The following is a 288,358-nucleotide window of genomic DNA, read 5'->3' on the forward strand; positions in this document are numbered from 1 at the left end:
GAGGTCCCTTACAACAAATGTTGACTGTTACTGTACAAGTGAAAGAGTTTTTTTCCCCTAGGATTACATATATATTACACATATATTACATATAATAGTCTGGAATGTACTTTTGGAAAAAGACCTTTAAAATGAGGCAATTTACATTAGGACTCACAGATGCCACACACATACTGCTGAATTCAGCAGAAGTCAATCATCCTAGTGATACTAGTATCTCCAGTGGCAAATCTTCTTTATAGGATAAACGTCCATAAAACTGCTCACGAATTACAGAGAAAAACAATGCTCAAGAATTTCAGCTCTTACGTCATAATAATTACATTTAGGAATTTTCTTTAGTATTAAAAATAATCCATGTGATTGTAGTCTGTATAATGTCTGCATGACTTTAATGCTGCATATTTGCCAAAATACAAAACTGCTGTTAGATATATACTTAAGAGATATTCAGGATATGATCTGCCATTTCCTTAATTTTGAGCATTAAATTTGAAATATTACTTTAATTGTAATTATTTCAATTTTACATTTCAATCATTCTATCATCAAGCTCCACATCTCATTGCTAACCTAATCCATAATCCGTAACCTTTATCTCCTCTTCAGCAAACAGTGAAATATTTATCATTAAAATGTACTATAAACATCTTGAAATGTCTGCACATAAATCCTTGTTGTTTGATGTGAGGAAAATATTTAAAATATTTACCCCTTTGAAAAGTTTTGAAGATATTGCTTCATTAATTTAAAGTCTTGGTGCTAAAAATACCAGTAGCTGAATATATTTTGGACATCAAACTCTACTTATTTCATTTCTGAAGGTACCAAATATTCTGTTCATTGCAGACAACAACTTAGCTGGTGTGAGTCAAGGCAAAAACTGCAAATCAGAGCCAGAAAAACACATCACTTCACATAATGGTGATAATAGCTGAAGACAATTGGACTGGATATATCAATTAAACAGTGAGGTGGTAACCAGATTACACAAAACCACTGACAACAAATTGATTACCCTCAATTGACATTAACACGCATTTCAGTGGCTGTTAATTTTAACGTAAAATACGACCTTTCCTTCTGGGACTCAACACAGCAATCTGTGAGAAAGCCATGTGCAATGTGGGCAAACTGTTCGTGTCCCTCGGAAGAACATATGATCCAACTGTCAGATGCCAAAATGCCAAAGGCTTGATTGACAGTCTTGTGGTAAACGGCATGTTGGAACTCATTAGCACATTAAGGCCTTGCTACAAGGAGGACCCACAGTCATTGTGTATTAATGTTGTACCCTTGATTCTTTCGACTCGTCACTCAACATAGCACCCTTGTGGGAATGTGTAAATGTAATGGTAACACATTTTCAAAAGGCCTTCATGAAAGGTTGGTATCAACCTCATTTGTAGAAAGAACAAGTTTTATACTTTGCATCTACGCAATATCTTATACAATACAGGGAATTTAGATTTGTAGTACACACACAAATTAGCATACATACTGTTCATGCATAAAGTGCCCAGATAAACACGCACACATCACGCACGTACACACACAGCACATCAGTCAAAAGTCAGGACGGGTTCTTTCTTCACAACAGCTGTAATTCCAGTCTCAATCATAGCACAGTGCGGAGAACTCAACATCAGTCATGTCCACCCACTCCTATTCTCACATCTGTCACATCAAACAATCATGTTGAACTTTAAGGTTCAAAAAATCTTTCAAGCTTTGCTACAAAAAGGCATACAGAACTGTAAGGGACATATAAACATGTGTTCGTGTCAGGCTTGTATTTGGTCACAAAAGGTTAGCTCCGGGACACAAGTGCAAAAATATACTAGAACATCTTTGCTGCGATGTGTAGATGGTAATACCTTGGCACAACGCAAGTTACAAGAAGGGTTTTCAAAGATGAGTGCTTGCAATTTTCCTTTTTAAGTTGTGACTGTCACCCTAATGCATCTTTCATAAAAGTGATTGACATACGGTGTTATCATCCTCACTGGCATCCTAAAGAGGGCTGGTGGCAGTCTCAATGCACTCTTCATTTTTAACTAATAGGGACAGCACATGGCTGGAAGCTATCGCCTTGTTGGTCCTTGTTTGACAATGATGCATTTCTCTCCCTACTGAGAATTATTGGTCAATAGCCAGACTCAGAATATACAGTGCATATGGTAGGATTTCTTTTTGATTTTTTGTTTTTGACTTTCTCTGATTTTGAGATAATGTACCCAGTGGTGTCTTGTATCATATGTGCAGCACATAATCACAGTTTACTGTTGCACAATTACAATATCTTGTATTTTTTGCAATATTAAATATTCTCATGTCGATGATAGTCCTGAGGAGGATGCTCAGACAATTTAGTCCAGTGAGTGACAAGAAAATGCCCTTTAGCATAATGAGACTTTGACAATTAAATTCCACTCTGACACACTTTTCCACCCAGGTTATAAATAATTAATTTGAAGAAGTAAGCAGTCAAGAGAATGTCATGTCTAATTTGGTTGCGCTGAGCGACAATGACGAGCTTGAAACATGCGGCTTACAGGATACTATTGAAAGGCTGTTCTACATATCCTGTTTCACAGTGACACAGATGTGTTAGTGAATCTCAGTAAGAGAAGTGATGTTCAAAGAGGGGATTTTATTTCGTTAATTCTCTTAGCTAACATTAAGCATGTGTTAACTTTTTGAGCTGCTAAATCAATGAGAATGAGTGGATATGCCACAGGGAATCCTAAAGGAAGCTACCTGTAGTTTAGCTGAAGTACATGTCTGATTGTGAAGTGTAGTCCAAAGTGCCTTGGTTATGACTTTAGTGTTAAATACACATTTCCAACATAGTTTTTATTATTCTTTACTGTTTATATTTTGAGTTCATAACAACAAAAAAGGCAAATGACAAAAAGACAACCAACTGAAATTGTAAAAAATGATTAGATTCACTCGTCTTACGAGGCCTGACAACTGAAGTTCCAAAAGCATCCAAAGCATTAAAATAGCTGGCATTCTGTTGTCTTTCACAATGAATTCTCTCAGAGCAATTTTTACAATCCTTCTTTAAAATAATCTTTTTCCCAAAGAGTTTGGGAGTAGACTGACTGTATTGAACCTTCAGTACAGATGAACATCCGTCTAACCCTCCATTCAAACTCACTGTATGATGCAAGTCAATGCAAGTCAATATTTTACGGGATTTCACTGAAATTACCATGCATGTCTTACAGGGTCAACATAGTCCAAAAATCCTGAGCTTTTCCTGCCTGTGTGAACGGCAGATTCTCCCTTCCACCCTTTGCAATTTGGTGATGGAAATATATTCCTCTTTCAGCCTGACATGGAGTATCGTACAGGTCATATCAGTCTTTTGATCCAACAGCCATTAATAATCATGGGGCATGAAAAACCTAGACTTGCATATAGTCAGTCCCATTAATAAATGATAGCTATGATCCAATTAAAAGGCCTTGCAAAAAAGAGTTTCTCGGGGTGTCCTCACAGAACATTTTTTGAAGGCACGCAGGCCTGTAAATAATCAAGCCCGGGGCGATCCAGCCCTCAGTACCCAGGAGATGCAGGCTGTGTCAACAGTGTGGCACTGTGCTGTCACCACATATCACTCCTGAGCCCTCTCACAGCCCTCAGCCGTGTGAAAACACCACAGTCCTTATCTTTTCCCTCCTTGCCATACCGCCATGTTAGCCGTAGAGCATACACACCGGAGCCAACCAACTATACAGACTCCTGTTTTCCTTTTTTGTTTGCCTGCTCCATTTGGCCTTCTGTCTTTTGTTTTGAGCTGTGCAAACATAATACAGAGTTTTGAATTGGTGGCTATATCACAATGAATACAAGAGGAGATATTGTAAAACTTGTCCCTCTCAATTTCCAATAATCCCTTCCAAATGTACAATACAATTAACAAATTTAATTCTGTTATCAGTCACCCATGAATAAATACATTGTTCTGACTGTCTAAGCCACTGTTCCTGCTGATATCCCTAAGAGCTTTAACTAGAATATAAGCTTGTCACTGCACTTGCATCATCATAAAACACTTTTCTTTTGCCATATTTCATATTTAATTAATGCATCAGACTCCTCTAAGCTAACAATAATTGTCAACCACTGAATCTTTTACTGAAGATGTGTGATTCACGCCATTGTGGTTTTTACTCTTTTGTTATGCGGTGCACAGACTGGTCCTTTAAAAGGAAATACATGGAGATATGAGGCCTTAGATGAAAATTCATGTGACTTGCCATCATTAGTGGAACGGACACGCTCATCCAGGTTGGCGTTTAGCTTTGTGCCTGAGGCTTGATGATGCCCTAAAATATGAGCCATAGTGTGCGTAGAGCAGGCTGTGACCTTCTTATACAGAAGTGTTAATACTCCAGAACAATATGATGGAACATGGGAACAAAATGATCTTAATTAGGAAAGGAACTCATTCTGTCTGACACCAGCAGAGTCACCAGTGTACGAGTCCACTCTCCAGCACCTTATTATCATGTAATGACTTCCATTGAATTAAACATGTCAGCCTAACTTTAAATGCAGCATGAGAGACAATGCTGAATGTAATAGAGTGGTTGGTGACACTGCATTCATGCTGAAGCCGGGTTTGTAAATTATTAGGTATGAGCAGTTTTGTGTATAATGCACTCTCTCACTGAATGAAATGTTTAGCATAATATTGCATTTATTTAACCATGGCCAAATCATTAGCATTCCTCACTTACCAAAACATGAAAACTATATTTTGAGCTGGGAAGGGCCGCCACTCAGGCATCAATTTGACAATGTCATTACTGCTAAGAGTGGCCTTGACTTGAAGTGAATATAATTGAATATAATTCCATTTTGATGTCTGACACACAAGCAATCCATTAAACAGCCTAAGTAAATGGTAGTCCAAGTTTTTCCTTTTATAATGTGCCACAAGCTGCTGAATTGTTTTGCAAACTAAATCATTGTGTTGCATTGACACAACTTTATTTTCACTAAAACCTCCAATGACTGTATTTCCAAGGTTATTTAACAAAATGTTAACAATGAAAGATTTTTAAAGGCATTGTCTTCATGATTCTTATGCTTCTGTTATATTTTAAGCAGTGTTGGATAACAAGGATGTGAGAACTGCAAATTTGCATGTTGTTATGGATGAATAAACTGAATCCTACACATATCCACCAGGGTTGGGGTTAATTAAATGTATTTATATCTAATTGAATAAATAGTAGTTGTTTATATATATGAGATTTAAAACATAATATTGCTGCAAAAAACAATTTGCTAAAGATATAGTGGAGTCATGGCATGTTGTCAGTCCCGTCGTGTGAGACTGAGGAGAGCAAGTGAAACTTTTTCTCATATGTCTGTGAATTAAGGATTTACTTCAACCAAACCAGAGTTGGTGATTGTTGGAACGACTAGAAAGATTAACAAAGAAAGCTTTGGTTAGTTATGTTTTATTTCTCTTCACTTTAAATGAAGTTACAATGTTATGATGATCTGCCTGGTGAAATTACCATTTTTGTCTATGGAGTCTGGTAGTTAGTGAGTGCAGAGATCCATTCCATAATGTTGTCAAGCACCTACACAATCTGAGCATATCAGTGACAAAAACAAGCTCTTTCAGTAGACGCATTTGTCCCCAAGGATTAGCTTATGTTGCCGCCATTGCAGCCCGTTTTGTGAATATTTTCGCATTCAACTATGTGAATTAAGGGTTTATTTTCACCAAACCAGTGTTGATGATTGTTGGAAAGACTGTTGGTAAGTTTTATTTTGTTACCAGTTCGAAGTCTATTTTATGTTTATCTGCATAGAAAAATAATGGTTTTCTCAATGGATTCTGGTCAACCATAGCACCCACTTGTTTTGCTCTGAGAAGCTGGTGCTCCTGTGCGACATAGTACCAGTGCATTTAACACTGTATATATAACCTTTAACTTCCTTAATTATAAAACCTTCAGTGGCAAAACTTCAGCTCTCTAATCTATGCTGATTTGCTGTGACACATTTTAGCTCTCAATTAGTCATCTTTTTTTATCTCTGATCCTACTTACACTAGTGTAAACTCATTTCAATTCATGTAATAATATACCTGTTTACAAGTACACAAGGTTGCAGGTCTCCAGTACAATTAAGCTGCCTGCTCTTGATGACTTATTTGCCCCATACAATAATTGACATATCCCTGAAGTGCAAGCAAAGCATTAACTCAGGGACAAAAATAGACGTGAATGCTATGTATTTATTGATGAAATAATCATCAGGCTGCAGTTCATTAGACCCTGCTTTATGTTTCAGTTTTAATTATTGGCCATGGAAGATGTAACATGACAGGATCTTTAATCACCTGAGACAGAGGCTTGCTTCAAAAGGACACCTTGCTGACATGCTGAGTAGGGAATGTGTCTGCAATGCAGATTCACTGATCTCTATGAGTACATGTGTCACATCACCTTGATAATTAACAAAGGGATGTGTCAATTACCACCGGGCAATCAGGAAAGCCGTGCCAGCAGGTGGGTTCTAAGGATGGGGATTTCAATCGCAGTTCAGGCATCGCTGCTGCCAATCAAAGGTGTACTCACCTCTCCATATAGGTGGGGGGAGACCAGCAGCATTCCCACAGCAAATATTCAAAGAAGGGTAAATTGGACTCAGCTCAGTGGAGCAAAGAGGGCACAGAGAGAACCCTTTTACTGCCTTGTTGTGCACATGCGTACTGCGTGTCTTCTGTTCCCACAGAGATAATCTGCATTTCAGCTTAATATGACTCACCTAGACTAGACTAGAGGTATACGACAGGACCCATAAATCTTAACCAGTTTTGAAATTCTTTGCATCACACACTAGGATAGATTTCAAAGAGAATCACTGTGAGATTTGTTGTTGTCTTAAATATGCTTGCACCAGAAAATAAGGTGTTTCTGCTGTCTGTACCTGTCACTGATGATCCTGCTGTGACTATTGTAGCAGGAGTGCATGAACCAGCATGAATAAGCATATATTAGTATGCACTTCAAAATGAATAGGGAATTTGGGTTAAGCTTTGGCTGAAGAGACCCAGTCAAATGGGCACTTTTCAGTAGAAATATAGAGGAGCAAACACAGGAACGAAGGTAATAGTGCTGCATTTAAATGAGTAGTTTATGAGTTTTAAGGAAGGAGTTTCCAAATTGTTCTCCCTTTTAATGTAATCAGTGATTAGAATTGTGACTTAACATTTCTGGGTCACTTCATTCTAATCTGGGCTCTCATTTGCTGTTGGCAGTCCTCACTGAAATAAATTTCAGATCTGTGCAGATGTGGGCTGCAATGTTTGTGACCAAGGCTCTGATTGAACAGAAATACACAGTATATTACAATGGGGATTTGTATGTTTTTCATGCAGGCTATGCACTCTACAGGCTTGGCCACCTACTGCACTTACGCAATAAATCAGCACGGGTTTTTCCTGAGGAGTGCTGCAAACCCACCCTGCATGCAACTTTCATCCAGAGCAACACAAGATTGATACATTTAACCTCAGTTGAGGATGACTAAAGTCTTAACCCATCTTGATGTCACCCATTGGTTTGTGGAGTACCGTTTAAAAGCCTCAAGTTTGCCATTTTGGCCATCGCCATGACAGAGCCAGCGGAGGTGATGTTCTAGCTACGCTCATCCATAGCAGGAAACAATGGTGGCTCGCCTGGTCACACGCAGTCTCGTTTTACAGCTAAACATTACACTAATATATGTTTCTCATGATGATTTTAGGTGAGCAATAGGCAACACAATAACACAATCTTGCTTTATATTTGATCAGCGCTGCTTAATTTGATCTGAGTTTCGTGCACTATGCTGGACAGACTCCCTGACAATGACTTGTCAATCATAAGGTAGCCACAACCAAAAGCATGCAGGCTTTATTGTCTATTTCACTCTAAATTGGACCATAATTTACTAGATGAACATCATAATATATGGAAGAAGACTTGAAACTAGCGATTGTGACCATAAACTTGCCAATGGAGCTCCCCCTGCTGGCCTTTACAAGAATCAAAATTTTAAGACACTTAATTTCCTCGTTAGCTTAACTATACAGACCCAGAGGCTCTCGCCATTATATATAATGTCAATTGTATGATCTGTCCATGTTTGGTTTCCCACTAACTTCCTTCACCTCTCAGTGAAATAGCTGTAGGTTACAGGGGGCAGCTATCGGGGATTTTATATATATATATATATATATATATATATATATAAATATAAAAGTGCTGTCAGTTAAACACTTTGTCGTTTTTTTCACATGCTGTTGCAACAACTAGTAACGTTAGAAAAACTACAACACCACACCGGATCTAGCTAGACCGGAAACAAAACAACAGGCACGCCACACACACTTGTTTAAGAGTAGTAGACGTAACGTTCTGAGTGGATGGCGAAATGGAAATGGAAATGGATGCCAATAATATTCTGAATGGAAAGTTTACTTTTAAAAAGTTGCCAAATGGTTCCATTGACAAGACCAAAGTGATCTGTGTGTTTTGTCGTTGTGAACTGAGCTATCATCGCAGCACGTCTAGTCTGAAATCCAACTTGATGGCCAAGCACACAGCTGATGCGAAATTGCGAAATAAAAACAACATTTGTACAAAGCAAGCCAATCCACTTTTCCATGTTGATAAGAGCATTAAATGATAAAAAATAATGGGACAAAAAGAAATCAAGGGACATTTAGAATAGATAAAAATGTGCGATTAATTGCGAGTTAACTATGACATTAATGCGATTAATCGCTATTAAATATTTTAATCGTTTGACAGCACTAATATATATATCTACAGCGTAGATGTATTACTATGGTGCTATGGTGTAGATTAGAGTAGTAGCTGTGTGATGTCACCCTTCAAACTGCAGGTTGAAGGGTTTGGGACCCTTTTGCCTCTTTCCACATCTGTGCTGTAAAACGGCCTGTGGTTATTGAGGCAGTAGTTCCAGCTTATGATGCAGTGTTGTTAAGGGTGAGCCTGTGTGAAATATAAGTTGGGTTGTAGCACATCATTTTGTGAAACGCTGATTACTCTGTTAAACTTGTTGGACACCTGCTAAAGCCCAGTAAATTCTTTCCATTTAATTGACATGTTGTATACTCTCTGAATCTCTGAATTCCTACTGCATCTATATTTATTAACAAATATGTGGAATAAGGAGATGTTTCAATAGGCATATGTTGTTTTTCAAGCATGCATGTTTCTATGAGGCTGCAGCATCACTCGGGTTTAGTAAAAAATTGCTTCACTGAGAAACTGTGCCACACAGCCAATTAAGCGAACATCATGCCTGGTTTGATTTTCGTCAAAGTGACTTGATGGTTATATGGGAACAAAGTTGAAAGAGTTGGTTAAGTTCATAAGTTTGGTGCTTTCACTTGTTGGTCAGGAACTTGCTGAACAGCGTAAATTAATTAGCTGTGCTGTCACGTTCAGCCTGAAAAACTGTAAACATGCACAAAAATGATTATAATTCATAGTTTTGCACATCTCCGACCTTACACAAAAATCAAATAAACATGATTGTTGTTATAGTGAGAGGTTTTCTGGATTTAGTAGTATTTAATAGAAGTGAGAGGATGGCAGATTTCAATGGCTCTAACAGCCACTGTGCCTGGTTGATCAAAAAGGTAATAATTTCTTACGCTGCCTAAAAGCATACTTACGTGTATTATGCCGTATATACAGCACACACTACATGTTTACTAATAAATATCTGCATAACAGACCAATTGTGGACATCCATACTGATATTTCTCACTTACACACTGTATTTGAAATGTTGAATTTTTCAGCTGTATATGTTATTTTTTACCCTCCTGTCCTTTTGTTACCAAAATGACTTTATTTCCCAACAGGGATTGTTAAAGTTTCATCTCCCTCTTTCTCTCTTTGTCTCTATATCTCTCCTCCTCTCTCTTTCAAACAATGTTCAATATTATTAGTTTACTGCCTTGGATTTTTATGCTGGCTCCGAAGATAAATCATTTTTATGAGTGGGCTCTTAACAAACTCTCGATGACAACCCAGCAGGCTAAGTTAATTTACAGTAGCTATGCAAGTACATAGACTGGCAAGTAAAGCTATGGCACAAGGCCATTACATACATGAAATAAGCCTGTTTAGAAGCATTCTCATTCATTACCTACTATTTAAAAAAAAAGATTAAAAAAGATTAAAAAAAGCCAGATTTGTGAAATAAGAACAAAAAAAGATCATTTATAGAATTCAAAACCCAGAGAGATGTGCAATCAGTCTGAAACATTACTGTTCAGAAATCTGCCAGAACTGTGAAACATCTCATTCATTCATTCAACCTCATGCCCTCATGTTCAATGATGTCGAGAGTACAATTACAACAGAATAAATAACCACAAAAAATAATTAACAAGAAAACAGACAACGCCAAAAAACAGTTTAAAACAGTTAAATTCAAAAGCGGAATAGTTTAAATTGACCAGTATAATTGTGTTGAGTTTTAATGTATTGGAATGTATGTTTAGTGCGTTGTAAAATATTTAAGCAGTGTTCGCAAATTTTGTGTTTGCATGCAGGACTTTGAGCGTTAGCCAGTCACTTGAACCAGTTAATAAAGCCTACAGGGCCAGTTTAATAAGGAAGTGATGGTGGCAAATTTCCATTAAAGGCTTTATAAATAAATAGAAACCAATGTCTATTAAGTCTTACTGTTATAGATGCCCAATCAACTTTTTCATAAAGGTTGCAATGAAGAATAGAATAACTATTACACATAACAGGCACCAAGGCTCCCTATGTCACCCACCCACCCACCAATCAGTTTAGGGGATATCTACACCATCACAACATATCTATAGGTTTGTATGTACCTTTCTATATAACTACCTAAACAATATAGCAACTCACACCATTTTAAGATTGCAATTTGTTCATTTAGAACAGAACAATATTGCTGTCTTGTTCCCATGGTACTATTTCCATTAAGCCAGCACACTGGGTATTAAACAGTTGAGTTCAGAATATATAAAGAAAAGGGTGAATCAGTACAATGTTGCATTAGCAACGACAGCCGAATGGAAGGGAGCGTATGTGAAAAGGGTTACTTCAGTTAACTATTAGCTTTATTGTATCAAGTGTTGCCTCACACCTTTATGTATTTTGTGTGGAGGCAGCATGATTGCCATCTGTGTGGGAGGGCATTTGTCACTGATGAACCTCCATGGCATATTTTTCACATTCAGTTAAGATCTTAACGAAGAAAGAAAAAAAACTTTAAACAGTGATGTCTGACAGCTAGATAAACAATATAATAACTCTCGAGTCCATAAAAAGCAGGAGAAATCATTAGCATACCAACAGGCTTTGGGATTTGAGTACACCTCTTGATCAGGTGGCTGAGGCACATGTTACTCTATAGTATGTAAAAAAAAAAAAGAAAAAAACATCATGAATATAATTTACATAAACATGGATCAAGGATCCAAATGCTTCTTTCCGTTTTCTGTAATAATTCAGTGCATGCCGCCCAATACAGTCAAAAAACCATGAACTCTTTTTAAGCATTTAACATCACAGGTCATAAATATTTAACTATCACACAGGATCCATAATTTTAAACAAATTCAGCTCTGAGATACATTACCCAGAGTCCCTAGCTGAAGGCCTGGTTGCATTAGAAGTGGAAAGCTGTATCTTTGAGAAGAACACAGCCTCCTGTACTCATTCTGCTTCAGGGGACAACAGTGAGCTCATGCAGTTCCCCATCTGAAGTGACAATCCTGACAGAATAAAAGTAATGGCAGCCCTAAACAGTGGGCAATGGATCTGACAAACATTTAGATGCTATCTCCCAGTTAAAGTGAAAAACTGCGCAGCCACTCCTACCACACCAGTGTAGCCACTGGCAACACCAGCCAGACATGTAATCCCTTTGGACAAGAGAGCACCTCATCAAGCACAGGCCCAAATCAAAGTAATTGACAAAAGCAGGGAAATAATGAATAGACCACGAACACATAACCAAGCATTTTTATTGGAATAAAGGCTTTAGCTGCATGTACTGTGCTGTCCAACTTAACATCAACAACGGCAGTGATTTGGTAAGTACACATGGTCAGAAATGTAAAAATGAAAATGTTTATCCATTTGCCTGGCAAAATATAATTTTTAGGAACCAGTTATATATGAGTTAAAATAAAAGTATATATTCCATCCTATATTTTTATTACATTGTTGTCTTTTATTATCTTTTTCATAGACTGTAGATTCTTAAATGTAAACAATCAAGTGTGTGTGTGGAGTTGAAATGACTTTACCACTGCATTCTTTACTTTTAGTCCGCTTGTTACCCTTATTGTACCAAGCAGTTGTAAGGCACAGTAAGCCAAACAATATTTCCTCATCTCGTTTATGTCCCCTCTGGGTCACACTCAGTATCTGGGCAAGGACTTCATCACATACACAGCCTATTTACAGATGCAATTTTATCCCGGCTGCTGCAAAGATAATTCTACGTTGCTTGCTTGATCGTGTTTTCATATCCATTTTCATGTCTGCCTGTGTCAACCCCCTCCTGTGTGTCAGCAAGGCTGAACCAAAATTCTAATGAGGTCAAAAAGTGCATAGCCTTAGAAGGGGATTCTGTGGGTCCTGCCCTGGAGACATTTTGGCCATTTAAAACCAATTTCCTGCAATTTTACAATAGATTTGCATATTTTATGTCCATCACAACCTGCAAAATTGACTTACTGTGCAAAAGTTCTAATCATCACAGAGGCGCCGTGGTTTGGTAACTGGGGTGCCATTTGTTCCTTGAAATCCTTAAAGAATTTTTGGCACCTTTCTAAGAGTTTGTCCCTATGTGGTTACATCATACATTCACATTTAATACTTTTAATTATACATAGTACTTAGAGAAATTTCCGGGTTCTTGACATGCAGAGATCAACCCATTCTCAGTCCAAATACAGTGTGTGCTAATACTGAACACCAGGCACACAGCCGGAATCAGACAGTTCTACTGGTGTACATCAAGAAACCTTAAAAGAATCTATTTGAAAGCTATTTTGCACTAAAACACGTTTTGATGAAATGCACCTTGGTTACCTTTTATATCAACCTATCAGGCAAAACCTTCCTAATGAAAATATTTGCAAAATATTTATTGTTAATGTTTTCAGGCTTTTATTCCAATTATATCCACTTGTAGTAATGAACGCATGATGAATGAAAGGTTAAAATCATCAGCCATCAACATTTACTGCCCTCTTTAGTCAGCAGAAAAGTATCACATTATTCCCATGCTCATGCACACACACGTGCATCCTTGTAGTAAAAGCCCAAAACATTGCTAGTCAAAACACTGCTCTACCCACGTATGACAACATGAAAACAGACAAGCCAATAAAAGTGCAGTACATCACATAACTTGTAATATTCCGATTCAAAGTATTTGCTTCGGATCAATTCAATTAGCATATTATTTTATTGTTTATTGCTTTTTTTAAATATATGCCTAAATATTTCACAATATGTGCATATTTGGCATGAAAAATTGTGGCAGGACTTGAATGACACCTTGAAGGTTGCACCTGTCCCTCAGAACAAGTGGATAGATGACAAAAAATAAAATAACCTTGAAAGAGATAACCAAGTTTCCACTGTCAGCAAGTGTAGAGATCACAGGGGTTGAGGTGTCTCACTTGTTTTTTTGCCTTCAGTGTGGCTTTCATGCAATGTTTCACCTCATTACTGTAAATGTCCTCTAACAACTCCAGCAATCAACCCATATCTGTCTCTCTGCACGCACTGGTACAGTAAGTTTGATATATTTCCCTTGCAAAAGGCTCATGTGATGCAGTTGCCTCATCTGCTCCAGTTTCAGAAGTATAACTTGATGGTCTAAAATCAATGAGAGAGAGGAGCGGAACAAACGAAAGAAAGCATTTGAATTCAGCTTTGTTTTTCTTAAATGTACTTTTGCAGGGAGAGAGAGATGAACTAAACTTGTTTACATCAAATGTCCTTTACTAGTAACTAGGACGACTTGCAGCCTAATGACTTCACCAACATTACCAGCACCTCTGTCGACTAGTCAATATACATATTCAACAGCAAAGAAAACAATATTATTACATACTAAACTTATGTTTTTTGAATATCCCCTATGGGGGCTCAATAAAGGAACATCTTATCTTATCGTAATTGCATAAAAAAGAACATGTATTTACAATTACATTACAATTAAATACAAAAAAGGTAAACATTTAAAATATATTTTCACATAATAGGTTAAATGAGTGCCATCATATTTAGTAAAACATGGTGAATCACGATGGTGGAAATAGAGCGCCTCATCAATATTGTGAAGTCTAATTTTGTTCCCATAATAGGATATTAATTCCAAAGTGGACAGATGGCACCATTTGCATGTCTACCAGCACTCTTAGGGATCAAGCAACAATTTTGCACTTCACTGCAACTGTCTCATAAGAAGGTCATCCATTAAGTTATGCAAGGCTTTAAAAGCCTTTTCATGTATTATGAAATTAATTTTAAGAAGGGGGTTGCACGTGTGTCTCATTCTTCACTGGACCAACTATAGCTAAATTACCACATTTAGTTGTTTTACACTGAAAAAGAAACAATTATTATAATACAACCATTAAGGTATTTGTTTTTTTTTTCCCAGTAATGCTGCACTAGCAAGCTTGGCCAACAGTGGGTGTACGCAGGATAAGAAAACATAAAAATGACCTTGAGTAGTCCTTTCAGCTCTGTGTTCCCTGCATCTCTTTGGGTGCAATGTTAAGGACTTTAGCTCATTGTCATTACAGAGGGGAAAATGTTTGGGGGATCATCTACATCTTTGATTTAATGATGCATAGTGAAATCTTATGAGAGTCACTTATGTCCCATAAAATCCCTGGACAAAGCTGTAAAATCAATGACCTGTTTTGTTACTTAATGAGTAGCTCGGCTGTGGAAAGGTTGGACCTCTCTGATCCTCATGCCCCACCCCTTAAAGTCTAAACTTTGCTGTGTGGCATCAAAAATACAGTTACATTATTTATTATTTTATCTGCATATTTTGCCATTAATGACCCTTAGAGCAAACCAAACTTAAGTTTTTACTCATTTTTTTTCAAGAGATAAGGTACAATCAATTAATCATTTTCTCTATTATAAACTCTATGTGCAAGTTTGGATATTTTGCTGGCCATTGTACTACAGTACTGTGGATGTCTTCCATAATATTGTACCTGCTAATCTCAGTGGGGTATTAAAACTGGAATGATTGGTATGCAGCCTTAATGTGGGAGAGTTAAGAGTTAGGGGTGAGAGAAAGGATATAAAACCAACCAGGGGAAAAATTAATATGAGGCAAGGTAGTGGAACTGATAGTATTCTATAATGTGTTGGCACCGAGATTGGAGAAAAAAAAATGTCACCAAATATAAAGTGATGAAAGTTTGTGAATTGTTTGGAACATTTTCTTATAGCACAACAGAAGATGCTATGAAGCCCACCATAAGAGAAACTCTAAACTCTTACACTGTTTGATGATATTCAGTGAGTCTGTTTTCTGAAAATACTTTAAAACAGTGAAATAAATTGTTTTTTTTCTAAACTTTTTTCAATGAAAGTAAAGGTCCACAGTCAAGCTGTAGATCGAGGTAAGGACTGATTATGTATTCTACCCCATTCTTGTAAATCCATAATCATTAACATCTGCTCTAGCTTTCTTTATTGAACTATTTCGCCAATGTGTGGTCCACTTATCCTCGTTAACTCCACTTTAGCCAACTCAGCACATAGATCGAAGGAAAGATAGAAAGGAAAAAGAGGGCGAGACAAACAGAGAAGAAGGGACAGTAGGGCACCTTTTGAAAGATAAAATAAATAACTTCTGGTGCTATTTTAAGCTTTAAGGTCCAGGAATGCTAAAGACACAGTCTTTATTTTATCCCAGGAAGTAATTCCTTAGCCTACTGCATTTTGACCCATGGATTTACTGTCTGGTTGCAGGATGTCTTGAAATAATATCTATAATTGCCTCTCTACAATATTGATTCAGACAAGGATAAAATAAGAGCACAGCATGTATATTGGAAATGTGTTGACTGCTGAAATTAAAAACTCATTAGAAATCCCATTGACCTTGTCCCTATGATAACACAATGGTAAAATCAGCTTTTTGAATCAAATACATGAATTGTTGTGCTGATTTATTGTAATTAGAACTAGCAACAACAGCAGCAGCAACTGCAATACTAGTAACAAGGTCTTTTAAGGTGTGAAAGCACACTGGACACCCAGATTTGTCAAATCACACATCACCCTCTGTGACCTATTGATACCAAGTGACACTAGACATCAATATGTCCAGGTCCTGTCAATATCATTTACTAGTTGTGATGCATGGCTTTGAAACCACCTACTAATAATTACATTTATATGCAATTATTTTGTACAAGCAATTCAATTTTTCCATTCGATTTTGTATAAATGCATGTAACAGTGTGAAGGTCACAGTGTAGTTGAAAGGTGTAGATACGGGTGCTGGTGTATATGCACTTGCCTTTGACACCTGTGTCCTAGTTTTTGTCATCAGCATTGACATTTTTCTTGTTTGTCCATGGCCCTAAACTTTGCCTGACCTTGGCCAAGTGGTTTTATTGCCTAACCTTGTGAAGTTGCAGTCACAGATACAACAGGAATAACCAACTGAAAAATACTGGAGGTCAATGTTTTATTACATTGGATGAAAATGTAATGTTGGTAGCATTGATTTTCCTGGAATATGTATCTTCTGTCATTTAAAAAAGATGGGTTGTTCAGTAGGTAGGTAATCTGTGAAAAATATTTTCTTATTGAGATTAGATATGTGTAACATATTGGAAGTGGGTGCCCATTAGAGAGAATGATGTTTTATTTAACTATTTAGCAACATTGTCACCGCATTGCTGTTATAGTTAAGAACTGCAAGCAAATACCAGTTGCTCTTACATCTTACATTGACTAAGAGACAACAGCTTGTTAGACATTTAATTTGCAATATTCCTGCAATTTAGAATAACCCCTAATAATAATAAAATAAATATATATTCACTACAGCTAAGGCTTATATGGCTTGATGCCCAGTTGCTGTGAAAAGGCAATATAAGCATTCACAATATTTAGGGCTGAAATATTGTCCTTAAACAGTTATTTGTTATTTAACAACTTCATCAAATTCATTAACAATATCCTTTTTATTCCACATTCATGAATGCAGAAAGCATTATTTATTATGTGATTGCAAATTTCTCCCAGGAAAGACCTGAACAAGCTGAATTACTTCAGTGTTTTATTACTTGTGGATAGAGCGAAGAAAAACATTTATTTAGCCAAGAAAATGTAACAAATGGCTACTGAATTGTTAGAAATAAGAGTTCGCACAACAAATGATTGCTGAAGTTATTCATCCATTCCTATCACATATACTATTTTAGGGCACGAACCCTCGATACATCACAATTTTCTCTAATACACAAAAATGTTACACTATTCAACATAAAAAGGCTATTTCAGTATCATTGCACTGTCCTGTACACTTCTCTTAAATTGCCTCTCAATTCACCAAAAAACAAGCTTTGAGCAAAACACATACATGAGTTCTCTTTTCAGTAACACCCCCCGCCCCCTCTTTTCTGCTCCTCTCTCACTCTCACTCTCTCTCACTCTTTCACTATTTCTAGCAGGTGATCAGGGCCATAACTAGAATATTATTTACTGGATTGGCAATGTTAAAGTTAATGTTGCAAAAATTCCCTTTCTACAGACGGATTCCGGCTCTAATGAGGCTTTACTGATACAGCGTTGATGGCTCTGCAGAGGAGACGGGCGCTTCTGGAGGAATGTCAAACACCTACCTCTACATTCTTGTGTACCATCATTAGGGTCATTTAGTATTTCCATTGAATCGCACAGCAGAAACCAGTGGCAGCAAAGAGCAAGAAGTCCATGAAAAATCTCTCTGTGCCTTGCATATGTAAGGGACTCAAAGTGTATTTGCATGTTGAAGTGGGAGAGTGCAGGCTGCATCTGCCTTTTGAGCTCTTAGTCCACACAGATGTATTGATTTTAAAGTCATTTCAGTGATCGGAGTCACTTCCAGAGCAGCATTACATACCATGAAAAATTTTGAAATACTCTGGTATAGTAGAGGATTCTGTGATTTTCATGTTTCAAACTGCTGGTTGCTTTTAGGGAATTTATATTCAGTGTTGGTATTATCCTGTTTCCGTGGTTCTTTCACATGACAGAAAACCTTATATGAAAAGTTTTTAAGGTATCATAATTTATGTAAATACCTCTACTTGTTAGGTTTAGTCAATTTGATCATGTGATGCAAGTTCTGGTGGAAGGCCTTGCTTTGACATGTCAGGTTAGCCGGACAGTCATGACATCTGCTGCTGACAAGTGTTGACTCAGTGTGGGGGATTGTGAGGCTGCTGACTGACATTACAAATTAACGGTGGCTGGAAGAAAACACCTCTTGATGAAAAAGTTAAGTGGACAGTCAGGCAAGTCTGCTACAAAAATAATGTATTCTCCATCACTCCTCACTCTTTTTTGATTGGCTTTGAGATTTCATTTTTCTGTTGGCTTGCTTTTCATCAAATCCATTTGAGTATAGGAATGTTTCTGAGTTAAACTCCTGCCTGTGTATGACACGGGGGCCCTATAGTTCAAAGAAGAGGAGTGATTTAGGTTTAGTGATTTATCTGTATTTTTTTACATTTTTTTAATTTTTTTGTGACAAAATCTCAGTAAGGTATACTATCACATGACGATGACATTTGCTTCTATGGACCTAATCTCTATAAATATTGGCATATGAATGCACAATCTGTGGGTAAGGGACAAGATTTTGGTATCAGAAGTGTTCTGGTTCACTTGTAGTCCAAATAGTATTGACTAATCACGTTTGAGTGGGTAAACAGTCTGTGTGGAGAGCAAACGAGGGGGAATGCATTGGCCAAAATGCAATCTTAGAACCCATTGGCTATCGCCCGAAGTTGATTGAGCTTCTTATTAGCTTTTATAAAAAGACCTGCATTCATATGGAGATATCTGTTTATAAAGATCAGCCAAAATGCATTTTTCTTGTGTTTCAAGTTGTTAATTGGATTGTGAACAATGACTGGCGTACAGAAGTTGAAATCTGATATTCGTTATCTAGATATCTGCTGGCCTTACCAGAAGCCCAGAAAAAGAGGCTACATGTTCAGATGGGTTCAGAGATTGCTAAGAACCAATCTCATCAAAATGATTTGAAAATAATCACAATTATTGTTGACAAAATAATATCTTATGCCCTTCAGATTCCTGTGAAAGTGCAAGACCTGGACCCCTAAGCCACTCGTAAGTTACCCTCCCATCCTACACACACTCATATTTTCTTGATTTCAATACTTTCACAGCTCAATATTCAGCCTCTGTTGTGGTACTACCGGTTAGAATGGCCATTCTTGTTAAAAATCTGCAATTAAAACCCAAATACTTCTGAGCAGTAGATGATATAATGATGATTTAATTGTATACATTTATAATCATACATTTCTTTATTTCTTGAGTGTAATAGAGGAATGTTGCCAGGGTAACATTTTGTAGTACATCAAATTGTTGGACGTAATCTGTCATATGACTGTAGGTTACATTTGATTGATGTTACCAATAATAATAAATTGCTGGTATATCAGGAGCTACATGATTAGTCATCAATGTGTTAAATCTATATTCAATTCAAAATCCTTAACTCATGAAATGTGCACAGATCCTAATAATTTAAGAGAGCTGGTCTCCATTTATTAAAAAGCTTGGGATCATGTGTTTCATTAATGATGATTTTAGAATATCAGAAGATTGTAGTACTTCTGTATAAGGAGGACTCTCATGGAGGTGAAAAAATGTGTATAATGATAAAGTCAGTAAATGTTCCACCAACTTCAATAAAGTAGCTAAAATCCATATCCCAAAGCTCTCCAAACTTTTACCTGCTGGGATCTGTCAGAAGCATTTAGAGTTTTAGCTTTTACACTTCACAGAGAATTATACATGGGGTTTTCAACAGTGTAGGCTCAACATCATTCAGACCTAATACATCCATGTTAAACAGTTGTCAAGATTAACACTGCCAAATATGTTTACATATCTTGCCTTCGGCGGGGAGAGGAACATCTAAGCTAAGGTCTCAGTGTGTGACTTTGTGATGTCTGTGTGATATCGCTCAGCATCATGGGAACTCCTCGGCCTGTTGATGAAAAATTGCCAAATCTTTCATTTTCCTCTAGAAAATGCATGGGCCTGAATTTCCCCTCACTCTTTTCATGTTATCTAAGGGACTTGTGGCCAAAGTGAATGATCTTGCCTTGAGGCAACGTCTTACACTCATGGAAGCTTGAAACTTTTCACTAGGTAACAATTTAGTTTTGGACACGTTAATTTATATCCTTGTAATCAAGTTTAAAACCCATAAAAGACTGTAACTGATGGCAGGGTGTGTATTTAATGTGCATGCGTTTGTGTATGTTTGGTTGTGTGATGGTGTGTGAATGTATCCCCTACAAACACAATTCTCTTATGCCTCATATGCCCAAAAGCCATCATCAAACTCTTTATGTGTACTGCATTGTCTCTGTCATTAGTCATACATTTCTATAAATATTCAATCAGCTTGACTAGCAGCTGAACACCAAGTTTCCAAAAAACAATCTCACCACGCGTTACATTATTTATTTCTGTGCCCTCTTATGAATTATTTTTCTTGTTCAACTATCATGCCTTCCTATTTTATGTTGTACTTTCCTGAATATAAACCTCGGCAAAATAAAGGCATGCTTCAGCTTATAAATTCAGTCATAAATTCACGTGTTGTGTGCCTTTGAATGTGGAGGCTGCTTCCGGAAGTTTACATGAACTTTCTGATGTACACAGTTTTTTGGTTTTTTACTGGGACACAAGAAACAATGCTCTACTATCAATATTTGACTTGCAAAACAGTGCACATCAAATGAATAAAAACAATATTTGATTTTGGAATATCTTATAACATCACAGTATGGAAATACTCTATAGAACCTAAAAGGGAATCTTAGTATTCATATATGTTTTCCAATTGTTTTGTATTAAATTTAGCCATGCATATGTAGAAACAAAGAAAGAAACAAAATGTTTGTGTGTCATTTAGCTTGACTTATTAATACCTATCACAATATGTCAACCCTTTGAATACTATTCACTGTTGTTTGCTTGTTAGGTCTGTGCTCCATCATCAGTGGACCACAAACATGAGCCCATTGTGTAAGTCTGATATTCAGACTAGCAGGTCATTAGTCCCTGTCTGTGCCATTGCTCATATTCAGAAACCCATGTTCTTTTCATCATTCAGCCCATTTAAGCTCCATTTTCCTGAGTCATTTTTTGGTGATGAATTGGCCTCAACAGTGGCACTTCAATCAGGCCTGATTTTCTATAACACGTTAGAAAATGAGAGAGAAAATGATATGGAAATAAATCACATTTTTCTACTTGATCAAAACCACAGTCTGAGCCTGAGCTGCTCTCTGCCTTGAGTCAATTACTCATTACACACAGCTATTGACCTTTCTTCCAACAGGAAGTTCAGTGAATATCTCTGCAAGGATTGTAATTGACAAGATGTCTCTTTTAATAGAAAAATGCCCACATTTCCTCACAAGTTAATTATAAATTCAATAGCGGACCCAACGGCCACAGCCACTAAGAAAGGTTAGTGTAGACATTTGTACCTGCCAGGCCACCCATACATGAACACATAATTTATTCCTGACAGGGAACCCATTAACACATGTACTTTTATGCCATTTAATACTTGACAGTGTCAGTTTGAAAATCCAGATCCATATACAGTACATAATTGCAGCAGCATGTGACATGAAAATAGACACTTTTAACTAATTTGTGCAGCATGAAGTAGCAGATATGCTGTGGCAATGTTGAATGTTAGGCTCGTCAGCACAGTGCATACTTTACAGAGCTTCAATTTCCAAAGTGAAAATGATGTAATCTTAGAGCGATTTAGTCCCACATTATGGGACAATTTAGAGGTGGCAGCACATCCGTCAACATAAAGAAAACATGACAAGTCCCTGCTATGATGCATATAGATCTGCCCTTCATTTGCCCTGGAGCCTCTCCCTGAACTCTGAATGGCAATGATCAGCATCCAGCAAGTCCAATATGAAACATTTTTTTTTGAAAGCAGTTCATTCTTATCTGCTGGAAACTTGTCATACATCCTGACACATAAACTCCAGGGGTGCCTGGATGTTTCTAAAATTCCATCACATCAGCCATTTCAACCTTCACAACCCTTTTGCCTATCAAAAGTAAGGCTGATAGGACAAAGGAGGAGATGACAGCTTGTGCATGTCTTCTTTAAAAACTACACACAAACACTCACAAAAGCTGTTGTTGATAGATTTTAGCATACAACATTTGGAAATTCACGATTTAACAATGTTTACAAGCAAATTAACTTTTTTTTTCCTACAAAACCTTTTTGTCTATTGAAGTGGAAAGATTTAAAGAAGCACTTAATGGTATCATGCTGATCATAAAGGAAGTCATCCTGAAGACTTACAACTGGGAGCCACTTTGCTGACTGGCACCTCTGAATTCTTGTAAGAGAAGAGCGGCTAAATTGAAAAAAGAAAGATAAGCCTTAAGTATTTTCCAACAATGAATAAGAGCTCCAAAGGAAAACATAGCATTAATCATCCATTTTGCTGTAATCACCTTAATGGATGACACTGAGCTATGCTGCCAATCATCATCATTTCCCTTCTTGTGACTCACTTAGACATTTTTTCAGCAAATGCGTCAATAGATGGGAATCGGTCTGTAAAGTTTCTGTTGCCTTCTGCTTCTCACACTGTAAGATTCAATTCTGCTTTATCAAATATCCAGCTGATAGATATCCTTGTCAACCTGCAGCCATATTTCATCCACGCAATGTGAACAGTGCTCCATTTTTGTAGCAGTGTGGTATGGTTTACCATTCAGGCAATAATTTTGATATCTGGCAGCAAATTCCAACTGGCACATGAATCAAAGACAGCGGCAAAAATAATATAACTCATTTTGGATATGATAGCTGCATTTGTGACATAAATAGTGCCAAGTGAACACAGATTGCCAGCTGTCCCCTGTAAAAGTGTATAAAAGTTTTACCTTGTGTCACATTAACGATCAACCACAATGTCTCTATATGGATGTTTAAGGATAGAATTTAGCTGTAGTCAATAAACAATATAATTCCCATGTTAACCTACTTTAAATATAGCTTTCCATAGAAACAACAGACCTTGACAAAATAAATATATGAACTAAGGACATAATGCAGAGTTGTACTTCCTTCAGCTGAAAAGGTTGCTGTGGACTGAGGAACAAAAATACTCAACTAGATGATTGGAAATACAGATGAATCCTGGTTCTTGCTGTTCCAGACTGATGAAAAGACTAGAGTATGGGGGGAATCCACGTGAGTACATGCATCAATCATGCCACACATCAGGCCATGGCACAGTGATGTGGTCTTTTCTTCCCTGTGGTACATATTTGGACCCTTGTTAAAAGAGAAGAGATGGTTCAATGCAGCAATGGTTCAATGCCACAGGATAGCAGAGTGCTATTGCCAATCAGGTGCATCCGTAACAGCATGGAAGCACTGCTGCATGAGGATTTTTTTCAGCAGGGTAATACCCTATGCCACATGAAGAGAATTGTCCAGGAACAGCTCCCTGAACATGACAGTAAATTCAGCGTACTGCAATAGACTGCCCAGTCACAAGATTTCAATCCAATTGAGCATCTGCTAGATGAGATTGAACATTTGGAGTAGAGATCTACTTCCAGTCAACTTGATGCTACTGTGGGAAGCACTGAAGTCAACATTGGCTAGCATCCCTATGAGACCATTTTGACAAGATGTGGACGTTATTACCTAACAAGCTGACAGTGTGAAGGGGGCAAGATGGGATGTGAATCTAAATTAATATAATCCTCCAAGTGTTTATATCATTTACAAATCACATCTTACATGGTAAAAGTGGATATTAGAAACATATTACAAGTATATGTTGGTACTTATTGTAGTTTGTCAATGTACAAGTGTAATCCCTAATGGAATATTTAATATACTTTTTTTATGACCATATAAAGTAAATACTTTAATTTGCTTTCTTGCTGAGAGTTTGATCGGGGCACCACTCTCATGCCTGTATTTACTGTACAACAAAGTGGTATCAGTTTTCACATCTAGCTCTGAATAAGCATGTTTATCAAAATATCCAACCATTCTTTTAAGGTTTCATGAAGTAACAACAAGAGAAGTGTTTCTTGATTGAGAATGTGCATTTACTTATATTTGTAATTGATAAGCCTACTAATATCTAAACCAGTAGGCTACAATAACATGGACTAAAGTTGAATACACTACCACTGCATTATCTCAACAATATGTGCTGTACTTTTTTTTATTATAATAACTCTCTCAGAGTCATTTAAGTGTGATAAAGTGATGATGCGTCAACATTAATCTTTCTTTTCAATCGCATACTCTGATAATGCATCTCCTGGGAAGTTTAAGGAACCTCTTGACACACTGTTTCCTCTTCATTACCCAACCAGCTGTTGTTCCTAATGAGCCTAAAGGCAATCTCTCATTCTCTTATATTCATGGGTCTTGTGCAACTGGTGACATATCGTCTGCCCACAGAGTGAGGACCAGCCACCAGAAAATGAAGTTTGTTGTTGCCACCAGTTTGCCCAAATTTTTCTTGAGTATTACTGAAGCGCAGCAAGAGGTTAAGTGGACTACCTAAAACAGATTCCAAGTATAAGCAGTGTGGATTTATTCAGATGTACTGAAATGAAAGTAGACATCTGGAGAATTTCTGTAAGAATTTGGAAACACTTTTACCTTTTTTGCCATTAGGCTTATACACATCAGCCATAACATTATGACCACCTGCCTAATATTGTGTAGGTCCCCCCTTTTGCTGCCAAAACAGCCCTGACCCATCGAGGCATGGACTCCACTAGACCTCTGAAAGTGTGCTGTGGTATCTGGCACCAACACGTTAGCAGCAGATCCTTTAAGTCCTGTAAACTGTGTGGTGCTGACTCCACGGATCGGACTTGTGTGTCCAGCACATTCCTCAGATGCTTGATTGGATGAGATCTGAGGAATTTGGGGGCCAAGTCAACACCTTGAACTCGTTGTCATTCCTGAACCAATTTTTGCTTTGTGGCACTGCACATTATCTTGCTGAAAGAGGCCATTTCCTTTAGGATACGGTTTCCATGAAAGAGTGTACATGGTCTGCAACAACTTTGGTAGGTGATATGTGTCAAAGTAACATTTACATAAATGGCAGGACTCCAGGTTTCCCAGAGGAACATAGCTCAAACCATCACACTGCCTCCGCCGTCTTACCTTCTTTATATCCCATTGTGCATCCTGGTGCTATGTGTTCCCCAGGTAAGTGACTCAACCACACCCAGCCATCCACAAGATATAAAAGAAAACATGATTTATCAGACCAGGTGCCCTTCTTCCATTGCTGTGGTCCAGTTCTGATGCTCACATGCCCATTGTAGGCGCTTTTGGCAGTGGGGTCAGCATTGGCACTCTGACTGGTCTACACAACAAACACTAGATTAACAGCAAAAATATTTCACATCTATATTTTGTTGTGCTTCGTGTATTTAGTTGTGTTTTCTCACGTCACAGTGTTTGGTTTAGCTTTTTTCTAAATGCTGCATGTGCTGTCAAGTTGGTGAGTTTCTGTATTTGGTTGTGTTTTCTCTATTAGCAGCATTTATTTTATTTGTAAATGTTCTTCAGGTGCTGTCAAATTGTTGATGATATTTTCTTCATTTGCTTGTTTTTAGTCTATTTGCATGTTTTCCTAAGTTGCACTGCGTCTTAGTCATATTGCTGCTCTCTGTTAGTTCCAACATTATTGCAGAGTTATCACTTACAATACTACAGAACTAGTTAATGATGTGTTGCTTTGTTATACACTGTGTAAAAGCATACAAAGACAGAAAATACGTCAGTGCACAACCCCTTAAAGCAAACATGATTTTAAGGGCTTTCATATTGTCCCACTCTTAATTGAATTCCCAAATCAAAATGCATTGTCCTGTTCCTCATTGTTTTGGTAAAATCAATACTCCCTTATTACTGCTTACGAATACAAAAACAATGTACAAAGGGAACGTTTTCTCACCCTATACAACTTAGGTTAAAAGTCTGTATTGGTAATATCAACACCTGAGCAATTTATCTGTACGTAGTCACACAAGTCTTTGCAAATCATCAGCATCAGTCCCTGACAGGGTGCTGCAGGTGTAGATTAGCTCCCACTCAGATTACAGCCTCATGAATCCTCATAGATAGAGTATGTACCCTGGCGCCGAGTGAGTGAAACTGCTTGTGGTGTGCCAGAGGAGAATTACTCCCCTGATGTATCACATTAATATGTGATAAACAACCGTGCATTGCCAGATTACAATAAATAATTCACTGCCCTTCAGAGGATGTGATATGTGCCTGCACGGATTATTTACAGCTTTGAAATTATTCTTTTAATCTCATACAGCAAGCTGCCAAGGTGAACCCGGAGTAAATAATGCATGGAAAAAGTTTATCCCTACTATATGTTCATTTTTTGTCTGACTATATTTTCTATTATTTCTCAGTGAATGAGTGGATGATTGGAGAATTGTGGGAGGGTGCGCTGGGTGTTTTGTGTTGTTTTGTTTCTAATCGAGTTTTGGATAATTTGAGGGTTATTTAATATTCCACTGGGTTACTCCGCAGGGTTCATGCTTGGTCCACAACTAACAGAAGTGAAGAAGCTGAATACAGATATTCTCTCAAAGAAAAATATTTTGGGATTCTTAACCAGAAAGTGATTCTTGGGCTCATAAGAGTTCAACTGAATCAGACCATCAGGGGTACCAGTGGTGCTAGAAGTAATTGCTTTTTGTGCCACCCTTATTGATTGGAGAATGTTTTAAAGCATCAAAGTATCAAAGAATCTCCGAAGTGTTTCTGATTGAAGCAGATTTAAAAGTGCATTTTCATTCAGAGGGGAATAGTGAACAAGTGCAAAAACTATAGATATAGACATCAAGTAAGTTGGATGGACATGACGTGTGTGAAAACTAGAAGTGCAAATGAAAATGTTAGCCCTTAATGGGTGAGTTACAAACATAAGCAGACATTTTACTCCATTTTAAATGACAGGAGTGGACAATTTGGAAAACATAAAAATTTTGTTTTGTTCCTGTTGAGTCCAGGAGGAAGGAGGCCAGAGAGGAGTTGCTGCTTAGTAGCCCTTACTCCACTACATCATTTTATCTCCACATCATTTTTGGTTGCTATATTAATGTTTTCAATCTCATATATAACATTTATTTTCAAACATTTGTTTACTTTATCCCAGTTATCCTATATTTCACATCTGAGAACATCTGGAAGAACTTGTGGAGTAAGATGTCAAAAATATATGTATGTGATTAAAAACTTAATTAAACTGAAGCCCTTGTAGATTTTTTGTTACCCAATATGTGAATGGCAGTGGGTTTCTGTGAGCTTTTAGCTTCCCATCGAGGTTTAAGTAATGCAGCTCCTGGTTGATATGAGTTCTCCATGGCAACTGACAAGAAGGAAATTTGCACCAAGAGATTATACACTGCAGTATCTACCATTTTACCATAAAGTTAGTTGTTCTGTGGAGCAAGTAACCTCTTGTAGAACCTTGTTTATATACTATAAACTAATCAAAATGATGTATAAATGACCAAATATACATCTCCTAAAGCTTTTTCCATGTACGTTTTTGCTATGAGGCAGTGATGTGTGTAATTGTTTTGTCTTCATTTGGTCTATTTCCTGCCCCAGCAGTTGTCACTCATCATGAAGAGCTGTTGGAGGCATCTGTAAATCCACCTGAAGCACTGAAGACAACAATCGCATGCTGTGATGAATGGATTATTTGATCTAACCTTAATATTACCTGAAATATTACTGAAAAGCCAATTTTGGTTTAAGCATGTTTATACATATGGGTGTATTCAAATACATAACTAACAAGGATACGTTTTATACACCATTAAACAAAAGTTAAAATGTTAAGAATGATGTGCACCCCCCAAAAAAAAAAAAGTGTGCTCTATGTCAGTCAAATTGTTTGTGTGCATCAGTGATACTGTAATACTCATAGTGATGATATACTTTTTTTGTATTCATTATGTTTCATGTCATAAAATGAATAGCCTTAGAGAGCTTAGACTGACAGATGGATAAAATCAAGGTAAAGCTTTACAGCCACCAAACCCCCGGGCTACTAAGGCTACTTATATCATCCGCCCCATGAATCTGTAAAGCAAAGCACCTTTAGTGTTGCCTTTTTTATGTACAACCACCTTGGTTGTTCGGTGCCTTAAGCTACTGTGTTTTAACTTCAGGAAACACTGCTGCCATGTTTCAAACCTTTCAGATGGAGAGATTAGTGTGTTAACGCCTGAGGATTACAGTCAATGCTCCATCAGCAGTTCTCTGTCTATAGCTATTTACCTGCATGCTATGATTGCTCCTCCCTTCTAGAAGAATCTACACTAAACAGATTTTGAGATTTATCAAGGCACAAAGAGGGAGCTGTGTTTCTTTATTAGTAAAGTGAACTCTTAAATCAACTATGCTTGGCCATTCATTTGTTACAATGATAAGTCAGTGGGAGAGACACTATTAAAGAGTTCATTTATTGAATGGAAAGGTTCCAAGGACATTTGAAAAGATATTGTGCACACCTCAATGGCTCATTCAATTTAAATTTAAATGTGACGGAAAGCCAATAAATGAAATTTAGCTAAATACAAATAAATGTAATTTACTGTATTAAAAATCATCACCATGGTTCCCAGTGTTGTTACGGTGACCTCTGTTAACACACAACTTAAACTCACAAATAGAATAACATCCTTGGAGCTAAGACTTCTGCTGAATTTTGTGCTGCACATTAACCATTACAGAAGACATGGTGTTCACAGACCATCAGGGTTCAACTGGTGCTGGAAGCAGTTGCTTTTTGCACCACCCGTATTGATGGAGTAATTTTTTAAACTATCAAAGTGTCAAAGAATCTCTGAAGTGCTTCTCATTGAAACAGATTTCAGTGTGCATTTTCAGTCAGTGGGGAACAGCAAACAAGTTTAAGTGCAAAAACTATACATAGAGATGTCAAGTAAGTTGGAGGGACATGACGTGTGTGAAAACCAGAAGTTCTCCTTTGTGCAAATGAAAATGTTACCCCTTAATGGGCAAGCGCCACACATCAACAGACTGTCTTGCAATATAGCTATTCAGCATAAGAAACATTTTTTTGTTGGAAAACTTTATGGTTTGGATTTAAATTTAAAATTAAGTTCAGTGCATCCGAGCTATGCTTGGCCATTCATTTGTAATAATGATCCGCCAGTGGGAGAGACACAGTTATATATTGAATGGAAAGGTTCCAAGGACATTTGCAAAAGGTATTGTGTATGTCTCAGTGACTCATTCAATTGTATTTAAACATTGTATGGAAAGCCAATAAATTAAATTTTGCTAAATACAAATAAATTCAATTTATTTTATTAAAGTCCTCACTATGGTTAACGGAAAACTCGAACTGATAAAAATAATAATATCCTTGGAGCTTCCAGACATCTACCTTATACTGCCTGTGTGTTATGTGAGGACAACAGTGTGGACAGAAATATTTTGTAATGAATGCAATAATTAGCTTCATCAACCATCTAATTAGCATAACTAGTTTGGCCTAATATGGTGTTTATGGTCGGACATTACAGAGGTGAAATGTCTTTTACCAAGTTAGTTTAATTAAGATAATTTTCAACACTGTCTGCACCGGAAAAACAACAGCATTGGTCATTAGTTGCAATGCTTAAAATAAGTGATGTTTTCTTCAGACAAGTAACATCTTGTGATTGTGTGAGTAATTACTGCCGTATTAAATATGGCAGCACCATGATGTTGTTATACAAGATAAAGCCTGTTAAACTTCCTGTAGAGAAGGTCAGGGTGGATGTTTGGGCCCTACTTCACATTAGCAAGATCTGCAAGTGCTGCACCTCAGCAAGTGTGCATGATAGGTGAGATGCATATTAACAATTAGACATGTCTTTGATACTTATTCATCAACTGCTGACATGAAACATCAATTCCCTTTGCCAATTTTAATTAGTAATCTCTCTTAGCATGAGCTGCTCTGATATTACCGTATGTCTTCTTTATTAATTCACATAGGTTCCTCTAATGTCAGCATATAAAATCTTGACAAGGGAGTCATGTTTCAGCTGGGAGTAAGTCAGACAGTTATTAAAGGGCTATCATTCATACTGTCAAGTGGTGAGAAATGTTAATTCAGCATTTGGTACATAATGGAAGGTAATTAATTTTATTCTAAGGACAGTTCTATGATGATATGCTACAAAATGTGCAGTATGTATTTTTGTGGTGGTGTATTGTGTATTTTTGCAGACATTACTTTTCAGAAGCTGAAAGGTGTATTATCTTTGTGGGATGTAGTCTTTGGATCCAAGATTACTTAAGGAATAATGTACAGCAATTTCAGAATGTATTCACACCCAGATGCAGCTAGACGAGGCCTTGCCACTTCAGAAGACAATTTGCTCACCTTAAAAAGAAGAGAATGGCCACATCTCCAAGGGCTTGACTCCTCACTGTAACCCCCAAAAACGATGACACAGTAATCTATGGAAAATCCCAGACATCAGCATTTTTCTCAGTGTAACTTGAATTTGATGGTAGCCTTCCATAGTGTGACAATACAGCAAGGAAGGATCCTTTAAGATATGGAGATACGAGGAAAAGGGAAAAAAGTGCTATCTCTGTGATGGAATAGCACACATTTGCACCTGTTGTGGATTGATTTTTCTTCTTTTGTAATAACCTTTCAAGAAGACCTTTGATACTGCAGTACATGAAAATGATAATAAAGCTTTCCAAAAGCATTGCACAATTACTTGTCCAGTGCTTTAAATATCAATTCCGTATGCCATTAATAATGTTTTTCCTCTATTTATTATCCCATCATGTATTTCATGAGTATTAGGCCTTAGGGCAGGTGAAGAGAACTGCTCTCTGACAGATGATTAGCAGTGCTGTATCCCCCACAAATCCATTTTTCTCTGATCAGGGTGAAATGGCTGCTAGATGCAAAAGAGTACATTTTCAGCTTTTTTTGTGATCACTCTTTCAGAGTCATTAATAAATCTACTCTGGTATTGTATATATAAATAATAATTTAAGTTCTGGAATTGTCATTCAGTATGTCAACTTCTATGAGATTATTCTTTTTTTGTGTGTTTTTTTTTGTATTGAGGTCTTTCAGTCACAGATACTGCGATGTTGCAAGTGATTTTAATCACTGAATTTCACTGACAGAATCATACAACAAATGGATAAATGTTATGTGCATGCCAAAGTGAAAGTTTCTACTCTCCTTCACAGTCACTGCCAGGATAAGACGGCTGACGGCAACAGCCATACAATCTTGAAGTACAAATACAGCTAAGCCGCTAAGCTGATGATTGGTGTGGGAACGCAGTATGTAAGCAAATGACTTTGAGGAGGAGGAGAAGGGCCCTGCTGATTTCTCAATTATGCTTCCTCCTCAGGCTTGGGGGAGACAAAAAAGCTAAACTGCATCATTGACAGTCAACTGGGCCAGACCAAACTCTTACCCTGAGGTATTGTGGTCCAACAAAAAAGGGTAATAGAGCTTGTTCCATGTGAGGAAAAGTCACGGTGCTGTGGGACCACAGAGAACAAGGTAACACATCTGAACAATGCGACAACTGCACACATTGGCTCTCGCTTTAAAGACAACTTTTATCTTTTGTGGTGCATGGAGATGGAATGATCGGTGGATCTGAAGCTGTTCCTCTATTAAATAAAAAGGCGCAAATATGTATCCTACAGTGTTTGTATTGCACAGCGTAAATATGCTGCTTGATGCAGATGCGGGAGGAGGAAACAATAAGACATACAATTACCACATGAAGTACCTCAGATAGCGGTAGGCATACACAACCAATTGTTAAAAAATGAAATATGATTATTTTTATTTTTATGTTGTTGTTTTTTTCCCAACATGCTTCTCCCCAACAGAGCCATATGTGCCGGGAACAGACATGTGGAATTCGACTAATGTTTTAAACATGCAGGCACACTGTAATAAACATCAGCATTTGCATTCATACTGGGGTGATAAGTAGGTTACCCTAGAATAGGAATACAACCTCTGCGGTGCACCATTGTTGTTAAATACTTAATGGTGCTGCCAGTATCTTCAAGGAGCACCTGTCCCGTTGTTTTGTTAGTCTGATTAGAGTGTGAAAGAGCTGTAGGGGAAAAGAATCAATAGGGAGCTCCATGTTAAGTCAACTTTGTGTGAACATACTTTAGAAATGGCATATTGGTTTCTACAGGAAAATGGTCCCACAAAGGTTTTTTTTTTCAGCCATTATCTCATCAGGTACAAAACTATGTTGGCATTGTAAGTAAGGGAACGCTATCTGGTTAATGATTACACTCCTAAAAATAATTTATTGCTTATTGCCTCACCTGCATGGAAATACACATATCTATTCAGTTTGTGTCTTTGTCAGTGTAGCATAGGGATGTTAGCTACCAGTCTGGTTTGTGCTGTGGAGTTGCTGAATGTGTATTTTACGCTTACCAACTGAATGATTACTGTTGTTATTACTAAATGATAAAACACACACCATTAGGGGATACAAGAGAGCTACGCCACGGTTTACAGCAGAGGTTTTCAAAGTGGGAGGCAGGCCTATCCGGGGGGTTGGGGGGGTTGCTCCAAATAGTTTCAGGGGAGGCTCAGGGAATCGAAGTGAAGAAAAAGTATTACATTAGTTATTACAGTTATCAGATAGAGATCACATAGAATAGCCAACGTGTGTGATTTGGTTAAAGAGATAGTTCAGAGATACAGTAGTTTTAGAGAAGTTTAAAGTTTTTCAGGACAGACCTTTTTTTATGTATTTGGTATAGTCTTCAGTTATGTCAAACAGGAATATTGGGCTATCTTAGTTCAGTTGCTCATTGGCTATTGTACCAAATAACATAATCATGATCCCATTAGCATCCAGGAATTGCCTGTTTCCAAGCTTTGTTTGAGGGTAGGCCCACAGTCTCAGACTTTGAAAACCTCTGCTTATTCAAGTTTAATTACACACATGTGCCTTGGATATCCGGTGATGGAGTGCAGTGATGCTATGAATAAACCAATTAACAGAGTAGTCATTTCTACCTGAGGTGCCCCCTACTTAGATACAGCTCTTCAGCAGAAAAGTACAAAAAGGTTTCAGCTCAGAGCTAGAGTCTTTGAGCAGAAGATTAGTCCTTATATTAAATTTATAATCCCAACAGTAAAAGTAAGAATTGCTGCTGCAATGCTTTTTTTGTTGACATTAAATTGTACCCATAATGCTGCGTGTGTCTTATTTTATTAAGACAACAAAAAAACAAAGTGGAAGGAGTAAAGCTGTTCATGTCACAGTAAGCAGTTTATCAGGGAGAGATGAACATAATCACAGTATGAGTTATTCTGAGTTATGACCAAGACCAGCTTACTACAGTAACTGGGTTAAGAGCTGAGTTTTTATATGGCAGTGTAACAGAAGCACCAGCAATGAGCTCATATCTGCGACGTAAGCAGAGGTCCAACTGGAATCTTCATTACACGTTGCCTCCGATTAATCCAAAACACTTCTTTTGGTTTAGCTCTACCCATTTAAGTCTGTATAGACATGTGTTTGTAGCTATTCAACAGATCAAAATATCATTCAAGAAATGCAGAATGCAGAAACGTACCATTCAAACCCCCGGTAGAAAATACCTGTCATTCTCCCTCTGTGAAGGGTGTAGGAGTTTTCTCCCTCCCTGCCGAGCTCTTGTCTATTTTCAGTGATATGGTTTCCAAGCCAGCAATCACATAATTAAGGCCCTTCATCATATTTATTCATCCTCAAAGGTTTCTGACAACCTACAACTGTTTTCCACCCCCACTGCTAAACCTTGTGCAAACATGAATACCCTTGGCAGTATCTTGATAATTTGATGCATTTTGTTTTTGGCTCGAGTCATCTTTATGACGGTGAAAACACTCGCTCATATTGTATTTTGACAATTTTAATAAATAGAGAATTAAGGTTTTCTTTCTGTTGTCTCATGCAATGCACAGTAAAGCTGTGTAGTATGCATGGCAAGACTCACCCATTCTCAACTTGAATGTTCTGGAGGCAGAACCTACTTCACTGAAAGCATCACACTCAGTCAGCTGGAAATGGTTTTAGAACAAGATTAAGACCTAATCTTTAATGTATAATTCTAGCATCCCATCTGAGTAATACACTATCATTGTGCTTATTATTAAAGGTTTATAAGTCTGTGTCTGTGGCCACCTTAAGAGCTTTCATGGATTATTTAAGAAGTACCAAGGAGCAATGTAAAGCCAAGCCTATCAGCTTTACTCCACACAGTTGCGTGGTGTCTACCTGATGCCACTCGCATGTGAAATATTGAACTAAGTTTATAATAGACTCCGTGCAAGTCCCAGCAACAGCCAGCTGAAATATGTACATCTTTTATGTCTGAGTGCTGTGAAAACCGAGAACTAGACAGTATGTGAAAATGTCTTACTTCCATTTTAGGTCAATTTGAGGTAGAAATGGGGACATTTTATTAAAGGGAGAGTTAACGTGAAAGTGAAATCTGAAGGCTAAATGGATTTAGAGAAAGCTCTCCTCTTCCTCCTCCTTTTCCAGATGGTCTCTAGTCATGATGTGTGTCAGACATCTGACTTGATCATTACCCATTTACATGTTGTGCGTGGATGTGTGAGATAGCAACCTCTCTTTGCATCCATATATTGTGTGTTGAGTACTCAGATCTTTTACCTAAGTAAAATATGCAGTAACACAGTGTATCAGTATATAAATACTTATTACAAATAACTCCTGCATTTACTTAAGTAAATGTATTATTAGCAGTAAAATATACTACTATATAAAAAAACTATATTTTCCTCTGAAATGTAGTATCATGACAAGAGACCAACTAACTATTTACTTAGTTCCATTCCACTAATGGTTATTTGCTAATGTTATTCTGATTGGCCAGATAGATACAATATAGATGCAAAGGCTAAGTGTTTGTTAAGCTGCAGCATAAGTCAAATTAAAGGACAATAACTAAGTGGGAGGTGTGGTACACCCTGGTCGAGCTGTAAATCCAGTGCAGCTGCATTTCAGCGCAGCACTTCAATCATTTGTAAAGCCATCAGAGGAAAGGCCTCATTTATATCATCTAATTTAAACAAACTAAACCCAAACAGTAAGTTTGATATAATTAATCTGAGTAGTTTACAAGAAAACGCTGCACACGCAGCCCCAATGACTGCTGGGTAAATGACTAAATAAATATGCAACGCTTAAGAACGAGAGTGGGTTCACTTCCAGTTTTCTAGTGTAGTGCGCCACAGTTCTGGTGGCTAGGCATGTTGCCAGCACAAACTCATGAGGGTGTTGTGTCGTTAACAAACAAGCCCCACACAGCTCCATTCTTTGCCTCCTACAATTTAAAACACAAGATGGGAGAGTGTGCCAATGACAGAGTAGGGAGTGATGCCAGAGACTGCACAATGTGGGGGAAGTGCTAATGATCAACGGTCTCTCCTAAAACACGCAGCTGGAGCGGGAAGAGATGAGGGAATTGTAAACAAAAAAAAACAAAAAAAGTCTGTCTTGTTCTAATCTATGAATTTATTAACTGTTAATTGCAAAAATGCTGTCTATTCACAGTCTGTCTATCTGTCCATTCATCTCCCTCCCTCCCTCTCTTCCTTCTTTCCTTCTTTCCTTCTTTCCTTACTTCCTTCCTAGAATATGCCCACTCTCCCTTTGCATGCGTATGTGTGAGTCTTATGTGAATGAGGACATACATATTAAATATTTTATTATTTCAGTGTCCTTATTCTTTGAATTCTGAATTAATGAAATTTTCAGTCAGATTCGATAAACAATTTTCTTCCATTATGTTTCCTTTGTGTTGTGAATCAAATTCAAAAGCAGGGATTAGAAATTGAAATTAAGCAGCAGCCCAGACTCCTGATCTTAATTGACCTCAGCCTCGCCACATATCACTTGTGTTTAGTCATCTAGCTCTCGTCTGGAACAACCTGCCATTTCAGGTAATTACCCCAGAGGACAAAAGTGTTTTCCAATACAAAAACAAAGTGAATTGCCATTGTTGTGAACAATTTTCCAAAACATTTGATGCATAAACACAAAGTCCATGTATAGTCTTGGGCTGCTGACTATGTAGCCGGATTAATTCATTCCAAACTTTCGAGAAAAACACCATTGAGAAATATGCCATTCACATACTCTGCTGTCTGGATTGCAAGGAAATTACTATTGTGCACTGAAGGCAATTCTTGTTATTGAGATGAAGTTAATTAGAAGCAAGTCTTCCGTAAACAATTTTTCATGGTAACTATGCTCTACAAGGGACAGCCTTCAAAGAAGAGTTCCAAGTTTACTTCACCTCTCTAGAGAAGATGTCTGTTAGAATCCTCAGCTTCACACCAGCAGACCAATAATGTGTCTGGTAATTATTTTTTTTTTTTTACCTTGATAAAGTTCTTGAGTTATAACGTTATCTGTAAAGATCTGTATGGCGTCTTGGTAAATCAATTTTGTGTCATTAAAAGTCACTCTGCTTGTTACTGTGATATGCCTTGCAATATTGCATTTTAAAAGTCAATTACACAATCAATAAGGAGAAAATGTTTTAAACAGGATATTAACAAAGATAAGATGCCATGCTGTCAATATTATTAATAGCAATTTTAGCTGTGGGACCATGGATATATTGTTAAATGCACTGAAATACTCGTCTCGAAAAGGCCAAAGAAGTCTTGAAAACTAGGATTCTGAAGTTATAAAAAAACCTAAAACTCAAGCAAATTCTTTGCACTCTGTGTGGTGGCTCAGCGTTGGCAGTGATTATTACTCAGGTTCATATAACTGCTGAAGTCAGGCTTCTTCCTGAGAATCAAGTTTAATTAGTCGGATGGACTGGGAGTGAAGAATGAACTTGTGTTTAAGAGTAAGAGTGTTATAGTGACACACTCCTTGATCCCTGGCCCTGGTCATCACCTGAGGGAGTCCCTTTCTAAGACACAGGAGGTAAGAGAGTCTACTGATTGCCCTCAGGAGGATCATAGTGGTCTGCCTGCAGCACCGGACATCTTGTTGAGGCTCAGTGGCTCGCTGTGAAAATGAATGGCCCCCACACTTGAGTGGGAATTTCAGGATAGGACCCTGACTACCTAACAAGCCAATCACAAAAGCCAATTAGGACAGAGGCATTGCTTCAGGGATACAGAGATTCCTGGACTTGGGGAAGTGATTCTAGCCTTGGCCCCGGTCTATAACCTGGAGAAGGATTTCAGTGTTGTCTGCAGTAGAGCAAACTGTGTCTCTGGATCAATCTCACCAGTGGACTGAATCAGATTTCCCTTGGTCCAGTGTGCATGGACTGAATGCAACATTACTTTACTTAACTTAGTGGTTTGACAATTTTCCAAGCCTTGTCAACAGGATCTGCTTTGTAAGTGTACTTGCATTGTACTAGCGATTAGATTTGTTTTTTTTTAATTACTGCTAAGGAAGGTACAGTAAAGTTTACTTGGTTTGATCATGCACAGTAAAAGATCAAGGAGTATCAAAAGGGATCATTAAATGTACCATGTTGATCTATTATTCAGTCATTTATTTGCTGACAAATGATATGTTCACTGTGTGCTTTTATGCACAATACATTATTTGATTTGACACATATCACCTCTATTGAAGTTGAACTTCACAAATAACTTTCTGTGAAAGTCCAGCCTCCTGAATATTCGTGACATCTTCTTGGGACAGTTAATGACAGAAAGATGCAGTGTATTTGTGGGTAGACATGCTTAAACATCAGGAGTTTTAACTGGTTATGAAACAGTCTCAATTCAATACTGATGCCTCTATCTGACCTCTATATAACCTACCCAACGATTTGCAGCAGACCGGAGCCTATGTTTACCTATTCTCAGGCAAAGTTTTTAGTGAGTAGTAACCAATATTATTTCCATATTTTATTACAGGTCCTCCATCTGGACAGAGCAAAAGTTAAAATGTGAATAAAAAACGATGCATTACATATAATTACATATACATACAATGTTTACAAAACACATCTCAATATGGGCGCTGCCATCTTTGTTTTGCGGGTCGTACATTCGTCCTCTTTTAGCTCGGTGTACTGTGAGGTAGCCCGAGCTGGACGGCTGAAATTACGACCAAAAGAGGGTGTGTCTCGGTGAAATGTCGTGAGATAGCTGCGAGATTTACACTTTCCAACTCGGGCTGGGGGTTTACGAGACAAATGGATAGCATAATTTTCTTTGTCTCCTTAGACAAAGGAAAACCCACTTAAACTCAATTTCCCAGGGCCCCTAGTGTTTTCACACCTGGACGTGAAACCTGCCTGCAGAGCCAGCTCTCAGACTCTCTGCAACAGAAGTTCTGCAAACAAAAAGCCAGTAAGAGTAATTAATGAATGCAACCCGCACAAAAGATGTAGAAATTAATAGTCAGCAGAATACAGTTCATTCGGGTTACTCAGAAAAAGGCTGCACCGAAACACCAAACACTGGAGAGAGAAACTCCCTACAGACAGGACGAGACCAGAAAGATTACAGAGGGATTGTTTTTAGAGGGATTTTATACTTTACTGTGAAAATTAAAAACAATTATAAACTTGATTTAGGCATTAAATGCTTTAATTGTCAAGCATATACACTGGATTGATTTGAATAACTTTAATGTACTTGAAGTGTGCAATGTGCACTGTGTTATCCAAAAAATACAAGTATCGGATCTGGACTCAGTTATTAAATGACTCGGATCTGATTGGAGGCTAAAGTATCATAATTTATGGTAAATGAGACTGGATCAACAAACTATTGTTTCTCTCTGTTTAGAGGGTGGTGCCCGAGGAGTGTAATTAAAATTAAAGCTAATATTATTAACAAATAATTTTATGAGATTAAATTTGATAGACGGACAGATTATTGATCCAAACAACATGCTGTAGCTATAATGTCATGGCTATAATGCGTAGCTGAATACTTTTAAAAGCTGACAAAAAGTACTATTTTCAGATGTTTACACAAGATATGAAGCTGGGGAAAGGTGGCATCCTCGACTCTTCAGCTTTATCTATAATCAAACTGAACAAGGGTTAAGAACATGCTTTTCTCTTTAAAAACCATGCCCTCTGAGTTTTTAAATAATAATTATTTAGAAGGAAGTGAGGTCAGCTGGTCTGAAATCATTAACAACCTCAGGCAAGGGTATTACTAAAACCTTGTTACAGAAAGACTGCACATGTTAAATACTCAAGGACATATTACAAAGGTAAAACATGTAAGAAAAAAAAAGAAAAAACTGCTCAGCACATATCTTCAAGCGTCGGTTCACACAATATAAACACATACACACAACTTTCCAACTTTCCCTTGTTATCTATGCTTTCAGTTCTTTATTTATTTGGCCAGATGTTAAAGGACCAGTGTGTAGGATTTAGTGGCATCTAGCGGTGAAGTTGCAGATTGCAAATAACTGAACCTCACTCGTGTATTGTATTTGATGATTTGGCAATGAGAACAAGCTACAGTGGCTGGCAAAAATGCTACAAGGCTGTCTACAGCCAATTCTTTGGTTTGTCCATTCTAGGATACTGTAGAAATATGGCGGTTCAACATGGCAAACTCCATGGAAACCAACCCATGATAGATAAAAACAGTTCATTCTGAAGAAATTAAAACAATTCATATTTCCAGGTGATTATAGACTAATGAAAACATACCTATGGATATTATATCCCATTGCTTTCAGTAGATCATCCTAAATGTTACACACTAGACCTTTAAGATATCTGTCACAGAGACTGCTGTTGTCAGAGTACAACTGTGCAATTTATACAGAATGACCCTCAGACCACCATTTCATTGGGAAACCATTTCATACTGAAGCATAAAGAGTTGTCATGGCCACCGCTGTTCTAGGCTCTCAATTATTCTCTATCCTCACTCCTCTGTCCATACTGTTTGTGATTTTCATATCTGTGTTTTTTTCATTCTGGATTGGCCATTCTTCACCTGTCCACGAGACACCCTCTGTGCTTTTCTCCATCCTTCACACCTGTTGCTCATTCTAATCAGCACTGATCTGCTGCCTGCCTTTCCGGCTGCCCCTAATCTCTAATTAGTGCCTCTGTGTGTATATGTTGAGGCAGTTTTTGTGTTGTCTGCCAGACTGTTTGTCAGCATGCTTTTAGTGTTCAAGCTATTCCTGTTTTCCTGAAGCCCATCAGTTACCTGCATCCCTGTTCTGATAACCTGTTGTTTCTGCCCCACCTTCCTGCTAATTCTCAGATTTTCCTGCCTGCTCGGTGCTGACTGTGAACCTAAACATGGACCATGTTAATTGCCTTTAAACAAATCTTCAGCGTTAGTGTGTGCACTGAGGTCCACTCACCTGTTGGTAGGTTCATGAACTGTTACAAAAACAGCAAAAAATTACCACAGTGAGGTGACCCAGAGTGCAATGGAACAGCAACAGTGGTAGAAACAGTAAATAATAAAACAGGAATTTTATTGCAGAGAAGCTGCAGGTGAATACGGGCATTTTTATTCATTCTTGTTTATGCAAAATGCTGGCTTTTGACATCTGATTCTTCAAAGCCTGTCATGGCTTTCCAAGAACCACTTATTACATGTGCTGGCAAAGTAATGAATAACAAGTATTGACCATTTTTTACAGTATTATCATGTTGTAATTGTCAAAATAGCATCATACTCACCATCATTGTAGACACTGCAGACATTCTTGGTATAGGCTACCTACTGTATGTACTGTCCAAATACTTGCAGACTGCACTGCAGAATTCTTCAGCTGTTGTTGCTATGTATGCAATTTTTGTAGAAGTATGCTGTCTCAAATTCCCTGTGCTTAAAAATAGAATTCGGCATGTATCGTCTAGGAGAAGGAACTGTGTGAAGTGGTGCTGTCAGAAGCTCATTACAGTGACAATTTGCCACAGAGTAACAGCAGAAGTAGCCAACTGAAAAAATTAATCATAACGTAGTACAACCATAATGTAGTACTCTAGTTTTGTGAGTATCTTTGCACATGATTTGTAACAACGCCTATCTGGGCATGCTTTGTCCAAATGTTCACCACACCTCCACTTGACAGCATGACTGGGTTGACCTGGGATTTTGCTCAGTGGAAGTTTTGTAAAATTTTAGATAAGTCTTAGACCTAACCAGCATAATAATGGAATGATTTGATTTCAGCATAACTGACAAAGAGTTGGTTGGTTTTCATGCTTGCATTCATATTGCAATACCTTATATCTTATCAGGGTGAACCTCTCTAAGGAAAGCTGCATGTGTATGTTTGGAATTCCTAAAAGTGAAAAGCATTTTCATGAAGGGATTAGAGGTAATTGAGTCATCTGTGCCTGCTTATATTTTATTCACTCACTTTAAGTTAAGACTGGGGTAAGGTTTTCATTTTGGAATCAGCTGAACCAAGTAAGATGAGCTTAGAGCCCTTCCTGTTGATGCCACACCACATTACCCCTACTCTGTCTGTGGATTATGCAAAACTTTGTTGTTGACCATGAAAGCAACTCAATCTTGTTATTGCTTATGCACCAACATCTACTCAACAAAAGACTTCCCAAAGCTTTTGCCATGGTTCGATCCTAATAGTCTTAGCAGCATTAGACTGAGAACAGCCACAAAAGGAAGATCACTCTTCCCACCCCCACAATTAAAAAAGATTAGGGCCATGCCACAAATCCACTGCATGTCTGCAACATGTGAGGCATGCTGAGTGTGCCTGCTTTATTGAACAGATGATGACATTTATTTTTCGTTGACAAGAGATGTCAATATATTCTGATGTTACGTGTTCCTAAGAATTTGCACAATGTATATTTAATTTTAAACTTAACACTTAAAATTCACTTATTTGTGCCCTTTTTATAATGACCGTAGGTCCTATAGAGAAACACAAGGTGCTTTTCTTCCCTTTAGATAGTTTTATCATAAGTGTTCACACATAGTCATTTAAAATTGTAGCTAAAAGTAGACAATTCATATGTACCTGAAATTGTGATTTTCTAAGTTTTGCCTGGCTTTTTCAGCAAATAAATCCAGCATTAATGAGTCCAGCAGGTCTTATGAGTAGACTTTTGATGATTACTACCCTCAAATGTATTTGTTCACACATTTTCAGAGTATAGAAACAATCTCGTGTTTTAAAATTCAATTAAAGCTGTCAATGGAATATTTTTTCTTTGAAAGTTTAAGAGGTGCACCTGTTTTGTCAAGCACACAATTAACTAGAGGGTACATCAAGAAGACCGTGTCCTTATTTAAGTGCTATACAGGGTCTGTCATTTTAGTTTACCTATCTGTTCGGTCTGGGAAAATGATGGTTTCTTTCAACTGGCTGCAGCTGCCTCTGTCTTTCCATTTGATCAATACAAATTCACAGGTGCTGCTCTTTATAATATAAGCCAGCAGTACAACAGAGGAGAACATGAAGGGGTGAGAACTGTTTTCATTTAATTGAAGATAATTATGACCACATATTGAAAAAAATCACACTTGTGTGTCACACAGCATCAATCCCAGTTCAAGGTGTGTTATTTTAGGCCAATATTATACAGTTACTGCAAATACCAATGCAACAAAACAAAAATGGTGTACATAACTGAGGACTTATAAGAAGCTCTTACGGTTTTTAAAAGCAAAAAAATATGTAAGGAAATGGTGTACTGATTGTATATTGTGTAATCAAAACAGTTTATCTTGTTGGAGTTGATCTTTTGTTTAAATAGTGTGTGTGTGTGTGTGTGTGTGTGGAGAGAGAGTGTGTGGATACTGTACTCTACTAAAGTAGCCTGAGTGGAGATGAATTGACACATTAGTGCCGGGGCTCTTTAACGATTTGTCAAAGGAAATTAGAGCGACTGCTCTTTATGATGGTGCTGCATAGGAAAGTAACTGGGGGAGAATAATTCAGTCTCAATTCATTTTACGCTGAAGGCAGGTCAGGGTTGAACTGCACCATTTGGCTTTCGAAACTAATGTCCATGCATATCTTGATTGCCTGAACAAAAGCGCAGGGTGGCCTTTATGGGTCCTAGAGGATGGGTGTGGGGAGGGCTTAGCCTGTAATGCTCATTGCTGGAGATGATCACTGACAGCTATAACCTTAAGGCACTATTACCACCAGCAGCAACCATCATTTGGTTATTACATTCAACAATGTAGTCTAATGGGTATGCCATTGTAGCTGTGCTACAGCATGCTGCCAGTATACAATTGCTGACAACTTTGTTTCCCCATACTGAATACTAAGTGAATTACTGATATCAAAGGCATTAAATGACAACTGAATCATAAATTAAGTTCCATATTATGAAAATGACATACTAATGGAACTCTCAACAGCTGGTTTGCTGGTTGCTGGCACGTGCATAGATAGAACTCAATGGGGGCTTGATACCTGCAGTTTTCCCTCCTAGAGAGAAAATGCCCTTTTTCTGTGGTGTGGTTTAAAAAAAATGTTGTGTTTTCATTTTTATTTTTTGGTTTCCTGCCACAGCGTCAAGCAATGTATGGGCACCGAGACGTTCTTTGGCAAAAGAACGCATGCACTCAAAATTGCACACGTATGCATGCACAGGACTCGACAGTGTGTCAATCAGTGTGATGAGTTACTCTGAGGCAGACATCAGATATGTGGCCAAGCAAAGTAAACTACTTGACTAAATATTAGTTTTTCAATTTTTTTTTTTTTTTTTCAAGTTCAAGCACTTTTTCTAGTATCTTTGGAGGGAGAGAGGGAAGGGATGAAGGAATGTTAAAATATTGATCTTGCATAAATAAAAAATAAACCAGTGTCCAATACACCTAATCTACAGCTTGTGTGTGGTTTTTTTTTCTGAAATTGTAGCTAAAATACATTTTAAGTGTCAGTATTATGATATGCGAATTATATTAAACTAATTTGTTGGCACATAGTCATAATGGCCACACAAAATGAGCATTTTTTTTGCAATAGATCATTTGCAAAAAGTGATGGACTGGCTGCTTGATAAAACTGCACTCAGCTTGTGAGCCTACAGGAGCTACTGTTCACACTTATGTTGTTGAGATGAAACAATATTAAATGTTGCATAATGTCTGACGAAACAATTACCTGGCAGAATTACAAATGAAACTGGAATTACTGTTGAAAATCCTCTTATGCTTTAGACCCTAAACATACTATATTAAGCAATAGAGGTATTTTAAAGGCAATCAAGGTTTTAGTTCTTTCTGCTTCAACACATTTTATTTAGAAGATGAGCTATCCCTTAGAGGACTGATGCACCCAATGCAGTCTACGATTAGAGTTCACCCTTCACATGGTACAGAACAGGGTGATATTGACTGCTTCCACTTCAGTGGAGTTAGTCGAGATTGACACATAATGAAAGCACAGCAGGGAAGAGAAAACGAGGAGAAGAGTATACATGCTTTCTGTGGGCTTGCAAAGATCTGACTTCTTTACCATTAACTGTAGTTTAAAATGTTTACCATCAATTATAGTTCTATGAGCGGAAATAGAGCCCTGGCAGGTTTTAAGCCAGTCCACTGATCACCGTGGAGCAGCACAGACTAGTATGGTTTAGGGCTGAAACAAAAATGAAAATTTGAAGAAACGAAAATTCCTTGGGCAACTCGATTACCTAAAATCCTTAGTTTAATCCATATGATTATATACTGCCATACAGGGCAATGTGTTTGCATGAATTATTAATCTCGCACAACACGCTTTGGAAAGATAAAACAGCATGTGGCTAAGAAAAGAGCCAGAGAAAACAACGGTTTTCAAAGTCTGGGACATTTCAGCTTAAACAAAACCAAAACTCTGTACAGTGTCGGTTGTAAAACCAAACCAGCCTAGAACAATAGCACAACGTCTGTAAAAAGCTAGCTAGTTAGCAGTCAAGTGTTTTTCAACGTAAAAAAGACAAAATGCAGTCGGTTGTTTGATCATGTGCAGATTCTAGCTTCAGAACATTTTTGGGAGACCTCTGGCTATTTTAACTGCCTTTAACCTAACTGACCTATTCACAGTATGCACCAACTCTGCTGTAAGAGTACAATAAGGTGCTGTAGTAATGTTACTTAAACTGGTACATTTTATTTCTTTTGTGTGACAGTAAACACAACACACAGCCCTTCAGTAATTATTATAATGCAACCTGATTTTATCTAGAGACTTTATGATGGCTGACTAAAGTAAAGTAACTACCCCAAGACACAGGGTAATACTTTCACAACAAACCTGCTATACTTTGGATTATTCCTTGGATGTGTACAAAAAGCTGGCCAATAAATGTGATTCTGACCTGAAATTCCGTTCACTTTGAAACAGGCTTCTATTTCGTCTTGTAGGGAAAACAAGGTACAGTAAGGTAACGTTGATAAGATCCATCAACTCTTTCTATCAGCAAAATGGGACACGGTGTGGTTGGGACTACATCTTCAGTGGTACCTTAAAAATCCTGGGCATCTGGGTTACACACCACAGCCAAGGGAACCTAGAGACACTATCAGCTTGGAGTTGTACATTCTAAATATGACTAGCAGTGGCCATCAATCATGTTGACTAGCAAAGACGTAGAGGCCAATGATCTCCCCAAATTTCACCAGACAAGGCTGCGATGCGTTTTGGCTCCGCCACAGTCGCTGGAGCTGATCGTGACCACTTTAGGCAATGGTTTAAATTCCACCAGAACTGTTATGGCGTGTCTCAGAGGAAGGCATTACCTGCTTACCTGCAAATGAAGCTGATATAGATAAATTGACCATGTTCATCTTTCTTTTTCTTTCATCTAGTTATTTTATCATCTCTTTATCACACTATTGCAGGAGAAGCAGAACACCGACTGCCTGACCAGATAGCAGTTGTAGGGACACACACCACCACGTCTTCGTTCAAATAACCAACACCAGGGTGGAATTTCTCATATTTGCCTGACAGACTATTGAAGTCACAAAAATTTTAACCTGGGGCTTTTGCTGCAAGGACTCCTGCCAGTCTCACTTGACCAACTGCCAAAGCTTGCCCATGAAAGGAGCATCAAACCCCAACTTTTCTGAAATCTGTCTGAAGTCACATGCACCCAGAAACATGGGGCCAAGTTTGGGCAGGGATCTGTGTGCCGGCACAAGGAGGTGAATGCATTCTGCCATTGCTGATATATTAAGTCTTTTTGCAGGGACATACTCTGAGATCTTCAATGGGTAAAGGAGAGGAAGGGTGCCTTGCTACTCACTTCAAGGTCATCATCTTCTGAAGGCTACTGGAGAGACAGCTGCATGTTGCCAGGAAGCACAGCTTGTGAAGAGCCAGGGAACTGGTGTCGTCATTGCTATGCCATGAGATCTTTAGCCTCAAAATCTTTTGATTGCTGCAGCTGATGAATTTACAGAAACGCCCTGCGGTCCATTTAGACAAAACTATGCAGGCAAACCTATACAGTCTGTTGGAGGGTGAAACCTTTGTAAAATAGAGCTACAATAACCTTCTATGTGATTGACACTAGCGATGTACAGTGCATGTGGGCTCAGTTATAATTACACTAGAACCAAGGTTGACCATTTCTGACTCTTAATATGTCAATGTACAATAAAATAAATGTTATAACTTTATATTTACCAACATTTTGTGCTGAAAATAATTTATTTCATATAAATAACTTGCAATAAAATACATTTGAAGTCTGGAAAGAACCACACCTAGTTTTTCATTAATGTTTTATCAGTCTATCTGGAAACTGACCTGCTGTCTCAAATTACTGCAGATGATACAGTCTGAGGTGTAATTAAAAAACAATTAGGAAAATGTGGCAGGATAAGAGCACCTTCACCTCCCCTCAGTTAAACGAGGTCATTAAGCAAGCTGGATATGACTTTTAGGCAATATCCAGGTGTGTGTAGGCAGAAATCAGTCCTACAAAGAGCATCTTGAATTCAGTGCCGCAAAGCATAAAATATTAAAACATGGAACACACAAACATCGTATGATCAAAACAGTTGATGAAAGCATAATTGCGGCAATAAAATTTGCTCTTTTTAACCTGTTTTGATAAAGATATGTTTAATTAAATTTAAATACACTGGGTTTGATGACAGTCTAGCCAGTGCAATTAAAAGTAGTTTTGTTCCTTGTTTTTCTTATTGTTCCTTGCAGTCAGTCAGCATTTGCACTTTAATATGTGCACTGCTAACTAAAAAAAGAAGCCACTGCTGGTCGTGAAAAAAAAAAAAACAACCTACTCTGGAGACAATTTTACGGAGCCCCCGAGGTGACATGAGAAAAAAAAAAAAATGAAAAAAAAAAAATTACAATGAAAGTTTGAACTCAAGATCTCGACTTTGTAAGTTGAGATCTCGAGTTTCAAAGCCGATCTCGCAATGCTTTTCCTTTTTTTTTATTTTTTATTTTCTCATGTCACCTCGGGGGCTCCGTACAATTTGAGTTCTGGTTCAGAGTTGCAATAATTAGTTGGTTAATCGATTAGTTGAATGACAGAAGGTTAATCAGCAAATATTTTATGATTGATTAATTGCTACTTCAAAAATGCTAACATTTAATGATTCTTTAAAAGGTGAGGATTTGCTGCTGTTTTATATCATTGTAAACTGAATATCTTTTGGGATTTTTGACTTTTGGTCACACAAAACAAGAGTGCCTGTGATACAATGACAATCAGGGGATGTAAAGGGGAAACCAGTACAGGGCAGGCACGTGCTTCAGTGACCTGAAGTCTTACAATGCTTATAGTGTCTTGTTGGTTTATGACAAGATAAACTAAGAACTAATACTGAATTTTAGAGATCTGCCAGCCTGTGTGCTTTACTGACACCTGGCTCAGTGAGTACATCACAGTCACCTCACTTCACCTGGTGGGATTTCAACTATCCTGAGTGGAGCTTTGGGGAAAACGAGAGGGGGCAGAATCTGCTTCTACATAAACAAAGGTTGGTGTACAGATGTCCCAGTGTTAAGGAAACCATGTAGTCCTCACTTAGAGATTTTATTCAAGTAAAAATCATTTTATTCACTGTGGGAGTTTTCCTCATTTATTCTGGTCGGTGATTACACCTCAGGCCTGTGTTAGTGAGGCATTTCTATATCTGGCTGAGCAGATAACAAATGTGGAGAAAAAACATCCAGAGTCCCTGCTCATTGTTTTTGGGAAGAGCAAACCTTACTCATGAACTTCCAAAGTACAGACACCACAACAGGTGTCCCCCCACGGATACTAACACACTGGACCACTGCTACACACTAATAAAGGATGCCTATCGCTGTGTCCCCCATGCAGCCTTGGGACTCTCTGATCACTGTCTGGTTAATTTTATCCCAACCTACTGACAGAAACTTAAATCTGCTAAGCCTGTGGTCAAGATTGTGAGAAGATGGACCAGTGAGTCAAAGCTGGAACTACAGGCCTGCTGCAGCCACATACGTGGATGAACTCACTGACAGTGTGACATCTTACATCAGTTTTTGGGTGTGCCGACTAAGACCTTCTGCACATACAACCACAAACCCTGGTTTACAGCAAACTCAGGCAGCTTCATCAGACCAAGGTGGAGGTCTACAGAATTGTGGACCGAATCCTGTACAAACAGGCCAGAAACACACTGACAAATCAGGCCAAAGCAGCAAAAAGGAGCTACTCTGAAAAGCTGAAAAAACAGACTGTAGAGAACCATCAACTGGCAGATGACCTGAATGTGTTTTACTGTAGATATGATAAGCCCACATTCACACCCTTACCCTGCTCCAACATCAGACAGCTACCTACATCCCCTGCCACCCCTCCCCACTGACCCCCCACCTGCACTCAGGTTCTGTGAAGTAGATGTCTGTCAGCTCTTTCAGAGACAGAAGATCAGGAAGGCACCAGGACCAGAAGGATCAGCGTCCTGCCTGAAAACATGTGAAACCTGGGGTCCATCTTCACACAGATCTTCAACAGATCACAGGAGCTGTGTGAAGTTCCCACCTGTTTCAAACATTCCACTATCATCCTGGTCCCCAAAAAACTCTCAGGATTACAGGATTAAATGACTACAGGCCTGTCATCATGACATATGTAGTCATAAAGTCCTTTGAAGAATGGTGTTGGTCCACCTGAAGGACATTGCAGGCCCCTTGCCAGACCCCCTGCAGTTTGCTTACCAGGCAAACAGGTCAGTGGCTGATGCAGTCAACATGGGACATCCTGCAACACCTTGACTCTCCGGGGGCATATGCAAGAATCTTGTTTGTGGACTTCAATTAGGCTTTGAATACCATCATCCCGGACATCCTTCACAGCAAACTCACCCAGCTCACTGTGCCAGCCTCCACCTGACTTCCTGACAGACGGCAGGCAGCAGGTGAGGCTCGGGAACATCATCCAGCACCCGGAAAATTAGCACTGGCGCCCTCCAGGGGTGTGTGCTCTCCCCACTGCTCTTCTCCCTCTACACTAATGACTGCACCTCAAGAGGCCCATCTGTCAAACTCCTGAAGTTCAGACAACACAACAATCTCATTCAGGACAGCGATGAGTCTGCATACAGATAAGGGTTGGCCTTTTGGTGTGGTCAGAACAACCGGGAGCTTAAGATGCTCAAAACTGTGTGGATTAAAGTGGACTTTAGAAGGAGCCTTGAAATCTGTCCCCCATCACCATGCTCAACAGCCCTGTGTCTGCTGTGGAAAACGTCAGCTTTTTGGGATCAATATGCACAATCTTCCAGGACCTTAAGTGGGAGTCCAACACAAACACCTCATCAAGAAGCCACAACAGAGGATGTACTTCCTGTGCCAGTTCAACCTGCCTCAGGAACTGCTGATTCATTTTTACACAGCCATTATTCAGTCTGTTTTCTGTTTGTCCATCACTGTCTGGTTTGGATCTGCCAACTGGGCAGGAAAAGACTACAACGGACAGTTATGACTGCAGAGAGAATCATTGGTGCCAACCTACCCTCCATTCAGGACCTATACTTGTCCAGAGTCAGGAAATGATCAGGAAACATCACTGCAGATCCATCACAGCCTGGACACAACCTGTTCCAACTTTTCGTTACAGAGCACTGTATGCCAAAACAACCGTTTTTACCCACAGGCCATCGCTACTACTCACAGTGTCAGGAACAATCCCTGTACAATAACCCTGGGACTGTAACATCCACTGTACCTGTGAACTATTTTTTTTTCATTGTTAAAATGTAGTTTCTTTTTTAAAACATGAATACAATCATTCAAGCACATCTACCTATGCTGTGTATATTGTTTGTATTATCTGTTCTAGAATGGCGCCGGCGACAATGGCAGCCTGTTATGGCAGCTCCTATGATTGTTGTAGTTTTAGGGCTCTATCTTGCACTCAGCGCAATTGACTTTGTACACTGGCGCTTGTATAATTCCTATTTTGCACTCGACGCACATTGGAATTTTCCCTCCACTGAAGCACGTCCTTAAATAAAGGAATGAACTTGCGCTCCGGGGGGCGGTTCAGCGAAAAGAGGAGGCGTGTTCCGGCGCAAACGTTCCCTGGTGCTATTTCGCTGTTTCAGAAAACAACTCCGCCACAGACCAGGAAAAACCTAGTCTAAAGTCAGTGGCGCTTATTCAGATGCTATTTTAAGGGCGCAGACTTGAGGAGATGTGCCTGAGAGGCAGCAGCAACATCACCACCCGGTCAAGACGGGCATTAATACTTTGCCGCATCCCGGACAGCTCCCTCTCCAGCATGTCAAACCCGGTTTGCTGCAGGAACGGGTGGTCCTTCGGCGTGTAGTGAGCCTGGATCCTCTGCACCTTGGTGTTTGCGCTGCTCCCTCCTCAGCTGGCCCTTGCGCACTGCTCGGCCCGTGCGCACTGCTCCCGAGGCCAGGGTCTTCTTCCTGCGAAGCTGCGTTACATTGTTTGGATTTATTGTATGGCTGTGTTACATTTATTTCATGTCAAAAATGTCACTTCTCTGTATTTCACGGCCCTGACGAGAACGTCCGTCTCCTCGGCTGTGAACCGCTTCTGGCGTGCGCCTGGCCAATCTGCCGTTATAATAGCAATACGCCATGGAACAAGCGCGCCTGCTTTTAAAGGGAGTGTGAGATGACGCTCTGATTGGTTTATTGCACGTTACGCCCAAACCACACCTATGACTAATGTAGCTACTTCAGACCAACCCATTTTAGATTTGCGCTGGGCGCAAGAGTCATTTATCCCGCCGGCATAATAGCAACAGCGCCCGAGATCCGCCCACAAAGCTACTTGCGTTTTGTGTTTGATACTTGCGCTTCAGATCGGCAAGATAGGGCCCTTAGTGTGTTTTCAGTGTGTTTTTTAGCCTATGTTTTTTTGTGATTTTTAACAGTTTTCTTACTTTCTTACTACTTTGTTCAAGTCACCTAAATACTTTTTCGGCGTTTTTGAGCACTTTTTATTTTTTGTTTACACTGGTCTCCATGGCGATGGGGAGTCGCATTGTTTACACCCGTGACCAGATGATCGCCCTGAGGCACCCTAGCATCCTGACTGGAGAGAGACCCTCCGTACCGGAGGAGCTGAGGAGGAGACGGCGAGGCTGCAGAGCGGGTGTTAAACGGAGGATGATGAAGAGGAGGTTTAAACCCTACATCCCTGCAATCATCACTGGAAACGTAAGGTCACTGGCAAATAAAGTGAACGAACTGGAAGCACTCACCAGGACACAGAAGGAGTACAGGGAATGTAGTATCATGTGTTTCACGGAAACGTGGCTACACAAGCAGATACCGGACTCCAACGTCACCATTCCCGGCTTCCCGGCGGTTCGAGCCGACAGGGACACCACCACGACCGGCAAGAAGAAAGGAGGGGGACTGGCCGTGCTCATAAACAACAGGTGGTGTAACCCTGGCACCTCTGTGTGAAAGAGCGTGTCTGTAGCCCGGACATCGAGCTTATCGCCGTCGGACTATGTCCATATTATCTGCCACGGAAACTTTCCAGTGTTATCACCATCACTGTTTATATTCCTTCGTCTGGGAAAGCAGAAGCAGCGTGTGACGTCATCCACACTGTGACTGCAGGACTACAAACAAAACATCCGGAGGCCTTCATCATCATCACAGGGGACTTCAACCATGTTTCTCTGTCATCCACACTCCCAACCTTCCACCAGTTTGTCACATGCACCAACAGAGACAATAAGACCTTGGACCTGCTGTACGCAAATGTTAAAGATGCATACAGCTCCACTGCCCTGCCTCCACTGGGCAGGTCAGGCCACAACTTAGTCCGGCTCTCACCATCATACAAGCCTGTGGTTCAGTCACAGTGAAGACAGTGAGGATATGGTCTCCTGAGGCCATAGAAATACTGCGTGTAGCGCTGGAGGCCACTGACTGGGATGCTCTGTATGAGCCACACGGGGAGGACATTGATGGACTTACTGACTGTGTCTCTGAGTACATTAGGTTCTGCATTGACAACTCCATCCCCTCCAATGCTCGGTGTCACCCAAACAACAAACCGTTGGTAACCAGCAACCTGAAGGCACTTCTCAATGAGAAGAGGAGGGTCTTTAGATCAGGGGACCGAGCAGAACTCAAGCGTGTATAAAGAGAGCTCAAACACAGCATCAGGGGGAGTAAGGACGCATATAGGAGAAAACTGGAGAACAACAACACCAGAGACGTATGGAGTGGGATGAGAGAGGTCGGGGTGCAGCTGAGGGGATCGATCAAGAGCCAACGAGTTGAACCAGTTCTTCAACAGGTTTAACCTCAGCTCCCCCACCCCTGGCAGCCCCTCTACTGCTCCTCTGCGCAACAACCCAGGACACTCCGACAGCCCTCACAGCCCCCACAGCCCCCTACCACCTCCTGTAGCAGACACCTCTCTGTATCAACCTTGTCATCCCCACCCCCCGATCTGCTGCTGACACCCACTACAGGCCCTGCCACATCTCCCACCTCCCAGACTGGACTTCATATCCCAGTCAGCCAAATGAGGAGAGAGCTGGAGAGGCTCAAACAGAGGAAAGCTGCTGGACCAGACCGCATCAGCCCTTGTGTATTGAAGGCATGTTCCAGCCAGCTCTGTGGAGTTTTCCAGCACCTCTTCAACCTGAGTCTGCACCTTCAGAGAGTGCCAGTGCTCTGGAAAACATCCTGCCTGGTCCCAGTGCCCAAAAAAGGACGTCCTGTGACACTGGAGGACTACAGGCCGGTAGCTCTGACCTCTCACATCATGAAAGTCATGGAGAGACTGGTCCTGGCACACCTCAGACCATGAGTGTGCACATCGCAAGACCCCCTGCAGTTCGCATATCAACCTCATGTGGGGGTTGATGATGCAATCATCTACCTGTTGCAGAAGGCTTATCCAGCGCCTTCAACACCATCCAGCCCAGACTGCTGAAGGCCAAACTGGAGAACACACAGGTGGGTGCTCCCCTCATCACTTAGGCTATTGTAGGGTGTCTGGAGGGCAGAGGGGAGGTATGTACAGGGAGTACAGAGACCTGGTTGATCGCTTTGTGAAGTGGTGTGGGGAGAACCACCTGCAGCTGAATGTCGCAAAGACAAAGGAGATGGTGGTGGACTTCAGGAGGAACAAGCCCCTGCCCTCTCCTGTCAGCATCGGTGGGACAGATGTGGATATGGTGTCGGTGTATAAGTACTTGGGTGTCACACTGGACAACAAACTGGACTGGTCCACAAAGTCAGAGGCCATCTACAAGAAGGGCATGAGCCGGCTTTACTTCCTGAGGAGGCTCAGGTCTTTCAATGTCTGCAACAGGATACTGCAGATGTTCTATCAGTCTGTTGTGGTGAGCACCATCTTCTTTGCTGCGGTGTCCTGGGGTGCGGGCATCAAGGCAAAGGACGCCAACAGACTGAACAAACTCATTAAAAAGGCAGTCTGTTGGCTTGAAGCTTGTCACCCTGGAGGAGGTGGTGGAGGAGAGGAAGATGGCAAAACTGCTGGCAATCATGGACAATCCCTCCCACCCCCTCCACACAACACTGGACAAGCTGAAGAGCAGCTTCAGCAACAGACACATTCATCCCTGCTGCTCTAAGGAACGATATAGAAAATCGTTCCTCCCCACTGCAATAAGACTTTATAATAATAATAATTGACTGTATCAGCTGCTATAACACTATAATTTCCCTTCTGGGATAAATAAAGTATTTCTATCTATCTATCTATCTATCTATCTATCTTATACTGTATATACTGTCATATCCATATCTTATGTACATAAAAATACCTGCATGTAAATATTAATTTCACTAGCCATTACTGTTGTCTGTTGTCTCCAATTGTTAGTGTTCGTTTATGTTCATTGAGAGCAACGTAAAACTGTTAACGTAATGTCTGCAGTGTGGCTATGCCTGATTAACTTCAGAGGCATAGATCACCCAATAATCTAAATTTGTCAGCTGTTTTCTTACTTTGTCTAATAGAAAAAAACAACAACATTCCACATTGCAGGTCCTGTACTGATCCCAAAACCAAAATTAATGAATAGTCAGAATGACTTTTCCTTTAATTTAGAAGTGAGATACATATTTCTCCTATGGAAAAGATCATGGAATTATTGTTTACTATTTTCAAGGTGAAATTAGATTTTTGCGTGGCCTCTAAGTAGTAGCTAGGCTAATTTTCAGTTTTCAGAGTAGCCTAATGTGAAAGATTATATCAAATCAATCTTACAAATAAATCGCAAAAAATGTACCAATGAGGTTTGAGTCGACTCCTCTGGTTTTCCTTCCATTCACCAACAATATTGAAAGACCAGCTTTCAGCAAGGACTTAAAAGTAGGGTCAAAGATATCCAAAGTTGGTCCATTCATTTCCACAAAAAGAATAGAGGCTCTGTGTGGAGTCTGTCATGAGATTTCCTGTCTGTGTCATTACCTGCCAAAAATAGCCTCTTATATTAGGCAGAGGTAGCCAAGTAGGTCTTACCGTCAATCAGAAGTTACCTCAGTGTCTCTTTCTTTTGTGTCACTTGAAGTTTAAACTCTGATGTCCTCAGTTGCTTCTCTGGTTGGTTCACAATGGAATTTGGCCACCTTGTGCACCTCAGTCTCACTAAACAAAATAAGCTCTTCACGCTTTTGTGGCCAGCTGGACTTCTCAAGGGGCCTCAGTAACCTAACAAGGTCATCGCTTGGCAGGCAGGCAGTCAAGTTGTCAACAACTGCTTGGTAAAACTGAGGGCTATTTATTTTCCCTGCTCTCTCACCAATAACGTTCACACCTTTTAAACAGGCCAGCCAAGAGGCGCAATTGAGCCTTTGCTATTGACTTTCCACATTGCATATGCATTACAGTTAGAATTAAACATTTTTTTTGTTGTTGGATGTAGCGGTGACTTTCTATAATGAGAGGCTTTTTAGTTCCCTTAAAACATCTTTCACACAGGAAAAATCATAAAAAAAAAAAAAAAAAAAAAAAATGCATTGGTGAGGTAAAATCTAGTGTACTTCTTCATCGCACTGCTGAAATAGGATTTATCCTTTTGTTCAGTTTGAAAATGTTTTGCCAGTGCAGGGAAACTCTTCCTGCTCTTACTGTGTTAAAACTACTGACAAGCCATCTTTCAGTGAAAACCTGGCCAATCTTCAGACTGAATTTTTTGGTAATTTGCTGCTTCTTGTGTTTACCTTGCAGTTTTGTGGAACTGATAAAACAAGCTGTATAGCTTTTGAAAAAAAAAGTTTGTAATGACTGCAGCAGGACACAGATTTCAATGAGTCAAGTACAGCTAACGTCAGTTGGTAAACTTAGCAGTGAAGTGAATGGATTTTACTTTGGGAAAGTTGTTTCAGAGTTTGTAGCTTGTCAAAACTGAAGCTCCATTAGCTAGTCAGATTTCTGCACAAAAATTACATTGAAGCAAGCTTCCTGTAAACTTTTTCTCAACGCATTATAAATGGAATTGGCATTAACCAATTATTTCTATTCAACCAGATCAAGAAAAATGTTATCAACATCACTACTTTTTTCTTAATTTCATTTCTTATGTGGTCTACAAGTTCAGTACAGCAGTGGGCTGAGTGGTGCACAGCTCCATTTAGTTCTTGCAGCTTCAGCTTCATCAATGGAGTCGTCTTTCTAAATGCAAACCTTTCTTTTACAATTGCGTACAGTTCTGAATGAGGTTGCGGGTTCCTGGATTAAACTTGCTTTAATTTCAATAACTATTTTCGGCGATGTTTCTGGCTTTCAAGTAGTCCTCTGATGTGATGCAATCTCTGGGTTTGTTAAGTTTCTTTGCTAGTGTCTTTTTACATCTACTACCCACTACTCCATTGATCAATTCATCAGAAAGGTACATGCAGGTGCTTTGTCACACAGTAACAAAGTCTTTGTATCGCTGCATGAGCTGCATCCCATTTTACCTTCTTTTATGTACAGCAAAGCGGTCCTGTCCTTCCAACAATGCCACTTCTCTCTTGTCCAGCAAGCAGGTCTTTTCTGGTGAATACTCTGATGGTGCATCAGTTGGAGGTGGTTGATCTCCAGCTCCTTTGGCCTTCAGAAGGATTTGTTGATCTTATGTCTTGTGTTGTCAAGACACACATGAGGATAAGACAACTGTGATTGTGTGTGATGCATTCTTTACTATCAGTAGTCAACATTTTATTAGTCATATTAAAAGCATATTAGTCGAAAACAGTTGGGTATGATTACATTAGTTGAGAGTGTAACTCACTGTTTCACTAGGTCCTGCTTGCTCATTGTTCTCCAGACCTCCTACCTACTGACTGCCATTCTGACCTCCCTCTGCTTTCCTAATACAAAAGCACATAAATGTAAAACTCACCATCACCTATACTATCCTGATCAGTATTGAGCCTGCATGACATCCACGGAAAATACTGGCTTCATTATTATCATACTTCTTTTTTAACCTAAAAACTGCAAAAACTATCTATCCTCATCTAATTCAATGAAGTCTAAGTTCAATAAAGTATTCACACATTTTAACTACAGGTGCCGTGGGGTGCTAATTAAACCACCACAGCCACACAAAACACAATTAAATAATATAGAATGAATAAACTCCATATTGATATCAAATCATATCTCTACTACAACTACCCCTCCGTTGTCAATGCCAAGTCATAGGCACAGCTAGCTATTTCGCCCACATTGGAAATGAAAGGGGCGCTAGTTAACATTAGATAGTTAATTTCAGCTAAGGCAAATGTTAGCGTCAGCAAGATAGCTCATTTTAGTTAGCTAAACTGTAACTTAAAGGTCCAGTGTGTAACATTAAGAAGGATCTATTGGCAGAAATGGAATATAATATTTCTAATATATTTAGAAGAACATTTTTATAATATGTTTTCATTAGTGTATAATCACCTGAGCATAAGACTAGTCAAATTTTTGTGACCTTATAATAAGCTGTATTATCTTCTGTGGAGGCCACCATGTTGAATCGTCACGTTTCTACAATAGCCCGGAACAGACGAACCAAACACTGGTTCTAGACATGACCGTTCGCATTTTTGTTCACCGTTCACATAATGCAGCCCCCATAGTTTCTTCCCATCGTGACATCACCTACTGGTTTGTGGAGTACCGTCTTGAAGCCTCAAGCTTGGCGTTTTGACCATCGCCATCACCGTTTGAAGGTAGACACACCCAAAAGGATACACAGTGTTATTATCTGTTTTACCCTAAATTGGACCACAATTTAGTAAATGAACATCATAATGTATGAAATGTACTTGAAACTAGGATTAAGACCATAAAACCATTAGGAAACAATGTGAGAAGTCGGGCCATTTCTTCATCAAACATCTTCAACTTCATGTAACATCTATGAAAATGAAAATGTGAAAGCAATTGGTAGTATTACTGTAGTAAATAATGACTGTATGCAGCACAACACATTTCTGTTTCACAGTCAAACTTCATTATGATGTTGACAGATAATGTAAATTATACAATGTTCAGTGTATATATACAGTATTTTGAAAGGGGTTAAGACAGATAATCTGCAGCTCTGATAAATATTTGAAGCATAACCTCAGCTATAATTGTGTGACAAAGAAAAATGTTTCAAGGTAAAATATGACTTACTATAAAATATGGATACAGTACAGTCCACAGTTGGTTACTGACCAGTCTACATAAGCACATTACTTTATTAGACCAGTAATTCCTTTATTATGTTGACATGTTATACAGGATAAAATATTCCAGGCAGGTTTCTGCCTCATTATGGTGGGTTTCCATGGTCTCAGTAAACTAATGTGTACAAGTAATAGAACAGATGGGAGGTTGTAGTAATCATTATACTGTTACTGTTATCACTTTGGTGCATTTAATAGGTGTGTCTTCACTAGAAATAATTGCTTGACTACATCTGTTTTATATTGTTCTTTACATCCCCACATCCTTGTAATTACTGTAAGTGTTTACAAACTATGCTACATGCAAATGGTAACACGTTACCTCTTTAGCTCCTCACAACAAATATTTTATTCTACACTGGGCTGTGTAAACTGTAGGTCACTTCCCACAAATGTATCTGTAAAGACCAGCATAAATAACTGTTGGTCTGAATACTAACCTAACATTATGTGATAGAGGGATATAAATACCGTTAGCAGTATTTACCTAAGAAAAACGTTCTGGAGACTTGTAATTCTGATTGTCGAAGTTGTTAATTTCTCCTCGATTTTGGGTCAGACTCCCACTTTAACATGTCCAGTGGTTTTTGGTTTACAAGCAGGTGAGATAAGATTTTCCTTTATTGATCCCCCATGCGAGAAATTCAAATTTGGCACAGCAGCATAGGGGAAATTGTAGTCCAAAAAGTACAAAGGGGAAAAATTACAATAACGGATACTAAGTAAGATATCATGAAGATATAATAGAAAATAGAAAGACTATAATTAAAATTAAAGCTGCAAGCAGCGTTGGGCGGGACCTCGCACTCCACGCAACTCGGGGCGTGCTGCGGCCGCGTTGCGTGCCATCGTTACACGTGCGGACCAAAACATGAAATTTCACATAAATCAGCTCAAAATCGCCACGCAGCGCTTACTTCCTGTTGCCAGTAGGTGGCGCTATCACTATGTCTGAATATTGTCATGTACACGTGTTCAGGGTGGGACTCTTATCAGACGTGAAGTTTGGAGCCGATTGGACAATGTACACTCAAGTTATAGCGAATTTGTGTTCCGTGGCGATACATCAAAATTTCCCACCACCTTACAGACACGCCCCCTCACCGCAGTCATCACATATCATCAACAATGTGTTTTGCATTTAATAAGTAAATTTCAGCTGGATCTGATCATCCTGCTAGGAGTAGAGCATGAAAGTATAAAACGTGATACTTCCTGTTGCCACTAGGTGGCGCTCTGACTATTACCGAATATTATCACATTGACGAGTTCAGGACGGGACTCTTATCGAACACGTGAAGTTTCGTTGCAGTCGGATCATGGACACGCCCTTTAATGTACAGTTACAAATTGAACAGCGTTCATTCAGCACCATTTTTTGACTGTACTGACCAATTTTGAAGAAGATCCGATAAATTCCCCAGGAGCTCGTTCAAATACAAGCCCTAAAAGTCAAAATGACCACAAAATGATGAAAATTAAAAATTGAAATTGCAGACTTCCTGTGGGTTTTGGGGCATGGGTCCAAGAGGCTTTTCTGCTTCTTTTATCATAATACACATGCGTAGCAATTTTCATACATATGGGCCTTACGTGTCTTGGGGGCTGATTCTGGGGGGGGCGTGGCTTAGACGTTTGGCGGCGCCCGTGCACGGGGACAATGTTATATCGGTATTTTTGATACGTTTGAATTTTGTGCATATTTTCATGGCATTTTGAGCATGTTGCGGGGGCCAAATATGCGGTCGAAGTCCCAGAGGTATAATAATAATTCCTAGAGGAACAATAGGGTCCTTGCACTTGTTAGTGCTTGGTCCCTAAATATATACACTATATGCAGTATGCAAGTAGGAGATATGAGGTGCAAACATATTTAAACAGTGTTAACTAAACTGTACATGTGCAAAAAAAAAAAAAAAAAGCAGGTTAAGTTAAAACAGTCTTAATCAGCAGAGGTTGGAGGTACTGGGTGTGGTGGGGTTGTGGAGTCTGATGGCTGATGGTACAAATGAACCTCCAAAGCATTTTGAGGCTAGGGGCTGGGTGAGTCTGTGGCAGTGTAGAGAGGATTAGAGGGGTTGTCCATGATGGCTTTCAGCTTCCCTATCATCCAGCCTCCACACTGTCCAGGTCCATCCCCACCACCAAGCTGGTTTTTCACCAGCTTGCTCAGTTTGTTGGCACTACAAGTCCCAATGCCACCTCCGCAGCACACCACAGCAAAGAAGATGACACTGGCCACTACAGACTGGTAGAATACATGTAGTAGTCTCGAGCACACGCTGAAGGACCTGAGCCTCCTCAGAAAGAACAGCCTGCTCCATCCTTTCCTGTGGAGGACCTCAGTGTGGTCCGTCCAGTCCAGTTTATTGTTGAGTTGCACCCCAGGAACTTGTAGTCGTCCACCATCTCTACCTTCTCCCCCCTTATTGCAACTTGGGAGGGGGGCCTCTTGCTGCGGCGGAAGTCCACCACCAACTCCTTCGTTTTCCCCGTCTTGAGCTGTAGGTGGTTAGGTGGACAATAGAGGAGTCATCCGAGAACTTCTGTAGGTGGCACGCTCCCAAGTTAAAACAAAGGTAGAAGCAGAAGAGGTGTAGAGGTTGAACAGAATCGGGGACAGTACAGTTTCTTGGGGTGTGCTAGTGCAGCTTGTCACCACGTCTTACAAGCAGCTCTACAGCCTGACATACTGTGGTCTGTTGGTGAGGTACTCTGTAATCCAGGTCACGAGGTCCTGATCCTGCATCACAGAGAGCTTCTCTGCCAGTCGGAGAGGCTGGACGGTGTCAAAGGCACTGGAAGCCCTGGAGGAAGAATATGATCTTCTAGGATCATGTTCTTCCTCCAGGGCTTCTCCAGGTGGTTGTAAGCACTGTGAATGGGTAGATGATGGCATCATCCATACTGATGTCAGCCTGGTACGCAAAATGCAGCGGGTTCAGACAGTTGCATACCATGGGTTCCGAGATGCTGCAGAACCAGTCTTTCAAAGCTACAGGCCTAAAGTCATTGAGAGCGCTGGGATGTCCTTTTTTGGGAACTGGAACTATGCAGGATGTCTTCCATATCTTCTTCACCTTCTTCAACCTCAAGGAGAGGTCAAAAAGATGTTGGAACACTCCTGCCAGTTGCTCTTTGAATACCTTCAGTACCCTCGGGTTGATGTCGTCTAGTCCTTTGGTCTTGTTGATCTGGGTCCTGGTGAGCTGCCATTTCACCTGGCTCGTCGTGATGACTGGGGTGGTTATGGAGGTGATGGGGGCGTGACAGTTCCCTGGTTTGGGCAGTGTCATTCCCCTGTCCTCTTGGAAGTGGGCAAGAGAGGGAGGTGTGGAGGGGATATAGGAGTCGGTGGAGAGGTTGTACTGCAGCTAAACACGGTTACAGTGAGTCACTGCCTGCCAAAACACCAGCAGTGCTGGAGCGGAAGAAAGAAGGTGCAAGCTGTGCCATCTCGTCAAAGCTGACCAATGAGAGCAGACTGGCATTTTCTCAAACAGAGCTCAGACAAAGGCTGAAAAGAGGTGCTGCAGCTATAGGCAATATTTTAAAAATTATGTGTTTTTTTGTTTTTTTTAACATTAAAACATATAAACCTATTCTAGTCCACACACTAAATAAAATTACTTACCTGAAAATGGGCATAATATGTCTCTCTTAAGAAATGGTATGGTCCACTTTAGATGTGTCTGAAATTTTATTACAAGTTTACCACTAATACCTGCCAGGCTCTGTACTTTAATATAAAATGCTTCTTTTTATAATTTCAGACAATGAAAAGCAGCTAAAAATATAAAGGAGCATTCATATTACTAGTCACTCGTATGCATTGCTTGGAGGCATTTTAAGTAATCTTTGGAGACTTTCTGTTGAAACCAGTTTCCTTATTGCCCTCCTTCTTTAATTTCTCAACCCAAGGAAATGAAGAGTAAAGGTTTTTTTACTCCTCTTTTGTCTGTTCTTTTTGTCGCTGTCTTCATACCCTCCAGCCCCGGTAAGGTCCATAATTTCACTGGTGTATCACGCAGCCTTCTCTGTTTACTGGCAGTTCTTTTAAATTAAAAGTCACAATCTGGCTGTCAAGCAATTGTTTCTCCCTTGTGGCAATAAAGTCATCAACTATTTTAAGTGAAGATGCACCCTCTTCCCTGTTGGTGCTCTGTGTGATTAAATAGCAATTGTCTGCCAATATAGCTTTGCATTAATTAGACTGTAGTCTGAATTTGGTGGCTCACAACCTATATCCTCAAACTTACCCAGGCACAAATAGGCTCCCGTATTTGTATCCACAATAGTTCCGACACTTTCCATTGCAGTTTTTAATGTCACACTACCTACTGGCTTTCTGCAATATACTGCACTGTCTAACAAAAGCTTTTTCGACTTTGACGGATCACAACTTTTGTCAGTGATCTGTTCATGCCCTTTAAGGCCCTACTCACCCACACTGTGTGACATACAGTGTACTGACATGGCAGTGGCATGGCTGGTGTTTCACAGCAGGACAACAGGCCTACAGAGACATCATTAATTCTAAATAGTAAAAACTATTCTGATGATAATACACATGAATCTGCTTTTAGTTCTCTATTTTCTTTGCATTGTGGAAACTATGTAGAAGAGTGGGAAAATGATGTAGTAATAATTATTATATATATTTGTATATATTATTGATTCAAGTATCCAAGTCTAATCCAAAAATAATGCAATTGGATTTAATATTCATTCCAAATGTTTATTTTCAGCCATTTGAAGTTTAACCATTATCCAGTTATATTTATAAATACTTACATATTATATAAACTAGCCAAACTGTAGGTTATGTCATATTTGACAGTACTACTCATTGGGACAACAGGGACCTTTAAATATGAACTCATTTATTTGGTGTGATTAAACTAGACTTTTATTGTGATGTGTCACTTCCTATGATTGTAATCTGATAGGACCTGTTGTGTGGTGACTAGGTATCAAAACCCTGAGCATCCCATTGCTCACTCTCCTTTCTCCTTTCTCTCCACTCCTCTTGAAAATGTGCTGTTTTTTCTGGAGAAATCTGCAGAAATTAAAATCATCACAATCAAGCCTAATAAGCTGCCAGGATTGTCTTTTATTGTAAATGCCACAAGCTTGCACATCCTCTGAGAATACATACAGCCGCAGCAGGAGCAAGGGTGCTGCGCCAGTTAACAGAAACTTATCCAATAACACAACTCTCAGACCGCGAAAGCGCTGTAAAGTGTGTATGCCGGGACATCAGATCGTTTAAACCTGAGTGTGGAGATGGATTTAGCGAACTGACACAGGGCTTAATTGACTTCGGGTCCAGCTTGTTGTGTGGAAGAAGCGGCAGCAGTGAGTAGCAACAGTTGGTGATTGATTTAGCCAAACGGTTTATTATGATTCTAATTATTGTTTCTACATGTTACACTTATGATTGTGCAAGTAAAAATATGTGTGTAGAATGGGTCACAGGTCATTACGTGGGTCTTATATTAACAGGTTGGGTCGGTTCCAGTTGTGAACTCTGTAGATGCAGGTTTACAAAACTAGACCCTGCCCCCCCTTTTACAGACTGGTTGGTAACGTACTGGGCATAGATAGTTTCAGATAACGTAACAGAATGAACGGATAAGCACAGGACTGTTTAATTACAGTTAATGTTATTGTACTGATGTGTTTTCATTATTGTTATGTCATTGTGATGTTGATATGATTAACGTAGGTTATGCAGTAACTGTAGTCTCAGAGACACTGCTAAGGTGATGTTAGTTAATGTTATGCTTCACACAGACACCATCTTTGCATGCAACTAACTCCCTTTTTAACTTGGCACCATTAATCAAAGATTGCACACACACATACACACAAGGAAAGAAAAATCAAACCTTGCGCTCCTCACATGTCCCTTTGTCTCTAACCAACACGTGTTTCATGCGTCGTTCGGAGAGAACAATGACAAATGTCCTTTCTGGTGCCACCCTCCATGCATGCACACACACAAGAGTTAGATTTCATATTGTGTATTTCATCTGGTTTTACTTCTATTATCTTTTTAATAAAAGCTTGCATTTATACATGTTGGGCAATTTAATTTTGCACAAGAGTGGGTGATACCAGCCTCTTCTATGCAGAGTTCCAAATCCTTCCACTTAAGCTCTTAATAGTAATTTTGGTTATATTTATTAATTTAATTATTAATGTGAGAGTTTTAAATTTATATGTATTTTATGAGACTGAATTAGCTAATTATTTGCTAATGTTTCCCTTCTTTAAGGGAGATGCCACCAATACTGTAATATTAATTAATGATTATTTATTATCTTTTATAAGTCATCAAATTTGATAATTAATAATATATTCATTTAATATTATAAATAATATATATATTTATTTTTTTAAAGATTGCGCCAACACAGTTTGGTGCTCTTTTAAACCATAGTTGCCCCAACAAATGGTGCGCTGTGTTCACCATAGCACCTACCTTAACCACCTTAACTGAGCATACATTTTATATGATGTTTTGGTCCTTAAAGCTCTTCATGATTTAAAGGAGTTAAATACTACTTTATGGTTGGTCCTTTTTTATAAGAGGTGTTTATAAGAGGAGTTTACATATTTGTATATGTTTGTTGTCATAACAATAGGGCAGTGGTGGCCTAAAGGTTTTACAAGTCTGTGACTAGGAGTTTGTTGGTTCAATCCCCAGACCAGCCTGATAAATGTGGGTGAGGAAAGTGAAAAAGCAACACTTACCCCTCTTGCATTACTATCCTTGACCTGCTCAGTTGACAGCAGATCAGAGGAGATAGTGTGAAGTGATTTGCTGAATTAAAAACTGATCGACAGGTTCAGGGAGTCATTGGTGAAATTACTTTTTGATTGACAGAGGATTGTAACCCTCTGATTGGCCAAATTCAAAACACTTTCCCCACACTCTTAAAATCTCCACTCTGCAGAGATACAGACCTGGATTAGACTGAGGTTGTACTGGGCAGCTTCTAGGTGTGAATGTGTGTAACTGTGTGAATGTGATCAAGGCGTTCCGGCAAAAAAGAAAGACTTCCTCTCACTAAAATTTCCCTGAATAACTAAATGTTAATAAAATGAAATAAAAATGCTTAATCAAACATACAGCTTTGTATTACTTTCTTTACTAGTTTGGTGTATAAATTCAGGCAGTGGAATCAGGACGAGCAGAGCACTACACTTGTTACCATGGAAACAATGCAAACAGAAGCGCTGAGGAAGTGAGTGGGAACAAGAAAAAGTATTTTATTTTATCTCATCTTCCTTTTAATAGGAACCTATAGCAATGGAAAATGGTATGCGCAGACAAGCTTCTCAAGGCTATAGGGCATTTGACTGATGCCAAGGCTTTTCTGCAGTGTCTGTGGGCCATGGAAACCCAACTGGGATCATCGTTTTGACCTAACATCTGGACGACTGAAAATTCCAGGACCAACAACAAGGTGCAAAACAACAGGTAGTAATTATAAAGTCATATGTTCTACAGAGTTGCAAGAACACACTTCCATCATGTTCTGCAGCCCACATTAAAAACAAATTCGCTAAGGGAATACAGCACATCATTTTTTTACCAAAGAAAGAGAACCTTTTTTTTTAATCACTTATTTACAGAATTTAAAGGTATTATCCTGCAATTGAGTATTTCTGTATCAGAGACAATATTTTGCTGTGTGTGCTTTTAATTCCCTCAAAATGTACCACAGACTTACCATATTAATGTACAAATTGGGTTATCCTTCTTTCAAGGTCTCCAGCCTTAAATTAATATGACATCTTTGGCAAGGAAACCGGAATGGCTTTTAAAAGAATTTAATAAAAAGCATCACTGATGAAATTAGCTAATGCCCATTGACATTTTATCCTGAGCATTATAAGAATAACTGGATCCAGTGATCATATTCCCCATGGTTTCTGATGCTAGCATCTGATAGATTTCAATTTAATTTGTAAGTGAAAAGTTAGCCTTAAGGTCAGGTGTGGCTCCAAGGTTTATTTTGAGGCAAGCGATAATGCATCTATACTGTATCTTGAGAAGATACTCCTGAAATACTGACAGCAAAGATTTTGTGGAGTGACTGCCCATCACAGACTGTAGATACAAGATTTTACAGAGTTTCTCGTATGAGGATACAGTATATTATGATTTCCAATAAACAGTTGCATACATTCACACAGACTGCTCACAGCAAACAGCAATTACAAACTTGGGGTCCCTGCCATCACTTTGTTAATCTTACATTCTCTACGCACTAGACAAAAACTAGTGCAAATCCTTTCGCTTGTTTAATATCACATGTCAGCTATAATGATGGAGGCCCACACAGAAGATTCCTGCAGACAAAAAAGCAGTAACCGTATGTCTCGGTAAACCCACGAGAGCAGCAGGCTGTGAAACAAAGCAGCTTTCACTTTTATGTTCTTTTTTCTCTGTGTGGTTGTTGGGTGAAGTTGCAAGTAAATTTGCCATTAAAATGGCAGCAAGAACCACAGTTTTTGAGCTTCTCAATCCATTTGAAGAATTCTTGCAAGTGTATAATGGTTAGGAATGCTAGGCTTTTTATATGCAATGGTGCTGCTGAAGGATGGATGAAAGTACTGTGTTTGTGTGTCATTATTTATTTCTTTACTTAAAAGTCTATTTTTCCCGCGTTATTTATACATAAAAAAACATGATGTATTCTGCAGTGTGTTTACTCTTCAAAGACACTTGTTTTACTGTGATTAAACTAGATAAGGTAATGGTGAAAACAGTGCTGATCATTTAAATGTGCATGCCCACTTTATGTATGACATACTCATTTAATGAAATATCATCTATGGCAAGTAATGGTACACCTTTGATGTCAGTGTCGCCTTAGTTATGGTGTATTGTTACCATTCTTCTTTTGCAGCATGTCCAAACTTTTTCAGACATTTGATACAGTATTGTTCTGAGTCAAATGACACATTGTGTCAAAATAATACTACTTTGCAACATCTTATGTTTTGCCTCACTCTTAGTCATTTACTGCCTGTTAAAAAGTAACAGCAGTAGAGAGTAAAATCAAAAGAATTTTGTCTTGTAATAGTCTACAAAGAGACCTTATTAAAGCACACTTGTATGGTTAGCTGACTTTGAGCCATCATATCAAAGAGTTTGACAACTCCCCACTAAACCTGATTTTAGAGTCACTGCCTCACTGAGGTCCAATTAGTTAGAGAAAATCCTACCAGTATTACAGAATATTGAAGTATTTGCATTCAGTTTTGATATCATATTTGCAAACAAGGGCCGGAAATAGGTATCTTAGCTGTAAACTCCAGTATAAATGTAAATTTGCTCTGCCATGCCATGCAATGTAGCAAAAGTCTCATATAAGAAGACAGCCAATTGAGAGTCCTGCCTGAGTTGTAACTGAATAATTGTGAGCATTTCCAACTCTTGGAGCAAATACTTAGACTTCTCAGCCCTTAATATTTCTGCATTTACAGATTTGTCTAGACATTTTCAGACCTATTTGCACATTTACAGTTACTGTCTACATATTTATAAAGCTCAATACATTAGTAAATCTGAATACAGATTTGTAGATTTTCTTTTACACATTTACAAATCTGATTACCGACACATGGATTCTGAACACACATTTGCAGATTCCTGTTGACATTTACAAATCTCAGTACATATTTACATATTATTTTACACATTTACAAATCTGAATACGCACACAAGGATTTAGATACAGTTACACAACTCTCCTCTTACATTTGCAAATAGTTTTGCTGCACACTCTCGAATATGAAAAATACCCCCATATAGTAGTGCCACTCAAGGTGGCAATAGTAACATTAAGATGGGTGGAGGAGTGGTAATTGGGCAGGGTCTGAAACACAAAATGCTGAGTGCATTCAAAGTATGTCTGGATGAAAAGATAAAGCAATGAGAGTCAGCTGCCAGTCTGGCTGAGAGCTGAGACAGGAGAGTTTACATGCCTTGGTTTTATTGACTTGTATTGGGCTTGATTATGAATAACAAATATGCAAATATTAAATTAACACAGAATCTTTTTGGCCAGTATTCCTGGCACGCAATTTCAAGTTTACCAGCTCTTGGCAGGTGAGCCAAAAAGTCTATTTTACTGTACTGTAACTTGGCGAGGAGTTGACCTCAGCAGCTTTTATGGCTAATATATGCATTGTGTAGAGTTTTAGATCTCTTAGATGCAGATCATTTGTTTAGCCGAAGTATAATTTATAGTTTGTTGACCTGTTTTGTCTTATTTACTATGAAGCCAGGTTTACCTGCATGTGTTCATTTTTCAGACATAGTCGTGGTATACTATTCACCAGTGTTATACCTAAAATCATCATTATAAAGAAAGTATATTTCCAAGATTACTGTGTGGGTCTTCCAACTACAACTTCTTTGCACCTTATCTACTTATTTATCTTGTTTTATCTTTTCTACCTAAGTATTTTATTCTATTGTTGTGTTTTATTTTATTGTATTTTATTGTATTTAAATGTACCTGGCTGCTATGAATTACTAATTATAACGAATTTCCCTTTGGGGATTAATACTATCTATCTATCTATCTATCTATCTATCTATCTATCTATCTATCTATCTATCTATCTATCTATCTATCTATCTATCTATCTATCTATCTATCTATCTATCTATCTATCTATCTTGAGTATTACACTCCTTTCCTATAGATATCTGAGCAAGGTGCACCCTTATTTATTTGCGTAGTGTTCAGCTGACACAACAACAGCTCATCAACATTACAAGCATTTTATGCAAGGAATATAAGCTCATCTGATAACCAATGTAGCAAAATATAATATAAAGCAAGAGTTACACGTCATTTTCTTTCTTCCGTTTCTTTATTAACTTATGAGGGTGGCACAACAACAGGTGTTTTTGGCCCAAACAGTTCAAGGAACTCTGCCTAAGAACCCCACGAGAACTATATACCTTTGAGGGCTTTTTTTCTGCTTGCATGTGCAATGGGAATGCTAAAGTGTGTATATATACAATATCTAAAGCCTGGACTTCACGGTCTGTGCATTTGTCTGTGTGTTGTTCCATTTCTGTTACAAATTGCTTATATGGATGGGTTTCTAAAAATGGCAAATGCTGGTTTGGCTTTCATTTAAGTCTGGACACTGTACACTTATGTCACTCAGGGTTCGTCTTGTGCAAGGAGAGTACCTAGTCTGAAGTAGGAGCTGTTTATGTGTTGAGTTGTCATGTTAAGGCTGTGGGTTACTTCCCATGTTCATAAAATGTCTATTACTGTCATGAGCAAACTTCAACCACTCAGATTAACAAGCCATATAACGTAGTCAAACTCTTACCGATGCCAGTTGAGAGAAGCGAAAAAAAAATCTTTTCCATTTAGAAAAGCCTTCAGTGCCATTCTTTGCTCTTCTTTGAATTAAGAAATACTCTCCAGTTCTGATAGAAGTGGTGCTAGCAGCATAAATGCAAACCTTTTTAGCAGCCACCAAAGCAGCAAACAAAAGCAATTGTTTTTGAGCAAACAATCCTCATAAGACGTTGACTGGTCCGGTGCCACTGTACCGGCCACAAATGCAAATATTGAAGCCTAGAAAGATGGATCGTCATGTGATCTCGTCCAACTACCTCACAAAGTTAACTTGGTTAGGTCTAGGCACCAAAACTACTACAACAGGGGTGTATCCTTACCTTATGTCCTGTGCATGCTGGGAGCCATCCCCCACCCCTTCACTAACCAGATCCTGAATAGGAATGTGCCTGAAATTAAGCAACCTAGGATAATGAGGTGCAGTGCTTAAATTCTGTGTTTTTTGACAGAAGAATCATGCATAAATGTGTACATTGTTTGACCAGAGGTTTTCTTTTAACCCTTTGCCAATTATCACAGAATTCAACTGTATCCAAATATTTCTTTGTGTGTTTATTTTCTCTTCCCTTCTCTTCATATTCAGTTGTTGTTAGGTACTATCTAGTTTGGCTGTTTGAAAAATATAACATGCTACATACAGCATACAAAAAAGCATCAATAATGACAATCTTCTTGTTTCCTTGTTACAAGATGAAAAGCTGCAGTGACATGTGCATGTGAGACCATGTAGTAACGTAAATTTGCAATAAATAGATTACTCTCCTGTAACACTTGAGCTCTGTCTGGCTCTTAAAGTACAAGACAACACATAATTAACACCAGCCACAGACACCAAAGCACCCTTATAGCTGTTATTATTGCTCATGTGAGCAACCAGATAATGTGTCATCAGAACAGAAATAAGTGGTGAATTGACTTGGGGCTCACAGTGAGGTAAGGGACATGTTTTTATTTGTGATGACCCAAAGAAAAACACAGTGACAGTCATTTTAAGTTGAGTTAAACACCTGTAGGGTCAATTTGTCCAAATTCAATTATTTTTTAGAGGAAGAACACAATGCAGTTAAAATACCACAATGTTGTGGTGGATGGAAAGTGTCTCACTTTGACATCAGAAACAGGGTTGTGGTCTCCTGCGAACAGTCAGCACTGGTTTATTTAGTGATGATTATTAATTTAGTCAGGATTGGGGCACAGTGGTAGCTCACCTGGTAGAGCGTGCACCCCATGTACTAAGGCTTAGTCCAACAGTCCGGATTCCATTGCTACATGCCACCCCTCTCTCTCTCTCTCTCTCTCTCTCTCTCTCTCTCTCTCTCTCTCTCTCTCTCTCTCTCCACTTGTCTGTCTCTCTACAGCTGCTCTTATCGAATAATGGCAATAAAAGCCCCAAAAAATATTTTAAAAAAGAAAAATTAATCAGGATCACATTTTCTTTACTAACATTAACCAAATAGTTTTTGTTGCCCAAACTTGAAAAATGTTTTGCTGCGGTGAGGGTAGCAGATCAGTAAAACATTCATAGTTCTGAAAAACAACCATCAGTATTTTTGCTTTTAGGTATGGAAGACTATTTTAGAGGTTTTCATGGTGAGACAAATAAAGAAAAGAAACATTAAAAATAGAGTGTTCAAAAAAACAAAAAACTGTGGCAATATCTCCACCTTAATTAAATGAACTTGAGATGCTCTGATTAAACATGGATAATCCCCAAACCTAGGTTTGATAATCCAATTAAAACCCCTTGCAATTATGCTCAAGGGTAATTGGTCCCTTTTTGTTAAACATTAAGCATGGATTTACAGTACATGTTTCACTGAACTTTCAAAGAACAATTTTCTAAAACCGCAATTGCTACTGAAGATAACTGAAAAAGCAAAAACCCGAAGTCACCAAAGGGGGAAAAAATGTAAAATATATATAATATAATAAGAAATAAAGTGGATTGAAAATTAGATTTTGGCAGATATATATAATTCCAAGTCCCAGAAATTCTAGCTTGGTGTTTATGAACAGCAAGACATATAAGTGTGCTAAAATCTGGAAATATTTTCTAAAGTGATGCCTGTCTTTTAAGCTCAGTACAAATAGTCTATCATTAAGGGTCTCATAGATTATTGGGCCACTAATTCCTGAGTGCAAGAGTTTAATAGCACTTTTGAATTGTTCTGTATGATTGTCTTTTCAAGCTATAATATGTGAAAATGTATGACTACAGGATGAATATGAAATTTGGGAAGAACTGAGTTAATGTTTTATGATGTATAGGGGTTATACAGGTTGTAGTTGTGAAACAGATGCAAAATAGTGTAGATATATAAATATATATTGCCAACATTGTACCCATACTGTACTGTCTGAACTGGTTTGCAGATTTATTATTGTTTGGTTTATGTACACTAAGTAGGACGCCAGCAAAGATGTGACAGTCTTCATAGTCAGAGGAACATTTTTGGACTCAAATCTGTTTTTGTTGTATGCAAGTCAGTTTATACTTTTATAAAGTTTATTTATTGTGTGTTTGTAGGTTTTTTCTGTATTTTTTATTCTTTTTTTAGACATTTCAACCCCCTTTGCAAAATGCAGAAGGCAGGAAAACTGTAACCGGATGTAGAGTCCTCAGCATCTCAGAATTTGAGGTCATCTTTCATTGCGCTCATCTTGCCCTGGTTTCTAACACTAGCAGATGCCTTCAGAATCTGCAGCAACATACCAGGTGTGAAGGTAGTGGTAGATTCCAGAACATAAATTACAAGAAAAATATAAAAAAAAAAAAAAAAAAAAAGGGAAAAAGAAAGAAAAAGAAAGAAAAAGGCCTCTGGGCAAATGTCTGTTTTACACAGGCTGAGCCTCTGGGTGGCTGCTGGCAAGATACTCGACAAATGACAGCACTTGGTTGGTTGTTCTGAGGCTTCGAGGCCATGTGCCTTCATGTGACAGGTTGTGTACCCTTCTCCACATTCAAGAATTGACTGGCTATAAGCTTTTTTTGACCACAATTAGTGGGGGAGGATATGGCACTCTGGCACTCTGGCAGATATGTTTTTTTCAGTTTGCTTGCCTCATTTTCAGCCTGTCTTCAGGTCAGCTACGGGTCACCAACAGGTATGATGTTTGATTTAAGAGCTTCTATTGGTTTTCAAGCATTGGGCTGTTTTTATGTGCAGCCTGATGCATCTTTTGTGGTTCTTCATAGCACCTTCACAGCACCATATGCACCATTGTGCTGGGTTTTGTAATGTTTGAAGAAATTATTGAAATATGCAATCTGATGTTTTATCGGATGGTCTTATACAGGAATCTGCTTCACTCTTTGTTCAATTGGTGATCAAAAATAGGCCTTAAGGGGATGGATTTGTCAAAGGCAAATGAATTGTTCCCTTTGGTATACCAGATTCATAACACAAAATTCTCATTTATAGACTTTTACCAGATGGAAGGATTGAGTGTCTTGTCTCTTCATTTAATTGACACAGAAATGTGATCCTTGGAGGTGGGTGTATTACAGACTACAGACCTATAGTGTTAAAACATTGAAAATTCCAGGGGACACTGTAGGAAGCAACAGTGACCATCCACCAGCAAAAAATTGAATCAGTGAGGCATTGTTCCTCAGAGAAACTCTTTCTGCTTCTGTGCTTCTGTCTTCCTGGGGACAAACACTGGATTTTATGACCTGGCAAAGGTTCTGCAAACATCTTCCCTCTAGTGACTCACTTACATGGTGTTTGCAATAAATGGGAAAAACAGCATCCTGTAGCATAGCATGTGCTTTGCGGTAATTGGCTATAATCATAAAAATGTGTGTACATATACATAGGGTAACAATGATTTAGCACTTTAGCCTATTTACTAGCTTGTGTAGACATAATTCCTACATTTTTACAAAAGATACAACAAATACAAATATATGTGAATATGTCACTTAGTATTTTATTTTTCCAAAATGGATTGGACTATTTTTGGAAAATTCTGATGTCAATTGTTAACATTTAACAACTTACACTCTAAGATGTATTTCTAAAATGACCCGTTTGTATCTTGAAATGCTCAAAATACAGACTTAATCCTTGATTAGTTGTATGTACATTCTGAAGAAACTGACTCATCAGTAGTGGCGTAGGGGTTTGCGGTTGGCAGAAGAGTCTAGTGAGAGATCAGTCAGTGAATTCTTTTCTACACTATTGTAGCTGTATATCCTGCTGTAGCTGTATACAGAATTACCCATCAGCAGCCAGCTGCTACTCAGCATCTGACACTGTGCTCAAGTCTTCCTGTGTGGATGATGTGCCCTCTATATTTGCCACACTCTTCAGATTTCTATCCTTCTACATGTATATTATATTCATAAAGCACATGCATGGGTGCTTTAGAGTAGCTTTTGCACATCTGTATGTAAACCAGCAGGGCCTTGGATGTGTAGATCAGGCAGACGCACTGTAGCCACTGTCACAGCTGTAGGCTGAGTCCCTTAGGGAGTGCTCCACCAGCCATCCTGTAAAAAAGTGCCAGAGCACATCTGGGTCCCAGCAGGTGCTCTGCACTCCCATGATAGATTGTCGTTTGCAGCTAAACCTTTGGACTGGTGTCCTTGTACATCACTATGTAGCTTTACATTCAGTTTAGAATACACTTTACTGGAATAAGGGGCAGAATAAGGGGCAGAGAATAGATGATGATTGTGCATACAAGTAAGTACTGTAAGAGCCAGTAAGAATTGTAAGAGGAAACTTATTAAAACCAGTGCCTAAATGAGTTGAATACAGTACTATTGTGGTTTAAATTGTATTAATGGCATTTGATATTTTGTACACAACTGTACGCTGTGTTGCTGCTAAATGGTCATCATTGTATGCCCACAGACTTTCACAATGATTGGCTTTTATATATAAATCTCTCCTTAGGCTGGTTCCTTCTTATTTGTGTTCATACTTGTGTTAAAATCAAAATCAATATAGCCTGCACTCTCATATTATTGTACAGATGTTGGTCCCCAGACTTAGAACAGAACTGAAATTGTCAGAGCTGATGGGGGAATTTAAGTCCCTTTTAAAGGATCGAGAAACACTCTTCGTCAATGTGATTGCTCTTACATTTTCACTGAAATTGAAAAAAAAAAGTACTTTACATTGTGTTCACTCATTTGTAGTGTATATATATGAAAGAACATCTTGATAATAAGTCACTGTTGATGCCTGAAGGCCAAATATCAGTCCATTGCGTTTTACATTTTATCACAATGTGAGTTTTTTCCTTTTTTTTCACAATTAAATAATCAAATGTGGCATGCTGTCCCCTACCATCCATCTATGTAAATTATAATACTGTTGTGTCAGGAGTTTTCAGCCTTTAAGGACAAACTGTAAACATTGTTTACATTTTTATTGAAGTGGGGAAAGGACAAAACAAGGATAGCGAAATGTCACCCTGTCTCATCATTATTCTGTGCTGCCATGTGCCAATATCATCAGATAAGCAAGCGCAGAGTAATTGCAAAGATAACTTTCATTTAAGCAAGCTCTAATACTTGTCTGTGGTTCTTAATTGTAGATGTACTCTTCAGAGTGTCGCTGACCTTCGTATCCCATATTATTTATCAGAGAAACCATCAAAATCATATTTGACAGTATCTGTGAGGAGAAGTGATAAATGATTGATTTAGGAGTCAATGCGTCTAATTAATATAAAAAACACAATAACATGTTTTTGGATGACATGCAAGATGCACTGCTGAAGTGAAAAATACACCACTTCCCAAATGTGTTAATTAGCTACGTCTTTTAAAAAAATAAATACAATTGTGTTATTTTTGCTTACTGACAATCACACACTGACACCTAGACAGTGTTTCCATTAACAATTAATTTAATAAGTTCAGAGTGTTTGTAAGGGTTGGCTGTGCATGGAGCTGAATAGACTAGCGTTATTTTAAGTTATCTTAAAGTAGGCATCTGTAAATTCTATTGCACTATTTGAAACTACATCAAATGCAAAACATAAATTCATCAAATGGCACAAAAGAAGCATTTTGTATTTTATGAAAACTAATGCACAGCCAGAGTTTCCAGTTTGCTGCATTCTATGTGATACATAAAGTGTGTAGGTAAAAACAAATAGTTTAGGATTGCCCTTAAGCAAACGTTAGCAACAAGTCTGAAGTTAAGCAAGGTTCTGCTGTCATTAAATTAATACTTTATAAAAAAATTATACTGGCAATGAGGAATTCTCAACGAATGAGTCCAAAATCAGTAAGAAGAAAAGCTATACATAGAGAAAACGGTAGAAATACATTTCTGGGAGATGAGATTTAAATTAAGACAGAAAAAAGGAAACAGCAATGCATATAATAATAATAAAAATAATAATTCAAAAAGTCCTCAGTGTCGTTGATGAAATCATGCAAAGATCTCAAATGGGGATTCATGGTCACGGGCTGCTGGCAGTGGGGTGAAGATGGTTCAAAGCAACATTTACTGCAATGACAGCGATGAGATGTAACAAGTAAGGTAGTTCAAATATTATTTGATCATTGTTCAAAGAGAGGAGCCTGTGAATACATGTGGGGAGTTCATTGGATAATCACTGTTTTTGCTGCCATTTGCTCTATAGCTCTTGGAAAACAGGTCTAGTTTCTTCATAGTTATCCCAGCACCATTAATTACAAGAGAAATGCCTAAAGATAATCATCAAACTGCCATCCCATGTCCAAACCAGAGAACCAAGTATAGTTTGAAGTTGTGAAAAAAAAACTACAGAACAAAGTGATGCTGAACAGAAAAAAATGTTTTAGATGTTTCAGATTTTGTATATGTAAAAGAAGAAGAAAGAAAGAAAAACGAAGAAACAAAATGTCTCTAAACAACAAGTCTGTGCTTTTCATAGCAATTGTGATTTCTCAAAATACTGCACATTTAAGTTTTAAAATGACATGGTTATCTACAAAGCATCTACAAAGCATCAACCGTTTTTTGTCATCTTTGGAGGGACATGCATATGTATATGCCTTTTAGAGGAAACATCACAGGTTTACACAAGTGGGTCAGTTACAGGCTTGGCCGTCCCACTTTGAGGCAGAACAAGGTGTTGTGAAAAACTGTTTTACATTGAGAGCAGACCCAAGTTTGAAAATAGCTAAGTGGAATTTGATTTGAGCTGCGTTCTTCCACCTCCAGGTCTGAGAAAACACAGTGTATGTTTGTGCATCTGAATCCTCTCCCCTTCAACTTGTCTGGGCTTTGATTTCTTGACATATTCCCTTGCTGCTTTTTTGCTTCAATGCTCCGTGCACTGTGTTGTCTCCCATCTTCTTGTATCCGTCTCCTATCTCATCCCACATGTGCTTCCAGGCAACGCAAGGCTCACAGCCTGCTTTCCATAAAGATAACATTGCTGAGTTAAACAGATGGAGTATAAATGTTCTCTCAGTGATAAGTATTGGCTTAGATACACCAAGAGATATAAAGATTATTCATGGTATCTGGAATTTTCAACAAAAATATAAAATCTTGAGTACAGTTGGAGGTTTTGACATGTGCACAATGCATGTAAGACATGTTTCATGTGGCTGTTTTCATCATTAATGCAAGCGTACATTCCTAATAGGGGAACAAATGTGATTTTCCATCATGAATGTGTTTCTTCTGAAGCTAATAGCCATGACAATATAGCTGTAATTTGGGATGTTTTACCAATGCATCTGTGGTGGTTTGACATAAGATTATGGGGTGGCACTATATTTCATGCATTTTCTATGACTGAAGTAAAGAATACATCTGAGACATGCAGTTTCAGAAAAAATCATTCAAAGTATTGTGATCCCCTATAGAATTTCTGTCTAAATATAAGAATGATAACTAAACATTTGTGATTCTAAGATCAATTATAGGATTCTAAAACACCATTTAGAGAAATTATCAACAAAGAATAGACCAAAAAGCAAGGGGATAGGATATATTTAAGCTGACATAAAAATACATTTCCTGATATAGAAATGTGCACATGAAATGGCCCTAGTAGTCCATTAGTTTATTTTAAACAGCACTTTTGTTTTAATTGCTCCATGCTTATATCCAGAAAGATCCTATTCCGTGGCCCACTGCTTTAGAAATGTAGTCTCAGAACTGGCTTAAACAGGCTAGAACTGTTACGTATTAAATATGTACAATACAAAGTGGGCGAAGGCCATAGGACCCAACTGTCCTTTTCCTGAGTCTTTGCTGTGGTGGCATTTTTATTCCACCCTGGTAGTTGCAACTTAATTCTAAGTGTTACTGAGCCCCCTGTCAAATATTGTGTGTTGATAAATCTCCTAGTTATACCTAAATCAATATGGGGGGCAAGGTGGTGGATGAAAAAACCTTTTATAATCTTTGCCCTCAGCAATCCTTTGCACGCAGGCCAATTTCAGTCTGGTTTTATCATTTGAACCTGACAGTTTGCAGTATGTTGAGTGGACCCAATCCATATTGTTTGATACCACTCTTGGCCCACACCCATAAAGTATCCCAATCAGAGTTGCTGGAATGTGATTTTAGTGTCAGAGGAAAACCTTGTTTGTTTATGCACTTGTAAGATTTGCACATAGAATATCAATGTGCGAGGCAATCGAGCAAGTACTAATCAATTTCTACTAACATGAGAAATGTTACAGTAGCCTACTTAACAACAGTAAATATGGTTACATTCTTAATGTTTTTTTTTTTTTTAATTACTTACAAGACATAAAGCAAAGCCACAGAAATGAGAATTAATTATCCTTGAAACGTACAACAATTGCCACTGGATGATTTATTTTAATCTTACAGTTTGTGACTTTACTCTTAAGTGTAGACATTTGGGTCAATTATAGCTTTGCCAGTTTACAGATGTACCTTCATTTATCGTTCACCGATGAGGGAATGTCTGCCAAAAAAATGCCTCATCAGCTACAATTCTATCAATCTTAGAAAATCACAAAAACGATTGATACATTAACTAATTGGACTTTTGATTTTACCACCCAGATGTTTCACTGATACTATAATTATCATTCCTAATCTCTCCTCCTGTTAAGTAAATCCCTCATAGCATGCATTGTTCATTATTAATACATTGTATTACATTTGCAATGGGTTGTAGAAGGTCCAACTAAATGAAATGCTATTTGCTGCAAACATACATTATATCAGCAAAAACTAAGAAGAAGTGAAGGAAGGGGAGAGGAATTAAATATTAAAAACGTTCACAGTTACTTGCAGTTATCAATGCTATTGATAATGCGATTAAAGATATAAGAATATTTCCACTACAAAAACGTGGGGTAAGGACGTGTTTCAGTTTGATATTTAAATAACTAAAATGGGTCTTTGAATTATAGATTTCCTCAGACGCAGCAGGAAGATCTGAACATGAAAACGTTTAAGTGTACTGATTGAGGGTCAGTTAGTCTCACAGAAAAAAAAGGTTTCTAAGTGTACAAGCTGTGCAAAGTACGTTACTTTAGATTTTCAATGCATTCTGAAAAAATATCACAAAATAAATATAAATATAGTAAATATAGGGTGCTGGGTCCTAAAACCCAGAGCTGAGTTAGCATTTTAGCACTTCTGGTTCCCTCGCCTCGAAGTCTGTGGGTTTTTTGAATGGGTTTTGGGTTATATGCCTGAAATAAGGTCTGTGGTTAACAAGCTGAAGGGATTTTCACATTCTATAACATAAAATACGTCAGCAAATACCCCACTTTTAGAAACTTTTACATGTCTTAAAAAAGGTGGTTTCTAACAAGTGGCTAAATGAGACTACAGAGGTTGTCAATGTTAAACGTCAGCATGCCAAACATCTACTCACTAGTCCACCTTTGCGTCCTTGTTGTCTTTATAGTCGTGCCTCTGCAAACTTATAATAATAATAATTTTCATTATAAGAGGAGATGTGGAAGTTATGCAAGCATGGTGTGGTTCATGTATGGCCTAACGTTAGCTTTTTATGGTGTTGTGGTGTTATGAAGATTATCTTGTTAAACCAAACCATCATCCCTACAGCACTCTACAGTGAAAAAAAACAATCTTCCATCTTTAAATGAAAGACTGATTTGAGTGCAATGTTTTATAGTTTTGTTCTGTATTTATTTGTATTATTATTGTATGTTCAAATTGCACAATACATTTTCTGTATTTTCTGCTGTTTATTTTCACAATCTAAATAACATTATTTATCATGAAAAAAACGGTCTAATACTGTTCCAATAATGGTAATAATAACAGTATAAAACTGTACTTCACTTTAAAGCATGCTAAAAACTGTAGTTAATTTTTATTTTTAATGAAATTATATGAGATACAGCAACTAATTGTCACCTGCAAGTTACTGTTAATTTGACAATAAATTGTTATGGTGCATCCAAACAATCTGCTGGATAACCGCTGATTTAAGTTCAGTGTTCCTTCTTTCAGAAACTTTGTTAACAAGAGCAGAAAACAGAAGCTCTAGCTAAGTTCTTTGGAGGTTCAAATAAACATTTACTGCTTTTTTTTCCTACCACACATCAAGTTTAACAAGACAACGCTATCTCGCCAGATGTCAAAATCAAACGATACTCCATCTCTTCTGTCTCATGTAGATTATTTGCAATTTGGCCAGGCAGGTTTGCATGTCTTCAAGGTGCTATATTGAACATCATTGGGACATCTTGTTAGCATTCCTCCAATTGAGGCCCATCTCACAGGTTGTGGGAGACAGAAACAATCTTGAAAAGCTCCTCCTAGGCTGCGAGAAGCAGCATCAAATGAGTGAAGGATCAGCACACCAACAGTTAGGGGGAGGCCTCAGGGACATGTATAAAATTGGATCTGCCATTTTCTGAAAAATGTGCTGTTGATTTGATACTTTTCGAGTCCAGGTTTTGTTCCTGAGGATGTCCATAATAGTTGATGAAGACAAATTACTGGTGCTTCCCTCTAAAGGAAGAAAAGAAAAGAAAGGAAAAGAAAGGAAAAGAAAACAGGTCTCTGGGGAGGTCTGTTTCATATTCTTATACATTCAAAGAAGACTGTCCATACACTGTACACATATCATTAGTCCATTGTAGAATAGATCAGAAGAAAAGGCTTATTAAAGGGTAATGCCAGACATTTTCATGTATTCATAGATTATTTTGGGGTCCCAGGACAGTTCTGTCGATGTCTGTGAACTTGCATCAGTCTTTCCTAAAGCTAGAAATCAGTGGCACAACCCTTGAATTTGTGATGTCACTGGGGTGTAAAATCGGGGGCTGCTGGTTTGTGGGCACCGACTATGTGCAGCCATACAAAGTTCACACCAAAATGAAATTAAAATCCTAGCTCTGTGAAGCAGAATATTAACCTCATTTGGGTGTAAAACTCTAAAAAAAAAATCTTATGACTGCACAAAGTCACCATCTCATTCAAAGTCAGCTTTTGACTTAACTGTCCAAGGGCAAAACATGCAGTTTGGAAATTTCTAAAATGTTTGGCTTACCCCTTTGAAAATCACCACCATAAAATTAATTTGTTAGCTGTTTGTACAGTTGAAAAGCACTATGCTTCCTTTAAACTAGCCCAGTCCAAGCCAATGGGGGTTAAATTAAAGAGAGATGATACCCTTATGATACTTATTATTCTTCAGAAGGGAATGTGTATACCCATGTGATTAAGCCAGAGAGCTCACAAATAAACGCATATTTGTCTGCTTGTGCGTTAAATAATTTCCGATGTGTTTGAGTGTGAGTCTGTGTATAGTGTAGTGGTGGCTGACAGCCTTATTGGCATTTTCTACGGTGATTTCTATGAGCTTACTCTATTAGAATCACAGAGGGCTTCCATCTCGTCTGCAGCAGCCTGCATGCAAAAGAAGTGTCCCTGGAGCCTCTGTTTACCAACCAAGTCGGATTTGCTGCTCTCATACGCAGCCAGGCTAAAGCTCAGCTACCCAGCAACCCCCTCCAGTGTCCCTCCCTTTGCCCTCACCACCAACACCCCAACTCGCACACACACACACACACCCCACCCGCCGGTCCTTGAGGCTTTCATTTCGCTCATCCTTAGTCTACTTTTCGCCAGAATATGTTCAAAACTTTCCACACTGCAGGCTCTTTATGTAAATCTTGTGGTACAAAACAGTGAAGCCATGGTTACAAGCCAAATCGGCATCCTTAAAAAAACTAAAAAAGAGAGACACTTCAAACGGAATTGTTTAAGTCTCAAAATAACAAAATTGAAGGGAGGTTGTATTGTTGCTTTGACAAAGTAGAGGGAGGGACTTGAAGAGCTTGTTAATAAACATTGAATACAAGGCTTTTTGCCGGAATAAAAATGTCTTCAGTCTGCTTCAAAATAATAAAAAAAGAGATTTTTCATCCATTCACATGTTTGAAGAGTTGGAGCGTGAGGCGAGTTTTTTCATGTGCTTTTATACTATTTTACTTTTTCTTTCTGGCGCTTTGATATTCCCAAACGAAGTGTTTCTCAGTGGGTGAGTGTGAAATAAACTGTTGTCTCTAAGAATTGCTTCTTGATGATAAAGACAATCCAAAGACGAGACAACAAGGGAATGTGTCTGTCTCATCCATGCGGCTCTTTGGGGAAGAAACTTCTCTCAGTTGATAAAGTTCGTCAACAACACTGTACTTCTGCTGATGTTCAGATGTCATATTTTACTTTTTCTGTCACAAACACACTGTATGTACATAACACAAAGGGATCTTCATTCTGAACTCCCATAAGGCTGAGGGACTCACAAGAGACAAACAAAAAGAGAGAAAATAATGATGTAATTCTCAGTTTTTAGCATAGGTCAACCTCCAAACACACTGGATCTTCAATTTCCCAGTGAACCTGGATCGTGTCTTTCTATGGACACCCGTGATGACATAATCAGGGTTTTTCAGGGTTCATAAAGCTCCCTGCAAAGCCTCCTTGTACTCCTCGTGACAAGTAAATTGAACGTCATAAGGATGAAGTGCCCCTTTAAATGTGTAATGTACAGTATGCTGTGGTTATAAAAAAAAAATAACATTTATCATTTAATTAACAAAAACAAACACCATAATGGCACAAATTAATTCTAAACTTCAGAGTAAGCTTCAGTTATCACTTGTTTTTGGCAGCTAATACTTAGCATTTAACTCTGGAACACAAACTTGGCTCTGTGTTTATGTGCCCTGGCCTCTCTATTTGCCCTCATTATAAAGGTCGAACCTGCCAACACATAGAAAACAATAAAAAGTAAACATCAACAGTCAATAAGCAACAGGGATGGCAGAATACCAAACATGAAAACAGGACAAAACTGATACCATCATTTTCATTATTCTTTTTTTTCTTGGCAAGAAGATTAATGCGAATTTACACAGAGCTGTTGTCTTGGCATCAACGATTGGCAGCCTGCCATAAACCTGGCATACTGCTGTCATTCTTCTTATCAAAAATAAGCTAGAAGATAGTTATGAGTTCAGTGATGCTGTGTTAACTAGTTGGCACCCAGTGTTTGTATGAAATTGTCAAGAATAAATTATTTTCTGTCTTTACAATAAACATCTGCCTGATAGTTTCTCTGTGCACCTTGAAAGCTGTTCCTCTTTTCAGCTTTTGTCTGTCACCAAAACAGAGCTGAGTCTCTGACTGTCACTTCCAGCTGCAGTCTGTAGGCTCTCCAGACATGAAATCAATACTCAACATTTTCCTTGTGATGGACACATACTTGGGACAGACAGATTCCCCTTACCAAGACTGCACTTGATTGAGCCCCACTTAGATTGCTAATGTGACTGATGGACTGATATAGACAGCTCTACAGGAAGTTACTGTGTGATCTATTGTGACAATCTCTCGTTGACAGTGAGCAACTGTATTTGAACAAGTTTGTGCTGTTGTCTCCAACTGTTAAATGCTCTTTTCCCATTACCTCCCTTTCAAAAGTCCGCATTATGCCACAACAGATGATTTGGTTCAAAATTTGAAGTCACATCTAACACTTCTTTGTATTTTTACCATTGGTTGTGCTTATTAGACTGATACATTAAAAAAAAGACATGAAAGACTAAATGCTCGAACAAGGGGACATTTTTTAGCTTTGCCTAATTGGTAATGAGTCCAACAATTTAAGAAAGTAACTGCACACAACAGCATCTTACAATACAGACCTTCTCATCTCAAGTGAACAATATGAATTGCAGATTAAAATCCATTGTCATTATCTACAGCATCTGGCAGCGTGGGATGAGGCCATGATCATGTCTTTAAGTTGCTAGCAGACAACACTGACATGGAAACACTTTCAAATGTTTTTAAAAAAATATATAAATTTAGCAATTAGCTGTGGGTTTTATGAATGTATTAATATGGGAATTTATGTTTTTTCTTGGCCTCTTACATCTTACAAATATTTATTGGTATCTAATTATAATATCTACTGAAGGAGAGGTTTCCATATATCTCTCTATGTGTGTGTACCCCACCTAATACAAATAATGCAAGGCTTTTTCCTGTAGCTTTGATGTGAAGTAAGATTTAATTGTATAATACACGAAAGGTCTCACAAAAGGCAACTATCTACAGACTGTAGATTTATTTGTATCGTAACACATTTGAGAACATTTGCCAGAATAAAATAACTTTATTTCCTCATACTGTGATATAGTGTTCAGTGTTGTGTTTGCTTCTGGTTCAAACACTGTACTTTAATTAGTAGAAGATTTAAAAATGTATGCAAGGAAATAGTTTAACCATTACATAAATCTATGTTGAGATTCCACTTGATTTTTTTAAGTTCAGTCTGACGTCCTTTTAATTTGAATATATATAGAAAAAAACTGAGAGGGTTCACAGAAGAGCTACGAAACTAATTCCAGGTCTGAAGGAGATGTCATATGAAGACAGGTTAAGAAAATTGCAATTACCATCTCTAGTATACAGGAGAAATAGAGGAGACATGAGACATGATATTGAGGTCTATAAGCTTTTTCACACCCACTTTTGGAATAATAGGTATGAGTTAAATTTAATTGTTTCTCTGAAAAGAAAAGAAAAAACCTGTGTAACATCGACCGAGCTTCCAGAGGATGTAGTGCGGGCTCCTTCAATTAAGTTTTTTTAAAAATAGACTAGATGTATTCTGGTCAAAAGTATATTTTGTAAATTATGAAGATGATTTGTGAAATTGTTGTGATTTTAAATAAGCATAGTATTTTGCATTTGTTTTTTGTATTGTTGTTGAATTGTAGAGTGGTTAGAGGATTACTGACTTATAAACTTCAAAAGGGTATCTTTATATACTATAGCCGATATGAAGTGAGGTTGAACTGATACAAATATGCTACGCACATGTTGACTTCACAGAGTGCAATATGTATATTGTATATACATATATACACATTTTTCTTTGTTCAGGGTCATTTCTCAGCATACAGAGATCATCCTTCCAACCCATTAAGCTATTATTTTACTTGCAGTTGCAATGCAAAATATGTTTTTCTTTCTTTTTCAATGCAGGTGCTTTGAGACACACAATAATGCAATACCATCTATTAGGCTCTATAGTCGTAGCCACTCTCCTCAGCGGAGCCGCATACTGAAATTTGTGAGTAGTAATGTTCCTTTCCTAGCTAGAGCCGTTCTCTCATCTCTATATGAAGATGAACGAATGGGATTAATGGCAAGAAGGTCATGAGTTCAATTCCCAGCTGAAGCAAGGCCTTTCTGTGTGTAGTTTGTATGTTCTACCTGTGTTTGCGTGGGTTTCTTCTGGGTGCTCCAGTTTCCCCCACTCTCAGAGCATATTAGTCATTTCCTTGACCAAGGCACTGGGTTAGATCTGGAGTTGGTCCACAGGTGCTGTACAGTGGTTGCCCACGGCTCCTAGTATTTAGGATAGTTTAAATGGAGAGGACAAATTTCACTATATGTGTGTACGTTCTGTACGTATGTATGTACTGTTTATGATTACATATGTGACAATAAAGTTGATTCTTCTATAAATAGCAACACCACCTTCAGATGACTTCACCCTTATGCTATTTGATGCAGCCCTTCCTGTCCAGTTCTGATACCGGCAGGTGATCCTGCCCTGCAACATCTGCCTGAGAGCTCCAGGACCATTGGGGTTGTTTGGATTTCTAGATACTACCCTAGGTCCTTTACCTTACCATGGGTTCCAAGTGCAATGATGAAAACTGCAGAAGGATCTCAACACGTGAGACTCCATTGTCCTTGCCAACAACTCCAGCTCACGCTGCTGTTATCAGAGAAAGAATATGTGGGTGAAGGAAAGAAGGGCGCTCTCCCTTGCTCTCACAGCTGGGAGTGTACATCTCCTTCTCACTTTCCTGACGTTTGTATTGTCTGCTTGTAGCTTGCTATTTTGCAACCTTGCTTGGCAGCAGCATTGTGGTGTGAGCTTCTCCTCTCCCCACTCTGTGCTACCATCGTCAGAGCAGGAACAGGTGAAGCCATCCATTTGGTTCGAACAAATTTTCCCAGCCAAGGCAGTGTTCAAGGACAGACACTGTGAAACAAACATGCTCTTATTCTTCCCAGGAGAATCTCTGGACTGCAGAGTGACACCCCACTGGCTGTTTCACAAAGGAAGGCTACTTGTTTCCAGAGCTTTTATACAGCAGAGACATATTTACTACTATGTGATCAGTAAAAGAAACTGACGCAGGCAATCTGTGTGTCCGACTCTCTAGTGCTACAACTTTCTTTGGCAACCTTTTCTGGCTCTGTTGTTTCTCATCCTTGGAAAGTTTCCTCCAAGTAGGCTACTAGTGGTGAGTACCTCCATTGTTCACTCTGTCAAATCCCATTTGGCCTCTATGTTCAGCAACCATCCCTTGCTTTTCTTTATTTAGCTAGAATGTGTCTGTTGGTATCTCAACGGTTTACTACTTATCTGGGGTTTGCTGGTAAACTCAACTCTTCTCCTTTCGTCTTGAAAGGCAACTTAGCAGCTTTTTCTCCCACATGATTTTTATGCCATGAGGACTGCAGGAAACGATCTTCGATGATAATAATTATAATAATAAACTTTATTTATATAGCACCTTTCAAAAACGGGTTTACGAAGTGCTTTTACATCCAATCCAATCCAATCCAACTTTACTTGTTAAGCACTTTAAAAACAACCAAAGTTGACCAAAGTGCTGTACAGGAGAATAAATAGGACATCATAAATGTAAACAGTGATGGTGATGATGAAGACCACTGTGAGGAATATAGACAGTGATGGCGACAGCACTGGAAAGTTCCCGTGGCAGACAACACGGACGAAGTCCGACGGCGACGAGCTCGATGTCTGGGCTGCAGACGCTCTTTCACACAGACGTGCCCGGCGTTACACCACCTGTTGTTTATGAGCACGGACAGTCCCCCTCCTTTCTTCATGCCGGTCGCGGTGGTGTCCCTGTCGGCTCGAACCGTCTGGAAGCCGGGAATGGTGACGATGGAGTCCGGTATCTGCTCGATGATTGCAGGGATGTAGAGTTTAAAGCTCCTCTTCTTCATCCTCCGTTTAACACCCGCTCTGCAGCCTCACCGTCTCCTCCTCAGCTCCTCCGGTATGGAGGGTCTCTCTCCAGTCAGGATGCTAGGGGGCCTCAGGGCGATCATCTGGTCGCGGGTGAAAACAATGCGACTCCCCGTCGCCATGGAGACCAGCGTAAACAAAAAATAAAAAGTGCTCAAAAACGCTAAAAAAGTATTTAGGCGACATGAACAAAGTAGTAAGAAAGTAAGAAAGTAAGAAAAGAGTTCAAAATAGCAAAAACACACTGAAAACACACAAAAACTACAACAATGAAAGGAGCTGCCATGACAGGCTGCCGTTGTCGCCGGCGCCATTCCATGGAATCTTTACATGACAAAACACATAACACTAAGTACCATAGCACTATCAGTAACACTATATAAAATAAACAATAAACATTGTAAAACAGCAATAAATAAAAAGATAAAACAATAAAAAACAAATACGCACATGGCTCTACTGTCATGCCTACAATTACACATTTATGCCACAATACGAAAGATGCCATGTTTGGATCAACAATCCAGACTTAACAGGCTAGCCTCAGCTCCACAATGTACTTTCTTTCTTTTCGGAAATGTTTTCTGTCATTCTACTATGTTGCTATGCTGAATGGATATCTACTTATTGGCTTTTTTGAACACCTTGGGATTTTAACAAAAAAGGCTTCCAGTAACCACAGCTTCCACATGAGGATTTAAGAGTGCACCTAAGACTCATGGGAGCTGTAGCTTCTGGATGAATGAAAAAATGTCTCAGTGTTTTACACTAAGAAGAGACCAGCGAAGGTGCAGCAAAAGTCCAGCAAAACGCCTTTTGCTTGTTTATTAGGGGGATTGTTAAAGTGTGGTTGAGCATCATGGAATGGTGTTTTCCTTGAAATGGTCATGTTGATTATCTCCCTAGGTCAGCCTTTGCACCAGTGAGGTCAAGGGGTTTCTACATCCATGTGTCAATCAGGCATGCTCTACTGGTAGCGTACATATTAATGTCATGTTAATGTCACAGCTGGAGGTGCAAAATGTCAGTCTTTTGCCTAGTAAGCCTGTTAGAGAGCAAAAGCTCAGTGAAATAAAATTAAACATTTTATTAACATGAAACACATTTAGGAGGATCTATCGGCAGGAATTGAATATATGCATAGTTATATTTTCATTAGTGTATAATCACTGAAAAAATAATGTTTGTTACATTAGAATGAGTTGTTTTTACTTACAGATGCCACGGGCCACCATGCTGAACCCTCATAATTCTACAGTAGCCCATAATGGACAAACCAAACACTGGCTCTAGATAGAGCCATTGACGTTTTTTGCATTTTTTGTGGCCACCGTAGTTTCTCCTTTGCGCTTAGAAGGTGAAGGTGAAGCGAGGAAGTTGCAGTCTGCAACTTCACTACTATGCCACTAAATCTTACACACTGGTCCCTTAAGGGGGGTCTCAGTGTTCATAGAACTTGTTTTGCAATATGTCACTCGTCACAAGTCTATCAGCTTAATCATACTCCTTACTTTGCAAATTAAGGAGAAACAATAGTTGTTTTTTATTGTTTTTGCCACTCAGGGATGCAAAAGATTTCAACATGTGAACATTGCACGGCAGTGACTTATTTGTGTCAAAGAGGAAATATACTATTTCTACACATAGCTTTATTTTTCACCTTAGTTTGTTTATTTACCCAGGTGAGTGCAGAAACGTGTTCAAGTTTCATAATCTGAAAGACTAAATACATTTACTCTTAAGTAAATAAATGTACTTTTGCACAGGGAGTACATTCTATGTTGTCTTTTACATGAACATTTTATTGACAGTTTGGACCATTTTACACCACATCTATTCTTGTTAAACACATGTTACTTATAGATTCTATCAAAATGCAAGCACTGAAGACACATTTGCTTCCATCATTGCAATCCATCTTGAATTTAAGATTAATTGAATAATCATTTTAGCTGCTTCTCTTCTGTACCCAAGTGGCATTACCAGTTTTATCATAACAATTGAAACGATGAAAAAAAGTGTCAGTTAAAGTAAACTGTGTCATAAGTAAAATAAGAGCATGTTGAAAATGTTGAAAAGTTGCCATGACTGATGACTCAACATGCTGATTCCTTATTAACCTCTCTATCTGTCAAGCTGTACTTCTTTGAACCTGCTTTGCTGTTACTTAGTGTTTCTGCTCCACCAGTTCCCCTTTAAGAAAAGCCTGTGCACTATATCTCGCCATAGCGGGGTTATTGTTCCAGTGAAATAATACCACCTTAACTGTACTTAGCAATAATTTAACATCCTTGTGTGACAGTGGGAATGGGACCAGAAACCAGTAAATTACCTTGGGGGCCATTATCATCATGCTTTGCATCAGTAACATTTATCCAAAAGATCAAATAGGCCTCTACAAACATATACACAGTATTACTCATGCAGACCTTCTGTTTTTCTTAAGGAAACTTCTCATGGAGTGGGAGAGCAAGCTACTCTAAAGGGAGCATTAGCTAGAGTGGTCTGAAACGGTAGTGAATAAAAACACATATCAGAAATTCTGTAGTATATGGAAATTGCTAGATGATAATCTCATGATGATCAAATCTAAGCATTTAGAAGACTGTAGAAGCAGGAGGTGGTCAAAAACAAGCATCAATTTTTTTATAGCAAGGTATACCAGATAGCACACATAAAACCAGCTTTGGACAGAAAGATGGGGGCCTAGTTTTATAAATAAATTGCCATGAATGACTCAGTATGTTGTTAAAGATTCATTTTGACACTATATTTACTTACCATGTATTCAAAGCTAGAGTTTTCCCAGATATTCTTCAGAAGCTGTTTGACTCCGACAAGAATCCTCTCGCTGCTTCAGTGTGGGATATTCATGGACAGAATATCAAAGTACAGCTGAGGTCTGGAGAGTCTGTATCTTGCTAATGTTTGGATCAATATGTCTGCTTTTTGCAGATGATGCCATCTTTCTGACTTCACTGGAATTTTCATTGGGACAGTTTGCTGCTGAGAGTGAAGCACTTAGAATGAGTGTAAGAAACTACATTACATGGGCAAAACTATGTGGCCCCACAAACAATTATATGAACAATGTTGAACAATATGATACAATATACTGCCTTGACAGCCTCCTCTGTTCTGGGAATGTTTTTCTTCAAAATTCTCCTTAACTGGAACTAAGGGACCTAGTCCAAACTATAAAAGACAGAAACAGACAAGAAGCAATCAAAAATATACATCTATGGACAGGCACAGCAGTATGGAAAAAATATCTCTTGTCCTCCATCATCCGAGTGGACATGTGCTGTCCTCACTCAGACATTCCCCCAGCTTGTCCTGGGTCTTTTCTGCCACCTAAGGGGTGATGTTTGGGAAACTGATGTCTGTATTGCTGTGCTGTCATTGTGACCCTTCCCAGGACAACAAAACGGATGCATGAATAGATAAATAGATGGATGGATAGATGAGTGGATTGGTGGTTCAGTGGTTGGAATTTGATTGATAGTGGTTGTTAAATGTTTTTCTGGTGCTCCTAAAAGCACTTATCTCATTAAGATTGTCTGATAAAATAAATCAAATAAAAAAACAAATAAAATGAAAGAAATCTAAAAGATTTTCTCTTTGTGGCACTGTCAGAGGTAGTCATGACAGATGAGCAAATCTGTTCTCTGTCAACCGAGGGGATAATTTGTGCATTGCAAAGAGTTAGATTCAAACTACAATGCCACCTAATATGTTGCTTATTATGGTAGTTTAACATGAAACCATTGTGAGAAAAAGTTCTTTTTCTTCAACAATAAAAGTTTTAAAGCATTACAGCATATAAAAGTTGTCACTTTTTTCCATGGTTATACAGTCTGCTTTCCTCTCAAGCCTCAAGCTAAGGAGCATTAAGTCTCAAGAGTGCAAAAGAGATGTCTGCACACATTGTCTTTCCAGTGCCATGTCTTTGGCAAGGGGGCATCCACAGTTTACAAGGCTTGCCTTCAATTTTACTCATCAAACAATGGTTGTGTACACAGCCCATTCAAGGCAGGGAAAATGCAACACAACGTGACAAGAACATCAAGCATTCGGCCATCTGGGGAGGAAGAGTGCCAAATAATGACTCCTTAGTGATTATGGAAGCACCATTCTTTTTCTCTCCTGTCACACCCCGAAAAATAGTGGATGAAGGAGGAATATGTGTGAGTATTGATCTTACCACGAGTTTGTGGCACTGGTCAGATTCTCCTTTCCTGTGTGAAAAGGAAACAGAGAGAAATTTCAATTTAACACAGCTTTAGTGTTTTTTTCTGAATATATAAGAGGTATAAATGTGGATACCGAAAATATACTGAAGTGTTTTTTTCTTTTTCTGTTTCGTTTATTTTGGCGTATGTGGGTGGAGGAAAGGTATGGGGTTTATGAGGATACTCAGTGCACTGTTACACTTGTATGTTTACCCATTGGTGCGGGAAATAAAAAGATGTTGAAAAAAAAAGAATCAAAAAATGCCAATTCAAAGACGTTGATTGATTTAAATTCCCTCCTCCCACCCTTAACTCACTGCCATTCAATTTATTTTCCATTTGCTTTTGTTGCCACCAGGGCCAGTCTTCTTCATGACCTCACAAAGGCTCGTCATTAAGATTGAAATCTTCACCACATAAAATTTTATTTGAAATCAATTCAGTGACCTTCACCATGCAAAGGCAAATGCATTGTCAAACCCATCCTGATTGAGGCACTGTGTTAAACAAGTGTTGCATATCTGTATTAATCAGTCCTCTGTGAGAGATATTGAAGAAGTTGAAACTTCATCGAAGTGTACGAACGAATGAATGCACAAATGCACATGAATACAGGGTGGGACTTTATTCAACTGAATGTACAGTATACAGCCAAGCAAACCATTCTCGTCTGACAGTGTTGCCCCAGGCTCTGTTTTGCAGTAGACAGATGGAAAGAAACATCACCACAGCGTGTACAATCGCCTTCATCAAACAACACACAAAGGCTGTTTTAACAGCCAGTTACTTCTTAAGAAAGAGAAAGCTCTCCAAGAAAGCAGAATTGATAGAGTTTAGGCATCCATCTTAAAAAGGAAACACTGTCATGTAGATATTTGTTGATGTTCTGCAGGTATTTTTGAGCATTTGTAATTCTTGTGTTTATTTTGAGCAAAAAGTGACAGATAAAAGGGACTAGGTGAAACATTTGTTCCTCTTTTGCGCTACAAATTGATCTTTTGCTGTTGTGTTAGAGAAAGCAGACGTGTGATGTACATGAAACAGAGCAGAACAGCAATACGCCACTACTGTTACATTATTAATTTACACACAAAGAAAAGTCACACCAACGAAACACATGTTGTCATTAACTGACATTTTTCCACCCATGCTTTATCATACAATGATCACATTTAGTTTTCACTATTCATAAAAATTGTTTATGTTTACAACAGGTTTTAGCACACAGACCTTAGTTATAATAATTAATATATCATTATTTCACAATAAAACGCTTTTTTTTTTTTCTTTTTGGCCAAATTATGTCGTAATCAGATATTCCATTTAACCCTAAAATTTTAAGTTTTAAGACTATTCTTACAAAGAAAACACAAGTACATTATGGAAGTACCCTTACTTGTTATTTTGCTAAACACCATTATCAGTTTAGCACCTGAAGCACCTGAAGTATCAAGGACAAACACGACATGACAAAACCGCAGAGAAGTCAACCAAACCAATTATTGTATATGCAATACAAGACATTAACACACATTTGAATCAGCTCTTGTGTAACAATAACCTGTACACCATTCTCTCTCTCTCTCTCTCTCTCTCTCTCTCTCTCTCTCTCTCTCTCTCTCTCTCTCTCTCTCTCACAAACACACTCAAACACACTCACACATTAATTTGCCAGTGGAACATTAGGTGAGGACATGTCAACTGACAATAATGGTGGTTCACAGTGCTGGCTGTAGTCTAATTGGTATGTTGCAAATACACGTCACTCAATGTTAGACCCTTCATTAGCCTGAAGAGGTCTGTGCCTTGTGATGAATTCTCCCTCATCCTGCTTTAGCCATGTTTCAACTTCATCAGACAGGATATTATTGACAGTGGTCTCAGCAAAATAATTTTAATGTCAATTTGAAGCTGACTGATTGAGACCAAATACAAGGACATGTTTAATGCTTCATACACAAATATTATTTGCGCTTAGGGCATTTAATGATTGTGTGCAGTCCTTTGTTAATAATATAAATGAGATACCCTTCTCTTAATGTGAAGTCACTTGGAAAATAAATGTCTTAGGTCTTTGGTCATTTAGGATTTGTATAGTCAGATATCACATGATGATTTAATCATCTTTGGAGTGACAATCAAGTGTCTTTTTAAGTACTTAACTGACCAAACCCCTACAATGCAGCTACATTAGCACTGTCAAAGGTTAAAACCTAAAGAAACTCCATTTAATGGTCTGTTTCAGTAACTCTCTGTTTCTCCTGAAGTCTAATCACCACCAGGATTCGCAATCGGAAACTACTTTTGCAACTACAGTATACATAAATACAAAACAAAAAGTATCCAGTACATAAATTGTATTTCTTAAAGTCATGATTGACACTGTTGGTTCAGGTAAACAGAAGAACCAAAAAAAAAATCATAGTTTTATTCTATTTGTATGCGAACACCTCAAATATTTTGAATAATTGATAATGCTCAAAGCAATAGTCTGAGCCCTCTGAGGGTTTGTGATTTATTTTATTTTGCCATTTTGCCCCAGACATGACAGACTGTAACAGACTCACTTGAAGGCTTTTTATCTTTTTCACTATCTACTGCTCTGGATGAAACTACAGTCATGCATGCTGCCCATTCATACTTTGTGTAAAAGTTCAATTATTATTTCATTCAGGGCGTCTTTTGTCTAGCTCGGGTTTCTTCACCAATTCTCTGGAATTCTTCCTCTGTTGCCAATAAGGTAAAAGCAAATATTGAATTGTTCTCACTCTGTCCACTCCATCTTTCTCAAATCTTTTTCTTTCGTTCTCCAGAGATCCTTGAGAAAGTGGGAGAGAAAGAAACAGACAGAAAGAAATGAGGCAATAGAGATAGTTTCAATTCATTGTGGTAAATCTCAGTAGTTCTTGAAAGTTGCCATGGATACAAACCCAGCCTGTATGGATAAGAAAAAAATGTTTTGTCAGGATGTCTCCAACTCTTCAAAAATGTCAACTGTGTTTCAACAGAATATTATTTGGACATATTTGCACTGCTCTATTTCTGAGTGACACTCTCAGTTTTTTTTTTCACTCACACAAATCAAGTATGATCGGCAAAGAATCTATTCTTTCTCAAAACCTCTGGATGTTAATATATGGCGACCTTGCAATTTAGCTCTGCTAACCCTTCGTTCACCTATCCCCTTGCCCAGCTGCGTCTGACTGATAAGGCATATTAGTGAGTGCGCTCTATCTTCCACTTATTTCTTTTACGTGTGTGCATCACAAGTGATGGATTCAGTGGGAGGCCAACAGCTAGCACGATTAAAGGCAATGTTGTGGAAAAGATCTATTTGATCATATCTCAAAAAACAAACAAAAACAAGCCTTGCTTTTTATCTGCCAGTGATGCCCTTAGCATGGTACAGTTCTTCTACAGTGTGGGGAACCGTTCACACAGAAAAAAAGTTTTAGAAATGTCTTAAAGCCCCATTATGTAACTTTTCTACCTTGACATAACAGCTTCAAAATCATTTTAATGCTACATTGATTTGTAATAGGGTGAACAGTGCCTCTGTCATTCCCACTCGGTCTCTGGGTCAGGACAAGTGTAAAGCAACGCTTTACGGCAGAGCGGTCACACACCACCAGCTATGCCCATGTTCAGACTGCAGACCAAAGTGACCCAAATCTGATTTTTTTTTTTTTTTCATGACATTGTGAACAGCACAAATCACATGGAATCTAATCCTCTCAATTCTGTAGCCTGTCACTATTTTTGGTGAAACTTCTGGGTCTGTCCTTTGGGTGCTTTGCCTCAACTCTCTCTGTGATTTATAGTTTCCTGATGGATAGAAACGCTTTACTAGTTGTTAAAGTTAGGTTAACCACTAAGCTAGTTAGTTCAGTCTGTGCTGCCTGGTCAAAGTATCTGGGGAGTGTTGGTTTTAATTGAAATATTGCCAGAATCGCAATATGGCCAAAAGCTGCAATTTGTTTGATGTAAAGTAAAATGTTTGACAAAACAGAATTAGAAGTACTGTAGTTCTGAAGAGATACCCTGGCCAACAAATATTGTTCTACAGCTTTAATAATACATTTGTATTTGGTACAGAAATAATTATATTCATAATGATTTTAATAGTCTTTTAAGAGAAAATTATGCAAAAATGATCATTTCCACACAAATTGTGAATCATTTAGCAAAATCTATCAAAATAATAGCATGTTTTACCATATTCCTCATGCAGCCCTAGTTGGTATATTTACACCCCTAGCAAAGGAACTTTGAACCACAGGGAGAAGGAGGGTTTCATGCCCAGGGCGAGGGGGGGCATAGCGGGGAATGTTGGGGAGTGGAGTGTCGGAGTAGGTTGAGTGGACAGTCGTTGTTGAGAGTCTCATGAAGTAAAAGACAAACAAATGCAAGACAGGTGCCAAGCAGCCCTTCTTGCTGTTGGACTAATAAGTAATATTAGCTGACTTATTATGTCTTAAGTTGTTGCACTTACAGTAATGTATTCATAACAAATGCACAAACTGGTTGCATCAAATCGCAACAAATACAAAATCTTACATAGTGTTGCTTTAAGTTAGCATTTCATATTAATGTTCATTCTCCTAAGGGCTGCAATTTTTGAGGTCCTGTAATGGAATAGATAATTGTACATTCCCAAATTCGAAATACTACTGTGTGTGATAGCTCAGTCACATCCACAAATTTTCTGACTAACTTAACCTCCAGAAAAATAACAAAAAAAGCAGGTATAAATTTACCGTTCCTACTGTTCAATTAATAAAAAATTAATAAATAAATCAGTAAGTGGACCCTAAGCTAATATTCTGCTTTGGTTAAGCTTTCTGCCACATTATAACTAGGGATTTTCTGTTATGAATAATCAATCAAGGGCAAAACAGTAATCTCCACCAGTGCCAGACGAGTTTTACACACATAAATAGCTATGTTCATGTTGAGGAATTATAACCGTCTACTGATATATGATATATATATATATATATATATATAAAAACTTTGACACAGTGCGTGTAATAGATTTCTTCCAGTTTATTAGAAATGCCAAAAGCTTTCAAGGAAAGTTAATTTAGAAAATATCAAAATAGTCACATGCATCATGCATAAGGAATATCATGTATTTGGCTTCTTGGCAGTATGATTCTCAGAAGAAGTGCTTAAGAAATTGTAGAGAGTAACAGTAAAACTGAGAAAACATATTGTAGTATGCTGTGTTTTCAAATGGAGTAGTCATTTTCTAGAAGAGGATTTCCATGTCATCTGGCCCTACCCCTGCCCTTTTGTCTTCAGGGATGTGTGTTGTGACATGAAATAATGTGGAAGGAATCGTTGAACAGGTGAAGAATGCTGTTCATGAGACCTTGCCAGAGGCTAAACTTGTTAGAATGCAAAGTTACAGCCATTTGTTGTATGAAGTGATGGCAAAGGGAAAAGGGTAATCAGCTGTAACATGATGGTGATCGTTTGACCTTTATGTGACCATAACCCTTTATGACCCCCATTAAAGCACCTGTTAGAATCTACTTTAGGGTATTTGAACAGAACACCCATTAAATTTGCTGTAGCGGAAAAGAGAGAGCTTGATGATTTGTGATCAGCGATTTTTTTGAGCCAGTCAATATGTTGCGTTGATGCCTGTCTGACATTGTGCCCTTCAGCTGCAACCAGATTTGTTGATGTTTAACTTTAATGGATTGTGTGGTCATAAATACAGGCTCTTAAACAACATTTAACACTTTGCTGATAATGAAAATCGGAGTCATACTTTGGCATTATTTTAATGAGGCGTTTGAGTTACCTTGTCAATTTTTATACAATGGCAATTTCCCCTCAATTTCCAGGTAATCCCTTGTTGCTATTTTATAATTTCTGGCATGTAGTGTTCATGGTGATAAACTTAACTGTGATAGACACCGCTGGAATTATTTGACACCATTTAGTACATGGAAACTATGGAAACTGAACAAACTCATTACTGATCTAATTCCTCTTCTCATCCCTGGTAAGAGCTCTGTCATGGCCTGTTGACACTCTCGGGATGTCTGAAAGGAATCTGAATGTCCTCATCATTATTCAGAGGTGTTGATGATACAGTAGACTTGACGGGGAATGGAAAGCACAAAACAAAGCTCGGTATAAAAGTGAACAGTGCCCCCCTCTTGCTTTCAGGCGGATTTCTGGAGTAGTGAGGCTACTGCAAACGGCAGAAGCATCTACGGTCCGCACATCTCAGTGCAAGCAGCATCTCTCCAACGCAGTGCGGCTTTAAGAGGACCGGGGCTCTTAAATCTGCGGTTGGCTCCTCCTTCCGCCATGATGTCAGTCGGAGGGAGAGCGAGAGGGAGAGAGGTGGGCAGTGTTGAGGAACTGAGTTCATACAATACTACTGAGACATCTACAGCTTAGCAGACAGATACGGTGAACCGCCTATCTCGGCTCCTGTAAGTGATGCTGCACTGAGGCACACTTTGATCCAACTCCATTGGGGGGGCGATGCGCTCTCTGCATCCCTCCTTTAAGAGTTATTTTTTTTGGGGGGGGGTAGCATGCACAACCTCGAATCAGTCAAAACAAGTGGTTATAAAATACGTTAGGTTTTAAGCTTTCAGTTTTTCATCAGAAGTCAGTTCTTGCGCTCTTGGATTGAAGTTTTACTCGCGGGTGGCACACGTGTAAATTTGGTGCCAGCGATTTAAAGCTGGTCAAATAAAGTAGGAATTTCAAGGCAGACGTAAGGCTAGGGGTACAAAGTTGATGTAAAACAAGCTTGGATCAATGCGTATCTCCGCCCGTGGGATTGCGAGACATCCGAAGAGGAATTACAGCGTCCTTTTCAAACAAAGTTGATCGCTGTGCATGATTTTTTTTTCTCCTGCACATGAGGATCACAGTTTTTTAGCGCATGGATAAGTTTTGGTAGTGGATAACATTTTTTTTCTTCATTCTGCTGCCGTTACTGATGAGGATCCTGTCTCCCCTTTCCCCCTACTTCAGTTTAATTCGTGGCACTTCTTTTTTTGTAAATCAGTGATGTCTCTACGCGTCGGTACTCACGGCTGATTTTTTTTTCATCCTATTCGAGCGGAAAAAGGTAAGATTTGCTTTTAAACCATCACTTTACTGCTGATATCAAAATGTGTTTTTACTTTAGTGGTCTCTGGGCATATGTATGCACATGACTGGTCTCCCGAGCGCATTCAGAAAACGCTGGAGAGCACCCAACAGCCTAATTTATGTGGTCCGTATAAAATCAAACTGATGTCCTAATACCGTCGAGGACCGGTGATGTATTTACAATCACTGAGAGCAACGTGAGCTTGGCTACAATTTAGTGATAGTCTGCAAGGCACTTGAAAAAAATCAGTGTGTTTGCGATAGTGGGTCATTTGGATGTTCCGTGGGTTTTTCCTAGAGCTGCTCCAAAGATAGGAAACAGGCGTCCCCGTGCACCTGATGTAAATAGAAATTATCCACGGACACGGTGCATCGCGGAGAATCCAAGCTGAGTTGTCGCATTATGAATGTGCACCGCGCGGTTGGTCACGACTTCGGGCGTTATTTAGTCTTGCTCAACACTGATCGCTTGATAGATAGGCCTACTTTCCAAGAGCATCCGACTGCAGGGACTTGTCAGTGTTGGTTTCTCAGCAGCTTGGCCGCTCAGCTCGGTTTGCGTGGGTGCGCGGTAAAGGCGCGCTCCTGGTCAAGCAGTTCAGCTGTCACAGACCATAACCTCAGGGGCTATCTGTCTGTTCACTCTCAGACTCTAGGAAAAATAAATTAATATATAATTGTCTTAGGAATAGTTCAAACAGTCACGATATGGATCCCCGCTGGTTTCAAGATTAACCGCCACAGTTGGTTGTTTGGGTTCCTAATACCTGCTCAATATGCAATAGATTATTATTGGGCCTGTATTTTTTATTTTTTTTCTTCTTCTTTTTTTTTAAAGACTCCCACTAGGCCCACTGAACTCAATATTTGCTGGAGAATTAAATCAAATGGTAATGTGAACCTTCCCAAGGTGAGCAGCAGCATATTTTGGCTGTAGGCTGAGGCATTTATATTAAAAGAAGAGTCAGTGACTAGCAATGGAAGCAGGTTAAGCATTTGTTGGATTTGAAAACCATTAAAACCATTTGCACACGCACATCCGCATTTCACATTCACCAGCAGATACAGAAGTGATCAATACCCTGACATACTGTATGTGTTACAACCATATCTCCTAACATTTTTCATACCTCTTATGAATTAACTAAATATTGACAGATGAGGGAGTCATTAACTTATAAAGGAACTGTACATGTTACAAAGAGTTCATAGAGTAACTAAGCTGTAGTCCCAGAGATGCTTTCCAGGTGTCACAGATGTTGTCTCTTTGCTTTGCTTTTACTTTCCGTCATACAGTGTGAGTCAAGCTCCTTTAAAATCTCTGCTTCCACAGTCACATTCAGTTTATTTAAAAACTTTGTTAAGAGTTTGTCCATTATTTCAGATCATATTTACCTTGAGATCTTCTCCTGAATAGCATTCTGATATTCAACATATTGCAGTAGTTGAACTGTCCGTTTCACTTCCCAAGGATAATATATTGAATATGAGTTGATTTAGCTAATTTCAGAATACATGGTGTCCGCACAATTTTCATCTGAAATATGACTGCTTTTAAATATATGAAAATGTAATAAAAATGTTTTGACAGTGTTTTTTCCAATATTATAAAATATCTATTTTAGCAATTATTCATGATATACATGGTACATTTTTTTGACTTTGTTTTAAATAAATGCATGCTTCCTCTGACAATTTATTTACCATTTCAGTTTAGGATTTTGTCACGTTATTGAAAATAATGGATTTTAAAGTCAACGGTAACATTCAAGATGACGTAAAGCAACACCAAAGTGATCACACTCATATTTAGCATTAGGATTATATTTGCATGTATGGACTGCCCTCTTGAGGTCCATGATTACAACGTTGTAAATTAGTTAGTCATTTTGCTAATGCGGGAGGGTAAGAAATATTACTTGGCGACCATTTAATTACTCAAGTAGTACAACTCTTCATATTCTAAGTCTATCTGAAATTTAAAAAAAACTTTTAGATTTAAATGTGAACAACCGTTTGGTTATGCAGCCAATCAGCATTGCCAGGTGAGATATCACAACTTTATCACTCAATTGGTACAACAGCGTTTTTATTAAGTCTATTTCTTAAGTCACTGATAAAAAATAGTGCGATGTGTGAACCCTAGTGATATTTGAACTTCAATATACATCTTCTGTCAGTATTAAATCTATTATTAACACTGTCAATGTGGCCATTTATGTTGCGCATCATTTTCTTGCACTTTCTCACTTTCCAGTAGGACTTAGGTAATAAAGTCAAAGTTGAAGTTTCCCAAGAGAAAACAACTTTTGGTCCTGCACCATGTAAAGAGAATTGTTCTGGATGCGTGGACTGAAAAACAACTGACTGATCTTGACAGAAACCTGGTCTGTCAGCCTGTCAGCGATTCTTAAAGCAGTTAAAAGAGAAAAAGCCCAAGACAATCAAAAGTATTACTTGCCCTCTTTTGAAAATCTCTTTGGATCCACAGGCAATATTGATAGCTACAACAGTAGTAAAAACCTGCCTTTGAATGTTAAAGGACCCAAATGTCTTGGGCCTTAACCACAGTGAAAGTTTCCAGTTGATGGCATCTTTAAGGGTGAAGGTAGGGGGTGACAGTAGCTGTATGATTCCCCTCTCACTGCTACCTTAGGTGGATGCAAACACCAGGAAAGCCTGTCCATCACACTGTTGTGTAAAGTGATCTAGGGCCGGCCTGCTCCTCTTCACTCTGTGTCTCCCAAGAGGGAGGCTTGAGTTTGCCTACTGGATTCAACCTGCTGTCTGGGGCTCAAAATAGCATTTCAGGAGACTAGTGAAATGTAAGCAAAGGAGACACTCTGACTGACACCTAGGATTTCTTTCTCCCTCCCTCTTCCTTTTTTTCTCCTCCAGCACAATTCCTTCTCTCACCTAGCCTACCCTTCGTGGACAAGTTTATAAAGAGTTGTGACAAGTGAAAAGCCATGCAGATGTTGGAAAATCATGGATATGAGAAAATAATCCAAATTGAGTTAATAGAATAAGATGAGTAAACGTGTTTGGCCATAATAAGTTAAAGGGCAATATGTGTCTCAAAATATCGAGTTACATAATTTTAGCAATAGCCACTATATATCTATGATATTATATGTGTGTATATATATATATATATATATATCCATAATAGTAAAATTTAGTTTCTTAACATCTTATTAACCCTGCCAGGGTGTCCTTTTTTGTACTACACTGGTACTCCTGCATGTACTCTCAGTCCAAAACATATTACACCCCTTCATCCGTGCAGTACGTTATTGTCACTTACAAGAGAGGGAAAATCTGGATCATGCTTTGATCTTTTCTGTTTTTTCACTTCCACAAATCACATCCGATTTAAGGATGTAATTTAAACTTCATTATGCATCATGCGAGCTCAGCCTTGGACTGCCTGGCGATCATCACAGTGAAGCAATTGCTGCTCACTCTCAGAAAGATGCACACTTCAAAGTAAAGTGTGTCACAGTCACTAATGAGATATATCTCATCAATATTTTGACATGACAGCACAACACCGCCTGTGCTATAGGTGTAGAATGAATAACCCTCACACTGATCAATGTCAGCCATGTTTTTTCCATCCAACTGTTCTTTAATGAGTCTCATGTGACTGCTTTATGAAATGTGTGAAAAGAAATCTGTCTACAGGCTGCATGAATGCCTTGCAATTGTTGCTGATTCAAAACCAGCTTAATTAAATTCTTTTTTTTAATCAATCCCCCTTTGTCGGTAGGCCGAGAGCTTCAATGGCTATGAACGCTGTTGCCTTGCCAATTTAGAGGACCCCTGTAGTGCAGTTTAGGTAGTCACACCTTTTCTACTGGATACTGTTTGAGTCATGTAAATGGATGGATGGAAATTTCATAAAGTAGGAAATATTACAGCTCCCAGAGAGCTATTTGTAGTCCCTTGTTGCAGCAGGTATGTATGCATTTTCAGCACCAGCTGTACATCGTTTCTGTGATGGCTGTCATAGACTTTTACTATATTTCGAAGGAACTGGACGTTTGATTTCAAGGCAGCTGCATTATAAAAACAACCCAATATCTTGAGGAAAATCAAATGAGGTTGATAAACACTCAGGAGGGTTGGTGGACCGAAACACACAGGGGGATATAAGCAATGAAATTATATTAGTCATTAAATATATTGCGCTGAAATACACATGGGGGGCCAGAATTATTATGAGAAGTAAACATAGCTGTGCATTGATGGCCTTATCCTGAAATGTCATTGTGCACTCAAAGCAATCTGAAGACACTAATGTTATTCTGTTCTACTGAGGAAATCTACTGAACATGGATATACTTTTATAAATATACTGCATTACCACAACTGTAATGTCAAAAGCCCATTAAAGCCTGTGTGGCCAAGCCTTTATAGACGTCACTGTAATTGCGGTGGGATGGTGGAATTTCGTTTTAAGATGCAAGAATGCATTAAATGAACAAATAAGTCAAAATGTCAACTAGCAAACCACATGAAGTAACTCCCCTAATAACTGACTAAATAACCTACCAATTAACTGGCGGAAAGCCGTCAATATTTCATGCTAGCATATACTGGCAGGGAAGGCAATGCAGAAGATGACTCCTTCATCATCTTCCAATGACCTACTTGGGTTTTGGCAATTGGGGTTCTTGCCCTTTGGCAAGCTTTTGCACATATAAAACAGTTAAAGATTTTGTATAAAAACAGCAACACAAGACAACTTATTAATGAATCATTTTTCAGTGATGGCTAACCCATTTGCTTCGCATTTTCTGTGAAGGGCTTTATCATAGGCATCATTCACTACAAACAGTAAACTAGATGTTGTTTAAATTTGATGTTAGAGAAAACACATTCGTCAGGATGTAATGACGTTATGATTCAATTTCACTAATTTGACTGATGGCGGCTCCCTCAATAAATAATTTCACATTGTTGTCTCTTTCCACCGCATTTACTCTAAACAGTGCTCTTATCATACTGTGTATGTTTACACACATGGGCGTTCATGAAATATTTGCAAGCTCAATTGTTTACATTCAGAGCAAATGAGGTTGTCCATTAATAACTGCTGTCAAGCGGTACTACAGCAAGTGTGTGTGTGTTCATGCATGGAAGCACCAGTGCTTAAGGCTCAATTCTACTGCCTCCAAATCAGTTGAAGGCTGGATGTGAGGTGCAGTTTATGAAGACACCACTGCACCATATTGACTCACATTGACTCAGATATGAATTAAATTCTTCTCTGTGCCGTGTCCCATTTTTTTTTTTTTCATGCACAGTAGTTTGTGAACAAGCTTTCAAAGCAAACAATTTTATCGCAACAGTGAACTCAACTGCTTTCATACTTCTCAATAAAAATATGAAAGGGTTCATTACAGTGATGAAATGGATTGATGGAATATGTGAACTACTAACCTTTACGTGTCCGCTTGCTCAATGGATGTCATCAAAGGTTAATTGTGTAAAACCGCTGTTAATTTGCTCTCAAAGACATGGGAAGGATGTGGGCTCATAACTAGTTAGGATGAATAGGTCAAGTTGAAAACTCTCCGTGAGGGAAAATAGTACTAATTACAGCAGAACTTGAATACCATGTAATTTTGTCCATTGACATTGTGTGTTCTGTCTTTCTCTTTTCCCTTTTTCTCTCTGTCTCGCCTCTCTTGTGGCAGAATTGCTGCTGTAGAAGTGAAGCTCCCATCCACCCCTGAGTATGGACTTAGCAAGTCAGGCTCATGTGCTGGTGGTCTTGCTCACCTGTGTGGTCTTGCGATGCTGGGCCCAGGAGAGGGACTACACAGTGAAGGAGGAGCAGCCAGAGAACGTCCGCATCGGGAACCTGCGCAAGGACCTGGACCTCAACCTAGATCCCAACATCAGGCTGTCCTCGCCGCTGCAGTTCAAGCCTGTGTACAAGACAGGTGACGTGCCTTTGGTGAGGGTGGAGGCCAACACAGGGGAGATCTTTACTACCAATCACAGAATCGACCGGGAGAAGCTGTGCTCAGGGGTCTTCGCTGAGAAACGCTGCTACTATGAGATTGAGGTGGCCGTGCTGCCCGATGAGATCTTCCGATTGGTCAAGATCCGCTTCCTGATCGAGGATGTAAATGACAACGCTCCCCTTTTCCAGTCCACTGTAATAAACATCTCCATCCCAGAGAACACAGCCATCAACACCCGATATCCAGTGCCCTCAGCATTTGACCCTGATGTAGGAATCAATGGGATCCAGCATTATGAACTGGTCAAGGTGAGGCTCACTGCTGTTTCCTCTCTCACATAATATTGTTATGTTTGAGGGTAGCCCCAGTTATCTGAATTTAATTTTTTGATTGTAGAAACCGATGTTTTAAAAAAAGGCTTATGTGACTACATCTATAAAGAACAACCCATTTTTGTAAATCACTGTGGGTTTTGTGTTCCAATCCCATTTCTGAAGTCCTATGGTACATTTATGAATATTGATTCTGGGTTGCTACATTCTGTGACTACATACCTGTCATGACTGCAATATATTTGATATTTGCTGAATTGTTAGCTGTAATAACATAATCTATAATTTAAAACATTAAAGTATCTGGAGCTGAATGTCCAAGATTCTCAAACACTCACTCCTCTAAAACTGAAGTTGATAGAGGCTTTTACTGTATGTCCACAATCTCATGTCTAAACTAAAAGCCATCTTGTACAAATTAATTTAGTTCAATACGGAATGAGTGAAAGATATTGAAAGCGAAAGATACAGGCCTGAAGCCTTATGATAGTTGTACAGTCTTCAAGTTACTGTTTTGCTTTATGGAGTATAATAAATAGGTTTTTCAGGAAAATCCAACATATGACATCCACATATTTGATAAACCAAAGACCATTGTGGCAGTCCATCTTGGAGAAACACTTACAAAGAGATAATATTCTAATGCAAGCAGAATATTAGTCAGCATGCATATTATTGATGAATCTCTGACACACTGTTATGCCTGCAGTCTGCCACCTGTCTATATCAGGTCTGATTAGTTGACTATTTTTAATCAGGAAGCCCTTACAATATTTTCTCTGGCAAAATGTTTCATCCCATATGGTTTTCTTGTAATATGATTCAGATTCTGCATTATAGGTTCTCATATAAACCTGCTATATTGCTGTCATGCTGTAACATGTATGCATACAGAAAATTAATTTAGACTCTTTGAAAATATGACCTACTTTTTCATAAAATGGAATATGTCATGAAGCCTACAGTGTTTTATACCACCCATTAATATGTCCATATGCTTTATTCCATTATGAGAGTAGGCTGTTAAGAAGGGGAAGTTTTCACCATGTACAGTAATATCAGAGAACATGCAGTAGAAAGTGCACATACAGCATATACTGCATGTCCAATTTCCAGCAACAGGTTACATGTGCGACTAGATTTAAGCAAGTGAGCAGAAATGTACTATATTATGTTAATAGGTGTCTCATGCAGAACCAGTAAAAGCTTTTCTTCATCATCTAATTGATGCTTTATTAAACTGCAGTGCAATATTCTCTGTTGCCTAATGTAGTCAGCCCTAAATCCAGAAATGTAGGATAATATCATGCATTCTTTTTATAGTCTATACCATACTCTGTACTCTTTGTGGATAGATGCATATTGTAGACGACAAGAGCTCTTACAAATGAAGTGTAATTAAAGAGGGAGATGCAAGCACTCTGGAGGAAACCCTAAACAATATAAATAAAGAAAGGTTACTAGATTTGAGAGCACGGTGCGAGACAAAAATGACAAGTCCATCTCGGAGTCTCAGATGAAGTTAACACTGAGTTGGAATGAACAGAATCGTTGCTGTCCGTGTCTGCCTTGAATACCAATTTGCATTTTTAAAGAGTCCCACTGCCAAGACCTCTCCAGCGTAGTGTCCTGAATTGTTTATGCCTGGAAAATCACCAACCAAATGTTCTGCTCATTATGATCATCATCTGCAATCATTTTTTTGCCCTTTTCACAATATAGAGCTTTCTAAAACCTTCACCCAGAGTGGCTAGTGGCTAGGTAGTGGTAGGATAATCATTTGCAGGACATTCTTCTGAGAGCATCCTCAGCACTGTGTCCCTGATTCAGTTCCTCTCATTTTCTTATTGTGCTCGAGATTAATTTCCTTGTGTTCCTGAGTAAAACACAGGAACAAGCATTAAAGGAGCCAGAAACATTTTCAACCTTTGGTATCTTTTATTTCAGAAGTGCAGTAGAAAGCCAAGGGTTTAGTGGGGAAGGAATGTGCAAGCACTTCCTAGAATAGCTCTTGGCCGCTAAGCCACCCTTGGACTATCTTTGTATGGTCCTGTGAGATTTGTCTCAAAAGCTCCCTCAGAATGATAGTTTGCCCAGTTTCCTTGTGTTGTGCAGGGCACTGTGCTGAAATTGCTACCATTGTGTAGCACAGTGAGCCACAGTCAATGGTCCACCACTCCACATGTAGCATGAATGAGCTGTCAACATACACAACAAATAAAAGTAACATGGTAGCCTCTTTTTGTACAACTTTGTCCTTTTCCAAAGCGAAGAGGGACCACATCCTACACAGTGCTACAGCAGCACACATAATGGTTGGTAATCACACTTGGGGTGAAATTTTGCCATCAGTGTAGTGCAGTGGTGTGTTGCATTACCTGAACTGCAGAGAAGGCGTCCTAAGAAATGGTCAAGGTCAGAGGAAGCAATCACATGCATGGATGGAGGAGGATCTCCCATGAAAGCAGATTTGATCACTTTACATATTCACAAGATAACATGAGAGGCCAACGCAGAAACATACTAAAGGAGATTCTCCTGTTGGTTTTACTTGGGATTTTGGGTGTTCACAAACATTGACCCCTTTCCTTACTCCAGTGATATATGATTTTGCAGCATCACACGCTACATTAATCCAAGTTGCATCTATGTCAGCATCTTCAGACACATTGAAGGTGGGCGTCTTATTCAAGTCATTTCATGTAGATCAATGTTCTGCTGCTGGCTGGGCTATGCCTCACTGACAAACTGGATGATGAAGTGGGTGTTTGTATTTTGGTTGGGCAATATGGAGGGCTCTTAGACTTAACCTTTTACCACCTACCTAGGTTTTTCATGGGGTATTTTGAAATCCAGTTGGTTGCAACATGTCTATTTGAAATATACCTAAGATTTTTGAGTGGATGGAGTGGTCTTTTTGCTAGTACTCCAAGTCTGAGCTTGGATCATTTTATTCCTGAACTGATTCTAACTTTGCATTTGAAGATGCAAAATTTATTCAAGCTCCATTCCCAAGAAGCAAGAAAAATTTGATTAATGCATTGCATGGTGCCTATAGGCAGTGAATAGGAGTTTTGGGCTGAGAGCTCACTGTCAAGCATTTCCAGTTTTCATTAGCATCCTATTTTGACACATTATCCTCTTCTAGGGTTTTGAAAAAAAGAGACAAACAATTCCCAGCTTCTTTTGTCTTAATTATATGCATGAGATCATGGCCAGGGGCAGAAGTGTATGAAGTATGGATAGAAAGAATGAGGGAGGAATGAGAGAGGGAGACCGAGAGAGAGGGAGTTTCTATCAGCATTATAAAGAGGTGCTATAGCTTGTGATGAATAGCCCTCCCCAGTTAGCCCCATCCATGGGCATCACCGTGACTAGAGTCATCCTGATATATTCACAGCCCAATCTCAGTCTCCTCTTAGTTTTAATAAGGTCATCAACTTGACTGAAAGATGCATCCACTGATAATCTGAGGTGCTGTCTGCAGAACAGGGTTCAGAGTCATCCTTCCCACATCATCAGCCTCCTCTGAGTCTGTCAGTGTCCATCAGTCATTTTCATTTAAAGGTCTAGTGTGCAACATTTAGGAGGATCTATTGGCAGAAGGGGAATATAATATTCATAGGTATGTTTTCATTAGTGTAAAATCACCTGAAAATAAGAGATCATAAATTGTTAAATAATACATTTTTATCTACAGACGCACCGGGTCCTCTTCTATGGAGGCCGACATGTTGAACAGGGATGTTTCTACAGTAACCCAGTGTGGACAAACCAAACACTGGCTCTAGATAGGGCCTTTAGCAGTTTCGCAACCACTGTCATTTCTCCTACAGGCCTGGAACGAGAGGTGAAGGCATTGTAATCAGAAACTACACCACAAGATGCCACTAACAATCTTATATACTGATCCTTTAAAATAGCACTCACTTGCCACAAATGCAGTGCCCTGACCCCTCTCTGATCACTGCAGAGAGCAGTGAGCCAGTAATGTGGAATTAATCAAAAGTGATCAAAGTTCAAGAAGACATGTACCTGTGCAATATATGTGTAGTGAAAGAGTGAGGCATGGTATAATGTGCACATTTAGCCGTTTAGACAGCTTTGTCCTTCTCGCTCAGCCTTAGGGTTTCCAATGAGTGATTCATGCTAGTATTTGGCCTTTTCTTAGCCTGCCCTAGATCTTATCACAATCCACCAGACTAATTTTGCATTCAGGAGGATGCACAGCCTGAGAGATAGCTCTCTTCAACTTATTGAAATGCACTGAGTGCTGTCTTGTCAGTTGTAAAATTGTGTGAAACCAAGACAAAAGCATAGAGGAAATGCTGGCTCATAAATCATTGTGCAGCATTCCCTTTGACACAGCCTAACTCAACATCCTACTATTAACATCAGGCTTTGCCAAATATCAGTGTGCAGATACTCGGCTACTGTGCCGAATCTGTGAACTATTCAAACAACTGAGGATTGAGGAGCTTTGTGCGGATGGAGTATTGCTTAGCAATAGAGCCCCCAGAATGTTGTCTTGGACCTTTTAGTTATGACAGAAATAGTTTTTCAATGTACATAAAGATTCCGCACAGTTCATCCATAAGGCAGTATGTATACATTTCCAGACATAGTTTTATATGCAATGTCTGCTTATCCCTATATGACTTTTGCTTGCCAGAAGGATCACAAAATAAGGTCTGAAAGATCATTGCTGCAGCGTTGGCTGGTTTAAGTAGTTCTGTCAATCACTGACATGTTGACAACATTCCCTCGGCAAGCAGTTTTTCACTGTACACAATAATTTACATGCTGCAGCTGCACGTTTCCTTGTGTCGGCTACAACACTGTGTTGGCACAAGGATGGTTCTAGATTTTAAAACCTACTGAGGACTTGTGCTCACAATTTGGTTGAAATGTTCCTTCCTTGAACGAGGAGAATGTATATATCTTAATCTCATTTGATAGCTGTGCCTAGACAGAGTAATCTCTTCCAACATTATGTGCAGCATGAAGCTTATCTCTTTAAAGAGGATGCTTTTTCTTGTTTTACCATGAAACTGCTTCTGACTGAAAGAGCTTCAAAGGGCTTCTTTGTTTCATAATGTGCATGCAGCTCATTCATGGGCTTGATCTTCTTCTTATTTCCTCCCCCTACTCTCGTTTTCTCCCCTTTTCTGTCACTTGTCTCTCTCTCCCTCTCGTTGTCCCTTTCTTTCCCCTCTCTTCTAATTTGAAAACATGCATGGATTCATACCATACCCCGTCTGAAATTGTAAATATTAGTGCTAGGTTTTTTGGGTGGAAGGCAATTCCTCTTAACAGCCAGTGCCAGTTTCTCTGGTTTCTCATGGGGATTACTTATGCATTTGTTTTCATTTTCCTCCGGCTTTACTTTTGCCTAGATTTAGCCCTTCTTGAGCAAGCAAGCCTTTCTAATATGCAGGATTTTTCACTCACTTATCTTAATCTATGGTGATCTGGTCTTGCAGTGTATTTAAAATCGGAGCTCATCGGTGTGTCTCCATTTCAAGCTGTCTGTCTTCCATTATGAAGCTCAAATGTTGCAAGGCTGCTATTCTAACTTGACACAAGATAGAAAGACAGTGAAATCTCATTTTAGTGAAGGCAGAAAAAATCTGATGAGGAGGCTGAAGAGGTAAAGCAATCCCTTCAAGCAGTAGTTATTATGAGGGGTGGATTTCCGTGGACTTGGGGCATGTATTGTAAGAAATTAGTAAAAAAAAATAAACAAGCTGATGATTAGCATGTTTGAAAATGCTTTTGATTTATGGGTTCCCAACTGAGATGAGCGGAGGAGAGCCAAGAACCAGCTGCCTTATTTAATAATGTCCGGAGCTGTTTAATTTGCTCTCAACATTCATCACTGTCTGAGAGTTACAAATGAACCTGAGTAACCTAAGGAAATACCTCGACAAGCTGCATGGCTTTTTAAGACAACAGAAAAATCCACAATCCAAGAACAAAAACCGATATGGAACTTTTGAGAGGAATGCCAATACCGATTTCAAAGGGGAAAAAATGACCGATTAGCAATATGGCAGCCAATATAGTGAATTTCTGGGAAAAAGGGAAATTTCATGGTTCATTGTTCATTAACTTTTCACCAATGTATTTTACAAACTAGTTAGCTTCTTACTAAGACACCACTTTGTCTCCACCACCATCTGCTCAGCTGTGATACTCACTGTGTTCTGCTGTGCTGAGAGTGTAGCAATGGTCCACATTTCCCATCATGCCCTGCCTAGTGCTGAATTGACTTGGCTATTTTATGTTTCAAAATGCAATTGTTACTTTTTGTTAGTGTTTGTATTTGTAGTGTGTCTGTTCAGAACATGGTGGTTTATGTTGGTCATTTTTGTGCTGGTTTATAGTTTTAACTATTAGTGAAGTGGCTGTTCTATTTTGACACCAGCTGTATTTTACCACTGAAACTCAAGAACTTGACATATGGGACATATTGTTAAGAGCTGCTTCTTCTCTCTCACTCTGTGTAGCTTGTCTCAACACACTGGACAAACATGCAACGATGACCTTTATATATGCCTACGTTTTCGAAACCGGAAACATAAACAGCGACACCGATATTGTATGTTTGCAATAGGACAGTGTCAACCGATAATATTAGATAAAATATGTATATAAAAACAATAAAAAATAAACATATAAAAACAATCAAACAAACAAACACTTTTGTGCGTGAGATTGTGCATGTGGCATGTACTCATATAGTTATTATGACTACTACACAGAATAAATGTAACTCAAAATGTTGTCTTGTCTTTGCAGAGTGTCAGCGAGTTTGGCTTAGACATCATTGAGACTCCTGAAGGTGACAAGTGGCCACAGCTTATCGTTCAGCAGAACCTGGATCGCGAGCAGAAGGACACCTTTGTCATGAAAATAAAGGTGGAGGATGGTGGCAACCCTCCCAAGTCCAGCACTGCCATTCTCCAAGTCACCATCTCTGATGTCAATGACAATCGTCCCATCTTCAAGGACAGTGAGCTGGAGGTGACAGTACCAGAGAATGCCCCCATGGGGACATCAGTTGCCCAACTTCACGCCACGGACGCAGACCTGGGTTCCAACGCACAGATCCACTTCGCCTTCAGCAACCAGATCTCTGCCTCAACTAAACGTCACTTCGCCATCGACAGCTCTACAGGACTGATCACTGTGAAGCAGCCCCTGGACAGGGAGGTAACTCCTGTTCATAAACTCATCGTCCTTGCCAGTGATGGCAGCTCCACCCCCTCCAGAGCCACAGTGATTGTCAATGTAACAGATGTTAATGACAATGTTCCCACCATAGACACTCGCTACATTATCAACCTGGTTAATGGGACTGTTCTACTTTCTGAGAATGCACCTCTCAACACCAAAATAGCTCTAATTACTGTTACTGACAAGGATGCAGATCTTTATGGCAAAGTAGCTTGCTACACTGACCATGATGTTCCTTTTCGGTTGAAGCCTGTCTTTAATGATCAATTCTTACTAGAGACAGCTGCCCCCTTAGATTATGAGACGACTCGAGAATATGCAATTAAGATAGTGGCCTCGGATAGGGGGACGCCTCCTTTGAACACTTCAGCTATGGTTTTAATTAAAATCAAGGATGAGAACGACAATGCACCCATCTTCCCCCAGCCGGAAATCCAACTTTCCATACCAGAGAACAATGACCCCTCAACACAGTTAATAAAAATCAGCGCCACTGACGCAGACAGCGGACATAATGCTGAGATTATTTATACTCTTGGCCCTGATGCGCCTGATGGGTTTAACATAGACAGACGGTCAGGAATCCTCTCCGTTGGCAAACGACTGGACAGAGAGAAGCAGGAGAGGTACTCATTCACTGTCATAGCGAGGGACAATGGCTCCACATCCCTGCAGAGCAATGTCACTGTCAGGCTAATCGTCCAGGACCTTAATGACAACAGCCCAGCTTTTACACACCCTGAGTACAACTTCTATGTGCCTGAGAACCTGCCTCTCTATGGAACTGTGGGGTTAATCACAGTAACGGACGCAGATGCAGGAGATAATGCTGTTATAACCCTGTCCATTTTGAACGGGAAAGATAATTTCATCATCGACCCCCAAACAGGCGTAATCAAACCCAATATCACCTTTGATAGGGAGCAGCAGAGCTCCTACACATTTATGGTTAAGGCAGTTGATGGAGGGCAACCTGCAAGCTCCTCCTATGCCAAGGTCACTATCAATGTTGTCGATGTCAACGACAATCGGCCTGTGTTCGTCATCCCATCCTCCAATTACTCATATGACCTAGTGCGAACCACCACCACCCCTGGCGCTGTGGTCACCAGAGTGTTTGCCATTGACAATGACACAGGTATGAATGCTGAGCTGCAGTACAGTATTATCAGCAGCATCATCATCACATCTAGGGTCTCCCCTCGAGGTCTCTTCACCATTGACAAAACAACGGGTAACATAACACTGCAGGAGAAAATAGTGGCAGCTGATCAGGGGCTGCATAGGCTGGTAGTCAAGGTCAAAGATCTCGGCCAGCCTGAGTCATTACATGCTATTGCACTTATTCACTTGTTTGTCAATGACACTGTGTCAAATGCTACTTTCATCCAAGAGCAGCTGCGAAAAAGTATGGAGACACCCTTGGACCGTAACATAGGGGACAGTGAGGTAACACCTCAAGCCAACGGATATGTGATTGTTGTCATAGCTATCATAGCAGGGACCATGACTGTCATCTTGGTGATATTTGTGACTGCCTTGGTGAGGTGCCGACAGACACCCAGACACAAAGTGGTACAGAAGGGCAAACAGAGTGGCGAGTGGGTGTCACCCAACCAAGACAACCGTCAGATCAAGAAGAAGAAGAAGAGAAAGAAGCGATCCCCCAAGAGCCTCCTCTTGAACTTTGTGACCATAGATGAATCCAAGCCTGATGACCCCACCCATGAGCATGTTAATGGTACACTGGATCTCCCTGTGGAGTTAGAGGAGCAAACCATGGGGAAGTACAACTGGGCCACCACGCCCACCACCTTCAAACCCGACAGCCCAGATTTAGCCAAGCATTACAAGTCAGCGTCCCCTCAGCCTACCTTTCAAATCAAACCGGAGACTCCAGTGGCCCCAAAGAAACACCATGTGATCCAGGAGCTCCCCTTGGACAACACATTCGTGGTGGGCTGTGACTCACTCTCCAAGTGCTCATCGACTAGCTCCGACCCATACAGTGTCTCAGAGTGCAGCTGTCAGGGGGGATTCAAGACTGCAGGGCAAATCACCACTCGACAGGTAATTCATGACTTCCTTTTTAAACCCACCCACACTAGTCCCCACTCACACTCCCCTTGCTGTCCCATGGTAGGTGATGTGAAAGGGGGAGGGTGGCAGCATGGAAACAGGGGATTTTCCCATATAGACCATGACCATGTCTACATGAATGTCATTTGCACTTAAAATGAATGTGCTCAAGACTTGCAACAAAACGAAAAGAATAAAACATAATCTGTCCCAATTAATACAGCAAACCTTTCACTGTACAACTGTTATTCATTTATGTATTCACCCTCCTTCATAAGCACCCATAATTGCATAATCATTTACAAAAATACATGTGCAGGTTAATTTCATATTCAAAAGCTTGAGTAATGGCATCAGTGCAATTATGATGGGTAGCTATTTTAAACTTCAGTGTGAGTGGTCTGTGGCAAATGTAGCCTGATTTAGAAAAGCATGGGATAGGTGGAAATGATTGAACTCTCTACTGATGTATTTGAGGTCAAGGGCAAATTATGCTGTGTGATAATATATTTGACTGACATGTTTAAACAAGGCGAGCAAAAAAATAAATGTGACAGCCAGAGTGACAATTCATCAGGTATTCATTTGCAAAAAGTGTGACGGTAATAGCACGAAACAAAAACATTTCTCTTGACGTGCTAAAACAACTTGATAAACATTCGCACTTTTTGTGGATTTTGTCCTCAAAATATTAAGTGCTGTCTTAACTGTGCCAGTGAGGCTTTGTGGGAGAGAAGCTCATTTGAATGCCAAGGTACAGCAAAGGTCTTATGATTCCCTAAGAGATATGTGCCAAATGCGAAGTGCCCCAATAAATAAAAGCTGGCGAGGGAAATAAATGTAAATCAGAGGTAAGGAGAGGTGGCCTTGCTCACTGCTGACAGCCAGAGCCGAGCGCTGTGGGGAAGACTGAGTACTGCTCAGGGCGGGGGAGGGGGTCACAGGGATCAAGGTGACGCAGAGCCTTGAGACCAATATACTTAAACACCAAGGGAGCAGTAGTCCATAAAAAAGCTTGCCAGGCTGACGTTGCATTTAGCCCATAAATGCTCTACTTTAATGACCCCAATTATTGTTATAAATGGCATATGTAGATACACATTCTTTACATTCTTTAAATTACCTCACATAGGAGAGGATGTAATCACATCACAGCAAAGGTTTGCAGCTGTGATGTGTTGTAGTTTGTGTTAGAGAGAACACTGAAGACTGCTTTGTATCCCCAATACAAGGCAGAGTATGTACATGTTTATATTTGATCTGCTATCACTAGCACAATGGAACTAATCAAGGCTGACTAGTCTGTGCACAGGGTAGCAATTTACTCATACTGATATATGTCTACCCATAGTTTTCACTTAGTGTCATACATCCAGTTGAATTTGCGGGCTTTTTCAACTTTCTTTTCATTTTGTTTCTTTTAAGATTTCGTGAGGGTTTGGTTGTTGCTCGGTTGCATTGGCTTTCATTTTTGTTACTATTTTGATCATAATTATCCCAACTGTCATTCATCTGATTCTGGGTCAATTTCATGATATTGCATCAATAATTGATTTTGTGTGATGAGGTGCTTGGTTTTGTTTGTGCCTAGCCTCATATTGCACACAGTTTCAGATATTTGCTTCATTTCTGCCTTTTTGCTCCTAGTATGCTTCTGTGTGACATCTAGCAAGCATTAAAATTCCTCATGGCATAGTTTGGTAAATGACTGTTGATCCTGTGAAACATTGTGCTTAGGATAATTTATGAAGACACCCACACAGATTTGATAGTTATTCCTTTCATCCACCTTTTATTTAAAGCCCTGGTTAAAAGCTATGCTCTGCCATGGTACATTATACATAAGCCTACTACATGCCCTTGGTACCAAAGATTTAATTCATAATGTGTTTATACGACACATTGACAAGTTGTCAGGATGATTTTCCCGTCTTACTGGTGGTGACTGCCCTGAAATATGCAGAAATATTCAGACTGTGTTCCACAATTCTGAATTATTATCCGTCATGAATTTTATGCATCAAGGATTTAAATTGATTTCACTTATGTTGCTGATCAGAGTGGAATATTTTTTGTTGGAATAATTCAAAATCAATGAATATATAATTACCAAACGTCCTCCCAAATCTTATGGCTCTGTTTGTATCAGATTATTTCGAAGGTATACGCATTCATTTCTCTAAGAGAGGTCAGGTTTAATCTGTATAACATTCTCGAATTTTGGGAGTGTATGTGACACACATACTCCAAAAATCTAAATATTATCAAGAAAAAAAATCTCTCCTCATTGGTTCTACTCAACAACCATATCTTCAGTGATGTTAAGCTGGATAATACATACATTTTTTTTCTGTCCCCTTGAGCAATTGACAAGTGATGCCTCTGACTTTAGACAGTAGATTTCCCACTAGTTTTAAGTGTGCTTATTTAAAGCCTGTGTCATGGAAAAAAATAGCATGAAGCTTTGCCTGATGAGAATCGGTGACTGCAAAGGTTAATTAAATGCACTAAAGGGTTAATCACTTGTAATACAGTATGATTAAAATCACTGTAATTAGGTTTCGAATGAGGCTGATAAGAAAGATGAAAAAAGGCAGCCGTACTTTAAGATTATCAGTGATGCCACGTACTATCCTTGGGTGAGTCCCGTTCTCAGAATCCGAAGTGATTTGACAGTAGATGACCAGCTGTCCTGTTTGTTGAAGCCCTATTATAATTACATCTCTGTTTAATTTCATCTTTGTGCTTCTTTAAAGAAAATCTATCTTCAAAGTCTAAAGAAGAACACTTAAAAACAGCACTTTTTCCAAAAGTGTGTTTTTTGCTTTTATAAGAGGAAGTGAAAGATAGAATATCTGAGCACTCTAGAATTTTAGGAGATCATTTCAAGTGTGGCTGTTAAAACAAGAGCTGCATTTGGTCTGTCAGTGCCAGCCATCTAGTCTCTCTTGAGCCTAAACCTTATACCACGAGTCCAAAAGCAAAGATAACAGGCAGGTTGTCGTGTTTTCCTTTTTGTTCATCAAAGTGACAGATGGTGCTTTAGTGCCTTGTACAGTGATCTTTCATTGCCCCACACTCTCCCACACACCTAAAGCAGCCAGAAATAAAGCAAAGACAAAAAGCCCACCCATGGAATAACAATGGGAAGGGCACACAGGAGGAGATGATTATGGTTTAAGGTCACCAAAATGTTTTCAGGGACTTTACAGATGTAGCTGATAAAGAGCAAAGCTTGTAAAAATACTTCAGAGACTTCAGATTTGTGCCACCATATGGCTTCATTATACAGTGAGAGCTGTATTTGCAAATGCAAACCTCCTCCCTCCCCTCCCTTCCCTTCTGAGTTTTTACGCATCTCATCATTTTCTTTTAACCCCTGCCCCATGATATTAGAGGTCAATCTGCCTCCAGTGATGAGGAGTTCTTGTAAGAGTATGTGTTTTAGCAGAGGGAGATCAAATGAGTACCACCCTGCTTCAGTGATCTCAGACGTCACCATGAATATGCAGGGATAACACATTCTTTTGTTTAGACTATAATTCTGGGGCCACGGAGCACACAGGGTCACTGCTTAACAAATCTAACCTCCTATGACTCAATATAGGAGGAACAGCTGGTAGTGTTTTTGTAGTATCACATATGCATACATTCAATTGGATTTAATACCTCTTAAAGTGTTGTTATGCCTTATTTATGATGTAATTTATTATATTATCTTCATGAAAAAAGATCATGTTATAAATGCTTTGGATAAGTGCAGCAGTGAACAAAATCTTTGCATATTGCATTTTATATTTGTGTGGGTGATGGCATGGGCCTTTTACACTAGCCACCCATGGTCTGATGACAAAGCGCTTGTGCTGACTCATAGTGGGTGAATAGCCAGAGGTAGAAACCGTGATTTTAAAAGGCTAACTAGGCTTGTTAATCAAGTCCAATGCCAGTATTAAATCCCAGTGTCTGATTATGTATGGCTTTATTTTATTACCATTGTTTTGTTTATTTTATTTGGTTTTTTGTCGCTTTTATTTCTGTTGGGTCATTGCATCTGTAATCACCGTGCCTTGCCAATGTAAGCACTATCAGGTCAGATTATTCCTGATTCAGATATTGAATTGGCACATGTTGCTAACCCTCTTAGGAACAGAAAAATAATTATATTCTGTACATATCAGAGGACCCACTGGCAAGGGTCCGAAAGAAAGAGTGGGCCTAAATTGATCCAAATGGCTTTTTGAGGGGAAATGAAGAGTGCTGCACTAGTGTGGTGGGAGACAAAAAGACAAATTGGGAGTGATAATTGGATAAGATTGCATGCTCTGATAAGTACAGGAAAAATGCACAAGCTTGTGACACTTGTAGCATTCTTCAAGGAAACCTGACAAGATAATGACTTGATTGCCAGCCGTGCCTTGAAGAATGCTTTTTTGTTTATCTTCTACACTCTCTTCAGAGATTTTTTATTCAGTGTTCAGCGTAGCCTCGCACTGATAAGGCTACAGCTTAGGCTGCTCAGAGCTCGATGATATTGTAACTACAATCTCCCTATATCTGTCTGTCTCTCTATATTTCAGGAGACGGCACTGAAACCACCACACTATGGCACACTCTGTGGCACAGGTACAGCTCGCTCCCACAGGATTAAAATCAATCTCTAGCTCCCACTACCTAAAGAGAGAAAAAGAGAGAAAAGAGAGAGAGAGGGCAGAGGGAGGAAAGAAGGAAGGCGAGAACTGCAGAGGTGAAACAAGTACTTAACTGTCTCTACAGCCTCAAACCCCACCTCTTCATACAATCGAGAGAAAAGATGAACTTGGAGGGGGGAAAAAATCTCAGAAAAAGAGAGACGCTTCATGTTGCCTGCCTGAATCTTGATAAAGCTCCTCTTGTGAATCTGTTGGAAGTTTGAAATGCTTTATTGAGTCCTATGCTATTACTTACCTGTGTCAGTGAGGATGATACTGTATGCCCTGAACACTCCTCAAAAAATGTCCCAGTCCAGCACCCACTCTGTAAAATAGGTGTCAAATACAGTCAGTAGATCTGTAAAGTATGTTTATATGTATGTATGTATATCTATCACAGAGTTGATGGTGTTTATATTTATTGATTCCATTTATTTGCCTTGTTTTCAAAACTGCCTGGTGGCCATTTTATTTTCTTACTTTCTGATTTTTGTATTATTTGACGTTGCTCTATCTGGGCTTGCTCATGGAACTAATGACTTATAATGTATTTATGCTGCAAGGTCTACAACCTGTAGGCCTACATTAGTATTTAGCCCACATCACAGTGTACCTTTTCTGTCAACTTTTGCCTCTTTCTGTCCCACTTTTGATGCCACTGATAGCATTGTTAGTGAAGAGTGTGGCTAATGTTACAGAAACATGCATGGCCCCACAATACAACCACATTTGTAGTGCTTTACAACTGTGCTACTGATCGCCATGCTGTTATTACACTGGGAGGAATGGTAGGAGAAGTTTAATACGTTGAGCTAAGCCACAATCACAGGGGACTAACTGCTGGGGTTATAATCAAAAGCTGTTTATGTAGGGCAGATTTGAAGAGCACTAAGCCTAACCTTTTGTGTGTCGCTTCCAATTCGGAAGTGATTTAACCTGTGAGATCCACATTAAAATGACTCCAGATGGTAAAAGAAAAGAATAATAATAATCCTCAGGCAGTCTTTAATATGAGTTGGTGGGCTTAAGCAAAAATGACTTGACTTTGTGCACTTCTTTACACTGACAAAATAATATTTCTGATGAGAAGAACAGTGAACACCAAAATGAAAAGGTAATCCAGGCTTCAGTTTAAAAACAGCAATAAGTTAACATTTGACAGAAAATCCACTATGGTGCATTTACTTCTTCTTAGGCATTTTAAGTGTTATTTTGCTTCTACTGTTTCTACACCTATAGAATCATTATGGTACAGTATGTCCTGACTAGAATAATTTCCACAGTATACACCAGTAACTGGCTTGATGGGTTAGCAGCATTGTTGTTCAATAGTCCTGTTAATTGGTAAGCTAAAGACTGCTTTGATAGGTAAGGCCTAAAAGGCACCTACAGTACATACATATAACCATAGAATTAAAGTCATTAAAATGGACATAGCCTGTGCATTCAATTGGAAATGTGCAGATGGACTGGACCAGAGGCTGTTTCCCCTCTTGTGAGAGACTATATATAGTTAAATGAAATTACTGCACAGACCAGAATCCTTTTTGATTTAGTTCCCGTCTTAATATGTCATGGTTCTACTGACTATGTCTATTTTAAAGCTTTTAATTTTATGTGTTTTGCCTCTTTGTAAGGCAGGTTGTTATTATTGAAGGAGGTATATTCATGTAATTATGGTATCAAATGTATTCACTACTGCGTAGGAGCCACAGTATGAAATATACATAGCATCCTAGCACTGTGTAATGATTAGATTTGCCTGATCTTTGGGGAAAAGAAAAAAATACTCATACATGGGGAGAGCTTTTGTCCTTGTAAGGGAGACAGACAACCTCACTTTTATTCAATGTGAAGTACAATATGCACCTTACATGATCTTTGTAATTGACTTTGATTTGCCAGTGTGGAGAAAACTGTAAATGTTTTGTTTATGTATGTGTGCGCTTCTGAAATTTATTAAAGTCTTTTGCATTGTATTGCATATTTTGACGACTCTTCTTATTCATTGCTTTTGAGCATTCAATATTAGTCTGCATCACTCAGTTCTGTTTTCTGCACACTATACTATATCAGCTTTGTGAGAACAGTGAGACTTAAGGCAAAACATAGTTGTAGAATGATCATTTGTTTTTCTTATATACAATTAGCCAACAGCATAGTGTATGTCAAACAGGCTGTGGCCTGTAGAAGTATGTGCGGTTGTGTTGGTTTGGACACTATTAATTGGCTCATTTCAGCAATAACAAAAATGCCCATACCTCCTTTCTTCTACATTTTGCAAGAATATAGCTCTTAAATATGAGAAAGAAACAAATAAATGGTTTAGATATACATCGCTCATTAGGAACTGATTTCAGATAACAAGTTATGGAAATTTGGTGGGAGCACATCCTTTGAAGTGCACAGACAGAAAACGGCAGAGCAGAAGCTTTTTTTGGAACAACACAACTTCTTTTTTTGTTTGTTTCTCCTCCATGAGAGCTGATAATGATGATTTGATAATGATAACCCTGCTATTGTGATGTACAGTAGTGCACAAACACAGGGTTTTACACAGCTGAGAGGGAGATTGATGCTTGAGGGTACAATAACCACCGCTCTAACATTGTGTTACGCAGTGTTTATGCGGATTTGATCCAAAAATACAGACTTGAAAGGCATAAAACAAAGAGTAGAGACAACAGAAAATGTTTAATTGCTTATCAAAGTTACTTCATATTTTAAAACTGAAGAAGAGCTAATCAGTTCCCTAGGGGAATGTGTCCTCTGTGATTTGAGAAAATGGTGCACACTCAAGTAGAACATTCTTATATAGATAGTGCATAAATGTCAGCTTTCTATTAATAGATAATGTAAACCTGCTAAATGCCTCCTTCTTACTTAAAAAAAAAACAGAGCCAGGGTAGATCACAAGGTAGTTGTATCTCTTTGAGCTAGATAAATTATGATTAGATTTTTTGTGTTATGCATAATTAGGTAATGAAATGTTTTCAAATGAGCCATAAATAAATAAATAAATAATCCCACCAAAGCCACAGCATTAATGAGTCTTAACATTTGCGCATGAAGATAGAGTAGGCGATAAATGGATTTTTCTTCGGCTTCGGAGTGCAAAGTCAAAGGTGAGAAAGAAAGTATGGGAGGAAAGGAAAAAGACTTAGTGGAAGCAGGAGTTGCCTGTCTGGTTTATAACAGAAAATGTCTTTGGTATGTCTTTGTACCATTTTGTTGTTGCTCCTCTGTTCCCACAGAAATGTGCAGCTGTTACGGGTCTCAGCAGCTGGTGATTTTGGTCAGCTCACATTAAGTCTATTCCCAGTGATTTTTATCATCTGTAAAATGTCTCTTAAAGCTTGTCCCATGGTTGTATTACAGTATGTCACTGAGGGAAGTGTTTCCAGAGCTTCTTTGCTGACACATTGATTCATGATTTATGAGGATGCAGTATTCAATTTCATCTAACAGGCCAGGAAGCTAGCTATATGTAGTACGTTTGATTACATTTAATGCAATGATATGTCTGCAATTGGAGCAACATATACAGAACCACACACACCAGACATACATGCACCAGTTCATTGTGCTATGGTAGTGAGGCTATCCATATGGTCTTCATCAATTGTATTTTTAAATTTTTTTTCAATTTCTTTATTTTGCCGTTCACAATATGGCTTTTAGGCTTCTTCCGTAAAGCTTGTTATATGCAGCATTTTCCTGTAATATTAAACCTTTTGATGCGCTGCAGTTGAGAATGCATGTTTATTATCAGTTGAATAAGAAGCTCTAAAGTGAACCATAAACCACATATAAAGTTTGTCATTCTGAAAAAAGTGCCCATGACTTTCCACAACCTTGAGAAAGCAATCAGTGCAATCAGTACCTCGCCCCCTATTATTAATTCTTTCCCTCTGATAAATGTAACATAAAACTAGAAGATATTCGTTATTCATGCGGATAGCATTGCAAAGAAGATACTGAAATGGCAAAACCCATATTTTTCTTCACATTACATTGATTTTACAAGTCACTCACATTCTCCGCTGAGATCACAGTCCTCTGCTGCAGTCAGTATAGAATGGCAAATCAAGATTACAGATTGTTTCAAATAAAAGATTGCTGCAGTTGCTGCCTCAGCTAACTTTTTAAAAGCAATGTGCACTGAGTAATCTGAGCACCACTATGGGTATTTTATGACATTTCTCTAAACTTGTATAAAAGGAAATCAGTGATTGAAAGTCTGCTGTATGGATTTGTTTTTCCATCTTTACAAGCTGTGAATATGATGATTTCTTCATAAAATTCTAAGACATCTGTATGTTTTTAGTGCTTACATCAGATATATAACAGTGCCTTAAACATGGAACTTATTTAACATATTTTGCGGTTTTGTGTTTCTACCAACAAACATGCCTCTCATTTAAATATTCAAATATAAATACTATAAATGCTTTGTTTTTATCATTTAATGTCTATGGGGAAGTGTAGGTCAATTTTCCAAGCAGCAAGTATGTTAAGGGTATGATGTGAAGCTGTCCTAAAGCGATATTGACTGAATGTCTAAGCAGGGGCTATTTATGCATGTGTTGTGCAGCGGTGCAGGAAACAAGAAGATGCTGTCTTTCTGTTGCACTCCACTCAAGGCAACACTCCACACAATTGCTGCCAAATCTCTGCCAAACTGAATAATTCAATCATCCCCCATAGCTGCGGTGGTCTAGCTACCTTTGTGTGTGCAACAATCAAATCAGTGTGGAAGCCCGCCGAGTGGTTCTTTCTAAGACACTGAGTAGCTCTACAGCCCGGAGATTGTTTTCATTGAAAACAATTCTGTTGATTAAACGAGGTGTGACTGTGGAGCGGGGATCTGAGGAACATCGATTGCTTGTACAATTGTTTGTTCCTTGTTAAAAGTGTGATCTAAAATAGTAGTTGCTGATAGTGTGCAAGGAGCATATGGTTTGCTGTTGTGCCTGCAAGACAGTTAGTGTCTCTCAGTCTTCCCTAAAACATCCCAGGCAGAGAAATCCACCGTGATCGTTCGTGCAGGATTAATAATGCCCCCACAACTGATACGCATGCAAATGTTTGGAGATGTAGTTGCTGGTGCTTTGGCATAGCTTTGTCAGTGCTTGATTGGTTTGTTGAATATATGTTACTCTAGTTGTCACAGTAGGGATAAGTGAGTTTTACAAGTATTCTTTAGGAGACACCCGCTCCCCCCATTTCCTTCACCCCATTCCTCCTTGAAGTAATTACATGGTTTTAACCTTAGTTTTTCCCATGTAGATTTAACACTAATCCCTCCCTGAACACAAAATCAAATACAGTAGAGAGAAGGCAACAGTTATTTATCATTTTAGCTACCAGGTCACTGGTGGTGCATCTGCATTTTGTGGACATCTGCAACTAAGCTACAGTTGCATAGAGGTTGTTTTGCATTGCAATTTGTTCCTCATTTTTATTCTATTTGAAGCATACAGTGAAAAATCTTTCCAGCTATCCATCACGTTGTTGGTACTAATAAATGCAGTTTTAAAACCTAGCCACGTCCCACTGTGGGTCATTGTTCAGCAGTATGTGATGTTGTCAGTGTTGTGTAAAGCAGAGGCTCTTTTTCTGAAGTGTAACTGAGCTCTACGACTAAATGAGTCTAGTTTCCAACAGTCAGAAAGGAATGCATTTGAACACTGAGGTGTTATACTAGATGTATTATGTGGCAACATGTTAGCCATATACCCATGTCACAAAAACAGCAATTCCTGAAAGTAATATTTTGGGTTGAGAGAATTAACCAGTAAGGGCAATGTCATAAAGAGATGCAGTCATTGCATGTTTGCAAGCCAAAGGTTTCCAGACTGAAAGGCAACAACTAAAGACATTGTCCAAGGAGGGCCATGTCTGTGTCCTCCTTAATCCTGGTAATCCTCGTTCAGGAATTCTTGATTTGCTTTTGTAAAAGAGATTGGGAGATGATAAGATGCTCGTTCGCCTCCTTAGAATAGCTGATAATCTGGTTTGAACAGAGGACTCAGGGGGTATTTAGCCTGCCTTAACATTTGCTCAAGCAGATGGCGCTGACGGGGGAAGGCACAACCTTAGCCTCCAACCCCCTCCCTCTCTGCATGGTCCACTTTGAAAAAAAAAAAAGAACAGTGGGATGATAATCAATGCTGTTTATTTTGCTGCTTGACTCTTTAAGTACTTTCAGACAGATTATAGGCTTTTGCAGAGGATAATCGGGAAACCGCAGACAATTGCCTTTTTCCATCGTGACAGTATCCCCCCACGAATGCGTAAAGAAGGCGATTTAAAGAAGATGTCGACTCGTAATTCCTGATTAGTCCCATTGCAAACCCTGTTAAAATTAACTGGACACTGCTCTAATCACTGCATTTCAAACACCCCCTGTTCTGGCGCAGTGGACAAACCATTTCCAGCTGTGAGAAGACATCCCATGAGTGATATCTCCATATGTACTTGTGTTTAAAGCAGCCTGTTCTTCAATGTGATGACACACACACTATGAACCTGGAAATCTTCTCCAGGGTAATTGTAACACTTCAGGGCTGAACAGTGAGGGAGCTGACCTCCTCTGACTACAGACAGAGGCAAGCCTATTCTCTTCTATTTTGTAAAAAAAACAAACAGTTGCTCTTATATCACACATTGACATTTGCCATACTGATCACAATGGATGTCAAGACAGCATTTATTTGCTAGAGCTGACTGCATATATTATTTCACTGTAACAACCCTTTTAGTAATTGTGGCTATATGATACCTCTGATCACATGCAGTGTGTAAGCATGACTAGTTATAAGCCATTAAGTCATTTATATTGGTTTCCTAAGCCCACTTCTCTAACCTTATGCCTCTGGCAATCTTCTCAGCTCGGACTGGACACCTGCAACAAAAGCATTTGTCTAATGAGATCAGCCCATTAACTAATTAGAGCTTTGAATAAGTAGGATGACTGGAAAGGTTTGCACGTACAGAAGGACTGTTTAGCCAAAGCATTTGATGCTTTTCTTTCTTTCTTTGTCTGTGCAGTTGTGTTCTATAACAGGATATTGTGCGTAGCTGTCAGGCTCAATCTGGGGCAGAAACACAAAAGACAAGCAGAGGCCCCAAATGCATCCCGCTCAAACATGTACACAGTGGAAAGTTAATCCACACATACACAATAACATGCTGATTTTCTTTCTGTGCTCTCACTTCATTCAGTGACAAGCAAAAGGGTTCAAAGTAAATGCTTGAAAAATACTGTACAGCAAGCATTTGAGGGAAATGTGAATATCTGATTACATTCGGAGCAGTTTGTATGAGACCCACAGACGTTATACATTATAATTGGAACTATATCCACAGCTTGATATCTTTGTGTCATACTTGCTATGATTAATGCAATAATTAAACATTTTCATGTCACCAGTGCTGTGCTATGTGCTGTGCTTCCTCATAATAGAAATACACAGCATGTCATAAGCTTGATATGTGTATGAAAACTGGCTGCGTATCAGCAAAGAAGTATGCATAGAGCCATTAGCAGAGAATAATAGATGGTGAACCACAAAAAGCTAATGCCAGTCAGTGGTAACACACATTTTGCAGCTCATTCTAATGGCTTGCATCTTTACCTGTACCAGTGTTAGGGCACTGTTGGCTCTTGGAGTTGAAACCCCAGCATTAAATTGCACAGCAAACAAAAGCAAAACATCTCTAAGCCTTTAACAAAGTTTTGACCTAATTACTTTTCTTCAGCAGTAGCTTTGCTTTCTTTCATACATTTACCTCAATACATTTACCTCAATAACATGTTGCTTTTTAATATACAGCAGGTAGTAATGTAAAATATAGTTATACTGCCCGGGATCATATTCCGCAATAAAATGGAAGGATGGCTAAAGCTTGAAACATGAAAGGATAATAGAATCAGGGGTATTTTGAAGAGTCTTCTTAAATAATGCGTGTGATATTCACTGATGGTCATAAAGAATTTATGTGCATGCAGTCTTCAAAAAGAGCAGCAACTCATTCCCAAGATCAGTCAGATAGATTATTACATGGCATTTTGACAGTTTTTGTCGCAGAGGTCTTTGTTGCTTGACTGGTCAGACAGTCATTATGAAGTGATATGGCTTCACGTCATGTTGCGCCATGAATTTTGAGGGAAATTGGTGCTTTTCACACACCCCTTGAGATCATACTTTCCACAAAAGAAATGCAGCTAGGCCAATGTGATTAAAATAGCTGGGTCAGAGCACCTCAATCCCATTTTCCCGTAATCACCACTTTCTTCTTCTTCTTTTTTTCTTTTTTTTTTTTTACTTCTTTGTTGCTACTTATTTAAACGAGCCCACGTATACAGACTATACTTTGGAATTTCCAGCCTGTTCTTTCCAAATCAGTTTTTCTCTGCCTGTGTTTTGCTGTGATTGGGGTTACATTCTCTGTTTTCAGTGAAAGAGAAAGAGCCAAGTATCCAGGAGAATTGTATATGTATTACAGACAAATTCACTACATGAATTACCTATGCTCCACACATATAGACAGGCAAAGCTTGTGATGGAGCACATGTGTTCAAGCCCAGAGGTAATGGACAGCACTTCAGTGAATTGTGCCGACCTTATTGTATTGTGTGGATGATTGTGTTATGCTCCCTCAGATAATGACTGTGCCCTAGTTTGACTTTGAGGCAGTGACCTGAAATAAGGCACACAAGTGAAATCCGAGCCTGGATGAACCTGGAAGTGATTAAGGTCACCCAGGCACACCACATTTGTTTGACCCCCCCGGTGACTCACATCGACCAATGTCTCCAAATCCTTTGGGGAGTCTTTTGTGGGATTCCTCCTCAATGCAAACATTGGCCATTGATAACATGTTTGGGAAGAGTGTCAGTATGATTAAATACACCTATGAAAACAGGTCCTTGATTTTTTTTAGTCCCTTATTGTCCTGGGAGGTGCAAGAAAACATGTTGTTCCCTTCATACATGACATAAGGTCCTTAGATTTCTGGTAACCAATCAAAGTTCAACCCCACAAATTGTGTTTGTGTAAAAGTGTATTTCGTCTGCATGCAACCAGCTCCTGTAGATATGAACCACAAGACTCATATTTTTACGCTTCAGTTGGCCTGAAATCATGTAATCGATGAATGGGGCACAGCATGCTGCTACTCATGTGTCCAATATTGCTCTGTACTCGCTATGGGTGCTGACTGTACAAAGGGAGAGTCACTGAGGTCATAAATAGTTCAATGGCAACTATCAATGAAAGTGCACACTAATGCAGGGCAATGTCAGTGAGTCCATGCAATAAGATGAGTAAATAATTATGCATAGTTTTTTAGGGGATATGCAAATATATCCAAGTGCTTAAGTATACATCACAAATAGGGAAAATAAAAACATCAATGACGAATGACGCTGAGTGCATCAGAAAAAAATGATGCAACACTGAATCCTGGATTCGTCTCAAATTAAACTCCATTCGGATCCTTGATACATTATTTAACATGGTGGCTGAAAAGACTGAGTTTCCTAGTCCAGGTCTCATTGACATGATGCATGCGTGCCTTAAGGCTTCAGGGGAAACATGGATAACATGAGATCATGTCTGCCTCTTGGGGGTTGGATGCACTGAGTGGATCTCTGGCTTGTTTTTGTCTCTTGCCATTCTGCTGGGGATCTGTACACAGCTCCTCTCTACGGCCATGATGCTCAGAAAAAGAAAAAAAAAAACTCTTCCTCTGGTATGCATGTAAATCAGAGTGGGGAGATTATAATGAAATAATGAAGTGTGCCTCTGCTTTTTCCAAAAGAGACCATTGGGACCCACTATTTTTAGACACAACAAAGAGATTGCCAGGGGTGTCCAGTCTCTCTGGTTAAGTTATGGAGTTTTATCCACTTGACAATGTACAACTGCTTGTCTCAGGGCATAGACACATGCTGGGAAGAAATGGAGGCCAGTGTCTCCCTCCAGACAATGTCAATTAAGCCTCTGTGGGATTCACTGGATGGATGTGTCCAAGCATGGTAATTCGTTCCAACTTAATAGATGATGGACATCATCAATGAGATCAAGAGAGTTGATTCTGAGTTATGTACAACACGTATCCATTGGCCACATGCATGGTAACCCTGTAAGATGACCCTCCCTGCCAGCAGGAAATGCTTTGTCACACAGACAAATGTGGCAGATGAATACTCAGCATGATCCTGGGGTATTTGTCATCTGGTGTTCTCTTTCTAATGGGTTTACTGCTGATGATCCAGGTCAGAGAAGGACAAAGTGCTCCACACCGAAAGTTAAGAGCAGATTTTTAAGAGGAATCACAAGACAGACCCTCTAAACCTTCTAGAGTCTAAATGTTATTCTCTCTGTACCTTTAACCTTAGCACCTACCAAATTGTATCCCTTTTGTTTGTGATGCTCTTTCTAAATCTCACTATGGTTGTTACTGTCTGTAGCATAGTACATTCTAGGCTATCCCTTCTTCTCTCACTAAAGACTGTTCAACCATCGATTTACTTGGCTGGAACTGTGTAAGAGATGCATTCCCATAATTTATTGTAACACCATTATCTCCCATATCCTCGATACAACATTTGACCTTGAAAATGTGAATTTGCAGATGCAGCGAGACTGGATCTTTGCAAAGTCAGATATTTTCTGGCATCCTTGGCAAAGAGGAGGGGGCAGTAATGCTGCCATGTTTGCCTTTTGGAGATAACACCTCAGAGGTCATTTGAATGACTTGGTGTAATGTGGGTCATATGGCCGTATAGCCTCGAACGCACTGAGAAACCAACTTCCTGGCTTGTGAGATATTTCCTCTCTAGCAGTTTTTTATTACATGACTGGTTGGTTGCTTATGTATGTATGATCACTCTGTAGACTATTTCCAGAGTGCAGGGCCACACATATGGGTATGGATGATAACACAAGGGCCAACCTGTACACATCGGGTCGGTTTAGTGTGGAACTTAACGTCTCTTCTCCTTCTATAAGATTTTTCATAAAAAATACTTTATGTCACAGAAATGGAAACCCATAAATGTATCCTTAACATTCAGGATTAGAATGCCTCCAAAACTAACTGTCCTTGACTACTTTAAAAGGAAAACATAAAAGGCAGTGCATGTCAAGACACACATTCCCCGGCAAAGTGAAAATTCCTGCCTCTTATCTGTTTGATTTTGCACTTAGGGATTTTTTTCTTCAATTTTTTCTCTTCAAACATCAAGTACCAAAGTCATTTACATGTGCTAGGGGCAACCAGAGTTAAAACACAGACATACAACTTACTGCTGACTAGAGGCAGTCTGTGGAGAAAATAAGGAAGTTGTAAGGGGTGGGTAAAATAAGGAAGCAGAGGAAGGATAAAATGAAAGGAAAGAGAAAAGGAAGGCGGGAGGAGGAGGAGAATGACGGAAATGAGGACAGTAGGGGGTGAGACTAGGGAAACACAGAGAGGGTAATTCAATTTGACTAAAACTCTCTGTTGCTCTATACAACTGGGGGATTGGCCTAACCACCGAAATGAATTAAAATTCATGAACTATTGAAGAGTGAGCTGCCAGTCGAAAGTGGATAGCATGATACAGTTTTAGAGCAGGATATTATTTTTTTTCTAATTACAAATAAATGAAGCTATTAGTTTACCTTAAATTAAAAGCAGAAGGGTTCCCACAGAGATATCTGATCCCATGTGTAACTCATTTAAGACTGATTTGGGCCCCTATTGAGCTGGCAGGCAAACTTAAATTAGGGAACTGCATAGTATTGTCTAACTCCTGCTGGCTCAGTGCCCTTCCTTTAGCATGGAAGCAACTGAAGTTTCTGTACTTGAGAACCATATCTGCAAGGTACAATTAGGTAATAACAAAAAGCCAACCTTCTGGCATGCTAATGTTTCCTCACTCCCATTTGTAATCTTATAAAGATTCATGACTGTCTACTCAGTTGAATCTGGCACAGGAAGACACATGCAGCATGTTGTTCGTAATGCTTCCCAAACCAGACAAATCAAAAGAAAATCCAGTGTTTGACTTTCATCCATACACAATATAAATAACTAATTTATCAATTGTGCTTAAAGAGGCGTACAATGGGCAGAACAGAGAACATTGTGTAGCTGGGATAATCCCTTAGAAGATTTATCCTGACGTCGCCTTGAGGGGAATAGCAGGAGCAAGAAGCAGATCCTATTCCCTCCCTCTCAGACTCTCTATCTCTCTTTCTCTGGATACATAGTCACTATCGGAGCTCATGATCAGCCCTGTTTAGTTATATTGCATTGTGTTCTTTGATATTCCAGTTAATCCGTCAAGTGAAGAGATTTAGCCCAAGATTACAGTGATTCAATGAACTTTTGATGATACACTACTCATGTCTGTAGCCCTAAGGCACTTTCGTGATGCACATTATGTGCATTTGTATGTATGTATGTTAGGTTTGTGTGTGTTAACTAAGGTGGCTGTCTTCATTTCTCATGTGGGCGTCGTTGACTGTTACAAGATAGCGAAAGCATTGCCGTCGATGGTCTGACAGCACCACAGCTTCCCTCAAGCTACTCATGAGCTACTGTAGGCGGTTTGTATTTTAAATGTGAATGAAAAGGCATAGATATTAAATGGCAAACGCTTGATTTTTCTTAATGTTGCTTTGAGTTTAAAAACATTATATCTAGCACTGGAAGACACCTGATTCCCTGGTTAGAAGGAATGGAGCCCTAATTGCAGGTTCAGGCCTGAGCCAAATAGCGACCACCAAGACGCAAATGGATTACTTTGTCTACAGTCTGGGTAGTGAACCTGGTGACTTGATCTATAGGCCAAACTCCAACAAACTGACCACATAAGTATAATTGGACCTTTGGACTGCCCAAGCTTGTCTTACAAATTTACTATGCATGTTTTAACCCAAGGTGAGTTGCGTTGCTTGGCAACAAAGCAAACAAGCCAGCACAGATTTGGATAACATCTGTTTTCAGTTCATGAATTCTATCAGTGGGAGCATTCTGTATGTGCAATTACTTGAACCAATCACATGCAAAAGCTTTTTCAATCTGGCTCCTTGAGTGCTGTCACTAGTTATTACAGCGCGTGCTATTTAGCAAAAGTGCATTTGCAGTTTGAAGAGCATCCCAAGATATTAGTGGCATCTAATTGCATTACCTGAAGGAGACTGATGGCGCCAGTTAAAACGGCTGGCCCCAGTTCAGACTGTGTTGAAGGCAAGTGCTTCTTTACAGGTTATACGTCATGTTTCTGACTGGAATCTTTTGTCGACTAAGTGATTTTCTGACAGCTTTAAGCCTCCACTCGCCTCACCAAATACCCCTATTCCCTAAGCAATCGTACATCTTACCATTAATCCACTTTCATCCATGTGAAACTAAAACAATGACAGAATGATAATGGCAGCTAATGCAGCCAAATTTTGATTGCACAAGTCAGATTCATTCTCATTAACTTGTTCTGAATTGATTCACGCATTCGTGCTTGTTTACCTAGCAATAGTGTAAAATGTCCCAGCAGTGCAATCCATATTTAAGCAGGCCAGCTGTGAGACTCACTGCAGCACTCGTCCATTTAAGCCCTGAATTTTTTTTTTTTGTCTTTCATCAATTTCATTCGATGGCTTCTGAAAAACCACTTATCAAATCTTTACATCTCTTTATCAATTCATTACACAGCTAATATTTTCTGCATAATAGACAGAAATCTCCCTAGCTGCTCTTTGCCAAGGTGACAAAAATGCCACTTTAAAATGTACAATTTCCATAGGAATAAAAAAAGTCATCTCATGGGCAGCTCAACATCATTTCCCAAAAGCCACAGGCAAATCTTGATGACTGAGAATACAATAAGGTGAGAACTGCCGAGTGACCCTCACAGGATATGTCTCTAGCACCTTCTGTCTTCCACTTCTAGATTTAGTAGGGACTGGAGGGGTTTTTACCTCACAGTCCTCACATAGTCCAGTGGGACTCTCATCTTGGGAATAGCATGCCAGTTTTATTGAGCAGGGAGTGGCAGTGGAGAGAGACGAGGGCCCTTAGAGACGCCTGGATGTTTTCCATATTAAACTGCAGCGAGAGAGGTTTAAGATCTCACTGGTGAAATGACTTTCATTTTAGATATCAAAATGCCACTTAAAGTGGCATAATTATGGAAACTGACATATCTATATCTGTTGTTGGGTTGATATTTTATTCCACTTCTGCTATCCCACCCCCACCTATCTTCTTATTTCACTTATACCACAAATAGCCCCCCCACCACCACCCCTTCCTCCCTGCTCCCTCCCTTGTAGCAGTACCCTTCTTACTAATTCCCCAACCTCTAACTCCTCCTTTTTTCTGCCTCGCTTCCTACGGAGAGCAAAATGTCTATGGGCATTTATAGTCACATTAATATGAGCAAAGGATGTGGTGTAATAAATCGCTTTCTTTCTCCCAATGAGCCATAAGAAGTGGTGATAAAAACAACTTTTCTGTTGTTGTGCGCTTTTGCCTTGTGAAGTGAAAAAAAGCTGTGTTTGAAGTTCAGATTAGTCTTCAGGGAGTCCCACCTATTGGGACTGTTAACCTTTAGCCATTCAGCTATAAAGCAAGTGAGTTCCATTAAAATACATAATGCATGAAGTGCCGAGATTGCATGCCATTGATCAGCACTTGAATAAATTGAGTTGAAATCCTATTAACATAACCAGTTACGCATAAAGTGAGATGAATAAAGTGCAGTATAACACCTGCAAAAATTAGCCACCATCAGCCACAGTTTTGTGATGGTTGAAGTGGTCAGGCTAACTGAAGGCAATTTAGAAATAAACAGTAATGAACTATAATTCCAGCTATTTGTGCAGTGAGTTGCTCTCTGCTTACCCTTTTGTTGTCTTTCTACTGGCGTTTTAGTGGTGGTTATATTTTACCACTACAAATATTAGTGTGGGTTTGAAATGTTTTCATATACAGTACAATTCTATATCAAACACCCTTAAGCCCTTTTAGCCTCAGATAGATCCTGTTGTGACCATTTCTTCAGTTTCATAGGACATTTTTTCCAGTGTCAGCATAAACAGCAAAAAGTTACTTTCTACCAAGTCACCCTTTTACTCTAAGTAGAAATTCTTAACTTTTTGTTGTTGTCAATTAGTTATTGTTGGCTAAGTATGAAAAGTTGCATTGAGAGACACATAAGAGCAGTTTAGCGCAGAGGCATCCAAGGCATCATCTTGGTGCTTACCCCCCCCCCAACAACCACAATCTGCTTCCCTCCCTAAATGCGTGTTTGCCACTGAAATATGTTTTTGTAGGGCTAGCATTTCTTAAGAGTGTTTTTCTGTCTTTACTCCCCCTCCTTCTTGTATCAGGAATAATTAGGGCAATTAATTCAGGTGGATACCCAGTACAACATATGTGTTTTCAGATTAGGTGCAGAGGAGGCTCTGTCACCCGACCTCGTGCAGACTAGGAGATGACCCAAATTAAAGCATGTTTCCTCCCCCCTCGCTCCCCCCTTCCTCCTCAGATCCCCCCACACCTCCCCCACCACACCCCAACCCGACACTGCCCTCATCCCCCACCCCCCTTTCGGTGCCGTGCCAGCCTCCACAACAATGCCAGAGAACGCCTGCCAATGGTAGCAGCGCCTTAATGAAATAGTAATTGTGACTGTGACTTGCATGCATCAGTTGCTTTCCTGTCCTGTTCTGTTTCATTGCACAACACAGAAAGAAGTCTACTGAGTTCCAGCTCTGTAATTTCATTAATGCTCAGTGTTGCACCTCTGCGTATAGTTTGTTTTCATTACAGCTTTACATTAGCTGTGATTGCTTTACAAAGTCTGTTGCCTTATTGTTCAAGGTCTTAATATCTTAAGAAATGTGATGTGTACTACATGTACTTACGGAATCACATTTTATTGAGTTACACCCAATGAGTGAAATGCATGAAATACATTGAATATTCCCTAAAGAAGATGCATAACAAGATTTTTGTGTGGTGGCAGTAACAGCTGTTCAGAGAGGCACAAGAGTGTGGAATATTTAAGATCAATATATCATTTATTTCACTGTGAGTCTATAATGGGCCTGCAATTGTACGCTCCATTACTGGACACAAGGGCCCAGACTGCTGACCAATCCCATCTAATGAAAACAAATGTACTGGCAGGCTGAAGAAAAGAAATACACTACACCACAGTTCATGTTCCAGTGTCATTTGGTATGAGGACTGTGGCCCTGATCTATGCAGAACGGCAGGCTTAACAACTCAAGTGTATCATTATGTGTGGGTAGGGAGAGGGAAAGCCAAAAAGTGTCCTAATAGCAGAGCTCTCCCGAAAGTGAAAACCAGATTGTAGTCATTTTACAGACATGTAACTGCAGTACAGATACATTTATTACAATTAACGCTGTTCAGGGAATCTATCTATCTATCTATCTATCTATATCTATCTATCTATGTATCTATCAATCTGTCAATCTATCGATCTATTTATCAGAATTCTCAATTCTGGATGTCATGTTGAGATGTTGCACTGATAATGCCTTTTATAGCTCCTTCATCAGAGCACAAATGAGATCAGGACTATTATTTCCAAAGTGCCCATGCTGATCTAACATCAGTTTTAGCTTTAGATCATGCCGAAAATGGAAGAAAAACAAGGACATATTTAGTGATCCCAGATCAGCACACCTCCTCTGAGAGGAGTTTGATGAGCTCAGCTCCAGATTAGATTAGAGGCCTCACACTGATGAATGTAATCCATCATCTTGTAAGCAACGGAAATTTATGACAATTTAGTTTCAGTAACTCTGTCACAAGCCCTTAGCTTTTAGTTTTCAGAGTTGCATAACTACAAACAGAATAAAGAAGTACAAATGAAGGCTCGTGGGGCAGCATTTTTCATGAAACTTTGGGGAATTTTGATTTGTGACCATGACAGAGATTGAAAATACATCTTTCTGTTGAAAGTGGCTTTTTTCTATTTCTTGTTTTTTTTTCTTTGTTTCACCTTTTGCCTTTCCACTGCAGGCAAAACAAAATGTGTGGCGGTTCCATTTCATCAACTAAACTCAGAGATAAAACACGGATGTTTTGTGAATGTCTCACCACTTTATTCCAGTTTGTGAGACGACAACTTCTTTGAACTTGATTTTTCCCCCCATGGTGCAGCTACTGTGTAGCCCATGAAGTAAGTCTTCTTACTGGGCACCAAGGGAATGAGCTGATCAGCCTCTCAACACAAATCGTTTGTTTTTGTTATTCATGTCATATTTCTGTCAGGTGTGGCAGCTCATCAAGCTGAAATAATGAGGCCATGTTCCATGATTAGTGACAAAACTCTTTAGATATTTATGTGATGATAAACTGAATCTTTTGTCAAATAGTTGGCTCTTGTGATTACTTTACAGAGGACCTTCGGTACCACTTGCTTGTATTATTGAATGCACAGTAAATAACTGTTGAACCACAATACCGAATTTTTACAAAATTCTATCTTTTCAAGTCAAAACCAATCACAAAAAATGTGTGCGCACATTGTAAAGGTTGAAGCCATAAATTCAGCTAACCAGTTTATAAATGGGCAAATTTAATTTAAATGAGGCAGAATCTGTTGTGTGACATGAGAGAGGGATGTGGGTATGTTTAGCTGCAAAGATCTGTATGCTTTTTTTTTGCTTTATAATTCCTAATAGCCATTAAGTGATATGAAATAATGTGATTTGACAGAAGAAAAAGCATTCCAATAGTTCTTCTACACCTTCTCTTGTGAGATTATGGTCCAAACATTGTGCAGATATTGTATAGCAATAATACTTGTAATACAGCTAATCACATTGTGTGCCATGGTTCATATTATACAGTTTAGAATTAGAGTAAAACACTAATAAATGATGATTAGTGTTGTCTCAAACATATCACGAATGAGCGTGATAGGAACAGCCAAGTCACATATCCATTCAAGCGCTTCAAAAAATAAAGTGCAGGTTTTGGATGAACTCTTTGTATGCTGCCTGCACAGACAACAGCTTGACAGTTGGTTTCAAAGAACGTCTCAGCACCTGAAGGGAGGTGTGCAAGGAAGGAGAGAATCACAAAAGTGGTTCAGTCATGCACATCACAACGCTCTTGTTTTTATTAATCCCTACTGTACATCTCTGTAGCACTTAAAACAGACTTTAGCTAGCACACTCTAACTCACATCAAAGTCTACACTTGTTTGTTGTGTCATCCTTAGAAATAGACATTTGCCCAAACAACTGACAGTAACACACTTCTTATGCAAATAGGCAGGTAGTTTGCATTGTAGTCAGCGTAGTACTGGTTTCTTGTCAGGTTACAGGTGGAGGAAACTGATACTGGGTTAATTAAATAATCAATTCCAAAATCAGATTTCCAGAGCTGGCTGCTGACCTAAAAACTGAAATGATGTAATGTGATGTAGCTGGCCAGTTTTAACAGTTGCAATCTGACTACCTGGGCTCCTAAAACAGCTAAACACTCACCGCGTCTGAGTTATATCGAACCAGGCCTTTCTAATTCATTCACAAGATGCACTGCATATATTGTTTTGGGCAGTGTCTCAACTATTTACCTTTTCACTTCGCAACGAAATGTTTAACTATATGTGTCTACTCCTATTTCAGTAATAGTTGATTTGAATCATGAATCCCTTCAGTTTGGTGCACATGTCACATTAAAACTTAATTAACTCTCCATCCACCATTATGAGGGGTGTGATGTGAGTCGAATGCCGATAACGCACAGTAGGGAGAGCGTTGCAGAGCATGGCGTGCTAAAATCACACTAATTTAAATAATTGACATTATACATGCTGTGTTGAATAAATAATTAAATAAATAAATAACACCTCCAGATCATAGCTTGGGTTTCTCATTAGAAGGCAAGCTGTGCAACTTCGTGCTCAGGAATGAAAGTCAAGTGAAGCAATTGCAATAATTACAGCAGCAAGAAAGAGTGTGCGTGCACGTTGGGAGGGGTGGGGGCTTAACGGAAGGCAATGAGGAGGGAGGCACTGACTATCTACAGGTGCCTCTGATTAAGGGTAATCTGGGCAGCCCTCCCCTTCCTTATCTCTGCAATGAGCCCTGCTGCCTCTGGATGCCTCGAGCTCCGTGTCTGCCTGGCGTAATGAGCTCCACAGCCACACAGTGGATGCCCCGCAGGACAGTCCCTACAGAGCTATAATGAGCACTCCTGTGTACCAATTCGTGCTCCCCACCAAGGGGCCCCCCAAGCCTGCCTCCCCTCAGACATGGGTGGGCACGGCTTGTTCACCAAACCTTCCATAGCCACCCTCCACTTCAACTCCCCTTCTGAGGTAACAGCATCCCCTCTGGGTTCAGAGTGATGTCCCTGCGTGTGTGGCAGGAGGGATGGCCCGGAGCCCAGACTCGGCATCAATCACTTTACATCGCGAGAGAGGCGAAAGGCAGAGGCGGCGATAGGGATTGTGTTGCAGCAAATATAGACGGGAGGCACGGGACACAGGGATGGAGTGCCGGGTGAAGAGTGAGTACAGCTGAAGTAGTCGGGGATGGAAAAAGGTAAATGATGGGAGGGGAATGGAGAGGGTGAGTGAGTGTGAGAGAGAAGCAACGAAAAAGATAAATTGTATGAGAGAGAGGTGTGGAGAGGAAGAGAGAGAGAGAGAGAGAAGTATCCGGGTCTAATGAGGTCTATGGAGGAGGGGGGGGGGGGTGTCAGAGTCCAAGGTGAGGAAAGATAGGGGAAGAGAGAGAGAGAAGAGAGAGAGAGAGAGAGAGAGAGAGAGAGAGAGAGAGAGAGAGAGAGGCTCTTTTGCCAAACAGCAGTCCCTCTGTTGGTGCTGGGGTGGATCTGTGTGTTTAAGAAACTGCACTGCTGTGCTTTTGCTCTCTTAAACAACCAGGAGGTGGGTGAGAGGATCGACGGGCCTGACCACGGAGCAGGGCTTTGAAGCTGTCTCACGCTGGGAGAAACTGTATTGGATTTAGAGACTGCCTTTCAAAAAGCAAAAGAGGAGAATGAATTACAAAAAGGAATAGAAAACAGAAAGAAAGAAAGTAAATCAAAGAGAAAGACATACATATGCAATATACATAAGCCTGACATTCCTCATACATATGATTTTGCTCATCTATATTTATCTCTGTTTGAAAGATTAGCATGACAATTAGCATTTTCCATAAGCCCGTATGCAGATAGCAAGATGACAATCTTAAACATGGTGTAGCCATTCATTAGGATTATTCACCACCATTAACTGTTGTCATGAACAATTTTCATGGTTAGAAACGATTCCATCTGTTTCTTGAATTGGTTGTCTTCTGCATTAGAAAGGAAAAACATTAAGCAGCATGTCTTCAGACGTATGTTTGCCTGCGTTTTGCATTTGTGGATGCGTTTTCTCTGTGTGAACGCCTGCGCATTTGTGTGTTCTTAGACTCTTGTGAAGTCCAGGAGTAAAAAGGCACTCATCATCTTTCATCTGTGCTGCATTTACTCTACAGTAGCACTGCAGCAGCTGTTGCAACCATATTTTTTTGCCCTTTCTTCCCCCAAATGTTGTAAACTTGGTATTTTGAAACTAAAATCTTGTGCTTCTTCAGTGGAAGGTAGTCAGATCACTAGTCACACCTACTGGCATGTAAAAAGAATACATTTTCTGAAGAAATACACTTGGGGATAGACTAAGAGTGTGGCATTATATACTGATACACAATAGATACAGTAAAATGGGAAACTTTTGCACTACAATAGCTACATCTGTATCAGAGAGGATTAGCATGGTGGGTAGAATTGGGCAGTGTGTCTTATTTTAATTGCCGTGTATTTTAAATGACTTCCCATTGCTCTTCTTCTTGAATAGAACCTCTGCGGGGCCAAAAACTGTCTTTTCAGAAAAATGGTTCCATCTGGGAATAAGGATTACATTATTATTATTATTATCTTGTGAGGGATTAAGGATTTGTCTCAACCAGTGAGTGTTGCCCTGAAAAATACAAGTAAATCACAACACAGTGTCACAAAGTCTATTGTTCAGATCCTAAAAATATATAAAAAATACAGACATTCAATCCTGGAAAGGAGAGGTTTACATCCTCTGAACATGGGCAATGTGCTGTTTTAGCTGTCATGGATTTGAGGTTTGAAAAAACTGTTAAAATGATGTTTGGCAGCAGAGTTCAGCTACAGTTCTGGTAACAGTTTTCTGAAGAAGATATTGAAATTGCAAAACTGTGTCTTTATATACTTGTGCCACACAGGAATTCATCCTTTATAGATGACAGATGAATACATTGAGGAAGTTGGTTACCAAAAAGCTTCCTGATATTTCTTTTCCACTATCATTCTTTTTAATTTTATGTTACATCAGTGCCTATCATCCCATTGTTATGTACATGTCATTACCACACCGCAGATGAAGTACAGTGTTTCTGTTAGATTTTATATTGAAGACCTTATAGGCCTATTTCTAAAATTGGTATCATTACTTGTTTTCACATCTGTCACTTGGCTTCAGTGCAGTATAAACAGAGAGGACACCATAACAAAGCACTGCCCACAGCCACAATTGACCTTTGGGGTTCTGATCCCTTAATGTGTTTCTCTGTGTTGGTGCTGATAACGCTTTCCTTCGCCTCTGTCCAAATCTATAAAGCTTTTTCCAAAGATGCTGGTAATGCGGAGTGAGAGACACAAATATCCTTCCCATTCTATGGTCATAACCTCTGCCTCTGCCATCGATAGCTCTAATAGGTGTTTAGAAGGCCTTGTATGTGCCTCCGTTTGATGGCCGGCTGATGGTTTGGCATGTCATTCAGAGAAAACGGTTTGTGTTGAGAGGGTAGGACCGAAGCCGGACAATTTTTAGTGCGGTCCGCTGAGGAGGTCTGTACTGCAGAACAAGGACATCAATTTAAATGCAATCTCTTATACATTTTTAACACTGTAGATTTGCATAATTCATGTATGTTCACCTGGGAAAAGAAAAAAAAGATTTGCAATTCTATTTGTGATGATCATCATTTCAGTTATTATGTTAGAAACACGTGTGAGGACAGGCAGGGCAGAATGAAGAGCTCATGGTTACAGATTGATCCCTGTTTAACTCAAGTTATTGACCATTTCTTCAAGACAGTATTTAATTCTACACACCCTCCATCACGAGTGGCATATGCATAATATGTCCCTATGGATACTGTATGATGTTCTTCTATCTGATATTTTGCAATTGCCACCATTCCTTTAAATCAATAATATATATATATATATATATATATATATATATATATTCTAGTAGTTTAGGTAAAAGGATAAAAAACAAATGCACAGCCAGCCAGCCACTTTTCACTGTCTGTCACTGTGTCACACTTTGACCCCTCCCCCGGCCATTGGTGTTGTGTGTGCCACCACTGATTCTAACGGACTGCACTTTGAATTTTCCTCTCTTGCAAATGTTCCCAGACTCCAGTTGTGTAAAACAAAGGCATATTGTAGTCAGCCCCAAAAAAAGCTAAAACCATTATTTATAAAAGAAAATTGACAATTTCTGACTTCGGCACCCCCCAGTGGTGGTTTCAAAAAAGACACTGTAACAGACAGTCACAGAAATTTGTATTTATGAATAGCTATAGAGATTTAAATATAAAAACACTGACAAGTGTGTATGTAGTGACATGTTTGGTTATACTGTAGGTTTAGCAATTCGTAAGTAAGTAATTTTCATCATGGTGGAGATGCAGAGCATAATATTCTATTTATTAAAGAATTTTGGTCATAAATTATGAACGCATTATTGTTTTATTATTCATTATTGTTTGTGTACTGTTTAATTGATTGCTTTAAAACCAAGAGGAAAACCAAGAGGAAAGCTGTTTCCCTCATCTAAATGATCTGTGTGAGTTAACTATGTTTATTTCCACTGGGGGAGAAATAGGAAGTTGGTACTGGGAATGTGAGGTTCAGTCTTAGTTGGATTGTAAAGAATTTAATACTCTGAGACTTGTATAAACTAGTATTTGTTACATTTCAATGGAGTGAATAGAGGGTGATGTTTTTGGTGGAAATTACATTTAAAAAAGTATTATATGAAGTCTAGACTTTGCTTCACAAAAGCAGACATTTTCCTATTAGAGCACCCATCACCAAAAAGATAATTTCCACTTGTTAATGCTTATCCAATACAAGATGATAAAATAGAATATAGAAATTTGTAGACAATGTTTGGATGTTTTTCATTCAATTAAAAAAGAACTGAATTATTTATGACTATTTTTAAGTGGTTTTTGGTGATTTTCATGTAAATTCAATAAGATTTTAATAAATTATCCATACTTTAGACAAAAATGTTTAACATTTATATAATATAAAATAATATATATATTTTTTAAGAATAAAGGAATAAAGGAAGGAAGGAAAGGATAGAATTTATTAAATGAGCTACCTTCTGCTTTACCCCCTGCCTTTTACATTGGGCTTCAGCAGCCTACTGCTGCTTGGCCAGAAAAACTCTCCACTGAGGTTTGACGAAACCAATGAGATTATTTCTGCTTGCATAGCAGCTCTGTCTCGGAAAAATGTTTGTATAGCTAAAACCCCAATCTGCCTACATGTCCTGGTTCATGTGTGGCCGTAACTCCCTAGACTGGGGGCTTGGTCGAGGCCTCTCTGCCTGCTAGAAGTGTAGAACACATGCCTGGCACAAGCAGTGCCATGGGGGAATGGCACACAGCTGGTTTGATTGGGCTCTGGCCTTAATCGCCCATGTCTCTGCCATCAGCGCTCAAGGAGCAGTCACACACATGTTAACTGTGCTCGTACAAGGGAAACTGATTGGAACCTTCCAGATTCATTCCCAATCAAATACTGAATCATGCTCAGACAGATAAAAGGCGGGTGTTGCTTTGTGAGATGGGTATCAGTGTCTAACTAGAAAGCTTGGCTAGGCATTCAATGAGCTACTTCAAGTCTCAGTTCTCATGCAGGCAAATGAAGGGGTCTATTTGCAGAGAGCTGATTGTTGGTTGCAGAATAGTGGGTGACAGTCTATGTGCTAAAGATAAATACATCTACTCCTGTGGAAAAGCATTAGCCATGCATGGTTTAATCCTAAACACGGTTGCAAAAGGCTGCAACATAAAAACACAAGGGTCTGAAAGGTCGATGTCGAGCACCTCTGCTGAGAGACTAGACTGCCCATCAAAACAGAGTAGCTTCTCTGTAATTTAAAAAACAGAAGATAAATTTGCCAAATCTACTTCCAAAGAGTGTCATGTCATTTTGTTCCTGAAGTGCACTGTTTTGTATCACCTAAATCAAACCTATTGAGATATTTATTATTCCTGACCCCTTCTCTCAAAAGTAAAAAGTCATGAGCAGATTTGATAATGCATAGCACATGTTCTAGGTAATATGTCTTGATAAGATTTGTATTTATTTTATTTTTATTTTATTTTCATCAAATAAAGTTTTGCCTGACCATGAGAAGCAGACAATGACACTGTGCGGCTAATGTAATTTTGAATACACTTAATGCTCTGCTCACCCGAATAGAGAGAGAACTGCAGTAGTAAATTGGTTGACGGTTGCTGATAAGCTTAACAGCAAAGTGGCACCCAAGCATTTGAATGAGGGCATTAATGGTTGTTAAAAACAGGAATAATGAAGTGACGACAACAGTGTTGTGTTGCCTCTCGCTCTTGAGAGGAGCGTCTGCCAATGGAGAAAAATGGTGACTTCTAAAGGAGATCAGCAGAGAAGTATTAGGTCATCAGAACTTAGCGAATACTATAATTGCGAACCAAAAAGGAAAAAAAGCTCAGCCTCATTTCAGGATAATTGTGTCTTTATATAAAAAAGCAGCTTCACACACTCTTACGCATGCACACTCAGACATATTCAGTCATGCACAAACACTCACATGTGAATGCGTACGCACACACACACACACACACACACACACACACACAGAGAGACCTCTCTTAATCTTTCTGACACATACACACGCACGGTCATGCACACTTGCACACAAAACACACAAACAAGCACAAATGCAGTGCACAAACACAAAGCAAATGTCCTCACAAAGTAGATGAGCTCCATTCTGTGTCGAATTGAAAGCATCTGCAAAGCCAGTTTCTCTCGGCCGCGGAGGCGTGCATCAGCCGGCAGAAGCGCCTGCTTGGTGTCCCAGAGTGGCTCGCGTAACACTTGGCCTGCTCCCTTGCCACTGCCTGGATCAGAGAGGCCCACTGCTATCATCTAGGCGCTGGCAGCAGTGAGGCTAGGCTTAGAATGACAAATTGGTTAGAGGGAGTGAGTGACGAGAGCAGGCCAAGAAATATACTTTGAAGAGAGAAATGCATTCCGGGTTGTGACAAGCATGCCGCATTATATGGTCAAGTGTACAAGTCTGACTCCCGCCATGTGGATTGATCCGGATCCCAAAGACACTTAAATGAGGCGAGGCTCTCTCATCAAGACAATGCCAAAGTATTTATCTTAGAAAGTCACCCAAAATATTACTGGATTAGAGAGCTTTTCAGCACACAGTCTCTCGTCTCGTGGCCTCAATTTGTATCCGACTGCCCCTCCTCTCCGAACTATCTGAGCAACAATGATTTTACAGTGTTTGCCTGTTCGCTTATGTTTCAGACTCAGTTGTAATAATCACACATTTCTAAACACACATATAATTATAGCCAACCTAATCCAAGGAAACATCTCTTCTTATAAATCAGGAAATTGACACAACTCATTTGTGACAATTACAGAAATAATCAGCAAAAATTCACGTTGTTTTCATAATACTATGCTAATATGAGTCTGATGAATTATTGATTCAGAATGTATTACTTAATTCACTACTTCAACAAACTGATCATTTCCAAATCATCTTCCCACATTATGATCTGTGATTACAGCCAGGAAATTTGTCAGAAACAGTATTCAAATGAAACATACAAGAAATACTATGTCTAATAAATGATGTTTTTGTTTAATATTGAGGTAGAGCTTGAACTTCGGTATGAGTGCAGCCAAGTAGACATGCAGACATGTGGCTTTTGTCTGAGGTCAAATATAAAAAAATAAATCAAGTCGGTCCCTTCTCACCTGAAGGCCATGCACTGTAGCTGACAGCATCAAGGCGAAATAGAAAAGCTTGAAACTGAAAGAAAATACAGTGACCCAATGTTTTGAAAGACGTCATGGGCATAGAATTGATACATAAGCCTTTGTTGAGCCTAGTACTAGTATTGAAGTACACAGGAGTTCTATTTCTCAATTTAAAACAGTATCAGCCTGTGAAATGTTGTTCGTGTGTGCCTACTCTGTAGATATCAGATATCTGAAAACAAAATTTCCTAATGCAAAATCATAGCAGTTGTACAGGCAATAAAAACAATATTAAGCTTCCACGACATATTTTAGATTATTATAAACCCACATAGTATGAAATCCTTTTCTAGTTAATCCACAGCAATATTGCACTTGTAGAAACAATCCATGGTACCACAGACTGTTCAGAATCACAGGGACTGGAAAGAAAAAAGGAAACAATAAAACTCAGTGAATGAGAACTGGCAATCAAGTGTGTGACTGGCTGCTTAATGTTGAAGGTGCACTGGTCCAGTCTACCTGAGGAAAATATATGTGCTGCATATTTAAACATACAATACTGAATATAAACACATCCAACATGGCCCCGAGAGTTTACATTTGAGTGTATAATAAAATGAAATACAAACCATTATAAAGAATGTTATATATTTACAATTTTTTTATCCATGCCCATTTGTAAGACTGTCTAATTTACTAGTATGTGGTCCTGCTGTATTAAGAGTGAGTTTGTTCTAAACAGAGCAGCTTTGTAGGTTGTAATTACATTGTTCTTCTGCAGGCATGTTGGCACCTTGGTCAAAGGCAAGCTCCTGTGTGCCTGTAGGACTCCCTCTCATGTAAATTAGGCGCTCTTTCCTTGCCAAGGCAATCATGACATTGCACTGGTGCAATGCTAGGTCTGCAAATAAGCCATGTCAGGAGCACACACACAAGACACCGGATGTAACCCCCTTCAATTCCCACTCTGAGCAAACTGCAGAGCCGCACCAGTTGGCATCTCTAGAATTTGGTTTGAAGTTGTAGAGTATTTTACTTTTGTTGTCAAATTGCTTTGCAAATGAGGCCCACCCTGGCACAATTTCAAAGAGCTTGTGCTATATGTGCAGCTTCCTCCAGGCACTAGTTTCTGAACCTTCATCATTCTGTATGCATATGCACAGTACTGTACTGCACTAAGCTCGCATGGAGGACTAGATAAACATGCCAAGCTGGGAGGAAGATGGAAGGCATGCTTATGTCTTGTCAGCCTGTCTGTATGTTTTTTCTGTGTTCCTCAGCTTGACTGACATGGTCTATCTAATAACATGGCAGGTAAACAGTATGAAAGCCTTGACGTTTTTTTACCCATTAAAATGATATTCAATCATTTTTTGATGGGATTTTTTGCCCGAAACCACGCCTTATAATGATTCGAGATTCAAATGCCATTCACATTGAAATGCTGCGTTGCTTGAAGCCAGATCAAAATAATTGTTTTGATATGTCCTGTTTTTGTCTTGGCAATGACATTAATAGGGGGTGATCGCACAATGAGGATAAAGACATTTTTTTGAGGTATGTTGACTAAATTTGAGCCACGAATCCTCTGGCTCACAGTTATAGGGTTTCAGTCTGGGCATCATGGAAAAGGCATTGCTTTGCAATACAATTGTTGCACATATTGCGTGTCCCTTTGATTGCATGTCCAAGTCAGCCACTAAATAATAATAATGCAGGAATTAAAACACTGAAAAATAGCCCAAGGCTCAGAAATTGCTAATGAACAGCAGTGGGGTGCAGTTGGGGGTGCGGTGGGGGGTTGAGCCATCTGAAACCTTACTTCCTATTTTCAAAGGGAAATAATCTATGGTCGCTTTCTTTATACTCAAAACATCTGTGCTATTGCCTGGAACGGGTGAAAACATTAAATGCAGTAGTTCAATGTGCACTGAGAAATACTATACAGGACTCTATGAAAACAATTTTGCACAAAAATAAATATGCATCTTATTCTTCTTACTTGTCATAAAATTGTTAATCAAACTTCAACACAAGGCAGCCTTGTCTTACATAGTGCTTGTGTTTTACACTTGTTACACTCACTTCTTTCACGCCTGTCAAGAGGTCTTCTCACACTGCAGAGAACCATCAAGCAAAGGGAAATCCATGGAGAGGGATAGAGACAGAAGGCAAGAAAAAGAGAATATATTTGGTGCTATGTGCTGCAGATCAAAAACATGGCAGTCACATGATCAAAGGCATTTGATAATCCTTGAACTACATTGCTCCTTTAATCCTAGCGAGAGAACTATATTTTATTGGGGGGAGGGTGGAAACAATGTCGTGGTGACAAACAGAACTAGAAAAGCAGTAACTAGCTGCTGGAAATGCAGTTTACTAAATGTAGCAAGGCACTTTTGGGGGAGCCGGTGACGATGATAGTATAAAGCCTCCTTGTGTGTGTGGAGAAGGGAAGCTGAGCTGATGGGGCTAGAAACACAAATGTGCCACAAGTCCCTGTCCACTCAGCACTGAATAGTGCTCTTGTTTTTTTCATTGGGCTTGTTGGGGAAGTTGGCTTGTTGAATGTGACCAGACTACTATATACTACATCTGGCACATAGAAACGGAGAGCAAGTTACACTGATATTGCCTCTAAGCAAGATGGCTAATTACTTCTTGGTTAGTTCTACATTGTATAGAAAGTTCAACTAAATACCTATTACATAAATAGGACTTGGACACTTTGTAGGTTTCAGTGGTTCTTGAGTGAGGGTGAGAATTATGCTGGAGGGAGAAAAAAAGCCTAAGGTACAGCAAAAAGTATCTTTGCTAAATCAGCATGTCTCCAAGAAATCAGACAAAGAAACATCATGTTTCAGTTATCTTTCCGTTTCCTCGGAAAATAAATTGTGTTACATATCATAGCATTGTGCTCTCTGGGCCTCATCAAATTACAATAACCACCCTGAGCACTCTGAAAAGACAAAAACATCAATATGTGGTGTAATCCAAGGTCCTCTGTTGCAAGCCCTGTCAATAGTGTTTCCCTATCAGATGCAAAATGTTCCAGACCAAAGGTGAGTTGAAAAATGAAAAATATATTTTTTTTTCTTCAGCGTTTTTCTATTTTTGATTTCTCAGCTGATTACATGATCATCATCACATTTGTGTTTCCTGTAAAAACATGGAGTTTATTACTCACAAAGCTGCATGGTTTCTGCACTGGTGAAAAATGAATGACTAATAATAATCTTTTACATGTGTATGTTACCCTTGAGTGTGGCAAAGGAACATAGCGTAAAGGAAAAGTGATGCTTTGTTCTGCTCAAAGAAGAAAATGAGAAGAAAATCAGCAAAAAATAAAACAACACTGATTCTAGCCTGGGGAGATCTTGCTATGTGTTCTTGTTTGTGTGTGTCCAAGAAAGGGAAAGGGATTAAGATTATCTATGGTTGGTATCAAGCTTGAACAGGCGCCTTTATTCATTTGAACCAGAGCACTGAGTTTTTAGCAACACATTATGTTTGTATTTGTAAATATTGCTTCTTCCACATCATTTCTGCTTTCAAATTAAAAAAGTTTGTGAAGGCAGAAAACACACACCCTGTTGTTTACTTGCAATTTTAAACACTTTAAATAAATCTCTTAAGAAAATATCAGATTTTCTGCTCATTGAATTTAGTATATTTGGCTTCTCATTTTGTACACTGATTACACAGAAGACTTTGACCTTTTGATTTTTTTTTTATTAGCAAACTATTCTCGCATGCTGAGAGTTGTCAACTTCATTTGGTAATGGAAATATGATATGATTACTTTTTTATTATTGTTACTCTTGATTAACCATCAATGGTGGCAGAATCTGGGTATTGTAAAATAAACAGACTTTTTCATCTATCGCCATTTAAAGCTAGGAATTTATCCCAACAACAATTAATAAATAAAATACTCCAAAAAGAGTAAGAGAAAAATTGGGTATCTGTGGCTGTCGGACTCCGTAATCCGCTGCCTGTCTGCTGACCTACCTGTGTGCACTCTTTTTTTCAATTCTCCAACATTACCCTAGCTTTGAATCAGCAAAGTACAATGTAAGTTACAATTTTAGATGCATTGCTTGAAATGTGGGTCATTCTGTTTTCCCCACTGGATATCATACCATCACTGGTACCCAACATGGGGGTCCCGACTCCCACGTAGGGTCGACAAAGCTTCACTGGCGGTCACAAAGACCTCTTCATTCTAAAGTTTGAAAGAAAATACAGGATAAGATCACAGTAAAGACCTGAGTATAATATTACCAAAGCCTTCACTCTCTGCCAAACAGCCTAGTTCTGCATTAGAAAAGTACACAGTTAAAACAACCGGAAAGCTAATAGAACAATGAGAAGAAAACAATAAATTTGAAGTGCCATACATATATATATAGTTAAAATATTGTTAAAAGTTCATAAAAATACATAATGCAGCAAATTAACAGAAATTAATCTCTGATAACATGAAATATTCTGCTCAAAATTCATCCAAATAGCTTGTTTTACACAAATGCAGTTATTGAGTTCACTCATGTTGTGCAGTGAATATAATATGAAATATCCATAAAATATGTCACTTAGTCATGGATCGTCAGTTCACTCAATGATAGAAAAGGCGTCCCTTAAGGAAAAAGGTTGGGACCCACTGATACTACATGCTTGAAACATACACAGAAGCAAATTAAATGTTGCTTTCATCCCCAAAGGAAAAAAAAAATCCCTCATGTTTATTTGTCACATCAATTAAGATATCATTTTATAAACCCTACTCTATCTGTAGGGAAAATTTTGTCTACTAATTCCATCATCCCAGCAAGACCCATTTATTCATATATATTTCATGACATGGTGTTTATGCAGTGAAAGCCTGGCTGTTTTTTTCTCTCTCAGTTGCCTTGGCCAGTGAGGTGTTCTCTCTCTGAGTTGCAATGAAATATAGATGTTAAGAGTCTGGAGAGTTGAGTGTCTCATCTGTCCTGGTGATACCATAAGGCAGCCATTAATAGTGTCAGGGAGCATCAGACATACCACAGGCACATAATTGGATATGAGGGCATAACTGAAAGCACCTGCTTGGAAATCAACAGGGCCTTCCCAGGAGGCAGGCCCTTGGTAGATTCCCAAAGAAGTTTGCCGAGTCCATCCACATCCCTGCTGGGTTTGCCTCACCCATTGCTCTTTTCATTTCTCACTGAGGTCAGCTCAAGATGGCTTCTTGTTTTCTTTTTTTTATGATGGCATTGTGAGTATGCAAATACTTTGGATCTTTGCATAATCACAAGCAGCGGGACCATCTGTTGTTGGCTTGTTGACTTACCTTGTGTCTGCTTTTTAATGGTGTTTTCTTGTATCTGAGTGATGTATTGGTGTATTAACAATGTGATAATCATTTAACCTCAAAAAATGCATTCAGGCGTGTATGCAAAAGTCTGAACATATGTTCAGTGAAATCTTCTGACAAAGAAGGATTTATAATCTTTTTGGAGGGATAGAAAGAAGGGGGAAAAAATACATTGCTATACCCACTCACAGGATGTACGATAAGATGATATTGTCAAGATAAAGATTTAAAATATGACTGTCAACAAAAGCTGTGTTCTTGGATTAGTGGGCGGCAAAGACCTGCTTGTTGACTGGCAGTCACTTAACCCCTCTAAAATATATTGCAAAAATGCTAATGGAAAGGACCAGGAAATAAGCTGCAACTTCTGTCACTGAAGATTTGCTCGGAGATGACCTTCACTGAAAACATGTGTCCTGTGGAGCACTTTGTAACTTTGTTTTAAAAGCTGCTATATAAATAAAATTGTACTTACTTACTAACTTACTTACTTATAATGTGTTTTTCTTGTAGAACCTGAGCCAGACACCGGAGAAGTCTTTTAGCACACCGCCTCCCATTTGTCCTCATAAGGTAAGCTCCAAGCCTGCTTTCAGGAAAGGGACAAACCACATTATGTAAAATAATTGCAGATATTTAAAGCATTTAATGTTCTCATTAGTTTTTCTTCTGTTTATGTCTATTTACATTTCACATTTGTAAATTAGCTCTGTACCATGCCAAGACCCTTCTCATCTTTTCACATATTTGATTTTCATTCAACTTTAACAGGACTCTTTGCCAATGGATGTTTAAATTAATTATCAGTGATTTAAAAAAAGGAAAATGTTTTCATTTCAGTTTCTTTCAAGCATATATTTTTTTTGTTCCTGCTGTTTCTTTCTGTCTGCATGTCATTATAATTCAACATTTATTTGACATGAGGTGAGAAAGATTTATTCAATGCTAATTAGTCCTGTGCATGCACAGTCAAAGTCATCACTTCGCTGTGATGATCTCCAGTCATCTCCACACACTGACTGAAGTAGCTTTGCCCTTCAGTTCCTTCTCCTGATGCATGCTTCGTGCAAATGTGATAATGTGCTATGTAGTGAAATTCACACAATTTCAGTTCACTTAGCACCAAACGTGTCAAAAATGCCTGTGTCCTTTTCTGGATGAATGGCCGGTATGGTGGAGAGTGGCTTATTGCAAGAGTGGACCTTGGTAAAAGGAGCCCAATGGAGGGAAGCTGTCTGACAGCCTGTCATCAACTGTTCAAAGGCTAACACAGCTCTACATCGCTAATGCACAGCTAGCTGTCTAAAATGACTTTGGTGGCATTGAAAGCTGCAGATGGTGGTAGGACAGTAAATAGTAATAAAATATGATACTTCTCCCCCAATGTCTGTCATTAGAAAATCACAAGGAAGGCAATCAACTTCTATTTGGAAGTCTGTCAATGCAAAACAGCACGGCATGTCCATCACATAGGATGTGAATGTTTCATATTCAGTTTTCTTTGTCAGAAATTACAGTCTGGCACAGTCTAGGGTTGGGATGTGACATAAGTTCTAGTACAGGAACACCTCTGTTTCGATAGCTCTACAGAGTATATCTGTCTATTCCCTGTTATTTCTGGCTGCCAAATTTCCCTCTCATTCTCTCTTTCTTTGACTTGCTCTCTTTCCACTTTTACACAGCTGATCAGGGCTGATGTAATGGGGGAACACCGTGGGTTTGCGGATAGTGTTATTCACGTTTTAGCTGTTAGCAGCGGAACATAATCTCCCTCTAGTCAGCTCACATTAGTCTCCATGATCCGCACCAACCCAATATGTGCGGCGAATGCAATGGGCCAGCTGGGCTAATTTAGTATGTCAGTCAGCTCAGGAGGCTGGTAAAATGAGGAAATGGCTGGATATGATTTATATGAAAAGAATATTCAGATTATAATGGATCTCAGAATAGAATATCCTCTGTCTTTTTACACTTCTCTTCATCTGCATTGTGTGCATCCCCCAGATAGATAGTGAAATGAACAGAGGGCTTTTAAACTGACTGCTCTGTGATTATATTAAGAGTGTGAGAGTGAGAGAGCGAGGAAAGAGAGGGGAGGGAGGAGATCGGGTGCCCAAGCACTAAGTATATATAATTGCTTCTTGACACATTGGCCAAATTCTGCAGTGCCAGGATCTGAGCGAAGATGATTAACGGCTGTCCGAGTGGGTGGGCACTGCAGGTCGTTCAGGGCCTTTGGTTTCCATAGCGATCCTAGTATAAAGGCCATATATTGCATACTGAAAATCCCAGAGGTCCGCACATTGTTAAACTACAATTATAACTCACATCGAGAGCATTGTCTGTCCACCGCAAACTCTCTTATTCATCCGCCAAGCGGCTTGCCGCTTTTTTTTCTCTCTTCTCCTTTATTTCCTTCTCTGTTTTTCTTAAATGGCCTCCTCCAGCTGGCAAGAAGATAAAGAGTGAAAATCTTGCATTCTGTGAATAATTGATGAGTGGGCTCACCTCAGAGCATCATTACAGTACGGCAGTCAGGGTAAGAGGTGAGGGTAAGATCATATTTCTGACACAAGGCTTCAGGCGGTAGAAAATTGTGTCAGTTTTTCACAAGGTTTTCTTCTGAATCTACAGCATGAATAACAGTTTCTCATTATAGCTCAACGGGATAGAAATTAAATGTGAACAGGGATTTGAGCATACGTTCATGTTTCTGTACACAAACATTTCTTGCACAGGTGGTAAACAGAAACTAGTGAAATATCACTGTTAAGTGTAATTTTATTCCTGTATTCCGCAAAATGTAAATAGTTAGGTTCTTTGCCGTTGGAGCGCAGTGTTCTGGCTGATATGATTGTGTCTGCGTCCGTCTGTTTGTATGTGTGTAAGAATGTGTGTGCATGCATGCATAAATACATGTTATTTGTTATGTGAACAGTGCAATCTAGTTAGGTGACAGATGGAGAGGGCAAAGATGGGGGTGGGGATCAAGCACCTCTGACAGTATGGTGCCTGTACTGCACCCTGTTCCTGCCAGCTCTAAAATTGCTATGGTAAACGAAAGCCATGCAACTCCAGGATGCCATTTCACAGTTTTATTTTCCAAACAGAATGAGAGACTCTCCTGTGAAATGTCACCTAACAATGGCAAAGTTGAGTGAGGAACATGCATACTTTATCCTGTGATGTTCGACCAGGATGCAAATGTAAACACACTGATTGCCACAGATAAAATGCTTAAGAGATCTTGTGTGCCGCAGCATTTTTAAGTCAAGGAAAGGCCACTGAATAAGCACATCTTAATGATGATTCATTCTGTATAATAAAAGAAAATCCCTCTGGCATCCAAACAAGAGGCTAGTCATGCGGCAATTAAGCTTAGTTAAAGGCATAAAGCAGACTAAGGGTGGTTAGTGAGGCATCTTCCTGAACATGTACGTCCACATGCACATCCTTGCACATGCAAGCGCACAGACACACAGTTTCACTCACTCAACCCTTCTCACATACACAAACACGCAACTCATTTGAGGTAAATGTGATCTCAGAAGACAAGCAGCAACAACCAACGGCTCCATCAGGGTGCCTGGGGGTGCATTGGTGGCCATCGTCAAACAAATAATCCTTTGTGACTGAAAAAAAGACAATCCAAAAGGTCATTTGTGACCTCTGGGACCAGTACTGTGCAGCATCTGTCACTAGCAAGCACCACATGTCTGTGTCAAATGGCAAAAGGTATGCGGTGCAGCCAGCCTGCCGTGTAATAAAGGCAGTAGGCCTGCATGTACGTAGCATCCCTGCCACAGTTGCATTAACAGGGCTCTCAGGTATCCTGGCGCATCTGCAGAACATCCAACTTGTCGTACTGTATACATTACTGCTCAGAAACCTTGAAGGCTGGTCACAGCATGGCTACAGTAACATGCAAGCTTTAATATTGTATCATGTTTTAAGACCACATGTAGAATACTGCATAAATTAATATGACTGCATTTATATTTGTAGAGGCAATTTGACAGAAAAATCCTCAATCATCAAAGAGCATGTTTAACTGCTTCAGAAATCACTTTTCAATGACATCTTCAAACCTTCAGATTTATGCCTAACATAAATACGGGTAATGGGTACATTACATTTCATAGATGTAATAAGTATTCAGCATATCATTCATTTGTGTGTGTGTGCCCTCTCATGCAGTATTCTTCTTATAATGGTTTGAGTTAATCCTCAAGAGAATTATTGACAATGTCTATAGCCTCTATGGTTGATGATACCTCTCTTGTCACACGAGTTCCACAACAAGAGTTAATAGAATCAAATATTCAGGGGAAATTGATGAAGGAATACATAATCCGTGCCTCCCTCCCATCTTGCCATGCTCATGTATCTGCATCAGACCACACCTCCATGTGGAACAAATCAATAATTTTCCATTTCTAACCAAATTCCTCTTTTTGAAGGGTGGAATCCAATCTTCACGGACACACTAACAAATTGGATATCCTGACAGTTACAGTAAAAAAGAAACACAGAGATGACATGGGTGGTTCTGTAAAAAAAAATGCCATGCATTTTGTGTGTAGAAATTGCATATCTCACAAAATTTCATTCTGAATTCTCTCAAATTGCAAATGTAGAGTTGTGTAGTATATTTCCAAGATCTCCTGCACTCTCTCTCTCTCTCTCTCTCTCTCTCTCTCTCTCTCTCTCTCCTGCTGGCTGTCCTTTCCTCTCTCTTGCCACAGCATATCTCCCCCCCTACATCCAGCTAAACCAATCAGGGATTTGAAGGCCTCACTTCCAATCAATTACCACCCAAATCAGTGCAGAGGCCTTTGATATAGAATCATTTGTCAAATCAGCACAGATGGCTGGGGGCAGGTACCCCTGTGCCATAGGCCATATCCACCTGGAAATCTCTGCTCAGGGTGGGCTCTCCCGACACTCCCCAGCCTATTAATGGCAAGTCATTGTGTGCTCGAGGACTGCAGTCCAGCTGCCTGGTCCCCTAGATTGCTAATGTATAAGCATCTTAGCCTGACCGGTGGATAATACCAAGTCCCAGGGTCTACCATAATGATTTGGACTATTTTTAAGGCAGGCAAAATGTGACTTTTGCAGATCCTACTTGAGGCGCTCATATGGATTGCACAAAAGCTGCAGGAAGTGTACCAGGGTGCAGTTTTTAAATGCAGCATTATCACATTTGACCTGCTGCAAATATATACCTTCAGCTTTTTATCATCCGAGTGCATGCAGGTGTTGACATGTGCACCATTTTTTCTTCACAGAAAAAATCTGCATAAAATGACACTTCTGAAATCAAGACATACAGTACAATGATTAGATAAAATGAGAACAGTGGAATAAAAGACTGAAAGAAAAAACATGTGCATACAAAACAAGATCAAGGACACTTGACACTAAAACCTGAGGAAAAGGTAAACAGTATAGTAATACTGTGTGAATTATAATTAATAAAATACCACTGTAGAGGTATAATAAACAGACCACCATATCAATCAAGGAGTGTTGTTAAATCAAATGATTATAGTAGAGCAAAGAGAATATAAACAATAATGTGAACTTGCGCCATGAAAAGAAAAAGAGGAAAACAAAGAAATTTACAAAAATAAATCTTTTCTCCCTGCACAACCACACCTTAGGTGATATGTGATGATATTTATGTGTACAAATCAGGCTTCACTTGTTTTATTGTTGCTGGGAAATAAAAATGTCCTGTGATACAAGTAAAGAAGACTATACCAATCTCAATGTCTTTCATTTGCAGGTAGCAGGATAGACATTACATTAATAGAATTCATACCATTAACTACTAGAAATGCTATCAATTTCTTTTCTTCCTTGCTGCTCACTGCTTTTGTACAACAAACTGTGCCTCAAATGGGAAAAGTTTCCAATCACTTGTCCATAGATTGTCCCATTAATGCGTTATTGGTTCATTCATTAAACAGGCTTGGGAGAAAAAGCAATTTGCCACTGTTGATGTAGTGTTGAATATTGGGAGTAATATTAGATGTAAACTCTAGAGTTTTAACCTAAAAATTCTAAGCATCTTCATCTAACTTAAGAAAAAAAATAGATATGTCACATACACTATAGTATGGTGGCTTTAGCTAAGATTTGTGAGCTGATGGTGAATTGATGCTCTGTAATATTTGAGTAACAAAATAATATATAACGAGAAAGCAATAGTAATCATAGTTTGCTAGCGAATAATGTTTCAATTTCTTCTCAAACAAAAAGAACTTTGCTCTTCCACACATCAGTAGGCAAAAAGTCCGGCGCTAATTACAGTCTGCCCTGTTTCGTTCTCAACATCCGTTGTTGCTCCTTTCCATTGTGTTGTTGCTTCTGCATCCATGTTGTGCTTTTGCCATTCTTATTGATTTTAATTTTATTCTGCATTGCAAAGCACTTTGTAAAGTCTTTATAAATTAATCATTGATTATCTTCTGACATTTAATAATGATGATTGAGATATCACTGCGTTGATGGTTAACAGATACATGAGATGATCTAGAGATTCAGACACTTTAAATAGCCAGAGCAATGCGTATTCGGTGAAAATGACACTTGTTCTTTGCTGTTCTTCTCACTGACAGGTCTAATGAGTGCTGGAGCAGGCACAAGTATAGCAAAGTAGATGCAAACAGATCATTAAGGGTGTTTGTATGTCCATATATGGTGAATTGTGCAGTGGAAATGACACTTGTGCATGTGTGCCCAGTTCCACAATGATTGAGATTTATAAAATAGAAGCATTCGTATGAGGTTTTATAAATAAAATAAAAAGTCTTTCGTAACTTCATATTATTTGTACAATACAAAACTAGCTTTTATAAAAGAAGAAAAAGATCAGATTCTGTGCAGCTTTAACACTGTCTTAATCCACTGATTGAGGGTGGAAAGTAATTTCCATCAAGAAAATGACAGATACAAAAGAAGAGACAAAAGCATTGGCATTTCCTTGATGGGTTGTAAGCTCACAGCCATAAGGAAGAACATCAGAAATAGCAATACACAGTAACAGTTTAGGGTTAAAAAGCAGTAACAAGGAGCTTTCCTTTTTATGGACAGAAGCATTAGTGTTTCCACCGCCTCTTATCATTGATTTCAAGTGGATTCCGACCGAATCCGACCTGGTGGCAGGCATTAGGAATAAGCACATGTAAATAGCCTTCTCGCTGATTGTGCTTGTGTGCTTATGTGGGTTGTATAGAGGCATCAGTATTATATTGAGACTGTTTCATAACCGGTAAAAATCTCCTTGTATTAGGTTTACCAAATCCAGTGTGTAGGATTTAGTGTGCTCTAGTGGTGAAGTTTCAGATTGCAACTAACTGAACACTGCTGGCATCTGTATTTGATGACCCGGGAATGAGAACGGGCTGTGAAGTGTGTAGGAGAACTACAATGACCACGAAAAACACAAACGTCACTATCTAGATCCAGTGTTTGGTTTCTCCATTTTAGGCTACCATGAAACATGGCGGTTCAACATGGTGGATCTGCTCCCTCTCTAGATAAAAACAGCTCATTCTAAGGTTACCAAAACATAATCATTCTTATTTTAAGATGCTTATACACTAGTGAAAACATACCTATGAATGTAATATTAAATTTCTGACAATAGATCCTGGTATCACAGGAGTCTCTCCATTATAAACTGTTGGATTTGAGGAGAGTGACTGAAACAGCTGTTTGTTTTCTCATCTATGTTGTTGAATTGAGGATTTACTTTGAAGAAATCAGAATTGGTTGTTGTTGTAAAATTACCGGTTTGGTCAATGGAGCCTTTTGGGCTGTAGTGCCTATTTGTTTAGGTATGAGATGCTCTAGTTTGACATCTAGGGGCAATTTCATCTGCCTTTAAAGATTAATAAGACCACAAGATGTGCTTTGTAAATGCTTCAGGTGTTTAGTGCATGTACAAACAAATCTTTACAAACAATCATCTTCTTAACACATCACAAGTGACTATACTGAATTATGGTCACTGAAAGCTGCTTACTTAAAGATTGTGAAACTATAGAAGAAAATGCAACGTAGTAAATGCAAGTTGATGGCTGCTGAGCTATTGAGTTAATGAACACTGCTTAGTTTTGTAGTGAACTGAACATAACAGTTTGAACCACGACAGGCAAAACGTACTAAAGTGAAGATCCAGAGCTGAATGTCACAGCATTGTGAACAGTAATAAGTTTGCATCTCGAGTACATACTGAAGTGCATTAAGAAAACAGGGAACAAACAGTCAGTGATTACAGCTCTTTTAACTGACGTGAACAAAACTGCTTGAATCAAAGAAGTTGTTGGTGATTTCCACCTAAAAATGCTTGATGTTAGAAACATTTTAGTACTCTAAATGTGGGAATATTTTGGCCAGCCTACTATAAAAGAAGTAAGAGCTTTAAAGGTCCATTGTGTAACATTTAGGAAAATCTATTAGCAGAAATGAAATATAATATTCATTGGCATGTTTTCATTAGTGTATAATCCCCTGAAAATTAGCTGCTTTTATCTACCATGGGTCTGTTTCCATGGAGTTCACCATATTTCTACAGTAACCCAGAACGAACAAAGCAAACACTGATTGTAGAAAGGGCCTTTCCTCCACACTTCACAGCTCTTCTCAGGTTGTCAAATGCAGATGCCAGTGGTGTTCAGTTGCAATGTTCACCACTAGATGCCACAAAATCCCACACACTGGTCCTTAAAACTGAATGAACCGTTATCTTTTTCAAAATCAGTAATTGTGGATAAGGACACTATTTTTCCAAGCCCAATCTGTATAAGTCCAGGATAGGGGATCACTTCTTTGAATTGTGTCATATTTTGAGTGTTGCAGGTTGTCAAATACTGTACTGGAAATAATCAGCATTACACACATTAACTGTTCTTTGATGAATGAAATGAAGTAGACTGTTGTGTCGACAAAGATAAAATGCAGTATCGATCTGTGATGTAAAGAAAATTAAATGTTAACAGAAAGTATGATGTTATGTGACTTCTAGTTTAATTTATCTTCATTTGAGACTGAAGATACACCGATCAGCCATAACATTATGACCACTGACAGGCGAAGTGAATAATACTGATTATCTCATTATCATGGCACCTGTCAGTGGGTGGGATATATTAGGCAGCAAGTGAACATTTTGTCCTCAAGTTGATGTGTTAGAAGCAGGAAAAATGGGAAGTGTGAGGTTTTGAGAGATTTTGACAAGAGCGAAATTATGATGGTTAGACAACTGGGTCAGAGCATCTCTGCAGCTCTTCTAGGGTGTTCCCGGTCTGCAGTGGTCAGTACCTCTCAAAAGTGGTCCAAGGAAGGAAAAGTGGTAAACGGGCAAGTCATGAGCAGCAAAGACTCATTGATGCACGTGGGGAGCGAAGGCTGGCCAGTGTAGTCCAATCCAATAGACGAGCTACTGTAGCTCAAACTGCCTTAATGCTGGTTCTGATCGAAAGGTGTCTAAGGTGTATAAGCTAGTACACTTGTTAACACTAGTACATATATTAACTCACCAGTAATAATGCAAAAAAACTGAGATGGGTCATCCTAACACTAGGTTTGAATTTTTTATTATAAGATTTGATTATTTGATTAAGATTTTTTCATATAGCGACACTGTATGTTGTTTTTAGCTACCTAAAATCTGTGGGTGGGGTATTTTAGTATGCAAGGTTACAAAGGTTATTTATACATGTATTTTTTTCCCCATATTTTTCGACTGACCAGTCAAGCATATCCAATACTTTGACAGGCATGAAATCCCCCTGGCTGAAACATAAACAATGCAACTACATTGTTTTTCACTAACATAAATTTTCTTGGCCAGGTTCTTGTCATGTAATTGTTTGCCATTAGAAGAAACAGTGTAGTTAGATTTCCATGTTTAATGACTTAAACAAAGCCTTTGAGGCTTCATTAGTTTGCACAGTGGTGCAGCCCAAACTTGATTGTCTAAGAAATAGATCTCAAAAGTTAAAGCAAACAAAACTTGTGTCCTTAGGTGATCTGGCCTGTCAAAATGGAAAATCATATAATAAATATCTAAAAACATAAATAAATATATAAATGAAAACCTTCAAAATCTAAAAACGTTAATTCATAGATGAAGCATTAATCATAAAATGCTCAAGATTCATGGTTAAGGTCTAAGTTATGAAAGAGCTTATTTTAATGATTTTATTCATGAGCAAAGTATTATTCAATACCTTCATGTTTCAGTGATGTATCCTGGCTTCTTATTTTTTCCTCCCTACCATTATAAATCAGCGCAGTGCTGTGGGATGACATGGATGCCAGCCCTTAGTTCTTTGTGCAAGAATAAGTTCTCTGTAGCGTTTGATACACATTCTGTTAGAATCTGTCTTAAGATCAACACAGCACAATTGTGTCTCTGGCAGACAGAACAAAGATTGCCCAAATTAGAAATGAAATAAATCTTTAATAAAAAAACTCCCAAGGAGCCAATGACCGCTAGCGTACCAACCAAAACGACCTCAGTGGCTGGGTGATATCTGCAAACACATTCTACCCAAAGCCATATTTTAGCAGCAATCAACATAATCATCAGCAAGCTGCATTCGCAGATAGCCTAGTGGGTGTGTCGTCAGTTCTCTAATTTCACAATTTATAGTCATCATACAAGCAACACTTACACTGTAGGTGCCAATCAAGCTGCATTTCTAATTCATGTTAATATGTTACGTGTTTCCTTGGATGTCATCACCTTTGTTTTATACACTGAAGAAGTTATTTAGGTTTTAAAACACACATCTGCAAACATATCTTGTCAAGATTATTTCACTATACTACAGTGTGGGATCTCTCAATGTGCCTTATTATTTTCCTCCTGTTAGTTTGCTTTAGTCAGTACACAGTTTCTGCGTCTTTGCCAACAGACAATAGTGAGTGTCATCTCCCAATTTTGCACCGATTGTAAAGGACACAGTTCTTATGTCTTTATTCCGTGACACAGTCTTCACAATGTGTTGTATTACTTCAGACAGAAAAGAAAAAAAACAAATGGAATAATAAGAGGAAATTGCAGTTTGGAAATGATTACAAGCGTGTAAGCTCTTTAGGCAAGAACATGCTGCATTACTCAGGATATTTTTCTCACCCTCTGCCTTTGAATATTTCACACTGGCGTAGTCTTTGGAGATGTAAGTCATACTGAGAGAATTTGACTCTGCATGCTAAAAAGGCATAAATATGGGAGAAAAAAAAACCAAAACCAGCAGATGACCTTATTACACTCAGTGTGTACCATGCAGTAGCAATATTGCCTTTATTTGTCATTATTACCACCCACCATTACTGTGAGTGGGAGGAATATCAATTTGACAAAGAGGGCCTCTGACTAAATGTTAAGGAGCCCCCCTGTCATGTGAGACACATCCCTACTGTTCTGAGTGGGCAGATATGGCTGTGTATTACTACTTATGGATATTCAATGGAAGAACACAGAGCCGGTCTTGCTGTAATAAGGCATTTACCAATGCAGAGTAGCACTGTGCACTGTGAGAACATATGTTAATGCACTTGGCTGTGGCCAGAGAAACAGCAAGAGGTTTGGGGAAAAAAGCACATGGGACTGGCCTCCTGGAGCACACATTTGCCTTCTACAAAGATATTAATATGACTGGTGCTCAGCAGTGGAGGAGAAGGAAAAATTACCCTGGCAGCAAGGAGAAGTTTGTTTTGGTGATGGTGATGGACCCCAGTTGGGTGAGGCAGGCTGGGGAAGAGAGACAGCTCTGCACTCAGTGGCTTTTGAATTACATCAATGGCACACTTTTAACTGGCTGCGCTGCCAGAAAAACTGACATCAACATATTTGAGGAAGATATGCATGGAGCAAATGGGGATATGACTGTGAGCCTTGTCTCTGTGCTTTATCAATGTTTTACCAAGACTGTGCCACTAGTGTTGCAAGAAGAATTGTCTGTGTTCTTTCTCATGAGTTGACAGTCACACTACATATTGGAAAAAAGTTTTCAGTTGAGAAAAAATGTTTAATAAAATGTATTTTCTACATTGTACAAGTCACTATTAGGGAACATAGAAGGGAAAATGGTGTCCTGACCCAGTATTTAATCTTACTGCCTTTTCACTGTATATGCAGAAATGCTTAACTTCCAGCAACTGCCAACAATATGTAGATATATAGACTTTATGTAGACAAGGATTTGTTGCAACCAAAGACGGTAAGTAATCGTCTCGCTTGGCTTTCACATTCATATGGATTACCTGAGAAAATATTCATGAACTTGGCATTGCTCTCACTGGAGACGGTGGAAGAGGCACTGTTCTAAATATTGAGTATGTTGACTGTTAATATTTTATCGGCAGCAGCAGTGGTCAAAGTAGTTCCTGGTTGTGGGTACATTGAATGTTACTGTAAGTAAGCAGCAACTTGTGTTTTTCTTCCTTTGTATGCAGTTGTTCCCTCTAAACGATCATGTCTGTTGGCCTATTTTGCTGTCTGTTCGTTAGCCTCGCTGGTAGAAAAACAGACATACGGCCTGCCTGGGTGTCATGGGCATTTACGACCTGCACCATCTCTACTTGTTTTGTCCATAGTAAAGAGCAAATTAAAAAGAATGATACTGCGCAAAAAAGACCTCATTTAGAATATTAAAAACCCACTAACAGTCGCACTGTTTTTCACTTAACAGTATCATTGAGACTCTCAAAATGTACTTGTGAGGTGTGATAAATACAAAGAGTGTTGCTGATGATAAAATTGCAACAGTGATAATCAGTCTAACTGGGCTAAAACGCTTGTCTTTCAGTACTACACTTGTATGAGCTGCTTAATGTCTGAGAAACATTCCTTTCATTTAGCCATGGTAAGAATAGCTATTACTGTCGTTGTTTGAAAAGTGGAATAACACAGCAAAAGCTGTATGATGATTTATTTATCTAACTGGACTTAAAAGATGTCTTTCTTTAGTCTGAGATACAGTAACATTTTATAGTTGTGATCCACTCTGTAAATAACAGCAATGATTGAATTTTCTTACTTGTAACTAATAATGCACTTATCTCTTTGATAAATTTGATATCTAAAGACAAAAATTGATCCCTGTGTAATGATCAGATTACATAAAACGAGAATAGCAATACATGTAGTCTTTTTTAAGTTAGCCCCGTCAACACTCCAGCAGAGAGAAGGCTATTATTCTTAGAGACATTAATAAAGTATTATCACTTCTGTGTTCTGAGGTTCTCATTGAAATGAACAAGGCCACAGTCGTTTGGATTGTTAATGTTTCACAAGCTTCTTTGTGAAATCCTTATGCTTGTAGTTATGTGTGAAGAATGGCAGTGAATACATTTGAAACCCAGATGACATGAACTGAATGACATTACAGCTAACCATTTGGATATCAATTGTGTTTTTAAATTCAAGTCAGAAGCAACTCACAGTTATCAGGAGATCATTTCCATAAATGTTCTGGAAATCATTAATCAGTATCATCATTGTGCCTTCATGTTTGTCAGTGAATGACAGAGGCTCTGGGTCTTTGCTTCAAACATGAGCCTGTGATACAGTATGTCATTGCACATCACAATCTATGGACAATGCCTCTGCCAGTCTCAATGAAGAAAACTGTCAGACATTTCAATGCGGGAGAGATCAAACGGATGAACAATTCATATTACTGGCAAATCTGGATAAACTGAAGTTTTGACACATCGAGGGGCTTTCCATTCTCTCTTCCACCATGTTTCCTATTTGACAGTACACTTAATGGCCACTTTATTTAACGCACCTCCCCATTAATGCAGCTCACTCCTCCAGACTGTGAGTCAAGCCTTTGTGACTCACCATGCAGGCAGACAGAACATGGGTTGAGAGGTTCACTCACTGTCCAGCTAAAACTTCAACATCATCTACAGCATGTCTATTTTCAACACATTAAAATGCTGCACCAGTTTTTCTTTACTGATTCGGATGCAAACTATCCTATTTAGTGAAATAGTAGTGTAGTGTTGAGGCAGTGTGAAAATCTGAACACAAGTGGGGAGACAATTGGACTTTAAAATGGACATGTTGCATCTTCAGTATAGGCACATGATCATTAAAACGATCTCTGAAGAGTGGAAGAATCTTTACTTGTTTTACAAATCCTTGTTTCTTGTTTTTTGTTGAAACATTCAGATGATCAAAATTGAATTTAAACCCCATGGATCTATCCCCTGTTGTTGAGGTTACTGAAGTAATGTGGTGGGAAATGTTTTTTTGGCACAATTAGGCCCATAAATATCCCATATTCTTCAAGCCACAGCATATTTAAGTGTTTTTCGTAGCAGAAATTATCATTATAAAAAAGATGTAGCCCAAGTCCAATCATCTGTAATGCAACCTAGTATCACGGACACTAAAACCTACAAAGATCCTCCCTTCTGCCACTGGCAGCCAACCATGTATAGAAAGGATGTGGGTGTAGCTAAGTGTTTTGTCAGCACATAGTAAGTGTAACATTGTGGATAATATTGAAATGCACTAGGGCCTAGTGATACTGTCTCCGAGGTGCTTACTTTATTCCTGTCCATCTTTTCGGTTTATTTTTGAGCCACCGGCAACTTCTAAGCCGGGTGGCAGGTCTTAATTTCCTGTAGATGCACATAAACTGGTTATCATAATAGCAACAACAAAAAATAGCAAACATATGAACCATAATATAGTATACACTGTGATACACTGCTCCTGAGGGGTGGGGAGATGGGGGTTATTGTTACGCATTAACAAGATTGTCATCCATTATGACAGCTGCAGCTGCCATGCTTTTGCCAAACTAGGGAAGGATCAAGTCAAGTAAAGATACAGTAGGTGGGATGTGTTAATTGAGGGAGTGAATCTGGGGAAAAAAATCATGCTTTTGTGTGTCATCTTGCATCAACCCTGGAAAACAGGACAGTGACATATTCTCAAAAGTAGAGTAGCTGTTTAGTTGTTGTGCATTGTAACAATAAAAGCATTATTGTTGAACATGTCGTTGTAACATAAGAAAAGCAAAAAAGTAAAAAGCTAGCATGATAAAACATTTACCAAGGTGGCCAAATCTATGGTTTGTTGGTAATAAAGTGCAACGTGTTCATTCTGCACTTCAATGAATACTTATTGTAAATATCGTAGCAAACAAATAGGAGCTTGACTGAAAGCAGAACAAAGCCTCATGCCTTTCCAGTACTTGCTGTATTTATGGTATTTTTGCTTCTATAAATACAGCTGAACATTGTTGCTGACCAGGTGCAACCTTTTATATTGACAGTGTACTGTTTTTTCAAAAGGATTTTCTGGCAAGATAATGTGTCATTGTCTCAGGATGGTGCCCAGGAAATTACTTTACTTTACTCCAATGGTCTGCACAGTCCCCAGATCACAGCCTAATAAAACACTTTTGGGATGAGGCGAAGTGGTATGTTCACAGCATTTACGCCACTGAAAAACTGCAAACCCTGTCAAGTCGGTATAGATCATAATCCCTCTGGAATATTTCTGGCACCTTGTTGAATCAATGCCTCAAAAAAGTTCTAGCTGTTCTAAGGGCCGAAAAGCGGCCTACACAGTAATACCAAGGTGTACCTAATAAAATTGTCAATGAGTGTATTTACAATATTGGTAAAGGACCTCCGGCTGAAATATGGCTTGCCTTCCATGGCTTCTTAGCATAGACACCATGACATCCTGAATTTGCATAGTAGTAAAGATCAATGTAGCTCTTGGAGGCTGGTGTGACACTTATTCAAAACAGCTCCCCTTTTTTCCCTAGTGTAGTCTGGAGCAAAAGGGGGTGAGCAGGCAGTGAGTGATGTGGATAAAGAAAGCCAGACACTTCCTCAGCCGTAGTCAACCTCAAAGAGCATTTTGTCATGTATCTTCACTTGGTAAAGTACCTGCAACCCTCTTCACATCACTTCTGAATCCAGGTCTGTTTCGCACTATTTGATGCTGTTTGATGTAAGTTGAGATGTGAAAGTAACAGAAGAGTAAAAAAGCACATCTCTAAAACTGGCATAGCAATTTTTTTGTTGTTTTGTTTTATCTATCTTCATCTTTTAGCACATGAATGATTTTTAGTAAGAGATAATTATTAAGTTAGATGTCACTGCATTATGAAGGATGTCCTTCAAGCCGTGCCTGATTTCAAGGGACAGCTTGACAAAACTCACTTTGAATTTGGTTGAAAGCATGTCTAATTGAATTTTGATACGTAATTAAATCAAGCAATAAATCAGCCCAGATCCCACTGCAACCGACAATTCAACACTCCTGAGCACCACAAGCTAATTATGATGAAGTTATTATCTCAGCCAAAGGGAGTACTCTGAATGGCTCCTTCTGCATCATGTAGAATCTTTTCAACTAGAATGTACTCAACCTTGAGGAAAGGGCATCTCTCATATTAAGGATACAAAAGATCCTATAAATGTCACTCGCTTGGTTGGTAATGTACCCCTGTTGAAACATATCCCACTTTAAAGCAGGTGATAACTTAAAGAAGACCTGGTGAAATGTTTTTGACTCACTTGTACACATCAACACAATGATGCACCAAGCCAGATATGATCTGATATGCTATAAGTCAGCAATCACAGCTGGAAGTAATTTCTCTCAATAATCCCTCAACGTGTAGGAAGTGGCTATATTGATTTAACATGGATTTAGAGCATCATCCTCATCATCTGGTTCCCAGTCTCATACGGTTAATCAATTACATTCCCCTGCGATTTAAGTATGCTTTAGATGCCACGCACTGCTCATGTAATCTCATGACATAAGGTATTAAATGAGGTCTAATTATAACTTTGCAGCAATGTGTCATATCATGCTCTTTTAATACCTTCACTAAGAAGACAAATTGGTGTGTCAGTAAAAAGGGGTGTGAAACAAAATGTAGAAGTTAGTTATGTCTGTCACATGAGCCTTGTAAATAAATACGCATAAATGAATAAAATGTGTTTTTAATGATCAGCCTGCTTGAAGCTGCAAAACCTTTTACAAATACATAAAGAAGTGAAAAAAGGCATAATTCTCCAACTCCCCAGACAACCATAGATCTGGCTGGTATGGTTTTCGTAAATGAATCCTCTGCAACAATTACTGGAGTAGCCTCCTTCTGCATAATTTGATGAGCAAAGAGAACATTGATGAACTTTTTTAATTATTATGCCGCTTGGGATTCTGACACAAGCGCCACAGAGAGGGAGGGGGTCCACCACTGCAGCTGCTATAGGGAGCTTTTTTTCCCTGTCTTTACTTTCCTTTTCCTACCTCCCCTTTTTTTTAATTCACCCAATTTGTCGGTCCAAATGAAACAGCAAAAGGTTAGAGTGTGGAGTAATTAACAGCAGCTAGCCTAATGAAATCAGGAGGGTCTGGTACACTGGGAGGATCAATACCTCACTAAGAGCGGAGTAAGAGGGGGGACTGTCCAGGGGAAACACACACATACGGACCACTTAATAATAATAAGCTGATGAAAAGGCAACATGTTGTCCACTTGTAAATCAAAATTGGTTCGAACACACTGTGACATTATTGCTGTCTAGTAATTGTGTTAAAGTAAAGTTGCTCCTTGTGCGCTTGCAAGAAGAGTACAGGATTTACACCACCCTGTGTGGTTTGCTGAGAGGGTTTCCCTTTATTGAATGTCAATAAGTACATCAATACACTTTGGACAACTGAACACCAATGCAGAGGGAAATGGGGATTCTATTTATCTAAGGCTACACTTAAGTATATTGAAGACTTTATTAGCCCCTTTTGATGAGGAGGTGTTTTGTTTGCAACAGTTTTATCACGCTGTCTAAGACATGCTGCGTTTGCCAGAAATGCAAGGGATGTAAACTTGAACTCTGCCCACTGTTTCTTGGCTGAGACATTCACGTCTCTTGTGCCTGAACACGAGCAGATGGCATGCACGTCCAAGTTTTCCACTGTGAATATTTGTATTATGCGTGCATATGTCTGCATGTGTGTGACGGTGACGGCCACATGACAAAGCTGACTTTTTTTCCCTATTGATGGATTCAGCCACATCCATCTCATCTGTGGGGATAACCACTTGATAGCAGGCCACATGCTCTTCTCACACCCTCTATGAACAGCTTAAGTCATAGACTGTGGCACTGCCCTGACATTTCTGGAATGCCGAGCGGTCCTGACAAGTCCTGCTTGACCATTATTTTCACAGACTTCATGCAGGGAGACTAGCTGAATTGAACAGTGGCACACTGCAGTGAGCCTCAGCAATGAACCTCTGAGTCAGAGTCAAAACAAATGTGAAATACGTTAAGGGTGAGCTCTGGCAGCTCAAGAGACTGTGGCCAGATCGCATGTCTCTTTGCCTTGCTCTATGCTTCTACCCACCTTCAAAGGTATTTACACTGCGAAATAAACTGATGTGGGAGGCTGTAGAGACGGGAGCAGCAGATCTCATTAGTGTTAAACTATTAGGAGTATGGGGACCCCAGGGATGAAGTGTTTTAAGGCTTTCAGTGTAGCTTGAAGTTATCACATCATACACACTTTAAAATCATTTTCACAAACTGCAGGGAAGGCCACATTTTTTTACTTTGAACTTATTGCTAATGGAATAACCCAACAAAGATGTGTACTGTGATACTGTCCTATTACTGGCAGATTTCAGGGTGCAGCCAGTTCAGTTAAAACATATAAAAAATAGTTAAAGACTGGGTTTATAATTATCATATAGTGGAATATATCCTTGTGTAGTCAGCAGATCATTGTGACACCAGATGTAGTAATTGCTGAAAATGAGAACTAGGAACGTGAAGTTGATTGTTATTAATCAGTAATATCATGTTGACAGACCTCTGTGTCATCAAGCTGACAGAGAACAGGAAAAATCTCATCAAATAAATTGGAATAACAAGACCTTAGTTATTTGATTGGCTGTGTGTTTAAAGATGCCTGTCTCTGGGAACAGCACCTCTGGCTATTTTTGTTTTTGTACAAATAAGTTCTATTAGTTTTACATATAGTGGCTGCCGGCTGTGTTTTTTAATTGTGCTCGAATTCAGGGATTGATGAAACAAGAGCTTCACGTCATAAACTCTATGTAACTCTTTTACTTTAGCTGAGGCAGCAGATTTGTCAATCACTTACAGTAAATAGGTTTGACATATTTGCTGTTGCCTCCTCATCACTTATGGCAAATACTTTGAAGAGCAAACTTTACTCTTTGCTTGGCATTTTATTTTATCTTGATCACCCAAGACTTTTGTGTCAGCCTCTAAAATTCAAAAAATGACACAGTACTACAAAGATTTCTTTGCATTTTGAGAGGTATGTACAGCAATAAATAAAGAACTATGTGGTCTGTTTTTTTAAGGTGAAACTGGAATAAATCTTGATTAACTTAAATTCATTTTATACTCTAAATGTAAATGAATATGTACTGAGGGGGAGTGATTTACAAGCCTATGTACAGAAGCTGATGGAAAATTGTCTTTTTAATATCCTTGATATGCATACAGTGGGCTCATTGTTTTTCTCTTGCACACTGTGGGCTTGGTTTCCACAACAGATGTAATATTAGCTACCCTCCAGTCACCTCCGCACAGCTGGAATGCACTCTTACCTACCTTCTGTCTATGCTTTTGTATTATTATCCAGTCCTTCTACTATGTGCCAGTATGCCATGCCATCATAGCTCAGACCCTCACTGGAGGGGAAGGGTTGCTGCAGCACTTCAACCTGTCTCCAGTCACGCTGGAACTGTAGGGAACTCAAAAGACTGCACTGTCGTCAGAATATGCTTTACAACAATATCGGATTTAATTATTGGCATACATGGTGACAAAGCATGCCATGCTACAGTATGTACTATATGTTCCTTTTACTACTACCTACATTTGTTATTTATTCATTGTGCAGCCATTTGGTCTCAAATTTGGATACAGAATCAGAGCACAATAAGGTCTGGTGTTTTTAATCAATTATTTATCTAATATTTTAATGATCAGAGTGCCTGGGGTGATCAAAGGCTCGGTTCGAGCTCCACTGCCTTTGCTCGCTAAGACATCCCTCTGTACTTTGATGTGGTTCACCAACAAATGCACTTATCTTAAGCATAACTCTCTCCCAGGCTTGCATATGGGTGCTTTGAAACCACTAGTCTGAGAGGCGTACATACAGAGAGGAGGTCATTGACCAATCCAATAGTGAGGAGGAAAAAAAGAGAAAACTCACACATTTATGGTCTCCAGCAATCAGATGTACAACTACTATTTTGAATGTCATCTAACATGAGACAACCATAGGTCACCTTCTCAGATCCCTCATGTACATTATCATATATTTAATTGGTTGGCAAGGTCTCTAACTTGAAGTGTGTGTCACGAGATGTTGAATAAAACATTACTTGTAGAAGAAACAACTGCCTGATGGCAGCCTCAAGTAAAATCCTGCTTTAAATGACCAGTCAGTGGATGCAAATGAGCAACTTCTCAAACATTTATAGAAACATTTTATGTCCTTATCAACTCACGGTGTAGTGACAGTATGCAGTATGCTGTATGCAAGTTCATACAGTATGAATAATATTCATTCTTATACTGTAAAGCTTAATGAGTATGGTGACTGGGTGCTTGAGAACATACTTACCAGATGTATGTTGGGGGCTTTTTTGTGCCATATGTCATAGTACAATAGACAATATATAGACATTCAATCTGCATTAATTTATGTTTTTGCAGTTTGTAGGAAGCACAACGAGCTGTTAACACAACATTGACATATTATATCACCATATAAAGTTTACTAAACAGTTGCCTATATTTACACATCAAGCAGACTCACAGAAACATTGTCATTCATTAGGAATCATTTTTCTAATTTTAGCATTTTAGCGTACTCCACTGTGTTAACCAACTATATAGTTGCTAACTTTGTATGAAGTCCTTTCTGATCAATTCTCTAGGAGAAATTTGTTAAAATATAAGACCTGGAAATTACATATTGATGAAACATGCTGCAGGGACTGCACTTTAGGGGGCGCTGTCGAGCCCTTTTGCCACGCCCATATGAGACATACTTTTCCTTCAATTTTGTGTCGCATTTCATGAGATTCAGAGCATGTTGCGGCTGCCAAAAAAACCAAGAAGAAATAATAACAATCTCAGCATCCATCGGTGCTCAGGCCCTTATAATTTATAAACACTTCAATAATGCTCAGGGTATACAAAAGCAAAAGATTACCATACAAATAAACACAATACAAATATACATCTGCATAAATATAAACATATAAAAAATACTCTAGCAAGGTAAGGTGTATGAAAACCAAAAAACTGAGCTGAAAGATGCTAAAATGCTTCATGAGGGGAAATTGGTGGTTTAGTCACTAGAGTTGACATCATTCATATAGTCATTTGATTTATTGTTGACATGTCAAATAGTAAGTCTTCTAAGACAGAACCTGTACAGACCTATGACACGTATGTAAAAAGAGTATAGTAAGAAGTATCTTCTGAATATGAGACCATGATTTTTAAGTTAGTTTAGTTGTCCACCATGAAGCTCCATTTTGTTTTTGATGAATAGCTTTGGGTGTGCTGCTGTATCGCTCAGTCAGTAGCAGCATCCCTTGGTGAACAATTATGGCGGGATAATCTGTTGACATGAACTTGTTTCCTGTTCATTGTTTTACCGTTCCACCCCAGCAGTCCTCCCTGCTTCTCCCCTGTCTATGTGCCTCCTCACTGCCAGATTTCTTCTATTTTCTTTGCAAATCAAGTCATGTACTCACATTATTATACACAGTACAAAGAAAACAAAATTGGTGATTAAAAATTAAATACTCTTATCTCTCTGTGAGTTATCTCAGTCCCCAGAGAGAGGATGCTATTTTGCAGGCTTGCGGGTGTCTTTTGTTCCCAATTTAGAAGCTTGTCGCTGTTTATTGTTAATTTTTGATGCTTCATTTGATATTCTGTTCACTTTCCTCCCTGACATGCAGAGAAAACATCTTTATCAAAGTGTCAGTTGTATGGCTTGTGTTGTCAGGATGTCAGGTTTGCCCTATTCTTTACATTTCTTGTGAGAGGGCGTGTACTCTGCAGCCTGGTTTGCCGGCGTGCCGACTGAGCACAGAAATGTGCTGTACCAACTCTAAGTCTGAGGAAGAAATCAATATGTATCTTAAATCTCAATTCCAGCTTAAAAAAAGACTTTAAATCCCCAAATCTATGAGGTTGTCAATTGTGAACTCTGACTGACTTTAAAAAGACTGGAAAGTTCCCAGTGCAGTTTCCTTTGTGTGCTCCAAATATCCATTTCCATAGTAAATTCTCTGTAGAGTTACAGTCAGACAACGATGTGAAATGATTGTTCCTCTGTCTTCGCAGGAGGCCTGTCAACTTGGCAAGATAACCTCAGTGAATGTAAGTCTTACACTCTCTGTTCTCTGCTCTCTCTTGCATGTGCATTTCCATAAGCATCATTAGAGCATGATACTACAGTTTTTTTTGGTCTATTACCTATAATCTTCCTTGCTAGACATATACATATTGTTGTTGGCATTTGAAAAGTTCAGCTTGACATTAATGCAAAGGTTCTGTGGGTTGAATGTTGAGAAAATTCTGCATTAAGGTTATGAAACTCTTGTAATCCTTACAAAATGCATAAATATTTAGAGATCTTGCTTGTGACTACTTATTTTATTTTACATTTTTCTGTAAAATTGCTTTGTTACTGTCATAACCACATTCTTGCATGAATATGACTGAAAGGGTTTTTTTTATGATGCCACTTATTTATTTTTCTCGACACTATGGAGTGTTTTACTGAAATAGTAATAGAAATGTTCTCTCAAACTTAATATTTTTCCATGAAGACCAACAGGCAATAAGAAATCAACATTGAAAGCTTCTTTTCATCCATTTAAATGTTTTTTTTTTCTTTCTCTGCACTGTAAGGTTTTGCCGGGAGTGAACTCTATAATTGTTAGCATTGTTACGTGTTCATTTCACCTCAAGGGCATTCACTTGCAAGACACCATTAACATTAAATCCAATTGGTATCTGCCCTTTGTTCTATTTCACTAGTCTTTGGTCAATGAGAGTAGAACTATCAGAGTTCTTCCTGCACTTTGCACAATAAAATGTGACTCAAACTTTTTCAGTTTCAGCAGAAAATGTTTCTTCTGTGAAATTCTGCACACCACATGTGTTTAGGCCTGACCTTAGTTGTTGGGGAGCATCTCAAATTATTTTTTAATATTATTTGATGCAACTTTATGATGCAACTGGTAGTTGCTTGGTTATATATAAGCCACATTGGTAACATTTGAACATTTATTATTAAAGTTTTTTAGTTTTCTGAAGTATTTGATCTCAGTTCAGTGTAAGCCCTGCTTTGCCAGGACAGGGGCATATTACTAATGCTGTCGTAGTTCATGTTGCACAGATAAGATCATCATAGCAGATGACTCAGTAACAGATGAAATTTGTAAAAAATTCAGTTTATTCGTCAAAAATCACCCAGTAATCTCTCAGCCCACTTGCTAGAATCACCTCCTTCTTGCATGTTCCCGCTAACTCATCATTTCACACACACAGTGGCATATATCACCTCACACATAATAGGCAGCGCTGGAACAGCAAGTACAAAAAGAAAGGACACATCCCACAAAGTAAAAGCAGATGTTGTGCAAACTTCAAGCTGAACATAGGGACAGTGTTTTTTGGATAAATGCCTTGCCATTGCAGCTGTTTTTTTATTTATTTTTTGTCCCCCCCTCTACATAAGACATGTGCGACATGACAAATCACCATCTCCTCTGAACAGATTTATGCAGGTCTAGGTGTGCCCGCAAGCTGATCCTTATCTGAAATGGCAGAGCCAATCTCCCCTGATTCACTCCTAAGTGGTCCCTGTTTATCACTCAAAGTGAGGTGGTTGTCAGCCAAGTCCTTCTCTGTGCAGCGTTGACTTCTTTGCTATTTCGGGAGAGTGTTAGTTGGGGGAAAAGTATATAAAATAATAAAACTCAAAAGAGCTGTTGCCTACCAAAGGACAAGGTTGGAGCCACTTGGCCTCTCCTGCTCTATATCTAAATATAACGGACTTCTAATCCAGTAACCCGTGAATCCAGCCCCATCTGCCTATTGTCTGGGTGGTTACCAGAGGGAGGGTTTTGGATTTGTTGGCTTGTTATATGGTAGAACTTGGCATGCATCTCTCCTGTTCATTTTATCTCTGTGTACATACTTCTCAAGGCAGTGTTTTATCTGGCTGGACGGGCTTTGTTTGGTCTTGATATCTCTTACCGCAGCTTGTCTTTGCTTTATAGATTTCTGGCACCTTCTTTAAATAAGTGATAATGCTTAGCAAAACACTCACCTTGACTCCTCTGCGAATGTTTGTTTTTGTTTGTCGTGTTTGTCTTTCAACATTAATGTTTTATTCACATTAGTCATTACCACTGAGAGCAAAACTTTTATTTATTTAAGACTCATTAATGGTATTTAATTGTAATTAATATTGTATCTCCGAACGACAAGTAGTAAGTGCTTTGTGAAATCAAATTAGGCTTTTCTTAACATCTGGCACCAACTTGAATGGGCTTGAATAAACAGCAGTCTAAAAATGGGGACACTCCCTTATGCAAAATGATTGTGTCCTAATTGTCACGGACAGCTGTTTGTTCTAATAGATTCTGGATGCCATTGTTGGAGCAAGTTTCCAATAATTAGAGTCATGTGGAGAAGAAGCATGCCTTTTGTAGAGCTGCCAACCTCCCGTAAGTGGGCTCTTTCTTTTGCTGGAACCTGGACTTTGCTTTTGCGTGCATCCTCCAGTAATTTGAGAAACAGCTGCCAATGCTGTTTGCGAACAAGTTGATATTTAGACTGCTTGAAAGCGTGGGAAAACATGGCACACAGAACTATATGATTTTGCCAACAAGGTATCCGTCTCCTCACTGTCTTAGAAAATGAATAAAACCGCACAAGGAGTTTCATTCTATACAGAACTTTAGAAATATACCTCATAATTTGGCAGCAGAAGATGTCACAACACACGCAGCAAAAACAGGATTAATTTTGCACACTAAAAAACACTGAGTTAAAATTGACCCAGAGTAGAGCCAATAAAGCACTAATGCGATACTGTGTTTTCCCCAGTACTAATGGGTAGAAAATTTCCTAAAAGAAGGGTAACCCAACCTTAATATAAAAAATATGAAACATGAAACGGTTGTAGTTTTGTTCCTTTGTTCACTTCCTTAGGATTAGCCCTCGGTTAATAGAAACAACAGCAACAGAAAGCTTGTATTTTTTTAGTTGTTATCTCAAACATGACTGGTAGGTTGTATGTTTCTGTCCTTTGACTACATGCCCTTTTTTTTCTTTTTCTTACCAGCTTACACTCACGCAAACACTCACACACAGTGATTTGTGGCCTCAGGATCTAGATGAATCAAGTAAATAGAATATTTAGCTAGCTGTTTCAACATCACAGCATTGAAAACCACTCAGTTGTGCTTTCAGGGTGCTAATTGTGTGGATTTAGGTTAGTCAGCCCTCTCTGATAGTTTTTAAATTAAGCTTTTTGTGCTCTTGGTTTTTGGCAGTTTGTCCTTCATTAGTGCCAGACTTTATTTCACTCTCCCTCTCTCCTATTTTCCAAGCCTTATTTAGTCTTATCAAAGAACAATAAGCGCTTTATCTACGCACTATGGTGGCTAACGAAAAATATGTTCGCACAGAGACATCTCCTCTTCCTGAGCTTAAAGGAGCATGTGTTAATGATGTTTTTAATTCAGGACTTGCATATTGCTTTTATTTCTATAGTGATGAAGAAAATCAAGATAGTCATATGCGCTACAGTTGTATTTGCTCTCTCTCTCAAAAAAAAATCTCTTATCAGTTTGAATAATGGCACGAATAAAATTCACCGCAATAACCGAAGCTGAGGGCGTAATTATATTTTATGTGTTTTATGCCCCTATACAGTGATGTTACTCTGGGAATCATGTGAAGACATGAATTCAAGCTACAATATATATCACTGCAGCAATGCTCGGTTTTACAGATATTACCTCAAAGCCAAGTTAGATCTCCTCGTTCCTCATTTTCCTCTTTGTCAAACTCCAAGCAAAAGATATAAAAAAAATAAAACAAATGTAAAAAATGGAATCCGTTATTACCCAGTGTGCCTTACAATATAAATGATTGTAACTGTGTGGTTTGTTTTCTGGAGGAATTGCTAACATGTAGACATCACTACATAGAGGATGTGTTTTCTTTTTTAGCTCCAAAGAAAGGTCGCAACATGAACTTCTGTAAACCTCCAGAGAAATCAAAGAGGCCTGCACCTTTCAGAAGAAAATGCCCACACTCCTGTGATCCCCAAGACTTTACAAATCAAAGTCTCAGCCTCCACATACATTTCCACTTCTTTTGTGTCTAAACTGGGTGAGAAGGAAAACTAGGACATAGTTCAACCTGCTAATACACATCCCATCTATTATCAGGCCGGGAAGTCTCAATTATAAATCTTACAGTCAGTTTATTATCTGAAAAGTAATTCGCAAGACTCAACAGACCAGAAATCATTTTTGGGTTATGAGGTCACAGTTTCAATTAGTCCCTCTGGTGACAGGATGCAATTTTGGCATATTTTCCAACTAAAAGCAGGTAAAGATAACGGATGCAGTGCAGGGCGTGTAACTACAACACTACAATTAGGAAAGGATTTCCCTTGTAAATACTCATTCACCCATAAACGAGCATTGTTGTCACCAGTCATGATGATATTAACAATCTTTGTTTGTCAGTGGTGGTGTGCCAAGATTCTCTCTAGGAAATACTTATAAAGGATAATTTCTTTAAGACCAAGGTGCATGGAATCAACAGACTTTATTTAATAGCAAGGTACTGGAACGACTGATAAGGAGGGCTTACATTTAAATATTTTGTTGTGGTGAAAGAAGTTTACTGCTTGGCACAAAGCTGGTCCACTCGAACAAAACAAAGAAACAAACAAAAACAAACATGTTTTCTCATTTATAACTGTGGTGATATATCTGCAGACAATTATGGTTTTATTTGCCAAGGTTTTGAGATATCTGTGAGATGTCTGTCTTCACCTCAATAAAATGGAGGTGAAGGGAATTTCAATTGTGGCGCTCAAAGCACTGAAATATTACATTTTTAAAAATTCTACAACAACGCGTTTCTCCAGAAGGAATGTCCTTGGTACTCTAGACAGACCTCAGAGTTTTCATTGGAACTAGTTTCTATAGCAAAAACATGCTATGAAAACTGTTCTTCTGTGGATTATCTTGAGTACCTTGACTTGCTGTTGTTGCTTGTTTTTTTTTAATGTCATTTTTTAATGCTGTGAGCACCACACAATTCTATTATTCTCCACTGTATTCAGGATGTGTTTCTGCTGGCCTTATATCAATAAGGAGCTTGTTCCACCATTTTGACAACAGGTTTTACACAGTACACTACCGTACCTAGGTATTTTTATTTAAACTCTTTTCCTGTAATTTTAAACAGGACATAACAGTTCCTAACAAAACATTTCTTGTTTGTTGGTTTGCTCCAGACCCAGCGCCGTGTGACGTTCCATCTTCCAGATGGTTCCCAGGAGAGCTGCAGTGACAGTGGGTTGGGAGACCCAGAGCCTAGCAGTACAGCCAGCACCACCCAGCCTCTTCCCGTCAGCTTCCCCCAGGAGGAGTACTATGAGCAAACATCACCTAACAGCCGCACTGAGGGAGATGGAAACTCAGACCCTGAATCTAGTGAGTACTGAGTGTTGCTGTGCTCAGACAGCAGGCAAATCTGTTATTTCACGTTTTTCCTTTTTTATAGTTTTTGGGGATTTTTTAGGGTGACTTCCCTCAATGTAATTTACAAGTGGCCATCTGTGTTTTTAGACAGTAAAATCATTTACTGAGATTACAGCTGTGATTGTCATAATAACAATACAGCCTTGCAAACACTTAACAAGAGATCACTTTCTGTCACATAACATGGCTAGTTACACATAAAATGTGGTTTGCTATACATGCTGTTTTTTTGTGAGGTCATTCTTCAGACAACAGTTTTATTGTACAAGAAGTCAACCAAGATGCAGGGTTAAACTGAGGCGGAAATAAACTGTTGTATGTATTATGTGTTTTTATCACGTGGTCTGGGTTTTGAGATTTAAAATCAAAAACCGTCTTGGTCATATTAGACATGCAAATGAATGTTATTTGGTCAAAACAAGCAGTTAATTTGTTGTCATGGGAGTGCGGGATAATATCAAGGGTGTAACTAGCACAATGGTGCATTTGTTATTGACAATGAATTTTGTAAGGCTGAATTTTGTAAATTTTGCCCAGTGCTAAGCTGTACAACGTAAGGGGAATTATACCTCCGAAGTTGGAACTCTGTTGCTGAATTTATTCAAATGATTCACAAGACAGCTGTCACTGCATGGCTTACTGCCCAATGATGTTCTCCATAAAAAGCTCCATTGAACGCAGGGATGCACAACCTCATACATATACAACAGAGGGTTTTTTTCTTTTTAAATCATTGCTCAAATAACTGGCTGAGGGGGGAAAGAAGTGTGCTTAAGACACACCACAGAGGACCCTGGTTTTTCCAGTGGTAGTTGAGATCCAAAGCCTGCAGCATGCATGAAATGATTTTTGCTCCACCTTAACATGAACAAGGCTATTCTGAGTCCCCTATCAATGTGTCCTTGTCACTAACCAGCCTTCCCCCCCAACCACACACACACACACACACTTCAAGCTGGATATTCTAGTCCTGGTGAATCAGATTTTATTTTCTGGAGGTAACCCTGCATCATCTGTTGAAGACTGAGTCGAGGTTCAGGCCGGTGCAGACCTTCACTACTCCTGTGGCCCCTGTGTATCATTTCCAGAAATGCTTATAGCCATTGCTTGGAGTCACCTGTCAAAAAAACATGTCTGTTTTTTTTCTTCTATCCAGTAGAGAAAAATCAACAGGACAGGTAGAAATAGATTGCTTTGCATACACCTACGTGCAGTATAGCCATTGTGTCATAGCTGTAAGTGAGACAACAGTTCTTGGTGCATCTTCCTCCCCAGCAGCTGCGCTGACAGGTCCAAGACCGGGGTGTCAGTGTGAGTGTGATTGTGAATGCATTTGTTAGACATTAGACAAGATGGGTGACATCCTGCCAATGGATCCCTGTTCATTTACATGCAAAGGCCCGTCCCATGATTTTTCTATTTTTGATAACAAGATACTGCAAGTAGCAGCAAGAAATCTTTTTGCAAGATAGCCAGCTGCATCTTCCTTCAAACACACATACACACAAACATCTGTACACCAGGCACGTGTATAAACTCACATACAAACACATACATCCTTCCCCAGCTGTTCTCTTTAATGTATTCACCATGGTGACAGCAATGATTCATATATGTGATTCATTCAAATACAGAAGCAATTGCTCATCATCTCATTAATATTCAGTGACATAAACATCTCATACTTCATAAACTTACTCAAATACGGCACTTATTACCCATTTTCCCTCTGGGGTAATATTTGTGACCATGCTAATGTAGTAGATGCATGTGTACCTTTACAAATTGCTACATTAAAATCACAGAAGAGTGAGAGTGTTAACAGAATAACTGAAAGTGTAATACTGGAGTTTAATATTAGGCTTAGTAGGTGGATATCAGAAATTTTTTTTTTGCTATTCGACCATTAAGCTCCTTATAATGGTCTGTTGTAACTTTATCACTCCACTATATCTGTACAATAAAATAGCTGTTTGCTTCTAATGTTAAAAATCTCATAATGTAATTATATTACTGTAAAGGATGTTGAGGGTTGTGTAAAAACCACATATGAAGTAATTTGATTAATTTTCTGATCATATATAATGACATATATGTAGAACTGTGCACCTTTACATATTATTGCTTGCGTTGTAGGCTTCTAGGAAATACAAGAAGTCTGTATTTATATAATTTAATCAAAAATACACTTACAATATATTCACACCTACAGTAAAATCACAAAAGTTATTTAATTTGCTTTTAGCTGCACCTGACAAGCTTGCACACACTCTCTCACATCATTTGCAGACAGAGTGAAAGTCGTCTGACTCATCAGGCTCCATTTTCTCCTACCACCAGTTTAAAGATAAACTCCGACTCTGTGCTACTTTCTCAAAAAGAGAGATGGATCCTGTGCATGTTGACCGTCTCAGAGATGAGCACGTTGGTGACAGAGGGGGGCCTAAGATGGATTAGATATGGTTTTATCAATGAGCACCAGGCGGGCATGGTGGTGGCAATCTCTTATCATGTCGTCTCAATTTGTAAAGCAGAAAGAACAAGGAAACCTGGAAAGAGGGGAGAGGAGATGGGATGACTTCGTGTGGAAAGGAAGAAATAGAGCTGAGAGATTGAAAGACTCAAGCGATGGTAGGAAGAGAACTTGTAGAGTCTCTGTATTGTTTTGTAAAGGTGCTTCAGCTTGGACTGAATGTCAACTTGCACTGAATAATTGTCTGTGCCAAAGGCAAGCCATGTGGCCTTCTTATGACAATGAATTTCTCAACTCCTCTTTAAACCTGCATCTTTATTAGACCACCCACTCTTGAAATAAAGTTCATATGACATTTTATGTTTCTATTATTTATGAGTTAGGCGGCTGTTCATTTTATGGGCTCTTGCTTCCCCCTCCAGGCTTACTTCACCATCCCGTCATCATTCTTATGCTGTCACCTCTTTTGTCACACATTGTTCCCAAGGTTTTGATATTTCCTCCTCTGTCTCAACAAATAGATAAAAGCTGGAAATTAATGTCATTAGCATGTGTGTTTTTAGGTCCAACCCCCATACATCTGACAGCTGGCTTTTACAGAACTACACATCCAGAACAATTAGTCATGATGAATCGTACCTGTCCCTTTTGGCCAAATTGCAACAGTTCATCAAAACATCAAAAACAGGAATGCATAATGATATGCAATGCATCTCTTCCCTCAAATGAGACTGATGCACACTGCTGTTTCAGTTGACATTCTCTTATATAGTAACTCAGTGGCATCCTCAGTTTTCAGCACATTTTTACAGAAGTTCACCTTCTAGGCATCAGAAGTGACTGACATTTCCTGGAGTCACTAAGAACACAGTTTTATGTTGACTACTAAAAGCATTGAGTTGATGAAAATATCATTCTTGATCCATCTTGGCTCGGACATTGTGTCCTGTGGATTTTGTCGTTGTTTTAACAGAAATAAGCATTGTACTTGTTCTGAGTGATGTTACTGCACTTGATGAGTTATGATCAGTTAACCTTTGTTGACGCTGAATAATTAAATCCTGTGTTTTTATTTGTATGTATTTCTTAAATTTGGACTGGCAGTGCTGTTCAGTTGATGTTGGCTTGATAATGTCCTGAAAGGCTTTTGCTGAATGATTGGAATCATCATGTCATGACAAGCGAACAGTGGTAAGCCCTGAGACAAAGTGCAGCAAAGTGGGAGCAAATCCCTCGGTCTAAATCCTTCACATTTTTCAAACAATACACAATTTTGTTCTCTGGACGATTCGTAATATACTTATTTCTTGCTCCTGCTGTTGGAGTTGAGGGCTGTAAGAGCTTGTGCTTTTGCCCACTTACAAGCAGCTCACTAAAGGCAGTTTTGAAGTAGTACATTAGTCTCTGGAAGAAACATGAAAAAGCTGTATGGTATAGTGCCGTATCTTAATCTGTGGCATATGGCTTTCAAATGACCAGCTTACACCTTGTCTGTGTAAGATCTAAATCTGCTATTAAGATAAGCCAATCCTTTTTAAACACTGCAAGTATAATAAGATTATAGTTTTAAATGTGCCGCACGGTATTATAAAACTACAGACTTTTTACTAAAGGGAATTGCTTCATCGAGTAACAGATTTGAATCAATGATTTTGTTTTATTTTTCTTTTAACTTTTTAAGTAGTTTTGCAGCAATTTTGTGTCTAAGGCTTTTATAGTGCATTATATAATTCATGATGCCAGTAGACAAATAATCTGATTAAAGGCTTGTTGAGTTCATACTTTGTGAGGGTTAAGCTCTCAACTCTTTGATTTCTGTAGGCCCAAAATTTTCATAGTAGTTCTCAGACTGAGTTTCCAGTTGACTGATTTACAACTGCCCTTTTTTGTCTTTGGAAAAGGCCACTTGACTTGATCTAGTGTGCCAAACACGTTGGGACCACTTGAATTTTAAATACTTTTACTCCAACTCTACCCTGTATGTCTGGCAGCCAACGCCAAGCTTGCACTAAGATTGGAATTCAACTGTCTAGACACAATCTGCCCATGAATAAAGGGATTTCATGAGGAAGCACAAAGAAAAAAAAAAAAGTTGGATGGCTGTGATTGGAGCGCTAAACTAAGCAGGACCAGCCTTGGTACAAAACTGTAACACTACATTTTGTCATTCGTACCAATACTTTAGCACATCATTATGTGACGGCAACCACGCCATAGTGTTCAGTACAGTTAGCTGCATTAATTATTCATATGAGTCCAATCTCAGTTTCACTTTGAGGGTTCTCATATGCAATTAGAAGTAATGAATGTGCTTCTTAATTACATTCATTTGTGCAAATTTCCATTCCCCATTGAATTTTTCTGTGGAAACATTGTGACACTGACCAATGGCATATCATTTGCAATGTGACTAAATCCATTCAGCATAGAACAATTAGCTGTAATTAGTGTTACAATGTCATCAGCGACCAGGGGGAAAGACTAAGCTGACATGCCAGGGAGAAGAGGACCCTTGTTCAGAGAGTTAAAAGTCCAACATTGTTGCAAGATCGGGATAATTGGCTGACCACAGGTTAGAAAGATGATGAACTGTTGTAAGACTGTTAGGCCTATATTTTCTTTTTCAACGTTTATTCATGTAGAGTTAGCTGAGCAGGCATTCTCTTTGATAGAAAATGCCCTGTTACACATTTACACACTTAAGCGCTGCCAGTGCAACCTTTTACTTCTGCCAGCCCATCTCATCATCTACTGCTGACAAATGAGCAGCTTCACTAAAGTAATTAAGAATGAAGTGCCTTGCTTAAGGATACATCGCCGGTGGTTGTTGAAAGATGGAGGAAGCATTTCTCATTCATTTCACATCATGATCTTACATATTGTCATGTTATCAGAGACATTCTGGCTGCTGTGTGTGTGTATTTAATTCATGCTACACATAAAATGGTAATGCGGCATATTCCTTTTCTTGCAGTTATCCTACAATCTACAAGATAACGTCTTCAGACTCTTTTTTTTTTTTTTTCAGATCATTTGCACTAGTTTGCTTCTCGCTATATATTCTCCCTCATATAAATAAATAAAAGCCTTTGTGCCTTCTGGCTCCCAGAACTTTTTACAGCTGCCCCAGTGGGCCTGCAACAGAGCTAAATGAAGCAACAGTGAGTATTAACCTACATAGATTGGACCTTTCCTTTTAAGATGATTTCAGATTTATTTTTTTTCCTTTTTTTGACCGCTGGGGGTCTATAGCTGATTCAGAAGGGGATTTAGATGGACTCATCTGTATCCTTCTTTACCGATTGGGATTTGGTGGAAGTGCTCAGTTCTCAGAGGTGAGGTGGAGGGGAACCCTTGTTTTATCTGGTTCAAATGCCACACCAGTTGTCTCGGCGAGAGAGACGAGCTATTGATCTGGAGGAGTCAACTCAGCTCGTAGAAATCTCTCTCCGGCCTCCTTCAAACGACTGAAAAGTGTCATGTTAGAAACCTCCTTTTCCAGAGTATTAGGACTTGTCTTTGTTGCCCTGCCAAAGTCTTCTGTGAAGTTGAGACGGGAGCTTTCTGGTACAATCATCCAGATCTTAACAGGACAAGCTGGAAAAAGATATTAAAAGATTTTGGGACAATCAGTTCATGGCATTTACTATACCGTTTTCATATCACTGGAAGTGCTTTGTTGTTATGAAAAAAGAAAAAAGCACATATAGTGGAAGTTGAACACATTACCACAGTGTTGAGAGCTGACTTATAAACTAATTGCAACAGACAGACAGTATTTAGACTGAAATCATAAAACCAACAGCTTAAGTCTACAGCACATTATGAGTGACACTTACTTGCAACAGAGGATTGTAAGCAATTTTGGTTTTAACCATAAGTCTACAAATTAACCTTTATAATGAACTTGTATTTATTTAGTTATTTTATTTGACTATTTTGAGGGATTCAGTAACTTTTTAAATGTATTTAATGCATCCTTTTATAATTGTATTTCAATATTTGTCAATGCTCTAATGTGTCCCAAGAGATGGTACTTGAATACTTACAGAGGTCAGCTAGAATTTTAAGAGAACATAGTAGTTGGCTGCGTACACCATGTTTGACTGGATTCACTCTGAGCACTGTGACTTGAGTGGGCTTTTCAAAGACATGTAAAATTAAAATACTCATTCCGAAGTTGTTAACATGTTCAGTAAGTTTTGTGCCTGGTTTGGGAAGGGATCAATAGCTGCCAAGTTTGATCGTGTCTCTGGACAATGTATTCTGAACTCGGCAGGGATTGAGAGAGACTTCAAACAAGGATAGAGGCTCAAAGGCCCCAGCCAGCAATTCACTTTGTTCCATTTCACTGACTCTGTGATTCCTAAACTGGAATATGGCTCGGACTGCATATTAAACCTGTGAAATGCTGTGTTTGAGAGAGGTGAACTGCTTTGGTCCTTGATCCCATCGAGCTGATATGATCTCACTCACATCAAACATGAATCATTAAAAACAACAACAGCAACATCAAAACTCAAAAATGGGCAAGCTATTTATTAGATACTAATACTGTCTTTGACATATGGTGCGAAAGGCTATGTTGCAAATATTTTTATCCTCATTTGATTAAACTTGGTTGGAATCAAACAGCCGGTAAATACTATTAAACCTCTGACTCAGAGCTCCTTCCTTGAACTTTTAAACTCGGAAGAAATCTCACCACAGATCTGGACACCACAAACCTCCCAACATTTCTCAAGAATCACGCTGTCTTTTCAGTGTGATGAGCTGAGGTTATACCTGCCTGAAAGAGCAGAAACTTTCACTCCTTTCAGAAGCGGGAGGAAAACATGGGAAGCTATAAAATATAGATGTGCTGATGTTTTATTCAAGGCCATTTGTTATAGATAGCTTTTTACAAAAATCCCACTCCTTTTCATTTTTAGTTTGAGAGCTTGTGTTAGCATTAACATTTTTCCCTGCAATTTAACTGCCTCTGTCCCTCCCTCCCACCAACCCTACCCCACTCACACAACATATACACTATCACACATCCAAGCACTGCATACACAAAGTACACGCCCGCCATGTACTTCCCATGGGTTGAGCCCATAGATTTTACTTTTCCTTTCAAACGGGGAAAAATTGTAACATCTGTAAATGTGTGAACACAAAATCTCCTAATTAGAGATTTAATGTTTGTCTATACATTTTGAGGTCAGCCTGGTATGTATTTCAATAAAGCCATTATTCTCTGGCTTGGAGGTGTTATGTTTCAGTATAACCAGAGGTTTGGTTTATTGTTAACAACAGCATTAGTGAGACTGAGATGGGGTTAGAGGAAGTGCATCTCTCCTTTCTCTCTCCCCCACATGGTCCTTTCTCACTCACATCCCTTCTTCCCCCCTTTAAGATACAGCGCCATAGACAGATTAAAATGCATGGTCTCATCCCTTTCTCATTTTTCACATGCAGTCGGTCTCAAGGATAAGGATGGCCTCTGCTCAGAAGGACTTATTGACCAAAATAACTGTGCATCAATATGTCTCCTGAAGGCTGAGCAGACCACAGCATCACAGGGGTTGTATTTTCACCAACTCTCTCAGCCTTTAATGTTATTGACCTGGGTTGTCCTGATATGCTGCAGAACAGCATGGCAGACTAGAAACATATAGCAAAGCCATGTTAAAGCTTCATTGTCCTAAAAAGAGAACATTTATTGATGCATCAGAACAAAGTGAATGTTACAAGTATGCTGACGGATGAGAAAGAGGAACGAAAACAAGAGGGATTTGCCCTTTTGAGAACGGCATGCTGTGACCAATGTAAAATTACATTGCTTCCTTTCTGGCTTATTGTTCAATAAGAAATCACTATGAGATAAACTGCCGTTTCGATGAGATTCAATTTACAGTGATAGCTGCAGTATTGCTGCAATGACATCAATGATATGATGACAGACGGCTACAACTATGATGCCATCTGTCTATATTCCATGTATTAGCATATTTCAACTAAAATGTGTCATTCACAAGAAATGCAATATTTTCCTTTGAAATCATTAATTTCACAAGTGCGGACATAAAATCGCAATAAATCTCATGCATTATAGTTCAGACACACCCCCATATGCACACACAAACACACACACACACACACACACACACACACACACACACACTCTCTCAAATTCTGATGAAGTTACCAGCAGTTAATTCGGTTGGTGGGAATATAATAAAGCATGCAGGTTACAGTATGTTTTTAATCTGCATCCTGAGTTACCACTAATCCAGGTGGTGAATGCAATCGCATGAACACGATTACTTCCCACTGTACTCTATAGGACCCTATCCCCAACCGATCAATGTATACACTGACTGGTTGATAAATTAGTATTCACGGACAAATGGATCACTTCAGAAGCCGCTCACAGGCTGGTAACTCTGACAAATGGAGTGAGTGTGTGGCAAGGAAAAGAAGAAGGAGTTGTGCTGAAAGAAAACAGAGGAAGAGGGTCCATTGGATTTTAGATGGGACATGCTTAGGGAGTGGATTTTCAGATAGGCCCTGTAGGATATGTTTGGCCTAACAGAAAATGACAGGGGGCTTTTTAGGGACTTGACACTGAACACTTCAACCCGGTTGTTGTGTACCCTCCTCAGCAAGCGAGCCCAGGCATCGAACACATCCAGCATGGTCAAGTTCACGAGGCACTTCTGCCTGGGCTCTTTGTGAGGCATCTGCGGGGACCTCAAGGCAATGTAGCACTCGTGAGGTCAGTCAGCTCGCTGCCACTCCATGCAGAAGCAGACCCGGAGCTCAAGCCTCGCCAGGAGCTCCAGCAAACAGGCAGACAGACTGTGTCCCTTTGTCCCCATTTCCCCAGACACCTGCTTGATTGCATTGATTTGCCCTGATTCCATTCAGCCAGGGGTCCCGCTGGATTTCAAGTGTCAAACATCTGTCATACAGAGGCTCCCTCATGCCGACTAATTCGGCACTTGCATGAGAGCTAAATCCTCACAGGACTGATTGTGAATATGCAGCATTAATTGTAAGAACAAAATCTAATTGCATATTTCCAATAGTTAGTGGGAACTTTTTTTTTCTGTACCATTAATGGATTTATAATAATACATGCTGACATAACATAACATAATAATGTTCTGTGGTAAAAACCCGAGAAAAACGCATGTACCTTCTTTTTTTGACCTGGAAACAAAAAATATTTACTCTTTTCAAAATCAAAAATATATTTTTAACAGTGGTGGCTGCCAGTCTTCACAGACATAAATCTGGATTCTTTGGCTGTATCCCTTGGTGTTCATTTTTGATAGAATGGCAAGAGAGTGAAAGAAAGACAGCCTTAGACAGAGGGAGTTCACAGTGCTAGCAGAAAATAGACTGGAACGTCTCCTGAAGCCAGTTACAGGCAGCAGCAGCGGCAAAGTCTTTGTTATGATAAAATCAGGGACCTCTACGAGCATGCCCTTGATTCTGCAGTTGGCTTAACTCGGCAGGTCACCAGGGGGAGGCAGATGTTGTCTCGAGGCATGTCCCACTGCCTCGGCGAGGGCTCCGGCTGGTGTCGCTGAGCTCGCAGGTGCAGAGGGGATGGTGGATGGGGGGATTGGAGGTGCACTAAGCCGTCGCTCAGTAGCCACAGGCCAGCACAGGGGATGTTGAAATGAGCAGATATGCTCATTTTGATCCACTGAGGTATAATAATTGATGATCAGCCCTGCTGTCGCATCTGGGAGTCACTGGTCCATGCCATAATACACCCTTAATGCAACACATGGTGGTGTGGATAGAGGTGCCATGGGGTCTCATGCTGGCTTCTATTCCATGTGGTATAAAGGATGATTGAGGGAATACAGGTCCGTATAACAAGCCATAGAAAACCTTCTCTTGCACCTTAACTTCTTATACATGTTGAATGTGTGGCTGGAGTAATCCCTAAGCAACTGAATGAATTTGATTTTCTTGAAGCTTTGTTAAACCTTTTATTGTTATTATGTCTTTCTAGACATATAATAGAGGAAAAGCACAAATGTTCAAGGAAAGTAGAGATAAAGAGTAAAAGGAAGAAGAAGCCATTAAGAAAACACTGGAAAAGATTTGGTGACAATTTTAATCTTGTTCAGTATGCACAGTATCACCTAAAACAGAACTTGCGGATCACACATATACAGTGTTTGTGTTCCCTAAAAAGAAACACTACTACTTGTTAATTTTAATGAATCTGTAGAGAATAAAAGGGAAAGTGATGGTAATGTAATGTTCCTTTTAAAAGTCCAACTTCATCATACTTAAAGCTTAAATCCTGACCTAGTTTTCTCCCCTCTACTGTATATCTGTTCTTGTTCCATAAAAATGTAAAAAATCCTATTAGGTATTTGCTTACTTGATTAATCACCATTATTTTCACAGATGCACAGTGCATGCAGAAACTTTGCACACCAGCCATACAAAAAGAACACACATACACATGCACCTTGATCTGCATCTAGCTGAGCAAACCTCCCACGTTGTTCAACTACAGTTAAGATCAGAAATCTCGAGCACAAAACACTACCATTGACAACCTAAGGGTCTTTGAAAGCCTCCACTCGCTGATCCTTCTTCAGCGTGGTTCTCCTGCTGCAAGAGATCAAACATAAACACAGCAGCCCAACACGGGGCCAAAACTCAGAAGTCAACTCACATAGTGTCACTGCTTCTTTTCAAAATGAATGCAATGCGCTAAAAAAAGTTGTGGTTTCAAAATAAAATTCAAAAGGATCAATATGCTGCCATTATCCTTGCCACACTGAACAACATTTAAACCACTGAGAGGCTTTGTCTGTTAAAAAAAAAGGAGTCCTGTTCCACGTTTGTTGTCATTGTTGGTCGTCAGTGATCCGATCAAATTTTAATACACTATTCAGCCTCATTGATTTCAGTTTACCACAGATTGTGTTGAATGAAGTATTGTTCTCTTTTTTTCTCCATCAGTGCAATTACCCAACAATAAGAGCTCAATATCACAGTGCATTAGAAGGCATGGTGTTTGTGAAATACTGGATTTGGGCTACTTGTCAGCAGCTGCCAGGATTTGAATATAACAGGCATGCATACATACATAATCACATGTGCAGCAGAGACAAGCCTGTGTGCTCTCAAGCAGGCGCTCATTTGCTTTAATATACTTATACACCCCCACGTCCACCACTCACGCTGCAGACGACTGCGGGCAGAAAAACAACCACACACATCATAAACAGTGAATGCATGCCTTTTTCCTATGTTGTATTTTTTCATTGATTGCACAGAGCAGCAGACTTACTTTTAGCGTGCTTTGTCTCCATGGTTTATGACAAAAGAAACCATACATTGGGTACAAACAGTCTCGCTATACTGCAGTTTTCTGGACTGTCTTCAGTGTTGAATAACATGTTTTGCTTTCAAGGTCGAGAAGGCAAATAAGTCTTACAGCCTCAAGTTATTAAAGATTTGTGTTCCCATAAAATACCTTGAAATATACTGTATATTCTAAAGCTGTAGTTATACAGTTAAAATCTTAAGGATCTTGAGTTTTTTGTTCTTCTTTTGTCATTTCCAGCTGGGTATTATAATTATCATTGTTGTGTTGCAAATGATTAATATTAATTTTTCCAAAAGTGAAAAATGTGCATACTTTTACAGAACCCTGGCAAAATCCATCTGTCTTACCTTTGGAGCATCTGCCATCGCTTACAGGGCCGTCCACCTCACGAGTCACAGGGACTTAGGGACATCTGTCCCAACAGATAGAAAATCAGGATAGGGCCATCCATTCTGTTAACGCTCCACTGAACTCTGCGTTATGTTCACCATAATTTGCTTTTGGTTGCTGCAGCATCCCGGAATATTGCTTTGCAGCAGCTCAGACAAAGTCGGCTGGTTGTAATGTGTCCCTTTTCGGCCATTCTGCAAGCAGATAATTTGATAAACCCCCAGACGTAATGGCTATGCTGCATCCTGATAAATGTGGGTAATATGACAAGGGACAGAGGATTTCCCTAACAATTTCTGAAGAGAAGTTTGGCTATTAGGATGATTTGATATTTTCCGTGGAGAGTACATTTTATCTGAGGGGAATGTATTTTGTTGGTGTTCAGTGTAACACTGTATGACTTTTTTTGTTATGGGAATTGATGCATATATTGTCTGTTTTCTTTCTAAGCTTGTTTGTGAACGTGGATGTTGTTTTTGGATTTGTTCAGACAATATTTCCTTTCAAACAGTTTTAGATACAATGCCCAAATTCCAGGGGGGGAACATAAAGTAGGGTTACAAATACAAAGTGTTACACTACCTATGTTCTGCTATATTGGCTTTGCTCTCTCACTCCAAACAACAGCACTCTTCACTGCACACATATTATACATAATACCCTCTTATATATTCCTGAAAACACAAACGAGAATAAAGTTAGTGAAACTGACCATGCAGTGACCCAAAAGCTCACTCAGCCATTCCTCCTTCTCTCATCTTGCTTTCTCTCAATCTTCTGAGGGTAAACGTGTCAGCTATTCCTCATATGGTAAAATATGCAATCTGTGCCTGCCAGTCTATGAGCGAGTTTTGGGTTAATCCTCATGAATACGTGACTTTGTCTGCATGAATAAATAAAAACCTGCTCACTGGGTAATTGAGGTGCCGTTCCACTAACAAACGAGGACACAATTTGTAAATGGGATCCCCCCCCCCGATCCAGATCCATGGTGTTTTAAATCACATTAAAGCGCTTATCAAAATCATATCGATACACTATGTAAGTAGATATGACATTGAAGGGTTGAATTCTCCCCCGAGGACTGTGAAAAAGTTCTATTATGTTTCTATTATTTTTTAATTTGCTTCAATTTTGTAGAAGCTGAAGTGAAAAAACGAGTGTTGATGGTTAAATTTTGTGCCTGGTGGCAGGAAATATTGAATAAGCAATGAATTAAAAATGACTTCAGTTTATATGAACAGTTAACAGTAACTGAAACTCTATGTAGTATGATTCCCCTTATACTTTGTGCACCTATATTTAAATTAAAATAAACATTAAATGTTTATATTTATAATAGAATCTACAATACAATATTTGTAACATAAACAACTTAAAACAAATATATAACATTTACAGAGTGCAGTGGAGTTGGAGAAAGAAAGAAAGCGAGAGACAAAGAGAGATGCGGCAGACAGAGTCGAGGTCACCTATGATTCCATCATGGCTGGTCGCTCTTCAGAAAGTGTTCCATTTTGTATTTAAAGTGGTCCCAATTATGGTCAATTTTGTGTTGTGTGTGTAAGGGATTCCATATGTTGATCCCCTTTATAGAAAAAAAAGCTGTCTGTCTAAAGGAGGTTTTGTGACAGAGCACTTTGCAATTTCCCACAGCAGCGCCCCTGGTAATTGAGCCAAAAGCCCAAAAAGGTTTCAGCATGTCACTAAGAACGTCAGCAGCCAGGTTATGGAAACATTTATAGATGAGTGTAGTTTGGAAGATTTAAAGCAATTATCAGACCTTCACAGTAATTTAGAAAAAAAACTGTTTATAATTAATTTTAATGTGTTATGATTTAATTTAGCCCTGTCTGCACAATAACAGTCTCATCTACATACGTCTGAAGACCTGATGGGATTCAGACGTATTTTGATTTGAAGGCCCAGTGTGTAGGATTTAGTGGCATCTAGCATCTAGGGAATGAAACACACAAAAAGCCCTATCTAGAGCTAGTGTTTGGTTTGTCTGTTGTGGGCTACTGTGGAAACATGGCAGTTCAACATGGAGGGCCTCCGTAGAAGAGGACCCACTCCCTCTGTAGATAAAAATGGTTTATTCTAAAGTAAGAAAAACAAAGTGATTCTTATTTTCAGGTGATTATATGCTAATGAAAACATACCTATATATTGTATTCAATATCTCTCAGTAGATCATTCTAAATGTTACTCACTGGACCTTTAAAGTTGTGTAAGGACAAAGCACTAGGAAATTCCTGTTTTGATAGGATAGGAAAGCATGGGTTTAATTTATATAAATATTGAGAGTAGAAGAATTAGAATAACATATTTAACAAAACATCCAGTTAAAACTACTTCAAGATCTCTTTCTTAAACTTACAGAGTGAGAACACTTTGTTAAGATTATTGTCTCTGTCCACCTATTTTTCCAGGAAACTACCAGGTAACATTAGAAATAAAATTAGATGAGTGTGACCCACCAGAATATTATACCGTGTTAATCAGATAAATCATTGTCTGGGTTAAAAAAGCTTTTGTTGAAGGCCTGTTGTAATTTTGAGATCCTCTGCTCATTTACACATAAATGAATGTGTGGTTTAATTTCCTAACTGTCTGTATTTGTACTGGATTGTTTATAATCAGTTTACAAATCAGTACAATCAGAATGTAAAACTGACAATAAATGGAGGTCAGACTAAAAATTTAAAATAATATTGGTTTTTGTGCTGTTTGTTTACTGTCATTATTATAATATCTCCGGTAATTGCTGTGAAGGCCAGCTTGCATTTGCTCAGGGATTGACAGAACAATTAGCTTCTTTAACACCAGAACACCAGTGATGTATCTTTCCTTCTATCTTGGGAGACAAGTGTTATAATGGCCGACAATTTGGGTTGCATTTACTGTAACAGCAAAAATACACAACTATTATGATACTTATCTCACAAGATCTGATGACGAAGAATGCCTTGGGAATGATATAATCAAACTCAGATAGGGCACCTCCAGCTTTTAGCCCGTCATTTACCACCACAGTACACTTTTCTGGTGTTCGATATCAAACCAAAGCAAATCTTGAGAACTGCATTGATTTCAGTGGGGTCCTCTTCGCCAGTCCTACCCCTCACGCCTTGTGCTTGACCCACTTATTTTCTCATCTTTCCCTGTTTTCTCATGAGAGTTATGCTTGCACGCTGCTTTTCCCATTACAGTGTGAGTGGATGCAGGCCAAATATGATTGCATTGCATAGTCTGCCTCCCTCACTCGTTCATTGTCTCTCTTCGTGACTCACACAAACACACACACATGCACATGCTGTCTACCTGAATGAGTTAGGTGATACCAGCTCAGTTAGCCAACAAATAAATCACAAGACAAATTGACATATATGCCACAAGAGAGACCGTCTTTAAAGGACTCGTTGAACACTGCAAGTGCTATAAAAAATTCAGCCATGATGGATATTGACAAAGCACTGAGTTTAAACCAAGGGCTCATACTGATCCAGTAATTCCACAAAATATCACAGACCATATGGAGCTGGACAGTGCATAAGCTGCACTCCCTGTTTGGATGGCACTGGCTGTCCATGCCCATAGAGTGTAACTTAAAACAAATCAAATACATATTGCAATTTTACTGTATTCATTAAAGTTTTAGAATCTACAAAACAAGCCTCCAGGTAGAGTTTATACTCACAGTTTGAACTCTGAGGGTCCTTACTGTCTGCCTTCACCCTGTCAGAGGAATGCATGCTGGGTAAACAAGGCCACCTGATGGGCAGGGATGTTATATAGTAACATTTAGTCATACCTGATTGAATCTCTACATAATTTATTGTTATCAGATACTGTTGTTTAAAAGTAAATGCATAATATAAACAGTAAATATGACTGCTGGAGCCAGTAACATTTAGCTACAGTTCAGTGATGACATATCAGTTATAACTAAACAGAGGACGGCTAACTTTGCCAATGTACTTTAATCACTCTTGTTCAAAACAGCTAGGAGGAAGGTTGACTTCTGAATTAAGCATACTGTTACAATGAGGGAAGAGCAGTAGACTTTTTAAACAGTAAAAACACCCAAAAATAAAGCACTAATTTGCAATGCTGTCTGACCTGGTATGAGGTGTTACATGTAATGAAGCGAAGTCCCACAGTTTGCCCGAGGCAGCCACGTATATAGCTTAAAGCCTGGCAGAGCAGTCTTCTAAGCAGCCCTGTTTTGGGATTTAGTTTTGTAGTGTGAGAATCCTAAGATCTGTATTTTTCACCTTGTTGGAGGTACATCGAGGACCAGAACAACCTTTAGGCATTCTGCTGATCTTGTAAATCATTGTAAAAACTAACTGAAAGAAGTCAATTTTGCCTAGAAAGCTGAGGGTAATAAAGTATGTTCCCAAAATGGGGGACTGGGGGACTGTGAGTGCCTCATTGCTGCATTGGATTACTGGAAAAATAAAAACCCCAAAAATGATCAATTACATCAAATTCAAAATAGAAAAATATGTAACTGGAATGTTTGATCATGCACTTTGTATATTTGTAAATCTGTCAAAGACAAATCATTCATTATCAGTTAGTTATTTGACAGGTGCTCTGAGATTTTCTAGCCAGAGAGGGAGGATGAGGCCAGGGGAAGGCATGCAGGCAGCAGAGTTTAAGGCTGGAGTTTAGGTTTCTTTGCAAGGCTGCATAATATTTCTTAACAGGGTTGAAAGCAGGCTTGAGGCAGGTCTGTGGAGATTCTCTTTTCCTCTCCTGGATTATCATTTTTAAGCAGCTTCCTTGGGAGCTTCCAGAATGAGCATTATAAAAGCCAGGGTTGAAAAAACTACACCTTAGCAATTTAGTTTTTTCACCAATTTACTTCCTTTCGTGGGATTCACAAAAATACAGCTGTCATTCAAACGAAGTAATCAAAAATATTGTGAGCGTCACTGTAGCTTTGACATATATTGTTTTCCCATCTGACACATTCAGCCTTGGCACATTGTTGTCACATAGATGTATTTCATAAGGACTGAGCAAAAGTTGTCCTCAGAATAATACAGAGAGAATCTTTTGTTCTTGATTTGTTTTTTATTAATGATGAGGGAATAACATAGCAATATCATACTGGTGTTGATGCTGATTTTCTTAAAGAATTCATATAAACTCCAGTTTGGAAAAGGAGACCCAGAATTGAACTAGGGTACAGGAAAGGGCTCTTTTTGTTAAAGCATCAGTGATCTCTCTATGGACTTCACTGCAAATATCAGAGAGGCATCCTACTTTATTGTTTCAAGCAGTTGTCATCCATTGAGCAACACATATGCAGCATGGCAAATCCTTGTGAGCAGGTCGCAATTTTTGGACTGAAATTATAATTCAGTATTACTATTGATCCTCGGTGGAAGCTGAACTACAAAGCATCCATCATGCAGAGTGGGTGCAGTTTTCAATCTACTGTGTCCAGGTCATACCTACAAGACAAAGCCATTAGCTGGAAGAAATCTGAACTTCTTCTTTCTTTTCCTCTCACAGCAATAGCATTTGCATTTTTCAACCGTGGATTTGAGCAAAGAGTGTGATTGCTCTTTGCTAGTTAAATGTTTAAAGAAGACATGCAATTTGAATTGCTGCAGAGCTCATCAATATGAAATTGGACTAGTGGAGGGAAACAAAATGTAAGGAGGCAGCCTAGCACTCAGTATGCCCAAATCCAACACTCTATTTTCCACCACAGCAACACAAGGAGAAAAAAGAAAAATAAATCCTTAGGCTACTCTCTACCTTTTGAGTTTTTTTCTGACAGGGCTGGTGTTAGGACTGGACCCAGGAGCAGACACCCAGACAGTATGGAAGGTTTAAAGGGGGTTTTATTCCATGCACACACACACACACAGGGGGGGATGAGGGGCGGCCACAGCAGGAACGGGTGGGTGAGATGGCGGAAGAGACCGGAGACACAGAGGCACAGGAGAGCGGACACAGGAAGCCAAACTGCACAAGGGACCCTGGGGCACGGGAGAGAAACGGTTAGACAAGGGGACACGCACAGGGATAACACAAGAGAGCTTGAAGTTGCCTAACTCAATACTGAGAGGAGCCACGAGAGTTACCACCGCATAGGCTGAAACAATCTGGCGATGAATGGGAGGAAGACCGGGGTTCTTGAAGACTGAGGCATGATGAATGATTGAGAGCAGGTGAGACAGCAGGCAGCAGGTGAGGAGAATGGAGGCCGCACCCTCAGACACACAGGGAAGGGGGGAGGAGCAAAGGGAGCAGGAGGGGAGCAGAGCCATGACAGTACCCCCCCTCAACGGACGCCTCCTGGCGGCCTACCGGGCTTGTCAGGATGGGATCGGTAGAAGTCCGAAGAAGGGAGGAATCCAGGATGAAGTGCCGGGGAACCCAAGAACGCTCCTCCGGCCCGTACCCTTCCCAGTCCACCAGGTACTGGAAACCCCGGCCCCGCCGTCGGACGTCCAGGATCTGGCGAACTGTGTAGGCTGGGTGGTGTCAATGAGCCGGGGGCGGAGGGGGTCGGCCGGAGGGCACAGAGGGCTGGAGGAGACAGGCTTCAGGAGAGATACGTGAAACACAGGATGCACATGTAGTGACGGAGGGAGTTTTAACCTCACCGCCACAGGATTGATGATTTTGTCCACTTCAAAGGTCCAATAAATCGTGGAGCCAGCTTTCGAGACTCTACCTGCAATGGCAGGTCTCGAGAAGACAGCCATACCTTCTGACCAGGTGTGTAATCGGGGGCAGGGAGTCGGTGGCGGTCCGCCAGGCGTTGGTTTCTAGCCGCTGTCCGTAGCAGGGCTGCACGAGCCTCAGTCCAAACCGGCGACAGCGGCGCAGGTGGTCCTGTACTGACGGGACCGCCACCTCCCCTTCCTGAGATGGGAACAATGGAGGTTGAAAACCATAAGCTGCCATGAATGGGGACATACCTGTGGCAGCGCAGGTGAGGGAGTTGTGAGCATATTCGATCCACGGAAGAAATGTGCACCAGGAGACCGGATGTCGGGCGGCGACGCAGCGCAAGGCAGCCTCCAGTTGCTGGTTAGCCCGTTCTGTCTGGCCGTTGGATTGTGGGTGGTAACCTGAGGATAGACTGACAGAAGCGCCCAAGGCCTGGCAGAAGGCTCGCCAAACCTGGGAGGCGAATTGTGGACCACGGTCTGAAACTAGGTCTTGAGGGATTCCATGTAGGCGGAACACATGGGTGACCAGGAGTTTGGCAGTCTCTAGGGACGAGGGGAGCTTGGGCAGAGGCACGAAATGGACAGACTTAGAAAAACGGTCAACAATAGTGAGAATGGTGTCATTACCTTCAGAGGTAGGCAGTCCAGTAACAAAGTCCAGGGCGATATGGGACCAGGGGCGACTTGGAACGGGCAAGGGGTGTAATTGTCCAGCTGGCAGCTGGTGGGAGGATTTCCGCGGGCACAGACAGAACAGGCGGCTACAAAGGCTCTCGTGCTCTCGCCATGGATGGCCACCAAAACTTCCGCCGTAGGAAATCCAGTGTTCGCTGGTAACCAGGATGGCAAGAGATCCTGGAAGAGTGAGCCCACTGGAGGACCTGGGACCTGGTTGAGTCTGGAACAAAGAGTCGGTTAGGGGGCCGTTACCTGGGTCGGGTTGTGAGCGTTGTGCTTGCTTCACCAGAGCCTCTATCCGCCAGTTCACTGCAGCCACCACACAAGAAGCCGGGAGGATGGTCTCTGGTTCAGTCCCCGGCGTCTCGGGGTCGGCTTGGCGTGATAGGGCATCTGGCTTGGCATTGCGGGACCCAGGTCGGTAGGTGAGGGTGAAAACAAAACGGTCAAGGAACAAAGCCCACCGGGCCTGACGGGAGTTGAGCCTCTTGGCTGAGCGGAGGTACGCCAGGTTCTTGTGGTCCGTCCACACGATGAATGGGAGAGCAGCGCCTCCAACCAATGCCTCCACTCCTGAAGGGCTACCACCACCGCCAGCAGCTCTCTGTTCCCAACGTCATAGTTCCTCTCCGCTGGGGACAGGCGTCTGGAGAGGAAGGCACAGGGGTGCAGCTTCTGGTCCTTGGGGGATCGCTGGGAGAGTACTGCCCCAATGCCAGTGTCAGAGGCATCCACCTCCACCACGAACTGGAGGGAGGGGTCAGGATGCCGGAGCACAGGGGCAGAAGTAAACAGTTCCTTCAGGGCTAGAAAGGCTGTTTCTGCTTCAGGGGACCAAGTGAACGGTGCTTTCACCGAGGTGAGCTTAGTCAGGGGGCTGCTACCTTACTATAATTCCTAATAAAGCGGCGGTAAAAGTTAGCAAACCCCAAGAAGCGCTGCAACTGTTTGCGAGTGGTGGGTCTCGGCCAATCAGCCACGGCCTGAATCTTGGCTGGGTCAGCCTTAACCTGCCCCCGCTCAATAATAAACCCCAGAAAAGACACGGATGTCACATTGAACTCGCATTTCTCGGCTTTCACGTAAGCTTGTTCTCCAGGAGTCTCTGGAGTACCTGCCGGACATGCTGAACATGTTCCTCCTGGGACTGCGAAAAGATGAGTATGTCATCTAAATAGACGAACAGGAACCTGTTCAGCATGTCTCTCAGCACATCATTGACCATGGCCTGGAACACAGCTGGCGCATTGGTCAATCCAAAGGGCATCACCAAATATTCGAAGTGGCCTAAAGGGGTGTTAAAGGCAGTCTTCCACTCATCTCCCTCTCTGATCCTGACTAGATGGTATGCGTTCCGGAGGTCTAATTTCGAGAACACTTTAGCCTTATGAAGGGGTTCAAATGCCGGGTCAATGAGAGGGAGAGGGTACTTATTCTTAATGGTGATGTCATTAAGCCCTCGATAATCAATGCAAGGGCGGAGGGACTGGTCTTTCTTTGTTACAAAAGAAACCTGCCCCTACCGGAGACGAAGAGGGTCGAATAAGCCCTGCCGCTAGTGAGTCACCTATATATATTTCTCCATGGCTTGCGCTCAGGTCTGGAAAGGTTATACAGGCGACTAGACGGCAGAGTGGAACCAGGGAGCAGCTCTATTGCGCAATCATATGGCCTATGAGGAGGTAATGAGACGGCACGATGTTTACTAAAAACCTCCCTAGGTTGTGGTATTCTACAGGGACGGCAGATAGATCAGGGGGCTCGGGAGGTTTGGGAACAGTGGGATGTGTTACACTAGCGGACTGGAGACAATGTGAATGACAGTGAGCACTCCAGCTAATGAGTGAGCCAGTAGACCAGTCGAATTGGGGATTGTGGAGTTTTAGCCAGGGGTAACCTAATACAACAGGAGTGTTGGGTGATGAAATAACCAGTAAGCTAATCTCCTCACGGTGATTACCAGAAAGGATAAGTGTGAGGGGAACGGTTTGCCGAGTAATGTTGGCTAAATGTTTCCCGTCTAAGGCGTTAACGGGTTGGTTGTCAGGGAGTTTGATAGTGGGAATGTTTGCCTGAAGCACGAATGCCGAGTCAATGAAACTCTCCTCGGCACCTGAGTCGACTAGTGCTGTGAGGGGAATGGAATTTAACTGCCAGTGAAGGGATGCTTTTAATTGCAAGCGACTAAGAGGGGCAGAGGAGGAAGCGGGGACTTGGCTCACAGGAGCAACACCATTCTCCGTTCTTTCTTTGGCAGCTGGGGGCAGGCAGCCAAGAAGTGACCGTGCTGGCCACAATAAATGCATAACCCGGACCTCATCCGGCGTTGGCGTTCTGCCTGAGTGAGGCGGGTGCGACCCAATTGCATAGGCTCTTCTACGGGCTCGGGGGGTACCTGGCTCGAGGGGCGTTTGCATGGGGCTGCTAACTGGGGATCTACTGAGATGGTGGCTCTGGGTAAGGCATGGAAAGGAGAGGCTTGTGAGCGCCCCACTTCTCACGCCGTCTCTCACGAAGACGATTGTCAAGCCTAATCGCTAGTGAGATTAGCTCGTCAAGGCTAGCAGCGCTATCCCTAGCCGCTAACTCGTCCTTCATAACCTCCGACAGCCCATGCACGAAAACAGTCTGCAACGCCTCTTCATCCCAACCACTCTCTGCCGCTAAAACTCTAAACTCGACTGAGAACTCAGCTACTGAACCTGACCCCTGACGAAGATTCAGTAAGCGTTTAGCTGCCTCTCTGCCTCGCACTGGATGATCAAAACTTTTCTTAATTCGTCAGAAAATCGCTGGAAGGTTTCACAAATAGGGGAGTGCTTCTCCCACAGGGCGGTTGCCCACTGAGCTGCTTTCCCTGACAATAAGCTAATCACAAAGCCACTCGGGTGCTATCAGAACTGTAGGTCAACGGCTGTTGTTGGAAAACTAGTGAGCACTGAAGCAGAAACCGCCCACAAGCCCCCAAATCCCCAGCATACCGTTCAGGTGTAGGACGTGTGGTTCCCGGGCGGGGGGGGAGGAGAGGCTGCTGCGGCATGGCTGGGGAGGCAGAGGGAGTAGCTGCTTCAGTGGCGGTGGTAGGAGCTGTGGGAGGAGTGGAGACCTGATCGAGCTTGGATCCAAGGGCGGCCACACTACAGCGAGGTCTTGGATGGCTGCCACGATCCCGTGAGGACCTTCTCGTGTTGGCCCACTCGTTGTCCCTGGTAGGCCAGTGCGCTGGACGGAGTCTGGGTCCGCTGGGTCCATGCTGGCCAGATTGTTCTGACAGGGCTGGTGTTAGGACTGGACCCAGGAGCAGACACCCAGACAGTATGGAAGGTTTAAAGGGGGTTTTATTCCATGCACACACACACACACAGGGGGGGATGAGGGGCGGCCACAGCAGGAACGGGTGGGTGAGATGGCGGAAGAGACCGGAGCACAGAGGCACAGGAGAGCGGACACAGGAAGCCAAACTGCACAAGGGACCCTGGGGCACGGGAGAGAAACGGTTAGACAAGGGGACACGCACAGGGATAACACAAGAGAGCTTGAAGTTGCCTAACTCAATACTGAGAGGAGCCACGGAGTTACCACCGCATAGGCTGAAACAATCTGGCGATGAATGGGAGGAAGACCGGGGTTCTTGAAGACTGAGGCATGATGAATGATTGAGGCAGGTGAGACAGCAGGCAGCAGGTGAGGAGAATGGAGGCCGCACCTCAGACACACAGGGAGGGGGGGCAAGGGCGGGGCGGCCATGACATTTTCCTTGTTATCAACAGCATAAATACTTGCAATAGATATCAGAGCATCTGCAGGGTAAGAAATCTGGGAAGAAAACAGAACAGCTTTTAAGAGATAGAATGAATGATTAATATTTCATACATATTTAAAAACATGTGCCAAGCTCAGTTATTGATTAACCAAAACCAATGAATAAAGTGTTTTGAAAGGTATCAATAGACATTGAATGAATTCATTCACTCTGTCAATCAATCTTATTTCCACATTTACAGTCAGGAGATAATGCTGTGACAAGAATAAACAGGTCTGTTAACTGGCATAAAGCATTCTATATCCATCTGGGGAAAACTTCATTGTGCCTCAGAGCTTGTTATCTGTCACTCAAAAAATGATCCAATAGCATTCATAATGCTGCTAAAGCCCACCCGTTGTTTTCTGCCCCCAAATCCTGCTGTGCTTGAAGATGTGTTGGCAGCAGCAAATTATTAAATTGTATTTTTCCATTCTCAAGGGTTGTCAGCAGCCTTGCAACAAATAGAATTTCCCAATATAATTACGATTACTAGAAGGTAGGTGAAAAAGAAGAGCTGATATGAGGTAAACAAGGATGCTTCCAGTTAACAAGGGGGCTGAGCCTTTTGACAAGTATCCCCGCCTTAGTTTGTACTCTTAATGTCAAGCCAGACCCAAATTTGACTGATAATCAAGCTCTGTCCTTACACAAACGTTGCTCAACGGAAAGAAATCATTTGTATGGAGAGACAGTCAGAGTTCAATAGACTTTCTGTCATCGACTCCTTCAGCTGATAAAACACACAAGGCAGCAGGGCGAAAGGGAGCCATTTGTGGAGTTGACAGATTCCATCATGGATGATTTTAGCATACCTGAGCGCTGCTCTTTCCCTGCCTTGTGCGTGCCCTCTGCTAGCGAAAGGGGTGATGAATCAGGCTTTATGGGCCTTCAGAATTCTGAAGAGGTCAATCTGCGCGAATGGCTGTTAAAATCCGACATAACTTGACCAGGCCCTTTTAACAAGCTCGAAGCCATTCTACACCCACAGTCCAGGCTGAACATTTGTATCTTTCTCTAATATACTTTGCCCTGATAAGCTTCTCGCTGAGTTCCTGCATAACAAACTTGACTTCTACTCTAAGTTATAGTGGAAAACAAATATTTCTCCCTGCAATTGAGTTCGTGATCTGCCTTGACTTGCTCCCTGACTTTTCACTGCTGATGGAAGAACAACAGCCTCTGATCTCAGGCTCAATTACTGTATGGTGGGTTTTCCTATAAAACCACAGTTTAGTTCATTGGCTGTTAGCCATTATACTGTCCATGCCCCAAATTCTTCTTTCTAATAAAAGGCGACTAAAATAAAGAAATAAAGATAGCTAGAGAGAAAGGGAGAGAGAGAGGGAGAGAAAATAAAATCAAATGACACAACATATTCCTGATTTCTAATACAGTAGCTGCAACTGCAGGGGAAAATTATGTACTATCGCATTGTTTCATTATTATCCAAAGCTGATGAATTAATCTCTTTGAAGTTGTTTCCCTTTCATTACTGAAGCACCTAAAGCACTGCAGGAAAGCAAAATATATACACACGCAAATCACAAAGTTAAGAAAATTAAAAATCTGATAAATGGTAACTTAATAAAAGGAATCAATCCGACCACAACTGAGCAATATGCATGTAGTAGGTTCAGATAACACAGATGAAAATTGGACTGCTGTGCTTCTGGCAAAAATTGTAAGGGATTGTTGATATTTCAGTGCAGTGTTCTTTGGTATTAGCAAAAGTTCTACACTCATCCCCACTAATAATAGTAAGTTGTTGAGACATTCATGTTCCTTTTTTTCCACAAAAATCCAAAAATGAATGATGTGAATGAGGCTTAACCTGACAAGTTTTATTTCATAAAATAAAATATTTTGCATCAAAATTCTACCTGTCCATTTAAATGGTCAAAATCATGGGCAGCTGCAGGGGCTCATTTGAAATTTTGCACTAAATATTGCTTCTGTCCCCCTTCTCCTCTTTGTTTGCTTTTAGAGTGACCTGTTTTGCTAAAGCATCATATTGAGGAGTTCCTGTAACTCTAAAAGCCTCTTAATTTTTATTTTTTATATGTCCATCATGTTGCCTTGACAACAGACTTAGCTAATCAATAGTGCAAGGAGCACTGCTCGGGCATAGAAAAGGGCAGACTGATGCACAGAAATGGTAATATCACCTGGGTTTGAGTGTCTGATGTCTCTTCACTCTGATCTTCCCGCTGAATATTTTGTTGATGTTGTGAAGTCGCATTTACACACTGCCTCGCCACGTGCATGTGTGTGGTTTGTGTGTGTGTGTGTGTGTGTGTGTGTGTGTGTGTGTGCATTTTGCCAGTGGACTGGCAATCATAGGGGATAACACAGCTCCATGATTGCACACTGCCCTTGAAAAAAATTCTATTCCCAGTTGAACTCAAAACAGCCCGAAGCCTTTCTCACCAACTCAATATTTTTCCTGTATACATTCTGCTATAGGTAGACGCGAAACGAGTATTTGTGGCACCAAATTACACTAGGACACCTACAATGTAATGTACTCAATTCACCCACACACAAAAGAAATTTGCTTTTACTGAGTCAATATAAGATTACAGTGGGATTAGACGAGTAGAAATACAAATCCAATTGGGTCAAAAAGTATCATTGTATGCATAGAATTAAACTCGTTGCATTCTGAACAAATGTGCTTAGTGCATCCCAGGTTAAGAGCTATTTTCATCCACATGTCAGCTGCTTTGGTCTTTTTTTCTGGAAGCAGTTTAGATCTGACGTGCTTTTTCTTCTTGTTAAATGTCACTGACAGGTTTTGACATGAAAACTTAAGTTAGCAGTATCCAACCTGTCATACTGTATTTGTAAACAGCTTACGTTTCCTTCTCCGAGCTTAGGGGAAAGGAGGTGAAGCCTGACAGCAGACAAGGGTTTTTAACAAACATCCCCACATGCATACATAATGCCCCATTTCAAAAAAGAGAAAGTTTGCCGCTTCATTTAATGCGTAGTATTTCTCTGAGTGCCCGGAGGATAACTTGTCCAGAGCTTCTACAGACTGCATGCACTATACTTAGAAACCCTGAATTTTATTGTATGGCAACACAGTTTACCACTCCCTCTATCTATGCATCAAGGGAATGAGTGATTTAGTGTAATGAGATTATGCCTCCTGAGGAATCCATGTGCCCATGCAGAGTCAAAGTCTCCTAGAATAATCTATCTCATGATGAATTGCCTTGAGTTTTTGCAGGATGAACTTTGGTTCGCTGGACAAACTTCGGACGTCATACATTGGCTACATCAGCCGCTACATGCTGTGTCCATGTTGCGTGGATATTGATTGATGTAGCTAAGTAGTACGAACGCTGTCCTACACAGTAGCAGACACGGCCAATAGAAATCCTGTGGATTTCTATGGCTCAAGCAGGTTTAACTCATCAGCAGAATAGGAATCTCTTGGGTCCCCAGGGAGTTGGGCTGGGGATACATCAAGGGCAGGTGTGAGGAGACAGGTGACCCATGACCTTTGCCTCCCACTGCCTGACCTTGGAACGAGATTTCTGTCTCCGAGCTCAGGCTTAAATCTTCCTCAACACATCAATTTGATGATGTATAGAGGGTTAGGCAGGAAGCTTGGGATAGGAGCTCAATATAAGTATAAAGAGACACATGGGACACAGTATATCTGTTAAGTCACCTCCCTGTTTTCTACGCATTTTAGATCTGCTAAACTCAGCAAAAAGAAAAGTAGCATGGCATTGCACCAGGGAATGCCCCTCTTTGCGGTACATACAGTTGTGATCAGTACATCCTCATATATTATTTGCTTAATGAGCTGTATTCAGAATTGGCAGCTTGAATCAACTGCTTAAATTCAAAAAGATGTGAGGGGAGTTGTGCTACAAGGGTGCTTATTGCTTTATTTAAAAATCTGGGCAGCAAATTCAGAATTATTGAAATTTTCTGTGTCTTGTCCATACTGCTGAGATTGCAGAAATATACTGGAAGAACTCCAGTAATGCTCTTTCTTTTTTATGCGGTCATTTAGTCCACCAGCTGAATAAACAACTGTAATATGCACATATTCCTAAATTGTTTTTAAATGTGTTTTTGTGTTCCCAACCAGTTCATCTTGGAAATCTTTTGGGGTAATAATTATCATCAAATTATCATAATCATCACTACAAGGGAACTACAAGGAATTGCAAGGAAACAGAATGTGCTGTACAAGATCCAGCATTTTTCAGACAGATCAGATTATTATATTGTTTGTAAACTCCACTGCACAACCCCAAATGTGCTCACACAAATGCACACAAAGAGATGAAATTTAGTCACATTGACTTGGCAACTGGATGTGACTAAGGATTAAGGATGGCTTGCTTGTCAAAACGCAATCTCTGAGCACAGTGATGATCCATAGGCAACAAGACATCCGTTCAGATCCTGAAAATTATTTTCCCTCTGTGAGCAAGTCGGTGACCACAGAGGAGGAGCAGCACATGAATGACTAGACGTATTATGAATGAACAGAGAATGAGTGAGCAAGTTAATATGGCCACTTGCTTCATTTCAATCCTGCTCTGCCCTTGTAAACATATAAATAGTCATTTTGTTCTGCATCATCAAATGTTAAATATTAGATTGGTATTAAGACTGGCGTGTGTATGACAAAAACAAAAATTTAAAGTGACACTTTTCCTCTGTGTGTATTTTTCATTACCCACAGACATTGGCCTTGCCAGTTCCTTCCTGCTGAAGTTTTAAAAGATATGGCAGGAGTTCATATCATGAAAGCAGTTTAAAGTTTAAAGTCTGAATACAGTATAAAGTAACTCAAGTCCTCTGTTCTGAATAAATTGCACATATAGCTTTCTGGTGAGTAACAAAATCCATAATTTGGCTTTGAGATCTCAATATTAATATGGGTAGTTTATTAATGCTTACCCCAACTAAAAAAAAACCTAGTTTTTTTCTAAATACATTACATATGTATCAGCATGTGATTTCTTTTCATAAAAAACTCAAATACAAATACATAAATCTGAATTATTTGTTGTAAAGCTGTAATCTTCTGTCATCACTTCACTATACACTGCTGATCACTAATTACACAGCAAAAAAATTTGCTATTTAGGGTTTTTATTGCATAGAAACATTGTATTTTTACACAATATGAACATGGGCATTAGTGAGTAGGTGGCACGCATGGCTAAAACATCACCCAGGTGGTGGTTTGAAATTTCTCACCTTTGGAAGGAGCGAAAGTAAGCAGATGGCAGGCCTTTAGGGTCCATAGCACATTGTCGACAACGAATTACAGTCCAGAGGGGAATAGGATGGCTGATAACCTCCATCCTATGGTTCCATCTGCTGAATCCTAAGCAAGGACAGTGCATGCAAACCCAGACACTGACATCTTGTAAGCCTGATGTAAAATTATACAAAAGGTGAATGGGGAAGAATCATTAATTGTTTTAAGGGTTATGTAGCTTTCCAGGAAAATAGGAATTTAGCTTGTGAAGAACATAACAATGTAGCAAAATAACATTTTAATTTAGGCTTAAATCGCTCTCTTTGTGTGATGAGTTGTTAATTGTAAAACACTAAATGAAATATTTGTTCACTGAAAATTCTGAACAGCAGTACCTTTACTGAATCACAATATAACGGAATAAAAGTTCATACAGTATTAAAACAAAGATGGATTCAACCTGGCATTTGCACCTTCCGTACAAAGCAATCTCCTGACTGTTTTGGCTGTCCATGGCTCTTTGGGGTGATCTAAAAAGAAAAGACTTAGAAATAGCAAGCAACACCAATTGCTGGAAAACACATGCCAAACCAGTCTTTTGTGCTATTGAAACAAAATGGTTTGTCATGTTCTGTACATTCACCGGGTTTCAAAATAGGCTTTCATTACAATGGGACTATCTAAATCCTATTGTGGCAGAACAAGGCAATGTTCTCAGAATCAAATAGAAAAGGAATAATGTTGTGTCTAATTGCAGTTCCTCCACTATATTCTCCAACTGGGTTTAATCTAGCTCCATTCATGCCCATGCTAATCACAACATAGTCTGTGCTGCAGAATTACCGCCAAACATAATTCAGGCTATTATAATTACACAACAGGCATTGGCAGGAGCATCCAAAGCCATCAATATGAAAAACATAGATGCAGTTAGTTGTTTTAATTCATGTCTCAATATTTGAGGGCTACAAGGAAGAGTGGACATTAGAATGCTACTTTATCCAGCTCAGTTGAAATTGCAACCAGTGCCGCAGCCACCCGCTCGCTCTCTACAAAACCTGCTGCCTCCACAATATTGTTCAGCCTATTTGTATGTGACGGGAGGTCCCCTCTCCTGCCACGCTTCTATGAGGAGCGGGTACAGTAAGAAATCAAAGCCTCTGCTGAAACAACAGCTGTTTCTACTTATGTAATGGCTGCAGGATGACTGTTCATATCCTGGCTCATTGAAGCTGTCACAAATCATTAATCTTGGGCCTGTCTGTGGGGCCATGCTGTCAAATTGTTTTTGGACATCTGTGACTAGACAGAAGCAGGACACATCATTTAAGTAGACGCCTCACACCTTCACAATCTTACAAAATAGCTTAAAATAATCTGACCTCACCGGCAGCTCTTACTATGTCAAACTGAAGTGTGTTAATTAAATGACATTGAACCTCTTTGTTAGCGTGAGGCTGACGAATGTAAAAACCGGTCCATGCTGCTCAGTGAATGCACCTTAGGAAGAAATCTATGTGAGTAAAAAATAACACACAATATATAACCTGATCATTTTTCCTTTTGTATGCACTTGCCTGTTCAAGGATGATTACAAGAGAAACAAAATTCCACATTCTGGAAAGTGAGCATTAAAGCCATTGCACATTTCTTGTTGGTGGGGTCTCTGTATGTCTGTGTGTATGTATTGCTGGTAACACACTACAACAGAGAGCCTTGCAGAGGTACCTCAGGCCGAATAGCACATCAAGAGGCTTAGCCGCAGCATTAGTGAGGTCTTAAGTAACTTTTCAGTACAGCAAGACAGAAAAGAGGCACTGAGGGAGACTATATGCCCTCTACTGGTGGATAAAAGAAAAAAAATTCACAAGAGTTTGGTTGACACATCCTTATGTGCTCATTTGACATGATGTGCTTAATATTACTGATTTATTAGTTTTTATGTGACACAAGTATTACATGTTAATGGTACAAGTAAATAATAGTGCTGAATATTTTGTGTGCATGAGAACAACCTTTAGAACGTCTTGTTTTGCCGCATGCTGCAAGTACATGAACTGTATTCACATGAGCAATTACAGGTGTAAATGTGCTATGGGTTAAGTACATTTAATTACAGCTGAATTATAATAGGCATTTGATTTTTAAATGGAAAGTGGAGATGGAGGCACACTGTACTGGATATAGAGAAAGTGAGATTTTTTATTTATCTTTTTGATCTTCTCATTGCCAATATTTTGCAAATGAGAACAAATGAATTCTAAAAGTATTGAACCGTTAAAGTGAGATGTACAGTTTGGCCCAGCTCATAATTGCTTTTTCAAAGACTAGCCTTGGAAGTAATTAGAGGTCGGAGTAAAAACACTAACCATTCAGATAATCAGCATGCCATTAACACCTTAGGGGCTATATTCTGCTATCAGCTTGACCCTACTTAAAAAATACACTCTCACCGCCTGATTTGCAGACTTTACTCTTTAGACACAAAGTGTTAGTGGATTGATTAGAACAAAGGTCATCATGTAATACTCCCAGCACATCCGTGACCCAGGAAGTTATTGACTAAACAAAATGGATGGCATCATACGTTTCAGAAAGACTGTTATTCAGCAGCCCCATGTAGAGCAGAGTAAACTCATTAGGCAGCCTCATTTTTCCCTGAAACAAAATCTCCTTTTATTGCTTGACCTTTCATGGTGACCACTGACAAACTTGTGATTGAGTGTGAATTTCATTATACAGAGAAACTCATCTTTATTGATCAAATTAAAAGGCAGGCTGCAGTAGGGGAGGAGAGGCTGACAGGTGTATTCTGGTGAATATAATCACAATCATCGGGCTCCAAACCACCATCTCAGCTCAGCTACCCTTCACTTTTCATATTTCATTCTGAATTAGCTTTACTGCATAGGTCTGACTTACATGGATGAGTACATGTCAATGTTGACTTCGGGTTTGACTGAAGACTGTCTGGGGAATGATACAGATTACATTCAACTGTCAAACATGCTTTAACCCTTGTTGATTAATGTCTTTCATGTACAGTATTTTAAATAATAATGTGTCAAGAAAAGACAAGAATTTACTTTATTAAACACACCTTTTGTTTGTCTGATACAAACCATATGGTCAATGTTCATTTGGCAACAGGTATAAGGTGCAAATAATATTTGCCTGCTTTCCCATGCCGTGCCTTGACAGCTTTAAAGAAAAACAATACCTAGCTTTCAGTAGGACGTCATGCAGTTGTATTTATGGTTAATTTAATTTATTTACAGTATTTCAGCTTCAATAATTGAAGCGCCATCCATGGATCGTTCATTTCACAAGGAGGGAAGACAGCACCCTATTTAATTTTGTTATTTTCCTATTAAAACTGGAGAAAACATCAAAGGCAGAATGATTTAATTAACAATGTGGAGAGTCTGTGTACAGCCGTCTGCATTTTGCAAATTACTCTTTGCTGAGAATAAGAGAGTTATCAGGTCCATACAGACATCGCTGCACACCTCAAAAGAAGTTGTGTTGACACAAGGAAGGGGAAAATACATGTCTCCCCCAGACAGAATTATCCACTTCACAGGTATTTTCAGTTTACAGTTTCCAGGTTGGAAAATTAATACCCTTTCTTCTTCTGCCAGCAGAGTTTACAATTCTTTGTTGTGTTCTCTGTGAAGTGCAGTCTGAACGAGACATAGACGGGGAGTTAAGTGTCGTATATGGAATATCATTGTGATTTGTTCCTTATGGCATTTCAGTTCTTGATAATTGTTTTTGACAGGAAAGTGTTTCTAGGAAGCTGTTTCTTAATGATTATTCCCCTTTTGCCACTTGGCTTTGGGAGCTTTCAGTCTGTTTATCACTACTCGTGGCTAAGATGTACACTGTAGCCCAAACCCAGAGAAGCTCTCAACATATTTAATAGTGAAAATAAATAATATTTCAGATGAAAATGGAAAGAAATACCAGCTGCAGCATGTTAAACACTTAAATGGGAATCGTCCCACTTTGCTCTTTAAAGACCTATATGAATCAAAGAGTAATTGAAATGAAGGGGATGGAAGCCAGACATATTACTCGCAGTCTCTAAGCACTGAACACATTGTTGAGATTGTTTCAGTATTGCAGATAGTTTGTTTAAAGGTCTGTTATACAATATTGTGGCACACAGTTGGATTTTTAGTGTTGTCTAAGGTGAGGTATGATGTCTGATTATATTTCCATAATGAATTATGAATGGAAATGACTGGGGTCATATGCTTACAAATTAGAAAATTAGTTTACTCTCCTTGTCAAAGAGATGGATGGTTAACACCCAGCCTTCCTTGAAGGATCAGTGTGTACAATTTAGAAGGATCTATTAACAGAAATAGAATAGAATATTCATAGGTATGTTTGCATTAGTGTATGATATCCTGAAAATAAGAATTGTTATGTTTTTGTTACCTTGGAATCTTTGTATCTACTGAGGGAGCGGGAGAGAGGGACACCAGCCACCATAGGTTCTCCTACGTAGGAAGGGGAGGGTGAGGCTAAGGGTATTCAATTGGTTTCAACCTGTAACCTCGCCGCTAGACGCAACTAAATCCTACACACTGGTCCTTTAAGTCTGGCTTCAATATGTTGACTCATTGTAAATAAGAGCCACTAATGTGTAGGTGAGAAGTGGAAGAGAGATAATGAAAGAAATGCTACAAACCCTGCAGTAGGAAGCCATCACCGGATGATGTCCAACATAAAGTCTGTGCTTTACACTGTATCCCCTAATGCCTTTTCCTTGTTGTATAGACAGCTTGCAGAGGAAGCAGTCTGATCCAGCGTGCGCTTTAATAATAAAGCAGAACACCTGAACCCATCCTCGAAAGAAATCTAAAAAATAAACAAACAAACAGCATAAAGAAAGCATGTAAGAGAGAGAATAACAAGAGGTAGAGACAGACAGAGAGAGTGGAGGCAAAGACTGAAGGAGGGAGAGAAAATAATGTTATTTTCCTTCTAGGGGTGACACTTCTAGCCAATTCAATATTATACCTATGTTTTGTTTCGGTGTTCCTCCTCCTGCTTGACATTTCTGGGTTAGAAAGTGTCTATTACAGCTCAACATCTCCATGTTTCACATAAATTCACATTAAGATACTTCCACAGAAATGATCGTATTCACTGTCGAGAAGTGATCTTGTCGTCGGATTCTGGTCATAAGCAGGCCACCAGGTGAAGGGAAGGGTAGAGCAAGGCAGAATATTGTGGTGATAGAAATGCCACATTTGATAGAAATCACTTTAATTACACGTGCGTACTAAATTGTTCTTCAGTGCCTGTACATTGTGTTGGCTAATGCCATGCTTTGAATGACATAATAAATCATGTTATTATTTCATGGACAATGAAGAGAAAGCATCTTGTGCTTTATCATTTGTTTTAATAATCATTTTAATTATAGCTTGAGTCAATCATGAATGACCTTTAGTAATACTCGATGAGCAACCAGTTTCTTGCAAAGAGAAACAATAAAGCCATCAAAACACGGTGACAGAGGCTTTAAAGTTAGATGTTGTTGTATGTTAATAATAATTAAGTTAAAGACTTTTACTACTACTATTGCCATTACTACTCGTACTACTACTACTACTGCTAATAACAATAACAATAATAATCATTTTACCTAGCTTGCTTATTTCCTCTTGATTTCCCCTCCTGATTTTAGCTTACACCCTCACTGTTTATTGCAGATAATGCTGGGGAGAGGGGGGGGTTGAATGTCATCAATCAGCATTAACCATCAGCTCTGAGCTATTGACTGATGATTCACCACGGCAGAATCTCCTCTGACTCTAAAATGAAAGGCAGCAGCAGCGGCAACGTGAGGCAGAGACACTCAGTTGATTGGCACCTCATTGAGTCTGGCAGGGGAGCCTTTGATTGCACTAGCTGTCAATATCACGTAATTGTTTTTCTTACATACATGGTGCCCTCTATTTTTTTGCAGCAGTGTCTACCCTCCATTTGCCTCTATGGCATGCAGCTACGTCTGAATTTGGATCCACTGTTATGAAGTACACACATTTAATGCACCTACAGTGACCACTGTGTGGCTAAATGTCCCCTTGTGCTGGTGCTGTGAGTAAAGAATCGCACTTGTAAACTACCATCACCCAATATGTCATTGTAACATTGCTGCATTAGGATTCAAAACCCATACTAGACAGATAGATTAGCTGCATATGGCTGTAAATCTGTCCTTCACAGCTACCCTAGGGTGTATCTGAGTAGCCAGTTATGCCTTGAAGCTTTAATTGGACCCCTTTCAATTATCACATTAAGTGTGTTACTGGAATACATATACTGAGCACACTTCTGTCTTGACAAGGGTGAACTCGCCATGTATTCTCTGAAGTCAAGCTAAAATTGAGTTTAAATTTCTTCTTAAATGGCACCCATAACTGTTCAGAGCTGAGAGCACAACCCTGTTCTCCACCCCAAGGTCAGCGGAGAAGAGGAGATTTAATTGAAATTGAAACTGTCTACCTGATAGTTTGAAATAATTAGTAATATCAGAGCGGAGAGAGGAAGAGTCGGGGATGACGAAAAATAAAGGCATCAGCCCCAGATAAAAATGGCAGACTGGTGGCAAGTCATCAATTCTAGTGAATTGAATGTCACTGTGATTGACTGGACTTGACTCTGGATGTCACACATGAAACTCAAACAAGTAATGCAAACAAGACATATGATACTGAAACTTTGCCAGAGGTTTAGAGAGGTGACCAGTCAGTTTTATTTTCTTAGATAAGGCAAGTGTAGCGTTGGAACTGATAGGCTTTGACCCAGGGTCTCATGTGTCACTAAGTGTTCATAGAAACTGAGCATCTTGTCTCAGGCAAATACTCTATTATGGATGCATGGCTCCCAAAATCATCTACCCTGTACTGGTAGGTTTCTCCTCCCACCCGTAAAACAAACTCTACCACCCTTCAGTCCTGAAAGACTTCAGAAGTCACTTCTGCGGGGCCCAACATTTCCGCACCAGTTAATAAAAGGGAAATGAATTGTATCAGTGTTGCTGTCTTTGCTCATAGTGAATAGGAAATTATCATAGAGATGGGTATTGGTGCCTTCACACACTGAATTATATAGAGAGCGAGCCTGTTTCTCTCTCTGTCACATATTCACACACTCGCTCGCACACGCGCGCACACAAACGCAGCAGCTTGAAATGAACTGCAGGATGAAATTGGCTGTAGTGATGTCATCGTAGCAGTGGTGGTGGTGGTGGTGATGAGCCAGGAAGCCCTGGCAATTTTCTCCCGCAATTCTACAAACACCCGGACATGTTAGTGACATTTAGGGCTTGTTTTTTTTTTTTTTTTTTTCAAACTTCCTCTCTCTCCACCATCCCCAGGCTCTGCTATAAGACATGTCAACATTAGAGTCGATACTAGATGCCAGGCAGAGGAAATGTGACATACCCTTGCCTCTTTGTGGGTGTTTGTCGTGTTAGAGGAGGACGAAACAACTGACACAAAGAGGAGGGCACCCCGGGACAATATATACAAGCGTCCTCAGGGCCTGACAGGCACACAAAATCAAAGATGTGGGGTGTTAATATCTGATAGTTAGCGCTCCAGGCTAAACAGCATAAAAGACATTGAGGTCAATGGGTTGCTGCCAGTCTCTAGAGCAAAGTAGTTGCGTGGCTATTTTCGCCGTCTCCTCCTCTGTGGACTGTTGTAGCCACTGGAGCATTCTCTTCATCATCACAGACAGAACACAATCACGAACCTACTTTGCTTTTGCCCTTTAATTTTCTTCTTTTTTTTTTTTCAATCGAGACTTTTTAGAAACCAAAGAGGAGCTGTTATAATAATATAATAAGATAATATATTCAGATCAGATCAGAAACAATGACAGTGAACTAAGACCACTAAATAATTAATAGAACTAGGTATGGCAAAATTCTATATTATTAATATGTATGCAATTTTGTCTGTATAAGTAGAACCAAACTGACTCCTAACATAATTTAAAATTGCTTGACTTATAGTATTGAATAAGATCATCACACGTATTTATTATGTCCTTACAGTTAATCTGTCTCAATAATACTGCGTGATACTGATACTGGCTGCTCGATCAATTAATTGTGTTTATGTAAGGGTAATAGTTTTTTATGATGTGACAGCCTTATGGTTATTTGGCCTGAGAGTTAAACTGTAATTAATGGCTTGGTTCACTTAGAGTGCTGACACAAACAGCAGCAGAATAAGCCTTTTTCTATCCTGGAATAAACTGATGTCACTACAGCAACAGTCATTTTAAATATCTAAGTATTTTAAGTCTCAAATCTATGTCAATTGCATTTTTTCTTGACAGATTTTGAAATATGTTGCTTTTTTTATTTCATTATTCATGGGCTAAATTTAATGGTTAATGTTTCTGCAACTGCCTCTCTCTCTCTCTCCCCCTCCTCCGTGTGTCTATCTGTCTGTCGCTCTCGCTGTTGTGAATGTTGGCTGACAATGTCTGCACTTGACACACCCCAAATAAAGTGCGTAGTGACAGAAGCATTAACACAAGCCACTGAGTACCTCTGTGATTTTAGTGAGAGCATATCTGTCAGCGGAGCCTGGAGGAGTAAAAGGCATATATCTGAACTTTCAACGGCTGCTGTTTGGGTGGAGGATTGTGACAGTCAACATCAAAACAGTAAAAGTAAAGCTGTGATTTATTGAATGTGCCGCTTGCGTCTGCTTTCATGTTTGCCAGTGATACATTATATGACTTTTCTTCTTCTTTCAAGAACATGGCGATGCGGATGAATTAAACATGTTAAGCAGGAACAGGTCTTTCTCTGAAAGCCTTACCCTTTTCATGATAACCCCTTTTTAGACATTCAGTGGACTTATCACAGCGTATAAATAGGACAGAATTCATTATTCAGAGGAGGTTTCAGTGAAAAATTAATAGTTGTCCCCGGAGATGGGTCTGTGGCGCTCCGGAAAAGGAAAACCTTTAAAGTGTACATGCACAGGGGGATCTGAGGAGAATCTGCCCCTCATACTAAAACCTTTACCATGCTACACTACACACTAATATTGCAAATATAAGTTTGCTCAGCACTAATGACTGTGACAAATTCCACATACAGTTTGCATTCATGCCTGAGCTGTCCTCAAAATATTTTTAAGCTGAGGAAAGAAAAAGAAATGGGGGGAAAGGGATGGCATGAGTGTCTGCTCCAGACACTGACACCTCATATAGAATACACATTTTCTGGATTGCCTCACAGGACAACACACCAGGACTTTGAGCTGTTGACATCTGAAGAGAGACTCCTGTTTTTTGTGACTACACTGAATGATTTCACTTAGAAATACCTCACTGTACAATAAACACACACCCTTGAAAAACACAACAAAAACTGTACAGCAGGTCCTCTTCTCAGCTCTGCCATAAGAGATTACAGTTTTCAGCATGCCCAGATCACTCATGCACTGAAATCATGCCGCCACTGGTGCTGAGTGGTTTTCAGCCTGCCAGTTATCCGTTGAAAGATGGGCTTCACGATGCCTTTGTATCCACTTCCTATCTGCCTGGCCATGGAGGCAATAACAGTAATGTATGGCTAAGGGAAAACAGAGCTAATCATCAATGACTGCAAGATATATAGCATATGCAGTGGCACCTTGTTTATTACCCTCTCCTCTCCTCCTGCTGAATCCATCGGCTATACAGACAGGCTGCCAGATCCGAGAGCTTCTTCAATGTTAATTTGATTCATTCTTGTTTTCCATAATAATTGGGGGCAATGGGTCAGTGTGATGAATTTGCTTGTTACATGTGTAGCACGGTGGTGGCTGCTGTACAGTTTGTCTCTTTAGTCTCTCCTCCATCATGTGAAGCAGAGCCTTCATTCTTTATTATCTATTCTCTAAAAACATCCAGCAGTTGAACCGGCTCCTAATGCAACAGGTTTAATTCTTTGAGGACATGCTTATGCTTCAAATCAGCTCCTAATTTGATTTTAAAAGAAAAGCTAAGAGTGTCATAAGTGACATTTACATTTTTAGATCAAAGTCATTTCCTCAAAATCATGGTTGTTTAGATAGTATTCCTGCTGGAACAATCCAATCTTCTTGCAAATATCAGACAGCTTTGTCAGGTCCCACTTAATCAGTATTTTTTCCTTTCTTTTTTTAATCCTTCTAAAATATTTTCACTTCCTTTTCATTCTGCGCTCTTTATTTTCATTTCCCAGACCTCACATTATCTACACAATATGGAAATGTTCAGACATTCATCCGTGTGCAATGAATTTTAAGGTGGATTCGCATTTTTTTTAAACCTTATAAATATGCATTTATGTATTGCTTCCTTGTCTGTGACAGCACATCTACACTATATCTGCAGTATTGTCCAGTGTTTTTCACAAATACAGACTCACAAAGAAGAGAATAAATGGCTCCCCTTGTATAAAATTTTTAACTGAGAGCACCGGTCTTGTGTGTGTGTGTGTGTGTGTGTGTGTGTGTGTGTGTGTGTGTGTGTGTGTGTCTGCATCTACATGAGCATGTCTTGTGTTTCTACCCCCCATAGAAACTCTGTGCCTCCTCCTCTGTTTATCACTGTAGTGATGAGCGCTGATTGCAGATTGTTATGGTGTTTGCACCTCTCATCTATCTGGCCCATGCTGGGTATTTGGCCAGGCCTGATTGTGTTGATGGTGACACCGGCATCTTGTCCTCGGGAGGGGAGGCCCAATAGTAGTCCAGACATAATGAAGGAGATGTAATCAACCAATGTCACACACAAAAAGTCAAGTGTCAAGAAGAAAGCTGTTTCTGTGTTCTACCTTCCCAACTGTGCTCTCTGTTGATGGAAATCACAGTGCGGTTGTTGATGTCGAGGCTTGCTCTTTTTTTTGGAAACATTTTATGCTGAGGTGAGATAAATTTTACGTGTTTTTTTTTTTTTCTCTCCTTGACAACAAAGGTGACTTTGAGATAAAGAAATTTACATTAAATTAAGTCTGTACACTGTTTGTGTTGTATATTCTCAGGGGAGAAATGGGTGCTCCAACCTACAACATACTTTTAATCAATGGTTACAAAAAGAAAGAAGCAAGGCGCTTGGCACCGGGTTGTTCAAGAGATCCTTTCTCTCTTTGTGCACTTTGTCCTCTCTCTGTGCTTTGTCATTTGTTTTGGTGTTCTAATCTCAGCCAAGTCAATAATATTCTTTGTTGTCTGAAATTGTGTGTCGGGAACAAAAAGGCCTCCTCCTTTTGTTGAAAGTACCTGTCTGTGACTTTTCACTCTCTCTCAGACTCCCAGATAAAGTAATCATTAGATGTTGTTTTCTGCCTGCAATTACTTTCAGTTACAATGGGTCAAACACTAGGAAAGCAAAAGGGGTCGAGAGTAGACAAGGCTAGATGGATTACAGGCGAGGAACTGTATAGGTCCCACAAGTGCTGATAAATACGTATGTGGCTCAGAGACTCAGCGTGTTCAGCGGCGTCTCAGTAAATGCATCAAAAGTAATTAGTCTAGAGTATATATGGACAACCCCGCTCCCCTCTTATCTGCGTCACATTGTCTCCTTTAAAAAAGGCCATTCATTGCATCTGGCACTATTTGTTTAAAAAAGTTGAATAAGAGGAGCAATGGCCTTGCCCTTTCTTATAAAACTCACTCGCTTTGTATCACTGCTACACTGAATTGCTCTCAAATGCATGTTTCAGTGTGAAAATCTACTATGCCATTACTGCAGGTAACTCATTACCATTCACTGGCATGCAGTTCTTCTTCTATGAGATTGCTGATGCTGAATAGCCATCAGAGCGTACATTCCACATTTTACAACAAAATCTTGTTGATAAAACTCTACAATAGCTGTCTGCTACAGCATGGCTCCTTATAGATCTTAATACATGTCAGCCTCCTACATGGCACCATTGACCTCTGCAGCACAGTTGATCGCTGCCTTCCAAAGTGCACAGCAAGTTTTTATTGCTACAATGGAATATTTACTTTCTCCTCCACGCCCTTGTCAGCAGTGACAATGACAGCTCTTATTGCCTTCGCCAAGGGATTATACTGTACCTCCTTCTGATAAAGTAAAGAAAACCAAATAGCATTTGAGTCTGACGTGCAGAGAAAAGTTAATTTTCAGACTCATTGCCATAGAGACAGGCTTTTTCTGGAGAAGTCACAGACCTTGTCTCCGAACATACATATTCTTATTTCATTGTTAAAGTAATGTATATGCAGGACTTGTAAATATTAAATCTAGTTTTCATTCCTTCAGAAGCCAGGCTCTCACAAGCAAATGTGCAATATCTTTAATTGAACATGAATTCATATATGAGTACACATCATCAAAAGTATGAATCAGAAATGTGCATCATCAATATGAGCTGGAAGGATGGCTATATGCATCAAGCATTTAAGCTTGCTGTCTCGTATTTGTAATTCTGTGAAACTGAGACATTAGTCTCTCCTTTAAATGATGATTGCCAGCGCTGTGATGAAAGTAATGGCATCTCTCTTTTCAGTGCAACACCAAGGGGTTTTAATAGCGCTATTATTATTAATGACCATCCATTTGCTTATCCAGATTGTACGTGTGGAGTGAGTATAAGGCCGGGTGAAGTGATAAAGTCTTGGTAATTACAAACCCAATTATTTCTACTGAGATTCTATTTGTTTGAAAGAATCTCCCATATTCCTTTTTTTTCTGTATTTTGGTCTCCCTTCAGAAACAATGTGTTCATGTTCCGCTCACTCTCTGTAACATCTCATCTTCTATTCATACAAGAACACATAATATGATAATGATAATACTTTTGCACGCATGATAGCTGTTGTAGTACTCCAGAATGGTTCTATGAAAGGCGAGTTCTCCATTTTAAAACATCTCATGCAGCTGAATATAAGCCTCTTTGCATTTTTCTTTTATTTTCTGCCGCCATTAAACTTGTTGAGCCCAAATTAATTGACACTCAAAGGGGCAGAGCTGTAGGTGATAATGCCTTAGGTGGGAAAAGGTTTATTTTCTTGGCATAGTTACATTCAGGAATGTGCATGAACTTTTGAACTTTTGTGAATGTTGTTGGAGTAGAAAGAAAAGCTTTTGAGCTTTCTAAGTCTTTATAAAGAATGTTACAAAAGAAAACAACAATGCTGCATATTGACAGCCCATGTATAACAACCTTAGACAATAAAATGATAAAAAAAAGAAAAACCTTCAGTCCAACAGATTAAAAAAAGATAGATTTACAGGATTTCAACAGTACTGCAGTCACAGAAGACCTATTTAAGTCATATTACAGCATACAGTACATAACAATCTCAATACATGAGTTTGATGCACACAAGTTCCAGGCTAAAAAACTGAAAAGAATGCACCAGTTAACACTGTAGGATGAGTCAGGGGCATAGTCCACCTTCCTGTTGGCTGTTTGAGGAATTTAATGTCCTAGATGCATGCAATTATCCTTTTAATTAGCAATAATGAGTTTGTGCATGCTGAAATAATAAGTTGAATCGTGATATGTGTGCAGACCCTAATGTGAAGCTCATCAAGATGTAACTAGCTTTGTCAGTAAATATCATCAACTGTCATGTTAAATATCTCACACTATTGTACTGAAAATCCCCGATCAGCCAGCTAATAAGCATCTTAGCTGCGCGCGTGTGTCTGGCTGTCGGAACACACATTTGCATTAGTAGATTTCATGGCCATCAGGGAAAACAATAAGTGAGATTGAATGCATACGTGTATAATAAAAAGGCAAAATATGATACTAGACATGAAATGTCAGCATCTGGTTGGTAAGGTAGCACTTCAACAACCTCATGGGACTGAGTCTTGCACTGTTTATCATAGTTAAATCAAATCATTACAACATTATCTTAATGCAGAAATGTAACCAATTACCTTTATATTACCAACTGTGTATAGTAACCTTACCATTAGCATGCAGTAGCATGGGTCTGCTATTTGAATTACTGCTCATTATTTCAGCATTACAATCTGAAATAAAATCCCCCAAAATAATGGCCATACACACAACAAACGTAAAGAGAATAACACAGCATATTCACCACTGTTGCAGTAAAGGGTTGTGGAAACACTGGTGTGTCATGCATGGCATGGCAATTGTTTCAAATTAGAACATTCATTTATTTTCTGGGATGGTTCACTATCAAAGCTGCACTTAAAAGGACATTATTATCAATGAATCATCTGCATGCCAGCTGACTGGAATATTACAAAATGGGGTGTGGACAAAATTGGAATTTTTGAAGGAGGTTCGATTGAGAGATGTTTCTGAGATAATGTTATTTATTATGTTAAGAACAAACACTAAAGTCCTTTAAACAATCTGAACAAAAAACATAATGAACTCAATTCATTTTCTAAGTTAGATTGGATGGCAGACATTCAAGTTATTGTGTCCAACTAAATTAAATGATTTCAAGTACTCACATTATATAGTGAAGCATTTGCACTATGGTAACCTCACCTTGTGTCTGGTCAAATTGCAAGCTTTAATATGTCCAGTCATTTCATTTAGTCCAAAATAACTTTTTTGGTAATCCTTTGCATGCCACGCTGCCTCTCTCTTACACATGTCCAATGTTTATACAAGCTGTAATGTTTGACCGCACGGATGGAAGGTCAGCTGAAGGTGGATGCAGTGGTGTTCGATCTGTGGCTGGCCAAGGGATGTGTTGATGTTGCAGAACAAGATTGCTGTAGGCTACCACTGTTATTGACCTTGTGCATGACCATAAGATCAAGTAGAATCCTAGAACTATGGCACTGCGGGGTGTCTAGAATTATACAAGAACATGGATAATAGATTACCTTATGTCAAATTAGCCTGCAGGCTGTTTTAAATCACAACATGAATTAAATAACACCAAATTTCTAGAGTCAACAGTAGTTATTTATTAGAGATTTGGTGAAACTTGTATTAAATGTTCAGTCAACTCTACAGAGTAACTAAATAGGTATCACAGTTTTATTTCAATCACATCACCACTGCTCAGTGAAGATGAATCATTTTGAATGAGAACAGTAGGTCTGATCCCAGTTGTACTGTCTATTAAACCCAATTGTTTGCCATTATCCCCACTTGTCTGCCATTCAAATTTCCTTGAAGGAAAGTAGAAAAGAATGTTCTCAGCATCAGGGGATCTGTGGCGTCAGTGATGTGTGATTCCTCCCGAAAGCTCCGCGGGGTACAGTTGTTTCCCCTGAATACAAAAGACAGCAGCATCACAAGCAGGCTGCGGCATACCTCTAGCTGACGAAAGCAACCAGAGCTGTCAACGACATCACTCACGCCGTGCTCCCGCCCTCCCAAACCCGCCACCGCCTATCCAAACTATCCCACTGGAATAGAAAATAGTACAGACCCATGTCTTTTGGAGAGGCTAGATGTGAAATATTGCATACAAAATTTGGAGGCACTGAAGGTTGTTGACACAGAACTGCTGTGAGTTCAAGCTGTGTGAAGTCACGGAGCCACAGACTGCCTTTCATTTATAAAGTACACTACATTAAAGACAGCTTCACCTTTGGCTGCGCTGATCATTTAAAGTTGAGGAGGAGGGAGAAAATCTGGCACTTTTGAATAAAACCAGGAACTTTTATTTGTGTGTCTGGGTGCGTGCTTATAGAATAAGAAGTTCATGCTAATAGCATTACCTCATCAAAAACGGCAGTGCCCCCAAAAGGCATTACCAACAGCAGAAAACCCTTGGAGAGAGATTGAGTCAGGGCACGGCCAAGACTTGGCTCGGCCCTATTGTGCTAGCTCAGAGAATGAGAAAGCAGCATCCATTTTTGCCTTAATGAAGTTAGTGACCCTCTGAAAGGTGACACATTTACCGCCCAGGGGATTTATACACTCCTGCTCCAAGGCTCCAGTTCAATATGGAGAGGACAGATTTGACTCCACGTGAGCACTCCAAATATATCCTCACAATTTATACCAGGCGATTCATTTTCAGACATTGCGCTCATAATTAAAGTTGACGCTGTGCTATTCAATCAGCAGTGGCACAGAAATACAAAAAAGTGAGTGCATTGGGCCGTTATACGGCAGTTCTGGGAGGCTGGACTGGTATCACTAACGTGAGAGTAGAACATTCATTTTAATTTTGTAGAACGCCATAAAACAATAAACAAGGTGGCAAGAAGATTTGCAGATTTCTGTGCAATAGAATTACACAGAGCATGCAGAGCTTGTGTGCATGAAGGAAACAGGCGTCCCTGTGTACTAGGGTCTAAGACCACTTAATTATTTATAGCATTCTTACTTATGCAAATATACTAAATAATTTCTGCATGACAGCTTGAAGCTGAAGCCGGGAGGAGTGATGTGATGTTTGAATGAGGACCCCTCTTTCCTTTGCATGGCCTAGGAAACATAACACTGCAGGCTCCTGGTTGCCTTGGTGCACACTGTTTTACATTCTAATTATGTGGCTTGACAAGCTTTATTGCTGAGGCTCAATGCTGAGGCCTCATCCCAGACTCATTCCACATGTGATGTCAGTGCCGGGATAATGAGATAAGATAGTTTGAGTGCTTAGCCTTGCCCAGTCGCCTTCCTTAGTCAGTTTTCTTTTTTTTTCTCCCCTTCCATGCATACTGCCCAAATTCTGCCACAATTAACCACGTATATTAATTGCACCTGAATATTCTAAAGATGCTCACCAGATCCTGGGATAATGGGATTTTTTTTTTCAAGTTCTCCCTATTTGAGTTTTCTTATTTGATGAGATTTATTTTGGATTCTGAAAGATCAAAAGGGTTTAAGGTGTGCCGCCTTGACAGTGATTAAAATAAACAATTCTTTGTTAAGATGTTCATTAAATATTTAATACAGTAATGCCAATCCGACACACAAACAGCAAGACATTTTTTTTTAACTCTAATTAAGCTACAGGGAATTCCTTGCATATTGTAGGTAAACAGACAGAGTCATGGGAATACCAATGGAAATTAAATGCTCTGCTGCTGTTTTTCTCATTACAAGATGAAATGAAACATTTATCACTGACTTTCATTTCGCTAACAGGCTGACATTTTGTGGGTCAACCACTGATAAGGCGACAACTTTCCTCTATTTACATTATAATTCATGAGTTCATTCAGTAATTTTTTTTTTCCCAGCAAAATCATTGCGTTCCAGCTGCACTCTCTGTAAGTTCTGACTTGTTGAATTAACTATGTTGTTTTCTTCTTTCTCTTTTTTGCAGCCATCGAGGTGAACTTGCAGAAAGCCTTGGCTGAGGCCTCTGAGACCTGTACCCAGGAGTGTCTGATACTGGGCCACTCTGACAGCTGCTGGATGCCCCCAGCCCTGGCCCAGTTCCAGGGTCCTGGTAGCAACAGCCCCACCTCCGCCCCTACCACCGCCACCATCACCGGTACAATGGCCTCTTTTGGTTTCCAGCAGGGCTTTGTCCGGGGAGCCAAAGCTAACATGGCCAGCATGGGGGTCATGGATGGTCGCCATACCCTGGGCAGGTCTGTGCCCAAAAAAGATGAACTGGACAAAGGGATCAACCGGCCGCAGTTCTACAACACCCTGGATAGACACTGCAGTAGTAAGAAGGAGGATCCCATCAAGGTCATCCCCCTGGCGAGCTTCTCCTCTGCCGGGCAGCAGACCACTGGCGGGGGCAGCAGCTCTTTCTTACATGAGCACCAGCTGTAAGAGTAAAAGACAGATCTTCATTGCCCTGACATACATACTTTATCTATTGATGGCTTTTCGTCACTGACTTAATGATCAGTATGTTTGCGTACATGTGGCGGAATGCACAATTTGAATAACTCTGACCAGCTCCAGCTCAGTTTTACTAATGAAGACATCTGAAAATGGATTTGATCATGTTGATGTTGTTCAGACAAAGTCATATGGGATCAGTTTGACAGCTAAAGTGTTTGAAAGGACATGTAAGTCTTAACATAGCAGGCCCATGTATAATAAATAAAGGTAGTTCTATACCAAAGTAGTTCCATCACAGAAAAAAAAAAAAAACTCTCGCTTTCTGTTCGGTGATGTTTGCTTAGTGATAAGAAAGGGCAATGTATGCTTTAATCTCCTTGGGCTCAGCTTTGTGTGGAACTGTGTCCTAAAAGACCATTTCCTCATGCAGAAAAACATGCAAATACAGTACTTTGTGTTGAGTGAGCTAAATTGAGCTAAATGTTAATTATGAGCTCTGGGTGGATGTTGTTTCTGTTCAAGTTCTAGTGAAGTATTGCTCTGTATAACACGCAGCACAAACTCCTTTGGTGGTGGAAGATATTTCTTTTGTCTTGCCTGAACGTGTTTCAGAAGTCTATTTTGGTCAGGGGACTGCAGAAGGATAAAAAAGTCTACATAAGTAGGCCAATGGTAGACAACACCGGTAATCTTATGCATTCTACATTTTCACCATGGACCAGAACACAAATTATAACAGAGAAAAAAACCCAAAATGCTGCACACATACCCAAGATGTTTCCCATATGGTGGTTGCTCCATCTCTGCCAACTCCATTAAGAAAATGTTCGCTAACTATCTCAATAGCTTAGCCTTAAAAGGCACAGACAAATGTGCTTTGGAAACGTACCCTTTGTTTCCCTCCTTTTGTTTCTATTTCTCATTTGGCTGCTCAGAAACACTCACATGATAACAGCTATAGAGCCAATTATGAAATTCTAAGTCTAATAACTTTGATGTGTGATTTCAGTAGCTATCCTCATTGTGGTTAAGAGGCCTGGAATGGTTCTCTCGGCAAACCAGAAACATGCTCTGCAAGTGCAGAGGCAATGGAAAGGTAACTCAGAAATGGCAGCTTTATACACTCCCTGCCTTCCCATCATATCATTAATAACACTTATTGTTCCAGCTATTAATTATTACTGCGTGTTTTCAAACAACTCAGTTTAGCTGCAAAGTTTCTATTATCACTTTTCACTATGATGCTACAATAATAGATCAGGATGCAAGAATTTCTTCGGGGGCCCTGAGTCAAACTCTATTATTGATGTTAATGTTATTTTTCCAGTTATCACAAGAATAGGCATTGGCACTATTTGAAAGGACCTCCCTGCAGGCTGCCCCTCACCATGGTTTCATCATACACACACCGCATCACTGCCTGTGTGTATAAATTGTACTGATGATGATAACTACTTCAGACTAACTTGCTGCTGTAACAGATTGGGTGCAGTATAATCTATTGCTACAGCAATAAGTGACTTTGCTGATATCCATTTTTCTTTCCAGTAACATCCAAGCCAGGTGTCTACATCATAAGGTATATGATTCATGCGATTCATTTTCTTGTACCATCTTGCAAATTGGGAACAGGCCTAAATCTATAATGCAACGTGGCATTCTCGAGGGAAGGTGCGAGGCAAATTGTGTTTGCATCCTCTTAGCTACCACACCTATTCTCTCAGATATTTAGGGTCAGGACTCTTATCATTAAAAAGAGGATTTATCTGAGACTCTGTGAAATGATCACTTAAAGGAACAGAGTGTCAAGGACATGGAAAGGGGCAATTCAATTTCACCTCAGTCAATTATGAAAATGAAAGTAATTCAAAACAAGCATCTTAAATAAATCCTCCTATAAACATCTGTTAATGAAAATGTCCCTGTTTGGCAATCCAATTTCAGTTCATTTACTAATACTCTTTTTCCCTCTATCACTTTTCATCTCATTTCATTGTTATAATACAGACCAAATGGAATAAACAATGCATATTTAATCAAAAGGAGTACATATCAAAGGGAACATACATCATGATGTCACTGAAAATTGGTATTTTATGTGTCTGAAAAATGTAACTCCAACACTTGTGATATGATCCAAAGTTGCCTCAAAATCCCCTCTTTTCTTTTCAGTCTGTTTACAATTATGCAATATATAAGTAGGGCAAATAAATTCCTGGTTGGATCTTTTCAACAAAAATAAATCTGAAAAATAACAATTGGGTTTTTAAGAAACTTCATTAACAGAAATAACTACAGAGATTATCTGCTGTTGTAGTGGAGTGCTTATAAATATGACACAGGAAATTGTGCCCTTCCTCATATCATGGAGGGAGAGAATATCCATGAAATATGTATGGGATTATACACTGTCACACTGTAATAAAAATGTGATTGTTTGAAATAATTTATCCAATCACATGTGTACAGTAAGCACAATATTACCTATCTGTAACCCTCACTGTGTTTTAACTTACTCTGCCTACATAAGTCCTATGTACTGTAATGTTGCAGCAGCAACATTAATTGAAAGACAACTTCTAGAGGATAATAACTGCATGAATGTACATCTGTAGGATGTTACTTTTGATACTAACATGACTTATTTATGTCTACTGCGGTCCTATTTTGTTTCACCATATGCCCTTCACGAGGTAAAAGTAGTGATGTTTTATTTGTTTATTTTTAAAACAAAGAGCATACATATGAATGTGCATTTGGCACCTCTGAGTAAGTAGTATCGCTCTGTGTCAAATGTTTTCATCTTTCACAAAACACACAGTGAAATAGACAAAATATCAAGGCTGTTCACAGGTTTTCACTTTGCATGAGTCTGCTCCCATTGTTATTTTCATATTTTTCTAATTCCCTCTGCCCTCAAAGTCAAGATAGTATACATAAAACTGAAGGTTGTTTTTTATTTTCAGAATTTTTCTATTCAAAATGTGTGTCATGATTATCATGTCAACTTGTGTCTTAATTTGCATGAACTTTTTGGACTCCCACAAGGCATTTTGACACTTGACTATCTAGTCAATGCATCCGTCATTAGATTCAGTGTCAGTATTGATGTTTACTGCTCTACCTGTTTGTCTGTCTTATGGAACAAAACAAATGTTACACAGTGTACACATTCAAACTTTGTAAAGTGTGCGTATCACTTATGCCTCTACGTACACACACATATCTATACCGTCAGGTAAACTGGATTTTAAACTGTACATAGCAGTACCCCTAAAACCTAGTAATGGTTACAAACTGGAAAGACACATACAGTAAAGACTAATGGCTACAGGCTAACATCTGGAATTAGCAATGTTGACAAAACAGAAAAAGGGAAAACATAAGAAGTGATGAGATGACAATCTCTGTTGTAATGTAAATGGATACATATGCATAATATTGACGAGAGTTTGTTTGAATGTGTTTATAGGTGATTTCGTATGTGTGTGAGGGAGAATATGTGTGTGTGTGTCTCCTTGCATGTATGAGTGCGTTTGTGTGCGCGTATGTGCACATATGTGTATGCTGGCGTGCACCTTGCCAGAATATTTTATGTACACAAATGTATCTTGTACAAAAGTATATCAAACTATAAGACTTAAGTATATGCTTGTAAATTAGTCATCAGTGAGTCAGGTCAAGTTTGCTTTGAGAGAAGGCCTCAATGCTTGCCAGCAAATCTGTAATGGTCAGTTAAAGCTATACAGTCTGTGTTGTCATGCCTTTGTAAGATATCCCATTTAAATCTATGAAAAAAATGAACTTCCATATGGTGAAATGATTTTTCTTGTCATTGAATTTTACTTGAGCCATTAAATATTGAGTCCTCAAAGTATGCATGGATTACGCTTGTCCTTCACTTTACATTGTTGTTTGGTTCGTTTTTTCTGAGAGCATATTAATATCAATGATAGATGTGACGTGAGAGCATACTGTCACTGTATTCCAATCATAGCAATTACAAGCTAATGATATAGGACCCATCAAATTGGACATGGCATTTCACCTTCATCATTTCTGTAAATTAATACCCTTGAGGGAACAATTCAACCTATGATATACATGTGCATACTTATGGGTAAAGAAAAGAAATGTAACCCTTATTAAACACAGAATTACCATAGAGAGTAAGCTCACAAAGGGGTTTCACTTTCACTCTTTCACCAGATGACTGAGCTGCTTTCTTTCACAATATCTCTGCACATCTCTTTTGATGCAGCTAGGGTTATATATTTCTTTTATTATCTTTATATTCTTTAAATGTTAACAGATTCATTGATTGATATAGATAGCCTCTATGTCATATGTACAAGGAAAATACCCTGTCGTTTTTCAACTGAGAATTGATCAGTTGTCAGTGTGGTGCATAATGGGTACATACACAGACATCCAAAGCTACAGCTATTCTTTTTCTGACACCAGGGACATCAGCTAAACCCAAACATGGAAGTCCATCATTCAAGGTAGCGAATTTAAATTAAAACTGCACTGATTTTTTGGTCCACTTAGGGCTGTTACGCCAACATATTGAATTTGAACTTTTTCACTAAAAGCAGCCTGCTGTGATCTCAAACAACACTGATGAGAGTAGAGGGAGTGAACCAAAACAAAGAGCATAAAAACACTACAGTATAAAGCTCTGTAGAGCTGGTGGGAATTGCTCAGGTGATAATTTCCTGTGGGTTAATCAACAGTGACCCCCATACAATCAGGTAATCCATTGTTAATATGAAAATATTGATTATAGTAACATTGAATTTAATTTAATGTCAAGCTGTAATCATTGGAATCATTCCCATCTCTACCTCCCCTCCCACATAATGTGAATATTGGCATGTTACTTTGTTTCGTGGAACAGGTAATTTTACACCATCCATGATCGGAACAGCACCTTAAATCCATGCTCTGGCTTTTATGGGGCACAGAGTTTTACTAAACAAAATTATCCAGACAACTCAGTTATGATAAATTTAGAAAGAAACTCAGACTGCAGATTTTTCATCTATATAGTAAGTCAAACTCTTCAATTATGTATGTCAACATACCACAGATTTATGTGCTCAAAAAATAATGATTGGGCCCTTAAAATGTAGCATGCCTCACCTTTAGAGTGTAAAGGGCACTTTGATGGTTTCTGTTTAGGAAGGGCAGAGCACTCATCGATCAATTCCTACATTTTTTTATTTGGTCCAACAATACAAATCAATGAACTTCCCGTCACAAGGTCACTTCTCTACTCATTAGACTGTCCAGCCATTATCATATCAGCATAGGCTGTAGACTCTAGGAAGTAGCCTATAAATTTCAGAGGAAAATCAATAGGACACAATAAACCTTAATTTTAGCCTTTTAGATCTAGGGCCAAGAAGTAAATGTAAGTTTAAGCCAGGAGTAGAAAAAAGTATGTATTTGTTAATGTGCTGTGGCACTTCAGAATGACCACTTTGATTTACTCTCCACTCACTGTGTCTCTCAGCATCTCCTTTTTTTACCCAGAGGCTGTCTACACTACCTGTGACCATTTGGCTTCATATACAGAAGTAAGAATACAGAAAGCTTTCAACATGGCTTTTATTTTATTTTATTTTTTTGCCGAGTTTGGTCATTTTTTTGTAATACACATGTACTGTGTCTGATTATCTATTCATTCATCCATCCATCCATGTAACCCATCCATCCATCAACCCATGCAACCGTGAATCCATCCATCCATCCATCCATCCATCCATCCATCCATCCATCCATGAGCTTTGATGCCTCTAGGGCCAGCTCTGCAACAGCTTTGACAATCCCCCTGGGCTATGTGTCCTACCTTAGGCCCTTTGCCTCAATGCTTTATCCACAGTTCTCTTATGAATACATACAAGCCCTCAGAGAGGAAACCTCAAGCTTACAGTATAGTGCAGGGGTTGATGTTCACGACAACAGGACATGACAGGATCTCTCGGCACTGACTTCCAACTTGTGTGACACAAAGAGTCATGTACCTCGTAACACGCCAAAGGCTTGCTGGACTGTGTCATCTTGCCACATCTTCAGCATATGTTCAGTCCCCAATCTCCTTAAGAGAGCCGCCTGTGACCTGCCCCATTAGTTTTCCATGGTAATTGGCTAATAATGAGACAGTGACAGTACAGAGGATGTCCACACTGTCAAAACACATGCATACCAAACTACACCAATCTGCATTTCCAGTAATTACTGAATATTTGAACAGAAAGGACTTTGTGAACTTAACAGCACACTGAGTGCTTGTTGTCCCCCTAACACACAGGCACACACACACAAACACACACACCCTCCATCCCCATGTGCTAACAAGCCAACTTATTGTAAGCCTACTTAGTTCTCAAGGTGTCATCTGTTGAAGTGTCAGGAGAACATATAGAGATTGTCAAATAGTACACTCATTTCAAATTGTAATTAAACTGGCCATCAGGTACCTTGAGGCTGTTTAGTCAACAGCAGGGTACTAATTACTATAAGATGACCTTTGGAATAATATCTGGTGAATTATTCATAGTTGAGAAAATTGCTTCGGAGACATGCCAACGACATCCAAGGGACGAGTGTACACACACAGAAAATTCCACTCAAAGATTTCAGCCCGGCCATGAAAATGAGGTCAGCAGATGGATGAAACTGTAGCTTATTTTTGTGAGAGAAAATGAGATAGTTCAGATAAGACCTGAAAAACAAAATGAAAATGTTTCCAACATAAAGATGAATTTTACCGACGAGAAAATAGATTGACTCATGTAAAGTTAATGTAAAGGATTTTGGAGAGAGAAGATAGCCTGCCTCTAGATGGCTTAAGAACCAATATTATTTTGCTGTGATAGTTGACACTTCCTTATTGTGGACTCAACTCTGCTGTCTGTCAAATAAAACCTACAATAATGATTTAACAAGAAGTAAAGCATTTTTTTAAATTCAAATTAGATTTCATAGCGTGCATGAGGATATTATAAACACTGAAAACAACTACCTAGAAAAACATAATGTGTATTATATTCTATTTAACCTTTGTTTATCTATATTTGAATCCCATTAGGGATAAGAAGGAATGTTGATGAAATGCATAATGTTACATAAAAGAGAGGAGATGAGATTAAAGACAAAGTGAAATACAAATAGAGAAAGAGACATGAGGCAGTGGCAACATATTTCCACAGATTCATCCTCCTGCAGATACTTTCAAAATCACTAACAGCATCTACTCCTTCATGCTTTAAATGTTTCTGTGGGATATTCTGCACAGACAGGGCAGCTGTCCTGAAGAGTTTCTTTCCCATCTCTGCTCAACCTTTGGGGACACTTTGCAGAAATTACTCCTGGGACCTTGCAGAAAACTGTTCTTCACTTCTCTGTGTGGCATAAATACATAAACAGCAGGGAAACTGGTCCTCAAAGCTACACCAACACGTGGAACTCAAGTGACAACAGATGAATGAGAAATCTGGGTGATACATGGCTTAATCAGTCCTGCAAACTGTAATGTTCATGGAGTAAAAGAGAAAAGGAATTGTTTCGGGGTATTTTTATTAAGACTAAAGCTTTTTCCAGGAAGACGGTGTCTCTGTTATTGAGGCAAAGGTAGTCACATAGTGAACTGAGCATCATGACAATGATATTAACCATATGGCCAGGCCCTCTGAACAACCCCATTCAGTACGATCTCAGTTGAGTATTTATGGGAGGGTCAGAGACAGCGCTATTCACTGCCACCATAGAGAACCCAAATGATTAGTCAAAATTTGGGGTAATTGGTAGTAATTAACATTGACCTTGTCCTCTTGGACATTAGAGGAAAGGAAGCCATGCCAGAAAATCTCCCCCTGCCATTAGAGAGCAATTACTGATAGGAGACAGTAGACTGTACAGCAAAATAAAGTCTATGCAGCTGTGTGTGTCTTTATTTGAGTGCTTATTGCACACTTCTGAAAACCTGATGTGAGAACATTTAATGTACTAAAGGCCACAAATCTCATTTATGTATTATGTACTTCCAAGACATTTAACTACAAGATTTTCGTTTTTCATTTTAGTAATACTGTTGAGGCAAAGTGGGCACTTCTGCACTGCCATTACCAGTGATCTCAGCATCTGAAGTGCAGTGCTGTCGTCTTATTTGTTCTGTTCTTTGTTTGTTTAGAGTGAAGTTTGACTTTTAATTTATTTAGCCAATTGGCGTGCTAACATTTGCTTATTAGCACTAAACACAAAGTACAGCTAAGGTTGATGGGAAAGCTATTTGTTATATTAGTATTCAGTAATATTGGGAATTTTTAAAATTTACACCTCTTGTGGCACAATGAGACAGGTCAGAGGATGACCAAATTAACCTTACAGGGGCTTGAATACCGGAAGAAAATCTGACCAGCATCTATTTCACTCTGTACGACAATTGTCCAAAACTGTTAGAGATATTTCAGTCTAGGCCAATGTGGCGGCTCCAGTAGACACACCATGATTGTCATCTTTAGAGGCACAACACAAGCATGGCTTAAAATATGTATTGTAAAAACTAAATTAATAACAATTACCAGTCTCTTTAATCCTCTCAGGGTTTTCCTGCCTACGTTAAAAAAAAAGGGATGATACATGTATAGTGTTGGCTTGTCTGATAGGTAATAAAGAGAAACTAAGTTCATATCATGCCCCTTTCGCAGTAAGGAAGTACATCAGAGAAACTGCTTTTACTGCGAGTTCTTTGTGTGAATCTAAAGACAGTATCACAGGGCAGCCACTGTGCCTGACAAGTCTGTTCACGTTCAGCACACACGCAGCTTTCCTGCAGTTAAGGCAGCAAGTCCCCGAAGCTCTTCCTCCACGGAGTTTATTGTCAGAGCCTCTCCGATGGTAGGACGCCTCTCCCTCCTCTTTGAAATCCGGAAGATCAAACAAAACAACAGTGTTGACGCAGGGTGTGTTGTGTTTGTGGTTTGAATATATAATCAATTTCCATGGTTAGAGGTTTTTATTTGTTGTTGTATTGTCGCTAGATTACTAAATGGATAATGAATGTCATAATAAACCCTGCTATGCTGTATGTTGACTTTGCTTATGCAACATCCATCTATCTATCTATCTATCTATCTATCTATCTATCTATCTATCTATCTATCTATCTATCTATCTATCTATCTATCATTGCTCTTTCCTATGAACTTGTGAAAATCATCTTGTCGCAACAACAAAAAACAGACTGTGCTGGTTACCTGGGTGGAATAAAAGTGTGCTCTGAAAAATGGATGACAATAATGTAAAATATGTGTGATTTTTAGTTATTGGGCCAAAATATGCAAAAGCCCTGGCATGGTCCTTTAATCCCTTTCCAAAGCAATATTATTCTCTCCAATCAACCTTTACTTTCAAGAACATCTACTGAAGAAGGCAAGTGAAAGCATGTTGGGATGAAAAGAAAGAAGCAACAGAGAAAATCAATATAGCAATTATGTGTGCAGATAATGGACATCAAGGTGTTATTCGGAGTGACCGAAAAGAAGAGGTGACATAAAGCCAATTCAAATAGTGCAAACATTTCATTGTCTCACATCTGGCGCTTCTGGCATGGATTTAGTGTCACTGGGCTCTAGAAAACCAACAGCGCTTTTTGTTATTTTCCCGCATTGCCACAGCTGAATTAGAATTATTTAGCACTATCTAATCATGGGGTTCTTCTTTATTTTTGCACACAATCACTAGCCTCTGTTCAAGCTCGTTTAGTTATTGTGTTTTTATCGGACACGGAAACCCGGAAAACACAAGCAACAAACAACGATTAGCTAATTGAGATCTTAGACAACAAAATACACACACACACACACACACACACACACAAAGAGAATGACATGGGGAAAGTGTGGGAGGAAGAAGAACAGGAAGACAGATAAATGTACACACACACACCCCTCTCCTACGTGCTTTTACCTGCTCAAAAGAGGTCACCTCCAGCTCTGTCAAGCTTTGCAGGTGGGTCAGAGATCTGGATTTGATAACTGGAGGGAGTTTAGAGAGCAGACATTTGACAAGCATGACAATGCTCTGACAGCCCTCATTGGGCCATGATTAATGACTGACATCCCTGTCGCCTGTCTCGTACAGAATGCAAATGCAGCGCTGGGAGAAAATTACCCTAATGTGGCCCGTAATTGGATGCAGGAAGTATCATGTAAAGCAAGAATGCGATGGGGCTTTTTGCTCCTGAAACGAGGCTTTATTATAGAGAACACTACAGAGATGATGAGAGAGATGCTGCAGGGTGATTGAAAATGACCGCCAGCAAATCCTTCTCATTTGTAGTAACACATTGACATTTAGCAGCGAGTCAAGGGATGAGCCGAGTCGATGTTTGGTGTCTTGAGTTGAAAAGTCACTCCTGAGCTGGCTCCCTGACTTCATGCAATAATCATTTGCTTTCACTATTTGGTCAGATGTTACTGAGTTAGGGCAGCAGGTTTATACCAGACAGGGATGGCCGTGAGAATATATTTTGAAAGTTTACTCTACTCATACCACATAAAGACGTGAGAACCACATTTATTAGCATTTTGGCACAGGCTTGACATTGAGTAGGTGCTCTAGGTGCTCTGTTCAAACAGCTGGCATCAGATTTGAATGAATATGCATAACGGATATCATGCACTGACGTTTTTGCATTTGTCTTTGAGTGTTTTGACTGGAACTGCGAGTTCACTTTACCTTCTCAAGGGCACTGAATACCAATGCAATGGCTCTGCAAGACAAACAAAAGTTTAGAGTAAATAAAGTCACAAATAAGAACTTATTTATTTTCTATGAAAGCGATGAATACACTTTTTGAAAATGTTCATCCCACAGCGTTAAACATGTCAACTGTTCTAGATGCTTCTTCACTTTGTTAAGCTACTGTGTTATGTGCTTAGCCCTGATGTTGTTCCGTTTAGTTATTCAGCAATTTTAATGACTTTAATGAAAGGGATGAATTAAAAGCACAGCCACGTTGTTGTTGTTTTTTGTGCTGATTCCTCTAATTGCTTCTATAGAAAGACACATGTCCAGAATGTGTCTTTCATAATGTGATCATGAAGGTTGTTTCAATCTTCAAATTAACATTTACATTGAGAGAAATAGAAGCTATCTAAAGGGATCTTAAGGGAAATATATATTTTTTAATATATATCTTTGTATCTATTGTACAGTCTGCACTAACTACTTTTTTAGTGGGTATATTGAAATAAGGCCTAAAATGACACCCAACAAAACCATAAAGGCAAGAAAAAACTGAATAATATCAGTGTGATTTTCAGCCATGATATATCTATGATCGCCTCATTTGCAATAAAAGAGCAAACTGTAAAGTATGAAAGCCACCGGGAGGAGAAGGGGGAATTATTGTCATAAAGCAACCTGGTGATGCTGTTGGGGGGAGAAGGGGGGAACACTTCCATGACACCAACCCTCTGGTGGGAATAAGTGTCAAAAAGCAGTACTGCTTTAGAAGACTGCAGCAATTACAAAGACAAACAATTAAGAAAAAAACTAAGAAAAAAAAAGAGATATACAGTAATGAGCAAACTTGGTATTCTGTATGTGTTATTGCCAAAAGCAGGCAAGGCTTAATGTCTCTTGTGAAGTTCCTCATTATCCTGATTGTATAATAGATATAATCAAGCAACAATGTCCAATTAGGAGTGCTGTCACACGTCTGTATGTAAAAAATGAAAGAGATAAACGAAAAATTCACTCTTAAAATTTGTTTGTATGAAACACTGGGGTTGCTTCTTCATCAGAGATATATTGATAAATCCCGGGGCTTAAAAGAAAAAATAACATTGACATATATCTCTGATATGATGGAGGCTGTGGGATGTGAACAAACAGTCCCTTCCAGGTGGTTTGAGTGATTGCCTAATCCCCTGTAGCTAGATGATTGCACAGCAAGGTCAGTTTGAAGGCTCAGACTGATTGAGTGCTGTCTGTGGTCTGGGGTTCGCTCGAGCCTCTGATGCCATTAGATGGACAGCAGCTGAAGATTCACTCTGGAGTTTTTCAATACTTGAACCAAACCTGTCCAAACTGAATGACTCTGGTGTGCCAGCAATCATGAGAGCATACTGACAGGAACAACATAAACAACAATCACTAGAGCTGTGCTATCACTAATTATCAAATGGACTGAAGGCTAATTTTTGAACTGTGATTTTGAAAAATAAGAGTACAGATTCGGTTGTAGTTCAGGATTCAGAACAACATCCTGCCTCTCTGTGTGTTTTGAATCCCGTCTTACTGTGTTGTTGTCTTCTTGCTTTTTATATACTTTCTATCACCCCGTCTAGAGTGCTGGGTTGAAATATACATGATAACCATGTTATCATCCCCAACCGCCTTCACCTAGTTCTGCATGATTTTTTTATTTGCATGCCATCACATATCAACTGCTTTCTGCTACACAAATCCTGTTGTCACTGTTGTCAAGCTACATCTTTTACCTCATCGGCACCCATTTATTTCTCAAGCTGTCATTTTGTTACTAAACTGGGTTTGTGGTATAAAATTCAGCATTTCCTGGGGCTGCAATTGGATCAACCCCCTACCGCTATGTACATTCAAATATCGAGGGAAAGTGCTGTTCTGTATATCAAACTCCGCTAGTCTGCTGCAGAAATCCTTTGTGCGGACATCTTTGTGACAGCTCCTTGGCAACTTGTATGCCTGTGTGCCACAAGCTCCCTAAGCTGACTGTTTGGATCAAGTGGGAAGAGGCAGCAATCCCAAAGAGAACAAAATAGCAGATCCCAGCAGCTTTCACAGCCGATGCTATGAGATTTACTCAACTAGAGAGGAGGGTGTGTGCGTGTGTGTGTGTGTGTGTGTGTGTTTGTGTGTGTGTTATGGGGAGGGGCATAGATGTACTTTGAAATCTTTTTGAAATGTCAGACAAATAAGAGTCACAAGAGGCATTATGTTTCCATAATGATGATGCTGTGAAGCTTTAGTGTGGCATCACCATGCAAATGTGTAAGATAATAAACCTGTGATGTTTTTTTTTTTAATTTTGAAAGGCTTAGAAAATGGATGACAGCCTTTTTTCCCTTTACCTTGAGCACTTTGAAGTGTCAAGCTTATCAGTTGTTGCAAATTACTAACACATTTGTACTCAAAGCAAATATCTAATATTTTAAAATTAAGTTAAAAAGGTAAATAACCATGTAAATCTCTAAAAGTATTAATTCATGTCTGCTTTTATTTGCTTTAAAATGTCATTATTACTGTATGTAATCATTAAAATTACAATTCTTTCCAAATGTGCTGGATTCTGATTATACAAGAAACTAATTTTTTGTAGATATACTCTGTAATAATTTATCTTTGTGGACTAAAAAACAAAAACACTTCAAACAATTCAAAACTTTTTTTTCCTATTTGACACCCAAGCACAAATTAAATCAAAGATGATTTTGAACATACACAGCTCTGTTTACATTTCATTTTTTGTCTCTATTCCCATCCTCTCATAATCCCCTAAACCACACATGGGTATGCTCTCCACTGCTGATTCTCGGGCAGCTGAGCTGTGAAGCAACGGGCAGAATTGGTTCCAGTCCGGTGGACACTCCACATCATTTAATGTATTCCACTCTATTACCACTTTTGTTCTGACACCTCATTCTTTTCCACCAATATATGAGGGGGTCATTCAATAACTGACACCTCTCTTCCATACCGTAGTCACATCTCTGTTGCTGTTTGAGCATGTGTCACAGCTGAGAGGCCTGAATTTCAAGAGATAGATTTGCTGACAGAGACATCCCATCACTCCTTGGGCTGAGGCTTGTGCAGGAAATGCTGCACTGTAAAGGTGAAGTAGCCTTGTCACTTTCATCTGAGGTAATTGATCATAGCAGACAACAGCTGATGTGTGCAAGTCAAATGTAGGGGGCAAAAGGATGCTGCTTATTCAGACAAAAGAACTCTATCCTCCTCGTCAAGTCACTTTCATTGATAGGTAGGCATCCGGATCGAAAGGAAATCAATATGGCAGGAGGTTCCTCTTTCGACGTTTTTGGTCAAATATTACCATACATAGAGTACATTTCTAGAATTTAAACACATCCCTAACCAGTTAACACTTGTATTCCCCCATTAGGCATAAACTCCCTCACCACACCCTGACAAGTTGCCCATATGAGACACTGGAAGAGAGGCATCTAGCTGTCATAGTGCAGGTGCACTGGGAAAACCATTCTGACTTTTAAAAAAAAGCACACTCACAAAAAAACACAAGCATACCCTGGGACTTATCAGATGCCACTTAGCATTCAAGGGCTTTGTGATTCATTAGTAGCCCAACAGACTGGTTAGATGGAAGCATCTGTTATCTGGTTCCAGTCCTTATGCCATCAATGTCACAAATAATCACATACAACAGGTGGTTTTACAGCTACAGGTACTTTTACCTTTTTGTGAATATTCACAACGTATTTTTTATATGTTTATTATTTTATTAGTGTGAAGCTTTATAGTTTGGACCTGGAATTATTTTATAATAAGCCAGGAATTTTGGCATACTGCCCATGTTGTGCAACAAGGTTTGATATTGACAGGCAAAGTTGTGATCAATGGATCTTCATCAGGTCTACAAACAAGTGATGCATCATTACAGGAGGACATGACAGTTAATTCTATGCTAGTCACTTCAGAAATAGAAAAAATATAATTGAAAAAGGCATAAAAGGATGTTTTATGGACTCTCCTTCGAAGGATATTCTATTTTCTTGTCAACAAAATACACGAAAAGACCAAAAACAGCTTTTAATTGATGCTAATATGTACTTTTTGTCTTTGTGTTACCAAAGCCTGATATACTATATTTTATTATTCCTCTTAGTCATAGAGTTCTGTAGTTGTTCAACAACAATTACAAAACACATCAGTGAGGGATGTTTTTTTTTTCTTAAAATGAATATGGGCACTGTAGTTAATTTTGAGTTAATCCCACATACTCCTGTATTAATCTGCAGCTAAAAATAAATCAACTTTTTATTCCAGGTTGTGTAAGGATTGGTAAAAACTATGGAGCCCAGCTGTTTTTATGAATGGAACTATACATTTGTGATCCATTTTTAAAGATTTATGCACATCTTCAATAGGAAGTAGTGGGGTTGAGTTGAGTGCCACAGAAAGGGCAGGGAGTCAGAGCATATTAAAAGACATTTTGTTCATTTTGATCTTTAAACAAGAACAAAGATGTAGAATAGTTCATTCCGTTATCCTCTGTGCAGTCTCCAAAAACAGCACCACACACTCAAGCGAAAGGCCAGTCAGAGTATATTTAAGCACACCTGTTATTATGTTACACCACATAATGCAAGGATTCAAAACTACCATAGCCCTATAATTTAATGTTATTCAATACAATAATAACTCTGCAAAAATAGTGGAAGCAAGAAATGTTCAACTTATGTGTTACTCATTAAAAGTATCACAGTGTTGTTTTTTTTAAGTAGAGCAACAACACTACAGAATATGGCTTCAAAAATTGGATCAACACCTCTCTAACACAGTCTTAAAAAAACAGAATATGGAATATTACATTTAGTACACAACATAACTCAGTACACACTCTCTTGATGGTGTGTGATTTTGCATGTGCAGCAAACACTTATCTAAGTTCATATACCCACCCTAGCTAGCAGCACAGTTTATGATATTATTTATCTGATGTTTATTTATACAGGGTGGGGTGGCTGATCATACAAGCTCTTTCCAACACACTGCTCCTCGTTCTCCACCACAAACACTCAGGTTTATGATTCAGTCGTACTGCCACAGACAGCTGCTATAAATGGAGATGTCACAATGAAGTTTTCTTTTCATCTGTCTGTTGAATGTTTACTGGCTGTAATCATGTGAAGGATACTGTCTACTTTTTTGCCCTTTCTCAAGTAGTCCCGACACAGGTTGAGTTGGAGGTTTTCTGTCCCATTTCAACACCTCCCTCCTGCTGAGAAAAGACATCATAATTATCAGAGGTTGTGAACTTGACACTTGTCCGCTTTCAATGGGAGAAATGATGGAAGTGAGGATGGATGTGGAAGTCTCCTGTGGACGTAATCACACCATCCTCAGAACCTACGAATTATTGTGAGAACACACAACGGGGAGCATCTGGTAAGGGACAGACTGCTGAAACGGGAGGAAGGAATCTATTTTCACATTAGGTGGATAAACCATTACGGAAGATTCTTAGCCATCTTCTCTGATGGACGAGAGAAATGACAGTGTTTCTTGGTAATTTGTGAAATCGGTCAAATTTAAAATATATTTAATATATACTTTGCCTTATTTGTATTTCGGGAGATTCTGTTCAGTTAACTCTTCTTAATGATATGGCCAATGTCTATGGTTTTGCTATGCCCTTCTTTGTTTCTAATTCATTGAATCGCAGATCTGATTCACTTATTCTTATGCAACTTTAATCTGTGCTCATCCTGATCACAGGCTAGATTTGTATGTGTTTAGAATCATTAACTGCCATGTCTGTCATGAAGCAAATTGTTCCAGTTTAGTCTATAGCTTTGCTTCCATCCCCTCATCAATTGTAGTTCGTAATAATATTATAATTAAACATATGGTTGGTCCTCCCATCCAAGCTGCTTTTAGTGTTTTTGATTTTTCGCTTCAAGTATCATGTATTTAATACATCTTAGACACTTTTCTCAAAATCCATACATGCTTTTTGTAGTTATCCACGTATGCTAATATAATAGAACTGGATTATGCTTTAATACTTTATACTCCAATTACTATTGTAATTAAAAAAATATATAATTTTTTCATATACAGTACACAATTTCACTCAGATTTGTTGACTGGCCTCTGGGTTAACACCTAGGTTTCTTACATATGAATACAGATAAAGTTGAGGACTGATATATCTTATGTTTGCTTGTTAACTAAGGCAATGGACATAAATTCACATACATTTGAGCGTCATTTCCATAAGACATATTAAAGGGTCAGGGCAATATCTAATTTCTCAGTTTTAAATTGCTGTGGACACAATAGCAATTTCAGGGTTGTTCAAGTTGAGACGGTGCAAGAGATCTCTCAGGCTTGTCGACCTTTATCTCAGCAAACATCAGAATCCCTATACAAAAAAGCAGAAAATGAGCTATTGATTTTCCGTTTTTCTTTTCCACCCTCACTTTCTTATTCCCCTCTGGTATTGTCATTCCATAGTCTAAATGAAGGTCAGCATTGGTTTCCTTGTCACTGCCACAGAGATGCACAATAGAAATATAGCAATCCGTGTTTTTGAAAGAGAAAGGTCTTGCAAGACGGAAAGAGGTTGCTTTTGTCTTTAGGGATTAATTGGCTCAATAAAACTTTTCTCTTTAGAGCAACATCGTTTTCAGTAGATGTGTGCACACAGTGTGTGAGTACATGAACTACATATGCACACACATACAAGTTGCTGCAGAAAAACACCACTCAATAAAAGAATTTAGGCTTGATTGGTGACATTTAAAGCAACTTGGACACTGTTTCTTAAAACTTAAGGGGTCCTAGCTAATGTGTGAAATCAAAGAAATGAGACTTGACATCTGCCTCTAGCAATACATGTGAGATTGATTTTATCATCTGACATTTTTGTACCAAGCTCTTATTTTAAGAAAGCTCAATACAATTAGTTTCGGACCCTCAAATTATGATTTGCAACATCACAGATTAGGTGCAGGAGATAAACACTCTCCCTGGCTATGTGCGCAGTATAAAGGTTCTCTAATATAGACTGAAGTGTCCCAGAAAATAAGGATAACAGCTGAAACTCAGTGTCTCTCCCCTTGAGCCTCTATTTAAATAAGCTTTCATAAGCTATCATATCAGTAGACATATTGTAAGATCAAATGTTTGTTACCTGTCTTACTCTTTTGTCCCGATGTGTCTGTAATCCTCTAATCTTTCTTGTTATCTAAATCAAGTTGATAGAAAATACCCAAATTTGATGTTTTCTTTTTGGTTTTCATACCCACAGTGCAACCTCATCAACAACATTGTGTTTCATTTGACCCAAATTGTTTTTCTTGTCATCTAATAGGTGGTAGCAAAGATTCCTGTCGTGATGTTAGGTACATCAGTGAGATCAAACGCTTTTTTAAATCTGCAGTGACATTAGTGTGTTTGACTTGGCGTGCCTCTCTCATCTCAATTCATCACCTCCCTAAGGTGAGCACGCTATCTTGCCAAATCCAACTCGTTGTACAGTGCAGAAGCCTTTTTTGCATATTCTTCACACTTGTTTATGGTTTACTGAGCAGGTCACTCCCCCTGCTTGCTTGAACAGCTGCTTCAGTGATGACCCCCCCACTTCCTAACAGGGGTTGGAGGACTACTCGTGTGCTGCTCCCTGTCAAGTTCTCCTTTGCCGGTGAGGCCTGCTGGTGACCTCATGCACACCCTTTACTGGGGCCATATGAATAATTTATTCTTTGAATTTAGCCCAACCCTGACATTTCGATGTTTGATGCCCACAGGCTTTGGTTGTAACAATATAGATAGTGCTCCTTTCCTCTGTGCATCATCAGATAAAGTCCGAAAGCACAGCTAGTACACTCGATATCAAAACCATGGATAGCAGGAATGCTGAATGTTCCACACACTGAATTCCTCTGTTCTATTAACTCTTAGAGCAGTATCTCTACCCATGTAATTTAGTTTTATATAGGTTGCAGACATTTGAAAATAGTGTGTTCTGTCAATGAGAAGGTAAGATAAGATGGAAATGTAATAATCGCCATGGGGACACGCTTACACAAGAAAATAGCAACAGGATACAGGAGAGAAGAATATTAACACAAATTCAGATTGAGAGCAAAACAAAGTCCTATAAACATACACAAATGATACAAAATAGATTCAACTCTAAAAAATAGGTCAAACTCCAGTTTGGTGTGTACCAATTGTATGAATCAGTGTAGCAAAATAAATAAAATACAACCATTAGAGCAAAATAGCAAGAGTAGTTGCACCAGAACTTAGTTAGAGAGAGGTGTTAGATGAACAGCCTGTTTCACTATTTCTTTAATACAGCCTGTATTTAAACCTTTGACCCTAACTCGTAAATGTTTAAAGACAAACCACAGTGCGCTGGGCTCAGCTTCTGGTTTGAACATGAAGTCTGTTGCATAGACCACCGTGTAATTAATGGATCTACTGGCAGAAACTGAATAAAATAATCATCACAAAGGTTTTATTAGGGTATAATCACTGAAAATAAGAAATTTCACTATAGACTGAGCCCTTTATATCTTACAGAGGGAGTGGGTCCTCTTCCTCGGAGCCCGCCATGTTGCACCACCATGTTTCTACAGTAGCTCAGAAAAGACTAAACTAACACTGGCTCTAGAAAGGTCCTTTCCATTTTCATAGCCATCTTAGGATTTGTATTTAGCTGCAACCTCACTGCTAGATACCACTAGTCTTTTAAAGGACCAGTCTGCACTGCCCTCTCTCGTACAGTGTCTCTCTTTTGTCAGATGAGCCCAGTTTGTTGATGTACATGCACAGGTACTTGTAGGTCTGCACCATCTCCACCTCTTTACACTGAATGATGACAGGTGTCAATAGCTTCTCGCTCTGTCGGAAATCCACCACCAGCCCCTTGATCTTACTGACATTTAGCTGCAGATGGTTCCCCTTACTCCACCAGACACCCACTATACTGTAACGAAATCATCAAAGAACTGCTGGAGGGTGCATGATCCAGAACTGAACCTGAAGTCAAAAGTGCAGTAAGTGAATCATGAAGGAAAGTGACCCTTGTGTATTTAAGTGGGTAGTATTTGTTTCTTTGATGATGCATACAGCTAAATACTTTTATAAAACAACCAGTAAGAGCAAAGGATACTTTTAGCATGTTGTATGTGTAACATACATAACAGTGAATACGCCTCCAAGTTATTGCATCAGGACTGATTTCACTATCATTTCTTTTATACAGTTCAACACTGCAGTTTTATTTAATAATTTCATCAATATCACAATCAAATGAAGGCAAACAGCATAGGATTTCAAATTGATTATAAAACACCTGAACTTCTTTTTCACACAATATGCGCATTTGTTAAGCATTCAACTGGATTTGGAGTTTAGATTCTACTGAATACAGCACCTTTAAACAAAACCAGAAAAGAGAAAAATGTCAACCTTCGTGACTCTAAATTCTTTCAAATATTCAGTACACCTTGCTAAAACCTTGGGTTTTATCAGTGAATAATTACCATTACATAGCCACATATTGAGTCTCTTTAAATTCAACAGAGTGAATGCCATCTCTAAACTATAATGCACTTGGATAATACAATGAAGAAGTCCTATTTGCTATCAAAGGATCTCACTTACATCAATATCAGTAAGAACATGACAGGGTCACATGGATTATTTTCTTTGCTGTTCTTTACATCTAATAAAACTCCCCTTCACTTTACTTTCTGAAAAGACTTTGAGGGACGTTTTCTAAAATGTTGTACTCTGGCATTTTCTCAGATCTGACTTTTTTTCTCCCCAAGGACATCTCCTCCCGCTGCCAAGACCTGTCAGGCAGGAGCATCTCAGAGTAAAGGGGTGAGAGGACACCAATTAGAAAGCCATCCTCGGCCAAGAGAGCCAGCGGCACAGCTTGCCACAGGAAGTGGGATGTCTGACTTCCTGCATGGGGTCACAGCTGTTTGCGGGGAGGTTACCGCTACCAGCCAATACGCAGTACCGTTTAGCGTCTGACGAGGCAGGCCTCATTTGAATAGCAAAGAACCATCTCAATGTCACCAATAAATTTACATGATATCTTCCCTGCTACAGCTGGGATCAGAGTGGGGACTTGGGCTGGAATTAGGAAAGCGTGACAATGTCAAAAGAGCAGGACCAGCTCGTTTCAAGTTGGCTAGTTTTTAAGTAAAGATTATTACTTCATTTAGGTACACTTACGTAGAATTTCTACACATAAAAAACCTTCTAATCAGCAATGTGTAGACACAATAATACCATATACCTGTGTGTACTGTACCTCTCAAATGTATATTTAATATGTTTTTCTCAAAAAAAGCTTTACTGATTAGCTTTCATGACATTTTGGATTTAGTTGTATGATAGTATAGAGAGAAAGGAATCACAGGGGAGGGAGAAAGGGAGGGGATGAAGTCCAACAAAGACTACCCTATCCCTAACCAGGAACATGGCAGTTACATGGTATGCATCCTAAACCATTTGACCACCAGGACACTCAGCTTTTTGATACATTTGAAAGAATATGCTCCACCTATTTATCTCATAGAGTCTGTGTAATGGGTATTTGGTGGACAGTTTACTATAACAATATATCCCTTCGTATTTGAACTAAAGTTTAATACATTTTCCAAAAAAATTAATCAATGGCAAGTATTTTTTTCAAGTAGTTCTTCAGAGTGATAACAGTAAGTGATTCTTATTTCAGAGTTTTTTGTTGAGTCTCTGAAATAAAAGATATTTGATTTTGAAACAAACCTTCAAACATAAGACAGGTAATCAAGAGCAAAATCTAAACTCTGCTTCTCCAGTGCATAAGAGACTCAAGTATCTTTACCTGAGGTGGTGAACAACTGGAAGCGTGGCAGGGATGGGACTGTGTGATTGGCTCCTGCTATGAGCAGCTGTCTAGAATGCCCATATTTGGGCTCAACCCAATTACATCCTCTGATCCCCAGTCACTGGGCTGATGCAGTCAGAACCATTAATCTCCCTGGCTGAGTACCATGCCATGTGTTAACAGCCAAAACCCCCCTACCACCCCCACTTCAGCGCCAAGCCCCACCACCAAGGTTGAAAGTCACGCCAATCATATTGACTCCTTTGACACTGATGTCCCCTTGGGCTGATTATGGCCAAACCTCTGATGACTGTGGAAAACACATACTGTACTGTATATACGAAGAACTCAACTCAACACTGTTAGCTTCGTATTCTTGGACCGGGGTTCAAACAGGAGTTACCGTGTGTGTTTTCAGATCTGTGGTGGTGCAGGTGTGCTGTGCTGGAGAAGCGATGGGAGGAGGAGGTCAAAAACATTTTTCGGATCTGGGATGTTAACGACAAAATATCCTGGAGCTGTGTCAGGGACCAATTCCAACAAATCATTTTCAAAAGGGACAGTAGTAAACAGTAGAGGTTTTTTTTTTTAACTGCCTATTTCAGAAAAATGAAAGGCACCTTCAGCTCGTGGTTTACAAATGGCTTTCTGGACAAAGAGAAAAAGAAAGAAACAAAACCATTTTTCTCTTTGCTTTGGCTTTTCTAAAATGTCTAACTATTTCAGTAACAAGGAAAACCTTTGATCAAAACCCTGTCTTAACAATAACCAATAAAAAAGCAACCCATCAGATTGTTTTGACCTCTGACTGGCTTGTGTAACCGTGATTAATGCTCATAACTGGGGGAATAGAAGGCCAGGCTAATGTAAAATTAGGAGAAGTGGCTTAATCAGGGTCTGAATTACATGGACCCTCAGTTCCAGTTTAGTGAGCCCTTTTTGTTCAGAAAGATTAAGGGAGGAGTCAGGCAGTCCTCCATTGTTCCGCTGAGAAAAGAAACTCATTTGCTTTGAACGATAAATGTCTTTTGAGCATAAATCATGTCTACTAATCCCTTTACCAATGCCACGTAATGCAAATTGTCTCTCATTTACAGATCACACAAAAGAGACAATGAGGGAAGTTTGCACACAGGCACAGTGGCATTGTCCTTCCTGCTGAAGAGAGATGGACTTTCACCTAAAATTGCATGATTAAAGTTGTCTCTAGCCTTACATCATGTTGCATCTCTCTTCATCTTAACTCAATTGCAGCTGTGACGCCAAGGTTAAGATATAGTTTATGTACGAAATGTCAAAAGAATATTGATGTAACTGTTTTTAATAGGCTAGCTACCACCAACTTTTAACTTGGGTCCAGTCTGGCTCTATCACACACCTTTCTACTTCAGTCTCCAAGCACCATATGAGTCATTTACCCAAGGGAGGCAGGTTGACATTTAGCTCTGTGTTTGCATGTACTCCATTTCTATTCCCATGACAATGGTGATTTTACAAAACATGCAAGCATCTGAATTTCTAGAGGAAAAAGGGATATTAAAAATGAATAAAAAATAGTCTCCTATGAGCGGCTTCTTCATTTGGAAGCTTTTTAGAGCATGCATTTTTTTGAATTCCTAGTTCTGTCTGATTTGCTTAATTTGAAAAACATCACCATGAACAAAAGTGGAGTGAAACACATCTATAAACCATTAGGTTCATGGAAAAGGAATTCCGAATATATTCTAAAAGATAATATATGACATCATTGTCCCAAGATGTATTTGCTCTATGTGAACTTGCTGTCTGTAACATGGTGTGACCTTACCTTTCATACCAAAATAAACACTACAGGGCACACTGAGCAGGTTTTATCGACAGCTCTTCACTGTGTGATGTCCTCTCTGCTATACCAGCTCTGAGAATAAAACGCAAACAAATAAAGCTTGGATGATGTGCGTTTTGTGTGTCTGCAAAATCCCATTGTGTATCTGTGGCTGTATTTGTGTGTCTGTGTACTGCAGAAGTGTATAAAAGGAGTATATTCATGTGTGTGTGTGTCTACAAGCAGGGGGCACGTCCATGTAATATATTAAGATCAGTGTGTGTTAGTCTGTGTTTTGTTTGTGTCTGCCTCTGTGTGTGCTTCAGTTGGTCCTCGAGGATCACATTGTTTTCAAAGGGCCCTGTGTGTGGTGGCAACATCTGCTTTGAGCGGGTGATCCATCTCCTCTTAGCTGCCATATAACAAGGCATAAGGGATTTTATTCAATGAATGCCCAACACAGAGGGCTCCGTCATAAAATTTACCATCTCACAAGGGCATTGTAGAGGTTGTGCTTTTTACACACTACAACTGAATGTTAATTCAACTGGTGTATTCTCACTAATTACTGTAAATAACAATGTTTTTTCCTCTTTTGACCAGAAACAGTTCATGCTTTTATTGTTGTAAAATTATTTTTTACAGTAAACAGTAGCTACATTTTCAGCTGCTAATAAGAGAGCCTCAGCCCTGTTTGGTAATAACAAAATATTCCCTGCTGCTTATTATCATTAGTGTCATCTGCGGTTGGTGTACATTTCAGCATGTTTGCACAGAACACAGTAACAGTGTCAGCAGTGCACTTTCAACACAGGCAGCATAGCAGGAGTTAAAAGTAAGCTTTCATCCCTTCTTTGGATAGAAGACTGTTTTAAATGCCCCTGGCTTTTTTCCAAGCTCCTAGCCTCAAGCCTATGGGTCTAACAAGCATGATGCTTTGAGGATTGACTTGTGATTCAACCCAAATTTACAAGCTGATTACTATGCAGACACTGAGTCAAGTCGAGTACAAAAATGTGCTCCTTATTTTTACTAACAATCTTTTGGATGTCCAGAGAATTAAATGGTGTGCATGTGTATTTGTATGTTTGTGTGTCTGTGTGAGCATGTATTTAATGGGCACCAGCTGAAACTTTGATGTAATTGATAAAAGAAGCTGTTCCCCTAATCCTAATGGCACAATTCCTTATGATCCTTTATGCACAGACTTGCAGAGGATCAAAGAAACAGAGTTTGGCCCAAGGCGATAAAAGATGTATTAAAAATGAGTTTGAAGGATATATTAACAGGATAAAAATCCTGCATTTTATTCAATTGATAAGTTTGGCATTGCCTGTAGTACACAGACTATTTTCATCATTCACAAATAAAACTGGTCTGATAACTACTAAATCAACTGTTCTTTGTTATGGCTAGAAACACACACTTTTCTCTATCTTTAACAAAGTTTTTCAAAGTAAAAGACATTTCGGGCGTGGGCTCATTACATAATTTGTTTTGTTCTCAACTGAATGATCCATCCACATATGCTGTATATGAGTGTATTGTGGATTCAATCTCTGCAGGTGGTGATTTTTCTAATCTGAGGGCTTTCATCAACCACACAGACAAAAAGACAGACATAAACCAGCTGAGGTCAGTGATGAATTTCTCACTTGTGTAACAAGTCTTCTCTCCAATTAGCACACATTCATATCAACACAGAACAGCAAGCAAGCAATCCAAATTTAGCTTCCAAAGCCAGCACGTGCATAGACAGACCTCAAAGGGGGCTTGAGCACCTGTAGTTTGGTCTCATGGAGAGAAAGTCCCCTTTTTCTGGGGTGTTTTTTTTTTTTTTTTAAATAAATGAATAAATTCCTGTTTGTGCACAGCCGGCTTTGCCAACAGATATATTCATATAATCAAAATATCAGCTTGCGAGATTGTTGCTCCTGGGCAACGCCCTCAATGGGAAACCAGGAGTGAAGAAAACCGAGCCTTTCTATACAATATCAACATCTTCTTATTGCCTGTGTTTACTAAGCAATTATGTCTTCTATGGATAGGTGTTAAAGAGAGGAATGTGGAGGTGAGAGTGACAGCCATGCAGCCGGAGGAATTGCATTTTTATGTGCGGTCACACATTTTGTCACACAGAATTTACATTCACAAATATTCGCCTCCCGTTCACCTTCATTCAGTGTAAGTGAAGGGGTGAATGAATTTCAGGTGGCTAAGCAAATTCACGTCTTTGCTATACGTGGACTTCAACTTTGGTGAACTTTGACCGGTGGAGTGAAAGGCTTAACCAGTGGCAAAGAAGTGTGTGTAGTTGACATATACACCGTAATTAAAAACAACATACTCTCTGTGACATCACCCATAGCTTTCTGAAGAGCTGTTGTGAAGCTCAGAGTGTGGTGGCTCTGGCCGTCACCATTTTGGCAGTCCTGACTTCGCTGGCTCGTGGCTAATCCATAAATGGGCAAAGACGTGGAGCCTGGGTAGAGCTGACGTGGGCTGAAGGAAACCTGGTTCCTAAAAACCACCGCCAGTGATGGCACCCACCTGTCACTGAAAGAGGCCATATCCTTAATTATGCATACATTCAAGCTCAAGCCGTAATATCATTTTAACAGGTGAGATCTAAAAAAAAATCACCTCATCATCCCTGTTCCTGAGTGTAGATGTACGGACAGAGCAGAATTTTACAAAAGAAAACAATTGCAATTGTTTCTTCAAAGAAAAATAAAACTGCCTAGCCTGTAACTCCTATCACAATGCATGTGTAACCACAAAAACGTTGCTTCTATTAGATCCAAATTGGCTGCAAGGGTGAAAAAAAATCACAGTCACACAAAAGGGCCGAATTGTCGTTTTGTCTTGGGTAGAGTGATTCCAGTGGCAGAGGAATAGAGTGAGACAAGTCCTGGTGAAATAGGGTGCTGCTCCCTCACAGGTGATCTATAGTTTGTCAGCACCAATCAGCTTGGAATGGGAGAACAGTCCATTCATCTGCTCATGGCTTATTGAAGAGGGTGGGCTGCTTTTGAATGCCTCAAGCCCACAGCTCCTTCCAGAGGCACTATTGGATTGAGCCTATTTATCTTCCTCTTTATCAGTTGAGAATGCACTTTTTGATTTATATGTCCATATGATTCTTCTCACTGTGAAAAATTCCCCTACACGCAGCACCGGGGCTGGAGCTCTTGAGCATGAGAAACAGTTGCAATGAATATGTCTTACTGACATCGAGTAAATATCAACAGGAGGTCTCTGCAAAACAGATGTAAATGGCATCACCTCAGTAGTTCTACGAGACTTTAGTACCAATGATTAAGATACGGAGGATTTTATGCTGAGAAAAAATATGGTGTTTTAGATGCTCTGAAATGGAAACATATGCATATTATTTATATTTGCATTTAGACAAGGTATCTCAAGATTGACAGAGGATTCCAGTATAGCATCATAGTAATAGTACAAAGTGCTACCAGAACATTTGTTTTAGTACCATATGGTTATAGGTGTAATGTGTTACATTAATCCTAGTTTTACTCCTCAAAATCTGGTGAATATCTCTTTTTACCTGAATGCACCAAAGCATCTTTACTCATCTCACTGCACATTCAGTTAAATTAATTAAGTTAAAAGTCATACCTTTCATCACTGATAAAATAAAGGAGATATTAATGTAGCCCAAATTTTGCTGACTCATAATTTGGGGTTAATACGCTGTTATATAATGTGTAGTTTCAGCCAAGTAATTTGGTCAAGGATGCGCTCCAGCTGAGCCGATAATTCCCATAAAGCATAACTAGCCATGCTTTATTGTTTGCCATGCCAATTCATGTAGATACCAGGGAGCTTATTTTAGTAGTAAGCAATATTTTTTGTGCTTCCCCTTTTTATTTTATGTATGTATGCTCCTTCAAAGAAAACCTTTCACTTGGAACATATGTTTGGAAGGACTATCAAAGTCACACAACCATTTACTGAAGAATATATGTATAGCCACAGTGCTTGCACTTCCAGGGAAGGGCTTTCTTTGCAGGACATGTAACCATTCTGGTGTTGCCTGGAAATAATAGCTGGTTCCATTTTGGATTCATTTCCAAATTGGTAAAAAGGCCACTTTTTTTTTAAATTGAAAAGCAGATTTAATAATACATTTTGATTCAATGAAATGTATGTGCACTCCAACCCCAGGCGCGTCAGTGTAGTTCGGTACAAGGCAATGAGTCAGAGGTTACAAAAAAGAAAGAAACATTAGGCAACAAGTTCACCTTTAGTAAGTTCAAAATAACTAGCTTTCTGGAATTGGAACTTAACCAAAAATAGCATTGTAAAACAGTAATGACTGTAAAACAGTAATGACTGTAAAACAGCAAGTTATAGTGAAAACTGTCATGGGTATTGTGGGACCCAAAGCAAAGTTAATTTAATTAAAATTAATTAGACTATGATTAAACCACTATCTTGTTAAATATGATATCTGGAACTAACAGGCTATTGTTAGTTTGTAGGTCTACATATAATAACATAAATTGTGAATGCACGGCTGACACTTACAGGGGACAATTAGAGGCAACCACTACATAAGAGGACACCCGAATACTACAAAATAAAAATTACAGGATGGCTACAAATTAAATGTCAGTAATTTTGCTTTGTTTGGTTTTCAAATCATCAGTAATTTCCTCACTGGTATTTCTGTTGTGAAGTAAATCCAGAATAATAATGGTCTAAAACAGCCTGGGTTCGTAGTGAAATATTATAAAAGCAGTTGTTGGAATCACTCAGTTATATTTAGTCACAGTCACATTTCTCTGCAGATTACTAATATAAAGTCAGGTTGCTACACTCTTCTGTACTAACCCTTGTAGGGTTAGTACAGAAGGGTTAATGAAACTGATATTGCTGTCAATACAAACCCATTGTTGAACAATGCCTTCTGCTGCCCTTTATAAGATCGGCATCATAAGAATTTGAAATTTCAATCAAAAACAAATCATTATAGTCATCTTTATATCATAAAGTATGTGCGTGCTATAGGATGTTTTTCAAGCCAAAGCAAGACAACCAATGAGTGCTAAAGTCAATCAGTGTCATTATCAGTGTTGGGCAAGTTACTTTTAAAAAGTAATTAGTTACAGTAACTAGTTACTTCTTCCAAAAAGTAACTAAATTAGTTACTCAGTTACAAATTATCAAAGTAATTAGTTACTTGAGAAAGTAACTATTGCATTACTTTCAAGTAAATTTTTAAATGCTCAAATGTGACCCCACCTCCACCCCTCTTTAACGGAACTTAAAATACATGTCCATGTTCAATTATTTATGATAAATCTGAATATTATAATGAGATGGACACTTAATACAATACATTATTAACAGAAACAATGTACACAAATCTAAACTATTTTAATGTTGCTGTGGGACAAAGTGAGACTAGCCTCCAATCAAATACCATGTATGTAGATATTTTGTTTATGTAGTGGCTCGATACAAATAACACAATAGATGTTTTGGAACTTTTGATATTTGTTTCCCCTCAACAGGCCACAACTGGGCAAAATTAAATTATGCTTGTTAAGCACTATACCAAAAATAAATAACAAATATATACACTCTCTGTAGTGCAAATAAAAAAAAAAAACCTTCAGACAATTGGTAGATATATACTGTACTTCAAGTATTTTCTTCCTCGAAAAAGGAGAACAGTGTAACAATATGAGGTGCTTTCAATCTAACTGAAAAGTACAATGTATAGCAAAACTAAGGAATTCAAATATAAACAGGTAATACATAAGAAATAAAATATACATCTCCATAAAAATAAATCTCTTTCTCTTTCATCTCACTTCAAGAGGCTGCAGCCAGCCAACAAATACATCTAAATTAAATTATGCTCTTTGAGCAATGTACCGAAAATGTATTCAAACAATATATACACTCTTTTTAGTGCAAATGTAATAAGATGCAACACAACTTGCCATACCTGTCTCTCGTTGACTGACTCGCTTGTGTTGTTCGTTGTGTGACCGATTATGCATGCTTTCGAACACCCGCCCAGCTCTACCTCTGATTGGCTTACCATGAAATTTTACTCAACCTCAGCCAATCGTCAGCATTTATGTGCTTGTCTCGTGCACTGCCCACTAACCAAGGAAGAACAGTAAAAAAAAAGTCTTTGCCTCTCGGCTCAGAGATCTAGTTGGTCTGATAAAAAAAACGTGCCGCATTTTTTGGCAGTAACGGTAACGGCGTTATTAAGATGGGAAGAGTAATCAATTAGATTACTCGTTACTGAAAAAAGTAACGATGTTAGTAAGGCCGTTATTTATAACGCCGTTATTCCCATCACTGGTCATTATTGAGCAGACATGGCAACAACTTTTGGAAAGCACCAGGATTCTGTTGTGAAGCTCAACTGGTTTATCAGTTAAATAAATCTCACTCCACCACAGCTGGCCCCTCCATCCTGTGAACCCGACATTAAACCACACCTCGCAACACCGCATCTTCCAAATTTAGCCTGTGCCCTCTGTGCTGCTCAGCACCAACTTTCCAAAGTAATTCAAGATTTCATCTTAAAAGAGTGGAATTTACTGCATTGCCATAAAAGAAAGCACTACCAGAGAAGCACAATGCATGTTCAATAAAACAATATGAGATCATAAAGGGTGAGCAATAATGCATCTCGGAGGCAGATTAAATGAAAATCAGGGAACCAATAAGGCTTGTAATAATGTACTCTGACAGGCTGGCCATAAAACGGGGCAGACACTCTTACATCTCAGCATGGCATACCATGTTTTTTTTCAAGAAATGAAACAAATCAGAAATTGAAATGACTTCAGATAACGTGAGTTACAGAAGACACACTTTATAAATCAATAATTGTCTGGTTACAAAGTTATTACTTGTGTTTGTAAAAGTAGAGCATGTCAATGGGTGTATAGTTGCAGTGCATAGAACTGGAAAAAAATGTCACCTCATATACAAGTGTTTAAACTATTCATTATTATTTGCAATACTACAAAGGTTCTGTGGGTCCAGTTTTCCGATGCTACAGATAAAGTCAGTGGTGAAGGCCTCAGCAGGACATTGTGTTTGTAGCAAATAGAGTCATTTCATTCTCTAGCATAAACTTCAACACTGAACTGATGAATAAAAGTAATGTTAATGTTAAGATTCAACAGGTTTGAATGTTTCATCATAGACAACATATATTTTGATGGAAGCTTTATTCACGAGGTGCAGCAGTGAGACGCAGATCCATGCAGTCTTTCTCTTTCTGTTATCTTTCCATGCCTAGAGGTATGAAAGCCTTTCTCTTTGTTGCCATGGAAACTTTTTACCCTTTACATTTCCTATTGTCACTTGTGTTTTTGTGCTTGTCCATCTCAGTGAGGCAGAGTTCTGATGGTATTCACCATGAGACACTTACAACACTGTGGTGAGGGCTAATGAACTCTGAGAAGTACGTCAGGTAAGCCATCGTGGGACCTTGGTTTAGGGAATTAAACCTTGATTCAAAGGGAAATTCAATAGCAAAGCAGTAAAGGAATATACATCCAGATCGAAAAATAACACGGAAAGAGGACATTCAAAGTACACAGTTACAGTAAGAGCCTAATAGGATGCAGAAACTATTGTTTCGACCTAAAGCATGTCTTCATCATAAGAAAAGGCAGTGGTGGTGTAGATGTTTAAAATGCCTGCGCCCAGCTTCTCTCATACTGTAAGATGCAGGTGTTGCTTGCCATATTGTCACAGCATAGATAAATATATATTGTGAAAATAGAAAAGAAACTAACAAACTTTTAAGGAAACATCATAGAACAATCATATAACACACAATGGATTAATTTCTCAGAACATTCATAGAAAACAAGACTAACTGAATTCCTCATTTAATCCATATGGTTCAATTGTGTACAGTGCATAAATGTAGTAGCGTTCTGTTTACACTGTTTGTTTACAATGACCCTTCCCGTAAGGGATTAGGAAATCTTTTCAAAGCCGAAGGATTTCAGGCTGATCATCATTTGCATTCACATAATGACATTCTATCGCATACTCAAGATCCTTAGTGCAGCTAGCAGTCTTTGTGTTCTGCAATTCTCAGAGCTTGTTTAGTTTGGCCGTCATACACTAGACAGCAGGCACATTTCAGTATATAGATAATGTGAGTGCTACTGCAGTTTATAAATAATACTGATTTTTAATTAGTTCCCTCTTCATTGGCAAACAATCTATCTATCTATCTATCTATCTATCTATCTATCTATCTATCTATCTATCTATCTATCTATCTACCTATACAATTTTGTTAGTATTTTTTCTATTTTAGACAACAACCTTAGTGAATAACATCATGGTGACATAACTCTCAATCACAGAGACTCCTAACAGGGCAGGGTATCATTTGGCCCCATTCAGCAGAGCTTTTCTTGCTGATTACTGAGTGACTCATCCTTTTGTAGAAAATAGGCTATCAATTTTGGAAGTATCTGTGTACGTGTGTATATGTATTTATCAATCTTTCAAAGAAAGAAAAGAAGATTTTTTATTTTCAGCTTTGCAACATGTTAGTGCCATCTAGATGTGGCTTTCACAGTTGAAAGGGTATATGAGTTTCCACAAAATAAATCTCAACAAATAATTACAGCCACACAACTACTAAATAACTGAATGATAAATATAGCAATGATGATTGGTTCAGCATGTCCAATTACTGGTTGAATAGTCCTAAACCTGGCAGATTTATTAATTTAAAAGACTGCAACCATTGTCTATGGACTTGCTGGTCATGGAGTTGTTTTGCCAAATGGTCACTTTCCATTTTGCCTTAAGGCTGCATTGAGGAAAATAAAATATAAAACTGAACACTGAATGAAGTGATTCAGTAATGTGAAAGAGCTGTTACTACTGCTTATCCCACGGAGAATCAACACCCCAATTAGCAGCTTTCAACTCACTGTTTGCTGTTTAATATAATAAATGATGGGCAGCTATTTTAGCCTATCACACAAGTTTTGCTCTATGCTAAAGTGGAGCTAAAAATAATTTAAAAATAGCAAGTCTGAGATTTTTCTCATTAGTTGGCAGACCAACGAGTAGGCCTACTGGACTTACACTGACAAGAAAGATGACTCCAATGAGATTCTTCAAGGAGCCTGAAAAGCTAAGGCCTCTTTGGTGTGAATTTGTTTTGAAGTCTTTCTTGGTGGTCAGTACAGTTTTAACTCAGCAATGTTCCATACAGACTTTTTATAGCACTTGTCACCTCTTAATCAACTGCCACGGGCATTCCAGTATTCTCGTATGAATGTGGATGTCAAATGAGTTTGCTGAAATATATGCAGTGGAATTATAAGATTTCCACAGTTTTGAATCCTCTACAATCACTGTTCTCCCAATTAGAGCTACAATCCCTTGTTTAAATTAATATCTAGACTAAGGTGAGAGGAAGGGAAAATAAGATATCTTTAATGAAGGTATGGCAAGAAAGGATTTTGGCTAAAGTTAAGGCCAAGAATTAAATAATGAAGGACAGTTGAGGATAAGAAATCTGAGTCCCTGGATAAGAAGGCCAGCATCTCAGCACTAACTTAATTTCTAAAAACGCCTACCTTCACCTTGACATCAACCATATTGTACAATGTGTTCCTGTATTTAATGAAGCAACTTAGCTCCATACAGTATAACTTGGACAAAAAACTCTCTCCCACAGCTCAACACTGCCTTCACTTTCAAAACCCTTTCAAAGGCTTCATGAATTTGTCCTGAAACCAATAAAAGTATTTAAGTTGAATGAATGTGTAAAAAAAAATGCTTCTTTACATTTTTGTGACACGGTCTTTAATAAAACACAATTTCTAGTACAAGTGTATGTACTTTAAAGAAAAAGAAAATTAGATGGACTTCAAATTAGGATCTATTCATATAATGTCACTACCTCACACTACCCCTAAAAAAGCCATATACTGTATGCCATAGTTGGCAGTAAAAGAAGCATCCTTATTGCAGCTTTCTCAAAACTGTCAAGCAAAACAAAACTGACTTGTTTGAGGACCTCAACAATACCTGTTAATGTGGTTACTACAAAAGAGATAGATCTGTTACAAAATGCAAGTAGCAGAATATAAATACATTTATTATTATTTATGGCTGAAATGGCTGCCAAACATAGATTCAAAAACGTACAGACTTAAAGCAACATTATGGAACTATTTTACCTTGAAATAACTGCTTCAAAATCATTTTGATGCTACATGTCTAATAAGGAGAATGGCATCATTCCCACTATGTGGCCCGAATGCCTGTTCTCACACTATGTAACCTGAGTTGCGGGGTGCAATCTCCCACAAGAAGTGTGTAACCTCTTACAGCACTAAATCACACACCATTGTCACTGATTCTGGTGAAACTGGATCATTTTCTGGTTTTCCCTCTGATGTCCTCCGGCTGCTCTGCCTCAACTCTGTGTGACTTGTGGAGTTTCCTGATGGACAGATAGCTTTACTTTATGCTAAAAGTAACACTAATGTCTAACAGGAAGATAAGAAGAGTGTGACTGAGCAGGAGGCCGGGCAAGAGATCATGGACTGGCTTTTAGTCGTTGGCGAGAGCTTTGCAAAATAAATCCCTGCTACACACGCTGGCCTTTTTGCTGTTGGACTAGTAAGTAATATTAGCTGACTTGCTATGTATTACGTTGTTGCACTTGCTTATGTTTGGCTGTGTGAGTAAAGTTGTGGACTCACTCATTTTTGATCATAAGAAATATAATCATAACAAATGTACAGCTGTCCACAATTGCATTCTGAAAATGTGGGGGTGCTAAATTGCAAAAAATAAAAAAGATTCCATAATGTTGCTTCAGGCATTATAACTTTCCATCTGGTGCACATAAGCATGCTGTTTTTTGGGGGTTGGAGTCCGATAGCTAGACAATAGATCACCCAGTCACAACAATGTCCAAAAAGAAAGCGTCAACTAAAAACTCTATACATGCCAAAATGCTTGGTTATGTAATACTGTTTCTCACAATGCTTGCTTGTTCAATACTTTTATTCCATAACATTTTATGTCCCTTGAAATAAAATGTAATATTTAAATGTAGTAACAAACATTTTTAAAAAACTGTCTGGCCTTGCCCAGTTTTATTTCAAGACATAATTCATTTTGAGTTTTGCTCAGTAGTTCTTTTTTATGCAATGCTGAAGGCCAAAATTACCTCAATGTTTTTTTTAACTAAGTAGAGTCTACACCAGTATGTGATTTTATATAAGATAATGTGAAACATTATACTGTGTATTAATCAGAGTATTTAACATAACATATACTGTATGAGCCAAATGTATCGTCAATATAAACCTATGCTGTATAAAATGACACATATCCCATTTGGGCTGACCCTGAAAACTTAGTGATTTGAATCATAAGTCGAGACAACCCACATTCGACTCGCATTTTGTCAGTCGAATCTCCACCTTTTTATTTGTATGCTGGACAGTGGGGCAGCGGCTACTCTGATGTTCTCTGCTCCACTGCTAATTATCAGAAAAGTCTGCTAAACCATTTTAAACCAGACGGTGGTACAGCCTCCTCTACTGCCATTCACTGTGATTGACTCTTGTGACTGACAGCGCTATCAGCACCCGGCAGGAGAGACACTCCATAGTGCGCTGGGATTTTATAACTGTACTATAAGCAGGACACACACTTTTACTTTCTCTGACTGTGTGGAAATCTGATGTTTTCACATCACATATGACAAAGAAAGGAAGTCAATGAGGTAGTGACTCGAGTATAGGCCTACACATTAAATATTGTCATTAATAATAATAATTTATAAATGTATAACTTGATTTCCATTACCATTCTAATAACAATACATTGCCTCTGTTGCAGCAGCTGAAATGTCACCATCCACTCACCTTCTGTGGAGTAACTTTATACATTTTTTCATCTAAGATATAGAGTGAGATAGAGGTGAATATAGAAACAGGGTTCCACAATTCTATAGTTCTAGAGCTTCCGAGAACTCAGCTGGAGGCTAGATGCAGACCTGGAGATAGGTGCAGGCAGGGGGTCTATTAACGCTTAGGGGAGCCAAACTTGACAGCTCCTTACTCATCTGGGCCCCACAGGGAAGCTTGTTCTCGCTCCGGCACTGTTGTGATGGTCAATACCTGTGTTTCCAGGGACACCTGGAAATGAGCTGGGATATTCGCTCATTGTAACGATACTGCTCCATCTGGGACTTGATCCAGTGTAATACTGGAGCAGGGAATTAATTTGTTCCTCTTCTTTTTTTGTCTTTTTTATTTTTTTTGCTGAGCTCAGACAATGAAGGCAATAGACCTTTGAACATTAATGTAAGTACAATGCATGTAAACCTACATGTAGGCTTACAGTGCAATTGAGGCCTTGTGTATGCAAAGCAATACGCAGTAATCGTGAGATCATCAAACACATTGTTCTCATTATGTAGAGAAGACACTGCTGGGGGATATGGAGCTATCAAGGCAATAATGTCAGTGCATGCACAGTTTGGCCGTTTTGCTCCGTATGTTACAGATGTGAATCAAGAACAATGAGGCAAGTTCTTGTTAACTGTACAAAACATTATGTTCCTAATGAAGAAGCATTGCTTTGTGCTAGAGGTGCAATTGCAAGTTAGTTGAGAGTAAAGTATTTTAATTCTTTTGGTTTTCCCAGCAACAGTCACTTACAGTCAGTTACAACAATGTTGATGTCAGTAGGCTAATCCACAAACCAAATTTTACTACTTAAACACATGAAAGCTAAAGCTTCTTATGACGCTACCTTTTGTTGTAGACACTGTGGCTGTATGAGCTGTAAATAAATACTGTGTATAAATAAGTTTTGCTATAAAAAAAACACCTAATGACACCTAACTAGCTTAACTTGTGAACTGGATTTTTCATTATATATAGACTCTATATTATATGTTTTTATATCATAGTGTAGCTAACAGCCACAACTAGCTGGTTAATTCACAGTTACTTCTGTGTTTTGATTTCCAATATGTTCCCCAGCAAAAAACTCACCACTTTATGGACTAGGGATGTCACAAGAACCGATACTTCGGTACCAAGTCGATGCCAATGTTTTGAAAATGTGACGGTACTTCTTTTTCTACAATACCTTAAGTACCGTAGGTACCGGGGAATCAGTTCTTCCCAACCTGACGGGGCACCTCCTGTACAGTGTAAAGATTGTTGTACATTCTCTGCAGTGAAACAGAGAGGCAGACGCTCTCTGGCGCAGATACAGTGTTTATTTTACCAGCACGGACCAGGTAAAGCAAGAGCAAACAGCAGTGAACACATCAGCTGGTGTCAATGACATCTGCCATGTTGGTTTCAATCATTTTGACAGCCTATGTCATTAACAACGAGCCTCGTCCACACTCGCAGCGCCTGCTATTGTTACAAAGGAGTCGCGGGTGAAAAGATATGAAGCGCGAGTTGTGTTTTTTGGGCAACTATATAAAACATACTGCTGAATAAAGTCAACAGAGACACAGAGAATGAGAGAGAGAAAAAGAGAGAGGCAGGGCACCGGCACCGGGATGTGTGTGTGTGTGTGTGTGAGAGAGACATATCGACCATAGTAGTTTTGCGTGTGTGTGTGTGTGTGTGTGTGTGTGTGTGGGGGGGGGGGAGAGCAAGGAATGAAGCAAGGTGAGCAGATGAAAGTAGTTTGTGAGTTACATAGTGAAATAAGTAAATAAGAAAACATCTATTAGAAAAGGTCACTGTTGTTTTTTGTAATGTTCAGATGTTTTAAGTAAAAGGAGTAGATGTACTTGGGAATTGTTTTGTTTGTTTTTAACATGGTAGCGAATTGGTTTCGAGAATCGTGAAATTCCACTGGTACCGACCTCTCAATTTCTGGTATTGTGACATTTCCACTATGGACTTCACTTGCATGAGGAAAAACATCAGTGTGCTCTGTTTTCTCGCTAAAAGGAACAGGCTAGCGAGCTGGCAGTTGCTGAGCCTGCTAGTCAGGTGGTTAAGAGGCAGGGATTTGTGACGACAACGCTGTCATGAAATAAAAATAAGCTGCTTGACATTAAAGTGCTGGAAATTTCGATTGTGAAATGCAAAACTGAAAAATAAAATGAAAAAAATAAAAACTTCTAATTGAGTTTTGATAACCTTTACAATGTTTACAATATAAAGTTATATATATTTGCATGCATTCTTTATTATTTCATAATGACAGTCAGTTTGGAGCAGTTTGTAAATGTAGTAAAATATTTATGTTAACATGTTCTTTTATTTAACTATTGCCAAAATAAGTAAGTTAAAACAGCAAACAAAACTATTCAGAGAATCAGTGGCTCCCTCTGTCCCTCCTCTAAAGTTTCTCTGCAATGGCACACTGAAAGATAAGCTCTCCTCTGTAGAAGCAAAGCTGCCGCATGAAATATATAAATAATTTTCTATGTGTGTGGTGAAGTGTGTGTGTGTGCCGTTCAATATGTGTGCACATGTGTGGGTGATATTTTACCTTGAGCCAATGTGGCAGTTCCCGTCTCACAATGGATTCAAAAGGAGTTCATCTTTGTGTCATTCCAATCCATCTCACCGAGCAGTTCCCAGAAAACTGATATGCCTATGAATATTTGCTCCCATCCTTATGTAGATGTGTCTTAATGGACTCTGACAGCTGTGTGGCTATTATTGATGTCTCTTCGAAGTATAATGAAAGTGAAATCACTCCTCAACAATAGGTGGCAGCTAAATGGTGAAAATATTCGCCCACTCTGACAGGTTAACATGTATCGAAAAATTACCCCACCACACCACTATGGACTGGAGTCATTAGTGAACTAGAAACATCAAACTCATTTTATCTGAGATGCCTTATGGTAATATCTATCTTGCACACGTAATGAGTTGCTGCTGTATAATCCTTTGATGATCTTGCCCGTGCAGGAGGATTTTAATGGCACATTCCTGGACAGGCATTCGAAATTAAACCTTGCACTGAATAAAACAATAATGGCAATTTTGTAACTGAAGTTGCTCATTTGTAAATTTCATCCATATTTCGCTGGAATGCAGGTGGCAGCCATTGAAATTCTGGGCACCTCCCAGCTATGGTCATCGTTAATTAAGGCGGCTGTGTTCTGACTTATTGACCCCCGTAGCTCAAGGGATTTTGATGGGTTATGGAAGAGCTCATGGAATCTGGCCCGTGGCCCAAGTTCTTTCCGTTTTGGTCATCCACAGTGTTTGATGCATGGCAATTTAAATCCTCTCGTCTAATTAAATGTGATCTGCACTTGTGCTAAATGACTTTTTTTTCTGCTCGCTGAGAGATATCAGCTGCCTCTCACACAAGGTGACATTCCACTTTTCCATTATGCAGGATTATAGCAGGTAGGTAGGACTTGGAGGATATAGTGTATGTAGAGGGCTGCTTCCACACTGGAAGTCCCTTTTTTTATTTCTGGTGAATAAGTAATGGTGATGAGCAGACTGCCAGCCAGGGGGAATCGAAGGGATTTGGGGCTTAATTCACAGCTTAGCTACCCCATCTCTGGTGTCAGCACAATGCAAAGTTCAGTGCTAAATCATTAATAAAATAATGCCATCAGTCAGCCAACAGTCAACGCAAAAATGTTGAATTCTAATACCTTTTGTGGTCAATACTTGAACTCTGGGATGCAGCAGTATGGAGAGAGAGAGGAGAAGTGTCAGTTCAGTTGACAAATGTGTGTATCATGATACGCAAGTAAAGACAAGATTTACAAATACATAATGATTTGTAAATAAACTATTTTTATCTTTACTGTAGGCCTACTCTAATAATTACAAATGCCTACCATCTTGAGTAAAGGTATAACAATTAAAACAGCTCATTAGAGGTAAATAACCAAACATTATTGTCTAAAAACATACGTATGTCAACCAACAGTCATTAGATGTTGATGAATTCGTGTCCAACAGAGGTTGACAGCATGTGAGGCTCCTTATCTTTATCTCTCAACCTGACAGTACAGCCTTATGACTAATGCATGTATTGTATCAGGAGAAAAAAAGTATTTTACAGTACTGGAATTCTGCTTAAATGGACTGAATACAATCTTTTCAACCACATGCCAATCACATGAAGAACGTTATTCTTAAAACTAAACGTAACCAAATCCACACTTTCATGTGTGCAGATTTAACATGCTGTAAATAAGCTGAGCTATGGCAGTGTTGCTGAACCCTGTTGATGATGAGACGGAAACACTTAGACACTTTCAAGGCTGCTGCACATCTTGTTTCTGTTTATTGTGTCCAAACATGAGCAGTGGGTGAACTGCCCTTCTGAGATTTCTCTCCATTGGCCTACGGTGCAGTGACCTTTTACAGTAAACCTATTCCTGTTGCTCTTATGCTTAAGCTGCTGAGCAGAAAAGAGCAGACTACTGGTCTTGGCCCAGCTAGCAGGGCTTCTTCTCAAGAAAATCCACACCCAACTGTACTGAACCATATTTTTTACACTCAGTGTGTGAGCAGCGCTCTCTCACTTCGTATGAGGGAATGTGATTTTATTGTTTAAGGTGCAGAAGAAAAAAAAAGTCAAACAATAATAAAGAAACCAAACAAAATGAAAAGTTCTTGCTTCTCAACGATGTTCATCACTCATGGTCAGAGCTGGTGCTATAAACATTTTTTTACAGTTAAAAACATGCTCCTAGTCCTAATAAGTTTCTCCAGTAAAATGCTACCAATGTACTAATTATGAAAATGTTTGTTTGTGTCTCTAAAATCTAAATTAAGCATTAGTGTAAATACCCATTTCTACAAATATCACTAGAGAACTGATTGAAATGGTTCTAAAGACCCATTTCACAGACAGTATTGGGTGTGTCATTAGCTATCCAGTGGCTCAACTTTGATATCAAAGCTGATCACATTTTATGACCCTGTCTGCTTTGAATAGGTCAATAGCTTACCGTGCATGGTACTCTAAACACAGATAGATACTTACATTGTACCAACATCTGTCATCCACAACTGTTCTTAGGCCGTATGAAGAATCTCTTTTTCATCTGATTAACTACCCACAATCATCTGAAAGCAGTAGTACTGTTATGTGCATTTAATCTGCAGTCTCTGATTTCAGGTGCATGCCACATATTAATTAATCAGGCGGAAAATGGTGAATACATTCAATCCTGCATTCACCCACCACCAGTTGCATGTATACACTGACCTTATCAATAAGGCCAACTGTTCTGTCTGTGAATAAGCAAGGGAATCTGAGGGGTACCACAAGGAAGAGCTGCCATAGTTATTATGGTTATGCCAGGAACTATGTTAACATAAGATGCTATAGATCTCTACTGGGAGTATAGAAGTGCCTGCATGCACTGCATGGTAATACTATGAAATTAGATGGCTAGAATCATTCTGCTAGAGAAAAAAAATGACGATAAAAGAAAAAAAAGGGGGGATCACTTAGTGATGTGCATCATATGTCTCTTGGAATCAGTGTAAATTGTTACATTTGTTAAAGTGTATCTGTGTGCCTAAAAATACGTGGCCTGTGGATTGACCTTTTGTTTGCATAGAGAATGCATTTCTGTTTTGACCATGATGATTACTGGTTGGTGTCTTTGATGGATACGAAGGTATGAATTAATATGCTTTTAAATAGGTTTTGTGCTGTCTTATGACAAAGAACCTGTGCAACTTATGTAGCTTCTGCTGGTAGGACTGGTATATTCTAATCAAATTCTTGAATTCCAGTTCAAGTCAAATAATATGCATCAGTGATAATCTTGAGTAGTTTGAAGAATAAGAAGAGGACAGTCCGTCATGGAGCATTTCATACTGGGTGTTATGGAATTGTCCGCTGATCAGTTTCTCTGTCCCTCAGTGGGAATTGCCCTTGCTTATTGAGGTCTTTTCAAAAGAGCCCTTCGAGAACATTTGGCACATTTCTCAAGTCACTGGCAATTAAGATGGTGTGACTACTTGCTTTGACCTCAACAAAGAGAGTGAGTAATTTGTGTACCTTTCGGTAAACCTGAGCTGCATATCTAAAAGAGCAAATCTGAGTGGTGCCTTAAACAGAGTCCATCCCTCTTGCCTAAAAACATTTAGCTCTAACACATCAGCACAATGCACTCTATCCTCCCACTCCTAAGGATGACAGGGACAGTGACAGAGAGGTTGCATAATCTGTCTCGGGAAGATGCCATATCAAAATGCTGATCAAACAGCTGTTTGTGGGCATTCTTCAAGAAGTGTTCAGGCATCAAGCCTTGTTTAGTGCAGCCTATGTGGAGGGGATTTGTGGTTGATTCGCCTGTGAATTCATCATAATTACCTGCTGGATGTATACTTTAGGTCTTTGTCAGGTCTGTGCTTAGCAATAAATGTTGTGAGTGAGAAACCTGTTGTGTGAGTTATTGAGTGAGGAGAAAGTTCATATTCTTTGTGAAACTTTTTACGACATATTGTTCATTATTTGGGCCTTCTTGAAATTCGGAAAATTACAATTGTGTTATTGCTTACTTAGTTATTTCCCCTACTGCCTTACACTGTGACTGACTCTTGGGCTTGGACTTCAATGCATGAACGTATGGACATAAGATTCGGATTTTTTTTTTTTAAAGAAAAATAACAAAAAAATATATATAACTGGAATTTGGCAAGCTTTAAGGCAGTTTTAGTCTGAGCAGTCACAGAAACAGACGTATATAGTCACACCCTGTGCACACATGGTCACTGTGTAGGTTGCAAGCTGGCTTCAGAAAATATGCTTACAGTTAAATTTGGCAGTACATAGCTTAAGATCCTGGAGACTCAGTGAATGAGGGGTGATGTTGCTGTTGCCCTTTTGTGGGGAGACAGACCTACTAGTAATCATTGAACTACAAACATGTTGTGCTTCTATTATTATATGAAAGTAAGAAAGCTGATAAATAAAATAGAGTACCTCATACTGTAGTGCTGTATAACTTGTCTTTTACTGTGCAGTACGTTGAAACACCAGTATATCAAAGCCTGTTGGAACCATTAAAAGGCTAGTCTTTGCCTTACAGCACGTCAGTTGGCTTTAATCCATTTGAAAGAATAGTACATCACAAGACAGCATTTTCAAAAAGACACTAACAAAGCTTTAGTTGACAATACAAAGTCTACTTCATGGTAATGAAGTGCAGTATTCTTAGTGTGTGTGGTCCACCTTTCCCTCTCTTCCCTTTGGTTCTTTATGGTTGTCCAGCAAAAACTCAGTTATCTTGATCATACTCTCTTTTTGCAAACTTTGCAGGAACAAAGGAGTACTTTATTCTCTTAAGGGGATTGAGATGTGCTGTCAGAGACTCTGATGCTATAATACAATATAATGGTTACCTGATGCACGAGCTCTCTATTGTTATAACACCATTCACACAAAGCAGCGAAAATGATACTCACTAAATGGAACGGCAACGTACGACTAACTCAAAGGAGACACATCAATTGAGTCAGAATGTGTTACTTTTTAGCAGCTGTACATCCGACCAGAAGCACTCGTAGCTTGAAGTGTGCTTAGTGTCGCTGCCAATTTTGAAATGAATACCCTCTCTTAGCGTCCGATACCAACATTAGCAGGCAATTGGCTAGAGTAAATGGGGAAGTGGATAAATATTATCTATCACTTTATGCAAACATAAACAGTCTGTTCACATTACTGCTACAGTATTTAACAAGATTGCTGCTCATCTCATAGTAGTACCTTTGAATATTACGAAAAGGCACCACTAGACAACATTTAACAATTTAAATCAAAGCCTTAATTTTAGCTTTTGCTGTGCCTTTGAATGGCACTTCTGAGTGGTCAATGTCAGGTAAACAAAAGGAAATTGATATGATGAATGGTCAGGTTGATTTTAGCTGCACATGATTCCCTCTAAAGACAAAACCTTTGGTTGCTCTCTGGGGTTTGATTAAACTTGGCTGCTCTGTATGCATGCTAATGTGATGAGGTGCCCCAAAGTGTCCATGCTTGATTGCAATACGTATTGTGATTGCTATTACTTGCAATAGATAGTCCTTTGCAATTGAAGGGTGAAGTTATGTTTGACACATACTGTATTTATGTGATGTTTCGTAGTTATTTTGCACTTAAAATGGTACTGAGACCATTTTGGAAGCAAAGGATTTGAATCAGCACTGAGTGCCCAGGGAAACAAAACAAATGGTCCTAATTCTAACAAATTGTTGCAACGCCAGTGGGCTTCTTCCCAGTGGTTCTTTTATAAATTGGGACATAATGCGGCAGTAAGTCAAAGCATCCCTCATTTTTTATGGGACAAACTCGATGATCTGTGTGGTGAGTGTGGGCTGGAAGACGCACACACAACTCAGGCTCTCCCAGGCACATGCAGACACTACACCTGCAGAATTGTAGGCCTAGCTAGCCGGCGACAGTGGTAGGGGATATAAATGGCCCATAGCGGGACCATTCCCAGCGGATAGATAGCGATAGTCAAGCAAGTTCAAGGTATAATCTCTGTTGGCCCATGAGGGGGACTAATGAGTGACTGGAAGAAGGGGGAGGAAGATGATTATACTTTACATACTAACCTTGGCAACTGGGCCTGTCCTTTAATGACGGCATAATTCAGCGTTCACCTTGGGAGACTGCCACGGGTTTTGGTTTATGAGGTCACCCAGGTAACCTCAATCATTCAAGTGCATGCTCTGTCTTTGCTTCAGTGACTTCCCTCAACACACACACACACACACACACACACACACACACACACACACACACACACACACAGTGCCCCTGTGTTACAGATAGGCTGCCTGCCACAACTACCACCAGCGGCAGAACAGGTCAGATCACAATCTTCCTTTACTATCTCTCCCTGTTTGAGATTCTTGTGCTTGTAGTTATGAGTGGATTGATAGATGTGCATATAACTCATGATTAATCTACCGTTTTGAGTAACAAGGCAGAGTATTGACTTCAATATATGGATTGTATATATAACCTATACAATAACAGTGTTCGTTTAGTGTTGTTCCAATTCAAAAGTTCATAAATTATCATCCACTGACACTGTGTTGTGTGTTCCTTAAAAAAAATTTGTGATTGCTGCTTTTGTTTTGTTTTTTAAAGTCTGTAAATGTAGTATTTGAACAGCCCTTATAGAATAAAGAATCACCACTGTGCATGCAGAAGCCCTGTGATTGTGAATACACCCAATAATTTTAATTACTGGATTTATTGCTATGCCATTAATCAATTTGTCACTGTTGGCTCACCTTTTCAGTAGTTATCCTCTTACTGATGGAAAAGTCTTCATGCACTGTAGATGTGAATAGAAAACCAGGCAGACATAATTCCTTTGATCAATAGAGTGGTTATAGCTGAGCCACAGCATAATGATGCAGTAAATCTAAAGATTTCAATATTCTGCTTTCAAAATGGTACTTTTAAATCTTTATTGTGTGATTTGTTTATTCCTGGTGCTGCAGTGATTTTACTGTTATTTTACTTACCTTTAGAGTTGCCATTTTTCTGCTGCTAAATCTCTACCCTCAACCATCACTAATTGATACTAGATCTTATTACATATTGATCAAAAACAGGCTGCACCACGTCCGAGAACATCGTCTAATTAGATGATGTATATTTCATATGGCTCTTTTGCAATACAATACAACACGATGATGTATTAAAATATCCATTATTCATACAAAACGCCAATACTTTTGACATATTTATTTTTCAGTCTGCTTTGGCGGCCAAGCTGTTTCAGAAGATGCATGCATTTGACACTAATTTTTGGATGCATTGTGCGGGTGGGGCTAAAATGGCTCTCTTGTCTACATTATTAAAGGCCTCAGATGTGTTTTTCTTGTTTTCAGCTGATGGAAATGTATTATCATGAAGCTGTGGAGAGCTGAAGCAGCACAGAAATGTATTAACAGCTCCTGACTTGCTCTGGTGCAAAGTACAGGATGAGTATGCTTGACTCTACAAATATTGCCTCTGCTCCCCGTGTATACAGGAGAAGAGGCTAAGCTTGTGTGTCTGTGTGGTGATCAGAGCAGAGTTTATATTTCAAGTGTATGAAATCATCATTCACACTTGTAATGTTAACTCTGTTAAGAGTACAGAGCTTCACATGACCAGAGGGTTAAAATATAAGGGAAAGGGAAAATACTACATCTAATGGGAGTAGTAAAATGAGGATTTAACAAATACATTTTGTCCGCTAACAAAGCAAAAAATGTTCCGCAGTAGTTGTCGATATTTTTTAAGCTGCATAAGGCAGTTTTTAATGTAAAAAGACACCCGTTTTATCAGGCTCATCACAAAGTGCAGCTGCATTAGAGAAGACAGGCCTATCTTCACTAATTGAAAAAACATTGATTCGGCCTATATTTGCCCAGATGACATTCTGGCACTGTTATGAATATTTCTAAGCAACCAGACCTCTGTCCAGAGAAAGATAACCAGCAGTAGATTTTTTTTTTTATCTCTTTTTGTGTCTCTTTCTATAAAGCCAGTGAAATGATAGACATCTTGTTTGTAGTTTACTGTTCTCATCTTACAGGTAAATGTCTAGTTGCAATTAGGAACTACCTAGGAACACAGTTAGAGAGAAGCTTTTACTTTTAAAATGGAAACGCGTGACCATAAATCAAGAGTAAAGGGATGCATCACAGCAATCCATAAAAATTATGCTGACAGTATTTCCTGACAATGAACATACTGTACAATGATAGTGAATTTCTGAAGAAATTACAGCTATTCTATCACTCAATCTTCTGCCATCTCAATTACACTCAGTACTTAGTCTTGTCAGATTTAGCCATGCAGAGTCTCTTTAATGACGACTTTCAGTTCCTCTTTAGAATTTACTGAAAGCTGTGATGTGAGTTGCCAGCTCAGATTGCATTCAAGCACCTGTCACTTTTCCACACTCGAAAGAGGGGAGATGGGGAAACATACAGAGAGAGAAACCAGGTGTGTGCTAAGCCTAGCAGTGCAGACGATATACTGTAGCCAGACACAAGCCAGGAAACAGATACAGGCAGGCATCGACAGAGATGTTGTTATCATTATTGCCGACTGCAACTCCTCAACCAGAAGTCCCACTTTTATTTGGCCAAGGTTTGGGCAAAACAGTGGAATTGATCTGGAATTGATCAAAACGCTCGTACGGCTCTCTCATCTAAAGGGGATTTCATTGATCTGCCAAAGTCCTTCTCTATAATTGCTTCAGTGAAGTGTAGGAACAGCAGTTTCAGGTGGGTAGGTATCAGAGGAAAGAACACAGCTTGGACAATTTACAGATCCTTAAAGTACAAAGACCACCTCATTCCCCCACCACCCACCACGGGCCCAGACTCTATCCCTTACAACATCGACAAACACAGTGATCTATTGAAAAGAGGAAAAAAGCATATTACCATACTTAATTGCATCCTGTATGTATAAAACTACACTTTTAAAGTTTTTTTTTTCAAACAAAACATCAAATTATATATTGTGATACAACTGTAAAACAGCCAAATCTTGTTAATCTATATTATTGGCTCATCTCTCTATGCCTGGATATATGCATGCAGGCTAATGTCAGCCAATAGGTTTTATGTTACTAGACTGCCACCTAGTGAATGCTCTTAAAAGGTCCCCATCTTGTTTCCACATGAGAAGTGACTGATAGATAGCTGCAGCTGCTTTGAACAAGGTGTCTAAGCTTGTCTTCCACAGACCTTTTTGATAGCATCACATTTAGGCTGTTGCCAGCGGTAACAGCGAAAAATGAATTGTACATTTGTAAAAATCACTAAGAACTCCAAACATTTTTTAGTTGGCTGCTTTGTTAGACATTTTAGACATTATAAAAAAAAACCTGAACAAAAATATTTCTGAGTACTGGAAACTGTGCTGATATAGAGTGTTGTACAGTGTCATTTGAGACTCATAATATAAGCTAAAGATGCATAAATTTGTATTTAATAAACAGGATGCTGTTTCAACACCAATTAGAACTGCAGTCCCATCTGTCATGCTCAACATCTAACCATCTCTTCCTTCCTCATTTCACTCTTTCTTCCTCCCTCCATCCTTCCAAGGAAAAGGCAGAAGTACACTTTCCATTAGTCCAATCCACAGCCAGCAGAAGAGTTGTCTAATGTAAAAAGCAGAGGCAGTAGCTGTTGTTAAGCCTTCAGATAAATTGAAATTACTCAGCATAGCTTTTATTAGGTACATAAACCATAGTGAGTTGGCTTCCTGGTGTGCCTGTCATAATAATTGCCAAAATGCAAAAAGCAAAAAGGAGGGATTCACCAGTTATATAAAAGAAGGAAATGTACATAGAGGAATAATATCAGAAAGGTCAGAGACCCATTGTCCACCAGTAAAACAACCGTTAGCCCTCCACTGAAGCGGAGCCTTTTTGATCTTGTCTCAGAACAGAAAATACATATACAGTTTGTACAAACTAGGATAGTTAGACCAACTTTCTTTCTATCTGAAAAAGCCAGAAAATCAAAAAGAGATGCGAGCGAGACATTGTGAGGATTTCTGTTTCCAGCCTGTCACTGCCACTTGGCAGTCCAAACAAAGATTTTGTGTTCCGTAGCCAACATTTGAGCTTAACTTGACAAGAACTAAGAGAAATAAATAATATGTAGGTGGCTTTAACAAGAAAACGAAACCATTTTCAGTTAGTTTAGATGTATTTGGATCATGTTAAGTCTCATATTCACCATCAGATTTGGACCTTTGTTATAAGACTGTACATTATGTCTCCCAAATATGCAGAAGGCGGACCCTATCTTGTAGAACTGAGTAATGACTAGCCTGGGTAAGTATTGTTAAGGGACTGTTACAGCAAACCCAATGAATTGCACAGCGGGGGCTAATTGAGAGAGAGAGAGAGACTGAGGCATGATTGTTGCATTCTCCAGAGATGGTTTTGTCTGAGGCCAGGCGAAGGGGAATGTCGCCTTATCTCTGTTGTGATTACCATGCATCAAAAGCAGATTACGCTCATAAGCATTACTGGGTTACAGACATTATTTATTAAAAAGCAGCATTCCTTGGCAACTAGATTACTCTCTTAAGATTAATCAGACTTCTTATTCATTCACAATTCATTTCAGATTCTAAAAAGGATCTTAATAATAGATGAGCTATAGAACAATAGAAAGAAAGGGGAGAAAATAACAGTTAACTGTCACGCCCGTTCTGATTTTTAATGTTGTGCTGCAGTGATGGGGTATTTTTTCAGGCTTAAATCAATTAAAGAGCTTTAAGGGATGAATTACCCAGGATTTTACTGTAAGCATATATTCTGGCAATCTATTGAACAATGGCATTTGTATAGACATAATTTAATGAACATCTGGTTTTCTGAGGATGCCTAATGATTTCACATTCATCTTCCTCTAAATGGCTAAAGTGCACGCAATTACGTTTTTAATTAGCTGTGAATATGTTTCTGTCAATTGGAGTGATTCATCTAATGTATCACGTGGTTATAGAAAGGGTGTATGGGTTCTGATTTTAGAACAAGTGTATGACTTCTGGTTTAAAAGTTCTGTCATTAAAATATAGGTCCCTCCGAAAAAAATAAAAAAATCTTTAATAATTCTTGATATTGCTTTCTTCTCCCTTCTGCGAGGAGACGAGGCAACTGGATTATCTTAAAGCAATATTCATTCTCTCCCAATTCACAACGTAAAAAATTTAATGACAGGAACACAGATTAATCATTGGGCTTCCCAGACCAGCCATTAAACCCTGCTGTCTGCCACTCAAAGCAAATCAAGAAAATCTCCAGGTCCCTAATGAATACTGTTTGACACTTCCCAGTCTCAGAGACCTTTTGGACTCCTCAATGCGGTGCTGACAGTCATTTCTTCTGGCCGCGATCACTAATTCCTCATTAGAAATGATGAGCTTCTTCATCACCTCTCTTTGGAAAAGGTTAGGCCTGGGCCCAGAGGAGAGTTGGGGAGTCCTTCACTCCAGACCTGACGGAAGCTTCACAGGCCTGCAGCTATTGATTGGGGGCTTCAGGTTGCCTCTCTACCAATGTAGGGGTCTGCGCTGCAGCATACTAAGCTGATGTGTAATCAATGACTCATACCACAGTCAGCCTCTGTGCACAGACCCGTCAAATTATACAGTAGCCATCCAATATCTGACATAGTGTGTTTTTAAAACTGCCTTCCGGAAGAATGACACACACAGCGCACACACACCGACGCACACAGGTAAATACACTTTGGAACGTGCACAAGCTGAACGGCATACAAGTTAGTGCACATGCAAAACCTCGCAGAACTCTAACAAACAACCTACACACACCTCTCAAACACTCAAGCGTGCACCTGCAGGGGTACTTTGATTTTTCTTCCTCTGTCCAGATGAAATGTTTATCATCTCAAATACTCAAATATATACAAGTTATAAAATCCAATCCTTCTTGGAAATGGTTGCCTTTGGAGTCTAGCAAGCGCCAGCTGTGAGACGTGGCCTATCCACGCACTTGGCCTGGCAGCAGCTCCAACGTGCCCTCCTCCTCTTCATGGGGCTTAATGATATGCACAAGCACACTCCAGGGCCAGCTTCCCAGAGCATTTAATCCACAGAGATATGATACTATGCTGGATGTTGTGTCATCCATCACAATCTCCTCTCTTTCTTTTCTTTCTCCCTCTCCCTCTGTACCATAATACCGTGTTCACATTGTTTGAGTAGGTGCTCTGTTATCTATCTATTTATCTGTTGAACTGATCGTCTCATCTAGGCCTATCTGCTTTTAATTGATGGAGTAATCCCTTTCTTTTTTAAGCTTAATTAAAGACTTCTCCAAAAAGTGTTTTTGTTGTTTTACTCTTTTGTCTTTGGTGCTCATTGCTGTGGTGTTGCTGAACCAAGCTCCCTGGAGATATCCTCTCAATCAAACAGCGTGTTTAGTTTTGTTGCATCTTTTTACTTTGATTTCACATTTATGTTTTGTCTGCTCAACCTTAGTGGGCATCACTGCTCATTATGGCCACTTAGTTCTTCTTGTGTTCAGTTTTTTTCCAAACAAATGCTGATGCAAAGCATCACCTTTCTGAGACCTTTGTGTTTAGAGCAGAACATGTTAAAAGCTTTCACATTATCTCATATTACATACTGATAGCAGGTATCAAAACACACATTTGTTTTTATGAAAATTTCACAGATTATTACTTTATGTTGACGCAAAAGCTTTGAGCTATTCATTGTATAAATCACAAAAACTACATTAGTGTTTCACTGGAAAATGTTTTTTGCATTTATCAATATAAATTCTCCAGATCAATATTGTTAAGTCAACACATGCCCATCAATACAATCCTTTATCCATTACATGGTCCATTACATTGTCCCTACGGCTTCCCGACAAGCCATTAGGTAACAAAATCTCGCAAAGGAAACCCAATCTTTCACATCGCAGGGCGGTCAGTTTGGAGCCTTCATCACGATATGTTTCCCCACCTTCCTCTGGGTTTTACTGCGCAGTATGGAAGACAAATGGGTAGCCATTAGTAGTGTATTAATTACATGTAGAAAATTACTTTGTTCATCAATCAAGCAATTTTTCCCTCCACTTGTCAAGTGTAATTTGGTGACACAATGAATAAAACCTGGAAGGTCTGTCCTGTTCTGATCTCTGCTGTTAACAGCCTGTGTAGTGTTGACAGACTGAAACACTGAATGCATCTGCCTGTTGTTTCTTCTGCAGACGCACGCCGCCGTGCCACCCTGCTGAGCAAAGGTTCACAAAAACACCTCAAATAGAACTGACGCAAATTATCATGTCAAGATAGATTAATTGCAAAGATCACTGAAAGACTAATGATTACCACTGTCAGAATGCATGGACGCGCAGACACAGCAGTATAACCGCTTTTTAGTGGGTATCATATACAATTATCTGTTCTTCTCTGCAGGAATGAATGTCAAAGTAGCATTGCATCGAAATCCAAATACCACAGATGATTAGAATGTGTAGACTTTGAGCCGCTATTACAGAAGAATGGGACACTGGTGGGGAAGTATTTCCAAGCTCTTTTTATATACAGTCGAATTAACCACACAACAATTTACACTACTCCAACTTCCTCTGTAGTGGGTGACGTAATGCATCAACATTTAGTAGATGCAGTAACAAATATTCATGTGAGTGCAATTTAAGTAAGTGAAAATCCCATAATTGTATGCTAAATAGTTTACACAGATAAATATATGTACACTTATGTTTTATATCACAATTAAAGCCATTTAGAAGGAGATAAAAGAGGAGATATTGTAAGCGAGGAATGGGCGAAAGTAACTTTAAGTCAACACTTTAAGAAGAAGAAGAATGTACCTAATGTTTCGCACATTTAGCGTAACCTCATAAATATTTATCTATAATTGAATACATTTATATTACATTTTGACTTTTACATTTTTATTTTGCAGCATTAATAATGACGCTATTTCTATTCAGCACACCGACAATTGCGTCATTTCTATAAATATGGTTGCATTTAGTCTTGCTGCACGACCAGCTTTGCAGAATAGTAAGCAGAATATTGGATTGTCTCTGCAGAGGTATGAGTAACTCTGGTGTAGGCCCTGAGGCACAAGTATGACAACAGAGGTAAGAACAAACATTTTTACCTCCTCTGAGCCTCTGCACTGCATCCTTGGCCAGTTTATTGCGTACAGGGCCCCCTGCAAATACACCGTGTGATACCATTGACACAGATTATGGATTTTGCCTTCTTAAAAATATGCTACGTGGGAGCGTGGAAATGTCAGGGAAGGCACCCAGGCTCTGAGATTTACTGGGAATTTATAGATCACCAAATGCTGCTCTCTAAGGAGGAGAGGGAAAGTCCATGCAGCAGGCTCGTCAGAATGCAACCACTGTTTCCCATTTCACCCCGAGCAAGAACTGATATCTGGCAAATTTGCATATACATGTATTTGCAAAGATCCAATCAAACGTCAAGGTGCCGACACAATTCCAGGAATCAAAGTGGAATACCAACCAGTGTTTCAGCTGTAACTAATACCCACAGCCCAAGGAAGTGGAGGGGAGGGTGCTTTATCTTTGGAACAGATAACATTTAAACCACAGAGGGGGTTTTAAGCAGACAGCATATAGCAGCACAGGTCAGGTCACTTGTTCTTGTTACAGCTGGAGAGTGTCAAGCAAGTAGAATGGATTATGGGTGGACAAGTTATGCTGTCATGTACCATTCAGTTCAATAGGGCATCTGTTTATGTATAATGTTGAAAAGTTAATTATTTATAGAAAGCATCACATGCCTGTGCAGTATATGCCTGTTAAACAGGATTTAGCACATTTTCATGGTAGATGTGTGACCAATTTCAGATCAAATCATGGTTACCTGCTAAAGCCTATGGCCGTATTGAGATAAGAAGTTATGCTTACATCAACACTTGTATCTGTGAATCTCTGCATAGAAAATCTCAAATGCTGTGCAGCTCATTTTGTGGTCTTTTGCTGTGTCAAAGACTTCTTTCTAGGGTGTTTTTTTTTTTTTTTTCGTATATCAGCAGCCAGTGACCATATACTGTAAAACCAAAATGCATTGCTTGTTAAAATCATATCAAATCGAAGTGTAATGATTGTTCAAAATCTTTTTTTTTTTTTATTCTTCCCTGAAATACATTTAATGAAAGTGGAGAAACACAGTGGAGGAAGGAAAATGGCACGGAGGTGAGTGAACGAATATATTAAACCTTGAATGGAGAGATAGAGGAAAAATATTCCTCATTCGCAGCCTTCAGAATGTGTTATTAGGGAATGATTTCAACAGGCTCTTAGTAGCTCTCATTAGATGGTGTATCAAACCAGAACAAAACTCACTTCTCCTAACTATGTGGAGGAAGTGGATTGGAAAATTAAATGGGGAGAGGAGAGTGAGGGAGCAGTCTCTGCCACGCTCTTGTCACCGTGCCCCTGCTCCCACTAACAAGTCCGCTCAGTCGACTCGCGCTGAAAGTCATTCACATGGTCTTTAATTTCACTTCATTGATTGGAATTTAAAGCCCCAGAATATAGCAAGAAAGACATTAAGATTATCTATTCCCTAAACCGTGCGCCGAACATTTGTTTTTAAATTGTGGTACAGTATGGCCTTGTCTTTGAGTTTGCAGCCCTAAAACTTCATAAACTTTACAAACTGAGCTTGCACTCGCTGCTGGGTACTACACGAGTGCCTGCAGTTTCTAAAGAAGTATATATTTATATACTGCATACTGTAGATCAATAAAAGTAACATTTCATTAATCTTGACATGCTGTTTCTGCTTGATGCCAGATGCTGGGGACACAAGCTGTCGAAACAATAGACATGCTCTTCAGTGCTTACTTTCCCCTTCCCGTTTTTCTTTGTTTGCACTTCCAAAGACAGCATTACATCTGTCAGCAAGATATGATTTACATAAACATCAAACTATTCTTCTGAGTATCTGTCAGGGAAACTCTTGAGACTTAAAATATTAGCATTTCAAGGTTTGCATTTACACTATGTTCATATCTATTTTGCATATACTATTTTTGTGTTTTTAATTTACAGTTATATGGTTGCTTATGTCTCCAACCAAAGCCAAAGTGTTAAGATTTTAAGCCTGGAATTACTAGGTCATGAAATAGCATTGTCAGTTTTGAGTCTGTGAACGGAACAAACATTATATACCATAAACACTCCATAACTTGGCATCTTGTATGGTAAGATGCAAGAAAAACATTCCAAATCATGCAGTATCCAGCTGGTGATAAGAAAATCAATCGAGAAAAGAAACAAACAGTATTCCAATTCACTTCACTCAGCAACTGCATGCAATCACATCTTGAAATGGAAATTACACCTTGGACAAGTGCATGCCTATTTTATGGATTACTTTTTCCACTGATTGTATACCACTCATGTAGTCCGACAGGCTCTGCATGATGGAATTGCTGTTAATGACAACTGTATGGAAATGTTGTGATGTTTGTCTACAGTATGTATTTTTGAGGGTACGCTTGTGTTGGTTTTCTGTAGACTTGTGTGTGCTTGTGTAAAAGCCGGTGCTATGTGGGTAAAGAGTGTCACCTGTGAAAGAGACAAAAGTGGCACTCTTGATGCCATTTGCATGATTAGTTGTTATTGCTAAACGGGGCTGAGCACTGGCCTGAAATTACAGTTGTACAGAGAGAAGCAAATGACCGTCTTGATGAATTTTTTTTTGACACCTAAGAAAAAAAATTCTGAATAACACAACTTGCATTCTGTAAGCATCTAATCTGTGCCGATTTAGAATCGTTCAGGGCTATTTACTTTTGTTTTATTTTAGTTTTTTGTTATCTAGTATTCAGTATTCCTAAATCTTTTTTTCTATTTGATGTTGTGCAAGCAGAACACACTCAAAAATACATGCACATACACACTGCCCTAACACCTCGACTTTCCCCTTTTTTTCCTGTGTGTTTTCCAACTAAAAAAGTCGTTCTGGACAAAGGTTAGAGGACCTGCACACCACATGAGTAATAGCTAAACCTGAGCAGACCTCCTCTTACAATATGTGGTCTCCTGAACTTATATCTTAAACATTATACTTCAGGTACTGTATATATTGCCTTTATATGTGTTATTTCACTTTGCTTCAGTGTAAGGATCGATACTCTATGAATTTTTAAGCGCATCTTAGCTTCGGGGATAGCCTGTAACCTGTGGTGCTGACAGTCTCATTTGTGCCTTCAGTCCTCTCCAACTAAGTTTGAAATACCAAACTTATTTTGACAAGACATGAGCAGGTGACCCTTGGCATGCCCATTAATATCAAAATTACAATGTGAACTACTGAAATTGTTAGACGTTTAAGGCATATTCTTTTAAATGGACCATCTTTCTCCTGAATTCATTGCTGGTTAAAAACAAATTGCATTCTGTAGCTGGAAACATGTAGGCATTCTCACACAGATCCGACTTATTTATTCTTTACATTCCCTCAGCTCTGTGTTTGGAGTAATACTTCAGGGTCGGTGATAGATCTGTAAAAAAGGCCTCTGTCAGTATTAGAAAAATGGTGGAGCAGAGGTCTTGATTCAGTTTTACATTGTTCCATGCTAGTTAAATGAGAAGTGAACAGTGATAAATTGCAGGTTTAAGCTTTGCAGAGTATCAGAATATAGGATTTCAATAACAGACTTGAGGTTAACTCTTCTGTTGCTGACCACTGCACATGTTCCTTAAAATAAAGTTTATGTGGTTTAACAGTTCACAGACAGCAACTGGCATGCCTGTGATGTATTTTCGACTAACACCAACTTACACAGACTACATAATTGGCTGCTTTGCATTTTCTGGATGTGTTCGACTTTTTTCTATTTCGAGCTGACATCCTCGGCTGTTTTTTTTTTTTTTTTTAGTTTTTTAAAATGCTGAACATGTGCGGAGAACATTGCTCTCAACTCCACACTTTACTTTGGCTGCAGTGGAAGTGTTCAACTAAGCAGTATGACCTTTGATAACTGGGATTCACTGCTCTGAACTGACATATGCCATAATTTACTGCTGCGGTGAATGAGGTACCTTCAGCTGTGGAAAAAAGGCTTAAGGTTGCTTTAATCCTGTTGTAAATCTTTCAGTGTGTGTATAATCAGATTTTTTTTAAAAGATAGACTTTATTATGACACATTACTTTATTACCAATTTCAAAAGGATGTGGAATTGTTACAGCTTTTTTATCAGTGGAAATTGTAAAAATAAATAAATAAAAACATCAAATTATTAAACTAGAAATGTCATAAATGAATAGTCTAGATATGTCTTCATGCTAAGAAATTCTAAGTAAATGTGAGACATAGAGTAATTAATTTAAAAATATAATTCAGTTGTTGCCATTTTTAATGGAAAAGCCCTCAAGGTATCTGCAGGCATTGGCAGGTGAACCTGTTCACTTTCTTGGAATTAAGGCCAAGAGCTTTTTGCCCCTGATTTCCAAAGCTATGGGCAGGAGCTAGAGATGAGTGCTTTAAATATTTCTGATGTTGTGCCCAAGTTGAGAGTTAAGCTCCAGCACAGCACGGTTCTGAATACGAATCATTTTGCCTTGATATGGATTTTGGTGGCATTTAAAGAAAACATCAACAGAGTGTGTGTGTTTTGTGTTGTTGGACCACTGAGAGCTAAAGGAGGAGAACTTCCAGAGCAGCAGAAAGAATGAATTAGTAAAAGCCTGTATGCTTTATTTTGGGAGCTGCAGTTGAAAACTTTTTTACACTAAAGACTAACAAAAGCGAGGCTCAACACAGCATTGTAAAAAATTATGTCTGACGTCATGGTGGAAATCAATTTGAAAGTATGTCAGTTATGCGGGTTCTTATTTAGAGTAAACAATAGAAATACAGACAAATTGTAATTAATGGACTAAAGCATGAAAAACGTGAATAGTATAATAATATTTTATAACATGATGACAGACTTGACTGGATCCACCTTACAAAACAATATTTATAGTTGAGGTCTACTCCTATTTGCTCTACATTATGTACATACTGATGTCAGTATATTCATTCAATTCAGTGTTGAATGTATGGTTTGTACTGATCTATTATTTTCATCTCATGATACATTTCTTATCCTGTAGTTGATCATGTAATTTAAAAATTAAGTTGTCCTAATTTAATTGAAATCTGACTTAGTTTTCCACATAAATAGTTGCTGGAGATGCCGTTGTTTAAAACCAGCGGACAGACACCATGGTCAAGGATTTCTGTCTTCTGTCTGTTCAGTACTTTCATTTGGAGACAATGGGCTACATTGGTGCAGTCAAAAATAAAATCCACCTCTCAGAATTTGATGCAGTCTGAATTTCCTGTGACACATGATTTCTAGTCCTTATCATCAGCTCAACCTTTTTTAAGTTTCCTTGGCAGAGAGAGGTAATACACATTGGGATGGGTTGGACTATAATCCCTGTGGATACAGTGAATCTACATTGGCAAAAGGACAATAGTAATGATATTCACCTAATCTCCCTTGACAGATTCAGGACATGCTTTTCATTAACACAAAAGTGGATAAGAGAGCAATAAGCACTGTTTCAGAGTTTACCTAAATCCTTTAAAGCTAACTGAGATTCACATTCTGGTGTCGCCTGTCTCTGTCTGCTTGGGCTTAAGCCAATGCAGGTACCATATTTACAGAGCTCTTTGACATACTTTTTCAGCTGTTTTCAAGGTGTGACTACAAACAATAGTAGGGACAAAGCTAATTTCACAGCTGGCCATGTGAACTTGAACTACATCCAGAGCTGTAAGTAGATGCTTTGCTGTTTGGTACTTTAATGAGTGCTTTTGACGTTCAGTGTGGAAAAAAGGTTACTGTAAAATCTTTTCTGTTAAGAGGCTGTAGGAGGCTTCCTTATTTTAAAAGAATTTCATGTGTGCTTCCTAATATCTTCATAAATGCATCTCTATATAATCTAACTGCTGATGCAGTTGAAGTGTTAAACCCCAAAGCATAAACATACTGGGATAAAAATAATCATGAGCTGATGATCTCATCAGATTACAATCTTATTCCATTTAATTAAAATACACAGGTTCCAGTCTGTAAAGCGTATCTACTTTGTTAACAGCATCCTTTATTGTCTGAAAAAGAAGCATCAGATTTTGCTGTCAATCATTTTTGTTAAGAGCATAAACATCTGCCTATCTCATATTATAAAGAAACATTTAATTTCTTGATGTTTGGAGTAAAGAATCTCAAAAAAGCCCCCTTTTTCTTTTTTTACATAAAGTGATGTCAGTGGAGGTTCCATTCAGATTGCAAAGGAGGTAAGAAGAGGGAGGATAGCACTTATTTTTCTTTTTAATTAGCTTCATCTGAGGAATTATCCAGCACTAATATAATGGCTCGATTCATCTCCCACACCATCTGGTGTGAGAGCAGTGTACCTCTGGAGCTGATTGCTTTCCCCCCGATGCTGTGTCGGGGTAATAGGCTGTTCAAAGGCTGCTCTGGGCTCGGACAGCTGAGCGGAGGTGGGGCAGGAGCAGCTGGCCTTGGCGCCGTCACCTGCTGCCTGTCAGAAGGCTTTCGAATATGGTCCATCCATGCCCTAAGTGTATGTATCTATGTGTGCGTATATGTGTGTGCTTGTGTACATGTGCAACATACTTGAGAGTCAACTTCAGGCAGAGCACAAATTCCATCCTCTTGGAGCTAGAGAGAGAGAGAGAGAGAGTGCACATCATTAGGACTCCCATAAACATCTGGGTGAGGTGAGACAGGTGACAAATAAGCAGTAGTGTCTGGAGATGATAGTCCTTCAGTTAGTTTTCACTTCTGCACCGCTGTGTCAAGTGACACAGCCAAGAAGACACATATATAAATAGTTTTTTGGTGAACTGTTCACAAGCCTGGCTCTTGGTAGTATTTCAAATATTATAGCTATATCTCAAAATCTGTACCTTGTTTTTAATCATGTCATTGTCACTGAAGTTTTGGTTCAAATGTTATATTTGCTGCAATGGTGGGGGTTCATTTGAAAGTTTGACAACATCTGGTTTGCCCCCAATCCTCCAAGCCCATCCCACGGTGCAGTGCACCCACAGTCCTTCTGCATCGCTGCCACCTGTTGACTGTGACCAGATTTTAGTCAACAAACGTGTTGTGTAAATCCAGTTTACTGCAGCAGGGGAGGATAAAGCTTCTTGTCTTTTCTGAATAAAACTAAAGATACCTTTATAGTAACAATGGAAAATATTACTGTAACATGAAAGGTGTAAAACTGTCAACTGACACTGCAGGTTTCCAGCAGAAAAGCTTTATAAACCCATAGTATGCTATCTGCCCAGCAGACAGCACCTAGCTGGTGAACACAGCTAGTGAACATAGCTAAAAAGCCTATTATTTCTCTCAGGAGTTGGTGGAGACCAAAACAGAGACAAAAGGAGAGTGAATATTGGACTAACATTTGTTAGGTCATCTGTAACGCTACTCCAAATGAATGCTAATGTTGGTGGGCCCTTTTCGCACCTTCACATGTTCAGCAGTGACTCGTAGCACGAGCAGCATGGGACAAGTAGACTCAGACTCAGTAGATTGGCTATACTCCGAATATAGAACAGCAGAGCGAGGAATATGGACAGTGTTGTTAATGACTTTGGAGGCCCGTAGGATGAACTTCTCATGGGTGAGTACAGGTGTCTCTTTGTTATGGATCAAGGATTTAAATTACCTGTCAAATGTTTGAAATGCACTCTTACTGTAATCTGTGTCTGTGATAGCATGCCATTGATGATAAATGATGATGAATGATTTGTTTTTGCGAGTAATTGTGTGATCAAATGCCGTCATCCATTCATTCATACCGTGTAGGCCTATAATGAGTTGCTGTGCTTTTCTTGATCGCTATTTGTTCTCTGGTTATTGATATACTGTGTAAGCTACTTTGTGTTTATGTGTTACTGTAGGCTGGCTAAAGCTTTTACGGTTGTTTGATAGTCGGAGAGACCGCAGGCTATGGTGGTTTGAGTCCAGGGAAGGTTGTTAAATTTGCGTTGATAGATTTGTCTCTGTGGTGCTGATCAAAGGCTAAAGGTTTGCAATGGCATGCAGTCGTTGTGTGATGCCCATGTGTACACAAGTGTGCTTTATGGGGTGGGGACACAAGAAAAATATTTGCATCGTGGCCAGTCACAAATATGTTACGCTGTTGGCTACGTGTCTGCTGGATGTGTAAATAGGCAACTGTTTGCTAACACATTTGCGGAGGAAGGACATATTTCAGGCTTGTGTTTACAGATTCTTGTGCTGCCCCCAAGTGGCAAAAAAAAAAGGAATGCAGGTTTAAGTTTCTGTTTTTTGAGAACTTCCTTCAGCAAGCTAATGATTAGGTAGAAACTAATGTTACGTATGTTATGTTATGTAACGCTTTCGGGACACTCAAGCCTCTGCCTTCCTCTTTCATTCTACAACTGTTAGTTGTTTAGGTTGATGTGAACCGCATCCCTGTTGAAACAAGATTGGTCATAATTAAGTACAGCAAATACTTGCAATATCCCACACAGAAAAAAAAATTAATATAAATGAAGAAACGTTGATTAGACAATGCAGGAAGAATTGAGTGTGTTTGTGTGTGTCTGTGTTCATGTGTGCGAGGGAGAGAGGGTGAGAGAGAGAGAGTGTCTGTGTAGAGGGGGGAGGTGTGGGTTATTGAGGGTATCTTATCTAACAGTTGAGCAGCTTTATGGCTTCTAATAGGCACCCTGTCGGATTGAATTGTAAATATGGAGCACCATTGTGCATTCAAAGGTGTGTACATCCTCTGCTTCATTTACCAGAAGCTAAGTCATGACCAACCCGTTTATTACACCGTGCAATCCACAATTAAAATGAAGAGAGGCTCAAAAGGAAAAAGCCATTTACCTTAGCCCAAGCTGCACTTACACACCAGACACAAATTTCACTGTTACTTGAAAACTTTCCATGCATAGAGCACATTATCATTTGATTTCCATCCAGAATTCTCAATTAAAATTATACAGAGGTTGCATTTCATTACCTGAGCTCGGGGCAATTTGCAGGCCATTAAGCTTCTACCTGTATCAGTGGAGATGTTTTCGAGGTGAACATCTGGGGTTGAGGAGGCAGAGCATGAAATGAAATGCCCCTGGCACTCTGCTCTGCCTTTTGTCCAAAAAGGGCCAAGGGTATTAGAACGCCATGCATAGTAAAGAGCGTGTTTCTACGGGCTGCTACAAATTGGTCTGGGATCTGAATTGAAATAGAAAATCGACCATGAATGTTGGATACCAAGTTTGTCATACAGCCACCAAAAAGCCACAAAAAATATTTGAATATATACTGCTGGATGGAGTTCTAGCAGTTAGATGTAGGAATTATAGTTTGCATTATTATTATCATTATTATTGTTATCATCATTGTTATTAAGAGAGTTGTCCCAGCGTGCCCGTGGCTTTGAAACACCTTGAACAAGTCACCAGTGAACATTTTTATTTGCTGTCGAAATCCGGAAGACCTGTAAAAATGCAAAGTGTTCCTTGCTGAATTCCCCATAAGGGATCAAGAATCTCTATAAAAGTGTAATTGATTTTGGTATCAAGCAATAATAAAGACTTACCACGAAGAAACTACTCTTATGAGACCTTTTAAGAATCAGACCTCATTATACCGCTGATCTAATGTTTTTCTCTAAATCATGATTAAAAAAACAAACTGCAATTATGTTGCCTAATGATATAATGTAATTTGGTTGGTAATGTAATAAAACACTGCGTCTGGAATTCCTTGTACATATTTTTCTCAGTGTGAGATGAGACTGAAATGTGCTGAAATAAGACTGCAGTGGTAGATAAAAATAATCATATCAGATTTTCATTTCAAGAGATTTAAATGCCACAGTGATGTGGGTTGCATGAACTTCTTGGAACAAAATGTTATTCTTGTACTACTTCACAATGTTTATAGAAATTCATTAACCTGATGTGAATGTTGTGCCTCAGTTTCAACAAAGTAGATTTTACTTTTTAAAGTTGCCACACATTTTTTTCAAATCTGTGACTCTGGTATATCTCAAGTTTACTGTTTGATCCAAAAAGCTGACTTTTAGTCAATGTTGTATTCATGTAATGTAGCGCCTCTACGCAATCTGAATAATTAGTGCTGCATGCTGACGCTTGGTATTCACATTTATGGAAGAGATCATACCAATGGATTAGAACAATTGAGCAATAATCTCTATATTTCACTGCATCTGATTTAGCATTTCTCATTACATTTGACAGCATGCTGTCACATATAAATTGCATTGACTGGTTTCCTTTACATAAGAAGCAATATCTATGCAAAGAGCTGTTTTATCAAGTGTTACTGTGCTTGCTATAGAGTACCAACCTTTAATCTTCTGTACTTAAAGGAAGTAAAACGAATAAAAAGCCAGTCTAATATCTTTCATAAAAAAATTGAGAAAAAAATTATCAAAACCCCGTAGCAAAACCCACACTTAATGCAGGGCAGCTTTGGTGTGTCTCTTTTCACACTGTTGTGAATAATAACATTTCTTTGTTGGGGATTATAGGTCCTTGCTATGGGGTGTTCCAAATAATTTTGCTTGTGACAGCCTGAAATGGCTTTCAGTTTGTCAAATAACTGCAGAGTCGCTGTCTAAGTCATGCAGTGAACATTCAAAGATCACTTTCCTCAACACTGCGAGGCGGCTGCGTTAAGAGAGCCCCAACACAAACTAGCTTTTCATTTCTGTTATCATCCTCCAACAGTATGGGGATCTCACTGGAGATTTGTGTGGTACAAGTTGTATTCTAGATGATATGCAGTAATCAGGCCCTTTGAGTCTCCTTCTGTCTCTCTCCCTCTCTCTCCAGTCTGTCTCTCCCTCTTTCCCCCTGCCCTCACTAAAGCTGGTGAGCACTCAAGTTTTGCAGTGTTTTAGCATTACATCATTCCACATGGCACACTATTAAGCTTTGGGGAACTGGGAAGACAGCCCAGGCCTTCAGATTTGTCATAGCATTGAGCTCCATTGTTGCACTGAACAGATGAATCGCATGCTGACCAAACCGGCACTAAGCTAGGGGAAATAATTAATGCACAGTCCTTTTTTTTCCCTCTAATACAGCGCATGGACAAGTGGTGACACTCTGACTATAGCTGTCAGATTCTGTCCCTTTTGTGTCAACACTGGGGACACATATTTATTCTGCAAGGGGCATGGCCTCCATCCACCTATCCCTCCATCTGCCCATATGATATTCCATCCAGGTACGATGTCATGACGACGCTTAGTTATGCAGTGGAATTTATTGTCTGCACTGCGGCAGATTACCATTGCTTAACATGCCACACAGGAGACTTAAAGAGGCAG

General features: G+C 39.2%; 1 protein-coding gene and 1 long non-coding RNA gene across 3 annotated transcripts; one reads left to right on the forward strand and one right to left on the reverse strand.

Annotated features, from left to right (window-relative positions):
• Positions 1-98,043: 98,043 nt before the first annotated feature.
• Positions 98,044-228,835, forward strand: pcdh11 (protocadherin 11). 2 transcript variants are annotated; one of them, XM_051419516.1, is made up of 7 exons: positions 98,044-98,844; positions 104,573-105,153; positions 111,979-114,486; positions 151,204-151,263; positions 173,110-173,145; positions 178,322-178,520; positions 224,483-228,835. In XM_051419516.1, exons 2-7 carry the CDS (start codon positions 104,614-104,616, stop codon positions 224,941-224,943), a joined length of 3,804 nt encoding a protein of 1,267 aa, XP_051275476.1. In that variant the 5' UTR covers positions 98,044-98,844; positions 104,573-104,613; the 3' UTR covers positions 224,944-228,835. The 2 variants fall into 2 exon arrangements, with proteins under 2 accessions (XP_051275476.1, XP_051275477.1); XM_051419517.1 differs by lacking the exons at positions 151,204-151,263; positions 173,110-173,145; positions 178,322-178,520; positions 224,483-228,835 and adding an exon at positions 119,073-121,162 and having other exon boundaries at positions 98,052-98,844.
• Positions 197,855-198,201, reverse strand: LOC127374352 (uncharacterized). The gene is made up of 2 exons (XR_007887025.1): positions 198,115-198,201; positions 197,855-197,938 (listed from the first exon to the last, which is right to left on the reverse strand). It is a non-coding gene; the product is annotated as an uncharacterized LOC127374352 (long non-coding RNA).
• Positions 228,836-288,358: the final 59,523 nt, after the last annotated feature.

The sequence above is a fragment of the Dicentrarchus labrax genome, unplaced genomic scaffold (genome assembly GCF_905237075.1).
Source record: "Dicentrarchus labrax unplaced genomic scaffold, dlabrax2021, whole genome shotgun sequence".
NCBI lineage: Eukaryota > Metazoa > Chordata > Actinopteri > Moronidae > Dicentrarchus > Dicentrarchus labrax.

What these genes read in the sequence shown, in the direction of transcription:
- pcdh11 (XM_051419516.1), top strand. Translation starts at nt 104,614, where the DNA reads ATGGACTTAGCAAGTCAGGCTCATGTGCTGGTGGTCTTGCTCACCTGT. An exon ending in CTCCCATTTGTCCTCATAAG is followed by an intron (nt 151,264 to 173,109) that starts GTAAGCTCCAAG and finishes CTGTCTTCGCAG; the next exon opens with GAGGCCTGTCAACTTGGCAA. An exon ending in GCAAGATAACCTCAGTGAAT is followed by an intron (nt 173,146 to 178,321) that starts GTAAGTCTTACA and finishes GGTTTGCTCCAG; the next exon opens with ACCCAGCGCCGTGTGACGTT.